The following is a 263563-nucleotide window of genomic DNA, read 5'->3' on the forward strand; positions in this document are numbered from 1 at the left end:
GATGGCCTCTCTGAGGGCCTCAGTTTCCATCCACGTGGGCAAGCTCCCCTTTGGGAATCTGGGTTATGGTTCCCGAGATGGGGACAAGAGACATCCGCTGACGGCTATATTTACAAAAATCCATCAAGTCGACACGCTTGTGAGAGTCAAAGCAGTACAGTAACTCACTGGAAAAGTGAAAATTTCTCATCTTCACACCCACAGAGATAATGGGGGCGGGGTGGGGGCAAGCCGAACGCATGCGTGTGCTCTGTGCACTCACCGCCGCCCGTCTCCGCGGCTGTCTGGCTCCTGATTTGCATAGTGAGAGGCAGACACCAGGCTTGAATCAGGAGGGGCAGCGCCTTGTCCCAGTGAGTTTGGGTCTTGAGACAGTGAGTAGCAAGGGTGTAGAGAGGAAGGGATTTATCGACAAAGTTGTCTGACTTTGATTCTTGAGCTCAATAGGGAGAGTTTGAATAAAAAGGAACACCGATACTAACACACATGTTAAATAGACGAACTGCTTCTAATATTTGATAGGCAATAAATGTCGCATTTGTTTATACTTCTAAGCAAAGTCAAGTCTCGTTCTCAGTTGCTCATTTTCAGAGAGTGAGAAAGTCCAAGATCTCGTGGGTCCCTCCCCTTCCTCGGGTTATGGACACCAGGGCCCTGGGGACTGCAAGCTGGGGAGGTCTCCCAGGAGTCAGAGGGGGACATGGAGGAGAGCGGAGGAGAGAATGCTGTTCTAGGGTGTGATTAGGTGGCTGTCAGATCCCTGCTCCTACATTCAGTAGGGAGTGACCTTCGGAAAATTATGTAGCCTCCCTAAGTCTCAGTTTTCTCACCTGAAAAATGGAGCTGATGGTAATACTCCTCATCCAGGAGAACAGTATGTGTTGACCATCCTTGTGGCATTCTTTTTAAGAGCTGCACAGCACTCCATTGTATGGGCATTAAATCATTTATTTATTGTGTGCAACCTCTGCCTCCCAGGTTCAAGCGATTCTCCAGCCTCAGCCCCCTGAGTAGCTGGGATTACAGGTGACCACCACCATGCCTGGCTAAATTTTGTATTTTTAGTAGAGATGGGGTTTCACCATGTTGGCCAGGCTGGTCTTGAACTCCTGACTTCTGGTGATCTGCCCACCTCAGTCTCCCAAAGTGCTTGGATTACAGGCCTGAGCCACCACTCCCGGCCCATAGACCTAAATATAAAACACATTTGTTGAACACCATGAAACCAGCAGCTTTGCTGTCACCACCAGAGGGACTCACATGATTTGGAGAATTTTCAAATAGGGATATTGATGCAAACAAACAGGAAGGACCAGTAGCTCTGCTCGTCTCCTCAGAGACCAGAACCTGCCCAAACCACCCAGCATCACTGACTGATGACGGTGCCTGAGCTCATGTGAAGGAAGACACAGCGAGGAGAGATGCCTGTGGAAAGCAGATGGCCTGAGCTCTGTGTGCACGCCCTAGTCCACGGGTAGATCCATCAGCAACAGTGGAAGCCTCACCGACTCAAGGTGTTAGCGTACAAATTCAGACAACTGTTGGCAGAATACCAAGCACGCAGATAAAGGAGTGGTTCCTGGAAAGCCATGCATAAGAAACAAACAAAAAATGAGCAGAGACGGCTCCGGCTACACGCTGCTCACAGAATTTACAAATTTAGTGCAGGCTGATTACAAACAAACGAACAAACAGTAACAACTCTCAGCAGAAAAGAATCAGAATCCAGAGTTGAAGAGTCTATAACCTAAAGTATCCAGTGTTCAATGATAAGTTACAAGACAAAAAGAAACAGGCAAGTGTGGGGGGAAACTGTCTTTGTGTCCCCAGATGTCAGACTTAGCAAACAAAGACTTCTAAGCAGTTACTTATGTTAAAAGAACTTAAAAAGGGCCAGGCACAGTGGCTCACGCCTGTAATCCCAGCACTTTGGGAGGCCGTGGAGGGCAAATCACCTGAGGTTACAGGTGCATGCCTGTAATCCCAGCTACTTAGGAGACTGAGGCAGGAGAATCGCTTGAACCTGGGAGGCAGAGGTTGCAGTGAGCCGAGATCACGCCATTGCACTCCATCCTGGGCAACAAGAGCGAAACTCTGTCTCAAACAAAAAAGAAAAAGAAAAATGACTTATGAAACGTCAAGCACAACATATGTAGAATGAGAGTCTCAGAAAGAAAGAAAAGGGGAAAGAAACAATTATTTATGGAAATAATGGCTGAAAACTTACCAAATTTGATATAAAACATTAATCTATAGAATCAATGTTTACTTTCAGTAAAATAAATACCAATATATCCACTCCTACACACCTTGTGTCAAGCTACCAAAACACAAAGAGCAAATATTGAAAACAGTAAGACAAAAACTTCTCCTCATGTACAAAAGCACCACGATAAAATTAGCCACTGATTTCTGATCAGAAACAATGGTGAGACCATGCACGGCAGCTCACGCCTGTAATCCCAGCACTTTGAGAGGCCAAGGCAGGTGGAATACCTGAGGTCAGGAGTTCGAGACCAGCTTGGCCAACATGGTGAAACCCCATCTCTACTAAAAATACAAAAATTAGACCAGGCGCGGTGGCTCCCGCCTGTAATCCCAGAGCTTTGGGAGGCCGAGGTGGGTAGATCACGAGGTCAGGAGATCAAGACCATCCTTGCTAACACAGTGAAACTCCATCTCTACTAAAAATAGAAAAGATTAGCCAGGCGTGGTGGCAGGCGCCTGTAGTCCCACCTACTTGGGAGGCTGAGGCAGGAGAATGGCATGAACCCGGGAGGTGGAGGTTGCAGTGAGCCAAGATCTTGCCACTGCACTCCAGCCTGGGTGACAGAGTGAGACTCCGTCTCAAAAAAAGAAAAAATTAGCTAGGCATGTTGGTGCACACCTGTAATCCCAGCTACTTGAAGGCTAAGGCCAGAGAATCGCTTGAACCTGGGAGGCAGAGTTTGCAGTGGGCTGAGATCACACCACTGCACTCCAGCCTGGGCAACAAACAGAGGGAGATTCTGTCTCAAAAAGAAAGAAAGAAAGAGAGAAAGAGAGAGAGAGAGAGAGAAAGAAAGAAAGAAAGAAAGAAAGAAAGAAAGAAAGAAAGAAAGAGAGAGAAAGAAAGAAAGAAAGAAACAATGATGGGAAGGCAATGGGATGGCATAGTCAAAGAATGAAAGAAAAAAATTGTCAACTAAAAATGCCATGTCCCGCAAATCTATCTTTTAAAAATAAAGATATTCCCCAATAAACAAAGACAGAAAATTTGCTGCCAGCACTCCTACCTTATAAGAAATACTAAAAGAAAGCTTCTGAACTGAAAGAAAGGCTTGATTCTTCTATTTGAAAATACTGAATTGATTTGTCACAGGGTATGTGTGTATATGTGTGTGTGTGTATGTGTGTGTGTGTATGCCAAATATTCCAAAATTTCTCATGCACTTTAACTTTTATTGATTTTAGAAGCAAAAATATTGCAAATATATAAAAATATTCTTTGAAGGTTTAATTAGTTCAATTTTTATACTTTTTTAGTCCTATGAATTTTAATAATAAATAATTGATTTAATTTTTGATTAAGTCTAGCTGAAGACAGTAAAGATTAATTGAAGCAAAAATTATAAAAATTTATTCAAAACTCACAATGATAAACAAGTATAAAAATGTAAGCTCTATGTCTGAGTTGATGCAAGGCAAGAACATATTGTGTGGGGAAGTTAGAATTGCAGGCAGAGGAGACCCTGGAGCAATAATCCCTGGAAATAACAGGAATTTCGGGGACAAATCCAGATCCTCAAAAACTGTGAAACTGAGAGAGTCTGAGCAGAGATCTCCAGTGAACCAGGTACCATCTGTGTGCCAGGGTGAGAGGACGGAAAACGGGCCAGGTCTGTCTCTGACAGGTTGAGCAGGTGGAGTGGGAAGGAGGGATCCGGAAGGCCAGGAGGGTGGAGGGAACTGCAGGGGTGGGTGGTGGTGGGCGGGGCTGGGCTTTAGCCTCCTCCTCCCACTGCCCACCCCACCCTTAGGAGCCCTTTGTGAGGGGAGGCCCCAGCTCTGTGATGTGGGCCTGGGCCCCAATAACTAGTCCCAGAGGGGATGCCCAGGGCTAAGTTGCCTGAGGACAGCAGTGCAGTTGACATGGATATTCTCTTTCCTCTGGACAGTGTTATTGAGACAGAGCTGTGCCCCAGCCCCATTCCCCAGATCATCCATTTCGTCCTCTTCGTTGTGTTCAGCCTGGTGATCCTGATCATCTTACGCCCCTACATTCCCAGGGAGCCGTCCTCAGTGCCTCCCAGAGAGGAGGACAGCGAGAATGTAAGGAGCCCTCAGCCCACACCCAGCAGAGAATGCTTCTATTTTTCCTGCTCTCTTTTCCACTTTTCCACATCAACCAGAGGCGCTCCTGTGATGGGAACTCTCATCATCCCTCTAGGGACAGCAGGGCAGGCAGGGGTTGGAGTGGGCATAGGATTTCCATCCCAAGCTCCCAGACCATCTGTGGGGGTGCACGGGAGGCATCAGAGCAAAAACAAACCCCAGGACTCAGCGGCGAGGACCCGGTCATGAGAGGGGTGAGGTCTCTGTGGAAGGACAGGCCCTGAGGCCGGGCTCATCAGCCACCTTCCTGGGCAGGTGCCTCGGGGCCCAGCCTCTGTGTGAGGTGCTCTGGGGGCTGTGCTGAGCCCCTGAGAGCCTCCCACCTGAGACTGGAGTCGCCTCTGGCCTCCTCGGAAGCAGAATCCTCCCTGCCAGCTCAGAGGCACCTGCAGACCCAAGAGTGTGTTTCCCAAGCAGCGGAACAGGGACTGAGGATGCCCAGGGCAGGCCTCACATAGAAAACCCCTCCGTGCTTTTCAAAGAAGGAAACCAGAAAAGGTTATTATGTACTTTAGAAACCAGTGAAAGAGAAGCACACAGGGCTCCATGAGCTGGGCGGAGAAAGTGTGTCATTCACGAGCACTGTGGGTCTGCACCTGTGGGGACAGGAGACTGAGACCCGGCCTGCACCCTCACTCTTTCTTGTCTCTCAGGATCAAGATGAAGTGGGGGAATGGCTCAGGATTGGAAATAAATATATCACTTTGAAAGGTAAGGCTCTGAGGGTCCCAGAAACCCCCAGAGATGACAGCTTCACCTGTCCCTAGGAACAAGCACCAAGTCTCCTAGGAAGTCATCTGCAGAGGCCTGATGGGGAAGCTCCTGGTAGGGCAGTTGGAACCCAGGATCCATCTCCAATTCCCTGCTGGGATGAAGCCATGGGGTCCAGGGAGCGGGTGTTGCCCAGGAGGGGACCAGTGACCACCTGGACGTGCAGGAGGGGATGCAGGTCTATGTGGGCAGCTGTTTAACATGGCTGAGTCCTCTTTGAGACTGCCCCTGTCATCTCTCCCCAGGAGGTGGTCGTGACCCCCATGATGGGGCGTGTCAGGAAGCACTTTGGAGATGACAAAGTGCCGCCCACCGGGCACCTGGCTATCACTCTTGGGGCCCTGTGGCCTTGGACAGGGATGCTGGGGCTCCAGGGTCTAATCCCCAATCCCAGGGTCTCCCCTAAGGGCACACGCACTCGGCCTCCTATAAGTCCCAGTTCCCTCCCTCGCCACCATAACCCATCTCCTGCTTTCCAGACTGCAGAATTCTCTTGAAAGAACTGGAGAACCTTGAGGTCTACACTTTCCTGCTGGAAAAGTGAGGCTCTTCCCCTTCTCTCCCGTGTCCTCCTTCCTACCAGGGCCTAGGATGCCACCCCAGGGCCTGGGGCTGATCTGGGAGGGGAGATCACAGCCGTGATGTCACTAAAGCCCTGGGCAGGGGTAGGCAGAGCTTTGTGAAGTCAGCAGGGGGGCCCTGGAGGTCCACAGGTGCCCAGTGCTCCCGGCTGCAGCCTGTGCCTCCTGTCTCCTGCAGGCACCTGAAGAAGCTCTCTAGGGAGGGCAGCTCCCATCACCTTCCACGCCAAGTCCGCCCAGGGCCAGTGTACAAACGAGCACCTGCTAGGAACAATCGGCCACGTGGGGCGCGTGGGAAACCTTCTCCCACCAGCTTCCATGTGTCCCCACGGGCTCCCCTGGCTCCTCTGGCCTCCATGCCGTCATCAGTCCCGAAGACCTCCGTAGAGTCCCTTGGGTCTCCATCATCCCTGAGCTCCTCCAAGCCACGAGAGCCTCTGTGTCCCCTGAAGCACCCTTCACACCGGCCACCTGCGAGCACCCTATCACACCCGACCACCTCCACAGAATCCTTGGGGTACCTGTCATCCCTCAGCTCCTCCCAGTCACCAGAGCCTTTGCATCCCCTGAAGCACCCTTCACACAAGCCACGTGGGCGTTCCCCTCCCCGACGACGGAATCCTGGCTGGGTGTCCTGGTCCGGCTCCACGCAGGCTGATTCCAAAACTGACGCCATAATATGCCCAATGTGCAAGGCCCCTGAGCGCTCCTGTCTACACACCTGGTGGGTGCCTTCTAGCCCTCGAGTGATCCGAGGCGTTGGTCACCACAGTGATCCCAATCTGGGCCTCTCCTGGAGGCAGGAGGCTGCTAGAGCCTGGTGCCACTGCACCTCCTCACAGTTCCCATTCGAGCACCCTAATCTTCCCACCCACCTACCAAAGGCTTCCTTCTAGGGAGACCCCACATGCAGGCACATGGAGGCAGGGCTCACACTGGCCTCCAGGGCTGTGCAACTGGCACATTATTTTGCACATAACTTGGCTCAGGTTTGTGAGGTCTGATTTTTAAAATGAAGCAACAATCACATAAAGATTTTCAAACAAATAAGTCAAATGTATGGCAGTATTTCTATTTTATCCTATGGCAAAATAATTCTTCCTAATTTTAATATTATTTTGTTCCTTAAAATTTAATACCTTCAAATGATATTACCTATGTTTCCAGGATTTGACAAAGTCTTAATGTTCAGCCAACATGGCTTAAGCTGATGAACTACTTAAAAGGATTCTTTTCTTTTTTTTTTTTTTTTTGAGACAGAGTCTCGCTCTGTCACCCAGGCCGGAGTGCAGTGGCACGATCTCGGCTCACTGCAACCTCCACCTCCTGGGTTCAAGCGATTCTCCTGCCTCAGCCTCCCGAGTAGCTGGGATTACAGACATGCACCACCACAGCTGGCTAATTTTTGTATTTTTAGTAGAGACGGGGTTTCACCATGTTGGCCAGGCTGGTCTCGAACTCCTGGCCGCAGGTGATCCACTCCCCTTGGTCTCCCAAAGTGCTGGGATTAGAGGCGTGAGCCACCAAGTCCAGCCGGAGGATTCATTGTTTAAATAATTCTAAGAAATGCACATTTTCCAAGACTCAGGAGGTCAGGCTTCATTTTATATTCAGTAAAGGGTTAAAAAAGGACGTGATGCTCCAAATAAACTGAAATCTTACACAGTTTCTCACGGAATGTATGCCTGAGACAGACACACAGCCATTCCAACTGCTGGGAAGAGGCGTCTTATCATCCGAATTGAAGAAAGTGTCCATTTAGTCAACATGTGTATTAGAATCATGAAAGGCCTCACTACTTATATGCCCAGCACTTTGTAAAGGGTGCACTTTGGTTAGACTGTGTATTTCTTACTGCTCATAAGTAACACATTGTCATTGGCTTGTTAAAGTCTGCTTTAATATCATCTGTCAAGCATGTGTCACTGGTGAAGTCTCTCAGATTATCCCTCAGGGTGAAAGCATCACACTCCTTTCTTCAAAAGGAGCAAAGTCAACACGAGGGCCCTTGCAGCCAATTTGTTCCAACAAGAACTTCCCTCCTATTCCTTATAATTACAAATTTATACCTATTATATTTTCTGTTTTACTCCCTTCAGTGTCATTGAATCTCAAAATGATGAAACACGGTCATGAGGATCCTCTAGTACACCACTGGCTTATATTCTTTTTATAGTGCACCAGATGTTTAACCATCAGAACAATGGACCAATTAGGAAAGATTTCCATATAGAAAATACATTGCAGGGTACTGTACCCTTTTTAAACTGACTTTTAATACAGGTTTAAACTAAATGATCATGTCTTTTGACTTAAAGTTGTTTGGGGTAGCCACAATGTCTGAAAACAGACTACTGTCCATAATAAATAGTTTATTGTTATGACATGTTTAATGTGCTGCCCCTCACTAGGAATTCTTAGTTCAATAGGTTGTGCAAAACTGCAATGCATGATGTGCCTTAAAGCAACGTTCCCATCATCTGCTGCACCTGCGTCCACCATACATTGCTGCACCTGCGTCCACCATACATTGCTGCAGATGATTTATGTGTCCAACGTCCAGGGTGTAAACTTATGCCTTTACCCCAGAAGAACTAACAAGTGGGTTCAATCTATTAGAAAAATACTGTCAATATTTCCAGACTTCTTTATTTTTGGAGACAGGGTCTCACACCCAGGCTGGAGTGCAGTGGCACGTCACGGCTCATCATAGCCTTGAACTCCTGGGCTCAAACGATCCTCCTGCGTCAGTCTCCCGAGTAGCTGGGACCAACAGGTATGTGCCACCATGCCTGGCTAATTGCTTTTTTTTTTTTTTTTTTTTTTGGTGGAGATTGTGTTGCCTAGGCTGGTCTTGAACTCCTGGCCTCAAGTGATCCTCCCACCTCAGCCTCCCAGAGTGTGGGATTACAGGCATAAGCCACCATGTCTGGCCTTGGTTTTGAAATTGATTTTTATTTAAAATAGGTTTCACACTGATTTCAATAAATCAGGCACTCCAGAACACAATGTATAGGGTGGCAATTATATGTTGACTTCTTAATACTCCAAGAGATAAAGATCTTTTCCAAATAAGCAAAAAAAGTAGTCATTGTGCAATATTAGCCTCTAAGAGCAATTTCCCTTTATAGACTACAATATTACTGACAGTTTCATGCACTTTTGCTTTATAAAGAACTCCACAGGAAGAAATTTCCCCAGTCTTTCCTGGTAGACACAGCTACATTTTCTGTCACACACAAACCATTGTCACAGTACAGCATGTCCAGATCCAAAGAATCAAGGGGTTTCACAATTGCTTTCCCAATGTATGCCATGAGGTTGGTCAGATTTGAAACCATTCCCGTGACAGGATCAATCTTTATAATTGTGTCCCTGCCATATGGATGGTTTGCATTTCTCAAACGGGAGTGTCCTGGGTTACTCAGAGGTGTGCCATGGAGCCCTCGCTTGGCCGTTTTATAATAACCAGAACAGCCCATTTCCCCATGGACACACATTCCAAGCTCTCCACAGCCCAGTACCACCGTTATGCAAAGGATATGGATGGAACTCACATTCAGAAAGCTAGAAAATAAGGCTGTGCCAGGCACAGTAGATGAGCAATGAGAAGATGCCAATGTCTTTTCTAGAAGCATGAGTGATCCAGCTCTTTGGTTCTGAGCATTTCTGTGCTTTAGCGTTTCTCTCCCTCATTCACAGTAAAGACATCTGCAGCTCTTCCCTCCTGAGATAAGAAACTGGAACAGCCACCACCTGCTCCCTGATGTTTTCACCACCTCTGCCACTTGTTAGAACGACCACTTAGCCAGACATCTCGGCGCAGGGATCCCCCTTAAACTGCAGAAGCTAGACCAGCCCACCACCCTTTCTTTTTATTCCTGCCATAATCTGATGCTAGTAACACTCTGCCTACCTACTTCCAATGGTAACAAATATTTTGTAGAATGTGCAAGTTTATTTTGTAGATTGTGGTCCCTGGAGTGAGAGAAACTCTCCACCTACCAGACCTGTGACTTAGGTAAGTCACTCTGTGTCTCCAAACTTAATTTCCTTGATGTGGAAAATGGGGATAGAAGTTAATAACATTGCAGGAAAGGGGACATGAGTTATAATATAAAACTCTTTGCATGGTTCCTATTGGATAATTTTGCTATTATTATTGCTTGTATTTTTGTCACATTATAACCAACTTAGTTTTACTTGTTAAAGTACACACAATTGGGTTTTTTTAAAAGAATTAATCAATTTAATTTACTAGCACAAAAGCTAGTGTTAAAAATAGGTGTTAAAAACTGAGTCCCGGCAGGGCACCATGGCTCACGCCTGTAATCCCAGCACTTCGGGAGGTCCAGGCTGGCAGATCACTTGAGGTCAGGAGTTTGAGACCAGCCTGGCCAACATGGTGAAACCCCATTTCTACTAAAAATACAAGAAATAGCCGGGCGTGGTGGCTCGTGCCTGTAGTCCCAGCTACTCAGGAGGCTGAGACAGGAAAACTGCTTGAACCGGGAGGCAGAGGGTGCAGTGAGCCGAGATGGTGCCACTGCACTCCAGCCTGGGCAACAGAGTGAGACTCTGTTTTAAAAAAAAAAAAGAAAAAAAAAAGTGAGTCCCATCTGATAAACCGAATATTTAAGTAAATTTCAAATATTTTTTTGCCCCATGATATTTAGGGGTTTCTACTAATTGACTTTGATGTTCAAGGGCTGTTTTGTGATCCCAAAGCCATTGCCACTTTTACTTTGAACAAGCTGGACTCATGGGGTACTCCAGAGCCAACTCTGTTTTCTCCACGCAGCCTGCTCCTTGCTGCTGGTTCTGAGTCCCTGAATGAAATCCGGGATCTTCATGACTTACCTACTTACATTCAGGAAAATAAAAAAATAAAAAAATCCTCCAGTCATCTCCAATAACAAGAAGAGGTCTGATTTCAGTCATTAAACTATGCAGTGTGATGTCATAGCCAAATGGCCACACCGCACTGGAGAGCCAAGTTTTCTCTCCTAGAACAGCCTGCCTGGGCACGGGCCATCATGCCCGGCTACTTTTTGTATTTTTAGTAGAGACAGGCTTTCACCATGCTGGCCAGGCTGGTCTCGAACTCCTGACCTCACGATCCGCCCGCCTCGGCCTCCCAAAGTGCTGGGATTACAGGCGTGAGCCATTGTGCCGGGCCACTTTTCTTTCTTTCTTTTTTTTTTTTTTTTTTTTTTTTTGAGACAGAGTCTCGCTCTGTCGCCCAGGCTGGAGTGCAGTGGCGCGATCTCGGCTCACTGCAAGCTCCGCCTCCCAGGTTCACACCATTCTCCTGCCTCAGCCTCCCGTGTAGCTGGGACTACAGGCGCCCGCCACCACGCCCGGCTCATTTTTTGTATTTTTACTAGAGACGGGGTTTCACCATGTTAGCCAGGATGGTCTCCAACTCCTTACCTCGTGATCCACCTGCCTGAGCCTCCCCAAAGTGCTGGGATTACAGGCGTGAGCCACCGCGCCCGGCCTCTTTTTTAAAGAAGGTTTTATTTTTGCAATAACATTACTAGCGCTATTGACAAGTATTAAATGCACACTGTATAACTACAGCAAACCCATCCACCTAACAACCCAATTCAACGTATTCGACTGTTCAGAGCCCTGAATGACATCTTGATAAAGAGCCAAAAGTTGTTTCCATAAAGATCTTCAAGGTGTTTGAGCACATCTTGTCAGACGCCCGTAAAGGAAGCTGACTCTCACTGGGTTCCAGGAATTACGCGGTTACGTCCATAACAGCCCATCTGACAAGTGGCAAATACCCGTGGAAAACCAATTAACTGTGCTCCTCGGTTTACCCTGGAGGATGGTGGGGGATGACGCAACTAAGTTTGCTTTGAGCCTGCTTCAAGTTCCAACTTCCTTGGAGTTAGTCGCATTTACAATTTAAAACATGCAAAAATCCACGCTTGTGTATGAAATTCGTGTTTCTTCAGAACATGAGGCTAAGACAACGTGGATATTATGGGATGATGGGCTGTTCACAGAGAAATCCCCGTCCCGGGCACACTCAGGCCTGGCGCCTGGCCTGCGGCTCACCTGGTGGGAGGAAAGGTTTCTCTGGGTGGTCCAAGGCGGCACAGGTGACCCACGGCGAGGAGCCTCTGGGGGGCTCAGCGAACCCAGCGTCCACTCAAGCTCGTCCTGCCCCTGGCAATCCACGCGGTGCCGGGTGGGTGCGTGGGAGCCACATCAAAGTCACCCCGCAAGTGCCTGGGGCTCCCCGCTGCTTTCGAGGTCTACAGAATGGGTTTCTTGCAACTCACATCCTTCAGCTGGAGGACCCCAGAAAGGCAGAGCTCCCGTCCAGAGTGTGCTGGTCCCGGACGCAGACCTGCTCCCAAATGCCCAGGGGTCGGGCGTAAGGCCTGGGGATCGCCGGAGCCTGGTTTCCTCACTGCGGTGCTCACTGCCGCCGCCTCTTCCCCGGACGCCCGGTCTGTCTGAGGTCGCCAGGTCCGTGGACGCGGATCCGAATCGGAGCTTCCGAGGGTGATCTGAGATCCAAAGTCAGGAGTCTTCTGCATCCTGCCCTTTGTCAGCGCTGGTCCTCATTTCACCTGCCCAGGGCCTTCAGGAGGGGCAACACTCTCCGGCTACGGGCAGCCCAGCGCTCGCCCCCCTCGGCCCCACGTACTCTTCCTGCCTCGCCCCCATCGCCCTCCTCGGCGCCCCTCGCCCTCCTCCGGCTTCCCGCGCCTCCCGGGGCTCTGCGCTTGCGTCCAAGGCGCCCTCTCCGGGGACAATGGGCGGGTGCTTCGCAGGCTGCAGTCAGGGCTGACTTCACCCGGCGAGGACAGGGCGAGGCGCTGGGCCCAGAGGTATGTTTGAAACGATTCGCGTATGTGAATCTACTTTTTGAATTGTAAATTTTATGAAACCTAAATACAAATCATGTATTTCTTATGAAAATTTCGTGTCTGAATTAAGAAGTGCTATCAATATAAAATAACAGATTTCAAAAAGTACAAAAATAGAAGGTGAAATATTTCATTCATGTTTATGTTGATAACATGTTCAAATGACACTACTTTGGACGTATTGAATTAAATATATTATTAAAACTCATTGCACATATTTTTACTTTTCTAAGTGGCTACTACAAACATTAAGTCACATGTGTTCTTGCATTATATTTCTACTGGACAGTGTGCTGTACAAGAAAATAGAAAAAGTATAAAAATTATCCAGTTCATTTTATGAAACTAGAATTTTTAATTCTCAAATCAGATAAGGTTAACATAAAAATAAAATTATAAAACCATTTTTTACTTATGATCACTGATATAAAACAAAATATAGCTAACAGAATCAAATAGTATATATATAAATTTATCATATTGTATTTAAGATCTTTATTTCTCTAACATTCTTGGTCCTATGAAAACATTTCAGTATACAACATCAGAGAAAAACCATCATAATCTATATGCCAGTCATCACAATCGACATGGTATAATTTTTAAAAATAAACTATCTTGCCCTGTAGATGTATATATACAGCAGTCCCTCCGTATCCACAGGGGATTCGTTCCAGGACCCTCCCCCCAAAATCCACAATGCTCAAGTCCCTTATATAAAATAGCATTGTACTGTCAGTCCCCAATTTATGATGGCTTCAATTGGGATTTGACTTGCCGATGGTGCGAAAGCAATGGGCGTTCAGAACGCTTCTCATCTTACAATAGGGTGACATCTGGATAAACCCGTTGTAAATTCAACTCGCCATATGGTCAATCTATACGATGGATGTATTTGGTTGTAACCCCATCATAAGTCAAGGAGCATCCGTATTTGCATATAACCTATAACCTATGCACATCCTCTGTCCCAGGTTAATTATTTAGAGGTATAATTTAAATCACCTCTAAATTTTATTTTTATTTTTATTTTTTTTGAGATGGAGTCTCGCTCTGTCACCCAGGCTGGAGTGCAGTGGTGTGATCTCGGCTCACTGCAACCTCTGCCTCCCGGCTTCACGCCATTCTCCTGCCTCAGCCTCCCGAGTAGCTGGGACTACAGGTGCCTGTCACCACACCCAGCTAATTTTTTGTATTTTTAGTGGAGACGGGGTTTCACTGTGTTAGCCAGGATGGTCTCGATCTCCTGACCTCGTGATCCACCCGTCTCGGCCTCCCAAAGTGCTGGGATTACAGGCGTGAACCACCATACCCGGCCCAATCACCTCTAAATTATTTACACTACTAGTTAATACAATGTAAATGCTATGTAAATAGTTGTTGGGGCCGAGCATGGTGGCTCACTCCTGTAATCCCAACACTTTGGGAGGCTGAGGCAGGAGGATTACTTGAGCCCAGGAGTTCGAGACCAGCCTGTGGTCCCAGCTACTCAGGAGGCTGAAGTGGGAGGCTCACTTGAGCTCAGGAGGTCGTGGCTGCAGTGAGCTGTGATGGTACCACTGCACTCAAGCCTAGGCAACAAAGTAAGGCTGTCTCAAAAAAAAAAGTTGTTGTATTGATTTTTTTATTTATATTATTTTTTCTTGTTTTTTTTTTATTGCTTTTGTTTTTCAAATACTTTTGATCCACGGTTGATTGAAACCACAGATGTAAAACCCCAGGATACGAGGGGCCAACTGTATATAAAATCAAGTAAAACCTAGCTTAGGAATATAAGAATTTTTCTTTTTTATATTATGTGTGTATATATGTATGTATATATGTGTGTCTATATAGGTATACATATGTGTGTGTATATGTATATATACACACACACACACATATATATATATATATATATATTTTTTTTTTTTTTTTTTAAATAGGGATGAGGTCTCACTATGTTGCCCAGGCTGGTCTCAAACTCCTGAGCTCAAGCGATCCTCCTGCTTCAGACTCCCAGAGCCCTGGGAAGAATTTTTCAACATCAAAAAATCTATTAACATGAGCTACCACAGTAAAAAGAAAAAAAACATATAATTATCTCAGTCTATTCAGAAAGAAATTTGATAAGATTTAAAGCCTACTTATGATTTTTCCCTCTTAACTAATTAAGACTGGAAGAAACTTTCTCAACTAGTAAATTTCATATACCAAAAGCTTACATCAAAATTTTACTTGAGGAAGAAAATTGCAAAGATCCTTAATTAATTAATCCTTTAAGTCAAGATTAATTAACACAAAAATACTCAGTAATCCCCTATGGTTTCACACAGAACTGCACTGTCCTGGTCAATGCCCTAAGGAAAGAAAAAGAAAGAAAAGATGTAAGGATTGGAAGATGAGAGAAAACTGTCATAATTCGAAGATGATATCACCGTCTACCTAGAAAGAAACCGCCGGCTGGGCGCGGTGGCTCAGGCCTCTAATCCCAGCACTTTGGGAGGCAGAGGCAGGTGGATCACTCAAGGTCAGAAGTTCGAGATCAGCCTGGCCAACATAGTGAAACCCAGTCTCTCGCTACGAAAAATACAAAAATTAGCTGGGCGTGGTGGTGCGTGCCTGTAGTCTCAGCTATTCAGGAGGCAAGGCAGGAGAATCACTTGAACCTGGGAGGCGGAGGTTGCAGTGAGCTGAGATCATTCCACTACACTCCAACCTGGGGGACAGAGTGAGACTCCCTCTCAAAAAAGAAAAAGAAAAAAGAAAAAAAGGAAACCAGCTGGGTGTGGTGGCTCATGCCTGTAATCCCATCACTTTGGGAGGCCGAGGTGGGCAGATTACTTGATGTCAGAAGTTCAAAACCAGCCTGGCCACATGGTGAAACCCCGTCTCTACTAAAAATATTGTAAAAATTAGCTGGGCATGGCGGCAGGCGCCTAGAATCCCAGCTACTCAGGAGGCTGAGGCAGGAGAATCACTTAAACCTGGGAGGTGGAGGTTGCAGTGAGCCGAGATCATGTCCAGCCTGGGTGACGAAACGAGACTCTGTCTAAAAAAAATAATGAATTAATTAAAATAAAATAGTCAAACTCACAGAAGCAGAGAGTACAATGGTAGTTTCCAGAGGCTGAGGGGAGGAGGAAGTGGGGAGTTGCTGTTCAATGGGTTGAAAGTTTCAGCCCATTGATGAACGTGTTATCTGCTGCACAACGTCGTGCCTGGAATTCATAATACTGCATTGTCCACTTAATTTGTGAAGAGGGTAGATCCCATGTTAAATGTTCTTACCACAAATTAAAAACAAAAAGAATCAGCCAATTAGAAATCCTTAATTTTAGTAATTTTTTATTTGAGGTAAGTTATCTTCTGAGGTTTTAAAGTAAAGAAATAGGCCAGGTCCAGTGGCTCACACCTGTAATCCCAGCACTGTGGGAGGCCTGGGTGGGCAGATAGCTTGAGCTCAGGAGTTCAAGACCAGCCTGGGCCACATGGCGAAACCCCATCTCTGCAAAAAATACAAAAATTAGCCGAGCAGGGTGGTGGGTGCCTGTGGTCCTAGCTACTTAGAAGGCTGAGGCGGGAGGATCGCTTGAGCCCAGGAGGCAGGAGTTGCAGTAAGCCAAGATCATGCATGCCACCGCACTCCAGCCTAGGAGACAGAGCAAGACCCTATCTCAAAAAACAACAACGAAAACAAAAAAACCCTTACACAATGTTGACTCTAGATTGGTGCAACTCACTGTATGCTAAAGTGAAAGTGTAAAAGGACGGATGGAGGAAAGGAAGCATGGGTAAATAAGGAGGCGTGTGATAACGCAGTACAGCAAAGTGTTTACTCTAAAACCTAGGTGATTGTAAGAGTGTTCATTCTGCAATTCTTTCAACTTTTCTATATGTTTTTCTGGACAAAATGTTAGAGGGAAACACTAAAAACAAAACTATTTGTCATATAAGTCTATGTCTGTAAGTAAATGTGAAGGAAACTGTCTATATGGATACCCAGAAAGGGAAGGGAAGGAATTGGGCAGGTGGGGGGCGGAGGGGGTAAGGAAGTTTGGAGAACAGAAACTTGCACTTTTGCTTTTCCATGTTTTGATTTTTTGCAATGAGAATACACTCATGTAGTCCTGTGCTATTTTTTTACGTAAAAAGCTCAGCATCTGAGAGTCCCCACAAGCTCATGAGGCAGCATCGCTCTTGTGCAGACGAGGAATCCTAGAGCCAGGCAGTTACAGGGGTCCACCAAGGTTACCTAGAGTCAGGAACGACAGGGAGGACAGGAACGAGAGTCTGGCCTGTGCTCCTCCGGGTAAATAGGCTTTGGTAGAAAGGTCTGGGGCCTCCTCTCCCGGCCTTGCCCAGCCCTTCCTCCTACCTTGGGCTGACATGTACACCAGCATCCCTTCATGGTTGTCTGTGGGGCAGGAGACACACATAGCTGCACTCCTGGGGTACTCCCAGGCCTGAGCGTCCACCTGGATGTCCACATTGGATGTGTCCTCTGCCCCTCAACTCACCCATGCCCAGCTCAGCAAGCCCAGTGGATACTTCATTCTCCTCCCCCAGCCCATGTCCAACCAACAACCATGGCCTCACCATCGCCCTTCTCCAGCATCTGTGGTCTTAGACTCCCTTGTGAAATCCCCGTTGCTTCTGCCTCAGTTCAGTCCTCATCTCCCACCCGGATGACTGTGGATAGCTTCCCAACCACCACCATGCCTGGCTAATTTTTGTATTTTTAGTAGAGACGGGGTTTCACCATGTTGTCTAGGCTGGTCTCGAACTCCTGACCTCAAATGGTCCGCCCACCTTGGCCTCAAAAAGTGCTGGGATTACAGGCATGAGCCACCTCACCTGGCCTATACCAGCATCAATTTTAAAGAACTCATGATGTTGTTCACTGAGAAGTAGAAGAACTTTCAACTCTGTGCAGAGCAGAGCTTCCGGACTAGTGCGGCCATTGGGCTATTAGCTGTGCAGAGATATTATGCCCTTGGCCCAGAGATGAGCAGGTAAAATTCGGGGGAACCAGACTTCCCGAGGGTTACCTCTGCAGCAAGCAGGCTCGTCCGTTTACAACGCTGTGTTATACAACAAATAGTATCATGTCCCAGGGGGACCATAATGTAAAAAAGATTAAGAGGCACAGCTTTAGAGAGTGAGAATTTCTGGTCCTAATAAAGGAGTGAAAAGACCATAAAGTTTGAGAATATTGGTTCAAGAAACGATTAGGAAGAACGACCTACCCTAGAAAAGTGAAGATTCATCCTGGTCTGTCCAGTGGAAGAACACTTTGCATATGGAATTAAATCATATCACTCATTCCTTCAAAACAGACTTAATGAGTGCTATGATTTCAATATGGTTTGAATATGGTTCCCTCCAAAGTTCATGTTGAAACTTAATCCCTAATGTGACAGTATTGAGAATAAAAACACACTGGACAATAAATGGAAGGAATAGGTTTGAAGAGGACACCGAGGGGCATTGTCCTGAAAGCCCTAGAACAGCAGGAAGAAGGCCTCAACAGACTCGCTGACTGTATCAGCAAAGTGAAGAAATAAACATAACTTAACGGAGATAGGGTTGCAGCAGAAATTGAGTTGCAGTTTGCCCTTGTCCAGACCTACTTCTGCTTGTGTTTTTCAAATAGGAGGTGCACGTACCACCCAATTATCTATGGCAGCATGCATGTATAGGCTGAACTATCATCAGCTCTGATGTTTCAGAGAAGGCCTCAGAAACTGAAAGAAAACCACCACCCTCCTATTATATCTGAAGTTTCACGTGTGTTTATGAAATCTAATGGGAAATGTATCACACTATTTCTTTAAGGAAATACAAAAAAGTAAAAGAATTATGGCTTTTACAGCAATAATACTGTTATAGGAATAAAAAATCATTGTAAAGCATCAAGACAATACGAGTAAATGAAAAGGCTGTTAAAGTAGATGACGTCATGTGTTAGCCTGTTCCTAATCCCCTAGAATTATAATGTGTGGGATATAAAGTAGGTTTTATTATTCTCCTTTAAAAATCAAAGATGATCTCTGGCCGGGCGCAGTGGCTCATGCCTGTAATCCCAGCACTTTGGGAGGCCGAGGTGGGCGGATCACAAGGTCAGGAGATCGAGACCACCCTGGCTAACACGGTGAAACCCCATCTCTACTAAAAATACAAAAAATTAGCCGGGCGTGGTGGTGGGTGCCTGTAGTCCCAGCTACTCGGGAGCCTGAGGCAGGAGAATGGTGTGAACCCGGGAGGCGGAGCTTGCAGGGAGCCGAGATTGCGCCACTGCACTCCAGCCTGGGCAACAGAGCAAGACTGTCTCAAAAAAAAAAAAAAAAAAAAAATCAAAGATGATCTCTATCACTTTGCCACCTGTTTGATGTGCAGTGGAAACTGGTTAAGCCAGTTGTTTATACTTCGTTTACAAATATAAAGATAGCTGTTTAGGATATTTTGTTAAATTTTTGAAATGCTAGTAATGTGTTTTCACCAGCAGGTATTTGTTGCAAACTTAATGTCATTTTCCTTAAGATGGTTACAGCTATGTAACCTGTAGTATTCTGGACAGACTTGTTAAAAAACAGACAAAAAGAAAAATAAAACAAAACTTGAGTTCTGTTTATCTTGCACATTTTTTATTGTTACAGTGAAAACAAAAATGGTCCAAGAAAATGTTTCCCATTTTTTTATTTTTTAGTTCTTAGCTGGAACATTTAGAAAGAAGGAAATTAATGTGCATTTTATTAATTCCTAGGGGCACAAGGAGGACAATAATAGCTGATCTTTTGAAATTTGAAAAACGTCTTTAGATGACCGAGCAAAAAGATTTTTTAAAATGGTAATGAAAATGGAATGCAGCTACTGCAGCTCATAAAAATTTTAGATAGCAATTCCTACAACCAAATGCTTTTATAGCTAGCCAGGAGAATTACGATAGCATGAGTTGATACATTTTATTACTTTTCCTCCCTTTCTCATATTTTTATAAATAGGTGATAAAAAATGTTTTGCCTGCCAATTGAATGATTTCATAGATGAAGTAGAAACATTTAGGTTTCCGTAGCATTAAATTGTGAAGACAACTGGAGTGGCACTTACTGAAGAAACTCTCTGTATGTCCTAGAATAAGAAGCAATGATGTGCTGCTTCTCATTTTTCTCGCATTTTAAATTATCAGCCAACCTACAGCCATTATCTTTTTCTTTTTTTTTGAGACGGAGTCTCGCTCTGTGGCCCAGGCTGGAGTGCAGTGGCGCGATCTCGGCTCCCTGCAACCTCCGCCTCCTGGGTTCACGCCATTCTCCTGCCTCAGCCTCCCGAGTAGCTGGGACAACAGGCGCCCGCCACCACGCCCGGCTAATTTTTTGTATTTTTAGTAGAGACGGGGTTTCACCATGTTAGCCAAGATGGTCTCGATCTCCTGACTTCGTGATCCACCCGCCTCGGCCTCCCAAAGTGCAGGGATTACAGGCGTGAGCCACTGCGCCCGGCCGGCCAAGCATCTTTAGCACGGTGATATCACCATGACTTCATAGACATGCTCTAGAATCTGTACCTTTACCCAAATATGAAGAATAAAATTGATTAAAGGTTTAAAAAAAAATAGGCTGGGGGTGATGGCTCACGCCTGTAATCCCAGCACTTTGGGAGGCCGAGGTGGGTGGATCGCTTGAGGTCAGGAGTTCAATACCAGCCTGGTCAACATGGTGAAACCCCGTCTCTACTAAAAATATGAAAAAATTAACCAGGCGTGGTGGCACATGCCTGTAATCCCAGCTACTCAGGAGACTGAGGTGGGAGGATTGCTTGAACCCAGGAGGTAAAGGTTGCAGTGAGCCGAGAACTGCACTCCAGCCTGGATGACAGAGTGAGGCTCCATCTCTAAATAAATATTTAAATTAAATAGCCACTCATGATGGTTCATGCCTGTAGCCCCAGCTACTCAGGTGGCTGAAGTGGGAGGATCACTTGAGCTCAGAAGTTTGAGGCTGCAAGGAACCATGACTGCACCACTGCACTCCAGCCTGGGTGACAGTGCAGTGACACGATCTCCATTCAGTAACCTCTGCCTCCCGGGTTCAAGCAATTCTCCTGCCTCAGCCTCCCAAGTAGCTGGGACTACAGGCACCCACCACCACGCCTGACTAATTTTGTTTTTATATTTTTAGTAGAAACGGCATTTCACCCTGTTAGCCAGGATGGTCTCGATCTCCTGACCTCGTGATCCACCCACCTCGGCCTCCCAAAGTGCTGGGATTACAGGTGTGAGCCACCGTGCCCAGCCAATATAATCCTTTTTTTTAAATTAAGAATTGAATAAAATGCAAGATTACATTAAAAGTATGTATCAATGTTTAATGTACTGAAGGTGAGACTTTATCACGGTTACATAAGAGAATATCCCAGTTCTCAAAAAATAGGTCCTGCTGTTGGTAGGAATGTAAATTAGTACAGCCATTATAGAAAACAGTATGGAAGTTTCTCAAGAAATTAAAAATAGAACTACCCACATGATCCAGCAATTCCACTTCTAGGTATATACCCGAAGGAAATGAAATCAGTATGTTGAAGATTTATCTGCACTCCCATGTTCATTGCAGCGTTATTCACAATAGCTAAGATATTGAAAAAACCTAAGTGGATTTATGGATAAAGAAAATGTGTTGTGTGTAAATGTGAAGGAAGGCAGGCGAGGTGGCTCGTGCCTGTAGTCCCAGCTACTTGGAAGGCAGAGTCAAAGGACTGCTTGAGGCCAAGAGTTCCAGCCTGGGTGACACAGTAAGATCCCATCTCTTTTTTAAAAAGGAATGCAAGTCAGCCTTTAAAAAGAAGGAAATCCAATGGGCACAGTGGCTGATGCTTGTAATTCCAGCACTATGGGAGGCTGAGGCAGGTGGATAGGAGTTTGAGACCAGCCTGGGCAACATGGAGAAACCCTGTCTCTACAAAAAATACAAAAATTACCTGGGTGTGGTAGCACACACCTGTAGTCCCAGCTACTTGGGAGGCTGGGATGGAAGAATCACTTGAGCCCAGGGAAGCTGAGGAAAGACAGCGCCACTGCACTCCAGTCTGGGTGAGGGAGTAAGACCCAGCCTCAAAAAAAAGAAAAAAAAAAAAAGGAAATTCTGTCACTGTGACAACTTGGATAAACCCGGAGGACATCATACTATGTAAAATAAACTAGGCACAGAGAAACAAATACTTAATGATCTCACATGTGGAATCTAAAACCTCAAACTTATAGAAAGACAGAGTAGAATGGTGGTTATCAGGGGAGGGCTGGGGAATGGGGGTAGGAAATGGGGAGATGATGATGAAAGGAACGGAGTTTCTGGAGAACTAATGTACATACAGCATGGTGACTGTATGTAATAGTGTATTGTACACTTGAAAAGCGCTAAGAGAGGCCAGGCATCATGGCTCACACCTGTAATCCCAGCACTTTGGGAGGCCAAGGTCGGCAGATCGCTTGAGGTCAGGAGTTTGAGGCCAGCCTGGGCAACACGGTGAAACCCCATCTCTACTAAAAATACAAAAATTAGCCGGGTGTGGTGGTGCACACCTGTAGTCCTAGCTACTCAGGAGGCTGAGGCAGGAGAATCACTTGAACCCAGGAGGTGAAGGTTGCAGTGAGTCAAGATCGCACCACTGCACTCCAGTGTATGCAATAGAGCGAGACTCCATCTCAAAAACAACAAAAAAAGAAAATTGCTGGCCGGGTGCAGTGGCTCACACCTATAATCCCAGCGCTTTGGGAGGCTGAGGCAGGCAGATCATGTGAGGTCAGGAGTTCAAGACCAGCCTGGCCAACATGGCGAAACCCCGTCTCTACTTATAATACAAAAATCAGCCAGGCGTGGTGGCGGGCGCCTGTAATCCCAGCTACTCAGGAGGCTGAGGCAGGAGAATCGCTGGAACCCGAGGGGCAGAGGCTGCAGTGAGCCAAGATTGTGCCACTGCACTCCAGCCTGGGTGACAGAGCAAGACTCTGTCTCAAAAAAAAAAAGAAAGAAAAAAAAGAAAAGAAATTGCTAAGAGAGTAGACTGCAAATGTTCTCACCACAAAACAAAAGTATGTGAGGTGATGAATATGCTAGTTAGCTTGATTTAATCATACATATACCAAAACATCACATCATATACCATAAATATATATAATCTTTATATGTCTGTTAAGCTTTAATAAAGCTGAAAAATAACAAAAAGAGATTTATCTCTATAAAACAGGGTTGTTTTTGTTTTTGTTTTTGTTTGAGACACAGTATCAGTCTGTCACCCAGGCTGGAGTGCAATGGCTCAGTCTCGGCTCACTGCAACCTCCGCCTCCCGGGTTCAAACAATTCTCCTACCTCACCCTCCCAAGTAGCTGGGACTACAGGCACGTGCCACCACACCCGGCTAGTTTTTGTATTTTTAGTAGAGACGGGGTTTCACTATGTTGGCCAATCTGGTCTTGAACTCCTGACCTCGTGATCTGCCCACCTTGGCCTCCCAAAGTGCTGGGATTACAAGCGTGAGCCACCACGCCTGGCCAAAACAAAGTTTTTCAAGTCCTAACCAATGCATCATCTTAATGCAACAAAATTTGAATATAATTTTTTAAAAAGAAATATATCCTGAAAAGTTTAAAAATAAAAGGTCATGATGTATGTAACTCACCCTCACAAAGTCCAAGGAAAAATGTGCTTATATCCATACAGATCCAGAGAGGGAGCACATGCAGATGATGACACGAATGAAGTAAACGTGAGCTCCAGGTGAATTGGGGTCAAGGGCATACAGTTGTACTTTGTGCCATCTTTATTCTCGTAACTCTTCTGTAGGATTGAAATAACAAAAAGCTTTTTAAACTATTAGGGTCTGGAATTTCCTTTGAAATACACCAAAGAGTAAGAGTAATAGATGAAATTAGGAATGATAAATGGATAGATATGGTAAAAGTGTTATAATCTCTGTTCAATTTTCTTTTTTTTTTTTTTGAGACAGAGTCTCGCTCTGTTGCCCAGGCTGGAGTGCAGTGGCACAATCTAGACTCACTGGAGCCTCCACCTCCCAGGTTCAAGCGATTTTTGTGCCTCAGCCCCCCTAGTAGCTGGGATTACAGGCATGCACCACCACGCCCAGCTAATTTTTGTATTTTTAGTAGAGATGGGGTTTCACCATGTTGGCCAGGCTGGTCTCAAACTCCTGACTTGAAGTGATTCACCCATCTTGGCCTCCCAAAGTGCTGAGATTGCAGGCATGAGCCACCGCACCCGGCTTATCTTCAATTTTTTTTTTTTTTTTTTTTTTTTTGAGATGGAGTCTCACTCTGTCGCCCAGGCTGGAGTGCAATGGTGCGATCTCAGCTCACTGCAACCTCCACCTCCCAGGTTCAAGCAATTCTCCTGCCTCAGCCTCCTGAGTAGCTGGGATTACAGGCACGTGCCACCACACCCAGCTAATTTTTGTGTTTTTAGTAGAGACGGGGTTTCACCATGTTGGTCAGGCTGGTCTTGAACTCCTGACCTCATAATCTGCCCGCCTCGGCTCCCAAAGTACTGGGATTACAGGCGTGAGCCACCTCGCCCAGCCTCAAATTTGTTTATAATAAAATGGTGTGGGGCAGAGAGGAGAACAAGACAAATCGATATGACGTGTCATGGAAAAATGTCACCAAATCAGGAAGTCTTTTGTTGTAGAAGCCACTGGAAGGGGCGTAAAGCCCACCTTCCTTTTCCTACTGTCTCCCGGTATTTCCTCCGAAAGCAGGAGTTCAGCTGCACTTGAGATTCTTACTACCCTGTGGCTGGTATGAGGTGCCAAACAGGGAAAGGACTGGTCACTTCACCAACGTAATGACAGCTCTCTCTTAGAGACACATTACACAAATCGTCAGGCTAACTTTTTTGCAAGTCCTTTAATAAATACAAGATTATTTTCATAAAATAACTGCCATATTCTGATTTATCCTAGCAATAGCACCTACACCCCATTTAGTTACAACCACCACAAAAAGCTCTGATGTTCCAAACTCAAGATAGACAGGGTCCTCTTTATCTGAAGATACTTTCCCCAAGTCCCTGCAGCTACAAGACCATTTGGAGAAGCAAAGGTATTCGTAATGATAACATATTCACTAATGAATTAACCACTTAAAAACTGATCCCTATTCAAAATTTACTCCCTGCTGAACCCCAAAGCATCGATCCCCATGTCCCATACCAATGGCCAGCCAGCCTCTCACTCGTTCTCAGATGTCTAGGATGCCAGTCATTTGGATGGTTAAATTGTGAATCTTACACACAATGCAAGATTTCACAGAATCAACAAGTGACATTAAAGCCCCACTCGAGTGGCACACAAAGCCACCGACAGGCGAGGTCAGCAGAGTTACGGACCAATCAACAACTGAACAGAAGGAAATTAACGCTGATGACTCACCAGGAGCTTCAAAATAGAATGGTTTGAAAAAAGCAATAAATTTAAAATGAATTAAAGTGAAGAGTGAGCTTAGGCTCAAAATACAAAGGGAGCAGCAATATCATAAAATGGCTTTTTCTATGAGATATCCCATAAAAATATCCAGAATGGGCCAGGTGCGGTGGCTCACGCCTGTAATCCCAGCACGTTGGGAGGCTGAGACAGGTGGATCTGAGGTCAGGAGATCAAGACCATCCTGGCTAACACAGTGAAACCCCGTCTCTACTAAAAACACAAAAAATAGCCGGGCGTGGTGGCGGGCACCTGTAGTCCCAACTACTCAGGAGGCTGAGGCAGGAGACTGGCGTGAACCCAGGAGGTGGAGCTTGCAGTGAGCCGAGATTGCGCCACTGCACCCCAGCCTGGGCGACAGAGCCAGACTCCATCTCGAAAAAAAAAAAAAAAAATCCAGAATGATTAATAACATGGTGAATGGGATAATTACTTTACCACTTTTGGTCAATTAGCTGAGGACTAGCTAAATCCAAAGAGATGTGAATAAAATGAAAATAGAGACACCAAAAAATTGACTACCAAAGAATTAAAGAGGACTTTGAGAGGAAAATGAAGTCTAAATATTTTTAGACTCTCTTTCTGACTCTACCGTGAGTCAGATGTAAAATGAATGATATCTTGAATCATGTAATTTTCCAGAAAAATTATGCACAAAAGTCAACACTTGTTCATTCTTGATTCGTTCTAAAAACTAGCACACAGTTGCAAACATATTCTAAATTTTGTTATGTATGATAAACTTATTTTCATAATTTTTGTTTTTATTATCCAAAATAAAATCTCAATCAAGGTTTTTGTAGGGGCTTTTCACCATTTATGAAACATTGATTCTTGTTTCATATGGACTCACTTTTTTATACATCTTTTTACTTTTTGTTTTTTTGAGATGGAGTCTCCCACTCTTGCCCGGGCTGGAGTGCAGTGATGCCATCTCGGCTCACTGCAAGCTCCGCCTCCAGGGTTCACACCATTCTCCTGCCTCAGCCTCTCCGGAGTAGCTGGGACTACAGGCGCCCGCCACCACGCCCAGCTAATTTTTTGTATTTTTAGTAGAGACGGGGTTTCACTATATTAGCCAGGATGGTCTCGATCTCCTGACCTCGTGATCCGCCGCCTCGGCCTCGCAAAGTGCTGGGATTACAGGCGTGAACCACCGCGCCTGGCCTTTTTTTTTTTTGAGATGAAAGTCTTGCTCTGTCGCCCAGGCTGGAGAGTGCAGTGGTGCGATCTTGGCTTACTGCAACCTCTGCCTCCTGGGCTCAAGCAATTCTCCTGCCTCAGCCTCCTGAGAAGCTGGGACTACAGGTGTGAGCCACCATGCCCAGCTAAGTTTCGTATTTTTAGTTGAGACAGGGTTTCACCATGTTGGCCAGGCTGGTCTCATACTCCTGACCTCGTGATCCACCTGCCTCGGCCTCCCAAAGTGCTGGGATTATAGGCGGAGGCCACTGTACCCAGCCCATCATTTTTACTTTTTTTTTTTTTTTTTGAGACGGAGTCTCGCTCTGTCGCCCAGGCTGGAGTGCAGTGGCATGATCTCGGCTCACTGCAAGCTCCGCCTCCCGGGTTCACACCATTCTCCTGCCTCAGCCTCCCGAGTAGCTGGGACTACAGTTACCCACCACCAAGTCCGGCTAATTTTTTTTGTATTTTTAGTAGAGACGGGGTTTCACCATGTTATCCAGGATGGTCTCGATCTCCTGACCTCATGATCCGCCCGCCTCGGCCTCCCAAAGTGCTGGGATTACAGGCGTGAGCCACCGCGCCCGGCCAAAATTTTCCTTTGTATTTAGTCAAATTCCTTTCTTCTCCGAGTGAAGAAACAGACTGAGTGTATAGTGACTTACCCAGGCCACACAGTTGGATACTAGAGATAGTAGTCACAATCGCTAACATCTGCCATGTGGTCCTTACTGCAAATCTTATTTAATAATGAGGTCGGCTTTTTGTTACCCACTTAACTAATCAATAGGAGAAGCCAGCTCTGATTTCCAGTCCACTATCGTGCACTCTTTCTTGCCAAGCCGTCATAGTCATTAGATTAAAAAAAAAAAAATTCCTGCTTTCCTGCCTCGCCTGTGCGTTTCCTTAGTCGCCCTTTCGGGGCTTGTTCTAATGAGTGCTACAGAAAAATGACGAAGTGGAAAATATAGAACATGAAATGAAAATTTAAAAGAGGAAATGGTGTCACAAAGCCAACGACGGCCAGGGAACCCCGTGAAGCGCCGGGCAGGGTGCACAACTGTCCTCGGAGAAAGTTCAAGAGGAACTTCCCCGCGAACAGGTCCTGCCGGCGGCCGGGAATACGCACACTTTTTATGTTATGACTTGGACTTTCCCGAACCTTTCGAAACAGAGGGAAGGCGAGGCGGTGAAGAGGGAGAAAAATCTCGCCCACCGAAGGGAAAGGCGGTGCCCGGCCGCACCCACCCCGCGCCCGCCCGCACCCACCCCGCGCCCGCCCGCCCGCTGGGTCACATGACACGGCCAAGATGGCCGACCGGGAAGGCGGCTGCGCTGCTGGGCGGGGGCGGGGGCGGGAGCTGGAGCCGGAGCCGGAGCTGGAGCCGGGGCCCGGGTCAGCGCTTGAGCCGGGAGAAGAGTTTGAGATCGTGGACCGAAGCCAGCTGCCCGGCCCAGGCGACCTGCGGAGCGCAACGAGGCCGCGGGCGGCCGAGGGCTGGTCGGCGCCCATCCTGACCCTGGCACGCAGGGCCACCGGGAACCTGTCGGCGAGCTGCGGGAGCGCGCTGCGCGCGGCCGCGGGGCTGGGCGGCGGGGACAGCGGGGACGGCACGGCGCGCGCAGGTAGGCTCGGGCCGGGTCTGTCCCGCGGCGGACTGGCGTGTCCCCGCTGGCCGCCGGTGCGGGCGCGGTGGGGGCCGGGCTGGGAGGGCACTGGCCGTTCCGGGAGGTTACGCGAGCTGTTGGCCGGCGGGCGGCGCCTGGCTGCGCCTGGGTCTTTACTCCGGCGGCCCAGCCGAGGCCGCCCCCCGCAGCCCCGCGTGCCTGAGCGCGCTCCCGCACCCGCGCCTCTATGCTCTCCCACTAACTAGGTGAAGGACGTGTGCGCGTCCGGGCTTCGGAACTCTGTGGTAACTCCACACACGAAACGGAGCCCGCACTGTTCTGCTTTTCAACCGTTCAGTGCGGGAGTGGAGCGCCGGCGGGTGTCGGGAGGGCGTGGGCCTTGCGCGCAGCGGACCAGCGGCGCCTCCGCTCACCTCTGCCTGTGAGATGGGGATTTTAAAGTCACCCGATGATCTCTTAAAGACCTTTTCAGCCCTTGTAATGAATACAGTGCCAGCATATCAGTAAGATTTAAGTAACTTAGCCCTCTAACGCCAGACATCCAGAGCTGTGCTATCCAATACAGCAGCACGCATACGTTTTTGTGTGTGTGTTTTTGTTTTTATTTATTTTTATTTTTTTGAGACTGAGTCTTGCTCTGTCGCCCAGGCTGGAGTGCAGTGGTGCGATCTCGGCTCACTGCACCCTCTGCCTCCCGGGTTCAAGCGATCCTCCCGCCTCAGCCTCCCGAGTAGCTGGGATTACAGGTGCCCACCACCACGCTCGGGTAAGTTCCCCCCCCCCATATTTTTGGTAGAAACGGGGTTTCACCATCTTGGCCAGGCTCGTCTTGAACTCCTGACCTCGTGATACACCTGCCTCGGCCTTGTAAAGTACTGGGACTACAGGCTTGAGCGACCGCGCCCGGCCGGATTCCTCAATTTCTAACTAAATCAAATTGAAATTCAGTACTTTTAAATTGAATTAAAAATTGAGTTCCTCGGCCGGGAGCGGTGGCTCACGCCTGTAATCCCAGCACTTTGGGAGGCCAAGGCGGGTGGATCACGAGGTCAAGAGATCGAGACCATCCTGGCCAACATGGTGAAACCCCGTCTCTACTAAAAATACAAAAAATTAGCTGGGTGTGGTGGCATGCACCTGTAGTCCCAGCTACTCAGGAGGCTGAGGCAGGAGAATCGCTTGAACCTGGGAGGCAGAGGTTGCAGTGAGCCGAGATCGCGCCACTGCACTCCAGCCTGGGTGACAGAGCGAGACTCTGTCTCAAAAAAAAAAAAAAAAAACTTGTTCCTCGATTACAGCGGCCACATTTTAAATGCTCAGTAGCCTGTGTGTGGCCAGTGGCTACTGTATGAGATAGCACATAATAGAACATTGCCAACTTCACAGAAAATGCTGGGACAGAGCTGAGGAAAGGTTGTGGTGGCTTCCAAAGAGCATCATAGCACACACTTGAGGATTTCTGATTCCTCCCCATCCACTGGTACCTTTGCTGTAGATGCACTGACCCCAGGTAGTGAATTGTGAGATTTTCAGTGGTCAAGAATAATTACTGAGTAAAGTTGAAAGGCTGACTCGTTTTGAGATCCTGGCAGTGGAAAATAGCATTAGGGGATGATGAGAGCCTGGGCAGGCCGGGAATCTACTGCCCTCTAGCTTGACACCTTTTCCTGAGACTTTTCCACACATCAGTGGATGCTGCCTTGCATACTCATTGACAGTACTGAAAGTCAAGGCATGGCGTCTCCTGGAGGCCTCTTAGATATTTCGTGGCAGGAGTGAGCAAATAATAAAAGTTCTTCCCTGATAGAATTTCTTTCCTTTAATGCAGAATCAAGGAAAAAATTAAAAAGATAAAATGAAATGTGTCAGTACCTGGCACAGAATAATAAGTGTTCGCTGAACAAATGCATATTTGAAAAATACCTGTGTTCCATCTATGGAAGTGATAGAAAACAATAGCCAACATTTATATTGTCCTTCAAAGGTGCCAGGCATTAGTCTTAAACCTGTACAAGTATTCATTCATTCCTCACAACAACCCTATGTGATAGCAGGACTAGCTTCATGGGTGGACGGTCAATGCAGGCTTTGATCACTCTGGTGGAAAGGGCCAGGCACTCAGAAGTATCCCATGCTTGAAATTCTTAATTTTATCTTTGAATTTGTGTTTTTTAAGTGAAGTCCAATGGGACAGGTTCTCAGCTGCCCTGGCCCACTCGAGCTGCCCTGGGGCTTCTCCCTACCCTCCCTGATCCCACTCTTGCCCAGGCAGCGTTGGGATTGCACCCTCTGAATCTCAGGGCAGGGTGGCTGGTACCACAGCACATTAGGCAGGCAAGTGGGCAGGGGCCTCTCACCCGTCCCATCCCTGCAGGGAAGTTGCAATCCATTAGAGCTGTAGTAAGGGGGAGTCTGACTTCTGTGCTCTGCTCCAGGCCGGGAATTTTGCACTGGGCCTTGTAAATTATGTAGATGGCACAGGGTGATGAGTACCATTATTATCCCTATTTTATAAAGAGAGTATTAAAGAGAAGTAACTTCACCAACTGCAAAATGTCAATATATATATCCCATATGGATTTAAAAAACTAGGCCGGGCATGGTGGCTCACACCTGTAATCCCAGCATTTTGGGAGGCCGAGGCAGGCAGATCACCTGAGGTCAGGAGTTCGAGACCAACCTGGCCAACATGGTGAAACCCCATGTCTACTAAAAAAAAAAAAATACAAAAATTAGCCGGGCTTGGTGGTATGCACCTGTAATCCCAGCTACTCAGGAGGCTGAGGCAGGAGAATTGCTTGAACCTAAGAGGCGGAGTTTGCAGTGAGCCGAGACCATTCCACTGCAGTCCAGCCTGGGCAACAGAACGAGACTATCTCAAAAAATAATAATAATTAACTCAATTTAAGGAAAGTATTAATAACTACCACTCAATCTAGCAAAATGGTGACCATGGCTTACAAAGAGATGAAATTTGGGGAACTGCTGGGTAGAGCCATGAGGCTGGTCCCGAAGGTCACCGGGATTTGAAGCCATCAGGTAGGACAGGAGCAGAGGTGGGGAAAGGAAATGGGCCAAGGGCGGCTCGCTCTGCAGTGACACAAGAAAAACAAGAAGGGAGAAAGACAGTGAAACCACTTCAGCCAGGGCCAGGCCCAAGGCTGACTCATGGTCTCTTTCCCCACTGATCTGCCTACACAAGCAATGAGGACAGGCAGGACTTTCAGAGGGAGCAGTTTAGGAGCAGAGATTGAATGTGAGCAGCACTCTTGCTGGATGATATTTTTTCAATGGTAGAAGCTAAAGAAAATGCTGCAGAATATTTTGAATACTTGTTTTAAAATGTTGTCCCGGTCGGGTGCAGTGGCTCACGCCTGTAATCCCAGCACTTTGGAAGGCCGAGGTGGGTGAATCACCTGAGGTCGGGAGTTTGAGACCAGCCTGACCAACATGGAGAAACCCCGTCTCTACTAAAAATACAAAATTAGCCAGGCATGGTGGCGTAGGCGTGTAATCCCAACTATTCGGGAGGCTGAGGCAGGAGAATCTCTTGAACCTGGGGGGTGGAGGTTGCAGTGAGCCAAGATCGCCGCATTGCACTTCAGCCAGGGCAACAAGAGCAAAACTTTGTCTCAAAAAAAAAAAAAAAAAAAGTTTTCCCATGTGGCGTCTGGTATGTGATTGCATTGTCCATAGGTGTCCTGTTTGGTTTTGGGGGATTTTTTTTTAAGGTAATAAGCGAACATGATTTTTAAAAATCAAACCATACAAAAGAACATTCGGACAGGCATGGTGGCTCATGCCTGTAATCCCAGCACTTTGGGAGGCCGAGGCGGGCGGATCATTTGAGGTCAGGAGTTTGGGACCAGCCTGGCCAACATGGTGAAACCCCGTCTCCACTAAAAATACAAAAATTAGATGGGCGTGGTGGCGCACGCCTGTAATCCCAGCTACTCTGGAGGCTGAGGCAGGAAAATTGCTTGAAACCAGGAGGCAGAAGTTGCAGTGAGCCAAGATCACGCCACTGCACTCCAGCCTGGGTGACGAGCAAAATTCTGTCTCAAAAAAAAAAAAAAGGACAAACACTAAATCCTCCTTCCCAGAAATTTTCCCCAGTACTATTGTATCTTTGAGCGTTTCCGCACATAGCACATGTGCTTTCCTCTCTCAACACTGGCTGTTTTCACGCAAGCAATAGGATGTACCCACAAGGAATGTATCTTGCTTTTTAGAGTAATGCTTCCTAAAGGATGAGTAACAAACATGCGTGTTTTAAGAATTAACATGCTGGCAGGGTGCAGGTGGCTCATGCCTGTAATCCCAGTACTTTGAAAGGCCAACGAGACAGGATTGCTTGAGCCCAGGAGTCTGATACTGGCCTGGCAATTTATTTGGCAATTCAGTAGATGTAGAACTTCACGATATTCTCTGTGTCATGTTGAATTATTATTAATGAAGCTTAGAGATGTGAGTAGTTTGGCCAAGGTCACAAAGCCAGTAAAATTGAGAGATGGAACCGCTAAAAGATCGTTCCAGGTTTAATTTTCCATGCCTCTAACTTGAGTGCTAATGGGTACAGGTAACCCCATAGTAGGGGATGCATGAGATGGCAAAACACTGCCAGCAGCACTTCCAGAGACAGCACCACCCAGCACTGATTGCCTGGAACACTGGTCTTAACATTTTTTGCTCATGTAACCCCCTAAGAAAACTCCCAACTTTTTTTTTTTTTTTTTTTTTTTTGAGCCGGCGTTTTGCTCGTCACCCAGGCTGGAGTGCAATGACGTGATCTTGGGTCACGGCAACCTCCGCCTCCCAGGTTCAAGCGATTCTCCTGCCTCAGCCTCCCAAGCAGCTGGGATTACAAGCATGCACCACCACGCCCAGGTAATTTTTTGGATTTTTAGTAGAGACAGGGTTTCACCATGTTGGCCAGGCTGGTCTCAAACTCCTGACCTCAAGTGACCTGCCCACCTCAAGTGATCTGCCCACCTCGGCCTCCCAAAGTGCTGGGATTACAGGCATGAGACACTGCTCCCAGCCGAAAACTTAACTTTTAAAGTGAACATATAAGATTATTCATCATATTTTAAAGTTGCTCAGAATTCATTTTCTGGCATAGTGTAAATATTGACTTTTTAAAATAAAACTGTTACATTGTTTTTTGAAATGTATCAAGTGGTATGTAAATACCTTAATGGATAATTACCACCATCCATCTTTAAAATAGCAAGTTATTTAATATTTGAAAATTTTACATTTTCCCTTTTATTCATTGAACTTGGATTTCCATTCCACTTCTGCCATAGAATTAATGTAATAGATTTGTATGTTTTTAAAAGTGTTATTGGTCATCTTATAAGTCTCAGCAAAAAGTATGTAAATAAGTTAAAGTTTAATAAATTTTTATTGTGACTAAAGCTCTAAGTGTATAAAAATTTTTCTTCTGGAGTGAATTATCATTAAGTTTATTAGTAATGTTACATTGGTAACAGGAACATAAATATAATTTTTATAAAGAATTATACATAAATTTTTCTTGAATTGCATTTTTTTTTTTTTTGAGAAGGGTCTCACTCTGTTGCCCAGCCTGGAATGCAGTGGCGCAATCTCCGCTCACTGCAACCTCCGCCTCCCGAGTTCAAGTGATCCTCCCACCTCAGCCTCCCCAGTAGCTGGGACTACAGGTGCACGCCAGCACGCCCAGCTAAGTTTTGTATTTTTGGTAGAGACGGGTTTTACCATTTTGGCCAGGCTGATCTCGAACTCCTGACCTCAGGTGATCTGCCTGCCTCAGCCTCCCAAAGTGCTGGGATTACAGGCGTGAGCCACCACGCCCAGCCAATGAATTGCATCTCTAAATGAGATGAATGGTGTTGGTTTTTGTCATTAGCGTATATCTGTAGATGAATATATATGATTTACTGCTAAAGCGTGATAGAATTCAGCATCAGTTTTAGTCCTGTTTTTTGTTTGTTTGTTTTAGTAATGTTGGTCATCTTTGAACTCTTTCCAAGTTATATGCCCCAAATCACACTGATCTAAAGCCAAAAATTATTTTTCGTTCCCTTATTTTCATTCAAAGCAAATAATTGAAAATTACCTGACCTGCAACCTATCATATTAAGAAAATTTCTCAACTTTTGGGAGTTACCGAAACAAAAGTTTTACCAAGACTTATGTAGTGTGAGCCAGGCACGGTGGCTCATGCCTGTAATCCCAGCACTTTGAGAGGCTGAGGCGGGTGGATGGCCTGAGGTCAGGAGTTCGAGACCAGCCTGGCCAACACAGTAAAACCCCGTCTCTACTAAAAATACAAAAAATTACCTGGGCATGGTGGCGGGCACCTGTAATCCCAGCTACTGGGGAGGCTGAGGCAGGAGAATCTCTTGAACCCAGGAGGTGGAGGTTGCAGTGAGCCAAGATCGTGCCATTGCACTCCAGCCTGGGCAACAAGAGCAAAACTCCATCTCAAAAGAAAAAAAGACTTATCAAGGGATAATTTCACTTCTTATTCTTTCACTTAGGCACTTTGGTTAACCCAGAATACTCAGAATGGTTGGAGACATCTGAGTGTTGCTTATTTCATTCACCTTTGCCAATACAGTACTTTTTGACAAAAATACTTTTAGTTTATCATGTATTTCAAATCCATTTTCATCAAATACTTAGCTGCAGTTTGGGCTCATTTAATTTACGGAAAATGGCCATCAAGCTAATGGCACATCTTAGGGTTGTGAATATTGACTGGTTGAACATAATTACATAGATTTGTAGGGAGAACAATTTAATTTTCTAAATTTAGGATACCCAAGCAGAGGGTTAGAGACCACCCCTCTGCCCCAAGACCAAGCTTAACTGAATACCATAAAGCAGTAAAAGACTGGTCTTCACGTTTTTGATTACTTAATCATCAAGGGCGACACCACCTCCATTTGGTGTATGGAACCTAGGGCACCCCAGGTCACCGTATCAAGAGGAAGACAGGTTATGGAGTGAGTTGCCATTCTTTAGAGGGAGGAGAAAGAGTGCCTGTGAAACTTGAAAATCTGGAAATTGAGTTCCTTAAAACATCTGGGCATACCTAGCTTTGGCAAGACTGCTGTATATGTATTCCAATTTCAAGACCACTAGATGATAGAACTGGGCTTGATGTCTTCTTTAAGGATAAATCTTTACAAATTGCTTTTATGGTCATTGCTGTCTTCAGAGTTTCTCCCTTCTCTTGATGAAGTTTTACAAGTTTTATTTCCTTTGCCAATCATCCATTAAAGTTTTAAAATTTATAAATATAATACATAGGCTTCTCTCGAAATATAAAAATAATTATACTGGCCAGACATGGTGGCTCACGCCTGTAATCCTAGCACTTTGGGACGCCAAGGCGGGCGGATCACCTGAGGTTGGAAGTTCGAGACCAGCCTGACCAACATGGAGAAACCCCGTCTCTACTAAAAATACAAAATTAGCCAGGCGTGGTGGCGCATGCCTGTAATCCCAGCTACTCGGGAGGCTGAAGCAAGAGAATCGCTTGAGCTCAGGAGGCGAAGTTTGCAGTGAGCCGAGATGGCGCCATTGCACTCCAGCTTGGGCAACAAGAGTGAAACAACATCTCAAAAAAAAAAAAAAAAAAAATTATACCACCCCCAACGAAATGCTTTACTTAAGCCACTTTTAACCCTCTCCACAACCAAGGTGAAATGCTTAGGCTGTTTCTTCTTGCCCAGCAGCTCTGCCCCTACCTTCTTGGGTTTTGCTGAGATAATTTTGAATTTTTAGTCCCAGGATGTCTCAGTATTTATTTAAGACCTTTACTACAAGTTCACGGCCATAATATTATCGTTCAGATTTAACTGTAATTAACTATATAAAAATATAGTACGTATAAATATGCTCTTTAATTGTCCATATTAATCAATGCTGGTGAAATAAAACAGGTAAAGGATTAGTATCCAAAATATACAGGTCAGTAAAGGATTAGTATCCAAAATATACAGGTCAGTAAGACAAAGGCAAGCAATTCAACACGAAAGTCAATTGAGCAAGCAATTCACAGAAGAAATACTAGGAGACAATAAACAGAAGTTATTTAACCTCAGTAGTAATTGGACAGCTGCAAACCAAAAACAATACGATCCCCCGCCCCCATTCCAATTGGCAAATATTTCCAAGACAATGTAAGCAAGCGCGCGCGCCCGCGTGAGGGCCGCGCTTCGCACCTGGGACTTTCCTGCCAGGACTCTTACTTTGGGATCTAAACTTTTAGTTTCTAGGATACCAGCTTACTGGGTTTGAGAGAACATTTGGCCAGCACGTATAGATATCTGATGATAATTGCAGACAGTCTTTATTACACCCTCAAAGCAATGCGACAAGATAATGGGAGTTGAAATGGAACTCTCTGAATTCATTTGACTCCAACGGTTTTCCTTACCAAAAAACAAAGTGTGCGTAAAACCTAAAATTGTCCACTAGTAGCGGACGAAAGATCGGCAACAAGAATTTGAGCCTGGAACTGAGGGGAAGATGCTTCCCTGCAGGCACCCGGCTGGCACTATCCGGCAAGAGAGAAGGCTGGAAAAGCCTTCCGGGCGGGGTGCGCATCCTCCTCCGTCCGGGACAGAGGCTGCAAAATGGCGCCCACTAGCTCCGTAGGCGAGGCCTTGAGCTGGACTCACCCAATAGGAATGTTTGGGGGCGGGACGCTTTTCCAGCACGCCCTCTAAGAGCTTGGGGCAGGGCTTCCTGTAGGTAGCGCCCTTCCATTGGTCAAAAATGGAACCGGGGTTGCGGGAGAAGCCAAACGCGGCGAGTCTTGCTAAAGCCGTCGCCGTAGCAACGCGCGGAGCCGTCTGGGAGAGGCCTCTGGAGCAGGAGGCCCAGTGGCTCTTCTGACCGAAGGCCCCGCCGTCCAGGTAGGGGGCTGTGGCCTCTAGGGATCAGGGACTACTTACCTGCGAATCCCGGTTGCCCGCCCGCCACCACGTCCGTTCCCTAAGCAGACCGCCTGGCCTCCTGCCTGACCCGTCTTCTCACCGTTGCCCGGAGTCTGACCTCCCCACACTCAGTCCACTAACGAAGCTATCCCTGCTCCTGCCCCACAGCTTCTAAGTGCCAGATGATGGAGGAGCGTGCCAACCTGATGCACATGATGAAACTCAGCATCAAGGTGTTGCTCCAGTCGGCTCTGAGCCTGGGCCGCAGCCTGGATGCGGACCATGCCCCCTTGCAGCAGTTCTTTGTAGTGATGGAGCACTGCCTCAAACATGGGCTGAAAGGTGAGCCTGAGGGGGCGTTTGGGAGCGTGGAAGTTCGGGCTGGGTGTTTGCTCAGCATTTTTTCATCAGTGCCAGACATCCTTCTAGATGCTGAAATGCCAGCAGTGTACAGAACAGGCCAGGTTCCTGTATTCAGAAGCGACGTCCTAGAGCAGCGCTGACCGATAGAAATAGCATGCAAGCTATATAGGCAGTTTTAAAGTTTCTGGTAGCCAGGTTACTTTAAAAGCGTTAGATGAGGCTGGGCGCGGTGGCTCACGCCTGTAATCCCAGCACTTTGGGAGGCCGAGGCGGGCGGATCACGAGGTCAGGAGATCGAGACCATCCTGGCTAACACGGTGAAACCCGGTCTCTACTAAAAAAAAGAAAAAAAAAAAAAATCTAGCTGGGCGTGGTAGCAGGCGCCTGTAGTCCCAGCTACTCGGGAGGTTGAGGCAGGAGAATGGCGTGATCCCGGGAGGCGGAGGTTGCAGTGAGCTGAGATCGCGCCACTGCACTCCAGCTTGGGCAACAGAGCAAGACTCCGTCTCAAAAAAAAAAAAAAAAAGAAAGAAAAAAAGTGTTAGATGAGATGCCTTTCTGTGGGGATAAAACTTTTAAAAATTAAGAAAAAAAAAAGGTTAACCTAATTTGCTAAAATGTTTTAAAATTAGTGTTAACAATATATTTTATGGAACCCGTATATCCAAAATATCATTCAACACATATTCAGTATTTAAAAACCTTATTAGGCCAGGCGCGGTGGCTCACGCCTTGTAATCCCAGCACTTTGGGAGGCCGAGACGGAAGGATCGCTTGAGCTCAGTAGCTGGAGACCACCCTGGCCAACATGGTGAAACCCTGCCTCTGCTAACAACACAAAAATTAGCCGGGCGTGGTGGTGCGTGCCTGTAATCCCAGTTACTCGAGTGGCTGAGGCAGGAGAATCTCTTGAACCCAGGAGGCGGAGGTTGCAGTGAGCTGAGATTGCACCATTGCACTCCAACCAAGGCTACACGGTGAGATTCCGTCTCAAAAATAATTAATTAATTAATTAAAACAGATGCAAAGGTCCTGAGTGGGACCAACCTTCCTCAGCTTGAGAAAGACTCCAGGTAACAGGTGTGCTAAGTGTGCTGAGGGAGAGGAGGGGAGGACATGAGGTCAGGGGAGCAGGGAGAGGCTGGACCATATATGTCCTTAAAGGTCAGATGAGGAGTTGCATTTTATTCTTAGTGTCTTTGGAAGATCCTAAAGGGAGAAATGTGTCCTAACTTCAGTTCTTAAAAGAACTTCTAGCTATGTAGAGAACAGATTGTAATGGTGGGGAGGTGACAGTATTAGGAGCAGGAAGACCAATTACAGCAGTACAGATGATGAGGATCTGAAAAAACAAAAAAAATCAATCCTTGATTTTGCCATCAAGGAAAAAAGGGGGAAGAATTTCATAGATGAGCGTATAAGGCAACCGGTTTTTTTCTTTTTCTTTTTTTTTTTGAAGAGTCTCGCTCTGTCCCCCAGGCTGGAGTGCAGTGGTGCAATCTCGGCTCACTGCAAGCTCCTCCTCCCAGGTTCACACCATTCTCCTGCCTCAGCCTCCCGAGTAGCTGGGACTACAGGCGCCTGTCACCACACCCGGCTAATTTTTTTTTATTTTTAGTAGAGACAGAGTTTCACCGTGTTAGCCAGGATGGTCTCGATCTCCTGACCTCGTGATCCACCCGTCTCGGCCTCCCAAAGTGCTGGGATTACAGGTGTGAGCCACTGTGCCCGGCCGAGGCGCCTGTTTTATTCCATGGGCAATACATACTTCCAGAAAGAGCACAGTAAGCATATCAGAGAAACTCTGTTGCCAGAGAAAGAGAGACTAATTTATTACATGGCCTCTCCCAGTCCCCAAGAGTAAATCAAGAAGGATTAAGCAGGCCGGGCGCTGTGGCTCACGCCTGTAATCCCAGCACTTTGGGAGGCCGAGGCGGGCAGATCACGAGGTCAGGAGTTCAAGACCAGCCTGGCCAACGTGGTGAAACCCCGTCTCTACTAAAAATACAAAATTAGCCCGGCGTTGTGGGCACCTGTAACCCCAGCTACTCAGGAGGCTGAGGCAGAGAATTGCTTGAACCCGGGAGGCAGAGGTTTTAGTGAGCTGAGATTGCACACTGCACTCTAGCCTGGGCGGTAGAGTGAGATTCCATCTCAAAAAAGATTTTTAAAAAAGGATTAAGCAGTGAAGTTTAGCAGCTTTCACTTCCACTTGGCTTTTGGGGGAGAGGCTGTGGGTCCCTGAAGAAATTTTGCAACCTGTTCTTATGAATAACACTTTTGTTTTTCCTTTTAGTTAAGAAGAGTTTTATTGGCCAAAATAAATCATTCTTTGGTCCTTTGGAGCTGGTGGAGAAACTTTGTCCAGAAGCATCAGATATAGCGACTAGTGTCAGAAATCTTCCAGAATTAAAGTGAGTGAGAAGTAGTTCTGCCAATTTGATGATTTTAAAAACTCCCTCATATTTACTCATTTCTCAATTCCTTGCTGATGAAGCCCTTTCTAATTGGAAAGAGCTCTGCTGCTCATTATCAACATGATCTGTAGCAAGATTTGACTCTTTCTGAGCCTCAGTTTCCTTTTCTTTAAAATGGGGACAGTGATTCCTGCTTGCCACACAGGCCAAATAGGTTGAAAAGGTGTTGTCAACCAAAGGGCACTCACAGGAGGAAAAGGAACTACTGGTACACTCCCGGAATCACTGCTTCAGACACAGGTGGGCAGTTTTCTGAATAATACATTTTGGGCCAGATTGTAGATTCCAGGCCCAAGGACATTTGTAATTTGTTAGGGTGGGACTAACGAATTATTTGCCATGTCTGGATTTGTCCTTGGGATCGCTATGCTTAGGCTCAAAATCAGAAACAGTCCAGAACACAAATAAGTCATCTTCATGGAATTTGGCATCTAGAAAGGGTCTTAGGGATCCTTGAGCCAATGCAAAAGAACCCTCTGCAGAGTTTCCCAGACAGGACTGGACTGTTCAGCGTTTATTTGACCCTTCTCCTAGGGAGCCTGCCTATTCCATTTTCAGATAATAATAATAGCCACTGCCCTCAGGGCCTGCTCAATGACAGGCATTGTGCTGAGAACATTCCTTCTCATTTATCTCATTTAATCCTCCACAACTATCCTCTAGGATAGCTGTTAGTGTCCTCATCTACAAGTGTGGGAACTGAGACAGAGTGGTTGAGTAACTTACCCGAGGTGCCTTGGCAGGTGAGTGATGGAGCAGGAAGAGGACACAGGTCTGTTATGCCCTGAAGCCCTCCAAATCCCATGAAACTCCATTTCTGCCAAGCCCTGTGCATTCTTCTCATGATTAGACTTAAGCCCTCTATGCAAATTCTGCCTGCCCGGCCTACATCGCATATATTTAAAGCCTTTTGCACCTGCCAAGCTTTCAAATGTTTATTTCATGACCTTTTTTTTTTTTGAGAAGGAGTCTCACTCTCGCCCAGGCTGGAGTGCAGTGGCACAATCTCAGCTCACTGCAACCTCCGCTTCCTAGGTTCAAGTGATTCTTATGCCTCAGCCTCCTGAGTAGCTGGGATTACAGGCACGTGCCACCACACCCAGCTAATTTTTGTATTTTTTGTAGAGACAGGGTTTCGCCATGTTGGCCAGGCTAGTCTCAAACTCCTGACCACAGGTAATCCACCTGCCTTGGTCTCCCAAAGTGCTGAGATTACAGGCGTGAGCCACCGCACCCGCCCTTAATGACCTTTTTCATGAGCCTCTCAAGTCTACTGCCCTGCGTCTTCAGTTGTTCTTTATATGGTACAATTTCTCTTACCCTTCCTGTCCAGCTCACTCACTCCCTCAAGAGTAAAGCACCTACACAGACAGTGTCCTGATGTTTTCTTTTTTTTTTTTCTTTGAGATAGAGTTTCGCTCTTGTTGCCCAGGCTGGAGTGCAGTGGCGCGATCTCTGCTCACTCCTACCTCCACCCCCTGGGTTCCAGCGATTCTCCTGCCTCTGCCTCCCAAGTAGCTGGGATTACAGGTGCCTGCCACCAGGCCCAGGTAATTTTTGTATCTTTAGTAGAGATGGGGTTTCACCACATTGGCCAGGCTGGTCTCCAACTCCTGACCTCAGGTGATCCATCTGCCTCAGCCTCCCAAAGTGCTGGGATTATAGGCGTGAACCACTGTGCCTGGCTGTTTTTTGTTTTTTTTTTTTAAGACAGTCTCTCTGTCGCCTAGGCTGGCGTGCAGTGGTGGTGCAGTCTCTCAGCTCACTGTGAGCTCCACCTCCCAGGCTCAAGTGATCTCTCCCACCTCAGCCTCCCAAATAGCTGGGACTATAGGCTGAGGCAGGAGAATTGCCTGAACCCAGGAGGTGGAGGTTGCAGTGAGCAGAGATCACACCACTGCACTCCTGCCTGGATGACAGAGTGAAGTGAGACTCCATCTCAAAAAAAAAAAAAAAATCATCTGCACTTTGACCCAGAAATTCCACTTACATGCATTTTATGCTACACATGTAACACATGAAAATGACACATGTACAGAATGATCTATTGCAGTCGTTATTGGTAACAGGAGATTAGAACCACCCTAGTTTTTTTTTAACCCAGCTAAATAAATTATGGTGCTGTCCAATAATGACACACTAAAGCTATAAAAAAAGTAAAGTCCTCTGTGTACTGATATGGAAAGATTTTCAAGATGACAGATACTCAGCGAAATAAGCAGGTTGAGAACTGCATGTAAAATATGTTAAATTTTTTGTAAAAAGAGAGAAAAATAATTTATATTTGGTACCTGTTTTCATGTGTAGAAACATGTTTCAGAAATGAACTTAAACAAAGGACACTGTATTAGTGTATAGGGGAGGGGGATGGGAAGGTGGAGGACAAGGAGACAAGTATATGCCTTTTAATACTTTCTAGGTTTTCTTTTTTTTTTCTTTTTTTTTTTTTTTTTTTGAGACAGAGTCTCACTCTATCGCCCAGGCTGGAGTGCAGTGACACAATCTCGACTCACTGCAGCCTCTGCCTCCCGGGTTCAAGCGATTCTCATGCCATCTCACTCTGTCGCCCAGGCTGGAGTGCAGTGGCACAATCTCGACTCACTGCAGCCTCTGCCTCCCGGGTTCAAGCCATTCTCATGCCTCAGCTTCCTGAGTAGCTGGGATTATAGGCATGAGCCACCACACCCAGCTATTTTTTGCATTTTTAGTTGAGATGGGAGTTTATCGTGTTGGCCAGGCTAGTCTCAAACTCTTGACCTCAGGTGATCCACCCCACTCGGCCTCCCAAAGTGCTGGGATTACAGGTGTGAGCCACCACGCCTGGCCTACTTTCTAGGTTTTAAACCAAGTGAAGATATTGCCCATTCAAAAAAAATTCAGCATTAAAGTGCATATACTGTTTTGTAGCCTTTTTTCCATTTATTCCACTTAATATTAGATTTTAAATCTCTTTGTGTATCGAATATTCATTTACAATATCATTTTTTAAATGGCCAAATAATATTCTGTTGTCTATCTAATTTTGTTTAACCCCCCTTGTGGCTGTCTTCAAATTCTTGTTACCACAAACCGTGATAATGATGAGGTGACCATCCCGAAACATACTTCTTTGTGTCCGTCTTCAGTAATTTCCTAGGATATATTACTAAATGTAGAATTTTGGTAACCTGTTGTCATCAAATTGCCACTAGAAAGTTGCACAGTTGGCCAGGCACAGCGGCTCACGCCTATAATCCCAACACTTTGAGAGGCTGAGGCGGGGAGAATGCTTGAGCCCAGGAGTTTGAAACCAGCCTGGACAATGTGGCAAAACCCCATCTCTACAAAAAAAAAAAATTAGTTGGGTGTGGTAGCGCATGCCTGCTGTCCCAGCTACTCCGGAGGCTTAACGCAGGGTTATCACTTGAGCCTGGGAGTTCCAGGCTGCAGGGAGCCATCATCATGCCATTCAACAGCATGGGCGACTGAGCAAGACCCTGTCTCCAAAAAAAAAAAAGAAAGTTGTGAAGTTTACAGTCTCACCAAGCAGCACTTGAGAGGCCTTTTTTCTTTTAATGTTTAATGCAGGCCTGTTCTTTCTTTCTTTCCTTTTCCTTTTTTCTTTTCTTTTCTCTTCTTTTCTGCTTCTCTGGAGATAATGCTAGAATACAGAAAAATTACACCTTCAAGATTGGGGCCAGGCCTGTAATCCCAGCACTTTAGGAGGCCAAGGTGGGTGGATTACTTGAGGTCAAGAGTTCGAGACTAGCCTGGCCAACATGGTGGAAACCCCATCTCTACTAAAAATACAAAAATTAGCTGGGCGTGGTGGCAGGTGCCTGTAATCCCAGCTACTTGGGAGGCTGAGGCAGGAGAATCACTTGAACCTGCGAGGTGGAGGATGCAGTGAGCCAGGATCACAACGGTGAGCCAAGATTGTGCCACTGCACTCTGACCTCGGTGACAGAGTGAGGCTCCATCTCGAAAAAAAAAAAAAAAAAAAAGATTGGTTCCACAACATTGTGAATGTACTTAACACTACTTAACTGTAAGGTTAAAAATGGTTAACATGGTAAATTTTATGTTCTGTGTATTTTACCACAATTAATAATAAAACATAAAATTGTACCTTTAAGGCCAGGTGCAGTGGCTCATGCCTGTAATCCCAGCACTTTGCGAGGCCAAGGCAGCCTGATCACTTGAGGCCAGGAATTTGAGACCAGCTTGGCTAACATGGCAAAACCCTGTCTCTACTAAAAACAAAAATTAGCCAGGTATGGTGATGCATGCCTGTAATCCCAGCTACTCAGGAGGCTGAGCCACGAGAATCGCTTGAACCCAGGAGGCGGAGGTTGCAATGAGCTGAGATTGCACCACTGCACTCCAGCCTGGGCAACAGGCAAGACTCTATCTCAAAAAAAAAAAAAAAGTACGTTTGAGCTAACCCTAACCCCTTAGAGATTTTGTAAGCTTCAGCACTTTAACAAGCACTAAGTTCTCTATTCTCTTTTGAAAGAATGTTTATCCATTACACAAATCTAACCTGATATTTTCCTGTGATATTTTATGACTATAAGCAAAGCATTATCTAATTGTATTTGTAATAGTACTCAAAGGTGTGTGGTGAGCCATTTTCACTGCCTGCCCAGGCCGTGTGCATCCCTCCCCAACCCCAAACAGCCATTCTTAGAGTATCGTCTGCATTTACAAGGGTGTGTTTCCTATGTGTCTCCCTGGCTAAATCAGGTGTCTTTTCTGTGTTTGTTGTTGTTATGCCACAATAGTTGATTCTCTGTTTGAATTCTAGGACAGCTGTGGGAAGAGGCCGAGCGTGGCTTTATCTTGCACTCATGCAAAAGAAACTGGCAGATTATCTGAAAGTGCTTATAGACAATAAACATCTCTTAAGGTATTTCATCAACCATGTTTGCTTATCTTTTGCTTGGTAAATAATTAGAACATAGGCTGGGTGCGGTGGCTCACACCTGTAATCCCAGCACTTTGGGAGGCCAAGATCAGGTGGATTGCTTGAGGTCCGGAGTTCAAGACCAGCCTGGCCAACATGGTGTCGTATTTTTAGTCTCTACTAAAAATACGAAAATTAGCCAGGTGTGGTGGCGGTTGCCTGTAATCCCAGCTACTCAGAAGGCTGAGGCAGGAGAATCGCTCGAACCCGGGAGGCGGAGGTTGCAGTGAGCCGAGATCACGCCACTGCACTCCAGCCTGGGCAACAGAGGGAGACTCCATCTAAAAATAAATAATAATAGTCTGAGAGCGGTGGATCACGCCTGTAAACCCAGCACTTTGGGAGGCCAAGGTGGGCAGATCACGAGGTCAGGAGTTCGAGACCAGCCTGGCCAATGTGGTGAAACCCCGTCTCTACTAAAAATACAAAAATTAGCTTGGCATCCCAGCTACTCAGGAGGCTGAGGCAGGAGAATCACGTGAACCTGGAAAGTGGAGGTTGCAATGAGCCGAGATCGTGCCATTGCACTCCAGCCTGGGCGACAGAGTGAGACTCCTTCTCAAAAAAATAATAATTAGAACATAGTTCTGTAGATCATTTTGAATTAAAATAAGTATATCAGCCAGGTGTGGTGGCTCATGCCTGTAATCCCAGCACTTTGGGAGGCCAAGGCAGGCTGATCACTTGAGGTCAGAAGTTCAAAAACAACCTGGACAACATGGTAAAACCCCATCTCTGCTAAAAATACCAAATTAGCTGGGCATGGTGGCTTATGCCTATAATCCCAGCTACTCAGGAGGCTGAGGCAGGAGGATTGGTTGAACCCAGGAAAGCAGAGGTTGCAGTGAGCCAAGATCACACCCCTGTACCTCCAGCCTGGGCAACAGAGCAAGACTCTGTCTCAAAATAAAAAATAAAAAAATAAAATAAGTATATAATATTTACAGAAATTTATGACTGGTTCATTTTTGATATTTATAAGTAAGCAATAATCATTATAAAAGGAATGTTCTCTAGACTGTGATGATTTGCGAGGAAGGACTCTTTCCAGAGTTAAAGCTCTCTTGTAATTGAGAAATAGATACATTTTACAGCGTAGCCTAAAACCCAAGCTTTTCAGTGTTTTCAAGTCATGGCTTATTATCGAACATATCTTTACATGACAAATACTGATTTACAATATTTCACATACTCTGAGTACAGTTACACTGAGTAACTTTGAGTTACAGATTTTCTTCTAATGAACAAATTATTTTTCAATTAATTTTTTATTTATAATCGATACAAAATTATACATATTTATGGGATACTGTGTGCATGTATACACTATGTAATGATGAAATCAGGGTAATTACCATATCCCTCACTTTACTAATGAACTAATTCTCAAGAGAAAAGTCTTATGCACACACACACAGTGGCCTGGATGCCACTGGATTTGGTACATTAGCAAGTCATTGCTGACCAGAGCAATATCAGGCAGGGGATGGACCACCCCCTGCAAATGGCCGCGATAACTGGGCAATAAGGAAGTAAAGCAACAGATGTTGCTCCGTGGGACGCAAGAAGGAGGAGTGTTATTCTTGGATGTGGGATCCCATTTCCTGTTTATATGAGCGTAAGTGGAGAAGTAGTTCATATCAACACAGAACAGGAGCCAGTGGAGACACAGGAGGGGAGAGTGACAGGAGTCAAGAGGAGATGAGGAGAACTGGGGTCCAGGGTCTGCATGGAGGAGTTAACTTTAGACAGGAGGAGAGGTGAGCCCATTCTAAGCCACAGGAAGAGAGGAGAGGACAGGGGAGAAAAAGCAGCCGTTGAAGCAGTGAAGAGAAACGAAAGGGAGGGAGGAAATCCACGGCAGTATCTTCTGGCTCCAGGGCACAGTTGAAAAGGCAGGTCAGGGTGGGGAAGGAGTGGGGATGGGGAAGCTGTTTCTGAGCATCGCCCTGTCCTGTCCATCTCTTTCAGCGAGTTCTATGAGCCTGAGGCTTTAATGATGGAGGAAGAAGGGACGGTGATTGTTGGTCTGCTGGTGGGACTCAATGTTCTCGATGCCAATCTCTGCTTGAAAGGAGAAGACTTGGATTCTCAGGTAAAATGGAATTTTGGCTCTAGATGAACACTTTCATTAGTCCAGGGACTTTACATAGGATCTGCAGACAGGTACTGAACCCAAAGAAGGGCAAATGGCAAAGAGCCCACTGGAAGAGGACCGGCCAGGGGCAGGTGGGGATGCAGCTGGGGAAGGTCTCGGAAGGGTGAAGAAGTTGCATAGCCAGAGGTACACACGGAAAGCTTGGCAGGTTTTAGGAACAGGCAGACAGCTCTCCATGGCTGGAGTAGAGGATGCTCTGTGGGTGAGGTGAAAGTGGAGGCTGGGCCTGATTGTTAGGCCATTGGTGCTATGCTGAAGGGTGTAGCTTTTTTTTTTTTTTTTTTTTTTTGAGACGGAGTCTCGTTGTGTCTCCCAGGCTGGAGTGCAGTGGCGCTATCTCGGCTCCCTGCAACCTCCACCTCCCACGTTCACGCCATTCTCCTGCCTCAGCCTCCCGAGTAGCTGGGACCACAGGTGCCCGCCACCACGCCCAGCTAATTTTTTGTATTTTTAATAGAGACGGGGTTTCACCGTGTTAGCCAGGATGGTTTCGATCTCCTGACCTCGTGATCTGCCCACCTCGGCCTCCCAAAGTGCTGGGATTACAGGCGTGAGCCACCGCGCCCGGCCTGTATTTTTTTTTTTTTTTAGTAGAGATGGTGTTTCACCATGTTAGCCAGGATGGTCTCAATCTCCTGACCTCGTGATCCACCCGCCTCGGCCTCCCAAAGTGCTGGGATTACAGGTGTGAGCCACTGTGCCTTGCCTGAAGGGTATAGCTTTTATCCCCTTTTATCCTGAGCTTTGGGGAGCTGTTAGAGGTTTTTAAAAAGTACACTGAAATGATCATGCCTGGGTTTGCGAAAGCTCAATCTAGCAGCCATTCAGGTTACGAGTTGCAAGTGGCCAAGAGTAGATGCAGCAAAAGCCTTGAGGAGACTAGTCTAGAAGTCCCGCAAGGCTGGATGGGGAGTAGGAAGATAGAGTCAGGAGAGATTTGGGAAGTCAGGTTGATAAAATGGCACAAAGGAGAGTAACCAGTAAGGTGTAGAGTGCTCTGTGGGAAGGACAGCCCTCTTGGGATGGGTTTTCTTCCTGCATAGGAACTGGTGACCAGAGCCAAGGCCTAAACTGGTGGCAGGGACTGTAAATGTGTGAGGGGAATAGGTACCCTAACCCATTCCTCACTTCCACCCCCTCTTCGGGGCATCCGCAGCTGTGGCTGGGCCACTGCCCAGAAAAAAGAGATTATTTTACACTACCTAGCAAAATTCCCAGCCTTTTTCCTGCATTGTGTTTGGTGAATCTAAAGATTCCCTGATCCCTCCATGTGCAGGTCAGTGTTTTTTTGTAACCTCTCCTCCCTTTAAAAAAAAAAAAAAGTTCGATTGTCTTTGCATGTTGAAAAATATCTTTTTTTGAATTCAGAGAAGTGTTTTTGAAAAGACACTAAACATCACACATATTCTCATTACTCTTAGACCGATAATTCAGTGTTACATTCTGGTATACACCCTTCCAGCAGATGAATAAAGGTGTGTGCATGCATGTGTGTGTGTGTATGTTTGTGTATTTTAGAGTGAGATGTTTGAAGGGTTTCTTTTTTTATGAAACCAAACTATGATTATTTTAAGCACACCATTTTGTAATTTTAAAAAATTTAACAATATGTTCCACACAGTTCTCAATAATGAGAGATATAAACCATTTAAAATGACTATGTAGTATTTCATTTTTTAACGTACCGTTATGTAACCAGTACCTTATTAATTTCGATTGTTTCCATATTGTGACAATACTGTTGCTGGGCACATGGCTCACGCCTGTAATTCCAACACTTTGGGAGGCCAAGGTAGGAGGATCACTGGAGCCCAGGAATTTGAGACCAGCCCGGGCAACATAGTGAGACCTTGTCTCTACCAAAAATTAAAAAAAATTAGCCGAGCATGGTGGCATGCTGTCTGTCATCCCAGCTACTCTGGAGGCTGAGGTGGGAGGATTGCTTGAGCCTGGGAGATCAAGGCTGCAGTGAGCTCTAACCATGCCACTGCATTGCTCTCCAGTCTGGGCAACAGAGCCAGACTCTGTCTGGAAAAAAAAAAAAAAAAAAAAAACACCAGTATTATAGACATCCTTGAAGTTCTCTGTACTCTTGTCCATGTATTTCCTTAGGATAAATTTGGGGTTGTTGTGTCAAAGTATACAGGCTACATTTTGCTAGATAATGTAAAACGGACCTCCAGAAAGGTCTTCATTATATACACCCACCAGCAGTGTGGGAGAGAACACATTTCCTCCTGACACTGGATGTGATGAGCATTCTCAGTCTTTTTCAGCCTCATGGACAAAACAACTCATTATCTCAAATTTACAAGTATTTTCCTGTTTTATTTGCCATTGGTGGTTCAGCATTTGTGATTATCTTTTCATATTCTTTGTCCATTTTTGAGTTTTCTTTCTCTACTTCTTTATTAAAGACTAAGCACATTGACCCTTTTTCAGAATTATTTGTTATAAATTTTTTTTCTGGTTTCTCAGTGGTGGTTTGCCCTGTAAGTTTTTTATTTTTAATTTTTGGCAACCAGATTTAGCAGATGTTTCCTTTATACCTTCTAAGGTATTGTGCTTTGAAGGTCCTTCCCTATCTAAAAATTACCCTAACTTTTAATATCAAATGTGGGGCGCTGGAACCTGGGTCCACGCGTCTGGTTGTCAGTCTGTCCAGCCTTTACCACCACAGCTTTCAGTCATGGCTTCCAGTCAGTCGCAGCTCGGAAAGCCAGCCCCTGACTTCAAGGCCATTGCCCTGGTGGATGGCGCCTTCCAGGAGGTGAAGCTGTGGGCTACAAAGGGAAGTACGTCGTCCTCTTTTTCTACCCTCTGGACTTCACTTTTCTGTGGCCCACGGAGAACGTCGCATTCAGCGACCATGCTGAGGATTTCCGCAAGCTGGGCTGCGAAGTGCTGGGTGTCTGGGTGGACTTAGTTCACCCACCTGGCTTGGATCAACAACCCCCAGAAGTAGGGAGGCTTAGGCCCCCGAGCATCCCCCACCCGCTGATGTGATGGGAAGCTTGTCTGAGGATTACCGTGTGCTGAAAACCAATGAGGGCATTGCCTACCCTGCCTCTTTATCATCGATGGCAAGGGTGACTTTTGCCAGATCACTGTTAATGATTTGCCTCTGGGGTGCTCCATGATGAGGCTCTGCAGCTGGTCCAGGCATTCCAGTATGCAGATGAGCACGGGGAAGTTTGTCCCACTGGCTGGAAGCCTGGTAGCGACAATGAAGCCCAATGTGGATGACAAGGAATACTTCTTCAAACACAACTAGGCTGGCCGATGGATAGTGAGCTTGTGCCCCTACCTGGGTACGCTGTGCTGACCCAGGAAAGGCCAGACCTGCCCCTCCAATCTCCACAGTCTGGGACCCTGGAGGGCCAGGCCAAGACCTTCTGCTTCTACCTGGGTAATTTTTTACACACTTTATGTGTAAAAAATGTGTAAATTTTACACATTTTTGTCATTTGTTTTGGCATAGTGTGAAGTAGGAATCTAAATTTCTTTTACAAATAGTTAACCAGTTTTTGCAATATCATCATGTAATATATTTTTTCTACTAATTTGAAATTCCACTTTTATCATATGTGAAATATCCATAATATGCATTGGTTTATTTCTGGACTCTTCTGTTGTAAATCTGAATCTGTGTTCCTGTGCCAGTGACACATTCTTTTAATGACTGGAGCCACATAGTATATTCTAGACTCTGGTAGTTAAGCGCCTGCCTACTCTGCTGTACTTCTGTTTCAAATATTTCTGGGCCATCCATTCTGCCAGATGAACTTGAACATCATTTTGTCAAATTCCAGAATAAAAACTCCATTGAGATTTTAATTAATTAATAGACATGAGTGAGCAATCTGGTCCAGTGCTATCTTGAATGGCAGTGCCTATAGTGTGTTGTCATAAAGTATACATGTTTGCTGCTGATGTCTGAGGGATGCTGTTTCTCATGTTTAGAGAGTGCTTTCCACTCCAGTTTACCTTGTGTTTTGTTGTTGTTGTTGTTGTTTTGTTTTTTCTTTTTTTTGAGATGGAGTCTTACTCTGTCACTCAGTTGAAGTGCAGTGGCATAATCTCCACTCACTGCAACCTCTGCTTCCTGGGTTCAAGTGATTCTCCTGCCTCAGCCTCCTGAGTAGTTGGGATTACAGGTGCCTGCCACCATGCCCGGCTAATTTTTTGTATTTTTAGTAGAGATGGGGTTTCACTATGTTGGCCAGGCTGGTCTTGAACTCCTGACATCGTGATCCGCCCAGTTTGGCCTCCCAAAGTGCTGGGATTACAGGCGTGAGCCACCGTGCCCGGCCTACTTTGTGATTTTTTAAGAGATGAACGTTGAATGTTGTCAGATGCTTTTTTTGGATCTATCAACATGTCAACCTGCTTTTAACCCATAAATATAATTGAACTAATTCATAGGTTTCTTATTGAATACTATCCCTGAATTTCTAAAATAATCCCTACCTGATCATTGTAAACCCTGGATTTCATATGTTTACTGTTTGGAATTTTTGTGTCTCTGCTTGTAAGTGAAACTATTCTGAATTTTCTATACTGCCTTTGCCACCTTTCGGTGTCAGAATTGTATTAGCCTCATAAACTGGAAGGCTGGGCATGGTGGCTCACACTCCCAGCACTTTGGGAGGCCATAGTGGGCAGATCATGAGGTCAGGAGGTCGAGACTGCCCTGACCAACATGGTGAAACCCCATCTCTACCAAAAATACAACAATTAGCTGGGCGTGGTGGTGTGTGCCTGTAATCCCGGTTACCCAGGAGGCTGAGGCAGGAGAATCGCTGGAACCTGGGAGGCGGAGGCTGCAGTGAGCTGAGACCATGCCACTGCACTCCACTCTGGGCAACAGAGCAAAACTCCATCTCAAAAAAAAAAACATAAAAATAAAATAAACTGGAAAATAGCCTTCCTTTTCTTGTTTTCTACCGCAGCTTATTAGATCAGTAATTACTTTTTCTGTGCAGGCTTGCTAGAACTTACTGGTATGACCACTTCACCCTTATGCCTTTTTTAGTCTTTGTTCTTTGACCACTTTAACTTTTAGCATAGTTTCGATCAATTTATTGGTTTCCTAAGTCTTAAGACAATTTTTAAAGTCATTTATAATTTTTTTAGAAACCATTTCATTCAGATCTACTAAGCTAGAGTTGTATGAAAGTATTCTCTTACAGCTTTTGAAAAATCTCACTGTTCTCATTTATAATGTGTATTTGCTAAATATTGATCACACTTAGTAGAAATTTGTCTACTTGGTTCAACTTTGACAAACCAGCTGTCTTATTTATCAATTCTACTTTGGGAGTAGGGCTTTATTTGCTTTCTAATCCATTGATTTTTGCTTTGGGTATTAATTCTTTCTCATCTTTCTGTTGGATTTTTCTGGCTGTATTTTTTTATGATTTGGTTTTTTATTATAAAAGAAATGCTTGCTTGTTGAAAAAAGTTAGGCAGTACCAAAGTATATAATGTGAAAAGAGAAGTTGAACCTCCTCTTCTCACCCCACCCCCCGCCCCAGCCACAGTCCTCCTCCCTTTCCCACGGGTGATGGTAAAGATTCTGGGGAAAATTTTTCTAGAAGCTTTTCTGCTTTTTCTATACATTTATGGTCACGTAGGTTTTGTTTTAAATTAAATATTTTCTGGTCTTCTATTACTGTGTAACAAGTCAGCAACAGCACTTAATAACAATCACTGTATCTTTCACAGCTGGGGGCTAACTGGGTTCAGCTAGTCGGTTCTTGTTCAAGAGCGCACGTGCTTACAGTCAGGTGATGGCTGGGGCTGAAATCACCTGAAGGCTTGCTCTCTCCCGCGTCTGTCTGCTGTGCCGAGAAGACCAAGGAGCTGGGGGTTGGAATGGCAGGGGTTTCTTGGACATCTCTATGTTTACATGGTCTCCAGCATTGTGGCTTCAGGGAAGTCAAGACTTTTTACATGAAAGCTCAGAACTTCAAACGCATATGCCTCAAGAGAAAGAGCTGGGTGGAAGCTGTATTGCCCTTTTTAACCTAGCTGCAGAAGTCACACGGCATCATTTCTACTGCATTTTACTCATCGAGACAGGCACTAAGACCCCCCAGAGTTGAAGGTTGGAAATATGGATTCCTTTTGGTAGGTGTGTCAGAGAGGTTGCAGACATGTGTTAGAACCGTTACACATAGCCTTGGTTGCAACATAAGTAGGATTACTATAATGAGATTGTACATATGATTCTTTGACTTGAAATTGCATCCTGGAGTTTTGTTGTTTTTTTTGTTTTGTTTTGTTTTGGCAGTGTCTCACTCTGTCACCCAGGCTGGAGTGCAGTGGCATGATTTCAGCTCACTGCAGCCTTAATCTCCTGGGCTCAAGCAGTCCTCTCACAGCCTCCCAAGTAGCTGGGACTACAGGCATGTACCACTGCACCCAGCTAATTTTTGTATTTTTGTGGACACAGGGTCTCACTGTGTTGCCCAGGCTGGTCTTGAACTCCTGAGCCCAAGCCATCCACCCTCCTGAGACTCCCAAAGTGCTGGGATTACAGGCATGAGCCACCGTGCCCGGCTTTTCTATATTTCTGCAAATGTATCTACTGCGTTCTTTGTTATAGTTGTATAGGTTCTGTGATATGGCTGTAACGTGATTGATTTCAACTTTTCTCTATTGATGAACATTTAGGGTACACCCAGTTTTCCTGTATTTCAGATAAGAATGACCTCACTTATTCATTCTCAAGTGCTTTATTTCTTGGCAAAGCCGTTGATGTTTAGATGTGTAAGGGGCCTTGGTTCTCTAAGGGATGGGGAATTTTCCTGAAATATTGATTAGACCATTTTACCAAGATTTGGGGGAAGAAGGACTCAGAAATGTCAGTTAAGGTCACCACTTTATTTTTATTTTGTTTTATTTTATTTTGAGATGAAGTCTCACTCTGTTGCCCAGGTTGGAGTGCAATGGCACGATCTCAGCTCACTGCAACTTCCGCCTCCCAGGTTCAAGCGATTCTCCTGCCTCAGCTTCCCGATTAGCTGGGATTACAGGCACCTGCCACCATGCCTGGCTAATTTTTGTATTTTTAGTAGAGACAGGGTTTCACCATGCTGGCCAGGCTGGTTTCGAACTCCTGACCTCAGGCAATCCACCAGCCTCGGCCTCCCAAAGTGCTGGGATTACAGGCGTGAGCCACCATGCCTGGCCAGGTCACCACTTTAGAGATCCAGAACTTTTTTTTTAATTATTATAATTACTTTGTACACAAATAATTTTGTTGATCTTTGTAAATAATGTGATTATTGAATAAACAGAAAACTAAACTAGGTCGTGAAATTTCAGAATAGTCTCTGAAATCTGATATCTAGTAAGTTTTTCTTCTAGAAGGTGGTAGGGTTAGGTTTTTTTGGTTTGTTCAGTTGATTTCCACTTCATAGAGCTGGTTGACCTAAATAAATGTTCATAGGAAAGAGATAAGAATGAAATACCTGAATTTCAAAGGTTGTAAGGTTTATGAAAAATAGGACATTTTATTTAAACTTGTGCATTTTATTTCATTTAGGTTGGAGTAATAGATTTTTCCCTCTACCTTAAGGATGTGCAGGATCTTGATGGTGGCAAGGAGTAAGTACTGCGTTGTACGTCACTTTTTTTTTTTTTTTTTTTTTTTGAGACAGAGTCTGGCTTTGTCGCCCAGGCTGGAGTCCAGTGGCACAGTCTTGGCTCACTGCAACCTCCGCTTCCCGGGTTCAAGCGATTGTTCTGCCTCAGCCTCCTGAGTAGCTGGGACTACAGGTGCGCCCCACCATGTCCAGCTAATTTTTGTGTTTTTAGAGACGGGGTTTCACCATATTGGCCAAGCTGGTCTCGAACTCCTGACCGTGATCCGCCCGTCTCGGCCTCCCAAAGTGCTGGGATTACAGGCGTGACCCACCGCGCCCAGCCACGTCACATTTTTAATAAAATTCTGGCAAAGGCGGGTCTTTGGGCCTAGCGGAGGGCCGGGTCTCCGGACGGAAATTGCCGAAGACTAGTGGAGGCTCCGAGGCCGGGCGTGGTGGGGCTGGAGGGGAGGGCGGGGGTGGGGAGTTTCGGCCGAAAGAGCAAATCCGGGTTGGACTGTGTGATTGGGCCCGGTGGGGGTGGGCAGGGCAGGTTAGGTGTGTCCGCTCCTTTCACACTCACCGGTGGTCGGGCCGGCAGAGGCGGTGGGAGCGCCGGAGTTGGATGTGCGCACATCGGGTGGTGTCCCCCGCCTGCGGAACGGGTAATGAGGCTCTTCTCTGCAGAAAAAAAAAAAAAAAAAATTCTGGCAAAGAACACTTTTCTTGTTTTTGCTTTGAGATTTTAGATTTTGTTTAGTTATTTTTAAATACAGAAGCAATGCATTATTCTCATTGTTTAAGGAATTTGGCTCTGCTGAAGAATAGAGTGTACAGGTGAAATTTCCCCATTCACACTGTCCCCTTGCCTCCATGTCAATCTCATTCCTCCCCTCAAAGGAAGACTGTTTAATGCCTTGCAGGTATTTGTTTGTTGATCGTCTATTTTGCTTTACCATTTGTTCAAATATAAATGGGATAGTATTATATAAGTTGCCCTTGGACTTGTTCTGTAATCATAGTGTTTTAGATTTGTTTGTCTGTTTTGTTTTGTTTTGTTTGAGATGGATTCTCGCACTGTCGCCCAGGCTGGAGTGCAGTGGTGCAATCTCGGCTCACTGCAACCTCCGCCTCCCCGGTTTAAGCGATTCTTCTGCCTCAGCCTCCCGAGTAGCAGGGATAACAGGCGTTCCCCATCATGCCTGGCTAATTTTTTTTTAATTTTTAGTAGAGGCGGGGTTTCACCATATTGGCCAGGCTGGTCTTGAACTCCTGGCCTCAGGTGATCCGCCTGCGTCGGCCTCCCAAAGTGCTGGGATTACAGTCATGAGCCACCGCGCCCAGTCTAGTATCTTTTTATGCCATTATGAAGCTCTCCCTCACCCTTGTTAACAAGGGTATTTTTTTTAAATAAGTTACCCAAGGGAAAAAAAAAAACAATGTATAACATACTACCATTTATGTTTTTTGTTTGTTTGTTTGTTTTTGGAGACCAAGTTTCGCTCTTGTTGACCAGGCTAGAGTGCAGTGGCGTGATCTTGGCTCACCGAAACCTCCACCTCCCAGGTTCAAGCGATTCTCCTGCCTCAACCTTCCTGAGTAGCTGGGATCACAGACATGCGCCACCATGCCTGGCTTATTTTGTATTTTTAGTGGAGATGGGGTTTCTCCATGTTGGTCAGGCTGGTCTCGAACTTCCAACCTCAGATGATCCGCCCGCCTCAGCCTCCCAAAGTGCTGGGATTACAGGCGTGAGCCACCGCTCCCGGCCCCATTTATGTTATAATAAAAAAGGATATGCATACATATGTTTTACTTTCGTATGTATGCATGGAACATTTCTAGAGTGGCGTATCAACCTTATAGTAGAGGTTGCCTGTGGATGCAGGCCTGGGAGGGGGTTTTCACTGTAAACCTTGGGATCGCGTTTGACTATTTCACTTTGCACGTATGTTACCTGCCCTTCCACGTCTTCCTGAGGACTCTCACGGTCTGAGTGCCTGGCAGTGCACCTTACCAAAGAATAGACCAGCAAGAACCACACTAAAGCTTCATGCATCCTAAGTACAAGGGCTCACCCACTTGAAATTTAAACAAAATATATTCTTTTATTTCATATCAGGCCAAATACTTCAGAGGAACAAAATATATTCTTTTTTCTTTTTTTTTTTTTTTTTTTTTTTTGAGACAGTTTTGTAGTTTCGCTCTTGTTGCCCAGGCTGGAGTGTAGTGGCACTATGGCACTATCTCAGCGCACTGCACCCTCTGCCTCCCAGGTTCAAGCAATTCTCCTGCCTCAGCCTCCCGAGTAGCTGGGATTACAGGCGCCCGCCACCTCACCTGGCTAATTTTTTGTGTTTTTAGTAGAGACGGGGTTTTGCCATGTTGGCCAGGCTGATCTCAAACGCCTGACCTCAACTGATCCATCTGCCTCAGCCTCCCAAAGTACTGGGATTACAGGCATGAGCCACTGTGCCTGGCCTAACAAAATATACCCTTTTCTTCTTCTTTTTTTTTTTTTTTTGGTGGGGGGGATGGAATCTCTCCCTCTGTCGCCCAGGCTGGAGTGCAGTGGCACAGTCTTGGCTCACTGCAACCTCTGCCTCCCGAGTTCAATCAGTTCTCCTCCTCAGCCTCCCTGAGTCGCTGGGACTGCAGGTGCATGCCACCACGCCCAGCTAATTTTTTGTGTGTATTTTTAGTAGAGACGAGGTTTCACCGTGTTGACCAGGCTGGTCTCAAACTCTTGGCCTCAGGTGATCTGCCCACCTCGGCCTCCCAAAGTGCTGGGATTACAGGTGTGTGCCACCACACCCAGCCTCAGAATATACTTTTAATGTCAAAAGCTGGAAATAAACTGAGTATCTTCCAGTCAGGAAATAATTGAATTAATTATGGAACATCTGTAATATTCCACACTGTGGTATATTTTGCAGACATAAGAAAGAATAAAGTGTATCTACTGGTATATTGAATGAGACTATACTATATTGAATGAGGAAAGTATGATGCTGAGGAGTACGTATATCCCGTTTTTGTAAACAAATCAAAAAATTCCTTTGTGTGTGTGTGTGTGTATATATATATATATATATATTTTTTTTTTTTTTTTTTTTTTTTGAGATGGAATCTCACTCTGTCACCCAGGCTGGAGTGCAGTGGCGCCATCTCGGCTCACTGCAAGCTCCGCCTCCCGGGTTCCTGCCGTTCTGCTGCCTCAGCCTCCCGAGGAGCTGGGACTACAGGTGCCCGCCACCACGCCCGGCTAATTTTTTGTATTTTTAGTAGAGATGGGGTTTCACCGTGTTAGCCAGGATGGTCTCAATCTCCTGCCCTCGTGATCTGCCCACCTTGGCCTTCCAAAGTGCTGGGATTACAGGCGTGAGCCACCGCGCCTGGCCAGTTTGTTTTTTTTTTGTTTTTTTTAATCCAAACTGGCCTAGACTTTAGACTGATGAGCTTTGTGTTCTGAAAAGTCCTGTGCGCTCCTTTCCTTCAGTAGTATAAGGGTTGTGTCGAGCCATTTGCATGTGGCAGGTTGGTGTTTTCACCTTGCTTGCTCATCCTGAAACCTTGGTCTGCAGGGAGCCCACTCTCCTGGCAGCCTGGCCCTGGAGACGCTGACTACTGTGCCCCAGGCTGGCTTTCTCTCTGTACTCTGGGATGTGGATGTTACTGAGCTCTGGCTGTCTCTTGGTTTCTTGAAGACATTGGTACTTCTACAAGGTGATTGGAATATTGGGGAACAGTTACAAAGTATTAACCATTAATAAAAAAAGTTCTTCCTTCTTATGCTCCTTTTAAAAGGCATGAAAGAATTACTGATGTCCTTGATCAAAAAAATTATGTGGAAGAACTTAACCGGCACTTGAGGTAAGACTCCTTTTTTTTTCAATGTGACAGTTACATACTTGGTATCCTGTCATTGCTTCATGGAACTTCTTTGAGTTGCCACGTATTTATAAATAACTTGTTTCCAAACCAAGACAAAAGGGTCATCATTCAGGCAACATTTGTTTGTACAAACTGAAGAAGTATGATTTCTTCTTGATAAACTCTTGGGAAATCTTTATTCTGTGCTTTTTGCAGTTACATAATACACAGAGGTAACTACATTAAACCTTGACTCTCCATTCCTCGCCCCACAGCCACGTGGCTGGAAATCCCTTCATGGCAAGCACTGTTGCTGCTGGGAATCACCACACAGCACCCAGTGCATTAGGCCAGGAAAAAAGAATTGAAAACCACTGGGCTAGACCCTCCAGAGCAATGTACTAGTAGTGATCACAGGCATCTTTATCTTGATTTTTTTTTTTATTTTTGCTGGAAATCTGTGGATGTGTTTCATGAAACACTAACCCTTGGAGGTATTTGTGGGGAATGTAGAGAGACATGTTATTCCCTTTCTGAGTCCCCTCTAGAGAGTACATTGCACATTACAGTTCTCCACAAGGGGCCACCTCTCTGGCCCTAAAAGCCAGGTGAAGAAGCTGGCATGTTCCTCCCAGTGCAGTTACGGACACATTGCTCTGGGGCTGTTTTTACTTTTCTTTTTTTTTTTTTTTTTTTTTTTTTGACAGGGTCTCACTCTGTTGCCCAGGCTGAAGTGTAGTGGCGTGATCTCGGCTCACTGTAGCCTCGAATTCCCAGGCTCAGGCAATTGATTCTCCCACCTCAGCCTCCTAAGTAGCTGGGACTACAAGCACACGTCACCCCTCCTGGCTAATTTTTGTATTTTTTGTAGAGACAGTGCTCCGCCATGTTGCCCAGACTGGTCTCAAACTCCTGGGCTCAAGCAATCCTCCCACCTTAGCCACCCAAAGTGCTAGAATTACAGGCATGAGCCACCACACCCAGCCTGAGGCTCTTCTTAACTGTGATGTTGGCTATTTTTTGAAAGAGTTTTTTGGTCGATTCCTAGTTTATTGAGAGTATTTATAAGAAATAGATATTAAATTTTATAAAATACCTTTTAGTGTCCATTAATGTAATCATGGTTTTCATCCCATAATCTACTGATGTGGTGTATTTTATTAATAGACTTCTTCATACTGGACCATTCCTGTATCACAGGAATAAACTCCACTTGATCATAATATTTTTTATTATGATTTTTTGAGACAAGGTCTTACTCTGTCACCCAGGCTGGAGTGCAGTGGTACAATCGTGGCTCACTGCAGCCTCCACCTCCCTGGGCTCAGGTGATTTGCCCACCTCAGCCTCCCAAGTAGCAGGAACTACAGGCATGCACCACTACACCTGGCTAATTTTTTGTATTTTTTGTAGAGACAGGGTCTCACTTTGTTGCCCAAGGTGGTCTCAAACTCTTGGCCTCAAGCAATCCTCCCTGGTTAGCCTCCCAACTGCTGGGTTATAGGCATGAGCCACCTCGCCCAGCCAGGATCATAGTTTTCATAATTCAATTATCCTTTTAACATGTAACCTGGTTGGGTGTGGTGGCTCACACTTGTAATCCCAACACTTTGGGAGGCCGACGTGGGTGGATTACCTGAGGTTGGGAGTTCGAGACCAACATGGAGAAACCCCATCTCTACTAAAAATACAAAATTAGGCAGGCGTGGTGGTGCATGCCTGTAATCCCAGTTACTCGAGAGGCTGAGGCAGAAGAATCGCTTGGACCCGGGAGACGGAGGTTGCAGTGAGCTGAGATTGCGCCATTGCACTCCAGCCTGGGCAACAAGAGCGAAACTCCATCTCAAAAAAAAAATAAAAATAGAAATAAACCTGACTTGCTGAAATTTTATAGTTTTCTTTCTCCACCATCATATCAGAGTTATGTAGCATTGCAAAATAAATTAGTAAGCTTTTCCTTATGCCTGGGAACAGCTAGCTTCTAGATCATGGGCATTATTTGCCCCTTGTGAATATGAAGCAGCCAGGTGTGGTGGCTCACGATTGTAATCCCAGCACTTTGGGAGGCCAAGGCAGATGGATTACCTGAGATCAGGAGTTCAAGATCAACGTGGCCAACATGGTGAAACCCCATCTCTACTAAAAATACAAAAATTAACCGGCATGGTGGCGGGCATCTGTAGTCCCAGCTGCTCGAGGCTGAGGCAAGAGAATCACTTGAACCTGGGAGGCAGAGGTTGTGGTGAGCTGAGATTGCGCCACTGCACTCCAGCCTGGGTGACAGAGTGAGACTCTGTCTCAAAAAAAAATTTATGAAGCTGAAAGCATTTATGAGGCAATACGTTGCGAGCTTTTCAGTTTTTACTTAGTTCATCTAGGTTTTCTTTTGAGGATATATCTTTCTTTTCTCATATATATATATATATATATATATATATATATATATATTTTTTTTTTTTTTTTTTTTTTTTTTTTTTAGACGGAGTTTTGCTCTGTCGCCCAGGCTGGAGTGCAGTAGCACGATCTCGGCTCACTGCAAGCTCCGCCTCCCAGGTTCACGCCGTTCTCCTGCCTCAGCCTCTCGAGTAGCTGGAACTACAGGCACCTGCCACCACACTTGGCTAATTTTTTGTATTTTTAGTAGAAACTGGGTTTCACTGTGTTAGCCAGGATGGTCTCAATCTCCTGACCTCGTGATCCGCCCGCCTCAGCCTCCCAAAGTGCTGGGATTGCAGGTGTTGAGCCACCGCGCCCAGCCAGTCGTTTATATTTTTATTTATTTTTATTTTTATTTTTTATTTTATTTATTTATTTTTTTTTGAGATGGAGTTCTGCTCTGTCGCCCAGGCTGGAGTGCAGTGGCGTGATCTCCGCTCACTGCAAGCTTCGCCTCCCAGGTTCACGCCATTCTCCTGCCTCAGCCTCCCAAGTAGCTGGGATTGCAGGTACCCACCACCATGCCCAGCTAATTTTTTGTATTTTAGTAGAGACAGGGTTTCACCGTGTTAGCCAGGATGGTCTCGATCTCCTGACGTTGTGATCCGCCCGCCTCGGCCTCCCAAAGTGCTGGGATTACAGGCGTGAGCCACCACGTCAGGCCTATATTTTTAAGAAAAATATAAAATTTGGGGGTATTTTCTAAATTATCAAGTTGGCACAGAATTGACAATTGTATACTCTTAAAACTTTCCATTCCCTCTGTATCTTTTGGTTTTTTTCCCTTTTTCATTTTGTGTCTTTGTATTTTTATATTTGTCCCCCGGTTCCTAAGCCTTGGTTCATTAGCCTTGCTAAGTTTATTTCTTTGTCCCCCACTCACTGGCAACAGGGACTGGTCTTTGGCAGCATGACCTGTTGCCCAGAAGTACAGGCTCTAGAGCCAGATTCCCTGGGTTCAGATGCCAGCACCCCTTTGTAGATATGTGAACTTGAGTGAATTCTTTTATATAAAATTATGGCTGCCTTGTCTGTAAAATGGGCTAACAGTAGGATCTACCTCATTGAATTGTGGGGAAGATTAAATGAGTTGATGCATTTAAAGTGCTTAGAGGCCAGGTGTGGGAGCTCATGCCTGTAATCTCAGCAGTTTGGGAGGCTGGGGCAGGAGGAGGATCACCTGAGCCCAGGAGTTCAAGATCAGCCTGGGCAACATAGTGAAACCCCACCTCTACAAAAAAATACAAAAATTAGCTGGGCCTGGTGGCAAGGTGGGAGGCCAAGGTGGGAGGATCATGAGCCTTGGAGGTTGAGGCTACAGTGAGCCATGATTACACCACTGCACTCCAGCCTGGGCGACAGAGCAAGACCCTGTTTCAAAAACAAAAAAAAACAAAAAAAAAGTAGTACATATTATTAAATAATATTTTTTAAATGGGGAAGGTGTAAAAGGGATTTAAAAACACCTTGGGGCCGGGCGCAGTGGCTCACACCTGTGATTCCAGCACTTTGGGAGGCCGAGGCAGGCAGATCACGAGGTCAGGAGATCGAGACCATCCTGGCTAACACAGTGAAACCCCGTCTCTATTAAAAATACAAAAAATTAGCCGGGCATGTTGACGGGCGCCTGTGGTCCCAGCTATTTGGGAGGCTGAGGCAGGAGAATCACCTGAACCCAGGAGGTGGAGGTTCCAGTGAGTTGAGCTCGCGCCACTGCACTCCAGACTAGGCGACAGAGTAAGACTCTGTCTCAAAACAAACAAACAAACAAACAAAAAACACCTTGGATCCTTCTACCCAAAAATACTAATACCTTGTTAATGAATTTTACTTTAGGTATATGACTGCCAACGCATTTTGGTTTCTATCACCATTTGTGTTGGGAGAAAAAAATTCTCTTTCCAGATGACTAAAAAAGAAATAGGCCGGGCACAGTGGTTCATGCCTGTAATCCCAGCACTTTGGAAGGCCAGGGCGGAAAGCCTCACCTGAGGTCAGGAGTTCGAGACCAGCCTGGCCAACACGGTGAAACCCTGTCTCTACTAAAAATACAAAAAAATTAGCCAGGTGCAGTGGCACGCACCTGTAGTCTAGGCTATTCGGGAGGCTGAGGCTGGAGAATCGCTTGAACCCGGGAGGCAGAGGTTGCAGTGAGCCAAGATCACTCCACTGCACTCTAGTCTGGGCAACAGAGCGAGACTTTGCCTCAAAATAAAAAAAGAAAGATTAAATTTTAGGGACAAAGCTTATTGAAAAGTATGTCGCAAATGTGTATTTAGAATTCTCATCTCCTCTGAGTTAATTGGAGACCCTCTGCCTTTCCACTTCATACAGGAAATCTAGGAATCTCTCTTACTGTTTACAGATTGAGAAAACAGTCAGCTTGTATAAGTTTATGTTTACTTAATATTCTTATTTTCTACAGCTGCACAGTTGGGGATCTTCAAACCAAGATAGATGGCTTGGAAAAGACTAACTCAAAGCTTCAAGAAGAGGTTTGTAAGTTTTATTGAAATTTTTAGACAAAACAGAATGACCCAAGGTTAAGAGAATCTGTGTAGTCGGTCTGCAATAGCAGAGCTTCCTGCTGGTAGGAAGGGGACTTGCTAGCCTCCAGCTATCCCACGTGGACAGGAGAATGTCTGTGTTCTGCCCTGTCCGAGGCTCCCAGTGAGACACCGCAGCGGATCACGAGCCAGTTCTAAGTGACTTAGATTTTATCACCTCAAAGTCATCCCATAGAAGGAAATTGTTCTTTGGAAGAGCCCAGCTTATGTTGTGGAAGTGCCATGTCTTCCTCTTTTTCTGCCCTTCCCATGATGCCGTGTGCCTCCCTGCTGCCCCAGAAAGCACAGACTCTGTCATAAGCCCACCCCTTCTGCTTTGGCCTCAGGAGCATGCAACCAGCCTCCCCACAGTGCGGTCTTTCTCTGCTTTCTCACTAGGAAGAGAGAATGAAAGGACAGGACAAAGGAGGGCTGAGCCGAGGAAGAGAGCTTGCTGCCAGCTGCCCGGCAGTCTCCTTGCTGGACACATCTTGTCTCCTGTTAGCAGGAGGGGGGTGCTCAGTCCTTCTGAGGCTTTCCACAGGTAGCAGTCCCCGGCTGCCCAGGCCTCCCACCTAGAAGGACAAGGGCTCTGAGAGGGGCTTGAGAAGGAACACCTCCACGGCATGGAGGTGGGTTACAGCAGAGAAGAGAGCCTCAGAGCCCATCTCTGTAATGAGGGACCCCGTGTAAGCCTCCCTTAAAGCTGACTGCTCCCTCCTGAGGCGCCAGCCCTGAAAGGCCTTCAGGAAAGGAGCTCAGGTTTGTGTGAGTAGAAGGAAATTCAAGACGGTGTCACAGATGGGGGTGTCATGGGAGAAGCTTCATGGAACTTAGGATTGGAGGCTTCACAGTCACCTTGGTAGGCAGGCCTTTGAGCCTCAGGTCAGGCAGGTCGGTGGTTGAGCCTTACTTTTGTCACCTCCAAATTAGGTAATAATACATACTTTACTGTTGCAAAGATTAAGACGAATATCTTGTAAATGTGCTTAGGACAACACTTGCCACGTGGGAGCACTCGAGTTGTTTGATTTTAGAACAAGCAGATTCCCTGCATCTCAGTCAAGATGGCGTGCTTTGATGAAGCTCCTATTTAGCTTTTGAAACTAAGCAGAGTTATGTGGGGTTTTTCTGCTTTTTGAGACAGGGTCTCACTCTGTCACCCAAGCTGGAGTGCAGTGGCACAGTCATAGCTTACTGTAACCTCAGACTTCTGGGCTCAAGAGACCCTCCTGCCTCAACCTCCCAGTAGCTGGGACTACAGGTACACACCACCAACACCTGGCTAATTTTTTAACTGTTTGTAGAGACGGGATCTCGCTTTGTTGTTCAGGCTGGTCTCAAACTCCTAGGCTAAAGTGACCCACCCACCTTGGCCTCCCAAAGTGCTAGGATTACAGACATGAGTCACTGAGCCCAGCTTCGGTTATGTTTTCTTTTTTCTTTCTGTTTTTTTTTTTTTTTTTTTGAGACAGAGTCTTGCTCTGTCTCCCAGGCTGGAGTGCAGTAGTGACGTGATCTCCACTCACTGCAAGCTCCCAAGCTCCGCCTCCCGGGTTCACGCCATTCTCCTGCCTCAGCCTCCCGAGTAGCTGGGACTACAGGCGCCCACCACCACGCCCGGCTAAATTTTTTTTTTTTTTTTTTTAGTAGAGATGGCATTTCGCCATGTTAGCCAGGATGGTCTCAATCTCCTGACCTCGTGATCTGCCCACCTCGGCCTCCCAAAGTGCTGGGATTACAGGCGTGAGCCACTGCACCCAGCTAGGTTATGTTTTCTTTAAAGGCAAATGATTGTAATAGAAAATGTGCTTCAGGCAGGTGTGGTGGCTCATGCCTGTAAATCCCAGCTCTTTGGGAGGCCAAGGTGGAAGACTTGCTTGAGCCCAGCAGTTTGAGACCAGCCTGGGCAACATGGCAACACCCTGTCTCTACAAAAAATTTAAAAGTTAGCTGTGGTGACACACACCTGTACTCCCAGCTACTCGGGAGGCTGAGGCGAGAGGATCACTTGAGCCTAGGAGTTGGAGGCTGCAGTGAGACAGAGTAACACCCTGTCTCAATTAAAAAAAACAAAGAAATGTGCTTAATGAAAAGCATAGCCCTCTTCAGGGTGTGCTCTCTGCATCTCCAGAGAGTGGAATGGGAATTAGCTTATGGTTTTTGCCTGCTTCTTCCCTTCGAGCAAGTAACACGCCCTTTCAAGCCTTGGTGTTTCTTTTTTTGGGCACAGCAGTTATGTGTAGAAACCCCAGGCCTGGGTTCTGAGTCTAAGTGGAGAGGAATTCTCAGGGGGTGTAGACACTGTTGACAGAGAAAGTGAGGAGTTCAGTGCTTCAAGGTCCCTCCACTAGTGAATGATGCCGAGAGCCAGCCAAGCACCAAGGACAGAGATCTTGCTTCTTTCCTCCCAGCTGCACCTTCCTCTCTGCAAGCTGTGTGATGAGGCTGGAATGAGGAGGGGTGGGTTGGTGTGTTTACTCATCTGCCTTGCCTCTTGCGACAGCCTCTCCTTAGGCAGGTCCCAGACAGCGTCCTGCTTCTCTATGCTTTTCCCTCAGCCATGAGAAGTCCTTCCAGGGGAATAAGAGGTCCTCTTGGGCATGTATCTTCAATGATTTGTTTTTTATTCCTCCCTGCAAATTCTTTAATTCTCCCTCTAGTGATTTAAATATACTTTTACCGATCATTAGCTAGAAAAACTGGAAAGAAAGAAGAGTCAGGAAAAAAGCCCATAACCCCTTTACTAAGTGACAACTTTCTTGTCATTTTATTATTTGGTTTGTATTGTTCCCAACTTTTCTTTTTTCTTTTTTGAGACAGGCTGTGGCTTTGTCACCCAGGCTGGAGTGCAGTGGCATGATCTCAGCTCACTGCAACCTCCGCCTCCGGGCTTAAGCCATCCTCCCACCTCAGCCTCCTAAGTAGCTGGGGTTACAGGCATGAGACATCACTCCTGGCTGATTTTTGTGTTTTTTGTAGAGATGGGGTTTCACCATGTTGCCCAGGCTGGTCTCGAACTCCTGGGCTCAAGCAGTCCACCCACCTCAGCCTCCCAAAGTGCTGGAATTACAGGTGTGAGCCACTGCACCCAGCCACTCCATCTTTTCTTAAGCATTTTTAACCTAGTTGATTTTTCTTAATACAGGTGAGAGCATACCATATAACCTTTTTTCCTTATTAGTATTATATCTTAAGTATGTTCTCAAGTGATTAAAAGCTTTTGTAAACATTTTATTGACTACATGTTTGTTTTGTGCTTCCACTATGATGTAACTATTTCCCTAATAGTGAACATTCAGGCTGTTTCTAATTTTTTGTGTCTATAAATCTTTGTCCACATTCAGCAGTATGCTATCGTTTTTGTAGAGGGAGAAAATCTGGAGAGGGCAGAGATGGCTAGGGGCAAGGGCGGAGAGAGATTTTACTACATACATTTTCATGTCTTTGGAATTTGGAACCATGTGTTATTACCTATTGAAAACAAGGAAATAAAATATCAAACCTGTGAACATACATTGTCAACTGTGAAGATGCTAAATTAATGTTTTTAATTTGAACAGTAAGATTAATTTTGATGTTAAGAACTGTAAAAATTTTCCTTAATCAGCTTTCAGCTGCAACAGACCGAATTTGCTCACTTCAAGAAGAACAGCAGCAGTTAAGAGAACACAATGAATTAATTCGAGAAAGAAGTGAAAAGAGTGTAGAGGTGAGAAATTGACCTACATTTGGGCAGCGTGTTCCTCACTCAGACACACCTATTGTCAATCTCTAGCTCATGGCTTAACAACAACCCAGTCTTCAGAATGCAAAGGTGCCTTGCTTATGTCAGAAAGGGCCTCTCACCGCCGTCCCTGCCCACATCACTCTCAGACCACCTGGATCCCTTGGACGGGGACTCCCTGCATGGCCTGTGGGCCTTTGCATGCCAAAGTTCCTACTCGTTCTTCAGCATCCACTCACCTGCCATGTCCTCCATGATGTCATCCCAGGAGCCGTGGGCGGGCCTGGGCCATCCTCCTGTATTCCCATTGCTCTTTGTGTCCTTCCATGATACAGTCCCTTTGCTGTTTTGTAGAATTGTTGGCTTGCAGCTCTATCACATGATGACTTGAGGATAGAAACCGTATCTGGGCCGGGCACGGTGGCTCACACCTGTAATCCCAGCACTTTGGGAGGCTGAGGCGGGCGGATCACGAGGCCAGGAGATCGAGACTGTCCTGGCTAACACAGTGAAACCCCGTCTCTACTAAAAATACAAAACAATTAGCTGGGCGTGGTGGCAGGCGCCTGTAGTCCCAGCTGCTCGGGAGGCTGAGGCAGGAGAATGGTGTGGACCCGGGAGATGGAGCTTGCAGTGAGCTGAGATTGTGCCACTGCACTCCAGCCTGGGCCATAGAGCGAGACTCCGTCTCAGAAAAAAAAGACCATATCTGATTCACTTCTAAATTCACTCAGTGCTAAAAACATGTTCATAAGTACTGGATGATGAGTTGAATGAGGGTTTTTCCCGCGAATGGAGTCTTGTTCTGTTTTTGTTGTTGTTGTTGTTGTTTGTTTGTTTCTAGACAGTCTCGCTCTGTTGCCCAGGCTGGAGTGCATTGGCATGATCTCGACTCACTGCAAGCTCCGCCTCCCGGGTTCACGCCATTCTCCTGCCTCAGCCTCCCAAGTAGCTGGGACTACAGGCGCCTGCCACTACGCCCAGCTAATTTTTTTCTATATTTTTAGTAGAGACGGGGTTTCACCATGTTGGCCAGATGGTCTGGATCTCCTGACCTCGTGATCCGCCTGCCTCGGCCTCCCAAAGTGCTGGGATTACAGTCATGAGCCACCGCACCCAGCCAAGTCTTGTTCTGTTTTAAAGAAAATTAAATTTAAATTGCTTTATGAATGTAACTTTTTCTTTTTTGGAAACAGAGTCTTGCTCTCTGTCACCCAGGCTGGAATGCAGTGGCGTGATCTTAGCTCACTGCAACCTCCACCTCCCGGATTCAAGCGATTTTCCTGCCTCAGCCTCCCAAGTAGCTGGAATTATAGGCACATGCCACCACACCCGACTAATTTTTGTATTTTTAGTAGAGACAGGGTTTCACCATGTTGGCCAGGCTGGTGTCAAACTCCTGACCTCAGGTGATCCTCCCGCCTTGGCCTTCCAAAGTGCTGGGATTACAGGCGTGAGCCACCACACCCAGCCTATGAACTTAACTTTTCAAATATCTATTGACTTATTCTCATTCTTCTTTTTTTTGTTTTTTTCTTTGGTGGGGGGATGGAGTCTTGCCCTGTCGCCCAGGCTGGAGTGCAGTGGCACGATCTTGGCTCACTGCAAGCTCTGCCTCCCGGGTTCATGCCATTCTCCTGCCTCAGCCTCCCAAGTAGCTGGGACTACAGGTGCCCACCACCACGCCCAGCTAATCGTTTGTATTTTTAGTAGAGACGGGGTTTCACCGTGTTAGCCAGGATGGTCTCGATCACCTGACCTCGTGATCCGCCCGCCTCGGCCTCCCAAAGTGCTGGGATTACAGGCGTGAGCCAACGCGCCCAGCCAAATTTTAACCTTTTTCTACCATGCTTAAAAAATAAAAATTACCTTACATTTTTTTAAATTGTGGTATATTTTGAAATACTTCATAATTAGCTTGCTTTCCATAAGCAAACAATTCCTCTTGGTGTCCTTGTTTGATACAGATAACAAAACAGGATACCAAAGTTGAGCTGGAGACTTACAAGCAAACTCGGCAAGGTCTGGATGAAATGTACAGTGATGTGTGGAAGCAGCTAAAAGAGGAGAAGAAAGTCCGGTTGGTGAGTGTGCAAGACCAAGTGTCTTTAGAAAGAGTTTCCCAGTAGTGTTAATTCTGTCAACACTTTTCATAGACATGCTTCACCGTCCTGATGGTCATGGAAAGTCAGAAGCTGTTCATTAAAAAAAATTTTTTTAAGTCTATGGTTACAACTCAGTTGTGCATTGTCACTCATATTTTTTCCCATTTTATAAATATTTTTTGTTTGTTTATTTGTTTGGGTTTTTTTTCAAGACGGAGTCTCACTCTGTTGTCCAGGCTGGAGTGTGGTGGTGCGATCTTGGCCCACTGCAACCTCTGCCTCCTGGGTTCAAGCAGTTCTCTGCCTCAGCATCCCGAGTAGCTGGGATTGCAGGCACCCACCACCACACCCGGCTAATTTTTTGGTTTTTGGTTTTTTTTTTGAGATGGAGTTTCACTCTTGTCGCCCAGGCTAGAGTGCAGTGGCGCGATCTCGGCTCACTGCAACCTCTGCCTCCCAGGTTCAAGCAATTCTCCTGCCTCAGCCTCCAGAGTAGCTGGGACTACAGGCATACGCCACCATGCCTGGCTAATATTTGTATTTTTAGTAGAGACGGGGTTTCACCATGTTGGCCAAAATGTTCTCCATCTCCTGACTTTGTGATCCGCCCGCCTGAGCCTCCCAAAGTGCTGGGATTACAGGCCTGAGCCACCGTACCCGGCCAGTTTTTTGTATTTTTAGTAGAAACGGAGTTTCACCATCTTGGGCAGGCTGGTCTTGAACTCCTGACCTCGTGATCCACCTGCCTCGGCGTCCCAAAGTGCTGGGATTACAGGCGTGAGCCACTGCGCCTGGCCATTTTATAAATCTTTTACAGGGATTGCTATGAGACCAGATTAATGGTTTCTTTGACAATACAATTCTCTCAGTCATAACCTCTGGCCTATTTATTTCCACTCAACCTGTGCATCAGTGACCAGAGTTACTTGTAAACACTGTTCTTGTACCTGCTTTATTTCTTTGCTTCTTTGCATGGATGCAGGGAAACATGTCCTGGGTCAGGACAGAACCATTTCGAAATGGTTGCACTTTTGTTGCTATAAACTAGCAAACCATTCCAGAAATTCTAACATTGCACTATCAGATCCTTTCCAGCACTCAGACGAGACAGATATTCTTTGAGAACGTGCATTCTGATCTGTGGGTATGGAAAACATGGTTGCTGGAACCTAGGCTCATCCTGCCACTGACCAGCTTTCTGTTGACTTGACGCGGAGCCAGTTTTAACCGTGCAGTGAGGGAAAGGGGAAACAACATCTACTCCTGCCCCAGACAGACTCTTTTCAATCTCCCTAAGCTATTCTCACCTTCAGTTTGTTTGTTTTGTTTTGGTTTGTTTTTTTCTTTAAGACAGTCTCACCCTGTCACCCAGGCTGGAGTGCAATGGTGGTGTGATTTCGGCTCACTGCAACCTCCGCCTCCCGGATTCAAGCAATCCTCCTGCCTCAGCCTCCTGAGTAGCTGGGATTACAGGCGCATGCCACCACACCCAGCTAATTTTTGTATTTTTAGTAGAGATGGGGTTTCGCCATCTTGGCTAGGCTGCTCTCGAACTCCTGGCCTCAAGTGATCCGCCCACCTCAGCCTCCCAAAGTGCTGAGGATTACAGGCATGAGTCACCACACCCAGCCTTCAGTTTGTATTTTAAGCGTTACCTGAGATTCAACCCCAGTTAAATACATTTCTGTGATCTATTTTAATAACATTTTCCTTGTAAATATCCTTTTAAGGAACTGGAAAAAGAACTGGAGTTACAAATTGGAATGAAAACCGAAATGGAAATTGCAATGAAGTTACTGGAAAAGGACACCCACGAGAAGCAGGACACACTCGTTGCCCTCCGCCAGCAGCTGGAAGAAGTCAAAGCGATTAATTTACAGATGTTTCACAAAGCTCAGGTGGGAGCTGGCGTTGTGTCCATAGCACAGCCTGGTCTCTGCTGCTCGCCAGTCTTGTGTCATTCTTCTTACAGAATGAGCGAGTAGACACATAGAGCCCCTTGTATGTGTCAGACCTGCTCCTAGGACCTATTATGATTTTGATCCTCATGGCAGTCCCTGAGAAATGGGGGGAAATGTAAGTGACAAGGCAGAGCCAAGTCACTAAGTCACATGCCCCTGGTGACATAGCTCCTAAGGGGAGACGTGGGTCTTTTTAACCCAAACCCAAACTTTGTCCATCCACCTTCACTGTCCCTCCACTGTCTGTTTTCTTCTATTTCAACGATTTATTGTTTATACCAAGCATGGAGGACAGAATTAAAGACGTCATTTAGAGCCAGGCACGGTGGCTCACGCTTGTAATCCCAGCACTTTGGGAGGCCGAGCAGGCAGACCACGAGGTCAGGAGTTTGAGACTAGCCTGGCCAGCATGGTGAAACACCGTCTCTGCTAAAAATACAAGAATTAGCCGGGCATGGAGGTGCACGCCTCTAATCCCAGATACTCAGAAGGCTGAGGCAGGAGAATTACTTGAACCCGGGAGACAGAGGTTGCAGTGAGCCGAAATCATGCCGTTGCACTCCAGCCTGGGCAACAGAGCGCAACTCCAACTCGGGGGGAAAAAAAAAAAAAAGTCATTTAGTATTGTCTTTTCAAACTTTGCCACTAAGTTAATCTTTCTGAGTCTTCCGGGCCACATAGGTAGCTGGTTGCCTCTCCTGTGTCATTTCAGGGTGGTCCAAGGGAACTGTCCCAGACAGAACCAATCATGCCAGATTTTGAAAAACAGCATCTAGTCCAGGCGTGGTGGCTCACACCTGTAATCCCAGCACTCTGGGAGGCCAAGGCAGGCAGATCACGACGTCAGGTGTTCGAGACCAGCCTGGTCAACATAGTGAAATCCCATCTCTACTAAAAATACAAAAAATTAGCTGGGGGGTGGTGGCGGGCGCCTGTAGTCCCAGCTGCTTGGGAGGCTGAGGCAGGAGAATCCCTTGAACCTGGGAGGCGGAGGTTGCAGTGAGCCAAGATCGCGCCACTGCACCCCAGCCTGGTGACAGAGCAAGACTCCATCTCAAAAGAAAAAAAAAAAAGGAAGAAAAAAATAGGAAGAAAATAGTTTCACCCTCCTGATAAATCATCTATTCTTTTTTTTTTTTTTGAGATGGAGTCTCGCTCTGTCACCCAGGCTGGAGTGCAGTGGTGCAATCTCCGGTTACTGCAACCTCCGCCTCCTGGGTTCAAGCGATTCTCCTGCCTCAGCCTCCTGAGTAGCTGGGACTACATGTGCCCACCACCATGCCCAGCTAATTTTTGTATTTTTAGTAGATACGGAGTTTCACCATGTTGGTCAGGATGGTCTCAAACTCCTGACCTCGTGATCCACCTGCCTCGGCCTCCCAAAGTGCTGGGATTACAGGCGTGAGCCACTGACCGGCCCATAATTTCCCTTTTTTTAGCTCAATCTTTTCTAGCAATATGCTATTTGGTTTCCAGATACGAGGTGTTTCTAGCTGTTCTTTTGTTATTAATGTCTGATTTTATTACATTAAGGTAAGAGAATACAGTCTGTATGTTATTTTTCAGGAATTTATTAGGACTTTTGTCGTCAGGCTTTTTTTTTTTTTTGAGATAGAGTCTCACGCTGTCGGCCAGGCTGGAGTGCGGTGGCACAATCTTGGCTCACTGCAACCTCTGTCTCCCAGGCTCAGGCAATTCTCCTGCCTCAGCCTCCCGAGTAGCTGGGATTACAGGCATCTGCCACCACGCCTGGCTAAGTTTTGTATTTTTAGTAGAGACGGGGTTTCAGCATGTTGGCCAGGCTGGTCTTGAACTCCTGACCTCAGGTAATCCGCCCGCCTTGGCCTCCCAAAGTGCTGGGATTATAGGCGTGAGCTACCACGTCCCGCCTGTCTTCAGGCTTTTTAAGGGTGTCTCTTGTACACACACAGGAACACACAGTGCCCCCTCCTGGCCACTCGGTGTCTGTCATGGCTAAAAGCTGTACTTAGAGAAAAGCACACAGATGGTGTGTGTGAACCCAGTTGCACCCCTCATTTGCTCTTCACCTTCATCCAGTCGCTTTCTTCTGAGTTTCTCAGTGGGAAAAGTGGGGTGAGAGCATCTTCCTTGAGAACCATTCAGGGCTCAGATGAACTAGTGGATGTGCCTGGCACATGGGGACAGCTGGCAAACACTGAGCCTGACCCGACTCTGGAACACGCTGTCAAAAAGGAGCAAAGACTCCCGGACCTCCCTCTCTACCTTTCCTTCTGTTGACAAAGCTGAGAGCCTTGAGTCAGTTTGTCTTCCAGGGCTCTGGGGAAGAGCAGCAATTGGTAGAATACTCTTGAAAGTGTCACAAAGGTACAAGGTTAACAAATATGGCCGGGCGCGGTGGCTCATGCCTGTAATCCTAGCACTTTGGGAGGCCGAGGCAGGTGGATCACGAGGTCAGGAGATTGAGACCATTCTGGCTAACATGGTGAAACCCCGTCTCTACTAAAAATACAAAAAATTAGCCAGACGTGGTGGCAGGCGCCTGTAGTCCCAGCTACTTGGGAGGCTGAGGCAGGAGAATGGCGTGAACCCGGGAGGCGGAGCTGGCAGTGAGCCAAGATCACGCCACTGCACTCTAGCCTGGGTGACAGAGCAAGGCTCTGTCTCAAAAAAAAAAAAAAAAAAAAAAAAAAAGCAAATAAGCCCTGTTTGTAATCCAGAGCAGGTGCAAGGATGTGGGACAGGCAGAGTATGAACCCTTCCTTTGCTTTTGTAGAATGCAGAGAGCAGTTTGCAGCAGAAGAATGAAGCCATCACATCCTTTGAAGGAAAAACCAACCAAGTTATGTCCAGCATGAAACAAATGGAAGAAAGGTAATCACTTCCCCCTGGCAGATATTCTCGGGAAGGCGCTGAGCATTCCCTGGGCCTGGAGACTTATTCAGAGTCCCTCTCCAAAGTGCAGGGGAGAGGCTGGGCGCGGTGGCTCACGCCTGTAATCCCAACACTTTGGGAGGCCGAGGCGGGAGGATCACTTAAGGTCAGAAGTTCAAGAACAGGCTGGCCAACATGGTGAAACCCTGTCTTTACTAAAAATACAAAAAATTAGCTGGGCATGGTGGCACACGCCTGTAATCCCAGCTACTTGGGAGGCTGAGGCAAGAGAATTGCTTGAACCCAGGAGGCAGAGGTTGCAATGAGCCAAGATCATGCCATTGCACTCCAGCCTGGCCAACAGGGAGAGACTCTGTCTCTAAAGAAAAAAAAAAAAAAAAAAAGCCAGGCACGGTGGCTCATGCCTGTAATCCTAGCACTTTGGGAGGCTGAGGCAGGTGGATCACAAGGTCAGGAGATCGAGACCATCCTGGCTAACACAGTTAAGGCCTGTCTCTCCTAAAAATACAAAAAATTAGCCGGGCGTGGTGGCACGCACCTGTAGTCCCAGCTACTCAGGAGGCTGAGGCAGGAGAATCACTTGAACCTGGGAGGTGGACGTTGCAATGAGCTGAGATCGAGCCACTGCACTCCAACGTGGGCAACAGAGCAAGACTCCATCTCAAAGGAAAAAAAAAAAAAAAACTCTCAAAGCTCAGCAGTAAACAAACAATCCAATAGAAAAATGGGCACAGGCTGGGCGTGGTGGCTCACGCCTATAATCCCAGCACTTTGGGAGGCCAAGGTGGGTGGATCGCTTGAGGCCAGGAGTTGGAAGACCAGCCTGGCCAACATGGTGAAACCCCATCTCCACTAAAAATACAAAAATTTGCCAGGTATAGTGGTGCACGCCTGTAATCCCAGCTGCTTGGAGGGAGGCTGTGGCAGAAGAATCGCTTGAACCCGGGAGGCGGAGGTTGCAGTGAGCCAAGATCATGCCATTGCACTCCAGCCTGGGCAACAAGAAAGAAACTTCATCTCAAAACAAAACAAAAAAAGGAGGGGGCAAAAGACTTGAAACAGATACTTCATCAAAGACAACATATGGACAGCAAAAAAGTACATGAGATGATATTCAGATCATGAGCCACTAGAGAAGTGAGTGGCACAATCCCACCACACATCTGTTAGGGCAGCTACGGTTTCTTTTTGGTTTTTTGTTTGTTTGTTCTTGTTTTTTTTTTTTTTTTTTTTGAGCCAGAGTTTCGCTCTTGTTGCCCAGGCTAGAGTGCAATGGTGCGATCTCAGCTCACTGCAATCTCTACCTCCCAGGTTCAAGCAATTCTCCTGCCTCAGCCTCCCAAGTAGCTGGGATTACAGGTGCCTGCCACCATACCCGGCTAATTTTGTATTTTTGTAGAGATGGGGTTTCTCCATATTGATCAGGCTGGTCTCGAACTCCCGACCTCAGGTGATCTGCCCACCTAGGCCTCCCAAAGTGCTGGGATTATAGGCATGAGCCACCACGCCTGGCCAGCTACTGTTTCTTTAATGACAATACCAAGTGCTGATGAGGACACGGAGCTAATGGATCTCTCATACTTTATTGGTAGGAATGCAAAATGGTGCAACCACTCAGGAAAACAGTTTCTCAAGAAGCTAAACGTCCTCTTACCATATGATCCAAATAGAAATGAAACTTATGTCCACACCAAAACCAGTACATATGTTTATAGCAGCTCTGTTCATAACTGCCAAAAGCTAGAAGCAATCCCAATTGTTCTGCATTGGGTGATGGATAAACAAAGTGGTACGTCTGTGCGGTGAAGTATGACTCAGCTGTAGAAAGGAATGAACCACTGCCCTTTCAGAACATTCAGAGAGGAAACAAAAGGCATGAACCATTGATATACATGGAAACTTGGATTGATCTCCAAGACATTATTCTGAGAAAAAGTCAGTCTCAAGGTTATATAATGTATAATTACATTGAGATTACATTCTCAAAAAGCCAAAGCCATATTGTTGCAGAACAGATGAGTGGTTGCCAGGGGCTGAGGTGGGGAGTTTTGGGAGTGGTGGAACTCTCCTGTATTCTGATTGTGGTGGAGCTGAATCTCCACGTGTTAAAACTGACAAGAGTTAATTTTGCTGTATGTTAATTTTAAAAATGAATTTCAGCCAGCAAAAGTCATCCTTTCCTTACAAAGATTTGCTTCATTTGCACTCTTGCTGGTGTCGCATCCAGGTTGCAGCACTCGGAGCGGGCGAGGCAGGGGGCTGAGGAGCGGAGCCACAAGCTGCAGCAGGAGCTGGGCGGGAGGATCGGTGCCCTGCAGCTGCAGCTCTCCCAGCTGCACGAGCAATGGTAGGGGCCCTGCAGGGAGCCTGGGCTGGGGTGTGGCTCAGGAGGGACTGGGAAGAACTGGGGGCAGGTGGTATCCTGCTTCAGCACGAACGGGGGGAGGGAGGGCGGGGGGGGGGGAGGTGGTATCCTGCTTCAGCACTCACCGCTGCAGGGTTCCTATGTTATCCCTAGGGAGCTCCCTCCCCACAGGGCTCCTCACGTGGTCCAGCTCGCCTCCAGAAGATCTGGCCACTCTCAAACCATGGTCCCAGGTCACAGCCTGTATCACCCTTAACCACCCTTTCTAAAAAGAAACAGCTTTGTCAGTGTTGAACAGAAAGTCACCTTTCACCTAGCCTTTTGCTGATGCAAGCTTCATATAATTTTGTGCACAGTTCATCTACAGATTTTTTATTTTTTAAAGTCTCACTCTGTCATCCAGGCTGGAGTGCAGTGGTGCGGTCTCAGCTCACTGCAACCCCCACCTCCTGGGCTCAAGCGATTCTTGTGCCTCAGCCTCCTGAGTAGCTGGGACTACAGGTGTACATCAACACACCCGGCTAATTTTTGTGTTTTGTTTTGTTTTTTTTGAGACAGAGTCTCACTCTCTTGCCCAGGCTGGAGTGCAGTGGCACGATCTCGGCTCACTGCAACCTCCACCTCCCAGGTTCGTGCCATTCTCCTGCCTTAGCCTCCCGAGTAGCTGGGACTACAGGCATCAGCCACCACACCTGGCTAATTTTTTGTATTTTTAGTAGAGATGGGGTTTCACTGTGTTAACCCAGGATGGTCTCGATCTCCTCACCTCGTGATCCTCCCGTCTCGGCCTCCCAAAGTGCTGGGATTACAGGCATGAGCCACTGCGCCCAGCCTAATTTTTGCATTTTTATTAGAGACAGGGTTTTGCCATGTTGGCCAGGCTGGTCTCAATCTTCTGGCCTCAAGTGATCCACCCGTCTCAGCCTCCCAGAATGCTGGGATTACAAGTGTGAACCACCGTGCCTGGCCTATAGATTTTTTGAGATAATATATATGCCAGGTTAAAAGCCTGATGTTGAGAGAAGAGAGAAGAGACATCTTTATTCCCACAAAGAGAGAGCAGACTCCAGACGGTCCAGCAGTGCCCCCAGGGCCACTCAGCTGGTAAAGGGCGGAGTCAGCTTCAGGCTGAGGCTCCCTCCTGGCCTTCTCCCTCCAGGATCCTTCATTGTCAGTCTGGCTGTAGGTTTTAGAAAGCAGAATGAGGCCGGGCGCGATGGCTCACGCCTGTAATCCCAACACTTTGGGAGGCCGAGGCAGGGAGATCACGAGGTCAGGAGTTCAAGACCAGCCTGGCCAACATGGTGAAACGTCATCTCTACTAAAAATACAAAAAATTAGCTGGGCGTGGTGGCGTGTGCCTGTAATCCCAGCTACTAGGGAGGCCGAGGCAGGAGACTCGCTTGAACCCAGGAGGCAGAGGTTGCAGTGAGCCAAGATGGCGCCATTGCACTCCAGCCTGGGCGACAGAGCAAGACTCCGTCTCAAAAAAAAACAAAAAGCAGAATGAATTGGCCAGTGAGGTGGCTCATGCCTGTAATCTCTGCACCTTGGGAAGCTGTGGCGGGAGGATCACTTGAGCCCAGGAGGTCAAGGCTGCAGTGAGCTGAGGTTGCGCCACTGCACTCCAGCTGGGGTGACAGAGCTAGACCCTGTCTCAAAAAAAGAAAAGAATGAATTTTGAGCTTCTTTCCTCAGGTCTCCATGTCAGGGGAGGGTTCTGCTTACATGGTCTAAGTGTTCTCGAGCTCTCTTCCTTCTCCCCTGTGCCTGCAGGCCGTTCTCTCCCTGGTTCCTGCTCTTTCTTGTGGAAGGGCAGGTGACCCTGGGGGAGAGGGAAGTGTTGCCGAAGGCTTTAGATGCTCAAGAGGCAATTCAGAGACTTCCCTGTTTCCTGGGCGGTGAATTGGGTTGTGGATCTTCCGTGAAAGTCTCCCACTGAGACTAACTCAAGTTCATTTTGGGAAAACAGCTCAAGCCTGGAGAAAGAATTGAAATCAGAAAAAGAGCAAAGACAGGCTCTTCAGCGCGAATTACAGCACGAGAAAGACACTTCCTCTCTACTCAGGACGGAGCTGCAACAAGTGGAAGGACTGAAAAAGGTGAGGTGGGCCATCCCGGGAGAGGAGAGCCTCTGGCAGCCTCCAGAAACCCCTAACATGCTCCGGGCAGGCTCCTCTCCCCGCACCCTTTGTGTGGGGGCCAGGCGGCTCCAGGGTGTGGGGAGGCTGTTAGGGAGCTCCTGTTTTAGGAGCATAAGACAAAGACAAATCATAAACCACTAAGCCTGCTGGCAGCTCAGATAGAGGCGAGTGCCATGAAGAGAATAAAGCAGAACAATGTCCTCACCCATGTGCAAGGGGCCTGGGGAGGGAGCGACCGGTGAGCAGAGGCTCCAGTGAGTTATGCCCTGCAAAGCACCTCTTGGGTGGAGACTGCAGGAGCAGACAGGAGTGTGAGGAGCAAAGAGGAGGCCTCAGGCGGCAGGCAGGAGGAAGCCCTTCATGGGCCCTGGGAGCCAGGGGAAGGAACGTGGGTTTATTTTAGCAGAGTGGGCAGCTGGTGGAGGGACAGGATCCGTTTCGTTTGCGGATGGTCATTGGCTCCTGTGTGGAGTGGGTGGTAGGCTCGCAGGAGAGGAGGCTGGGAGGAACCAGTAAACATCTCCTACCACATGCCAGCCTCACCTCAGCCACTGTGCCCAGGGTCGGGTCATCCCTGGGAAGCAGACCGACCCCAGCCCTCCACTTCCCCCACATCACCTCAGTTCCGTGGAGGACCCTGTCACTTGGAGGCATGGCCTGGATGCTGTGGGCTTCAGAGGGCGAGAGAAGTGGGGTCCAGCAGGCCTTCACTGTCTGGCTGTGGAACTGGAGCTCCCAGGAAACTCCGAGGCCGTGTGGAACATTTGCCCTAATGTAAAATCATCGGCTGTTTTCCCAGAGGGGAGGAGGCTCTGCGATCCTGGATGGAGCTGACTGCAGCCTGGGGCGCTTTGGGGGGCTCCTCCCACGTGGGAATGGCATGCCCTCTTCTCAGGCCCCTGCGCTGCCGAGCGCTGCAGGAAATCTGAGCCCAAAGCAGGCTTCCCCTCGGCACCTGCCCCGGAGGGGCCTTCAGGGCCAGGGTGGCTTCTGGACCTGGATTTTGTTGCGTTGAACGTGGTAATGGACACACTGCACGATTCGAGCGAGTCAGGAAAGGCCCTTTTGATTTCCATTGGAAATTGCCTGGAGTTGTTGGGGAAGGGAGAGCTTGCTCAAGAGCCAGCTCAGGCTTGGAGAGTGGAAGGGAGGAAGTGGAGGGCAGAAGAGGACTTTCAGAAAGTCCCGCCTCATCACGGGGCATACCTCCTTTATTCTGCTTCAGAATGCTTCCGTCAAAAGATTCGAATTACACAATTACAGCCCGCCCCAACAATAGGAACAAAACAATGTCTAATATCCCCAGTTAAGCCACAGCTTTGTGCTTTGCGCTTTGCGAGCCTGTGCACAGAAGCAGAAGCTACGGCACAGGGTGTGCAGAGAGCCACCCCGCCACTCGGGCCCGAGCTCCACCGCTGCTCCCAGTGGTCCTAGAAACCCCAGTTACTTTCTGGGTCTCCATCCTGGCCTTAACAGACTGCCTCAAGGTGCACTGGCCCCAGGTGTCAGTGCCGTTGCCCCCTGGGGAGCTCCCTCCGTGCAGGGCTCCTCACATGGTCTAGCCAGCCTCCAAGTGGTCTAGCCATGAAATGAGGTCCCAGGTCACCCCCTTCATCATCCTTGACCAGTGCTTTCCAAAAAAGCAGCTTTTTCAGAGTTTAACAGGAAACCACCTTTCAAACTAGTCTTTGCTGATGCAAGCTTCATGTGATTTTGTGTACAGTTCTTCTATAGATTTTTTGAGATAGCAGTCTGTTTTTTAAAATGTTTATCTTTTAAAAAGAAGCTCAAATAGGCAAAGCCTCATTTGTCCTATGATGGTAACTTTTTTTTTTTTTTTTTTTTTTGAGACGGAGTCTTGCTCTGTTGCCCAGGCTGGAGTGCAGTGGTGTGATCTCGGCTCACTGCAACCTCCGCCTCCCCAGTTCAAGCGATTCTCCTGCCTCAGCCTCCCGAGTAGTTGGGATTGCAGGCATGTGCCACCAATGCCCTGCTAATTTTTGTATTTTTAACTAAAGGAGGGGTTTCGCCATGTTGGCCAGGCTGGTCTTGAATGCCTGACCTCAGGTGATCCGCCCACCTCAGCCTCCCAGTGCTGGGATTACAGGTGTGAGCCACTGCGCCCAGCTGAGGGTAACTATTTTTAATGTGGCTGATGAATGTAACTATCCTGTCCCATGTCTCTGTCCCCAGCTGCAGAGCCCTCGTCGAGTGCTTGCCTTCTAGCTGCCCAGTGTCAAGAGTAAGCTAGCAAGAAATAATCTTGAATGACATTAATACAGGACTGCATTTTGCTCTTTTTTTGGTTTTGTTTTGTTTGAGATGGAGTCTCGCTCTGTCGCCCAGGCTGGAGTGCAGTAGCACGATCTCGGCTCACTGCAACCTCCGCCTCCCGGGTTCAAGCAATTCTCCTGCCTCAGCCTCCCAAGTAGCTGGGATTACAGGTGCCTGCCACCACACCCGGCTAATTTCTGTATTTTTAGTGGAGACAGGGTTGCACCATGTTGGCCGGGTTGGCCTCAAACTCCTGACCTCAGGTGATCCACCTGTCTTGGCCTCCCAAAGTGCTGGAAGTACAGGCATAAGCCACTGTGCCTGGCCACCTTTTGCTGTTGAAAAAACATTCTGATCTGCTTGTTGCTCTGGTTGCTAAATATTTTTTTTTTTTTTTTTTTTTTAAAAAAAGGCCAGTGCAGTGGCTCACGCCTGTAATCCCAGCACTTTGGGAGGCCGAGGCAGGCAGATCACGAGGTCAGGAGTTTGAGACCATCCTGGCCAACATGGTGAAACCCCGTCTCTACTGAAAATACAAAAATTAGCAGGGCATGGTGGCGGGCATCTGTAGTCCCAGCTACTTGGGAGGCTGAGGCAGGAGAATCGCTTGAACCCAGGAGGCGGAGGTTGCAGTGAGCCAAGATCGTGCCACTGCACTCCAGCCTGGCAACAGAGCAAGACTCTGTCTCAAAAAAAATAAAAAAACAAAGGACCGTGTAATCCTCTGTCCAGCATCTGGTTGGTTTGTTCATTTTAGGAGTTGCGGGAGCTTCAGGACGAGAAGGCAGAGCTGCAGAAGATCTGCGAGGAGCAGGAACAAGCCCTCCAGGAAATGGGCCTGCACCTCAGCCAGTAAGAACCCCACTCCCCTCGTCTGCCACTGCAGGCACACCAGGCTACCCACCACATCCCTCAGGCCCCAAACCTTCCTCCTTTTGGCGAACGGAGGGCGGGCCATTTCGGAGCTCGGTCCGCCGTTCACGGATGAGCTCTCAGGAAGCCCGGCCTCAGAGGGGCCCAGCACTGATCTCTGCTACCCACATGGGATGTCAGTGAGCTCTTAGTTAATTCAGGAAGCACGTTCATTCCTAGTGACCAGGACACTCCTGTTCCTTAGCTTCATATCCAGGGCCTGAGGGAACAGATGGGCAATGAGAGGATCGCTTGGTCAGCCTACAGTCAGGCCAGAGGGAGCAGGGCTGCTTTGGGAACGGAAGCCTGGCACAGTAGAGGTGCACTCACCCACCTTGCGCAGCACAGTCCCCTTCCTTTCGGGGAACTGGCCACTGCATCCGCCAGAGTCTGTCTGTCTCTGCTGCAGGTGCTGATGGGGTGCAGACCCTGGTAGTTCTGCTCCCCTCTGACTTGACAGCTCTCCTCCTTGGTGTCCCAGTCTAGATAGGTTGCTGTGGACGCCTGGGCCTTGGGGTGGATCACACTGCGGATTGTGGAACTTGTCCATTTGTGTGATGATTCTGCATTTTCAACGTAGTGGGTAGCTTTTCTCCTCGAGTCAGGGCTCATGGTTGCAAGTAACAGAAATCCAACTCAAAGTGGCTTAAGCAAAAGAAGCCATCAGGAATCGGTCTCTGTCTCCTACCTCTGCTATCCTGTCTGCCTCACAGGTGGGTCTGGACCCTGCAGGGGCAAAACAGCACTCAGCAAGGCCATCTATCAGAGGAACAAACTCCCTCTTCTTTGTGCATAGCTGCCAGGATCACCCGAGATTGACTCTGCTCCCGAGTACCCATGCCTGACATAAGCACCATGACCAAGGAGATGGGGCTCACGACCTCAGCACAGCCTGGTCCACACCAGAAATTTGTAGACTCTAGTACTATTAAGAAAATAGGCCGGGTGCGGTGGCTCACGCCTGTAATCTCAGCACTTTGGGAGACTGAGGTGGGCAGATCACCTGAGGTCAGGAGTTCGAGACCAGCCTGGCCAACATAGTGAAGCCCCGTCTCTACTAAAAATACAAAAATTAGCCAGGCATGGTGGGCACCTGTAATCCCAGCTACTTGGGAGGCTGAGACAGCAGCATCGCTTGAACCCGGGAGGCAGAGGTTGCAGTAAGCCGAGATTGCGCCACTGCACTCCAGCCTGGGCGACAAAAGTGAGAATCCATCTCAAAAAAAAACAATAGCTGGTCAAGGAATCTGATGTCTCTGGTGGGAATGCGGTCTGCCCACTCCCAGATGCAGGTGCTGGCCACTCGCCGTCTCTCCTGTGCCCCTTACCTTTCTAGACTATCCCATGGCCGCTGCTCCCTCCCCTCCCACCCTCCGCCCTGCCTGCCACCCACTCAGCTGAGTGCCCTGTGCTGCTCTCGTCTGGCCTGTCAACTTGCCATGCTCTGGCCCGTTCCTTCCCAACCCCCAGGGAGCTCCTTGAGGGATGCAAGGCCCAGTGTCTGTCCCCATGCTCAGAGCATAGGCCAGCTGTGAGGGCATCCCGAGAGCACTCACCAGAAGCAGACTTGGAACAGAGCTGGCGTGGAGCTGGCTTCTGGGGTTTGCAGCCAGTGTTTTCCTCTTTACATTGGATGGACAGCAAGGCAGTGTCACAGGTCCTCTCCTAGTGGACCATAGACCTCGAAACTGTGGTTGGTCTCTGATCTTTAAAATGTATCATTGTGGCCGGGTGTGGTGGCTCATCCCTGTAATCCCAGCCCTTTGGGAGGCTGAGGTGGGTGGATCACCTGAGGTCAGGAGTTTGAGACCAGCCTGACCAACGTGGAGAAACCCTATCTCTACCAAAAATATAAAATTAGCTGGGCATGGTGGAGCGCGCCTGTAATCCCAGCTACTCAGGAGGCTGAGGCAGGAGAATCGCTTGAACCTGGGAGGCGGAGGTTGCAGTGAGCCGAGATCACGCCATTGCACTCCAGCCTGGGCGATAAGAGTGAAACTCTTGTTGCACTTTGTGGCCCCCTGGCACTACCGGCTAACCTAGTTTCCAAATCCCAGTGTGAGCTGCCTGGCCACCATTCCCTCCCAGCGAGTGCTGTGGGTGTCACAGCATCAGGTGTATGCAAACCCAGACAGGACTAACCAAGGAGTTGCTTTTGTGCTCTCTCCCCTCTTCCCTTCTTCCTCTTGCAAGCCTGTACCGGATGACAGAGATGGCAAAGCCTCTTCGCAGACCCTACATTAGCTACAGGAACAGTTTCCAGTTTCATTGTCTTGGGAACATCTGGATTCTTCCTAAATTGTGTTTCCCAGAGTTCTTGTATGTTCAGTTTGCCATGTTGACCTGGCTTCCCAAGGTCTGTCCATCTGCGCAGCCTCTTCTCATCCTGTCAGTCTGCTGGCCTATTTCCTATTTCTGCAGCCGGACCAGGAAGGGAAGGAGCTGCTTCCCAATCCTTGGTAAAAGCCGCAGGGATTTTTCTAAATGCCCTGATGCTGTTTTCTAATCCCTCCCTTAGAAGTCTAGCCTGTGTTTCCTAGAGACCTGCCATTTTGTCACTTAGTCTAATCTGATGATAGTTCAGACTGATCTCAGTTTTTAAGGAAGACCCAGGCCAGGCTGGGCGTGGAGGCTCACGCCTGTAATCCCAGCACTTTGGGAGGCCGAAGCAGGTGGATCACTTGAGGTCAGGAGTTCAAGACCAGCCAGGCCAATATGGTGAAACCCCGTTTCTAGTAAAAGTACAAGAAAATAAGCTGGGCGTGGTGTCGGGCGCCTGTCATCCCAGCTACTTGGGAAGCTGAGGCAGGAGAATTGCTTGAGCCCAGGAAGCAGAGGTTGCAGTGAGCCGAGATCACACCACTGCACTCCAGCCTGGCCAATGCAGCGAGACTCCATCTCAAAAAAGAAAAAAAGAAAAAGGCTCAGGCCTATAATCCTAGCACTTTGGGAGGCTGAGGCAGGTGGGTCAGTTGAGGTCAGGAGTTCAAGACCAGCCTGGGCAACATGGCAAAACCCCACCTCTTGAAAAAATACAAAAATTAGCCAGGCGTGATGGCATGCACCTGTAGTCACAGCTACTTGGGAGACTAAAGTGGGAGGATCACTTGAGCCCAGGAGGTCAAGGTTGCAGTGAGCCATGATTGCACCACTGCATTCCAGCCTGGGCAATATAGCAAGATCCTGTCTCAAAAAAAAAAAAAAAGGATCAGACTGTTTCCCTCAGTTGCACAAACTGCTTCATTTTATTTGGTTTAGTTCTGCCAGTTTAGACCATGTTCAGTCCTGTCTCTTGCGTAAACAAAGGAATTGTTCTGACACTTAACAAGAATGGAGCAAGAACAAATGGCTGTGCCCTCTGAGCCTTCCCCTTCCAGACAGCAGGCAGCAGAATGGAGGCCGGGGAGAAGCCTGCAGACTCAGGTTCCTGCTGGGGAGAGCGGTAGACACTAGTGCAGAACAGGGCCAGGTCTTGGACTTCTGGCTTCAGGCCATCCTCTCGCCTCAGCCTCCCTCAAAGTCTTTTTGAGCCCCTGCAGGCTAAGCAGTGTGTTCTCGTGCCAGATGCAGTCCCAGGCTCAGCCTCAGCCCTCAGCAGACGGGAGCCGGTGTGATGAGGCAACTCTGGGATTGTACAGAGGCGGAAGGCATTTTAACAACTCATGTTCTGGGTCTCCTCACAAGTCCGGTATCCTCACAAAGCTAGTCATGAGAGCCAGCTGTGTTAGGGATTCAGAGCCTCACTCTCTCTCACTGCTATGAAATGGCCTTTTTTTTTTTTTCCTTAGGTCCAAGCTGAAGATGGAAGATATAAAAGAAGTGAACCAGGCACTGAAGGTACTGGCTTGCTTAGAACCACTTCTTCGCTGTCAGCTTGCGCTGACTGCCCGTGTGCTCGTACGTTTAAGTATCCCAACAGTCAGGTGAGAGCGTGTGGTTGAGGCAGTGGTGATGACGTATTGACAGAGAAGCCAAACGCTGCTCAGAAACGTGTCCCTCGGCTGAGGGCGATGCTGACAGGTGGCCAAAGCTGAACCTAGGTCTTCCGACTCCAGTTCCTCTGCCATCAGCTGTGCTTTCAAAATAGGCCTGATGGGCATTCCTTAAGGGGGAAGCAGGTGGCAGAGAGGAGAGACCCGCGGATATCTTTAAACAGTGAAAAACAGGCCCTTCTGTTGAAGTGAGGGGCCAGAGGCCAGCCAGCCCCACTGCAGTGCCCTGTGCCATTGCTAGGGACCACTCAAGCCAAGCCCTGAGTTGGGCCAGGTTTCCGCACCCTTGTGGGGAGGGCAGAATGACACATTCCACCGAAGAGCAGGAGCTTGCAGGTGGCCCGGTGTGGGTGCGGGTGCCAGGCTGAGCTGCAGGGCGGAGAGTGTGGGAGAGGAGGCAGACATTCGGGGGCACGGCAGCCTGGCCTTCAAGACAGCCTTGCCTGCGGGAGCACCCCGCTTCGGCCTCAGCTGTGCCGTGGCAGCAATGCAAAAGCAGTCCCTTTGCACACTGTTCCACGTGGTACAGAGCAGGGACCCTGATGTCTCTGGGCATCTAACTTCCAAGTGCCAGGTCAGGGGCAGCAACTAACAGCAGCCGGGACTTCTAGGTAATATCAGTTTCACAGCATCAGAGGGGGGATAGAAATCATAAAACAGGACTCTAGAGCCGCCAGAGCTCTTTGATGTCAGGCTGAACGTCCTGGGCACACATTGGCAGCCCCAAGGGTATATGACTCTAGCTCAGTCTGTGAGGATCTATTTGTCAGCAAGAAAATCATGTCCAGCAGATGTTAACAGGCCAGAAAAGTACCTCATGCCTTTGACTTCTCTGGAACACCCCAGTCCCTAAGCCCGAATAAATCACAGGTGCTGCTTCGCCCCGAGAAAGCCCTCTGAGGGGCCACCTTTCAAAGCCTCAGCCGCCTCCCCTGTGGAATGGCGTCCATGTGCTCCCCAGGGCTGGTCAAGAATCAGGGCTTTGGCCCGCATGGAGAAGGGCGTCCTCAAGCCTGTGGGACGCAGTGCCCGCTGTCCATCACCTTCTGTCTCTCCACAAGGATCAGCGTCAGCAAGTGTCTTAGTCTCACTCAGATTTGGCCCTTCTCCCGCGCCTGCCAGGTCAGCTAGTCACTTCGGCCAGTGTCTCAGGCAGGGTCTAGGGTTGCAGGCACCAGAAGCTCACTCTGCTTACTTCAGCCAAAGGGAACTGATTGAAAGTGGGAGTGTGCCTGAGTGAGCAGATGCTGGAGACCGCCTCGAGGCCCCAGGGCAGCCTGCAGAGGCCAAGAGGTGGAGCACGGAGCTAGGATGCAGAAATCCCGGCTGCGGCCAGACTGGGAAAGAGCACCTTGATGACAGTCCTGTGAGGCCACATCCGATGGAGAAACAGTGCCTCACTAGGAAACAGGTGCTATGAGGGACAATGGATGCGGCCAGAACGCAGCTACCCACTCATCAGGGGCTTAGACAGAAAGTGGATTCTAGAATGTCCTTTCCTCTTCAGGGCCACGCCTGGTTGAAAGATGACGAAGCGACACACTGTAGGCAGTGTGAGAAGGAGTTCTCCATTTCCCGGAGAAAGGTACGTGGGGGCTCCACCCACCCTCCCAGTGCCCTGAGTCGTTGCCCGCTGAGATTCCCCTTTCTCTGGTTCCAGAAGCCCATATCAGAGCAGGCTGACTGCCCTGTGACTGTGCTGACTGGTTGGCAGATGGGCAGCCCCGCCTCTCCTGTTTGCCTGTGCAGATGGCTTTCCATCCTGGCACCCTCTTTCTGGGAGGCCTTGGCCAGTCATAGGCCCCTGGTCTCCGGCACATCCTTTCAGTGATTGACAATGATTTTTGGGGAGATGGGGCTCCTTGTGTGCAGAGCTGCTCTAGGGGAGTGTCATTGAAAATTCTCTGTATGCGGCAGGAACAAAATCTGGCCCAACTTAGGCAAAAACAATCTATGGGGAACCTACAGGGCAGCAGGTCACCAAAAATCACTAGTGATCTAGGCAGCGTGCTTGCCCCTGCCCTTTAGGTTCTGGAAACAAGGTCCTAGGCTCACCCTTGGGTCTAGGGTTGACTGGGCCTTATTAACAGTCTCACCAAGACCAGCTGGGTAGGGGAAGAGTTGGGTATAAGCAAAACTGGGAGCTAAAGGAAACACTGCCAGCGCCACCCACCTTTCTGCCACAGCCATGTTCTGTCTGTTCCCATCAACAGCCTAGCTCTGTGGAAGAGAGGAAGCCACAGCTACCCCACCCCCTCCCCAACTCGAGTTTCAGGCAGTGCCTCGCAGTAAGCTCAGAGCTAGAAACCACGTCCTGAGGCTGCCTTTGAGATCACATGTCTACAAGGCCTGGCTGTCCCCATCTGTGGAGTCACAGAAGCAGAGGCTGCACAGGTGCTCATCTTGATGTCTTATCAGGCACCCAGGGAACCTGTTTAGAAAGGGAAAGATCTACTCCCACCCCCTTGGAATGCAGCAAAGAGAACGAACCACACTCTTCCTGTAACATGGACTAGCAGCTCACTGGCTTAGTGATGAAGTACAGCAAAAGTAAACTTTTTGTCTTAAAAACACCCTTAGGCCGGGCGCGGTGGCTCATGACTGTAATCCTAGCACTTTGGGAGGCTGAGGTGGGTGGATCACGAGGTCAGGAGTTCAAGACCAGTCTGGCCAAGACGGTGAAACCCCATCTCTACTAAAAAAAAATACAAAAACTAACCGGGCACGGTGGCAGGCACTTGTAATCCCAGCTACTTGGGAGGCTGAGGCAGGAGAATCGCTTGAACCCAGGTGGCAGAGGTTGCAGTGAGCCGAGATTGCGCCACTGCACCCCAGCCTGGGCGACAGAGACTCAAAAAAAAAAAAAAAAAGCCGGGCACGGTGGCTCACGCCTGTAATCCCAACACTTTGGGAGGCCAAGGCGGAGGCGGATCATGAGGTCAGGAGATCGAGACCATCCTGGCTAACACGGTGAAACCCCGTCTCTACTAAAAATACAAAAAATTAGCCAGGTATAGTGGCGGGCACCTGTAGACCCAGCTACTGCCAGAGAATGGCGTGAACCTGGGAGGCAGAGCTTGCAGTGAGCTGAGATCGCACCACTGCACTCCAGCCTGGGCGACTGAGCAAGACTCCATCTCCAAAAAAAAAAAAAAAAAGACCCTTGTTTGCACACAGCCCCTCACCACTCCACAGAAACATAAGAACCCATTCCCAACAAATGACGCGCTTCTGGGTTAGGAAGCAGGGAGGGTGTGCGGATGGCTTTTCCCTGGGTGTCCTGTGACTGCCTTCTTCCCATCCTGTAGCACCACTGCCGGAACTGTGGACACATCTTCTGCAACACCTGCTCCAGCAACGAGCTGGCCCTGCCCTCCTACCCCAAGCCGGTGCGAGTGTGCGACAGCTGCCACACCCTGCTCCTGCAGCGCTGCTCCTCCACGGCCTCCTGAACGCCCGTCCTCAGGAGCACAGCCTCACAGACAGTGCCAAACCCTGTGGGTCTCCAGGGGCCAACCAGGGGCTTGGGAAATGTGTTCTTTCCCAAGAGAATCAAAGAATCAAATTTCTTGCCCGGCCACTGGCACTCCAGAAGACAGCATGCCGGAACCGGCAGCTCTCACCTTTCTGTGACTCGTTCGGAATTAACTCCTCTGGATGGAAACTTCCATCTTACTTGGTTACATCACGGCTCTGGTTCAGATACAACTTCATGATTTTGCTACTATCATTTTTCACTTTTCAAAGAATTTAACCTATTTTACAGCAGTTCAGTTCTGCTAGTGAGTAGTTTTCCTCTCCTACCTTCCTTCTAAAAACCTGATTCATGCCCAGTGTTTGACACACATGGAGTCTGCCAGTGTGCCTTCTCTGCTTCAGTCAAGAGATCTGCCATCTCATGCCCTTGTGACTACCTATCATTGGCCCTGCAATAAAATCACTTATTTTTCACTCTGGCGCGTGCAGAAGCTTGTGTCAACTTCCAAAGAGCCCACCGCACCGGAGGAGGCCTCAGAGCGGCCCTCGTGCCCGAGCCCCGTGTGAGTGAGAGGCTGCTGGTGCTGCCCCAGAGCCTGCAGGGCTGTGCCTGGTGAGCCAAGGGCAGTTTGCAGGGTCAGCCTGCCATCAACAGGCAGAGGAGGTGACCCCAAGCCTGTCACCAAAGTGCAAGAGTAGTTCACGTACATAGTTGGGAGTTTGATAGGTTACAGATGGAGACACCTGTGAAAAGGCACTTGCCAGGCAGCCATTTTTCACATTTCAAATGCAGTGCTACGACTGGCTTCCAGTCCCTCCCTCGGAGGCCCCCACCCCCAAAGATCCAATGGCCCGGGGCTCTCTTCCAGCGGAGACAACAGCATTATCAAGTCCAGACAGCCAACAGTCAAGTCTTCCAGGCCTCATCCTTCTCCACCTTCTATACATACACCTTGTCCATGACCCAACCCTCCCTTCCCACGGGCTCCCTACCCTCGCCAAATCCAGGCCTCAGGATCCCAGTCCTCCTCTGGGCTCTTCCTCCGAAGCGGGCTCCCCCACGACCTGGTCAGCCCTGGTAGATGCCTGCATGGCACCCTCAACTGAGATTCCTCCTCTGCCACTCCCTCCCCTCAAACCACTCTGAAGATGGAAAAGGTGGGAGCTTGGGCAAGACTCAAGGATTCCCCCTCCATCCTATACAGCTTAGGACTGTGCGGCCAGACTTCAAGACAAGGTCCGCCCTGCTCCAAAGCCATGTCCTAGCAGGTTTCCAACCCTACTAGGCAAGCACATTGGCAGCCCTCCCCTTCCCTCACCCCCTCACCATAGCAGCTGCCGTCTCATACAGGGCCAAACTTTCAGAAAAAACTGCCTATCACTCACTACCCCTAACTTGCATATATGACATCTGTGCCTTTTCAATACACCCAGTTTGGACCCCTAACTTACCGGGCAGCCTTAGGCAAGTCAGTTCACTTGAGTCAGCTCTCATCTGCACACAAAAGCAGAATAATCTATCCCTCCCCCACTTCAAGTCTGTTCTGACAGCTCAGTATAAAAACATGCAGGAGGTTCCCACCTCTGTGCCTGAGACTTGGGTATAAATGTCACTTAAACACAAGAGTTTAAGTGAAATTTTCAAAGTTGGTAATATTTGGTCAAGATAACTTCCCTACTCAGAAACTGAAACATATTCCAAGCCCTAACTCTGGAATCTCCAGTCCCTGGTCTGATACCAAACCACCTTTACCCAGCCTGAGAAATGAAGGATAAATGTTTTAAGGCAGCACTTCCCAAGTCAACTGAGGTAAGGGTGAGTGGTCAAGATTTTGTTTAAAATGCAGATTCCAACTGACAAGGTCAGGAGGTTAAGTTACTGCAAACAAGCTATGGAGCATAAGATTCCAAAGAACCATAATGCTTCTAGACTTTTTTTTGAGACAGGAATTTCGCTCGTTACCCAGACTAGAGTGCAATGGCACGATCTTGACTCACTGCAACCTCTGCCTCCTGGGTTCAAGCAATTCTCCCCTGCCTCAGTAGCTGGTATTATAGGCGTGCACCACCACGCCCAGCTAATTTTTGTATTTTTTAGCAGAGACAGGGTTTCACCATGTTGGCCAGGCTGGTCTCGAACTCCTGACCTCAGGTGATCCACCCACCTCAGTCTCCCAAAGTGTTGAAATCACAGGCGTTAGCCACCGCCCCTGCCCTAGACTAGCCGTATGGCTCTGGATTTAGTTTAACCTTACTCCAAGTTTCTAGTTCTACTCCCTTCTCTAACAGGGCAAGCTTTATCCCTAAATGTACCACAGTTAACTAAAGAACCCAGAGAAGGGACCTTCAATCCTTCTTAATACTGGGCCTCAGTACCAAACTATTAACGCAAGATCTCAAGGGCAGTAACCAGACTTAGAACACAGCTCAACAACTCTCAACACTGCCTCCCCCGATAACTGCTGTTCTCTAGACCTGCCGAAGACAAAACCAACAATACACATTCCAGACCCTTCTCTCTGCTAGTGTCCAGTCCTGGTAGGGCAAGCAAGGTAGGATCTGCAAAGCCCTCCCCTCCATGTCTCCTGCATGCACTGCTCCTGTGGTCAGATGGTTAGAAATGATCAATACTAAGCCACTCTGTCCACCCTACCTAGCCCTACCCCAACAACAAACTCAAGAAAAGCTCGTGTAATCGCAGAAAGGAGAAAGCTTATCCACACTTCGCTTTAAAGGGCACACGCCTATGTGACAGCCTAGTTCAGACGCTACATTCTAATTTCATTATCAGGGACTTGAATCTAATGGGATGGAAGTAGTAGCAGCAGTTCTCACACCGCAGCACCCCTGAGCATCTGCTGAAGGAACCCCGGGAGCATGCTTTTCAGGACTGCTTTTGTGATACCCAACCTTGTATTAACACGAATAGACTCTCCCTTACATGCCTAACCTTGTTTTCAATATGAAGACTCTCCCTTCGCTGAGAAAACCAGGCCAACTCCATTTGGCTCCTTCATTTACAAGACATCAAGGGCTCCTTACCCACCCGCCTTTCCTCAAGGACTTTAACTTGTGCAAGCTCTCAACATATCAGAGTGCAGTTAACTGTTAAGGTGCTGAGGCAAGCGATGTCCAGTTCCCAGCAATTTACTCAGAGATGGTACCATCAAGCCCCCATGTTTGTCCGGTAGATAACACCCAGAGCCCCCTCACCTGTCACTTTGTGATGAATTTGAAGCTCCTGCACCTGGAACTGTTTTCCTGTAACCATTTGTCTTTAACTTTTTTGTGTTTTTCTTCCGTAAGATGGCTGCAGCTAGAATCCCCCTCCCCTCTCCAAACCAAAGTATAAAAGAAAATCTAGCTCCTTCTTCGAGGCCGAGATACTTTCATGCGGTAGCCGTCTGTCGCCGGCTAATAAAGGACTCCTGAACTCGTCTCCAAGTGTGGCGTTTCTAACTTGCCCAGGTACACCACTTTGAAGAAGCTTGGATACTTGCTAGCATCATGTTGGAGCTTCGAACTACCAAAACGGGATATATTTAAGAGTTCATTTAAACTTGTCATGTTAGCTCTCAATCACTACCTATCGTTCTACCTTAGATTTACATGGAATTTTGCTTCCAACTGGAATTGATTTTTAGGAATGAGCCAAAAATATAGAAGTTCAAAACTTCAATTGGAAAACCATCTGTGAAGGCTGGGCAGTGGCTCCAGCCTATAATCCCAGCACTTTCGGAGGCCGAGGTGGGCAGATCACATGAGGTCAGGAGTTGGAGACCAGCCTGGCCAACATCGTGAAACCCCATGTCTACTAAAAATACAAAAAAATTAGCCTAGAGTGGTGGTGGGCGCCTGTAACCCCAACTACTTGGGAGGCTGAGGCAGGAGAAGCCCGCGAGGTGGAGGTTGCAGGTGAGCTGAGATCACGCCACTGCAATCCAGCCTGAGACAACAGAATATAACTCTGCCTCAAAAAAAAAAACAACAAAGAAACCCTATGAGCTAGAAGAAACCCACATATTCATCACACCTCCCTTGCCTCCGGCACCTTCCCAGCCAAGCATGAAGGCCTCAAAGACATGCAGGCATGCAGTGAGGGCACTGGCGAGGCCTCCCCCGTTGTTTTGTGCAAGTACTTAATGAGTTACAGGCAGTTCAGATCAGGTCCTGTGCAGCCAAATGACATACAGCCCTTCCACCAGGGCCCCAAAGACGAGTTTACCTTCAGTTGCACTGGAGGGAAGACTGAAGACATCTACACAACAGCCTCAACTGCCAAGCCAGAGATGTGGCCCTAGGCCCCAGGTGGGCACAGAGCACCAAGACTCAGTCCACATGACACTGAAGCACAGACAAGACAGAGTGCAGTTTTTAAAAGGAGGATTTATTTGACAAGTTTCACTTAGCGCAATATACCTAAAAGGAAATCACAATACAATGAAAGATTTAAATCAAGGCCTCAGAATTTCATACAAACACCAAGACCAAAATCCTAAGTATTGGTATTGCATCTCAAATTTTTCCCATTAACTTAAAAAAAAAAAAAAAGCTTAAACTTACGTGCCTTACAGGTTATTAAATGAAACTAGAATTAACAAACATGCCAAAATGTTTCACTTTTAATAGCAGACACAGCTCCTATATTGTTTTACAAAAAAATAAAAGCATGTCTTTCAACATGCATCCAAAACAGTGTTCAATGTAACGTGGCAAAGGGCAACATTTAACATAATTCAACTGCTTTTACCTAAATACGCTTACTGCTTAAGTACATCCTATAACTAACTTGAGAAAAGCTGGAACTTAAGTTTAACAGTTATAGTTTACTCAGCTTCACTGTTACATCCTAGATGAGTATTGTATTCAAAAATACTGGGCCTTAAGTCTTCATAACAATCCTGATTTCCACTTAGAGTAAGCATAAATCACAAGCTTGTATTGCATAAACTGTTAAACTGAAGTTTTTTTCTTAAAAAAAAAAAAAAAAAAGTTGACCAAGAGTCAGTGATCAGGATCGATCAATTACATTCCCCATCCACCACTCATACTGGACATGCTAGACATCCCTCCCATTCCGTTCACGCCCATAGATGCACGGCTTCCACTACTGTAGTAGCTGCTGTTCACTGCTCCTTGGTTACCTGCAAAGAGATCAATTTGACAAGTTAGGAGTAATATCAGACTACCAGTCAAATAAAATATAGTATTCCAAGAAAAAGTTTAAAAAGTATACGAGTACAAATGGCTGCTGTCCAAGTGGCGAGACGCATGTTTGGGAAAGGGGAATCCCGACTCCAAACAAGCCTCAATTAACCCCTTTTCTCTGCAGTACCAACTTGCCAGACTCTTGTGCTACCATTTTAACGGATTCTTCAGGATCAACATGAAAAATTAAGTTTAAAGGAAAACTAGTGTTTTTCAAAAATTGCAAAATTACTTCGTATTTTTAAAGCTAAACAAGGCATTTTAAAAAAAAATTTAACATAAACATTCACAATGTGTCCCTCGAATGGCATTTGAGAAAAGGGAGCACAGGGGAAGTCTCTTGCTTTTCCTATTCATGGTGGGCAGGAAGTGAGACAACCAAGCTGGACTAAAGGCAACTCACTGTGCCCAAATGGCAGCCTCCATGGAGTTAAGTCAGAGCCATTGACTGCTATAGAAAGTATTATTACAACATATCAGTATTTGCTATTGGGAATTTATATTTTTTGAGAAAATATTTACCTATGCAATGTTTGATTGAAAATCACTGGAGTTTTCCTGTAAAACTTGGTCTGCAAAAGGATTTTGTAGGGTAAGACTATAATACCAAAATCACCATTCTTTAGACCAATTGAAAAAAAATAAATAAAACCAATCCTAGGTTAACTGACTAATAAATACGATCCTGAACCCAACCACCATTCTACTATTTCAAATTCTCCCTCTGTCTAAAATTGACTTAATGCTAACCAAAAGACAAAAAAGTGAACAACTTTATTTAATGTTTTAATACATGGAGGCAGATATTTTCTGGCTCGACAGTATTCCAAAGCTGCAATGACTAGTTCTTAATTCAAAGAACACTTCCCCCTCCCAATGATTGTTTCTGAAAATTAGCTAGTAAAAACAGTTACATTTGGATTGAAAGCATACATTTAATAACCCAATTTCACCGAAAAGGAGCCTGCATCTTCCCAACTAAAGGCACCTGCCTGCGACTTACTCTAAGTACAGTAACAAACAGGCTTTACCATAACTTACTCTAAGTACAGTAACGAACAGGCTTTACCGTAACTTACTCTAAGTACAGTAACAAACAGGCTTTACCGTAACTTACTCTAAGTACAGTAACAAACAGGCTTTACCGTATCCACTCATGCTGCTCTGGCCACCGTAGCCGCCTCCGTAACCCCCACTCAGCTGCTGGCTGGCTGGGCCCCCGTAGCTGGACTGGTTTGCTGTTAAGTTAAGAAAACATTAGAATCTTTTTTCTTATGTGATGTGGTACCTGGTGGTACCGGGCTTGTAATTCTATAGCTATCATTTTCCAGTCTTGATCTTACATTACTGTAACCCTCTGCCTCCTTCTGCCTACTGTCTATAACCAGGCTACCCTTCTATCCATCATTTGAGCCAGTCAAATATTGATAAACCAAAGTGGTAACGGTACACACATCAGCAGGACTAAAATCAACATGATTCCGTAAGTAGAGGCATTTTGTGAAGATATTATGAAACTGCTTGACTGGATTTAGTGGGTTCCCCCTCAGTTTGATACATCAAAGGCATGTCAATACACCTAATTATGCCCACATTTATCTTAATCCTGTTTTGCTATTTTAGATTTAAACTTTATACTTAGAAAATTTAAGTAGTTTCACTCCGTAGTCCCCTCCCCCAAGAGTACTTAAATCTAATTTGAATTATCTATCCTAAGGAACTTCATAACTCACAAGGATTTAAGTAAGCCAGATACAAAACTCAAATATCAAGAAACTGCTTTGCCTAAGTTTCTTATGCTAAACTTATTAAATAGATTAACAACTTATAATTGACTTATACAGATATAAACGTTTTGGTTTTTAAAAAAACTAACGATATTTACACAAGCCCATGCCTCCCATCATTTGGCTACCATAAGCACCACCGCTTGCTCCTGCTGTAGAATTCAAGAAGAGTTCTACATATCTGTGTTCTGAAATGAGAGAAAAGGCATACAAGGTTAGCTTAAAAAAAAAGACACTAAAGTGATATTTACACAAACCCATGCCTCCTAGCATTTGGCTACCGTAAGCACCACCGCTTGCTCCTGCTGTAGAATTCAAGAAGAGTTCTACATATCTGTGTTCTGAAATGAGAAAAAAAAAGTTTGAAAATGTTTGTTGGTGAAACAAAACAGGATAAGCACTTTTATAAAGTTTTTAAACAAGCAGATCTGTGAACTTCAAATACTTTGGCAAAGAAATTCTAGCTACTTCTCTTAGGTGATCTACTTTAACTCCAAAATCTAGCCTTTACATATTCATCTATATTGTCAATTAAGGATATACACTTCAAGATGTGCGTATCACAAATCCGTTATACTAATTTTTAAAACCCAAACCTTCAACACACTGCCCCCGCATCCCCCAAGAATTAATCTATTACTGGAGAGGAAACTTCTCATATATCCTTATTTTTCCATTTCTCTATTGTAAATGTTAGTCACACAATCACCTGTTAAGAGCCCACAAATGCTCAATCACACTTACGCATATTTGCTTTGTCTTTTGACATAGCTGCCACAGCATCTTCATGAGTTGCGAACTCGACATCTGCTTCACCAGTTACTCTGCCATCAGGACCAATTTCAATGTGTACTCTCACAGGATTGAGCGGTGAAAAAAACTACAACACAAGGCATTTCAAAGAATTAAATCAACTTTCTAATGTTACAAAAAAAAACTAAAGATTTCTAACATAGTGCTCACATTTATAGAATAAGGCTTTTACTGCCATACTGAAATATTGACTTGTGAGTTCATCTCACACTTACATTATAAATGTCATTCTCAGTAGCTCTGTAAGGTAATCCCCGCATGTGTACACAGTGTCCTGTTGTGCTCTGGAAAGTAGAGCCACCATCCCCGTATCTGTGATCAGACATTCCTGAAAAACAGTAATTGAGGTCTAGATGGACAAGAGTGTAAGCATCCTTCAACTGAGAAATTCAATTCTTACCTTACCTCTTCCAAATCTATCTGACCCAAATCCATAGCCATCATTATAGCCATTGTAATCATCATAGCCTCCATAGCCTGAAAGACAAAGTACAATCAATCAAATAAAACACCTAGACAAAGGAACAGACGACATGCCGAACCTTACGAATCCTCACGTACCTCCACCATAAGCACCACGCCTCATCCTCTCAAAGCCAGCTCCTCTGCCAATGCTGTTATACCCTCTACCAGCCCCAGGTCTGTCATAAGGACCTGGCCGCTGCATGGCCATAAGCTTTCGTGGTGGATCATAGTGAGTTCTAACTTCAGCTCTACTGCTCTTAAAGATTTCAATATACCTAAAGCATTGTTCATAAGGAAGGGGTAGGGAAGGGAGAGAAAACATTAGTTCATTTTATACAGGTATTTAGTTATACAAGAAAACAATCTAGTCATAGCCATGAAACTGACTATTATTTAAAGCCAGATTTCTTATATTTGCATAGGCAATGACCAGAAATTCACTCAATAAATAGTAAGACAATGTAAACTTTATAGAAAAAAAAAAAAAACTCACTCCTCTGAGGCAGAGCCCAACCTTAGGGGTAGAGAGGAGTACTGTAAATAAATGTTTTAGGAGGGAAATAATTCCACTCAACTTTCAACATTTCAAGTCTTAAATCCATTGGCAGCATGTATAGCAAGTGGGCTAAAAAGCCAGCCTCCACCAACAGTCCAGCCCACACTACACATTTCCTTTCGCCAATAAATACCCCAGCCTATGCTTTTAGTAAGAATCAGCATAGGTAAGCGCATGCTTCAATGAAAAATAGTCACAAGCAAAGAGAATAAAACCTTTTGTGACAATTTCTTGAAAGCTATGCTTATTAATACTATGCAGAATATTTATATACAGCAAGAAAAAGTTTGTTGCATTTCAACTTTAAAAACAAGATCAGAAAGTATCACATTTTCTTATGGTAATATTAATTTACTCTAGGTGGGTGTTATTACAGCTAAAGCCAGGTTTGCATTAATTTTTTAAAGCCATAGTCTCTCAACTCTATTGATTGGGGTTAATAAGACTCACAAAATTGTCAAGTAGACCAATTAACTAGGGACAAATTTTAAACCTAAAATTTAGTTTGCGTGTAACATGGGACACAAGAAAAGTCTGGAAATCATGGCAAAACATCAATTACCTAGGACTACAAAACATTAATTTCTTCTTTTAAGCAGAGAGAATATGGATTTAATTGTTTACCATAAGAAAAGTGACATATCCAACCAACCATCCATCCCCACCTGTGCCCTATTCTTTCCTTGTGTTTCTTTAGAGCCTTTTCAGCTATTTCCTGTGAAGCAAACTGCACGAAGGCCTCCCCCGTACTCCTCCCCTGGAAGTCCACCGGCAATGTTATCCCATTTGGCACGATTTCCAACCCTTCAACCCAAGGACAAATAACCCCAGTAGGGGGGCAATATTAACATCACAAGCCCAGAAATGATTCTTCTTATAGCTTTAAATAAACCAGAATTTTTAACTTTAGGTGAATGGTATGCTTTCAACAAGTACTCTTTAAATATGCATTGCAATAATATGAAGTTCCATTATTATAAAGTATAACTATTCTTAACACACCCATGGTGCAGTATATATTTAAAAAACCTTGCTGAACACAGGATGCATTAAGAATTCAACAACTTAAGAACACATATCTATGCAACTTAATGTTGAGAATTATACAATTCAATTAAGTTTTAAGCATTAAATAACAGTTTTACTAAATTCAAAACACCTTTTACCTCATTTTATATTTCAATGCTTTAAAGTTATTGGAACTTCAAGTTTTTAAAAAGGTATACATTTACAACATTTCATATAAAAACTGAAACATTAAATTATAATTGACAAACACAACAATCTAAACTTTCAACAAAACTGATCTACACAGCACAATCATGCATGCTTATGCTCTAACAGTAGTTATGATTCACTTCTGGAAATTCCGTCTATGAAAAATCCTTTCCGTGGATACATTCCCAAGCTTACAAAAAGGACTTAAAGCACTTTCCTAGAAGATATGAAATTATGTTCATATTTAACGTTGACAGATAGCATTCAATTCTCACCAATTTAGTGTCAAAACAAAACAGACTTGATTTTAAAAATTCTGACATTAGGACTCGATACATGTATCAATTTTTAACATACGACACTAAACCATGAAAGGATTTCTTGCTTCCAGTGTATCACATCATAAACATTAATACTTAAAATATACGATATCTTATCTAACATTGTTAAACATGCAATCTTATCAGCTCTTCAGCATAAAAACATTCAAATACTTTAGGCCCAGGAACAATTTCAAAACACTTATTTCAGATACTGAGACTACAAGCATTCAAACTACTCTCACTACATCTGATTTTCAGTAAGTTTATACCACACAGGTTAAACCAAGTCTTTCATAAACCGACTTTTGCATTAAAGAGAATTAGACCATTAGATGCTTCTGGTCACATGACCCAAATATGTGTCTCTTGCAACACAGACACTTGCCATAATTTACAACAACCTAATTCATCGCACTTATCTGCTGGTAAAGGGATCTTACCTTTAACTTGAGGTACTTAGCTGGACACCAATGTGAGGAAAGTAGTTAAGCTGTTGAGGGCAATCCTCAATGAAAGATCTACTCTGAACTATAATACTAAATATAGGCAAAGTTAACATTTTGGAAGTACTTCATTTCCACCTTTAAGATGGGCTTAAATTATTTGAAGGTCTCTAGGAAGAAAACATTAATTCATTGGCAATTTACAACCTATTGAAATACCTAAGCTACTCAACTTTAACGTCTATTAAATCACCTTGCCATAAGCTAGCCAAAACTCACTGCTCAGCAACAAACATGACTACATACCTGAGAAGAACTGAACAATTTCTTCCTTGCTACATCCAAAGGGAAGTCCTCTAAGCCGTACAAAGCCATCATTGGCCGTGTCAGGACTATTTGGACCAGTATGCTTCAACACCCAATCCATTTCAACGTTGTTTGACTTGAATACTGAAAGAGGTGCTTAGAATTAGTCACTTTTGGAAAATGAGATAACAAAGTTCAGACTTCCTGGGTCTTTAGATAAGCTAGGAAGAGCTGCCACAAACTCCCTTAGATGACCATTTCCATGCAGTCAAATACCTAAAATTCAGAAGGGGTAAGACCTCTATTGTTTAATGCTTTATTTACTGTAACTAGGGCAATGTAAATCAAACCTTCAACATATCTGTGTCCCATAGTTTCTCTGTCTTTTTTCAGGGCCAATTTGACTTCATCTTCTGATTCAAGTTCAACAAAAGCCTCGCCACTTGGTCTGCCTTCTCTGGTGTAGATGAAACGAATACCTTGAGCCCCATTTTGAATTTTGCAGTCTGGAAAGAAAACAACCGTTAATACAGAATTTAAAACCTAAAACCACCTCTGGGTGACGCAGATGAAATGTCTATTCCATGTTCCCACTACAAATTACGTAACTTGTGAAGCCTATATATACTGACCACGATATTACCAACTCCTAAAACTCCAATTAAAAAAAAAAAACCTCATTCCCAAGGTGATATATTTCCAACCCATCAACAACATACAATATTCAAAGCAGTTTCAGAATGAATTTATCTCTTTAGTCCTTGCTACTCATGTCTACATCACACATCTTTTATCAATTTCTCAGAAGATTATCAAGCCTGGACTTTGTGACTTTACGGCTAACATACTTCGTTGCGAGCTGTTTTGGTCTGGCGCATTTATCCGTTTTACCTTACCAGCAGCCACATTACGGTTTCTCATTCAAATACAAATTACAAGCCCAATACTCACCTGAAAGGGGATCAGTGTTACCAAGCTAAAATGCTCCAAGTTGCACAGCTGAAGCCAAACCCAGTGTTGCCCCCTGCAAGGCGGCTTCCAGCGTACTTGGTTCTTGTTTTACAGGTCGCTTTCCGTTACCAACGCTAAATTCAGATAGTAAGTCAATACTACAAACGTCTTGCCAAAAGCTGTTAATTTCATCCAAATAGAATTTTAATCAGTCTAATTTCTTTTTCCCAGTCTAATAATGGGAACAAGGACATTCTGATAGAAAATATTCAGGAAACCTATGTACTGCAAAAAAACTTCCCTGGGCTTCAGCGTCTTCAACTGTATAGTGAGCCAGATTAAGAACTAGATGAGTAAACACTCTTCAATTATCAAATCTTGATTAGGAAAACTGAAATTAAGACGTGACATTTTAACTTTCCGAAGAATGCTCCTTTTTAAGAAAACACCAAAACTGGAAACAACAGGTTACACTTCAAGATACTGCAAAACATTACTATTATTTGTCTAATCACTCGGGCATTTTCTCAAGATTGAGGAGAAAATCCCACCTATGCCAATTTATCCTTTCGAAAAAAAGACACCCGGGCCAGGCGCGGTGGCTCACGCCTGTAATCCCAGCATTTTGGGAAACCGAGGTGGGCGGATCACTTGAGGTCAGATGTTCGAGACCAACCTGGCCAACATAGTGAAACCCCGTCTCTACTAAAAATACAAAAATTAGCCGGGCGTGGCGGTGCGCGCCTCTAGTCCCAGACACTCGGAAGACTGAGGCAGGAGAATCGCTTGTACCCAGGAGGCGGAGGTTGCAGTGAGCCGAGAACGCGCCACTGCACTCCAGCTTGGGTGACAGAGACCCCAACTCAAAAGAAAAAGAAAAAAAAACACCCATAAAAGAAAAGCTGGTGTTCGAAGATAGGTAAAGAAAACAAAGTCTGCCAAATCTGCCGCACTCCCCCAAGGGCCAGGAGGACGGGCGGGGCTTTCGAAATTTCCATTGCGTAACAGCGGCCCGCCCGGCGCGAGCAGCACAGCGGTGAGTGTAGTCGCCCGCGCCTCGCCAGGGGGCGCCCCGGGTCCCACCCGGCCCGGCCCGCCCCGCCCCGCCCCGGCCCGGCCCGGGCGCCCGCCAGCCCGCCCGTCCCGGCCTCGAACTCGAACTCCCGCGTCCTAGTTCTAACTCACCAGAAAAAAACCTCTGCACTTCATCGGCCGAGCAAGACCAGGGCAAGCCCCGGACCTTCACCACGAATCCCTCTCCACCTTCGGTGCCCAACATCATCGTCTCTTACGCGGTCCGGCGTCGAAACAAACTGCAAAACGGGGACGACCAGACCTGAGAGCGCCAATTAAGCTGTCCTTCGCCTCCGAGGCGCCCCCGGGCCCGCACCGCCCCCCCACGGAGCAAAAACCGGGCGGATGCACCCACCCCGGCGACTCCAACACCTCCTCGTCCGGCGACCGGACCCCCAAAGCTGTCCTGAGCAACAGCTGTCGGCGCCCCGAACCGTAGGGGCCCGGGCCGAGAGCCAGCGTAGAGGAAAGGAAATGGCGGCGGCCGCTTCCGCTCCGCCTCCTCCGACTTCTCACACAATAGAGTCGGCGCGGCCTGCAGGCCTCAGCGGCGGTGCCGAGATTCAGCGAACCACTCGCGGCTCTCGACGGCAGCCCGCAGCTCGCCAAGGTCCCCGTGGCCCTCCCAGAGGTATGGGGACAAACAATCCTCGCAAAAACGGTACCCACCGTGGTCGCTGAACTGCAAGCGAGGAACCACCGCGACTCACCTAGACACGCGACTTCTGCGTGGCTAAGACGAAATGGCCAGCGGGCGCCTGCGCAGCCTAAATAAGGCCCTTTGTGCGAGTTCTGCGCACGCGCAGCCAGAGGCCCGCACCGCCCCGTTGCGTCACAAAGAGCTCTGGCGCATGCGTAATTTCAAGAGCCAGCCCGCCTCCCGCCGGCGGATTATTACACGCTTGGGTTTTGGGCTCAGCACCCCCACCCATAAACCCGCCGGGCTTTTTGTTGCGCCTGCGCCTTCCCGCGAATATTGAACTTGGGAGCCTTAGCGGTTTATAATTGTTTCATGCGCATGCGTCTTCCTTGAAACCGTTCTCTAGCCTTACCCGCCAGCGTGGGGGAGGGGAATGGCGGCCGCCTGTTCCCTACGGGACTGTATAGGAGTCCCGAGCTCTGGGTTGTGATGAGGTGGGCGTCTTTCTACCCCTTGCCCCCAGGCTCTTACCGGCGCGCTCCTGGCCGACCTGAAAGGAGGGGCGCGGCCTTCAGGCGTTCCCACTCCCCGCGCCGCCTGTCTTCCCTTTATCCCCAAACCGGCCGAAGCTGGTCAGCTGCAGATTGTCGAACGTCCTGGGAGCTGCGGGGCTGCGGACGTTCCGCGCCCGAAGCCACCCGGATGGTGCCTGGGCCACGTCCCAGCCATGTGTGCCTCCACTTCCCCTTACCTGCCGTCGTCGGGCCTAGGGCCCCGGTCGGCGCAAGGTTTCCGTGCCTGTGGCTCGCGCCTGTACCCAGCTTTTGCCTAACGAATTCGCACCCTGTGTACCCCTTGACCCGCCTAACGGTCGGCAGGCCTTGAATGCCCTGCGGCCCTGGCACGAGGAGGGATCGCGAGCGCGGGCTCCACGGGTGCGCGCCGGCCTCTGCGCTCGGTAGGTTACCGCTGCATCTCGCAGAGCAGAATTGGTAAGAGTGCGTCCATTCACCAGGCGTAGACGCTGCATTCGAGGAGGCCCCCGGGTCACCCTATGTGCACACATGCTGCGAGATGACTAATGTTCGTGGTTTCTAGCAGCACTGCCCAAAACCTAAGATGCCGTAGCCTCCCAGGCCTCCCCATGTCTGATTTGGCTGCCTTCCTCACCCCAGCTCTAGTGGACACAGACAATACACAAATTAACAATAAGGTAGTGCTGGACCCTGCCGCAGGGCCACCTTAGCTAGTGCAAGCCTGAGTGCCACCCTGGGAAGATGCGGACAAAGCATGTTTCCAACCCCTGTGCCACAGAGTCCCAATCCAGTTTTGACAGGTTTGAGAAAAAGTAGAGAGAACATCAAAAGAAAGACAGGAGCCCAGAGCTAAGCAGGGCCTGATCTTCAAAGGCCACTTAGGCCTTGGCAAGGGTGTTAACTCCGAGAGAAGGCTTTGGCAGGTGATCAGCAGGGGAGCCGTAAACCCTGTGTAAAGGAAAACTCTTGCTGGATGTGAGGGGGATGCAGATGGAGCAGGCAGGGTGAATGACGGTACATGCCAGGCCCTCTACTACAAACCGAACTAGAAGCACACACCTGTGGTACCATTTCAGAAGGCACTTTGGCTGAGGTAATCAAGAAGAGAGTCCGGCCAGGTGCGGTGGCTCACTCGTGTAATACCAGCACTTTGGGAGGCCGAGGCAGGCAGATCACTTGAGATCAGGAGTTTGAGACCAGCTTGGCCAACATGGTGAAACCCCATCTCTACTAAAGATACAAAAATTAGCTGGGCATGGTGGCACACGCCTGTAATCCCAGCTACTCTGGAGGCTGAGGCAGGAGAATCGCCTGAACCCAGGAGGCAGAGGAAGCAGTGAGCTGAGATCACACCACTGCCCTCCAGCCTGGGCTACAAAGACTCCCTCTCAAAAAAAAAAAAAAAATTAGCCAGGCATGGTGATGCATGCCTGTAATCCCAACCACTTGGCAAGACTTAGGCAGGAGAATCAAACCCAGGAGGCAGCAGTTGCAGTCAGCTGAGATCACGCCATTGCACTCCAGCCTGGGCAACAAGAGCAAAACTCAAAAAAAAAAAAAAGAATAGTAGTAAGGTAGAATACATTTCATACATTTATAGCCAATTCTCTTATATATAAATTGTGCAACTTATATTAAAACAAGGTTTTTAAATTTTTATTTTTTATTTATTTGTTTGAGGCACGGCCAGTCACCCAGGCTGGAGTGCAGTGGTGCAACCATGGCTCACCACAGCCTCTACCTCCTGGGCTCAAACAATCCTCCTGCCTCAGCCTCCTGAGTAGGTAGGACCACAGGCATGTGCCACCTTGCTCAGATTATTTATTTATTTATTTATTTATTTATTTATTTATTTATTTTGTAGCAATGGGGTCTCATTTTGTTGCCCAGGCTGGTCTTGAATTCTTGGGCTCAAGGAATCATTCCACCTCAGCCTCGCAGAGAAAGTGCTGGGATTACAGGTGTGAGCCACCATGGCTGGCAATGAAAGGTTTTTTTGTTTGGTTTTGTTTTTGAGACAGTCTCACTCTGTCACCCAGGCTGGAGTACAGTGGTGCAATCTTGGCTCACTGCAACCTCTGCCTCCCAGGTTCAAGCAATTCTCATGCCTTAGCCTCCCAAGTAGAGGGATTACAGGTGTGTGCCACCACACCTGGCTACTTTTTGTTAAGTTTTAGTTGAGATGGGGTTTTGCCATGTTGGCCAGGCTGGTCTGGAACTCCTGACCTCAAGTGACCTGCCTGCCTCGGCCTCCCAAAGTACTGAGATTACAAGCATGAGCCACCATGCTCAGCCAAAGGTTTTTTTAAACAAAAAGTTAATCATCAGCCCACGCGTGGGGCTCATGCCTGTAATCCCAGCACTTTGGGAGGCCAAGGCAGGTGGATCAAGAGGTCAGGAGTTAGAGACCAGCCTGACCAACATGGTGAAACCCCGTCTCTACTAAAAATACAAAAAATTAGCCAGGCGTGGTGGCGGATGCTTGTAGTCCCAGCTACATGGGAGGCTGAGGCAGGAGAATGGGGTGAACCCGGGAGGCGGAGCTTGCAGTGAGCCAAGATCGCGTCATTGCACTCCAGCCTGGGTGACAGAGCGAGACTCCGTCTCAAAAAAAAAAAGTAATAATAATAATGATATGTCGCCCAGGCTGGAGTGCAGTGGCATGATCTTGGCTCACTGCAACCTCCCCCACCCAGGCTCAGGTGATCCTCCTGCCTCAGCCTCCCAACAAGTAGCTGGGACTATAGGCACATGCCACCACGCCAGGCTAATTTTTGTATTTTTAGTAGAGATAGGTTGGCCAGGCCGGTCTGGAACTCCTGAACTCAGGTGATCTGACTGCCTCGGCCTCCCAAAGTGCTGGGATTACAGGCATGAGCCACCGTGCCAGGCCAGAATTTGTTCGTAGTAGTACAGAGAATAATGGTGGGACTTAAAATTGATGATATTTTAGATTTGATGGAAACTGTTATACTCCAATTAGTTTATGTGAAGACATGTTACAGCCATTACAATTATATTTTCATGGATTTCTTAATAATATGAAGTAGACTGGGCGCAGTGGCTTACACCTGTAATCCCAGCATTTTGGGAGGCCAAGGCAGGTGGATCACCTGACATCAAGAGTTGGAGACCAGCCTGGCCAACATGGTGAAACCCCGTCTCTACTAAAAAAATACAAAAATTAGCCAGGCACGGTGGCAGTTGCCTGTAATCTCAGCTACTTGGAGGCTGAGGCAGGAGAATCACTTGAACCTGGGAGGCGGAGATTGCACTGAGACTAGATCACGCCACTGCACTCGAGCCTCGGTGACAGAACGACTCTGTCTCAAAACAAAACAAAATAAAACAAAAAAACAGAACCCTGAGATTTGCAAAAGAAAATATGCAGATGACCGGGCTCACGCCTGTAATCCCAGCACTTTGGGAGGCCAAGGCGGATGGATTACCTGAGGTCGGGAGTTCAAGACCAGCCTGACCAACATAGAGAAACCCTGTCTCTACTAAAAATACAAAAATTAGCCAGGCGTGCTGGCAGATGCCTGTAATCCCAGCTACTTGGGAGGCTGAGGCAGGAGAATCGCTTGAACGTGGGAGGCGGCGGTCGTGGTGAGCTGAAATCTTGCTATTGCACTCCAGCCTGGGCAACAACAGCGAAATTCTGTCTCAAAAAAATAAAAGAGAAAAAGAAAAGAAAATATGCAGATGATCCATAGGCTTGAGAAGTATCCCTTTGAGTGGTAACCAAAGAAATGCAAATTAAATAAAATAATGCAAAGCCTTTGCAACTAATTTTCAAATTAATGATCATTTAAAAGAGTAATTAAGAGAGCTGGAAAGGATGTAGGGAGATGCCATCAAGGTACATTGTGCTTGGAGTGTAAATTGGTACACCCTCTCGCTCAGGGCTATTTGCAGTATAAATGCATACATTTCGGCCTGAGGCGGGGGCTCATGCCTGTAATCCCAGCACTTTGGAGGGCTGAGGTGGCTGGATCACGAGGTCAAGAGATTGAGATCATCCTGGTCAATATGGTGAAACCCCGTCTCTACTAAAAGTACAAAAAATTAGCTGGGTGTGGTGACGGGCGCCTGTAGTCCCAGCTACTCGGGAGGCTGAGGCAGGAGAATGGCGTGAACCCAGGAGGCAGAGCTTGCAGTGAGCCGAGATCGTGCCACTGCACTCCAGCCTGGGCGACATCTCAAAAAAAAAAAAAAAAACAAAAATCAAAAAACATACATTTCATTAAAGCATACATTCCATTCCTACTTTTGCACTGATTTAATTACAAGATTGTTCATGGCAGCATGAAATAGGGAAGCTTTAGAAAACAACTTAATGTCTAATGAGGTATGGAATAAATTCTGGTATGAATGCATGGGGGTAGTGAGATGGGGAGGCTGTGAGGGGGAAGGAAATAAATCTTAGGTAACATAATGGTTCGTTGCCTTCCAAAGGGCCACAGGACATGAAAAGATATACGTTACGGTATATCTATGTTATTAAAATATCATGTGGTGGGAAACTAGGAAAAAAGATCTAGAAAGGATCTTTAAGATGGCGATCATGAAAAAAAAAGTTGAGAAAAAATGATCTAGGTTCCGTGTGGTGGCTCACGCCTATAATCTCAGTACTTTGGGAGGCCAAGGCAGGCACATTACCTGAGGTCAGGAGTTCAAGACCAGCCTGGGCAACATATTGAGGCCCCATCTCTACAAAAAGTTAAAAACATGCTGGGCGCGGTGGCTCACACCTGTAATCCTAGCACTTTGGGAGGCCGAGGCAGGCAAATTACCTGAGGTCGGGAGTTCAAGACCAGCCTGGCCAACATGGTGAAACCCCGCCTCTATTAAAAATACAAAAAATTAGCCAGGTGCAGTGGCGTAGGCCTGTAATCCCAGCTACTCAGGAGGCTGAGGCAGGAGAATTGTTTGAACCCAAGAAGCGGACGTTGCGATGAGCCGAGATCGCGCCACTGTACTCCAGCCTGGGCAACAAGAGCAAGACCTCAAAAAAAAAATTTTTTTTTTTAATATTAGCCAGGCCTGGTGGCACATGCCTGTAGTTCCAGCTACTCAGGAGGCTGAGGTGGGAGGATCGCTTGAGCCCAGGAGGTGGAGGATGCAGTGAGCTGAGATCGCGCCCCTTAACTCCAACCTAGGCAAAGTGGGGAGACCCTCACTCAAAACAAACAAACTTTAAATTTCTGAGTGATAAACAGCATCGGCCGCCTCCGGGACCTGCTCGGGTGGTACACTGCAAGCTGCGGAGACTTAAGAAAAGGGCGTCTCGGTTAGAGCCCGGGTATGGGGTACCACCCCCTCCCCCGCCACGGCCAGGCAGCACGGTCCGCCCTTCCGGCTGGGATCCCCGCGTCTCTCGGCCTTCGCTGGAGCCCCACTGTTGTGCTGAAGGAGACCGTCCTTCCGACGCCGAGTCCCGCTCCACAACCACGTAAACGAATTGTGGATTCAGACACCATGAGCGGCGGAAACAAAGGCGTCCCCACAGTGTCCAGCCGTCGGCTGAGGAGAAGGGTCTGCCCGACGGCCACCTGAGGGAGGACCCGAGCACGCCCTCTCCGGTTCACGCTGCGCGCCTCCTTCAGGCGGACAACGCAGGCGGCCGGTTTTGAACTTTCCGGGTGCGAACCTCCCAAGGCTTCAGCCAGGTCACTCACTGTCTAAAGCCAAATCAAATATCTTTTTTTTTTTTTTCTTTTTGAGACGGAGTCTCGCTCTTGTTGCCCAGGCTCAGCTTCCCGAGTAGGTGGGATTACCGCCCCACCAAGCCCGGCGAATTTTTTTTTTTTTTTTTTTTTGAGACGGAGTCCTGCTCTGTCGCCAGGCTGGAGTGCAGTGGCGCGATCTCGGCTCACTACAACCTCCAGCTCCTGTATTCAAGCGATTCTCCAGCCTCAGCCTCCCCAGTAGCTGGGAATACAGGCGCCCACCACCACGCCCAGCTAATTTTTTGTATTTTTAGTAGAGACGGGGTTTCACCATGTTGATCAGGATGATCTCAATCTCTTGACCTCGTGATCCACCTGCCTCAGCCTCCCAAAGTGCTGGGATTACAGGCGTGAGCCACCATGCCCAGTTAATTTTTGTATTTTCAGTAGAGATGGGGTTTCACCATGTTGGTCATGCTGCTGTTGAACTCCAGACATCAGGTAATCCGCCGCCTCAGCCTCCCGAAGTGTTGGGATTACAGGTGTGAGCCACCACGCCCGGCCTTTTTGTTTGTTTGTTTGTTTGTTTGAGACAGTCTCACTTTATCGCCCAAGCTGGAGTGCAGTGGCGCGATCTCGGCTCACTGCAAGCTCCGCCTCCCGGGTTCACGCCATTCTCCTGCCTCAGCCTCCCGATTAGCTGGGACTACAGGCGCCCGCCACCATGCCCGGCTAATTTTTTTTTTTTTTTTTTTTTTTTTTTGTATTTTCAGTAAAGACTGGGTTTCACCGTGTCAGCCGGGATGGTATCCATCTCCTGACCTCGTGATCCACCTGCCTTGGCCTCCCAAAGTGCTGGGATTACAGGCGTGAGCCACCGTGCCCTGCCTGTCCAAAAAATAAAATAAAAAGCCAGGCGCAGTGGCTCATGCCTGCAATATTAGCACTTTGGGAGGCCGAGGTGGGCAGATTGCCTAAGCTCAGTAGTTTGACACCAGCCTGGGCAACACGGTGAAACCCTATCCCTACTAAAACACAAAATTTAGCCAGGCGTGGCAGAGTGCACCTGTATTCCCAGCTACTCGGGAGACTGAGGCAGAATTGTTTGAACCGGGGAGGCAGAGGTTGCAGTGAGCCGAGTTCGGGCCACTGCACTCCACACTCCAGCCTGGGTGATAGAGCGAGACTCCGTCTCTAAATAAAATAAAATAAAATAACAAAGTAAGCAGTAAAACCATCCAGGCTTGGTAGTCACTGTGGTGCTTTCCTCAGGGTCCCTTCCCACAGGCGGCTACTGAGGTCATTTTATCAGGCCCCCTGGGCTCACCTTTTGTTCCATCCCGCACAGGTGAGCAGTCTGAGCAGGCTTTGGCCAGCTTCGCGCAGGTGCCACTGCACAGACTCTCCCTTCAGAGCAGCGCTGGAGGACGGGGTCAGGAGTCAGTGCACAAATCCCTCCTGTCCTTGGGGCCGGGCAGCCACCGCGGCGGGGAGACCCCTCGCTAAGGAGGAGTGTTGGTGTTGCCTCTACTCGCCGGGTCGCCCAGGGCCCTTCACTTCCGAATCAACTCCCCACAGCCGCTGCTTTCAGGGGAAGCCAAGCCAAGTCACATACGGCACGTGCACTGGATCAAAATAATACACGTTTCCACATGCGCCAGACGGTATGTTTAGTACTTAAAGAGCAGGGCTGAAAATGAAAGGTCCTTACCCGGCTTCCTTGCGATTTTCCCACTGCTTCCCGGCGCCAGGGCCGCCTTCTCCGCGGTGCGCGGGAGTTCGGGGAGCGCGCGCCCCCTGCCGGCCGGCCGGAGCGCGGGGCGGGTTTCGCGCCCTCCGTGACCTGGTAGAGCTTGGAATTGCTTCGCTTGTTCCCGCCCGAGGCTACTTTGAGGTTCTAAGTGACTCCCCGTTCCCCGGGTGCCTCGCCGTCGAGAAGCCCAAAGCTTCTCCATCTCCAGCGCTGGATGAGGCTCCCCTAGTTTTCCTTCTGCCCAGATACCCTGTGCTCTCACACAGGTTGTGCTGATGGCGGGGAACCGGGACTGCAGTTGCACGTGGCCTGGAGCTCACTTCCGCTCTCCCCCTCGCTGGACCTCTGACCGCAGGTCTCTGAGCCTGTTTCTTGGAGATTTGGGATAGCTGGGAGGCCCCATGAGAGCGAGACGGTGAAGCTACCAGCAGTGGGGTCTGGTTCTGATGTAGCCATTGACCCCAACTTGCACAGCTGAGCTTGCACATTCCTCCTCTCCTTCCCAGCCCCTGGCCCCGCTCCCAGCTGTGGCTGCCCCATGTCCTCTCCAGACCACCCCGCACAGCTGTGGCTGCCCCATGTCCTCTCCAGACCACCCTGCACAGCTGTGGCTGCCCTCCCAGCCTCCCTCTCACACCGCTCTGTGTGACTTTGTCCTGTGCTTGCTCCTGACACATGGACTTCGCTTTATCTTTCATTTTTATTTTTTTAATTTTAATTAAAAAAAAAATTTTTTTTTTGAGACGGAGTTTCTCTTTTGTTGCCCAGGCTGGAGTGCAATGGCGCACTTTCGGCTCACAGCAACCTCTTCCTCCTGGGTTCAAGCGATTCTCCTGCCTCAGCCTCCCGAGTAGCTGGGATTACAGGCATGTACCACATGCCCGGCTAATTTTGTATTTTTAGTAGAGACAGGGGTTCTCCATGTTGATCAGGCTGGTCTCGAACTCCTGACCTCAGGCGAACCGCCCACCTCAGCCTCCCAAACTGCTGGGATTGCAGGCATGAGCCACCGCGCCCGGCCTCAATTTATCTTTTATACTTGCCCAGGGCCAAAGGGAAGTCTTACATTAGTCAAACTCACCAGATTCAGTAAAAACTCAACCCTAAAATAATTATTTGAGACCGTGCAGTGGCTCACGCCTATAATCCCAACAATTTGGAAGGCTCAGAGGTAGGCTTACTTGAGCCCAGGACCTCAAGACCAGCCCAGGGGGCCGGGCGCCGTGGCTCACGCCTGTAATCCCAGCACTTTGGGAGGCCCAGGTGGGTGGATCATGTGGTCAAGAGATCAAGACCATCCTGGCCGACATGGGGAAACCCCGTCTCTACTAAAAATACAAAAATTAGTGTGATGGCGCCCGCCTATAGTCCCAGCTACTCGGGAGGCTGAGGCAGGAGAATTGCCTGAACCCGGGAGGTGGAGGTTGCAGTGAGCCGAAATCGTGCCACGGACTCCAGCCTGGCGACAGAGTGAAACTCTTGTCAAAAAAAAAAAAAAAAAAGCCCAGAAAACAAAAAGAGTCTTCGTCTCTACAAAAAATTAAAAAATAATTACTTGGGTGTGGTGGCACCTGCCTGTGGTCCCAGCCAGCTGGGAAGTTGAGATGGGAGGATAGCTTGGGCCCAGGAGTTGGAGGCTCCAGTGAACTGTGATCGTGCCACTGGACTCCAGCCTGCATGACACAGCAAGATTCCACTTCTAAAAAATAATTATAATCTGTCAAATTTCGGGACAGATAATCTTGGCCTCCCAGCCTAAGATTTGATTTGATTTCATTTTATTTTAGAGACGGAGTCTCGCTTTGTCGCCCAGGCTGGAGTACAATGGCACAGTCTCAGCTTACTGTAAACTCCACCTCACGGGTTCAAGCTATTCTTCTGCCTCAGCCTCTTGAGTAGCTGGGATTACAGGCGTGTGCCACCATACTCAGCTAATTTTTGTATTTTTAATAGAGATGGGGTTTCACCATGTTGGTCAGGCTGGTCTCGAACTCTTGACCTCGTGATCCGCCCACCTAAGCCTCCCAAAGTGCTGGGATTACAGGCGTGAACCATCCTGCCTGGCCAAGTTTTTATTTTAACAACTACTGTGTGTGAGAGAAGGGGGTGGGCTAGAGTAGGGTAATATGTACATGCTATGGCTGAAACAGAAAAATGGTAACTTTATTTTCTACATCCCAGCATGCCCTGCTCTGAGCCCTCATTCCTAGTGAAGGTGGAAACAGAGCAAACTTGCTCTTTTATGGATTTAATTTAGTCTTTTTTTGTAATTACTCAGCCTTTCAGGTTGCTTTCTTCTCCCCTGCTCATTCTGTAGCAGACTCTGGGTTGCCTACATAATCCCTTTTCCCCATTCTTTGCCAAGACCTCTGACTTTCTTTGGGATCCACCCTTGGAGAAGGTGCCTCTTGTCCTGGTTCAGGGACATATCCTGACGTGTCTAAGCCAATCACTGTAATGCCATTTCTCTCACCTCGGTTGGCTGGGGTGTGCATGAGACCAATTTCTGACCATGAAAACTCATGGATGTCTGCCATGGGGTCCATTCTTGAAAAGAAGCACAAGTGGCCAGGTGCAGTGGCTCACGCCTGTAATCCCAGCACTTTGGGAGGCCGAGGCAGGCGCATCACGAGGTCAGGAGATCGAGACCATCCTGGCTAACACGGTGAAACCCCGTCTCTACTAAAAATACAAAAAATTAGCTGGGCGCGGCAGCGGCATGCGCCTGTAGTCCCAGCTACTCGGGAGGCTGAGGCAGGAGAATGGCATGAACCCGGGAGGCAGAGCTTGCAGTGAGCCAAGATCGGGCCACTGCACTCCAGCCTGGGCAACAGACAGAGCGAGACTCCGTCTCAAAAAAAAAAAAAAAAAACACAAGTAAGGAAACTGAATTTGTTATCCATACTTTCCGAAAAGAAAAACCCAGGCCTGGATGATTTAACTGCTTAGTATTTTGTTTTATTTTATTTTATTTATTTATTTTAGAGACGGAGTCTTGCTCTGTCACCCAGGCTGAAGCATGGAGTGCAGTGGCCCGATCTCGGCTCACTGCAACCTCCGCCTGCCGGGTTCAAGCAATTCTCCTGCGTCAGCCTCCTGAGTAGCTGGGAATACAGGTGCATGCTGCTGCCACGCCTGGCTAATTTTTGTGTTTTAGTAGGGACAGGGTTTCACCATGTTGCCCAGGCTTGTCTCAAACTCCTGAGCTTAGGCAATGCGCCTGCCTCGGCCTCCCCAACTGCTAATATTGCAGGCCTGAGCCACCGTGCCTGGCTTTTTATTTTATCTTTTGGAGAGGTAGGGTCTTGCTATGTTGCCAGGGCTTGGCTCAAACTCTTGGCCTCAAGCAATCCTCCTGCCTCGGCCTCCCACAGTGCTGGAATTACAGGCAAAAGCCATCACACTCAGCTGACTGGTCAATTTTTTTTATTATATTAATCATTTGTTTTGAATCAAATATTCAGTGAAGACATCAACACCAGTCTCATACAAACACTTTGAGAAAATAGAGGAAGTGTTCAGTTCCTTATGTGAGGCCAGCTTAACCTAAGACAAAAACCTGACAAAAGCATTACAAAAAGAAAATTCCAGGCTGGGCACGGTGGCTCACGCCTGTAATTCCAGCACTTTGGGAGGCCGAGGTGGGTGGATCACGAGGTCAGGAGTTCAAGATCAAGCTGGCCAAGACAGTGAAACACTGTCTCTACTAAAAATACCAAAAAAAAAAAATAGCCAGGCATGGTGGCGGGCACCTGTAATCTCAGCTACTCAGGAGGCTGAGGCAGAGATTTGCTTGAACCCACGAGGCAGAGTTTGCAGTGAGCCGAGATCTCGCCACTGCACTCCAGACTGGGCGACAGAGCAAAACTCCGTCTCAAAAACAAAAAACAAAAATTCTTTAAAGATAAAAATAATTAACCAGGTGTGGTGGTGCGTGTCTGTAGTCCCAGCTACAGTCTCCAGCTGAGCCAGGAGAATTGCTTGAGCCTAGGAGTTTGAATTGCAGTGAGCTATGATCGTGCTACTGCACTCAGCCTGGGCAACAGAATGAGACCCCATCCTTAAAATAAAATAAAAAAAAAAAGGATATGAATTGGATTGTGTCACTTGAGCCTTCAGTGTTTGCCCTCCAAGTAGAATCGGCTCCCTCCCTGTCCAGCTTGGAGGCTGCTGCTCCAGGCCCTTGGCCTCTTAGCCTCAAAGCCTGCTTCCCTCTGCCTGACCAGGCCACGCATCACTTTCTCAGCAACTCTCCCCAACTCCCAAATAGCTCCCAATTGGGGGCTCTCATTATAGTGCATAGCACTTGCTGAAACTTGTAGCTGTGGACTGGATTGTAAAATTACTCATTTTTCTTCATCTCCCTGCTAGATTCTAAGCTTCTCCAGGAAAGGGATCTTTTCTCCTCCGGTCATCCAGGGCAAGGCAAATGGAATGTACTTGAACATTCACTGACTGGATGGACAAATGTGAGAAATGAAGACACAAACGCGGAGCTAGTAAGCAGTGGGCCAAGCATCCTTCCAAATGGAGAATGAAATTATGAAGACTTGGGCCAGGCGTGGTGGCTCACACCTGTAATCCCAGCACTTTGGGAGGCCAAGGCGGGCAGATCACGAGGTCAGGAGTTCGAAACCAGCCTGGCCAACATGGTGGAACCCTGTCTCTACTAAAAATACAAAAATTAGCCGGGCGTGGTGGGGCAGTAATCCCAGTTACTTGGGAAGCTGAGGTGGGAGAATCACTTGAACCTGAGAGGCAGGGCTGCAGTGAGCCAAGATGGCACCACTGCACTCCAACCTGGGCGACAGAGCAAGACTCTGTCTCAAAAAAAAAAAAAAGGCCTGGTGCAGTGGCTCATGCCTGTAATCCCAGCACTTTGGGAGGCCGAGGCAGGGAGATCACCTGAGGTTGGGAGTTGGAGACCAGCCTGACCAACATGGAGAAACCTTGTCTCTACTGAAAAATACAAAATTAACAGGGCATGGTGGCAGCGCATGCTCATAATCCTTGGCATGCTGAGGCAGGAGAATCGCGTGAACCAAAGAGGTGGAGGTTCCGGTGAGCCAAGATCACGCCATTGCACTCCAGCCTGGGCAACAAGAGGAAAACTCCATCTCAAAAAAAAAAAAAAAAAAAAAAAGAAAGAAAGAAAGGAAGGAAGATTGATTATGAAGACTCAAAAATGTAAGGAGCGGCCGGGCATGGTGCCTCACGCCTGTGATCCCAGCACTCTGGGAGGCCGAGGTGGATGGATCATGAGGTCAGGAGATCGAGACCATCCTGGCTAACCCGGTGAAACCCCGTCTCTACTAAAAATTCAAAAAAAAATTTAGCCGGGCGTGGTGGCGGGCGCCTATAGTCCCAGCTACTCGAGAGGCTGAATTGGGAGAATGGCGTCAACCCGGGAGGCAGAGGTTGCAGTGAGCAGAGCTCCTGCCACTGTATTCCAGCCCGTGTGACAGAGTGAGACTCCGTCTCCAAAAAAAAAAGTAAGGAGCAACCCACAGCATGAGGGAAAGTATTTGCCAACAACAAATCAAACAACTCAATTCAAAAATGCATGAAGGGGGCCTGATGCAGTGACGCATGCCTGTAATCCCAGCACTTTGGGAGTCTGAGGTGGGTGGATCACGAGGTCAGGAGTTTGAGACCAGCCTGACCAACACTGTGAAACCCCGTCTCTACTAAAAATGCAAAAATTAGCCGGGCATGGTGGCGTGCACCTGTAATCCCAGCTACTCAGGAGGCTGAGGCAGGAGAATCGCTTGAACCCCGGAGGCAGAAGTTGCAGTGAGCCGAGATCGCGCCACTGCACTCCAGCCTGCATGACAGAGCGAGATTCCATCTAAAATAAATAAATAAATGAAAAAAATGCATGAAGGGGCCAGACCCGGTGGCTAAGGCAGGTGGATCACTTGAGGCCAAGAGTTCGAGACCAGCCTGGGCAACACAGCAAACCCCATCTCTACAGAAAATACAAAAATTCGTCAGGCATGGTGGTGTGTGTCTGTGGTCCCAGCTACTGGGGAGGTTGAGGCAGAAGGACTGCTTGAGCCTGAGAGGCCAAAAAAAAAAAAAAATAGCCAGTGTTTCATGCCTGTAATACCAGCACTTTGGGAGGCTGACGCCAGCAGATCACTTGAGGCCAGGAGTTCAAGACCAGCCTAGGCAGTGGTGGCCAGCACCTATAATCCCAGTTACCCGGGAACCTGAGGCAGGAGAATCGCTTGAACCTGGGAGGTGGAGGTTGCAGTGAGCCAACATCGCGCCACTGTACTCCAGCTTGGGCAATAAAGTGAGACTCTGTCTCAAACAAACAAACAAAAAGGCCGAGCGGGGTGGCTCACACCTGTAATCCCAGCACTTTGGGAGGCTGAGGCGGGCGGATCACGAGGTCAAGAGATGGAGACCATCCTGGTCAACATGGTGAAACCTTGTCTCTACTAAAAATACAAAAATTAGCCAGCCGTGGTGGCAGGCGCCTGTAGTCCCAGCCGCTCAGGAGGCTGGGGCAGGAGAATGGCTTGAGTCCGGGAGGTGGAGATTGCAGTGAGTCGCGATCTCGCCACTGCACTCCAGTTTGGGTAACAGAGCAAGACTCTGTCTCAAAAAAAAAACAAACAAAAAAAAAAAAACTGAGTAGTTCAACAGCTTAAGCCATATTGGCTGAACATTAAGAATTTGTCAAATCTTAAGGAACAAAATAATATTAAAATTAGGAAGAATTATTTTGCCATAGGATTAAATAGAAATACTGCCATACATTTGACTCATTTGTTTGAAAATCTTTATATGGTTGTTGCTTCATTTAAAAACCAAAAGTTATGTGCAAAATAATGTGCCAGTTGCACAGCCCCTGGAGGCCAGTGTGAGCCCACATGCCTCTGCTGGTTTATTTCTAGAGTCCACTCGCTGTGGGTCTTTATCGTGTTTCCAAAACAAGGAAGTCACCCATCTCTAGTTCAGGCCTTGTTGCCAATGAAATTTTAAAATACGACACTGATACCATTTGACTAGACAATAACTAAAATTGGACAAAGAAGATATTTTCCTCTCATTGGAGGTTGCAGCATTTTATTCAGGTTTACAATTTGTGATTCATCCGGGCATGGTGGCTCAAGCCTATAATCCCAGCACTTTGAGAGGCTGAGGTGGGCAGATATCTCAAGGTCAGGAGTTCAAGACAAGCCTGGCTAACATGGTGACACCTTCTCTCGACTAAAATTACAAAAATTAGCTGGGTGCGGTGGCACCAGCCTGTAATCCCAGCTACTCGGGAGGCTGAGGCAGGAGAATGGCTTGAATCTGGGAGGCGGAGTTTGTGGTGAGCCAAGATGGTGCCACTGCACTCCAGCCTGAGCAACAGAGTGAGACTACATCTAAAAAAAAAAAAAAAAAAATGTGATTATGTAAACTGTGACTCAGGGAACTGCAGAGAACAGAAGTTTGCAGGTCTACACGTGGAATCTGCAGTTCTGTTAGGAGAGACTGGCATTGCAAAAGAGCAGCAATTCCTGAGCATCTTCCCCAGCAGAGAGCCCATTCTGGGGGCAATGTTGACAATGACCCAGAGTCTCTGGGTTCTCCAGTGGGGTGCACAGCTGATGTTATCCCTCCTGTGCTGGCAGTTTTCTAAGTGAGTTCAGATCCTCTAGGAAGGAAGATCTGTGTGTGCAGCGCTGTGGAAGAGGTCTCTGTGGGCACCAAGCCTCCCAAGGAGATTTACGGGCTCCAGGGACTGGAGGTTTGGACCCCATCTCTGTCTCTCCCAATCCATTAGAACACGCATTTCCAGCATCTGTGGGGTGCCCAGATGAGGGGACGCGCCTCCAAGTTGTCCTCAGGAGATTCCCAATTGTTTGTGGATGTCGGATATTCGGTGTCCATGGGAGTGTCTGGGATTTTGGTGTCTTGTGCGTCCAGCAGCATTGGCACATCCAGGTTGAGGAAAGCGGGACCCCTGCCTCCACCTGCCTGCATGTGGGGTCTCCCTAGAAGGAAGCCTTTGGTAGGTGGGTGGGAAGATTAGGGTGCTCGAATGGGAACTGTGAGGAGGTGTAGTGGCACCAGGCTCTAGCAGCCTCCTGCCTCCAGGAGAGGCCCAGGTCGGGATCACTGCAGCGACCAACGCCTCGGATCACTCGAGGGCTAGAAGGCACCCACCAGGTGTGTGGACAGGAGCGCTCAGGGGCCTTGCACATTGGGCATATTATGGCGTCAGTTTCAGAATCAGCCTGCATGGAGTCGGACCAGGACACCCAGCCAGGATTCCGTCGTCGGGGAGGGGAACGCCCACGTGGCTTGTGTGAAAGGTGCTTCAGGGGACGTAAAGGCTCTGGTGACTGGGAGGAGCTGAGGGATGACAGATACCCCAAGGATTCTGTGGAGGTGGTCGGGTTTGGTGATAGGGTGCTCGCAGGTGGCCGGTGTGAAGGGTGCTTCAGGGGACACAGAGGCTCTCGTGGCTTGGAGGAGCTCAAGGATGACAGATACCCCAAGGACTCTACAGAGGTCTTTGGGACTGATGACGGCATGGAGGCCAGAGGAGCCGGGGGAGCCCGTGGGGACACATGGAAGCTGGTGGGAGAAGCTTTCCCACGCCCCCCACGTGGCCGGTGGTTCCTAGCAGGTGCTCGTTTGTACACTGGCCCTGGGCAGACTTGGCGTGGAAGGTGATGGGAGCTGCCCTCCCTAGAGAGCTTCTTCAGGCACCTGCAGAAGACAGGAGGCACAGGCTGCAGCCGGGAGCACTGGGCACCTGTGGACCTCCAGGGCCCCCCTGCTGACTTCACAAAGCTCTGCCTACCCCTGCCCAGGGCTTTAGTGACATCATGGCTGTGATCTCCCCTCCCAGATCAGCCCCAGGCCCTGGGGTGGCATCCTAGGCCCTGGTAGGAAGAAGGACATGGGAGGGAAGGGGAAGAGCCTCACTTTTTCGACAGGAAAGTGTAAATCTCGAGGTTCTCCAGTTCTTTCAATAGAATTCTATAATCTGGAAAGCAGGAGATGGGTTATGGTGGCGAGGGAGGGAACTGGGACTTACAGGAGGCTGAGTGCGCGTGCCCTTAGGGGAGACCCCGGGATCGGGGATTAGACCCTGGAGCCCCAGCATCCCTGTCCAAGGCCACAGGGCCCCAGGAGTGATAGCCAGGTGCCCGGTGGGCAGCACTTTGTCGTCTCCAAAGTGCTTCCCGACACGCCCCATCATGGGGGTCACGACAACCTCCTGGGGAGAGATGACAGGGGCAGTCTCAAAGAGGACTCAGCCATGTTAAACAGCTGCCCACATAGACCTGCATCCCCTCCTGCACGTCCAGGTGGTCACTGGTCCCCTCCTGGGCAACACCCGCTCCCTGGACCCCATGGCTTCATCCCAGCAGGGAATCGGAGATGGATCCTGGGTTCCAATTGCCCTACCAGGAGCTTCGCCATCAGGCCTCTGCAGATGACTTCCTAGGAGACTTGGTGCTTGTTCCTAGGGACAGGTGAAGCTGTCATCTCTGGGGCTTCTGGGACCCTCAGAGCCTTACCTTTCAAAGTGATAGATTTATTTCCGATCCTGAGCCATTCCCCCACTTCAGCTTGATCCTGAGAGACAAGAAAGAGTGAGGGTGCAGGCCGGGTCTCAGTCTCCTGTCCCCACAGCTGCAGACCCACAGTGCTCGTGAATGACACACTTTCTCTGCCCAGCTCATGGAGCCCTGTGTGCTTCTCTTTCACTGGTTTCTAAAGTGCATAATACCCTTTTCTGGTTTCCTTCTCTGGAAAGCATGGAGGGGTTTTCTATGTGAGGCCTGCCCTGGGCATCCTCAGTCCCTGTTCCGCTGCTTGGGAAACACACACTCTTGGGTCTGCAGGTGCCTCTGAGCTGGCAGGGAGGATTCTGCTTCTGAGGAGGCCGGGGCGACTCCAGTCTCAGGTGGGAGGCTCTCAGGGGCTCAGCACAGCCCCCAGAGCACCTCACACAGAGGCTGGGCCCCGAGGCACCTGCCCAGGAAGGTGGCTGATGAGCCCGGCCTCAGGGCCTGTCCTTCCACAGAGACCTCACCCCTCTCATGACCGTGTCCTCGCCGCTGAGTCCTGGGGTTTGTTTTTGCTCTGACGCCTCCCGTGCACCCCCACAGATGGTCTGGGAGCTTGGGATGGAAATCCTATGCCCACTCCAACCCCTGCCTGCCCTGCTGTCCCTAGAGGGATGATGAGAGTTCCCATCACAGGAGCGCCTCTGGTTGATGTGGAAAAGTGGAAAAGAGAGCAGGAAAAATAGAAGCATTCTCTGCTGGGTGTGGGCTGAGGGCTCCTTACATTCTCGCTGTCCTCCTCTCTGGGAGGCACTGAGGACGGCTCCCTGGGAATGTAGGGGCGTAAGATGATCAGGATCACCAGGCTGAACACAACGAAGAGGACGAAATGGATGATCTGGGGAATGGGGCTGGGGCACAGCTCTGTCTCAATAACACTGTCCAGAGGAAAGAGAATATCCATGTCAACTGCACTGCTGTCCTCAGGCAACTTAGCCCTGGGCATCCCCTCTGGGACTAGTTATTGGGGCCCAGGCCCACATCACAGAGCTGGGGCCTCCCCTCACAAAGGGCTCCTAAGGGTGGGGTGGGCAGTGGGAGGAGGAGGCTAAAGCCCAGCCCCGCCCACCACCACCCACCCCTGCAGTTCCCTCCACCCTCCTGGCCTTCCGGATCCCTCCTTCCCACTCCACCTGCTCAACCTGTCAGAGACAGACCTGGCCCGTTTTCCGTCCTCTCACCCTGGCACACAGATGGTACCTGGTTCATTGGAGATCTCTGCTCAGACTCCCTCAGTTTCACAGTTTTTGAGGATCTGGATTTGTCCCTGAAATTCCTGTTATTTCCAGGGATTATTGCTCCAGGGTCTCCTCTGCCTGCTCACTGCAACCTCCACCTCTCGGGTTAAAGCAATTCTTTGCCTCAGCCTCCCGAGTAGCTGGGATTACAGGTGCCTGCCACAACGCCTGGCTAACTCTTTTAATTTTTAGTAGAGACAGGGTTTCACTATCTTGGCCAGGCTGATCTCAAACTCCTGACCTAGTGATCAGCCTGTCTCGGCCTCCCAAAGTGCTGGGATTACAGGCGTGAACCACCGCACACAGCCTCAAAAAAGTTTTTCTAGGGCTTTGGCTAAGTACATGAAGATAAGTGATGCCCAATTCAGGTTTTGCCAAATAACACAACTCTTTTCAGAAACTACAAATTCCACTGGCTCTGGCAGAATGAATATCAACCTAGGTCAATTCTCCATAACAAGAACCCATAAATTTGCCGGCCGGGCGCGGTGGCTCAGGAGGTCAGGAGATCAAGACCATCCTGGCTAACACGGTGAAACCCCCTCTCTACTAAAAATACAAAAAATTAGCGTGGTGGCAGGTGCCTGAAGTCGGAGCTACTCAGGAGGCTGAGGCAGGAGAATGGCATGAACCCAGGAGGCAGAGGTTGCACTGAGCTGAGATCACGCCACTGCACTCCAGCCTGGGTGACAGAGTGAGACTCCATCTCGAAAAAAAAAACAGAACCCACAAATTTGCCAGCCCACTTCACGTCTCAACTATTAGATAATAGCAGGCAAGATGCATGTTCCTGATGGGCACCAGTTGTTTATATGGTGATTCTTCTTTGAGTTATTGGTGTTTTCTCCTTTCTTCCCTCCCTCCCTCCGTCCCTTTCCTTCTCTCCCCTCCACCTAATAGAGGGCCCACGTCTCCACAGGGTCACCTCTGTCTCCAGCATTAGAAAAGGAAGTCAGAGCTGGTCACAGTGACTCACACCTGTAATCCCAGCACTTCGGGAGGCTAAGGTGGGAGGATCACAAGGTCAGGAGATCGACACCATCCTGGCTAACACGGTGAAACCCGTCTCTACTAAAAATACAAAAAATTAGCCGGGTGTGGTGGCGGGCGCCTGTAGTCCCAGCTACTCAGGAGGCTGAGTCAGGAGAATGGGGTGAACCCGGGAGGCGGAGCTTGCAGTGAGCCGAGATCACACCACTGCACTCCAGCCTGGGTGACAGAGCGAGACTCTGTCTCAAAAAATAAGTAAATAAATAAAAAATAAAAGGAAGTCAGAAAGCTAAGCAAGGCCTGGATCAGGAGACCTATTTATTCTAATGATGAGAAAGCACCGCAGGGCTCTGGGAAGGGAAGTGGCATGGTCTGATTTACCTATTTTTAAAAATCCATGTAAAGATCATGTGGGGGAGTGGGGGCAAGAGTAGAAGCAGAGATGCCCTGTAGGAAGCAGGTACAAGAATCCAGACAGGAAGGCTGCGGGTTGCTTGGACTAGGGTGGAAATACTGCAGACAGCTTCGGGGTCTGTTTTGAAGATAAAGCCAGCTGGTCTTGCTCATGTGGGCACTGAGAGAACCTGGGGCCAGGGAACCAGGTAAATTGCGGGGTGGGTGGGGAAGGGAGGGAAGGATGCTATTTTGACTGAGATGGAAAACACTGGGGGAGGAGTTGGGTTTGAGTTGTGTGGGGGCTTCAGAAATCTTTTGACCTTAAACGTAAGATGGCGTCAGACATACCAGTGGCACTAGAAGCTGTGGAAGCACAGGAACAATCTAGAAATTGGCCGAGAGCTTTGGCTGGATATTTTAAATGTGGGAATCATCAGTTTATAGGTGTCACTGGTGTAAAACCATGGACCAAGGGCCGGGCGTGGTGGCTCAGGCCTGTAATCCCAGCACTTTGGGAGGCCAAGGCGGGCAGATCACTTGAAGTCAGGAGTTCGAGACCAGCCTGGCCAACGTGGTGAAACCCCATCTCTTCTAAAAATGCAAAAATTAGCTGAGTGTGGTGGCACGCATCTATAGTCCCAGCTACTCAGGAGGCTGAGGCAGGAGAATCACTTGAACCCGGGAGGCGGAGGTTGCAGGGCACCGAGATCATACCCTACATGATCCCAGCACTTTGGGAGGCTGAGGCAGCTGGATCACGAGGTCAGGAGATTGAGACCATCCTTGCTAACATGGTGAAACCCCATCTCTACTAAAAATACAAAAAATTAGCCGGGCATGGTGATGGGTGCCTGTAGTCCCAGCGCCTGGGCAACAGAGACTCCATCTCAAAAAAAAAAAAAAAAAAGTGACTAGAAACTCAAAAAGTGTGGAGAGCGGGAGCAGGGGAAGGGCTGAAAAACTACCTGTTGGGCAGTGTTCACTATCTGAGTGACAGGTTCACTAGAAGCCCAAACCTCAGCACCACACAGTTTATCCACGTAACAAACCTGCGCGTGCACCCACTGAATCTAAAATTGTTTAAAAAGCGATAAGCCATGTTAATGGCAGGTACCCTTGGTGTGATGTGATGTGATGAGAATGACATTTCCCCCACGAGCTTCCTCCCCATGACACAGGGGCCACCCCAGCCATGTTTACAGCCCTGGCCCCGGACAGTATTGAGCCCCTGAGCCCCCAGCACTTGTGTGTACAGCTCCGGTTCCCCTGCCCCACCTCATCCAGCCGGCTCTACCTTATTTTGACGTCATAGCTGAGCATGTGCTGGGAGGTGGCCGTGGTACAGCCTGTAAGTAGGGCTGTAAATAGTCACAATGGGCCTGTAAATAGTCCAGCCCCATTACCACGTGCTGGTCCAGACAGCGGGCTGCAGGTGAGTTGTTTCTAGAACCAGAGCTTACATGATGAGAAAAATAGAAGGGACAGAACAGTGTGTTCCCAGATCACACCTGCAGCTCCCACAGGCTGGGGTGGGGGTCTGGGGCCCGGCTCTGCTGGCTCAGTCACTTTGCTTCTCCTCAAGTTCCCTCTGTGGAACTGGGCGCTGTTTCCACCAAACCGTCTGCTCTCCAGTCCCACAGGGGTTGCTGTCAGTCACCCTATGGCCTCTCTGCCTAGGCTTTGAAACTGATTCATTGTTCTTTTGCTGTATTTTTCTTTGTAGGTTTCACAATTCTCTGTTTATTTATGATAATTTGGGAAGGATCCTGGGAGAGTGAAAATAAATGAAGTGCTCAATCGGCCAAGTTTCACTGGAGGCTCCACTGATCCTTCCACCAGCTCAAATGCCTGCAGGAAATCTGGGGAATCATCTTTCCTACCCTAAGATCCTGGGACTGAGCACTGGCCCTGAGGCCCCTGACAGGCATAAACTAATCAGCAAACGTGCCCAAAAAATGCGGAGCTGCAAGATCAAAGTCAGATTCCCACTCTCCCTAAAGGCCTGGATTCCCCTGGAAACCCACATCCTCACTGCCTGGAAGGAGCGATGAGGACCCAGGGGAGTGGCTCTGGGCATCAAGTGGTCCAGGCAGGAGGCGGTTCCCCATGTCCCATCTTTCCAGCGCCCAAGGGAGCCTCTCAGGGGAGTCTCATCACCCTCCCCACCCCCACCATCACAGAGCAGCCTGCTCCTGGCCTGTATCCAAACACCCCTGGGGGTGGCCGCCCTGGGCGTGCTCCCCTTTCCCTGATAGCCGCTAGAACTCCGTGAGGAGAGGCTCGCCAGGGTCACCCAGACAGTCCCTGATCCCACATTGTCCTGACACATGAGGCTTCACCCCGGAGGAAATAGGAAAAGGGAGTGAATCCCGTGGGCTCCCCTCACAAAAGGAAAGCTACACGCTGTCACTTGGGCGCAAGATGGGCTATGAGGCTGGAGAAAAGCTCCCAGGGACGACGCCTCCGGGAGCCTTTTTCTTTTTTTTTATTGATCATTCTTGGGTGTTTCTCGCAGAGGGGGATTTGGCAGGGTCACAGGACAATAGTGGAGGGAAGGTCAGCAGATAAACAAGTGAACAAAGGTCTCTGGTTTTCCTAGGCAGAGGACCCTGCGGCCTTCCGCAGTGTTTGTGTCCCTGGGTACTTGAGATTAGGGAGTGGTGATGACTCTTAAGGAGCATGCTGCCTTCAAGCATCTGTTTAACAAAGCACGTCTTGCACCGCCCTTAATCCATTTAACCCTGAGTGGACACCGCACGTTTCAGAGAGCACCGGGTTGGGAGTAAGGTCATAGATCAACAGCATCCCAAGGCAGGGGAATTTTTCTTAGTACAGAACAAAATGAAGTCTCCCATGTCTACTTCTTTCCACACAGACACAGCAACAATCCGTTCGCTCTATCTTTTCCCCACCTTTCCCCCTTTTCTATTCCACAAAACCGCCATCGTCATCATGGCCCGTTCTCAATGAGCTGTTGGGTACACCTCCCAGACGGGGTGGCGGCCGGGCAGAGGGGCTCCTCACCTCCCAGAAGGGGCGGCCAGGCAGAGGCGCCCCCCACCTCCCGGACGGGGCGGCTGGCCGGGCGGAGGGGCTCCTCACTTTTTCCAGACGGGGCGGCTGCCGGGCGGAGGGGCTTCTCACTTCTCAGACGGGGCGGCCAGGCAGAGACGCTCCTCACTTTCCAGACTGGGCGGCCGGGCAGAGGCTGCAATCTCGGCACTTTGGGAGGCCAAGGCAGGCGGCTGGGAGGTGGAGGTTGTAGCTAGCCGAGATCACGCCACTGCACTCCAGCCTGGGCAACATTGAGCACTGAGTGAACGAGACTCCGTCTTCAATCCCGGCACCTCGGGAGGCCCTCTTTTTTTTTTTTGAGATGGAGTTGCTCTGTTGCCCAGGCTGGAGTGCAGTGGCGCAATCTCAGCTCACTGCAACCTCCACCTCCCGGGTTCAAGCAATTCTCCTGCATCAGCCTCTGGAGTAGCTGGGAATATAAGCGCCTGCCACCACGCCGGGCTAATTTTTTGTATTTTTAGTAGAGATGGGGTTTCACAATGTTGGCCAGGCTGCCCTTAAATTCCTGACCTCAGATGATCCACCTGCCCTGGCCTCCCAAAGTGCTGGGATTACAGGCATAAGCCACCACATCTGGCCGCCTTCTGAAGTCTTTGCTGCACAGGGCTCCATCCTTTTGTGGGGCCAGGAGGGTGGGATTCTGCCCTCATCTGCTGGCCAGTGCTCCCACCTCATTTTACCAGGGGACAGCCCTGCCAGGAGAGGTTGGCATGGGATGCACCCACCACTCGGGGGCCTGTGGGAGGTAGTCACCCCCTCCTGGCCAGACTGAGCGCCTTTGCTTTGCAGTCCACTGATTCAAGTGTTAATCCCTCCCTCACCACCATAACCCATCTCCTGCTTTCCAGCTTGCAGAAGTCTCTTGAAAGAACTAGAGAACACTAAGGACCACACTCTCCTGCTGGAAAAGTGAGGCTCTTTCCCCTTCCCTCCCGTGTCCTCCTTCCTACCAGGACCTAGGATGCCACCCCAGGGCCTGGGGCTGATCTGGGAGGGGAGATCACAGCCATGATGTCACTAAAGCCCTGGGCAGGGGTAGGCAGAGCTTTGTGAAGTCAGCAGGGGGGACCCTGGAGGTCCACAGGTGCCCAGTGCTCCCGGCTGCAGCCTGTGCCTCCTGTCTCCTGCAGGCACCTGAAGAAGCTCTCTAGGGAGGGCAGCTCCCATCACCTTCCACGCCAAGTCTGCCCAGGGCCAGTGTACAAACGAGCACCTGCTAGGAACCACCGGCCACGTGGGGAGCATGGGAAAGCTTCTCCCACCAGCTTCCATGTGTCCCCACGGGCTCCCCCGGCTCCTCTGGCCTCCATGCCGTCATCAGTCCCGAAGACCTCCGTAGAGTCCCTTGGGTCTCCATCATCCCTGAGCTCCTCCCAGGCATCAGAGCCTCTGTGTCCCCTGAAGCACCCTTCACACCGGCCACCTGCGAGCACCCTATCACCAAACCCGACCACCTCCACAGAATCCTTGGGGTATCTGTCATCCCTCAGCTCCTCCAAGCCACCAGAGCCTTTGCATCCCCATCCCCTGGAATGTCCTTCACACAAGCCACGTGGGCGTTCCCCTCCCCGACGACGGAATCCTGGCTGGGTGTCCTGGTCCGGCTCCACGCAGGCTGATTCCAAAACTGACGCCATAATATGCCCAATGTGCAAGGCCCCTGAGCGCTCCTGTCCACACACCTGGTGGGTGCCTTCTAGCCCTCGAGTGATCCGAGGTGTTGGTCGCTGCAGTGATCCCGACCTGGGCCTCTCCTGGAGGCAGGAGGCTGCTAGAGCCTGGTGCCACTGCACCTCCTCACAGTTCCCATTCGAGCACCCTAATCTTCCCACCCACCTACCAAAGGCTTCCTTCTAGGGAGACCCCACATGCAGGCAGGTGGAGGCAGGGGTCCCGCTTTCCTCAACCTGGATGTGCCAATGCTGCTGGACGCACAAGACACCAAAATCCCAGACACTCCCATGGACACCGAATATCCGACATCCACGAACAATTGGGAATCTCCTGAGGACAACTTGGAGGCGCGTCCCCTCATCTGGGCACCCCACAGATGCTGGAAATGCGTGTTCTAATGGATTGGGAGAGACAGAGATGGGGTCCAAACCTCCAGTCCCTGGAGCCCGTAAATCTCCTTGGGAGGCTTGGTGCCCACAGAGACCTCTTCCACAGCGCTGCACACACAGATCTTCCTTCCTAGAGGATCTGAACTCACTTAGAAAACTGCCAGCACAGGAGGGATAACATCAGCTGTGCACCCCACTGGAGAACCCAGAGACTCTGGGTCATTGTCAACATTGCCCCCAGAATGGGCTCTCTGCTGGGGAAGATGCTCAGGAATTGCTGCTCTTTTGCAATGCCAGTCTCTCCTAACAGAACTGCAGATTCCACGTGTAGACCTGCAAACTTCTGTTCTCTGCAGTTCCCTGAGTCACAGTTTACATAATCACATTTTTTTTTTTTTTTTTTTAGATGTAGTCTCACTCTGTTGCTCAGGCTGGAGTGCAGTGGCACCATCTTGGCTCACCACAAACTCCGCCTCCCAGATTCAAGCCATTCTCCTGCCTCAGCCTCCCGAGTAGCTGGGATTACAGGCTGGTGCCACCGCACCCAGCTAATTTTTGTAATTTTAGTCGAGAGAAGGTGTCACCATGTTAGCCAGGCTTGTCTTGAACTCCTGACCTTGAGATATCTGCCCACCTCAGCCTCTCAAAGTGCTGGGATTATAGGCTTGAGCCACCATGCCCGGATGAATCACAAATTGTAAACCTGAATAAAATGCTGCAACCTCCAATGAGAGGAAAATATCTTCTTTGTCCAATTTTAGTTATTGTCTAGTCAAATGGTATCAATGTCGTATTTTAAAATTTCATTGGCAACAAGGCCTGAACTAGAGATGGGTGACTTCCTTGTTTTGGAAACACGATAAAGACCCACAGCGAGTGGACTCTAGAAATAAACCAGCAGAGGCATGTGGGCTCACACTGGCCTCCAGGGGCTGTGCAACTGGCACATTATTTTGCACATAACTTTTGGTTTTTAAATGAAGCAACAACCATATAAAGATTTTCAAACAAACGAGTCAAATGTATGGCAATATTTCTATTTTATCCTATGGCAAAATAATTCTTCCTAATTTTAATATTATTTTGTTCCTTAGGATTTGACAAAGTCTTAATGTTCAGCCAACATGGCTTAAGCTGATGAACTACTTAGAAGCATTCTTTTTTTTTGAGATGGATTCTCACTCTGTCACCTAAACTGGAGTGCAGTGGCGTGATCTCGACTCACTGCAACCTCCGCCTCCCGGGTTCAAGTGATTCTTCTGCCTCAGTCTCCCAAGTAACTTGGACTACAGGTGTGCACCACCACGCCCGACTAATTTTTGTATTTTTAGTAGAGACAAGGTTTCACCATGTTGACCAGGATAGTCTCAATCTCTTGACCTCGTGATCTGCCTGCATCAGCCTCCCAAAGTGCTGGGTTTACAGGTGTGAGCCACCACACCTGGTTTTTTGTTTTTTTTTTTTTGAGACGGCGGAGTCTCACTCTGTTGCCCAGGCTGGAGTGCAGTGGTGCGATCTCGGCTCACTGCAAGCTCCGCCTCCTGGGTTCACGCCATTCTCCTGCCTCAGCCTCCCGAGTAGCTGGGACTATAGGCGCCCGCCACCACGTCCTGCTAATTTTTTTTTTTTTTAGTAGTGATGGGGTTTCATCGTGTTAGCCAGGATGGTCTCGATCTCCTGACCTCGTGATCCGCCCACCTCGGCCTCTCAAAGTGTTGGGATAACAGGCGTTGAGCCACCCCGCCCAGCCTTTTCATTTGTTTGTTTGTTTGTCTGAGACAGAGTCTTACTTTATTGCCCAAGCTAGAGTGCAGTGGCGCGATCTTGGCTCACTGCAACCTCCACCTCCCGGGTTCAAGTGATTCTCCTGCCTCAGGTTCCCAGGTAACCACGATTACAGGTGCTTGCCACCACTGCCTAGGCTGGTCTCGAACTGCTGGCCTCAAGTGATCTGCTGGCTTCGGCCTCTCAAAGTGCTGGGATTACAGGCATGAAACACCAGCTAATTTTTTTTTTTTTTTTTGCCTCTCAGGCTCAAGCAGTCCTTCTGCCTCAACCTCCCCAGTAGCTGGGACCACAGACACACACCACCATGCCTGACGAATTTTTGTATTTTCTGTAGAGATGGGGTTTGCTGTGTTGCCCAGGCTGGTCTCGAACTCTTGGCCTCAAGTGATCCACCTGTCTCAGCCACAGGGTCCGGCCCCTTCATGCTTTTTTGTTCATTTATTTATTTATTCATTCTAGACGGAGTCTCGCTCTGTCATGCAGGCTGCAGTGCAGTGGTGCGATCTCGGCTCACTGCAACTTCTGCCTCCCGGGTTCAAGCGATTCTCCTGCCTCAGCCTCCTGAGTAGCTGGGATTACAGGCGCACTCCACCATGCCCAGCTAATTTCTGCATTTTTAGTAAAGATGGAGTTTCACAATGTTGGTCAGGCTGGTCTCAAACTCCTGACCTCGTGATCCACCCACCTCAGACTCCCAAAGTGCTGGGATTACAGGCATGCGTCACTGCACCAGGCCCCCTTCATGCATTTTTGAATTGAGTTGTTTGATTTGTTGTTGGTAAATATTTTCCCTCATTCTGCGGGTGGCTCCTTACTTTTTTTTTTTCTTTTTTCCTTTTTTTTTTTTTTTTTTTTTTGTCTTTTGAGATGGAGTCTCACTCCGTGTGTTGCCCAGGCTGGAGTGCAGTGGCAGGATCTGTGCTCACTGCAAGCTCCGCCTCCCGGGTTCACGCCATTCTCCTGCCTCAGCCTCCCGAGTAGCTGGGACTACAGGTGCCCATCACCACGCCCGGCTAATTTTTTGTATTTTTAGTAGATACCGGGTTTCACCGTGTTAGCCAGGATGGTCTCGATCTTCTGACCTCGTGATGCGCCTGCCTCGGCCTCCCAAAGTGCTGGGATTACAGGCGTGAGCCACTGCACCTGGCCACTTGTGTTTCTTTTCAAGAATGGACCCCATGGCAGACATCCATGAGTTTTCATGGTCAGAAATTGGTCTCATGCACACCCCAGCCAACCGAGGTGAGAGAAATGGCATTACAGTGATTGGCTTAGACACGTCAGGATATGTCCCTGAACCAGGACAAGAGGCACCTTCTCCAAGGGTGGATCCCAAAGAAAGTCAGAGGTCTTGGCAAAGAATGGGGAAAAGGGATTATGTAGGCAACCCAGAGTCTGCTACAGAATGAGCAGGGGAGAAGAAAGCAACCTGAAAGGCTGAGTAATTACAAAAAAAGACTAAATTAAATCCATAAAAGAGCAAGTTTGCTCTGTTTCCACCTTCACTAGGAATGAGGGCTCAGAGCAGGGCATGCTAGGAAGTAGAAAATAAAGTTACCATTTTTCTGTTTCAGCCATAGCATGTACATATTACCCTACTCTAGCCCACCCCCTTCTCTCACACACAGTAGTTGTTAAAATAAAAACTTGGCCAGGCAGGATGGTTCACGCCTGTAATCCCAGCACTTTGGGAGGCTTAGGTGGGCGGATCACGAGGTCAAGAGTTCGAGACCAGCCTGACCAACATGATGAAACCCTGTCTCTACTAAAAATACAAAAATTAGCTGAGTATGGTGGCACACGCCTGTAATCCCAGCTACTCAAGAGGCTGAGGCAGAAGAACAGCTTGAACCCGTGAGGCGGAGTTTACAGTGAGCTGAGATCGTGCCATTGTACTCCAGCTTGGGCGACAGAGCGAGACTCCGTCTCTAAAATAAAATAAAATAAAATATTGGGCCGGGTGCAGTGGCTCACACCTGCAATCCCAGCACTTTCGGAGGCCAAGGCAGGTGGATCATGAGGTCAGGAGTTTGAGACCAGCCTGACTGACATTGTGAAACCCCATCTCTACTAAAAACGCAAAAATTAGCCCGGGGTGGTGGCGTGTGCCTGTAATCCCAGCTACTCAGCAGGCTGAGGCAGGAGAATCGCTTGAACCAAGCGGGCAGAGGTTGCAGTGAGCCATGATCGTGCCACTGCATTCCAGTCTGGGCGACAGAATGAGACTCCGTGTCAAACAAACAAACAAACAAAAACAAATAAAATATTGGAGGACAAGTGCAGGGCTCATGCATGTAATCCTAGCACTTTGGGGGCTGAGACAGGAAGACTGCTTGAGGCCAGGAGTTTAAGACCAGTCCTAACTACCTAAGAGGCTGAGGTGGGAGGATCACTTTAGCCCAGGAGATTGAGGCTGCAGTGAGCTATGATTGTGCCACTGCACTCCTGCCTGGGCCATAGAGTGAGACCCTGTATTGAAAAGAAAATATTTAAAGTCAGCCGATTAGCAAATCAATTTAAAAAAAAAGAAAAAATCAAAGAAAAGAAAAAGAACACCTTTAGACCAGTTAGATTTTTCTTCTTTTTGAGACAGAGCCTTGCTCTGTTGCCCAGGCTGGAGTGTGGTGGCACCATCTCGACTTGCTGCAATCTCTGCCTCCCAGGTTGAAGCGATTCTCCTGCCTCAGCCTCCCTAGTAGCTGGGATGACAGGACTCTGCCACCTCACCTGGCTACCTCTTGTATTTTCAATAGAAATGGGGTTTCACCATGTTGGCCAGGCTGGTCTTGAATTCCTGACTTCAAGTGATCCACCCACCTCAGCCTCCCAAAGTGCTGGGATTACAAGCGTGAGCCACCATGCCCAGATGTCAAATTAGATTTAACAGAGTTGATTTGAGCAAAGAATATTTCACAAATTGGGCAGCACTCAGAACCAGAAAAGGTTCAGAGAGCTCCAGCCAGCAACGCGAGCAGCAAGCTTTTACCCACCGAACACAAAGTAGGGAAATCACCTGATTGGTTACAGCTAAGCATTTGCTTTATTTGGGTATGATCTCATCAGTTGGCTGCCTGCAATTGGCTGAAACTCAGCTGTTTGTTACCAATACACTCCCACATTCAGTTTCAGCGTTTAGGTTGCAGTTAGGTAGAAACTCAAAGTATGGAGACAGCCTTAGGCCAGTGGCCTCCTGCTTTTTAATTTAACATGGTGCAGATAACAATGTTCACTAAAAGCTGCGATCCATCATGACAGCTGACTCATGAATATATAACAACAACATAAAGAACCCAAACGAATAAGAAAGAGGCTTCACTTACAGGGCTAGAGCCAAGGAGCCCTGTAGGAGGGATGAGGAGGCTGTTATCAGAGCCCTGTGGAATGGCCCAAAGCCCCAGAGTCCACTCCGACCTACAGCCTCACAAGGCTATGATGTAGATGAGCACGATACACAGCAACAGGCTGGTCCTAACTGAGTAGCTATGACCATGGCCTCCAGCTCGGAGTGGGGGAGCTCCCACACTTCAGCTCAGTATGAACACGAGGTGTGCAAACCTTGATCTGAGCATACATTCACTTGCCACCTATCATCCAAGAAATGAACTCTGCATCCTCAGGGCTCAGAGTTTCAAGGGAAATCATCTGTCTGCCTGCCTGCTCATTTGCTAGTTTGCTTGTACTGTTTTGTCTCTGAAAGGATTTAGGATGTGTCAGTCAGGATGGGCCCGGTTTGCTGCAATAACAACCCCAGATCTCAGTGGCTTAACACGACAAGCTTTATTTCTCACAACTCATACTACAGGAGGTGAATGAAGCCTCCGCAGTCTGGAATCATCACTACGACTCTTAAAGGCTTTTGTCCAGAAGTGACACACATTCCTTCTGCCAACATTTCATTAGCCAAATAAGTCACATGGCCAAACCTTTCCTCAAGATGCCAGGAATGAAAAACCTTCCCATAGGCCTAGAAGGAAAAGAACCAGAAATATCAGTGAACTATGGGAATCACCACCCTTGGCAGTGTGTCTGTGTTAATATTATATTATATACACATTGATAAAAAATATATATATATACACACACATTGAAGAGGAAATGCCTCTTGCAGTAAAAATAGAGCACCTGCTTGGTAGCACAGCTAAATTTCATTTAGACTTTGAACCGTTTACCTTGGTCAATACTCACCTAATCAATCAGTCAGGAGGTGATGGCAGTGTACAAGAGAGCTGGGCCTCCTCAGTGACACCCAAACACACCAAAGCCCTTGCCCTTCTCCCCTTCCACACCTTTCCTCCAGGGATTCCCCCACTCACTGCTGTGTCTATTCACCGACAAGACCTAGACTTTTGGTCCCGAAATTTGACAGATAGTTATTTTATTTTAATTATTTTTTAGAAGTGGAATCTTGCTGTGTCACGCAGGCTGGAGTCCAGTGGCACAATCACAGTTCACTGGAGCCTCCAACTCCTGGGCCCAAGCTATCCTCCCATCTCAACTTCCCAGCTGGCTGGGACCACAGGCAGGTGCCACCACACCCAAGTAATTATTTTTTAATTTTTTGTAGAGACGAAGACTCGTTTTGTTTTCTGGGCTTTTTTTTTTTTTTTTTGACAAGAGTTTCACTCTGTCGCCAGGCTGGAGTCCGTGGCACGATTTCGGCTCACTGCAACCTCCACCTCCCGGGTTCAGGCAATTCTCCTGCCTCAGCCTCCCGAGTAGCTGGGACTATAGGCGGGCGCCATCACACTAATTTTTGTATTTTTAGTAGAGACGGAGTTTCCCCATGTCGGCCAGGATGGTCTTGATCTCTTGACCACATGATCCACCCACCTGGGCCTCCCAAAGTGCTGGGATTACAGGCGTGAGCCACGGCGCCCGGCCCCCTGGGCTGGTCTTGAGGTCCTGGGCTCAAGTAAGCCTACCTCTGAGCCTTCCAAATTGTTGGGATTATAGGCGTGAGCCACTGCACGGTCTCAAATAATTATTTTAGGGTTGAGTTTTTACTGAATCTGGTGAGTTTGACTAATGTAAGGCTTCCCTTTGGCCCTGGGCAAGTATAAAAGATAAATTGAGGCCGGGCGCGGTGGCTCATGCCTGCAATCCCAGCAGTTTGGGAGGCTGAGGTGGGCGGTTCGCCTGAGGTCAGGAGTTCGAGACCAGCCTGATCAACATGGAGAACCCCTGTCTCTACTAAAAATACAAAATTAGCCGGGCATGTGGTACATGCCTGTAATCCCAGCTACTCGGGAGGCTGAGGCAGGAGAATCGCTTGAACCCAGGAGGAAGAGGTTGCTGTGAGCCGAAAGTGCGCCATTGCACTCCAGCCTGGGCAACAAAAGAGAAACTCCGTCTCAAAAAAAAAATTTTTTTTTTAATTAAAATTAAAAAAATAAAAATGAAAGATAAAGCGAAGTCCATGTGTCAGGAGCAAGCACAGGACAAAGTCACACAGAGCGGTGTGAGAGGGAGGCTGGGAGGGCAGCCACAGCTGTGCAGGGTGGTCTGGAGAGGACATGGGGCAGCCACAGCTGTGCGGGGTGGTCTGGAGAGGACATGGGGCAGCCACAGCTGGGAGCGGGGCCAGGGGCTGGGAAGGAGAGGAGGAATGTGCAAGCTCAGCTGTGCAAGTTGGGGTCAATGGCTACATCAGAACCAGACCCCACTGCTGGTAGCTTCACCGTCTCGCTCTCATGGGGCCTCCCAGCTATCCCAAATCTCCAAGAAACAGGCTCAGAGACCTGCGGTCAGAGGTCCAGCGAGGGGGAGAGCGGAAGTGAGCTCCAGGCCACGTGCAACTGCAGTCCCGGTTCCCCGCCATCAGCACAACCTGTGTGAGAGCACAGGGTATCTGGGCAGAAGGAAAACTAGGGGAGCCTCATCCAGCGCTGGAGATGGAGAAGCTTTGGGCTTCTCGACGGCGAGGCACCCGGGGAACGGGGAGTCACTTAGAACCTCAAAGTAGCCTCGGGCGGGAACAAGCGAAGCAATTCCAAGCTCTACCAGGTCACGGAGGGCGCGAAACCCGCCCCGCGCTCCGGCCGGCCGGCAGGGGGCGCGCGCTCCCCGAACTCCCGCGCACCGCGGAGAAGGCGGCCCTGGCGCCGGGAAGCAGTGGGAAAATCGCAAGGAAGCCGGGTAAGGACCTTTCATTTTCAGCCCTGCTCTTTAAGTACTAAACATACCGTCTGGCGCATGTGGAAACGTGTATTATTTTGATCCAGTGCACGTGCCGTATGTGACTTGGCTTGGCTTCCCCTGAAAGCAGCGGCTGTGGGGAGTTGATTCGGAAGTGAAGGGCCCTGGGCGACCCGGCGAGTAGAGGCAACACCAACACTCCTCCTTAGCGAGGGGTCTCCCCGCCGCGGTGGCTGCCCGGCCCCAAGGACAGGAGGGATTTGTGCACTGACTCCTGACCCCGTCCTCCAGCGCTGCTCTGAAGGGAGAGTCTGTGCAGTGGCACCTGCGCGAAGCTGGCCAAAGCCTGCTCAGACTGCTCACCTGTGCGGGATGGAACAAAAGGTGAGCCCAGGGGGCCTGATAAAATGACCTCAGTAGCCGCCTGTGGGAAGGGACCCTGAGGAAAGCACCACAGTGACTACCAAGCGCCTTATCTCAGGGCTATTTGTGACAGAGGAAATCGGTGCGTGTTTGAGATACATTCCGTGAAGTGGAATTGCCTGGTCAGAGGGTGAAGGCACACGCAGTTTTGCTCCCCGTAGGAATTGCTCCATCGTGCATTTTCTTCAGCATTTATGTGAGTGCCCTCCCCCAGCCTTGCTGGCAGTGGATGTTGCAAACTCTTGGGTTTTTGCTAATCCGTCAGAAGAGCAGAGATCTCCTTTTTTTTTTTTTTTTTTTTTGAGGCGGATTCTCATCTCCCAGGCTGAAGTGCGGTGCTCACTGCAACTTCTGCCTCCTGGGTTCAAGCGATTCTCCTGTCTCAGCCTCCCAAGAAGCTGGGTATTACAGGCATGCGCCACCACAACTGGCCAATTTTTGTATTTTTAGTAGAGACGGGATTTCACCATGTTGGCCAGGCTGGTCTTGAACTCCTGACCTTGTGATCCACCCGCCTCGGCCTCCCAAAGTGCTGGGATTACAGACATGAGCCATCGCCCCCGGCCTTTTTGTTTGTTTTTGAGACAGGGTCTTGCTCTGTCGCCCAGGCAGGAGTGCAGTGGCACAATCTCGGCTCACTGCAACCTCTGCCTCCCGGGTTCAAGTGATTCTCCTGCCTCAGTCTCCTGAGTAGTTGGGACTACAGGTGCCTGCCACCACGCCCGGATAATTTTTTGTATTTTTAGTAGAGACAGGGTTTCACCATGTTGGCCAGGGTAGTCTCGATCTCTTGACCTCGTGATCCACCGGCCTCGGCCTCCCAAAGTGCTGGGATTACAGGCATGAGCCACCGTGCCTGACCTTAATTTTGGTATTTTTAGTAGAGATGGGGTTTCACCATGTTGGCCAGGATGGCTCTTAGTTTATTTTTAATTTTTATTTTACATTTCTGTGATTAGGAGGAAGATTGCGCACCCTACCTTATACTCAAGGCTTTTCATTGCAGTTTGTTTTTTTTTTTTTTTTTTTTTTTGGCCAGGGTTTCACTCTTGTTGCCCAGGCTGGAGTGCAATGGCACCATCTCGGCTCACCACAACCTCCGCCTCCCTGGTTCAAGCGATTCTCATGCCTCAGGCTCCCGTGTAGCTGGGATTACAGGCATGCGCCACCATGCCTGGCTAATGTATTTTTAGTAGAGATGGGGTTTCTTCATGTTGGTCAGGCTGGTCTCGAACTCCCGACCTCAGGTGATCTGACTTCAGGTGATCTGCCGGCCTCGGCCTCCCAAAGTGAGCCACCATGCGAGCCACCACACCCGGCCTCATTGCAGTATTAATTGTATTAACGAAAGACAGGAAACACAAAACCACAGTGGGGTACCACCTCACACCCATCAGGATGGCTAGTATTAAAGCAACAGAAAATAACAAGTGTTGGCTGGGCGCGGTGGTTCACGCCTGTAATCCCAGCACTTTGGGTGGCCAAGGCGGGCAGATCACCTGAGGTCAGGAATTCAAGACCAGCCTGGCTAACATGGTGAAACTCCCCACCGTCTCTACTAAAAAAAATACAAAAATTAGCTAGGTGTGGTGGCGGGCACCTGTAATCCCCACTACTCAGGAGGCTGAAGCAGGTGAATCACTTGAACCCGGGAGGAAGAGGTTGCAGTGAGCCAAGATCGTGCCATTCCACTCCAGCCTCGGTGACAGGAGCGAAACTCTGTCTCAAAAAAATAAAAAAAGAAAAAGAAAATAATTGTTGTAAGGATATGGAGAAACTGGAACCCTTGTGCACTGTTGGTGGGAATGGAAAAAGATACAGCTGCTGTGGAAAATGGTATGGAGGCTCCTCAAAATATTTAACACAGAACTATATGTAGTAATTCTGCTCCTGTGTATATACCCAAAAGAACTCAAAGCAGTTCTTCACTTATTTATGTATTTATTTATTTTTTTTGAGACAGGGTCTCACTCTGTCACCTAGACTGGAGTGCGGTAGTACGATCATGGCTCACTGCAGCCTCGAACTCCTGGACTCAAGCCATCCTCCTGCCTCAGCCTCCCCAGTAGCTAGGACTATAGGCATATACCACTGCGTCTGGCTAATTATTTTATTTATTTATTTATTTATTTATTTAGAGACAGAAGCTCGCTCTGTTGCCCAGGTTGGAGTGCAGTGATGCAATCTCGGCTCACTGCAAGCTCCGCTTCCCGGGTTCCAGGGATCCTCCTGCCTCAGCCTCCCTAGTAGCTGGAACTACAGGCACCCACCACCACTCCCACTTGGCTAAGTTTTTGTGTTTTTAGTAGAGACGGAGTTTTACCATGTTAGCCAGGATGGTCTCGGTCTCCTGACCTCGTGATCTGCCCGCCTTGGACTCCCAAAGTGCTGGGATTACAGGCGTGAACCACTGCGCCCAGCCATTTTTTTTTTTTTTTTTTTTTTTGAGAAGAAGTCTTGCTCTGTAGCCCAGGCTGGAGTGCAGTGGTGCGATCTCAGCTTACCGCAGCCTCCACTTTCTCGGGTTCAAGTGATTCTTCTGCCTCAGCCTCCTGAGTAGCTGGGACTACAGGTGCACGCCACTGCACGTGGCTAATTTTTTACATTTTTAGTGGAGGCAGGGTTTCACAATGTTGGCCAGACTGGTCTTGAACTCCCAACCTCAGTAATCTGCCGGCCTCAGCCTCCCAAAATGCTAGGATTACAGGTGTGAGCCACTGCGCCCATGCATCTGGCTAAATTTAATTTTTTTTTTTTTTAAATAGAGACAGAGTCTCAATTTGTTGCCCAGGCTAGTCTCAAACTCCTGGGTTCAAATGATTCTCCTGCCTCAGGCTCTCAAAGTGCTGCGATTACAGGCATGACGCAGCTTTATTTATAATAGCCAAACCTGGGAACAATATAAATAATTTCCATCAACGGGTGAATGAATAAACAAATTGTAGTATTTATTTATTTATTATTATCTGAGACGGAGTCTTCCTCTGTTGCTCAGGCTGGAGCGCAGTGGCACGATCTTGGCTCACTGCAACCTCCGCCTCCTGGGTTCAAGCAACTCGTGCCCCAGCCTCCAAAGTAGTGTGTGCCATCACACCTGTCTAATTTTTGTATTTTTACTAGAGATGGGTTTTCACCAAGTTGCCCAGGCTGGTCTCAAACTCCTGGCCTCACGTGATCCACTGGCCTTGGCCTCCCAAAGTGCTGGGATTACAGGCGTGAGCCACTGTGCCCAGCCTTTTGTTGTTGTTGTTTTTTGAGACAGGGTCTCACTCTGTCGCCCAGGTTGGAGCATACTGGCAGGATCACAGCTCATTGCAGCCTTGACCTTCTGGACTCAAGCGATCCTCCCACCTCAGCCTCCCGAGTAGCTGGGAGTACAGTCTTGTGCCATCATGCCTGGCTAGTTTTTGTGTTGTTAGTAGAGTCAGGGTCTCACCATGTTACCCAGGCTGGTCTCAAACTCCTGACCTCAAGTGATTCACCCACCTTGGCCTCCCACAGTGCTGGGATTACAGGCATGAGCCACCGCACCTGGCCTCAAATGATTTTTCTGTATCTATTGAGATCGTATGGCTTTTCTCGTTTTCCTTTTTTTTTTTTTTAAGAGAGGGTCTTGTTTTGTTGCCCAGGCTGAAGTGCAGTGGTTCAATCACAGCTCACTGCAGCCTCGACCTCCTGTGCTCAAGTGATTCTTTCACGTCAGCCTCCCAAGTAGATGGGAGGCACATGCCACCATGCCCAGCTAATTTTTTTGTAGAGATGGGGTTTCGCCATGTTGTCCAGGCTGGTCTCAAACTCCTGGACTCAAGTGATCTGCCCACCTCAGCCTCCCAAAATGCTGGGATTACAGGTGTGAGCCTCTGCACCCAGCCTGCTTTTTCTCTTTTAATCTGTTTATGTATATATTATATTTATAGATTTTTTCCTAACATTAGTCACCTTTGTAGTCCTAGGATAAACTCAGCTTGCTCATGACAAATTGCCACTTCAATACATTGTTGAATTTGGTTTGCTAATAATTTGTAGAGTTTTTTGCATTTGGCTTTCTTGTTGCTGACTTCAAATTAAATTGCTTCTATCTTTCTGAGGGAGATTTTCTTTCTTTTTTTTTTTTTTTTGAGACGGAGTCTCGCTCTGTTACGAAGGCTGGACTGCAATGGCGCGATCTCAGCTCACTGCAACCTCTGCCTCCTAGGTTCAAGTGATTCTCCTGCCTCAGCCTCCTGAGCAGCTGGGACTACAGGCACGCACCACCATGACCAGCTAAGTTTTGTATTTTTAGTAGAGACGGGGTTTCACCATGTTGGTCAGGCTAGTCTTGAACTCCTGACCTCAGGTGATCTGCCTGCCTCAGCCTCCCAACGTGCTTGGATTACAGAAGTGAGCCACCACGCCCAGCCAATGAAAACAAATTTTTTTTTTCTTTTTTTTTGAGACAGAATTTCGCTCTTGTTGCCCAGTGTTGCCCAGGCTGGAGTGCAATGGCACGAACTCAGCTCACCACAACCTCCGCCTCCTGGGTTCAAGTGATTCTCCTACCTCAGCCTCCTGAGTAGCTGGGATTACAGGTACGTGCCACCGTGCCTGGCTAATTTTGTATTTTTAGTAGAGACGGGGTTTCTCCATGCTGGTCAGGCTGGTCTCGAACTCCCGACCTCAGGTGATCTGCCTGCCTCGGCCTCCCAAGGTTTTGGGATTACAGGTGTGAGCCACTGCCCCCAGCCTGAAAAAAATTTTATCATAGAAAATATCCAACCATAAACAAAATTAGTGAGAACGGTATTATAAACCCTCATGTACTCATCACCCAGTTCCTTTTTGGTTTTTTTTGAGATGGAGTCTCGCTCTGTCGCCACAGGGCAGTGGTGCTATCTCGGCTCACTGCAAGCTCCACCTCCCGGATTCAAGTGATTCTCCTGCCTCAGCCTCCCGAGTAGCTGGGACTACAGGCACCTGCCACCACGTCCAGCTCATTTTTTTGTATTTTTAGTAGAGACAGGGCTTCACCATGTTGGCCAGGATGGTCTCAGTCTCCTGACCTCGTGATCCGCCTGCCTCAGCCTCCCGAAGTGCTGGGATTACAGGTGCTCATCATCCAGTTTCTATAATAATTGATGACCAAACTTTTTTCCTATATAGACCCACCCATTTTCTCTGCTGACTTCCCAGACTACTTGGAAACAAATAGCAGACATCATATCCCTTTATCTGTAAACACTCTAGTAATATCTCCAAAAGATAAGGATAAAAAAACCTATAATCCTAATCTATACATGTCATACATACATCTAACAATACCGCAGTAGAAATCTAAGAATACTGCAATAGAAAATACTTGATCCAGTTGGGCACAGTGGCTCATGTCTGTAATCCCAGCACTTTTGGAGGCCGAGGCAAGCTGATCATGAGGTCAGGAGTTTGAGACCAGCCTGGCCAATATAGTGAAACCCCATCTCTACTAAAAAATACAAAAATTAGCTGGGCGTGGTGGCGTGTGCCTGTACTCCTGGCTACTTGGGAGGCTGAGGCAGGAGAATAGCTTGAGCCCAGGAGGTGGAGGTTGCAGTGAACCGAGACTGCGCCACTGCACTCCAGCCTGGGTGACAGAATGAGACTCTGTCTCAAAAAAAAGAAAAAAAAATATTTGGTCCATTTTGACTCTTCTCCAGTTGTCTTATGTGTTGCCTTTGTTGGTGGTATATGTTGTTCTGTTTTGTTAGGTTTGTTTGAATCAAGAGGCAAATGAAGACCTCGCATTGTGACTGGTTGATCTCTGTCTCCCCACAGGTCGGCTTGAGGTTTGCAATTCCCAGCTCCCACTGCCCCTGCCACCTGCCTTTCCCTTCTCAGGACATACACAGGACTGGGAGAAAATAGACTAAGTATTTGATATTACAGTATTGTTAGGTTTTTATATGTGCGGTATCTTAGGAGGGAACAGAAAGCAGCAGACGCACCACTGACGATGGCTTCCAGTGTGGCAGGGGCCAAAGCCCTTGCTCTGTGGCTCCAGGGGCAGCCTGTGCAGGCCCAGCCTGGGGCCACTTACGCTCCCCGGCCCCATACGAGGCCCATCCCGTCTCAGCATAGGCTTCCTTCTTTCCACTGTTCCTGGAGACCCAGCAGGCTGTCATGGGCCTTTGGTCCCTACACAGTCCACTCCGGTGGCCACCAGGCTTCTGCAGCCATCATTTCCCATGTGCACATGGGAAAGAACTGGGCCAGGCTGCTAAGTTATCTAGACCTTCCTTTTTTTTTTTTTTTTTTGAGACACAGTCTCACTCTGTTGCCCAGGCTGGAGTGCAGGTGGTATGATCTCGGCTCACTGCAACCTCTGCCTCCTGGGTTCAAGTGATTCTCTGCCTCAGCCTTCCAAGTAGCTGGGATTACAGGTGCACACCAACACACCCAGCTAATTTTTGTATTTTTAATAGAGACGGGGTTTCACCATGTTGGCCAGGATGGTCTCGAACTCCTGATCTCAAGTGATCCGCCCACCTCAGCCTCCCAAAATGTTTGGATTACAGGCATGAGCCACCACACCTGGCCTGGACCCTCTTTTTGACATGTGTGAGCATAGGCAGCAAGCAAGGCCGTGCAGAGAAGGGGTGCTTCCAGACTGACCAGGCCAGGAGCATCATTAAGGGTGGGACTGTCTCGAGAGTGTCATAGGAGAGTTGAGACCAACACGCAAGTGTTGGAGATGACGGTTGAGGCAGGAGCAAGGTTTTTTGGGGTTTTTAAGATGGGGTCTTGCTTGTAGCTCATAGCAATCATAGCTTACCGCAGCCTCGAACTGCTGGGATCAAGTGGTCCTCCCAACTCAGCCTTCGGAGTGACTAGGACTACAGGTGGGCACCACTGTGCCGGGCTAGTGTTAATTATTACCATAGGTTTAAAAATATGGTTTGTACTGGGTTTGCATAGGCCATTTCCCCTCTGTCTGCAGGGTACTGATGTCCCCATCTCTCTGCATAGCTGCAAAGGGGACCAGGGAGGCATTGCTGTGGCAACCGCCATGGCAGGGTCAAGGAGCTCCTTGTGTGGCTTTCATGCTTCTGACGGGCTGAGATCCAGATCCAGGCCCCAGACCTGTGGTAATGCTGCTCATCGAGCCACCACCTGGGCTGAGGAGCAGAAATGAGGCCCCCAGGCCAGAGCAGAGACCTGCCGGGGCCACCTCCATCATCAGCCCTGATTTGGGGCCACCCTCTCATGTCCCTCATCCTCCTGCCCAGCGAAGCAGTGGCCGCTCCAGCTGGAGCTCCAGGAGAGAGGGCTAGGCTATGCCTTGAACCAGAGCCTGGGTGATGAAAGGGCCCCAAAGTGGGACCAGCCTGACTGTCCCCTTCCATCAGGCAGAGAGGAAAAGCATGGCACTCCCCCGCTGGGAAATACCCTGCAGTCACAGGATGAACCGGCTAGATGTGTGGACATTGCTAGGTCTTTTTTTTTTTTATTAGAGATGGGGTCTCGCTCGGTTGCCCAGGCTGGAGTACAGGGGCACAATCATGGCTCACTGCAGGCTTGAACTCCTGGGCTCGAGCCATCCTCCCATCTGAGGCTCCCAAGTAGCTGGGACCACAGCTATGTGCCACCATGTCTGGCAGGGGCAAGATTAAAGTGTATAGTGGGAAGCCATTCGGAGCTAAGCAAGATGCAGGCAGGAAAAGTAGAGAAGTGGGGACTGTGGTTGTGAACACTGTACTCCTGGCCAGACATGGGACAGGCAGGTAACTTTCTGGAGAACACCCTGCCAGCTGTAATTAGACACGCTGGGGCCCCTACAGAAAGGAGGGCACAGCTCCATCCTGGCCAACACAAGGCCAGTGCATGGGTCCTCCATGGGACCTGTGGCTGTGGCACAGTCGCATATATTTTTCATCCTTTTTACCCTGCACACGTTCTCTCAAGCACCTTTTATTTTTATTTTTTATTTTTTTGAGACAGAGTCCTGCTCTTTTGCCCAGGCTGGAGTGCAGTGGTGTGGTCATAGCTCACTGCAGCCTCAACCTCCCAGGTTCAAGCGATTTTCCTGCCTCAGCCTCCAGAGTAGCTGGGACCACAGGTGCATGCCACTACCTCTGGCTAATTAAAAAAATTTTTTTGTAAAGATGGAGTCTGGCCATGTTGCTCAGGCTGTTTTTTGTTGTTGTTGTTGTTTGTTTTTGTTTTTTTGAGATGGAGTCTCGCACTGTCGCCCAGGCTGGAGTGCAGTGACGCAATCTTGGCTCACTGCAACCTCCACCTCCCAGGTTCAAGTGATTCTCCTGCCTCAGCCACCCAAGTAGCTGGGACTACAGGTGGATGCCATAACACCCGGCTAACTTTTGTATTTTTAGTAGAGACGGAGTTTCATCATGTTGGCCAGGCTGGTCTTGAACTCCTGACCTCAGGCGATCTGCCCGCCTCAGCCTACCAAAGTGCTGGGATTACAGACATGAGCCACTGTGCCCGGCCTCAAGGACTTCTGGGCTTTGCAGGGTCAGTTTTTCCTCTAAAGAGGTGTGCTTCTTGTGCTTTTCTGGCTAATATTCCATTTTGGACAACCATCCCTGCACAATCGCCACTGACAATTTTGGTTTTTTTTGAGACCAAGTCTCATTCTGTTGCCCAGACTGGGGTGCAGTGGTGTAATCTCGTCTTACTGCAACCTCTGCCTCCCGGGTTCAAGCGATTCTCCTGCCTCAGCCTCCCGAGTTGCTGGGGCTACAGGTGTGCGCCACCTTGCCCAGCTAGTTTTTGTATTTTTAGTAGAGATGGGGCTTCACCAAGTTGCCCAGGCTAGTCTTGAACTCCTGACCTCAAGTGATCCACCCGTCTCCGTCTCCCAAAGTGCTGGGATTACAGGCATGAGCTGCCGCTCCTGGCCACCACTGACAATTTTTACTGGCACTTGTTACAGTCCCAGATGCCACCTGTCACCTGTGTTAGGGGCTTCAGAGTGCCTAGCTGCAGGTTGAGGTCCTGGTCTCATCACTGCTGCTTGCTGAGTCTGCTTCCGATGCATACGTCACATTTACTTCCCCACAGGCCATTCCTTAGCATCTCTTACTGCCTGGCCTCCTCCTTAGTCCATGTGGCTGGTACAGCTCTCACTCCACATTCTCAAACGGTTTTAAAATGTTTTTCTTTTGGCCGGGCGCAGTGGCTCACATCTGTAATCCCAGCACTTTGGGAGGCCGAGGCGGGTGGATCATGAGATCATGAGATCGAGACCATCCTGGCCAACACAGTGAAATGCCGTCTCTACTAAAAATACAAAAAATTAGCCAGGCGTGGTGGTGGGTGCCTGTAATCTCAGCTACTTGGGAGGCTGAGGCAGGAGAATCACTTGAATCTGGGAGGCGGAGGTTGCAGTGAGCTGAGATCATAGCACTGCACTTCAGCCTGGGTGACAGAGCGAGACTCTCTCAAAAACAAAACAAAATTTCTTTTTCTTTGATTTTCTTTTTGTAGAGATGGGAGTCTCATTATATTGCCCAGGCTGGTCTTGAACTTCTTGCTTCAAGCGATCTTCCTGCCTTAACCTCCCAAAGGGCTGGGATTACAGGCGTGAGCCACTGCGCCTGGCCTAAAATATCTTTCTATAATTCAATCTGTAGGTCAAACCTGCCACTCTACTGTAGTGGTGGAAACTGAATTTCAGTTAATTTGGAGGTTTTCCTGTCTTTCCCACAGGGGTATGGCACTGTCAGCGGAAGACTGTCAGATCTCTGCAGCATGACCCTCATCCTTGTTCCCAACCTTTTCTGTCAGTCACTGTCTGCCTCCCTTTCTTTGGTTGGCTGCCCATCAATGACCTATTATTATCATTGCCATAGATCCCTGAGCAGCACTCCCCCTCCCACAGTTGCCATTGCAATCTTGCTACACAGTATAAGAGCCCTCTTGGCTTCTGAGGGTTAAATGTTGCCATCCAGACTGGTTAAGTGCCATTCCAGAATCGTGTCATCCCCAAGACACTAAGGAGCCAAGTTGCATCGCAGCATCTCCTAGCCACAGAGCACAGCCACCACCAGCTTTCTATGACACCAGTGCCCCCTCACGTCCACATTCTGCATTGCCTTAGTGAAGGGCGCCTCCTCTGGGCAGCTCCATGAAACACCTTCTGGTCTCATGTAATAAATCCATTCTAACATTCCCACTTCCCTGAGCCTTCATCTCTACCTCATTAATGGTAGGCCACTATGGTGTCCAAGCTTCCGGGAGCCGTCCGGCATGAAGACAAGCTCCAGGTGTCCTTTGACAGGACTTTAAATCCTGAGTCTTGGGGCATGCACCCTTGTCAATCAATGCCCCACCGGTCTTCTATTGCCCCCTCCCCGCCTGGATCTGGTACCCCACCTGGATCTGGTACCCTCACGATCGCTCCCGCAAGTGTTCTCCCAGGTCCTGCAACTTTTTGGGTGACTGAGTGATTTCCTCCTAGGGTAGGAAATATTTCACTGCTTGGGCTATGCTGAGATGTGATCCTGCTTGTTGGTCTGCAGGCAATGAGAGGAGGTGGATCTTGAGGAGGATTAGTGTTATCTTACAGGGTACTCACCTGTAATGGGGAGATCTCTGCACTGTCTCCAGGCTAGATGAAGCTGTCCTCCTCTGTCAATGGGAAGAAGGCAGTTTCTGCTGGCCAGGATGCTTCAGGGGACTCTGGGGGCTCAAGGTTCTTTGGTGCATCCACCCAAACATCCCACGTCAGGCCTAGGGTCCCATTTATTCCCTTTAAAAGCACCCAATGGGCCGGTTACTGTGGCTCATGTCTGTAATCCCAGAAGTTTGTGAGGCCATGGCAGATGGATCAGTTGAGGCCAGGAGTTCAAAACCAGCCTGAGGAACATAGCAAGATCCCCGTCTCTACAAAAATAAAAATAATAGAAGCCCCCACTTTAGTACAGGAAAACTGCTGAGGATGCACAAGTGTCTTTTGCAGCTCTGCTGCCCTTGTGATGAAATATTGGTTCTCATTTTCAGCATGCTCTGCCTCCTGGCCACGGAAGCAAGGTTTTCTTTACATGTTGTCTTGGGAGAGTTCCTGCCTTTCACAGCATACTCTGAGTAGATAGCAGGCTGAACTGCATCTTTCATTCTCTTGCTTCAAAGCTGCTGAGGTGATTTAGAAAAGCTAGCCACCTCCATAATCCTTGCAACAGCAGCTGCTTCCACAACTTTCAAGTGACAAAGCTACTGCATAAGCCAAGCTTTCTCTTCAACTTCTATCTCCTTATCTACCACAGGTAAGGGTCTCATGCTTCAGGACACAAGGTTATCACCAACTGTGTGTGTATGTGTGTGTCTTTGTTGCCTTCCGAATGGTAAGTGATCTACTTTTAGATTCCTATCCCTAGGTCTGTCTTCTAGTGCTGCCTCTATTACTCATTGCCTTAGCTTGAATCCTCACAAAAACAGAGCTTGATCCTGGAACTCAGGCATAGTTAACTTGGGACATTCCAGGAAACTGTAATCCATGTAATTCCATGCCTATAATCCCAGCACTCTGGGGGCCAAGGTGGGCGAATCAGTTGAGGCCAGGAGTTTGAGACCAGCCTGGTCAACATGGTGAGAGAGATTGGGAAGAGTGACCCAGGGTACAGAACCATGAGCCACAGCTGCAGCTTCAGTCAGAGCAGGGCTGACCAGATATAACCAGAAGTCCCAACAGCATCCTGGACACCTCTCCTGCCTCCTAAGGGTGCAGACATCTGTGACAATGGCTAAGCAGTATCTGCTCCTCTGGATTCAGGTGCCTATCTCTTGTGGAGCTTTGTTCATTCTAGAAGTATTTGGAGAGGTCCAAGCATCGTGCCTCACGCCTGTAATCCCAGCACTTTGGTGGCCAAGGTGGGCGGATCAGTTGAGGTCAGGAGTTTGAGACCAGCCCGGTCAACATGGCAAAACCCCATCTCTGCTAAAAACACAAAAATTAGCCAGTCGTGGTCGTGCAGACCTGTAATCCTAGCTACTTGGGAGGCTGAGGTAGGAGAATCACTTGAACTCGGGAGGCAGAGGTTGCAGTAAGCCGAGATCACGCCACTGCACTCCAGCTTGGGCAACAGAGTGAGACTACGTCTCAAAGAAAAAATAGGCTGGGCGCAGTGGCTCACGCCTGTAATCCCAGCACTTTGGGAGGCTGAGATGGGTGGATTATGAGGTCAGGAGTTCGAGACCAGCCTGACCAATATGGTGAAACCCCGTCTCTACTAAAAATACAAAAATTAGTCCAGCATGGTAGTGTGTGCCTGCAGTCCCAGCTACTCGGGAGGCTGAGGCAGGAGAATAGCTTGAACCTGGGAGGCGAAGGTTGGAGTGAGCTGAAATTGTGCCACTGCACTCCAGCCTGGGCAACAAAGTGAGACTCCATCTCAAAATAAATAAAAAAATAAAAACAATACAACTATTTGGAGAGGGCCAAATAAGTAGGGAGCACTTCTCCACACTGAGATACAGGCGGGAACAGAACAACAAACCCCATAGAGCTTATGTTTTAGTTGGAGGAGACTAAGAATAAATAAAATATGTAGTAGGTCAAGTGTTAATGGGTGCTAGAAACAAGAAGTGGGGGCCAGGCACGGTGGCTCACGCCTGTAATCCCAACACTTTGGGAGGCTGAGGCGGGCGGATCACGAGATCAGGAGATGGAGACCATCCTGGCTAACACAGTGAAACCCGTCTCTACTAAAAATACAAAAAAAAAAAAAAAGAAATTAGCTGGACGTGGTGGCAGGCGCCTGTAGTCCCAGCTACTCGGGAGGCTGAAGCAGGAGAATGGCGTGAACCCGGAGGTGGAGCCTGCAGTGAGCCGAGATCACACCACTGCACTCCAGCCTGGGCGACAGGGTAAGACTCCGTCTCAAAAAAAAAAAAAAAAAACAAAAGAAAACATGAAGTGGGAAGGGAGGATACATTGTGCAGATACCTCAAAGAAATGAGAGTGAATGAAACTGGCAAGACACTGGGAGGGCACACCTGTGAGGCAAATCAGAGGGAAATGAGAAGAGCATGGTGCCCTAGAAACCAAGTGAAGCCAGGGTTTCAAGGAGGAGGGGTCAACTCACGAGACGCTGCTGATGCACTGCGATGAGGATAGAAAACTAGGCAGAAGCCTTAACCACAGGGAGGGCACAGCATCCTTGACAAGGGCAGGCGGGGGACAGTGGGACGTGAGAAATCTGAAGTTCAAGGTAGACCAGGTGCAGTGGCTCATGCCTGTAATCCCACTACTTTAGAAGGCCAAGGTGAGAGGATCACTTGAGCCCAGGAGTTCGAGACCAGCCTGGGCAACATAACGTAGTGAGACCCCTCATCTCTTCTTACTTTTTTTTTTTTTTTTTTTTTTAGAGGGAGTCTTGCTCTGTCACCTAGGCTGGAGTGCAGTGGCGCGATCTCGGCTCACTGCAACCTCCGCCTCCCAGGTTCAAGCGATTCTCCTGCCTTAAACTCCCAAGTAGCTTCTACAGGCGCGTGCTACCACACCCGGCAGATTTTTGTATTTTTAGTAGAGACGGGGTTTCACAATGTTAGCCATGATGGTCTCAATCTCCTGATCTCGTGATCTGCCCACCTCAGCCTCCCAAAGTGTTGGGATTACAGGTGTGAGCCACCATGCCTGGCCTTTTTTTTTTTTTTTGAGATGCAGTTTCACTCTGTCACCCAGGCTGGAATGCAGTGGCATGATCTCAGCTCACTGCAACCTCTGCCTCCCAGGTTCAAGTGATTCTCTCGCCTCAGCCTCCCGAGTAGCTAGGACTACAGGCACACGCCACCATGCCTGGCTAATTTTTTTTTTTTTTTTTTTTTTTTGAGACAGAGTCTGGCTCTGTCACCCAGACTGGAGTGCAGTGGTGCAATCTCGTGCAATCTCGGCTCACTGCAACCTCTGCCTCCCAGGTTCAAGCGATTCTCCTGCCTCAGCCTCCTGAGTAGCTGGGACTAGAGGCGGGTGCCACCACACCCAGCTAATTTTTGTATTTTTAGTAGAGATGGGGTTTCACCATATTGGTCAGGCTGGTCTTGAACTCCTGACCTCATGATCTGTCTGCCTCAGCCTCCCAAAGTGCTGGGATTACAGGTGTGAGCCACCATGCCCGGCGATGCCTGGCTAATTTTTGTATTTTCAGTAGAGACGGGGTTTTACCATATTGGCCAGGTGGCTCTGAAACTCCTGACCTCAAGTGATCTGCCCGCCTTGGCCTCCCAAAGTGTTGGGATTACAGGCATGATCCACCACGCCTGGCCTTTTTTTTCCTTTCTTCTTTTTTTTTTTTTTTTTTTGAGATGGAGTCTCACTGTCGCCCAGGCTGGAGCGCAGTAGTGCGATCTCGGCTCACTGCGACCTCTGCCTCCAGGGTTCAAGCAATTCTCCTGCCTCAGCCTCCTGGGTAGCTGGGATTACAAGCGTGTGCCACCACACCCAGCTAATTTTTGTATTTTTAGTGAAGACGGGGTTTCACCATGTTCAGGCTGGTCTTGAACTCCTGACCTCGTGATCCTCCCACCTCAGCCTCCCAAAATGCTGGGATTACAGGCGTGAACCACTGTGCCTGGCCTTTTTTTTTTTTTTGTAGAGACAAGAATTCACTTTGTTGCCCAGGCTGTTCTCAAATTCCTGGCATCAAGCAATCTTCCTGCCTTGGCCTCCCAAAGTGCCAGGATTATAGGCGTGAGCCACCACGCTCGGCCCAAGACCCCCAGGTCTACAAAAAACAAAAAACTAGGCTGGGCACGGCGATTCACACCTGTAATCCCGGCACTTTGGGAGGCCAAGGCAGGCAGATCACCCGAGGACAGGAGTTCAAGATCAGCCTGGCCAATATGGTGAAACCCCATCTCTACTAAAAATACAAAAAATTAGTCAGGCGTGGTGGTACATGCCTCTAGTCCCAGCTACTTGGGAGGCTGAGGTGGGAGAATCACTTGAGCCCAGGAGTTTGAGACTCAAGTGAGCCATGATCACACCACTGCACTCCAGCCTGCGTGACACAGCCAGACTCCATCTCTAAAAAAGAAAAAGAAGTTGAAGGGGGTTAAGAGCAAACAGGGAAGGGAGGAATTGGGGATGTGAATATAAGCAACTTTTTGGAATTTAGTTATAAAGGGAAGCAAAGAAATGACACAGTAGCTGGAAGGGGAATGTGGCACCAAGAAAAGACTATTTTGTCTCACTCTGTTGCCCAGGCTGGAGTACAATGGCACGATCATGGCTTATTGCAACCTCCACCTCCAGGGTTCAAGCAATTCTCCCGCCTCAGAGTCCTGAGTCGCTGGAACTACAGATGCACGCCACCATGCCTAATTTTTCTACTTCTAGTAGAGATGAGGTTTCACCATGTTGGTCAGACTGGTCTTGAACTCCTGAGCTCAGATGATCTGCCCACCTTGGCTTCCCAAAGTGCTGGGATTACAAGCATGAGCTACTGTGCCCGGCCTTTTTTATTTTTTATTTTTTTGAGATAGAGTTTTGCTGTTGTTGCCCAGGCTGGAGTGCAATGGCATGATCCTGGCTCACTGCAACCTCAGCCTCCCAGGTTCAAGTGATTCTTCTGCCTCAGCCTCCTGAGTAGCTGGGATTACAGGCACCTGCCACCATGCCCAGCTAACTTTTGTATTTTTAGTAGATATGGGGTTTCACCACGTTGGCCAGGCTGGTCTCAAACTCCTGACCTCAAGTGATCCACCTGCCTCAGCCTCCCAAAGTGTTGGGATTACAGGCGTGAGCCACCACGTGTGGCTTTTTTTTTTTTTTTTTTTTTGAGACAGGGTATTATTATGTCAGCAAGGCTGGAGTACAGTGGCACTATCACGGCTCACTGCAGTCTTGACCTCCCCAGGCTTGTGATCCTTCCACCTCAGCCTCCAGAGTAGCTGGAAATACAGGTGTGCACCACCACACCCAGCTAATTTTTTACTTTTTGGAAAGATGGGGTTTCACCGTGTTGCTCAGGCTGGTCTCATACTCCTGGGCTCAAGCGACCCTCCCACCTTAGCCTCCCAAAGTGCTGGGACTACAGGCATGACCCACCGTGCCCAGCAAGAAAAGATTTTTTTCCAAGATCGAAGACCAAGTGAGATCCTCACTTACGCTTCTCTTCATCTCTCCTCCTTTTTTTTTTTTTGAGACGGAGTCTCGCTCTGTTGCCCAATCTGCAATGCAGTGGCACAATCTCAGCTCACTGCAACCTCTGCTTCCCAGGTTCAAGAAATTCTCCCACCTCAGCCTCCCGAGTAACTGGGATTACAGGCTTGTGCCACAACGCCTGGCTAATTTTTGTATTTTTAGTAGAGACGGGGTTTCACCATGTTGGCCAGGCAGGTCTCGAACTCCTGACCTCAGATGATCCGCCTGCCTCGGCCTCCCAAAGTGCTGGGATTACAGGTGTGAGCCACCACACCTGGCCCTCATCTCTCCTCTTGCTTGACAAACCTACACAGCCTTTTTGACCTGCCTCCTCAAACCCAGAAATATTTTTGCAAAGCTCTATTCCCCAGAGGATTCTGAGCTGTAGGAGGTGAAAGCCAGAGTCCTTTGTTCCTACTTTCTTTGTTCCGACTTTCTGCTCTGTGGCTTTCATCTCCTGGGGCAATGAGTTGGGCTGCCCTTTGGCAGGGCTCAGGACCAGGGTGTGAAATTCTAGAGCAGAAAGAACAAAGTTAGATATTTCAAAATATCATCCTGCTCCTTTTATTTCAGGCCCTTGATCCACTTGGATGCCCCTTTCTTTTTTTATTTATTTTTTATTTTTGACAGAGTCTCGCTCTGTCACCCAGGCTGCAATGGTGCGATCTCAGCTCCCTGCAACCTCCACCTCCCAGGTTCAAGCAATTCTCCTGCCTCAGCCTCCCAAGTAGCTGGGATTACAGGTGCCTGCTACCACACCCAGCTAACTTTTTGTATTTTTTTTAGTAGAGACGGGGTTTCACCATGTTGGCCAGGCTGGTCTTGAACTCCTGACCTCAGGTGATCCACCCACCTCAGCCTCCCAAAGTGCTGGGATTACAGACGTGAGCCACCGCATCTGACCTGTAGATGAACCTTTCTAAACAGGGCCCGCACTGGGCTGTGGGACTCCCTGCCTTCTGCAGGTTTGGTGGGGCAGATACCTTTCTCCACCCCAGGACTGTATTTGTTTTCAAGTAGTCTGGCCAAAGCAATATTCCCTAAACTTTAGGCATTCTTGGATCCCTTTATGAGTTTTGCTATTTTGGCATGCTACATGTAAGTTTTGCTTAATGTTTTTATGTAAAGCATCTTCCTCCTTTTACTTCTTTTATTGTGATAAAATTCATATAAAATTGACCGTTTTGAAGTGTACCATTCAGTGACTGTTATTACAATGTTGCGAAACTATCACCACTATAGTGCCAATTTCTCAGCCCAAAAGCCCCCTTGTGTTTACACACACACACACACACACACACTTTGTCCTCCCATCCCTTGGTAACCTAATCTGTTTTTTGTTTTTGTTTTGAGACAGAGTCTCACTTTGTCATCCAGGCTGGAGTGCAGTGGCTCACTGCAACCTCCACCTCTCTGGTTCAAGTGATTTTCCTGCTTCAGCCTCCCAAGTAGCTGGGATTACAGGCGTCTGCCATCATGCTTGGCTAATTTTTGTATTTTTAGTAGAAATAGGGTTTCACCATGTTGGCGGCCAGGTTGGTGTCGAACTCCTGACCTCAGGTGACCCACCTGCCTTGGCCTCCCAAAGTGCTGGGATTACAGGTGTGAGCCACTGTGCCCGGCTGTATTTTAAAATTTTCTTTATTTTTTTTTTGAGACAGAGTCTGGCTGTGAAGTGCCGTGGTGTGATGCTGGCTCACTGCATCCTCTGCCTCCCAGGTTCATGCGATTCTCCTGTCCCAGTCTCAGGAGTAACTCGGACTGTAGGGTGCGTGCCACCAAGCCCAGCTAATTTTTTTTTTTCCTTTGAGACAGAGTCTCACTCTGTCGCTCAGATTGGAGTGCAGTGGTGTGATCTCGGCTCACTGTAACCTCCACCCAGGTTCAAGTGATTCTCCCACCTCAGCCTCCAGGAGTAGCTGAGACTACAGGCATGCGCCACCACAGCCGGCTAATTTTTTTGTATTTTGGTAGGGATGGGGTTTCACCATGTTGCCCAGGTTGGTCTCGAACTCCTGAGCTCAGGCAATCCGCCCACCTCAGCCTCCCAAAGTGCTAGGCTTACAGGCACCCAACACCGCGTCCGGCCAATTTTTGGTATTTTTAGTAGAGACATGGTTTCACCTTGTTGGTCAGGATGGCCTTTTAACTCCTGACCTCATGATAGGCCCGCCTTGACCTCTCAAAGTGCTGGGATTACAAGCGTGAGCCACCACGCCTGGCCCCAGGAAATCTGGATTTTTAATGTGGTATCTCCAAATTCTGAAACTTTGGCAACTAATGCAATTTTTAGAAGACTGTGGGCCAGGCAGACTGCATTCTATGGAGGTAGAAAAGGAGGCCTGAGGCCGGGCTCGGTGGCTCACGCCTGTAATCCCAGCACTTTGGGAGGCCGAGGCGGGTAGATCACGAGATTAGGAGTTTGAGACCAGCCTGGCCAACATGGTGAAACCCCATCTCTACTAAAAATATAAAAATTAGCCGGGCGCGGTGGCAGCGCCTGTAGTCCCAGCTACTCGGGAGGCTGAGGCAGAAGAATCGTTTAAACCCGCGAGGTGGAGCTTGCAGTGAGCCGAGATCGTGCCCCTGCACGCCAGCCTGGGCGGCAGAGCGCGACTGTCTCAAAAACAAACAAACAAACAAAAAATTAGCCGGGCGTGGTGGCGCATGCCTGTAATCCAGCTACTTGGGAGGCTGAGGCAGGAGAGTCGCTTGAACCCAGGAGGCGGAGGTTGAGGTGAGCCGAGATCGCGCCATTGCACTCCAGCCTGGGCAACAAGAGCGAAACTCCGTCTCAAAAAAAAAAAAAAAGAAAAAAGAAAGAAAAGAAAAGGAGGCCTGAGCCCGGCGCGGTGGCTCACGCCTGTAATCCCACGTTTGGGAGGCTGAAGTGGGAGGACTGCTTGAGCCCGGAAGCTCGAGGTTGCAGTGAGCCATCATCGCGCCACTGCACTCCAGCCTGGGTGACAAGAGCAAGACCCCGTGTTTAAAAATAAGTAAAAAAAAAAAAAAAAGGCCTGGAACAGAGACGCGACTCTCCAAAATGCCACACACGCAAGTGGGGGCCGCACAGCCCATGGTTTCCAGAAAGCTTCTCTTGGGAATGTAAAATAACACTTACCCTGGGACTTCTAGCTTCTAAACCTCCTGAGCCTAGAGGCCCTGAAGACGGACCAAGTGCAAAGTCCCCGACCCCATACACCGTCCTCCGCTCCCTCCGCACCACACCCTTCATTTCCTGAGCACCGCGGTTCCTCCGTCTCCGGGACTTCGCCCTCCGTTACCTGGATGGCCTGCAAGGCATTACCCGCCACTCCACCCTATCTGGGCCATGTCGGCTGCAAGCTTGGCTTCCACTCCGCACTCCCGGAGAGCCACGCGCAGACCCTCCTCCACGGCCCCATCACACCCTCCCGAGATAGGCAGCTTAGGCTTGCGTCCCCTGCCGACACCCAGCACCGAGGGGCAGTCCCCGAGGCCACGCAGACCTCCCCAACCCACACGCAGAGACCGACCCAGGGAACCGCGGGAGCCGGTCCCGCGCTGGGGCAGTGGCAGACCCGAGGCGCGAGGCGCGCATGCGTAGCGCGGCCTTTATTGCGTCACTGCGAGTCCAGAGCGCACGGCTGGATCATGAGCACGCCCCCGCTGGCGCCTGCGCGCTTGCGCATCTTCCTCTGCCCGGCGCGCGCCGCAGCCGTCGGGATCACCTCGGGGTTGAGCTTCTTCTCCAGCAAGTGCATGCGCGCCATGGTCTCAGTCAGCATGTCTATGAGCAGTTCCTGCTGCAGCTTCAGGTAGTTGTTCTCCTCCAGCAACACTTGGCTTTTGGTCCGCTGCACCTGCGCCTTCCAGCCCCAGGCGGTCCGCGAGAGCAGCGGCGACCGCGTCCTCGCCAGCTGGCTCTCAGTGGTCCACCGCCCGCCGCGGAACACGAAGGCCTGGTTGCTGAGGTGCATGCGCGGCGCGCCGTAGGCGAGGCCCAGCTCGGCCTGGCGCGTGTTGTGGTCCAGCAGGTAGAAGGTGGACAGGGAGGGCATGCGGCGCAGCGGCGGCCGCCGTGGCGAGAAGGGCCGCGAGATGTGATCGGCCCAAAACTGCTGCACCTGCTGCCACAGGCGGCTGGCATGGCTCGTAGCCGAGCACTCGAAGGTTGCCAGGGCGTGGACCTTGTAGGGCACGCAGGTGCTCGAAGTGGAGCCTCGGGAGCGCTGGCGACTCGTGCTGCGCTCTTGTCTCGGGAGCCCGGATGTCCGGAATGATGAAGGCGAGCCAGGGGGCGCTGCTGGGAGACAAGAGTCCGGGTGAGCAGCGTGCTTGGTACAGGCCGCCTCTCAAACCGCGAGGCCGGTGGACATGTCTTAGCCCTGCAGCTACGGCTGCGGCTGTGTCTCACCAGCTGCTGGCCACCGAGGAGCCCGTCCTTCCACGCTGCACAGGCAGCAGTCTCACCTAAACCATCTTTCCCAAAGACCACTGAGGATCAGGCCCTGGGATAGATATGCAGATGAAGGACGGGAGGAGGGCCTTGTTCTGAGTTGCAGCTGGAAGGGTGAGGGGTAGGGAATGGTAGCAAGACAAGTAAGTAGGTATTTAAAGGAGGAGTAGGACTTTGCCAGGTGGGTTGAGGATGGAAAATGGAGAACTTCTAGGCAGAGGGAAGAGCCGAGCAGGGCTTTCTTTTTCTTTTTTTTGAGACTGAGTCTCGCTGTTGTTGCCCGAGCTGGAGTGCAATCACTGCAACCTCCACCTCCCGGGTTCCAGCAATTCTCCTGCCTCAGCCTCTTGAGTAGCTGAGATTACAGGCGCCTGCCATCACCCCCACCTAATTTTTGTATTTTTAGTGAAGACGGGGCTTCACCATGTTGGCCAGGCTGGTCTCGAACTCCTGACCTCAGGTGATCCACCCAACTCGGCCTCCCAAAGTGCCGGGATTACAGGCATGAGTCACTGCGCCTGGCCTTTTTTTTTTTTTTTTTTTTGTATTTTTTAGTAGAAATGGGGTTTCACCTTGTTGGCCAGGCTGGTCTCGAACTCCTGACCTCAGGTGATCTGCCCGCCTCAGCCTCCCAAAGTGCTGGGATTACAGGTGTGAGCCACTGTACCCGGCAGGGCAGGACTTTCATATTTCAGATGTGAACACGAGCTTGGATAGGATTGGTGCTGGGAAGAGCAGAAGAGGAAGCTGGGAAGGTGGACCCGTGCACTATGTGAAGGTGCCCTACAGGCAGGCTCGGAAGCTTAGACTTCCTTTTGTGGGTAAGAGGGAACTGCTGAAGGATTAGAAAGCCGGGGTTAGATTTGGATTCTGAAAGCAATCTGGGAGGATATCTAGCATAGCCAACAGCATTATTGCCCTCATCATTCAGTCATTTGATAGACTTGAACTAGCGTCTGCTCTGTGCCAGACTCTGGTCTTGGGAAGGGGACCTGAAACAGCCTCTGCCTGCCCTCAAGATGCTCCTAATCCAGCTTGGAAGACAGATGCGTGTATAGACCACAGTCCAGTGTGTTCACTGACATCCTGGGGTGTGTGCCATGGGCTAGACCTATGCATAGGGCTCAAAGTATCAGGAATTGTGCACACTAAACATGACTTTTATTCCAAACAAACTGTGCCCTCAGGGAGTCCAAAGTCCAGATAACAGACAAGTCCCATTTTGCTCACTTCTCTCTGCACCCCCCTACCCCTGCCCAGTAAGTGCTGATTCTATTATGTGAAAAAGGGAGCTATGTGTTGTTTCTAATTCCTCTTCTGCCCATGGGCAGTGAGAAGAGAAAGAACTGGAGCAGGGTTCCCTCTGTTATGCCTTCGTTAATTCGTAATACACTTATCCCTCACATATAGGTGGACAGAGGCTGGATGGTACATACCATCCCCAAGATCTGGTTCAGGGAGATGGTCTCTGGAAGCCCACATCCAGGCCCACCCTTGAGATTGTATCTTCTCGGAGGATGTTTCCCCGTTAGTCCTCACTGTATGTTGTGCCTCACCTGGAAGATGTGGTGGAGTTGCCGAGCTGCTGTCCCAGGGTTAGTCCCATCTATGACCCACTCAGCTCTTGTCCACCTGCTATGACTCACAATGCCTCCAGGCCAGGCCACCCCAGGACAAGAAGGGGTGCTGACCGCTGAGCTGTCAGATAGACTCTGGGCTCTCCCCTGCATGCATTCAGTGCATCATTGAGCACCTACTGTGTTCTAGGAACAGTTCTAGGGAAGTGAAGAAGATATTCCCTCACTGAGCTGTCATTCTTGGCAGGGGAATGAAGGGAGTGATCATAAGCAGAGTCCAAGACAGGAATTTGTTCTAGGGGAGCTAACAAGATAGTCTCTCAGGAAGCTAACAGAGCATGTCGTGGGTCAGGTTCCCTAGAAGCAGAGCCTAAGCTGAGCATTCTTGTTCAAGTGAATTATTGGGGAAGTGCTCTCAGGAGAAGGGGGTGAGGGAAGCAAGACAGGGCGAGAAAAAGGCTAAGGCTGAGCCAGAGTGTGGTCTCACGTGGAGACTAGTTTCCGCTTGCTCTCATGGGGAACTCTGAGCACAAATGGCACCACAGTTAGGCCTCCTTATAGCAAGGAAGCCCATCTTTTGTACCCTCCTTCTACATGTCAGTTACTGGCCGGGGCAGCTGAGAGTGACCAACCAGCCCCTACAGCAGCTATGGGACGGGTGCACCACCAGTGAGTGATAGGGATCTCAGTGGGGCGCCAGCTGAGGAGGGAGGAAGGTAATAGGGTAGATGATGAAAATGAAAGGGCAGACTAGCCAACATGGCAAGACCCCATCTCTACAAAAACAAATTAGCTGGGCGTGGTGGCATGCGACTGTAGTCCCAGCTACTCAAGAGGCTGAGGTGGGAGGATCACCTGAGCCCAAGAGGTGAAAGCTGCAGTGAGCAGTGATTGTGCCAGCATGGGCGATAGAGACCCTGTGTTTAAAAAAAAAAAAAAAAGAGGGCCAGGCACGGTGTTTCATGCCTGTAAATCCCAGCACTTTGGGAGGGGAAGGTGGGTAGATCACCTGAAGTCAGAAGCTCGAGAACTGCCTGACCGACATGGTGAAACTCCGTGTCTACTAAAAATAGAAAAAATTAGCCGGGCGTGGTGGCGGGTGCCTGTAATCTCAACTACTCAGGAGTCTGAGGCAGGAGAATTGCTTGAACCTGGGAGGCAGAGGTTGCAATGAGCGAAGATTGTGCCACTGCACTCCAACCTGGGCAACAAGAGCGAAACTCCATCTCAAAAAAAAAAAAAAAGCAATGATGAAATGAATAAGAATATCCAGGCCGGGCGCGGTGGCTCACGCCTGTAATCCCAGCACTTTGGGAGGCTGAGGCAGGCGGATCATGAGGTCAGGAGATCGAGATCATCCTGGCTAACATGGTGAAACCCCGTCTCTAATAAAAATACAAAAAATTGGCCGGGTGCAGTGGCTCACGCCTGTAATCCCAGCACCTTGGGAGGCTGAGGCAGGCAAATCACCTGAGGTTGGGAGTTTGAGACCAGCGTGACCAACATGGAGAAACCCCATCTCTTCTCAAAATACAAAATTAGCCGGGCATGGTGGTGTATGCCTGTAATCCTAGCTACTTGGGAGGCTGAGGCAGGAGAATCGCTTGAACCCAGGAGGCAGAGGTTGCAGTTAGCCGAGATCACACCACTGTACTCCAGCCTGGGCGACAGAGCGAGACTCCGTCTCAAAAAAAAAAAAAAAAAAAAGTCTAATTCTGATACGTACAGTGAAGAAAACAAACCAGGGAAATACAGAAAGTGATTTTGGGACAGGGTGAGGAGTAGGAACTAATTTAGATGTGGTGCTCGGTGAAGGCCCTTGACATTCTTGCTAAAACCTGAACAATAAGGAGACCCCAATCCCTTGAAGACCTGGGGGTAGAGGAGGGAAGTGGCTGGGCATGTTTGAAGGACACGTGCCACGTGTGTGGACAGTGGAAGGAAATGACGTCAGTCCTACCTGCTAAGCCCACCCACCTGACTGCAAGGGACAGACCCAGATCCACAGGAGCTCACAAGCTGGGGCAGAGCCCGGTGGTGGTGCCACCTCCTAGGAAACTTCTGTAATAGTTTTATTGAGGTATAACTGACAAAATCAACTACACTTATTTATTTATTTATTTTTGAGACGGAGTCTCGCTCTGTCGCCCAGGCTGGAGTGCAGTGGCGCTACCTCAGCTCACTGCAACCTCCGCCTCCCAGGTTCACGCCATTCTCCTGCCTCAGCCTCTCAAGTAGCTGGGACTACAGGCGCCCGCCACCATGCCCGGCTAATTTTTTGTATTTTTTTTTTTAGTAGAGATGGGGTTTCACCGTGTTGGCCAGGATGGTCTCGATCTCCTGACCTCGTGATCCGCCCACCTCGGCCTCCCAAAGTGCTGGGATTACAGGTGTGAGCCACCGCGCCCGGCCAACTACATATATTTATAATGTATAATGTGAAGTATTTCGATAATTTGTTATGTGAAATCATTCCCAAAATCAAGATAATGTATCCATCTGGAGGTATCCATTACCTTTTTTTCTTTTTTTGAGAGGAGTCTCACTTTGTTGCCCAGACTGGAGTGCAGTGGTATGATCTTAGCTCACTGCAACCTCTGCCTCCTGGGTTCAAGTGATTCTCCTGTCTCAGCCTCCCAAGTAGCTGGGATTACAGGCGCCCGCCAGCACACCCAGCTAATTTTTGTATTTTTAGTAGAGATGGGGTTTCACCATGTTCACCAGGTGGGTTTCAAACTCCGGGCCTCAAGTGATCCATCTGCCTTGGCCTCCCAAACTGCTGGAATTACAGGTGTGAGCCACCGCGCCCAGCCTCAGTATAGATTTTTTTTGGCATTGGCTTCTCGCCGCTTAATTATTTTAAGATTTATCCATGTTGTTGCATTTATTAACAGTTCATTGCTTTTTATTGCTGAGTAGTATTTCATTGTATGGAAACACCACACAATTTGTTTTTCCATTCAGCTGTTGATGCACATTTGGGTTGTTTCCAGTTTAGGGGCTATTGCAAATAAAACTGCTCTGAACATTTTTGCTCATCTTTGTGTGGACATATGCTTTCATTTCTCTTAAGTAAACACCTAGGAATGGAATGACTGGGTCATATGGCAGGTGCATGTTTACCTTTTTATTAAGCCACTAACAGTGAGTGAAAGTTTCTGTTTCTCTGTATCCTGGCCAACACTTGGTTTGGTAAACCTTCATTTTTAAAAAATTTGCTTAATTAAAGGTGGTGGTGGCGTTTTTGAGACGGGGTCTTACCGTGGTGCCTAGGCTGGTCTCAGACTCCTGGGCTCAAGGGATCCTCCCACCTGAGCCTCCCAAAGTGCTAGGATTACAGGCAGGAGCCACGGGGCCCAGCTAGTAAGCCTTTTTTTTTTTTTTTTTTTTTTTCCCCAGCTCACTACAAGCTCCGCCTCCTGGGTTCACACCATTCTCCTTCCTTAGCCTCCCGAGTAGCTGGGACTACAGTTACCCGCCACCACACCCGGCTAATTTTTTTGTATTTTTAGTAGAGACGGGGTTTCACCGTGTTAGCCAGGATGGTCTCGATCTCCTGACCCCGTGATCCACCCACCTCGGCCTCCCAAAGTGCTGAGATTACAGGCTTGAGCCACCGTGCCTGGTCAAGCCTTTTTAATTTTAGCCATAGTGGTAGCGTGTCTAAATTGTGGGGTTTTTGCTGTTGTTTTGTTGTTGTTTTAAATTTTTAACAGCAAGCTCATCCTTAATAAATTTATTTTACTTATTTATTTATTTTTTGAGATGGAGTTTCACTTTTGTTGCCCAGGCTGGAGTGCAATAGCATGATCTCAGCTCACTGCAACCTTCACCTCCTAGGTTCAAGCAATTCTCCTGCCTCAGCCTCCTAAGTGGGATTACAGGCGTGTGCCACCACACCTGGCTAATTTTTTTTTTTTTTTTTTTTTTTTTTTTACTAGAGACAGGGTTTTCACCATGTTGGCCCGGCTGGTCTTGAACTCCTGACCTCAAGTGATCCATCTGCCTCTACGTCCCAAAGTGCTGGGATTACAGGCTTGAGCCACTGTGCTCGGCCTTAATAAATCTATCTATTTATTTACTTATTTAATTTTTGGAGGCAGAGTCTCGCCCTGTCACCCAGGCTGGAGTGCAGTGGTGCAACCTCAGGTCACTGCAACCTCCACCTCCTGGGTTCAAGCGATTCTTCTGCCCCAGCCTCCTGAGTACTTGGGATTACAGGCGCATGCCACCACGTCCGGCTAATTTTTTTGTTTGTGTTTTTTTTGAGATGGAGTTTCACTCTTGTTGCCCAGGCTGAAGTGCAGTGGCGCAATCTTGGCTCACTGCAACCTCCACCTCAGCCTCCCGTGTAGCTGGGATTACAAGCATGTGCCACCATGCCTGGCTAATTTTGTATTTTTAGTAGAGATGGTGCTTCTCTATGTTGGTCAGGCTGGTCTTGAACTCCTGACCTCAGGTGATCTGCCCACCTCGGCCTCCCAAAGTGCTGGGATTACAGGCGTGAGCCACTGCGCCCAGCTTTTTTTTTTCTTTTTTTTTGAGATGGAGTTTCGCTCTTGTTGCCCAGGCTGGAGTGCAGTGGCGTGATCTCGGCTCACTGAAACCTCTGCCTGCTGGGTTCAAGAGATTCTCTTGCCTCAGCCTCCCAAGTAGCTGGGATTACAGGCACCTGCCATCACGCCCGGCTAATTTTTGTACTTTTAGTAGAGAGGGGGTTTCAACATGTTGGCAAGGCTGGTCTCAAACTCCAGACCTCAGGTGATCCACCTGCCCTGGCCTCCCAAAGCGTTGGAATTATAGGCGTGAGCCACCACGCCCAGCCTAATGTTTGTATTTTTAGTAGAGACAGGGTTTCACCATGTTTGCCAGGCTGGTCTCAAACTCCTGACCTCAGGTGATCTGTCTGCCTCGACCTCCCAGAATGCTGGGATTACAGGCGTGAGTCATCGTGCCCAGCCTCATCCTTAATAAATTGAGGTTTTAATTTGCATTTCTCTAACAGCCAATGCTATTAAGCATCTTTCCATGTGGGTATTTGTTATCTATTTTGATGAAGTGGTTGTTTTTTGTTTTTTTTTTTTTTTTGAGACGGAGTCTCACTCTGTCACCAGGCTGGAGTGCAATGGCTCAATCTTGGCTCACTGCAACCTCCGCCTCCCCAGTTCAAGCGATTCTCCTGCCTCAGCCTCCCGAGTAGCTGGGATTACAGGCACGCGCCACCACACCCAGCTAATTTCTGTATTTTTAGTAGAGATGAGGTTTCACCATGTTGGCCAGGCTGGTCTTGAACTCCTGACTTCAAGTGATCTGCCTGCCTCGGCCTCCCAAAGTGCTGGGATTACAGGTGTGAGCCACCAAGCCCGGCCATCTTTTTTTTTTTTTTTAGTGGTTCAAGTCTTTTTGCCTATTTTAAAAATTGGACTGTTTGTCTTAATGATTGCAGTTTTTCTTGTTGTTGTTTTGAGACAGGGTCTCACTGTTGCCCAGGCTGGAGTCTACTGGTGGTGTGATCATGGCTCACCACAGCCTTGACCTCCCCAGGCTCTGGTGATCCTCCCATGTAGCTGGGACTGCAGGGAGGCACCACCACACCCTGCTAACTTTTGTATTTTTTAGTGGAGATGGGCTTTTGCCATGTTGCAAAACTCCTGGGCTTGAACTCCTGGGCTCAAGCGATGTGCCTGCCTCAGCCTCCCAAAGTACTGGGATTACAGGCGTGAGCTACCATGCCTGCTCAAATTGCAGTTTTTGTTTGTTTGTTTGTTTCTTTGAGACAGAGTTTTGCTCTTGTTGCCCAGGTTGGGGTGCAATGCGCAATCTCGGCTCACTGCGACTTCCAGCTCCAGGGTTCAAGCAATTCTCCTGCCTCAGCCTCCTGAGTAGCTGGGACAACAGGTGCCTGCCACCATGTCTGGCTAATTTTGTATTTTTAGTAGAGACAGGGTTTTGCCATATTGGTCAGGCTGGTCTTGAACTCCTGACCTCAGGTAATCTGTCTGCCTTGGCCTCCCAAAGGTCTGGGAATATAGGCATGAGCCACTGCACCTGGCCTGCAGTTTTTTTGTTTGTTTGTTTGTTTTTTGAGACATGCCACCATGCCCGGCTACCGCTCTGTCACCCAGGCTGGAGTGCAGTGGCATGATCTTGGCTCACTGCAACCTCCACCTCCCGGGTTCAGGCCATTCTTCTGCCTCAGCCTCCCAAATAGCTGGGACTGCAGGCACGTGCCAACACGCCCGGCTAATTTTTTTGTATTTGCAGTAGAGATGGGGTTTCACCGTGTTAGTCAGGATGGTCTCGATCTCCTGACCTCGTGATCCACCCGCCTCGGCCTCCCAAAGTGCTGGGATTACAGGCGTGAGCCACCGCACCCGGCCTGTGCTCTGTGTTCTTGTGCTTGGTCTGTTTATCGTTGCACCAATACTGTTGATACCTGGTAGTGTAAATCTTCCAATAATATTCTTTAAGATTGCTTCGGCTTTCTAGGTCCTTTGTATTTCCATATAAATTTTAGAATTTGATTGTCAGCGTTCACAAATAAACCCTCATGCTCACTGTTTAAAGCTTTCTCTTGTTGTCGTGAAGACACTCAAGAGCTTAAATCAACCCCAGAAGGTTGTCTGATGGACATGGAATCAGAGCCCAGGAATATTTTAACCAAGCCAGTGATTCATATTCATTCTTTCTCTCTCCCCAGTGTGTCTATGTTATTAAAGTCAATTTTCGGCCACGCACGGCGGCTCACGCCTGTAATCTCAGCAATTTGGGAGACTGAGGCAGGCAGATCACTTGAGGGCAGGAGTTCGAGATGAGCCTGGCCAACATGGTGAAACCCTGTCTCTACTAAAAATACAAAAAATTAGCTGGGTGTGGTGGCGCACACCTGTGGTCCCAGCTACTTGGGAGGCTGAGGCAGAATTGTCGCTTAAACCCAGGAGGTGGACGTTGCAGTGAGCCAAGATCGTGCCACTGCACTCTAGCTTGGGCAATGGTGCAAGACTCCCTCTCAAAAATAAATAAATAAAGTCAGTATTTTTTTTTTTTTTAAGATGGAGTGTCGCTCTGTTGCCAGGCTGGAGTGCAGTGGCACGATCTCAGCTCACTGCAACCTCCACCTCCTGGGTTCAAGCGATTCTCCTCCCTCAGCCTCCCAAGTAGCTGGGACTACAGGTTAGCACCACCACACCCAGCTAATTTTTGTATTTTTAGAGACAGGGTTTCACCATGTTAGCCAGGATGGTCTTGATCTCTTGACCTCAGGATCCACCTGGCTTAGCCTTCCAAAGTGCTGGGATTATGAGCGTGAGCCATGGTACCCGGCCTAAGGTCAATTTTTTTTTTTTTTTTTTTGAGGCAGAGTCTCACTCTGTCACCCAGGCTGGAGCTCAGTGGCACAATCTCGGTTCACTGCAAGCTCTGCCTCCCGGGTTCACACCACTCTTCTGCCTTAGCCTCCCAACTAGCTGGGAATATGGGCGCCCACCACCATGCCCAGCTAATTTTTTGTATTTTTAGTAGAGACGGGGTTTCACCGTGTTAGCCAGGATGGTCTCGATCTCCTGACCTCGTGATCCACCCGCCTCAGCCTCCCAAAGTGCTGGGATAACAGGCGTGAGCCACTGCGCCCGGCCGCCTAAGGTCAATTTTCATTAGCAATCATGATATTTGGCCAGACATGGTGGCTCATGCCTGTAATCCCAGCACTTTGGGAGGCTGAGGCAGGTGGATTTCTTGACCTCAGGAGATCGAAACTAGGCTGGCCAACATGGTGAAACCCCTACTAAAAATACGAAAATTAGCCAGAGTGCTCCAGGGGCTGAGGCAAAAGGATCACTTGAGGCCAGGAGTTTGATGGTGCAGTGAGCCATGATCGTACCACTGCACTCCAGCCTGGACAACAGAGTGAGACACTATCTCAAAAAAACAACAGAAAGAGGCCGGGTGTGGTGGCTCATGCCTGTAATCTCAGCACTTTGGGAGGCCAAGGCGGGTGGATCACTTGAGGTCAGGAGTTCAAGACCAGCCCAGCCAACATGGTGAAACCCCCTCCCTACTAAAAATAAAAATAAAAAATTAGCTGGGCATGGTGGTGTGCGCCTATAATCCCAGCTAATTGGGAAGCTGAGAACCGCTTAAACCCAGGAGGCAGAGGTTGCAGTGAGCAGAGATCGTGCCACAGCAGTCCAGTCTGGGTGACAGAGCTGTCTCAAAAACAACAGCAAGAACAACAACAACAAAAAACCAATGAAAACATACTTCAGACAGATCATAGATGACCACCAGGAATGGTACACAACTTCCCTTATTTCATGGCCTACCAAAAAGAGAAAGCTACAAAACCCAAGGAAGTTTTTTTTTTTTTTTTTTTTTGAGACAGAGTTTTGCTCTTGTTGCCCAGGTGGGAGTGTAATGGCGCAATCTTGGCTCACTGCAACTTCTGCCTCCTGGGTTCAAGCGATTCTCCTGCCTCAGCCTCCTGAGTAGCTGGGATTATAGGCGTCCGCCACAATGCTTGGCTAATCTTTTGGTATTTTTAATAGAGACAGGGTTTCACCGTGTTGGCCAGGCTGGTCTCAAACTCCTGACTTCAGCTGATCCGCCCGCCTCGGCCTCCCAAAGTGTTGGGATTGCAGGCGCGAGCCACCGCACCCGGCCTCTTTTTTTCTTCTTTTTTCTAAGTTCTTGCCTACTCCTGGAAGTCTGTATTTGATTATTCGAACAGGAAATGTTAGGAGAGATGATGGATAATTCCCACTTAAAATGGATGTTAACTCCTTTCACAAGAAGACCTTGATTTTGAGGACATTTAATGAAGACTTCAGAATTTAAAGATTCACAATCTAAAACATGGCTCCTGCTTCCTTTGAGGATCCCCATCTCAATGTCACTGAAAAGATGAGGTTTGGAGCCCGTGAGGAAGGGAAGGGTGTGCTACCGGGTCCCAGCAGGTCTGAATTGAAGGACATAAGGTTTATTCTGATGGCAGAAAGGAAAGGAGAAGAGCATCTGAAGATTTTTCAGAGTTTTCCACATCACCAGCATTTGTACCACACTGGCTGTGAATCACACTGGGTGTGAATGTCAGTGGGTCTCTTCTGGCAACCAAGAGGAATATTCCCCAAACCAAGGAAGCTAAATCTTGTTTTTCCCCATGGAAATTTCAGTCTGGCTTCTGAGATAGTCTGTTAGTGACATTTGCCCTTCCCTGAAACAACATGGTGTTCTCTGTGCTAATACAGTTTTTAAAAAGAAGTTGGCCAGGCGCAGTGGCCCACGCCTGTAATCCCAGCACTTTGGGAGGCCGAGGCGGGTGGATCACCTGAGGTCAGGAGTTCATGACCAGCCTGGCCAACATGGTGAAACCCCGTCTGTACTTAAAATACAAAAATTAGCCAGGCATGGTGGTACGCACCTGTAATCCCAGCTACTTGGGAGGCTGAGACAGGAGAATCACTTGAACCTGGGAGGCGGAGGTTGCAGTGAGCCAAGATCGCGCCACTGCACTCCAGCCTGGGGGACAAGAGTGAGACTTCATCTCAAAAAAAAAAAAAAGAAATCTGAAAAAAGGCTGGGCCCAGTGGCTCATGCCTGTAATCCCAGCACTTTGGGAGGCTCAGGCAGGTGGATCACGAGGTCAGGAGTTGGAGACCAGCCTGACTTACGTGGTGGAAGCCGTCTCTACTAAAAATACAAAAATTAGCCGGGCGTGGTGGCGTGCGCCTGTAATCCCAGCTACTTGGGAAGCTGAGACATGATGGTCGCTTGAATCCAGGAGGCAGAGCTTGCAGTGAGCCGTGATCATGCCACTGCATTCCAGCCTGGGCGACAGAATGAGACTCTCTCAAAAAAAAAAAAATAAGTAACATAAATGTTAATTTGACTTTTTGGTTTGTATTATAGGTAAAATTATAAACATGGTTTTATATTGATGTAAGAGCTGTAAATTTATAGTGGGTTTATGTTTATAGACATTGATTTATTATTTTTTTACTTTATTTTTTTGAGACTGTGCTCACTGTGTTGCCCAGGCTGGAGTGCAGCAGCATGATCTTGGCTCATGGCAACTTCTGCCTCCCAGGTTCAAGCGATTCTCCTGCCTCAGCCTCCCGAGTAGCTGGGATTACAGGGCCTACCACCTAATTTTTGTATTTTTAGTAGTGATGGGGTTTTGCCTCGTTGGCCAGGCTGGTCTCGAACTCCTGGCCTCGAGTGATCCACCCGCCTCAGCCTCCCAAAGTGCTGGGATTACAGGTGTGAGCCATCATGCCTGGCCTATATACATTTAAACAACACTGTGTGGCGGGTTAATATTTTGAAATGTTAGCCAGTGTATGGTTGTTTTTTCAGGCAGACCAAGCTGTGTAAAAAAGTGAGTGGGCCGGGCACAGTGGCTCATGCCTGTCATCCCAGCATTTTGTGAGGTCAGGGTGGGAGGATCCCTTTAAGCCCAGGAGTTTGAGACCAGCTTGGGCAACACAGGGAGATCCCATCTCTGCAAAGAAAAAAAAAGAAAAAAAAATGAGTGAAATTGCCTGATCATGAAAGGGAGAATGAAGCAGATGTCAGTTGGCTCTGGAAGACAGGAAGAGCCACTACACTGCAATCCCAGCTCGGGATAGCATGAGGCGAGGCAGTACTCTCTTCCTCTCCTTGGGCTCTTTGACATCCCTATATACTTTCCTTGAGGTAGTTTCACTATATCTCTCTTCTTTATTATTTATTTTATTTTATTTTATTTATTTATTTTTTGAGACGGAGTCTTGCTCTGTCGCCCAGGCTGGAGTGCAGTGGCACGAACTCGGCTCACTGCAAGCTCTGCCTCCCGGGTTCACGCCATTCTCCTGCCTCAGCCTCCTGAGTAGCTGGGACTACAGGCACCCGCCACCACGCCCGGCTAATTTTTTTTTGTATTTTTTAGTAGAGACGGGATTTCACCATGTTAGCCAGGACAGTCTCGATCTCCTGACCTCATGATCCACCCGCCTCAGCCTCCCAAAGTGCTGGGATAACAGGCGTGAGCCACCGTGCCCGGCCTATTTATTTTTTTGAGACAAAGTCTCGCTCTGTCACCCAGGCTGGAGTGCAGTGGTGCGATCTCGGCTCACTGCAACCTCCGCCTCCTGGGTTCAAGTGATTCTCCTGCCTCAGCCTCCCAAGTAGTTGGGACTACAGGTATGCACCACCATGCCCGGCTAATTTTTGTATTTTTAGTAGAGACAGGGTTTCACCATGTTGGCCAGGCTGGTCTTGAACTCCTGACCTCAAATGATCTGCCCATCTCAGTCTCCCAAAGTGCTGGGATTACAGGCATGAGCCACTATGCCTGGCCATCTCTGTTCCTTATAACCAAAAAGAGCCCCCGGTTTAAAAGCTCTTAAAGGTCTGGGAGCAGTGCTTCACATCTGTAATCCCAGCACTTTCAGAGGCCAATGGAGGAGGATCAGTTGGAGCAGCCCCTGAGCAACAAAGAGCCCCTGTCTAATTATTTTATTTTTTAGAGACAGGGTCTTGCTCTGTTGCCCAGGCTAGTGGAGTGCAGTGGCATGATCATGGCTCACTGCAGCCTCAACCTCCTGGGCTCAATCTATCCACCTACCTCAGCCTCCTGAGTAGCTGGCACTCAGGCACATGCCACTAATTTTTTATTTTCTGTACAGATAGGGTTTTGCCATGTTGCCCAGGCTGGTCTCAAACTCCTGGGCTCAAGTGATGTGCCTGCCTCGGCCTCCCAAATTGCTGGCATTACTGGCAAGAGCCACCGCATGAGCACATAGTACATAATGATTCCTTACAAACCAGTATGAAAAAGACAAACCCTAGGCTGGGTGTGGTGGCGCACGCCTGTAATCCCAGCACTTTGGGAGGCCGAGGCGGGTGGATCACGAGGTCAGGAGTTCAAGACCAGCCTGGCCAAGAAGGTGAAACCCCATCTCTACTAAAAATACAAAAAATTAGCCGGGCACGGTGGCAGGCGCCTGTAGTCCCTGCTACTCAGGAGGCTGAGGAAGGAGAATCATTTGAACTCGGAGGGTGGTGGTTGCAGTGAGCCGAGATCGTGCCACTGCACTCCAGCCTGGGCGACAAAGTGAAACTCCGTCTCAAAAAAAAAAAAAAAAAAAAAAAAAGACAAACCCTATAGTGGAAAAATGGACAAACAACATGAATAGAGAATTCACAAAGGAAAAAATATATATATGGTTAATGAACATGAAAAATGTTGGCCAGGTGCTGTGGTTCACACCTGTAATATCAGCACTTTGGAAGGCTGAGGCAGGGAGATCACTTGAGCCCAGGAGTTTGAGACCAGCCTGGGCAAGAAAGTGAGACTCTGTCTCTACAAAAAATAAAAATTAGGCTGGGCACGGTGGCTCAGGCCTGTAATCCCAGCACTTTGGGAGGCCAAGGCAAGTGGATCACCTGAGCTCAGAAGTTTGAGACCAGCCTGGCCAACATGGCGAAACCCCATCTCTACTAAAAATAGAGAAATTAGCCGGCTGAGGTGGCACATGCCTGTAGTCCCAGCTACTCTGGAGGCTGAGGCAGGAGAATCGCTTAAACTGGGAGATAGAGGTTGCAGTGAGCCGAGATTGTGCACTGCACTCCAGCCTGGGCAACAGAGTGAGAATCTGTCTCAAAAAAATAAAATAAAAATAAAAACTAGCCACGCATGGTGGTGCATGCCTATAGTCTTAGCCACTTGGGAGGCTGAGGCAAGAGGATCCCTTGAGCCCAGAAGTTTGAGGCTGCAGTGAGCCATGATTGTGCCACTGTACTCTAGCCTGGCCGGTAACTTGTCTTAAAAAAGAAAAAAAGTTTAATTTCACTGTAATAAAATAAACTTCAATTAACATAGTTACATATCTTTTTCTTTGTCCATCATTTTGACAATGCCAGATTAGCATGAGTATAGAGAAACTTTAGAGAAATGACCATTACCAGCCTAACTATTAAGAAAGTAATGGGCCGGGCGTGGTGGCTTATGCCTGTAATCCCAGCTACTCAGGAGGCTGAGGCAGGAGAAGCGCTTGAACCCGGGAGGCCGAGGTTGCTGTGAGCTGAGATCGTGCCATTGCACTCCAGCCTGGGCAACAAGAGAGAAACTCCGTCTCAAAAAAAAAAAAAAAAAAAAGTAATGAGAGCGAACAATACAGTCAGGATGGCTAAAGGTGACCCCAAGAAACCAAAGGGCAAGATGTCTGCTTATGTCTTCTTTGTGCAGAAGTGCAGAGAAGAATGTAAAAAGAAAAACCCTGTCAATTTTGCAGAATTTTCCAAGAAGTGCTCTGAAAGGTGGAAGACAATGTCCGGGAAAGAGAAGCCTAAATTTGATGAAATGGCAAAGACGGATAAAGTGCTCTGTGATCAGGAGATGAAGGGACCAGCTAAGGGAGGCAAGAAGAAGGATCCTAGTGCCCCCAAAAGGCCACCATCTGGATTCTTCCTGTTCTCTTCGGAAATCCGCCCCAAGATCAAATCCACAAACCCTGGCATCTCTATTGGAGATGTGGCAAAAAAGCTGGGTGAGATGTGGAATAACTTAAATGACAGTGACAAGCAGCCTTACATCACTAAGGCGGCAAAGCTGAAGGAGAAGTACGAGAAGGATGTTGCTGATTCTAAGTCGAAAGGGAAGTTTGATGGCTCAAAGCGTCCTGCTAAAGTTGCCTGGAAAAAGGTGGAAGAGGAAGATGAAGACGAGGAGGAGATGAGGAGGAAGATGAATAAACGAAGTGTTTATCTGTCAAAAAAAAAAAGTAAATGGATAAAAATGTGAGTGCTCCTCTCTGTGTGTGCCCACTTTCTCCTTCAAGCAAAAGGTAGGCATGAGCAAGGATGAGGGTGGCTTTGAGGGGAGGATGGAGAGACAAGCTATGAGAAGAAGCTGGATATGAAGGATAAATGGATCAACAATTTTGTTTACTCTTTTAAACATACTGCCTATTTTGAAAAAAGTACAAAAGCTAAAGCTAAAATTTATTCCTTTTTTAAATTTTTATTTCTTTCATTTATTTATTTATTTTTGAGACAGAATCTTGCTCTGTCTCCCAGGCTGGAGTGCAGTGCGTGATCTCAGCTCACTGCAAGCTCCGCCTCCCGGGTTCACGCCATTCTCCTGCCCCAGCCTCCCCAGCAGCTGGGACTACAGGCACCCGCCCCACACCCGGCTAATTTTTGTGTGTGTGTATTTTTTTTTAGTAGAGACGGGGTTTCACCGTGTTAGCCAGGATGGTCTCGATCTCTTGACCTCGTGATCCACCCGCCTCGGCTTCCCAAAGTGCTAGGATTACAGGTGTGAGTTTGAGACGGAGTTTCACTCTTGTTGCCCAGGCTGGAGTGCAATGGCGCAATCTCAGCTCACCGCAACCTCTGCTTCCTGGGTTCAAGCGATTCTCTTGCCTCAGCCTCCCGAGTAGCTGGGATTACAGGCATTAGCCACCATGCCCGGCTAATTTTGTATTTTTAGTAGAGACGGGGCTTCTCCATGTTGGTCAGGCTGGTCTCGAACTCCCGACCTCAGGTGATCCACCCGCCTTGGCCTCCCAAAGTGCTGGGATTACAGGCGTGAGCCACTGTGCCTGGCCTATTTTTATTTTTTTAGACAGGGTGTTACTCTGGTACAGTGGCCCAATCTTGGCTCACTGCAGCCTCGACCTCTTGGCTTTAGACAATCCTCCCACCTCGGCCTCCTGAGTAGCTGAGACTACAGGCTCAAGCCACTATGCCAAGCTAATTTTTGTATATTTTGTAGAGATGGGGTCTTGTCATGTTGCCCAGGCTGGTCTTGAATCCTGGGTTCAAGTGATCCATCCACCTTCACCTCCCAAAGTGCTGGATTACAGGCATGAGCTACCTCACCCGGCCTGATTCTTTGTTGAAAAAATCATATGCATGTTTAAAGAAGGTGTCATTTTTTTTTTTTTTGAGACAGAGTCTGGGTCTGTCACCCAAGCTGGAGTGCAGTGGCACAATCTTGGCTCACTGCAACCTCTGCCTCCCGGGTTCAAGCGATTGTCCTGCCTCAGCCACCCGAGTATCTGGGACTATAGGTGTGCACCAGTACGCCCGGCTAATTTTTGTATTTTTAGTAGAGATAGGGTTTCACCATGTTGGCCATACTGGTCTTGAACTCATGACCTCAGGTGATCCACCCGCCTCAGCCTCCCAAAGTGCTGGCATTACAGGCGTGAGCCACTGTGCCTGGCCAAGAAAGTATTTCTGCTTCTAGAGTTTCAGGCCCCATCTCCAGCATTAACCTTTCGTAGCAGTTTCTCATATTTCTTTCTAGTAAGCTTGTTTGGCCAAGCTTACATGTATGAGAATACATCTCCCTTTTCAGTATGAAAGGAAACACACCTTTCTCTGTGCTTTTTCACATGACACTAAATCTTGACTGTTGCTCCATGTCAGAATGTAAACAGGCTGTAAACCTCTTGTTACTGCACTTCCTTTTATTGCTTTTCACAGATACTGTGTTTTTACAAATTGAATGTGGCAACCCTGCATCAAGCAAGTCTATAAGCACCATTTTTCCAACAGCACGTACTCACTTCTGGTCTCTGTCACATTTTGGGAATTCGTATAATATGTTTTCATTATTATTATGTCTGTCATGGTGATCCAGGTTGATGTTACTATTGTAATTGCTTTGGACTGCACAAACGGTGCCCATGTAAAACATCTGTTTGTTTTTATTATTTATTTATTTAGAGACGGGTTCTCACTCTGTTGCCCAGACTGGATGAAATGCAGTGGCCCGATCTTGGCTCACTGCAGCCTCCTCAATCAGGAGTCAAGGATACTCCTGCCTCAGTCTTGCTAGTATCTGGGTCTACGGGTGTGCACCATGCCAGGCTAATTTTTCTATTTTTATGTTTGTAGAGACAGGGGTCTCACTATGTTGCCCAGGCTAGTCTTGAACTCCTGGCCTCAAATGATCCACCTGCATCAGCTTCCCAAAGTGCTCAGATCACAGGGAGAGCCACCTCGCCCAGCCAATTCTAACCTCTTTGCCAGTCCATTCTGGATGGAAGCAGTCCCTCCCCCTCAGAATCCCATTGAATTCTCCATAGTACCACAGTCTTTTGGCACTTACCTTTGCAGGAGTAGCTCTTTTGCTCACAAATGTACTTCCTGTAACTACATTTTAAGCTCATTATTTGGATCATGTAGCATCCAGAATTTTATTCTGCTTTGAATAGCTGCTTCCCCAGGTAGACAGGAAACCAAAATTCTCCTACATAAATTTTGGGGCTGAAGGTGGGGCGCCGTGGCTCACGCCTGTAATCCCAGCACTGTGGGAGGCCGAGGCAGGTCGATCACCTGAGGTCAGCCTGGCCAACATGGTGAAACCTGTCCCTACTAAAATACAAAAATTAGCCGGGCGTGGTGGCGGGCGCCTGTAATCCCAGCTACTCGGGAGGCTGAGGGAGAATCGCTTGAACCCGGGAGGCGGAGGTTGTAGTGAGCTAAGATCGCACCACTACACTCCAGCCTGAGCGACAGAGCAAGACTTCGTCTCAAAAAAATAAAAATAAAAAAATAAAAAAAATTTGGGGGTTGAGGGTTGGATGATACTAACTCATGCAAACACCAAACCCTGCCTTTCTTCCCCTTCCAGGTGGCAAGAGGGCTTTTCAGATCAGTGATACATTCGCTGATTCTAGTGTTTTCCACCCTAGTAGTCAAGCCTTTGGGTGTCCAAACAAATAGAGAACAAGAGATCAGGATCTCTAAAGGTCTAGAAAAACCCTGGGCCACTTCCATTTTGTGAGGTTCTCAGCACACCGAAAACTGAAGATGTACTAAGAGTGGGTTACTAAAATGGTGGCGTATCTTAAATCTTTCCATGGCACCATCCTTTCTCTCGTCCTGTCATCCCTGTATCTCTCTGCCCTGACACCTAATCTCACTTCAGGAAACATAAATTGAAAGTTCAAATAACCTCGGATTATATTATTCTGGACTGTGTGTTATGCTGGGCGACGAGGCTGCGCAGGCTCCTGGGCCGAGCCATGACTCTGCAGGAACTGCGGCGCCGGCTCACACAGCGCGGAGCAGTGCACGCCAATCCGGCCAGGCGATCGCGCTGGGTTCTGCTCACGCCCGCAGGGGCCCGCGTTCGCTGCAACGGGCCCTCCCTGATGGCCGATCGTCGGACTCCTACCCCTTCTGCCGGCTGCCGTTTGCCCCGTCAGCGAAGGGCGCGCGATGCGTCCCAAGCCTCGGCTCCAGGAACCAGACGGGTGAGGGCTACTGGGTGTTGGGTTGGAATGCCCCGAAGGCACCACAGCAACCGCTGCGGGAACGCCTGTTAAACCAGCCCCGCCCCGAGACGCGCGCGCCCGGCGGTCTCGATCCAGCGTGGCCCGCCCCTCACCTCCCGCCCAACCAACAGCCACTTCCTGCCTCACTCCCGGCCAATCTTCACACTCCACGAAGAATAGCCGTAGGGGGCGTATGGGACGGTGCATAGAGCGATGCCCACGCCGGCCAACCGGATGTCGGGGCTTGCGCGGGAGGGCGGGACTTGGCGCCGGCTGTGGCTACTCAGGGGCCAGGGGCGGGCACAGGGCCGGGCTTCGTGCGGTGGGGCTCGCTCGCGCGGCAGCGGTGGCTGAGGCCTCTTGGTTCTGCGGCACGTGACGGTCGGGCCGCCTCCGCCTCTCTCTTTACTGCGGCGCGGGGCAAGGTGTGCGGGCGGGAAGGGGCACGGGCACCCCCGCGGTCCCCGGGAGGCTAGAGGTGAGAGGGGAGACCTGAGCGCGTCCTCGGGCCTGTGAGGACCCCGGGGGGCTGGGAGCGCCTCTGCGGCTGAGGGGTCGGGCGTGGCCGGCGACTGAGGGGTCGGGCTGGCTCTTGAGGGCCCAGGCCCTGGCCGACGCGCCCGCCGTGAGCGAGGAGGCCCGAATCCGGGCCTCTCTCTTTGGTTGGGTTGCGGGCCCAGGCCGCGCCGCCGGGGTCGGGAGGCGTGGCAGGTGGCCCGACAGCCTTCTTTGACCTCTGGGAAAGCTGACTTATTCCTATGGCTTTGCTTCTAGGGCTTTCTTAGGCCTCTTTGCCGGCTGCCTGGGCAGCCGCGAGGTGGGCTGGAGTAACTGGGTAAAAGTATAGGGTGGAATCGGGCCTACTAGGTACCCCTAGTAGTAGGGAAGGGTGGTATTAGACCGAGAGGGAATGTTTACAACTAGCGTTACGGTTTAATATTTGAAAATCCAAAGCGGAGACTGGACCCTAGTTCCCTGAAGAGAAAGGGGAATATACCAGAAGGAGAACACGCAGTGGTTGAGAAACTTAGCAGTTACAGCACCTGTTCTGGAGGCGAGTAATCCAGTTGGAGAGGGACAGGGCGTTACAAGCAGGAAAGCACCCGAAAGCTCATCTAGTGCATCTCTTTTTACACTGGAGGCCTAGAGGTATGAAATGACTGGCCCAAGGTCATGCGATTAGTGTAATGATGGTGCTGGGATTATAGTTCAGGGATAGGCCGTGCAGTGGTTAACGCTAAGGCCCTGGCTCAAGTCTTTCATTGGTCATTGGTTGCTCTGTGAACTTCGGCAGTTTTCTTACCCTTTGTGCCCCCGTTCTTGTCAAGTAATGGATATAATAATACCCGATGGATTTGTGAGGATTAAATTAAGATACGTATACAATAAGACAGGGAAGTCCGACATTTAGTAACTGCTCGATAATCATTGCAGTACGTTATTATAATCTGAATGCCTTTGGACCAATACACTGCCATCCTAGTGAACTGGTTCAGTCCTGTTTCGCAGGACCTGAGGTCACAGTTACGGTGATGGAAGAAACCGGGCATTGTGTATTACCGCTGGGCATGACACAAGTGATTGCTGGTTGAGGGAAGTTAAACTGAGCTTAATATTAAAAGATTGAGAGGACAAGATTAACCATAGTTAAGTCTTTTTACCTCTGATTTAGGAAATGAAAGATTTTGCTTAATTTTTTAATAAGTAGATTTTTTTAAGGGGTAAGAATTTTATTGATCTTTAAAATCATTCTGTATCTCAGTCTTTTCCCAACATTGTTTGAGAGTCATGAATAGAAGCAACTGCCATATTGATCAACTGTTGTACATTTGGTATAATTATACTTAGAGCAGAGGTAAAGGACTATGCGGGAGTTCTCCTGTGCATCAACCAGGGTGCACAAACAAGCCAGGTAACTGGATCATGAGAATGCCCGAGTGAACTGTGTGTGGGGGTCAGTGTTGCACAACAGAAATTTTCTGACTTATCTGCAAATGGGAGTCAGCATTCCCCGACACCTTACTATCTTTACTCCCCAGTTCATTTCGCACATTATCTTCTCAGGGCCACAAGGGATAAGTGTTTTGACAGAAGTCGTTGCTGCCGTTTTGGCAATCACACCATTGCATCCTTTTAGTTAGAGTTCTCTCTGCCCTGGAAGACAGCTTAAGGGGATGAAGTGGCAGTTGGTGAGCATGAATTGCAGGCTCTTGAAACTTGAATTGTGTGCCCAGTGTGGTAGCTTTTTTTTTTTTTTTTTTAGACGGAGTCTCGCTCTGTCACTCAGGCCGGAGTGCAGTGGCGCCATCTCGGCTCACTGCAAGCTCCGCCTCCCGGGTTCACGCCATTCTCCTGCCTCAGCCTCCTGAGTAGCTGGGACTACAGGCGCCCGCCACCACGCCCGGCTAATTTTGTTTTTGTATTTTTAGTAGAGACGGGGTTTCACCATGTTAGCCGGGATGGTCTCAATCTCCTGACCTCGTGATCCGCCCACCTCGGCCTCCCAAAGTGCTGGGATTACAGGCGTGAGCCACTGCGCCCGGCCCAATGTGGTAGCTTTTGTCCCACTTTGGTTTCCGTAACTTCAAAATAGGAATGAGAAGTCTCCTGGGTGCCTCACCTTTAGGGGGCAATTGGGAGGGGCAGATAAAATGGGAACATGAAACTACTTTAAAAAGTGTAATGAATTGGCTGGGCACGGTGGCTCTCACGCCTGTAGTTCGAGCACTTTGGGAGGCTGAGGTGGGCGGATTACTTGAGGCCAGGAGTTGGTAACCAGCCTCGCCAACATGGTGAAACCCTGTCTCTACTAAAAATACAGAAAATTAACCTCCAGCTACTCGGGAGGCTGAGGCAGGAGAATCACTAAACCTGGAAGGCGGAGGTTGCAGTGAGCGGAGATGGTGCCATTGCACTCCAGCCTGGGTGACAGAGTGAGACTCCATCTCAGAAAAAAAAAAGTGTAATGAACTGTGCAAATAGAATACGCCGTTCATAATAACTCCTAGGAAATAATAAAAGTACCTAAACAGTTAAAACCTATACAGCTTTTGGTAAAACTTTTCAGGAAAGTCCTGGTTGAATTCTTTGTTACTCCAACAGATGTACTTTTTTTTTTTTTTTTTTTTTTTTTGAGACGGAGTCTCCCTCTCAGGCTGGAGTACAGTGGTGTGATCTTGGCTCACTGCAACCTCCGCCTCCTGGGTTCAAGCAATTCTCCTGCCTCAGCCTCCCAAGTAGCTGGGACTACAGGTGCCCACCACCACACCCGGCCCGGTTTTTTGTATTTTAGTAGAGACAGGGTTTCACCGGGTTGTCCAGGCTGGTTGTGAACTCCTGATCTCAGGCAGTCCGCCCACCTCGGCCTCCCAAAGTGCTGGGATTACAGGTGTGAGCCTCCGCGCTCAGCCTTACTTATTTTTTTAGAGACAGGGTCTTGCTCTTCATCAGGCTGGAGTGCAGTGGCGTGGTTATTGCTCACTGCAGTCTCAAACTCCTGCTGTTATTGATTCAAGTGATCTTCCTGCCTCAGTCTCCTGAGTAGCTGGATCCACAGGCGGATGACGCTATACTCAGCTAATTTTTTTTTTTCCTAATTTTTCATAGATACTTCGCTTTGTTGCCCAGGCTGGTCTCGAACTCCTGAGCTCAAGCGATCATCCTGCTTCCTCCAACTCCCAGAGTTCTGGGATTACACGCACGAGCCACGATGCCAACCAGGAGACCAGAAATTAAGCTCAGCTTTCTTTCTCTCCCTTCTTCCCTCCCTCCCTCCCTCCTTTCCTTCCTTCCTTCTTTTTTAAAACTTTGTGGTATCTGTTTGTGAATTGCTTATTTTACTTACCATATTGTCTTCAAGGTTCATCCATGTTATAGCCGGTGATGGGATTTCCTTCCTTATTGAGATTGAATAGTATTCCATTGTATGTCTATACCACATATGGTTTAATCGTTCATCCATTGATGGACATTTGGGTTGCTTCTGACTCTTGGCTGTTGTGAGTAGTACTGCTATGAACACGGGTCTGCAACTACCTCTGAAACTCTGCTTTCTTTTTCTGTTTGTTTGTTTGTTTGTTTAAGGCAGTCTTACTCTGTTGCCCAGGCTTGAATGCAGTGGTGCCATTACAGCTCACTTTATTTTTTATTTTTTTGAGACAGTCTCACTCTTGTCGGCCAGGCTGCAGTGCAGTGGCGTGATTTCAACTCACACTGCAAACTCCACTTCCCGGGTTCAAGCTATTCTCCTGCCTCAGCCTCCTGAGTAACTGGGATTACAGGCATCTGCCACCACACCCAGCTAATTTTGTGTTTTTAGTAGAGACAGGGTTTCTCCATGGTGGTCAGGCTGGTCTTGAACTCCCGAACTCAGGTGATCCACCTGCCTCGGCCTCCCAAAGTGCTGTGATTACAGGTGTGAGCCACCACGCCCAGCCTGCCCAGCTAATTTTTGTATTTTTAGTAGAGACAGGGTTTTGCCATGTTGGCCAGGCTGGTCTCGAATTCCTGACCTCAGATGATCTGCCTGCCTTGGACTCCCAATGTGCTGGGATTATTGGCGTGAGCCACCGCGCCTGGTGGAGTGGTGGAGTCTTTTTTTTTTTTTTTTGAGGTGGAGTCTCTGTGGCCCAGGCTGGAGTGCAGTGGCGCCATCTCAGGTCACTGCATCCTCCGCCTCCCAGGTTCAAGCGATTCTCCTCCCTCAGCCTCCTGAGTAGCTGCGGCTACAGATGTGCACCACCACACTCGGCTAATTTTTTGTATTTTAGTAGAAACGGAGTTTCATCATGTTTCTCTGGCTGGTCTCGAACTCCTGAGCTCAGGCAGTCTACCAGCCTCCCAAAGTGCTAGGATTACAGGCGTGAGCCACCCCACCCTGCCCAACGGCTCACTTAGCTTCAACCTGTCAGACTCAAGCTTCTCCTACCTTAGCCTTCTTAGTATCTGGGACAACAGGTGTGTGCTACCATACCTGGCTAAATTTTTCTTTTTTTGATTTTTTGTAGAGACAGGATCATGGTTTTTTTTTTTTTTTTTTTTTTTTTTTTTTTGGTATAGACAGGGTCAGGCTATGTTTATGTTGGCCAGGCTGGGAAATAAGGTCTTAATAGAGGGAGTTGAAGATTCCTGGGGGAATAGCATGTAGAGCAGCTATAGAGGGAGAGGGTGCTGATTACTAGCTAAAAGACTTAGAAATTTTTTGCAAACATGGACTCATGATAGTTTTTGGGTGATGAGTCTTCTTGTTGTAGGATAGCTTGAAAGAGGAGGAGGAAACTAGAGGCCCTGGTAGTATAAGGTAACATTAAGTATCCTGATGTCAGTAATGGAGAAGAGTGAAAGACTATGATTGATTGGGTGACTGTGTGGGCAGAGGATGTGAGGAAAAAAGGACATCTTGTGTGTGTGTGCACACACATTTTTAGTTGTGTATCTTCTACTTGTTTTCTCCCCTACCTTGTAGCTGTACTTTCTCAAGCCCAAAAATGAAAATTTACCTGCTACCAACCATATCATCTTGTGCATCTGTGTAGCTCAGTTTTTATTTCTTTAGATCTGTGGTCCTCTGTGGAAAGAGAGCCCACTACCCCAAGACACGTCTAATATAATACACAGGGCGCTTATGTGGTTAGAAAAGAAGAGATAAGCCGGGTGCGGTGGCTCACTCCTGTAATCCCAGCACTTTGGAAGGCCGAGGCGGGCAGATCACGAGGTCAAGAGATTGAGACCATCCTGGCCAACACGGTGAAACCCTGTCTCTATTAAAAATAACAAAAATTAGCTGGATGTGGTGGTGCACACCTGTCATCCCACCTACTTGGGAGGCTGAGGTAGGAGAATCACTTGAACCCAGGAGGCGGAGGTTGCAGTGAGCCAAGATAGTGCCAATGCACCCCAGCCTGGCGATAGAGCAAGACTCCATCTCAGAAAAAAAAAAAAAAAAGGAGCTTGTTTTGGCCAGGTGCAGTGGGTCATGCCTGTAATCCCAGCACTTTGGGAGGCTGAGGCAGGTGGGTCACCTGAGGTCAGGAGTTCGAGACCAGCCTGGCCAACATGGCGAAACCCTGTCTCTACTAAAAGTACAAAAATTAGCCGGGCATGGTGGTGGGTGCCTGTAATCACAGCTACTCAAGAGGCTGAGGTGGGAGAATTACTTGAACCTGGGAGGCGGCGGTTGCAGTGAGCTGAGATGGTGCCACTGCACTCCAGCCTGGGCGACAGAGGGAGAATCCATCACAAAATAAATAAATATATAAATTTTAAAAAGTAGCTTGTTCTTAGTTTAATATTCTTGTTGAGTTCTAAAACGCTAATTTGAAAACATGTCTATTGATATTTGAGCAACAGTATCCATATTAAGCCTTAATGTGAGAGGAATTATCTTCTGTGTTAATTATTTTTTTTTTTTGAGACGAACTCTTGCTCTGTCACACAGGCTAGAGTGTAGTGGCGTGCTCACTGCAACCTCCACCTCCTGGGTTCAAGCAATTCTCCTGACTCAGCCTCCCAAGTAGCTGAGACTACGGGCGCCCACTATCGCTCCCAGCTAATTTTTGTATTTTTAGTAGAGAAGAGTTTCGCCATGTTGGCCAGGCTGGTCGTGAACTCCTGACCTAGTGAGCCACCTGCCTCGGCCTTCCAAAGTGCTGGAATTACAGGCGTGAGCCACGGCACCTGGCCATCTCTGTTATTTCATTGTAATGTTTTAACGGGTACCCCCTGTAAATTAGTGTATGAAAGGGCTTTTGTCTGTTGTAAAGCACTTTACAAATGCAAAAGTTTGTTGGAAATTGTATTTGAATGCCCCACATCTGTGTAACCAATCCTCTCTATATGAGGATGTTGTGTATGTTTCAGTTTTATTTTGAAATTTTCTAGAAATGGAATCTTTTAACTGATTTTAGGGAAACCCTTTAATCTCTCTTGGCTGCCTTTGTTTATCTATGAAATGAAATAGTAAGTTCTTTTTAGCTCTGCGATTTAAAAGCTTTAATTTTAAATGAGAGAGAGGTTAGTGATCTTCATGAAGTTTGATAGGTGGCAATACATTTAACTGATTTTGCTCTTTATGTGTAGATCATGGAAGGGAAGTGGTTGCTGTGTATGTTACTGGTGCTTGGAACTGCTATTGTTGAGGCTCATGATGGACATGATGATGATGTGATTGATATTGAGGATGACCTTGACGATGTCATTGAAGAGGTAGAAGACTCAAAACCAGATACCACTGCTCCTCCTTCATCTCCCAAGGTTTGAAATGGTCTTTGAATCTATTCCTTTTACGTCTTGAGATGATAAAATTATGAAGATACCCAGGTGCAGGGAAATGTAGTCTCAACTACTCAGGAGGCCTAGGGCAGGAGTGTGAGTCCAGCCTTGGCAACACAGGGAGATATCATCTCTAATAAAATATAAAAGAAAAACATTGTGAAGATAAATTTGGAACGTTTTCAAAGGGAAAGCAAAATTCGCTAAAATACTTATTGATCTCTCTGGCAGCCTTTGTCTTGCTAGAGGCCAATTATATGGGTTGAATTTGAAGGCCAGCTATGAAATTTTTGTGACAGTTGAAAGCAAACCAGGAGAATAGATTCTAGATAAAAAGGCATGTTGCTGAAAATTTAAATTTTTAATTCATTTATGTATTTAACACAGGTTACTTACAAAGCTCCAGTTCCAACAGGGGAAGTATATTTTGCTGATTCTTTTGACAGAGGAACTCTGTCAGGGTAAGTGTTTTCCAGAGAAATATATCTTAGAGGCAGACATGTAAATAAGATGGGATAGTAGATTCCTTTTTGGATAGCATCTTATATAGTGAAATGTCTAAATTTATTTTATTTATTTATTTTTTGAGACAGAATTTCGCTCTTTTGCCTGGGCTGGAGTGCAGTGGCGTGATACCAGCTCATTGCCACCTCCATCTCCTGGGTTCAAGTGATTCTCCTGCCTCAGCTTCCCAAGTAGCTGGGATTATAGGCATGCGCCACCATGCTAGCTAATTTGTGTGTGTGTGTGTGTGTTTTTTTTTTTTTAGTAGAGATGGGGTTTTGACATGTTGGCCAGGCTGGTCTTGAACTCCTGACCTCAGGTGATCCACTTGCCTTAGCCTCCCAAATTGTTGGCATTACAGGCGTGAGCCACCGCACCTGGCCTGAAATTTCTAGCTTTAATATCTTCAGTGTTAACATCCATGTTGGAAAATAGTCTTTTGGAATTTGTGGTTTTTACTTCCACTTCTTTCCCTCCCCCACTCTACCGTATATTTTGTTCTTTGATTGAGGAAAAAAATTTTCTCTTGATGTTAAAACATCAGTGGAATTATCTCATAGGTTTGGTACTTTTTCATATAGGTTTGTGAGTTGAAGATAATGTATTATCATTAGTTGTGTGACAGATTTAAAGGTTGGAAGTAGAGTGGTTAAATAGGCTAAGAGCAGAATAGGTCCTACTTTAATGAGTATTTACATAATTTTCCCTCGCAAGTCAACTGTCATTTTAAGACTGATTTTGGGATTTGTTATTTACAGGTGGATTTTATCCAAAGCCAAGAAAGATGATACCGATGATGAAATTGCCAAATATGATGGTGAGAATTCCATTTGGTTTAGATATAATAGCAGATAGAGGTTTGACATGTTGTCTCCATGGCATTTCCTAAGACTAGTTTAAATAGTAAGCTTTAAGATTTTTCCAGCCAGGTGCGGTGGCTCACGCCTGTAATCCCAGCACTTTGGGAAGCCAAGGCGGGCGGATCACGAGGTCAGGAGATCGAGACCATCCTGGCTAACACAGTGAAACCCTGTCTCTACTGAAAATACCAAAAATTAGCTGGGCGTGGCAGCGTGCATCTGTAGTCCCAGCTGCTGGGGAGGCTGAGGCAGGAGAATGGTGTGAACCTGGGAGGCCGAGCTTGCAGTGAGCCGAGAACGCGCCACTGCACTCCAGCCTGGGTGACAGAGCGAGACTCCGTCTCAAAAAAAAAAAAAAAAAGGATTTTTCCATGGAAGTTTTGCCACCTTTGTGTGTTGCCTAATTTTTTTTTTGATTTTATTTTATTTAAGGTTCAGGGGTGCATGCGTAGCCTTATATTTAATAGGATTAGATCTGTTTAATCACCTGTGCTACTGAATGTTGGAAATTTCTAGACAGTAGTATAATACACTACAGTTTTAAAAAGCCATATCCGAATAATACTTGCCAAATAAAGTGTGTTTATTTATTATTTATTTACTTTTTTGAGACGGAGTCTCACTCTTGCCACCCAGGCTTCTGGAATAGAGTGGCGTGATCTTGGCTCACTGCAACCTCTGTTTCTTGGGTTCAAGCGATTCTCCTGCCTCAGCCTACCGAGTAGCTGGGATTACAGGTGCCCATCACCACGCCCGGCTAATTTTTGTGTTTTTATTAAAGATGGGGTTTCACCATGTTGGCCAGGCTGGTCTCGAACTCCTGACCTCGAGTGATCCGCCTGCCCTCAGCCTCCCTAAGTGCTGGGATTACAGGTGTGAGCGACCATGGCTGCCCCAGTATAATATATTTATGCAACTAGGAGGTGTTTTTTTTTTGGCATTTAAAGGACCTTCAGAGGTAGAGTTAAGCAGTGGAACTTTTTTGTGTTGTCTTGTAGGAAAGTGGGAGGTAGATGAAATGAAGGAATCAAAGCTTCCAGGTGATAAAGGACTTGTATTGATGTCTCGGGCCAAGCATCATGCCATCTCTGCTAAACTGAACAAGCCCTTCCTGTTTGACACCAAGCCTCTCATTGTTCAGTAAGTGAAATGCTTGTTGGATAAAAGCTTTCTGCAAAGGGTTATCTTAGAAGACATTATGTAACTTTTACTCTATGTTAAAAAATTATGAGATTATATAAGTGGTGGTAGGGATTTTTGGGTGAATTTAAACACCTTGTAATTAATAGTTTTTCCTGCCTAATGCATTATTTTGAAAGAAACTGGTTACTCATTTTCCTGACTCTAAATAACTTGTAGATTTTGCAGAACAAATTTACCGGAAATCTGCATTAATAGTTTTTGTAATTAATTAATTACAAAACTAGTAATTAATAGTTTTTCCTGCCTAATGCATTATTTTGAAAGAAACTGGTTACTCATTTTCCTGACTCTAAATAACTTGTAGATTTTGCAGAAGAAATTTACTGGAAATCTGCATTAATGTTCAATTTAATTTTATTTATTTTTGTGGCATTTGATAACTATTCAAAAACAATAGAAGATGGAATCCTTTTTAAGGGTAAACATTTGACCTATGATAAAACATGACCAAGATGAGGGAGAGAGGAAATACATTAAGAGAGTTTCGATCTTTCAAAATGCCATACAGTTTTCTGCTTTTCTCTCTGATATTAGGTATGAGGTTAATTTCCAAAATGGAATAGAATGTGGTGGTGCCTATGTGAAACTGCTTTCTAAAACACCAGAACTCAACCTGGTATGTAATTCCCATTTCTGGAATGTGGCTGGACACCCACTATTACCTTGTAAGAATTTTGTAATTGGGCCGGGTGCGGTGGCTCACGCCTGTAATCCTAGCTCCCAGCACTTTGGGAAGCCAAGGCAGGTGGTTCACGAGGTCAGGAGATCGAGACTTATCTGGCTAGCATGGTGAAACCCCATCTCTAGTAAAAATACAAAAAATTAGCCAGGCGTGGTGGCAGGCGCCTGTAGTCCCAGCCACTTGGGAGGCTGAGGCGGGAGAATGGCGTGAACCTGGGAGGCGGAACTTGCAGTGAGCCAAGATTGCGCCACTGCACTCCAGCCTGGGCGACAGAGCGAGACTCCATCTCAAAAAAAAAAAAAAAAAAGAATTTTGTAATAATTGTGAAAATAAAGGCTTCCTCCCCTGCTGTTTAACTCTTTTGATGAGTTGGGAAAATTGACTTTGACGCTAACATGCTTTTTATTTGAAGTGTAAATTACAAAGTTGTTACCAACTGTTTTTATCTGAATTTCTGGTTTTGCTTCTGTGTAAGTTTTAGTTTTAGCAAGCTTATTTCTTTGTTTTATGAGGAAGCAATAACTGTCTAGATGTGTGCATTACTTTTTTTTAGACACTTAAATGTTATTTTAAATTTAGTGATGATTGCTGGTTATTCCTTTTTACTAAACAAACTTGTAGTTAGCTTTTCCTTTAACTGTCACTAATATATTTGGAATTTTATAAGAGGAATTATCATACACTTTTGAAACGTTGCTTTTGAAAACTTTGAGTACAGTGACTTCAAATAATCCTTTTTTGTTTTTGAAGGATCAGTTCCACGACAAGACCCCTTATACGATTATGTTTGGTCCAGATAAATGTGGAGAGGACTATAAACTGCACTTCATCTTCCGACACAAAAACCCCAAAACGGGTATCTATGAAGAAAAACATGCTAAGAGGCCAGATGCAGATCTGAAGACCTATTTTACTGATAAGAAAACACATCTTTACACACTAAGTAAGAAAAAGCATTAGTTTGGGAGCTTATGGTATTACATATATATCATCCATTTAATTTAAAGATTGTATATCTGGCCGGGCACTGTGGCTCACGCCTGTAATCCCAGCACTTTGGGAGGCCGAGATGGGCAGATCACCTGAGATCAGGAATTCGAGAACAGTCTGGCCAAAATGTTGAAACTTCATCTCTACTAAAAATACAAATATTAGCTAGGCGTGGTGGTGCACGCCTGTAACCCCAGCTAGTTGGGAGGCTGAGGCAGGAGAATTGCTTGAACCTGGGAGGGAGCCAAGATCATTGTGCCACAGCATTCCAGCCTGGGCGAAAGTGAGACTCCATCTCAAAAAAAAAAAAAAAAAAAAGGCTGGGCGCGGTGGCTCACACCTGTAATCCCAGCACTTTGGGAGGCCGAGGCGGGTGGATCACAAGGTCAGGAGATCAAGACCATCCTGGCTAACATGGTGAAACCCCGTCTCTACTAAAAATACAAAAATATTAGCCGGGCGTGGTGGTGGGAACCTGTAGTCCCAGCTACTTGGGAGGCTGAGGCAGGAGAATGGCGCGAACCCGGGAGGCAGAGCTTGCAGTGAGCCGAGATCGCGCCACTGCACTCCAGCCTAGGAGACAGAGCAAGACTCCATCTCAAAAAAAAAAAAAAAGATTGTATATCTGGAGAGTACCCCAGCCTCCAAACAAGAAGAATCTCAGCCTGGTATGGTTGCTCATGCGTGTAATCCCAGCACTTTGGGAGGCCAAGGCGGGCGGATCACTTGAGGTCAGGCATTCGAGACTAGCATGGCCAACATGGTAAAACCCCGTCTCTACTGAAAATACAAAAATTAGCTGGGCGTGGTGTTGAGTAGCTGGTGTAATCCTAGCTACTCGGGAGGCTGAGGCAGCAGAATTACATTAACCCAGGAGGCAGAGGTTGCAGTGAGTCGAGATTGTATCACTGCACTCCAGCCTGGGCGGCAGAGGAAGATTCTGTACCCCCTCCACGAAAGAAAAGAATCTCTTCACTTTAGTATCTTAGTTGGGAAATGACCTTAATTTGTCAGCATTAAAAGAAGCTTCTTGGCCACGTATGGTGGCCCACACCTGTAATCCTAACACTTCGGGAGGCTGAATCGGATGGATTGCTTGAGTCCAGGAGTTCCAAACCAGCCTGACAACACAGTCAGACCCTGTCTCTACAAAATCTTAAGAAATTAACTGAGTATAGTGGCATGTGCCTGTAGTTTCAGCTACTCAGGAGGCTGAGGTAGGAGGATTGTTTGAGCCCAGGAAGTCGAGACTGTAGTGAGCCATGATCTTGCCACTGCACTGTAGCCTGGGTGACAAAGTGAGATGCTGTCTCAAAAAACCCAAAAAACTTCTTTTCCACAGGAACTGAGGTTCGAGATAATTTTAAGAATAGAATAGGTGTTTTTGGCCAGGCATGGTGGCTCGTGCCTATAATCCCAGCACTTTGGGTGGCCAAGGTGGGCAGATCACCTGAGGTCAGGAGTTTAAGACCAGCCTGGCCAACATGGTGAAGCCCCATCTCTACTAAAAATACAAAAATTAGCCAGGCATGGTGGAGGGTGCCTGTAATCCCAGCTACTCAGGAGGCTGAGGCAGGAGAATTGCTTGAACCCGGGAAGCGGAGGTTGCAGTGAGCCAGATTGTGACACTGCACTCCAGCCTGGGCGACAGGAAGACTGTCTCAAAAAAAAAAAAAAAAATTGGTATTTTTTGCTGGACATGGTGGCTCACGCCTGTAATCCCAGCACGATGGGAGGCTGAGGTGAGCAGATCAGTTAAGGTCAGGTGTTCAAGACCAGCCTGGCCAACATGGTGAAACCTCATGTCTACTGAAAATACAAAAATTAGCCAGGCGGGGTGGTGGGCGCCTGTAATCTCAGATACTCAGGAGGCTGAGGCAGGAGAATCACTTGAACCCGGGAGGCGGAGGTTGCGGTGAGCCAAGGTCATGCCATTGCACTCCAGCCTGGGCAACACAGTGAGACTCTGTCCCCCACTCCAAAAAAAAAAAAGGTATTTTTTTTTTTTTTTTTTTCCCTACAAAGGGCTTTGCTGATCTACCTAATTTCTTCCTTTTTTTTTTTTTTTGTTGTTGAGAAATGTTGAATAAGTTATATTTATAATTATACATAAATCCAATAAAAATAGTTTTTCAGAAGTATCTTGTAGTTGAACTTCTTTGGATGCTCCAATACCTGGACAATTGACAATTGAGTTGAATCATTTTGATACAAGGTTTTTTTTGGTTTGTTTGTTTATTGAAGCTTTTCCTGCTAGTGTGAGATCATAAATAGGCATGCCTCTTTCTGAAGAATATAATAACCTTTTTTTTTTTTTTTGAGATGGAGTTTCACTCTTGTTCCCCAGGCTGGAGTGCAATTGTGTGATCTTGGCTCACCACAACCTCTGCCTCTTGCATTCAAGCGATTCTCCTGCCTCGGCCTCCCAAGTAGCTGGGATTACAGGCATGTGCCACCACGCCTGGCTAATTTTTTTTTGTTTTTTTTTAGTAGAGATGGGTTTTCTCCATGTTGGTCAGGCTGGTCTCAAACTCCCGACCTCAGGTGATCTGCCCGCCTCAGCCTCCCAAACTGCTGGGTTGTAGGCGTGAGCCACCGCGCCTGGACTACCTTTTTAATTTTTTTGAAGCGGAGTGTTGCTCTGTCACCCAGGTGGGAGTGCAGTGGCGTGATCTTGGCCTACTGTGACGTCTGCCTCCCGGGTTCAAGCGATTCTCTTGCCACAGCCTCCTGAGTAGCTGGGATTACAGGCTTGTGCCACCATGCCCAGCTAATTTTTCTTTTATTATTATTATTATTTTTTTTTTCCAGCTAATTTTTCTGTTTTTAGTAGAGACTGGGTTTCACCATGTTGGCCAGGCTGGTCTCGAACTCCTGACCTCAAGTGATCTGCCTGCCTCAGCTCCTGAAAGTGCTGGGATTACAGGTGTGAGTCACTGTACCCAGCCTAGAATATAACAACTTTTTTTTCTTTTTTTTGTGACGGAGTCTTGCTTTGTCGTCCAGGCTGGAGTGCAGTGGTGCCATCTTGGCTCACTGCAGCCTCCGCTTCCCAGGTTCCAGTGATTCTCCCGTCTCAGCCTCCCCAGTAGCTGGGATTACAGTCACACACCACCATGTCCAACTAATTTTTGTATTTTTAGTAGAGCCTTGTTGGCCAGGCTGATCTCGAACTCTTGGCCATCTGTTGATCCGCCCACCTCGGCCTCCCAAAGTGCTAGGATTACAGGCGTGAGCCACTGAGCCCAGCTTAACCTTTTTTTGTTATTTCCAAAAGTAATACATATTTAAGGTACAGAAATTCAGAAGCCATAAGTAAGCAAAAAGAAAACACTTAAAGCGAGGGAGAGGGGTTGAAGACAAGTTGGTTAATTGGTACAGAAATAAGGTAGAAGGAATAAATTCGAATATTTGATAGTACAGTAGGGAAATTATAGTTAGAACAATTTATGGTGTATTTCAGAAGAGCTGGAAGAGAATTGTAATGTTCCCAATACAAAGAAAAAGTAAATGGAGCCAGGTGCAGTGGCTCAGGCCTATAATCCCTGCGCTTTTGGGAGGCTGAGGTGGGAGGATCACTTGAGGCCAGGAGTTCTAGACCAGCCCGGGCAGCATAGTGAGACCTTGTTCCTACAAAAAAATAATTATTCAGGCTTGGTAGCATGTACCTCTAGTCCCAGGTGCTCGGGAGGCTGTGGTATAAAAGGATCCCTTGAGTCCAGGATTCGAGATTGCAGTGAGCTATGATTGGGCCACTGCACTCCAGCGTGGGTCACAGAATGAGACTCTGTCTCTATAAAATAGAAAGAAAAGGTAAATGTTTAAGGTTATGGATATTTCAATTACTGTGATTTTTTTTTGTTGTTGTTGTTGTTCTTTTTGTTTTTTTTGTTTTTTTGAGATGGGAGTCTCGCTGTGTTGCCCAGGCTGGAGTGCAGTGGCCTGATCTCAGCTCACTGCAACTTCTGCCTCCCGGGTTCAAGCGATTCTCCTGCCTCAGCCTCCCGAGTAGTTGGGACTATAGGCATGCGCCACCATGCCCGGCCAATTTTTTTCTATGTTTAGTAGAGTCTGGGTTTCACCATGTTGGTCAGGCTGGTCTCGAACTCCCAACCTCAAATGATGGGCCTGCCTCAGCCTCCCAGAGTGCTGGGATTATAGGCATGAGCCACTGGGCCCGTCCAATGACTGTGATTTGGTCATTACACATTATATACATGTATCAAAATATCACACGTACCCTGAAAATATGTACAAGTACGATATGTCAATAAAAACATACACAAAGAAGTCACTTAAAATTATCTTAAACATCAGCATTGTGATATATATTTGTCAATATGTGTATATACACATATACAACTTTACGTGCTATATCTAACTTTTTTATTTATTTTTATTTATTTTTTTGAGACGGAGTCTCGCTGTGTCGCCCAGACTGGAGTGCAGTGGTGCGATCTCCGCTCAGTGCAAACTCCGCCTCCTGGGTTCACGCCATTCTCCTGCCTCAGCCTCCTGAGTAGCTGGTACTACAGGTGCCCGCCACCACGCTGGGCTAATTTTTTGTATTTTTGGTAGAGACGGGGTTTCACCGTGTTAGCCAGGATGGTCTCGATCTCCTGACCTCGTGATTCGCCCGTCTCGGCCTCCCAAAGTGCTGGGATTACAGGCGTGAGCCACTGCGCCCGGCCCTTTATTATTTGAGACAGAAACACTGCAATCTTCACCTACCAGGTTCAAGTGATTCTTGTGCCTTAGCCTCCCAAGTAGTTGGGTTTACAGGTGTGCACCAACATGCCCACTTAGTTTTTGTATTTTTAGTAGAGACAGGGTTTCACCATGTTGGCCAGGCTGGTCTCGAACTCCTGGCCTCAAGTGATCCACCTGCGTTAGTCTCCCAAAGTGCTGGGATTACAGGCATGAGCCACCACACCCGGCCCTAACTTTCTTAACAACAAAAGAGTGTGAAGTTCTTCCTCACAGAAATATTCATTTTCATTATCACTGACACAGCAGCATAGGATTCCTTGTTTGGATGTGCTGTAACTCAGTCTCCTGTGTATTAGATATCTAGGTGTGGAATCTGGGCTTTAATATACATCACACTTAAGATGCTTTTATGGGGCCCATGTGGCTGGGCACGGTGGCTCACACCTGTAGTCTTAACACCTTGGGAGGCTGAGGTTGGGCGGATTGCCTGAGTTCAGGAGTTTGAGACCAGCCTGGGCAACATTGCAAAACCCCGTCTCTACTTAAAATACAAAAAATTAGCTGGGCATGGTGGCGCGGGGCCGTCTGTAGTTCCAGCTACTGGGGAGGCTGAGGCAGGAGAATCGCTTGAACCTGGGAGGCGGGCGTTGCAGTTAGCTGAGATCACACCACTGCACTCCAGCCTGGGAGACGAAGCGAGACTGTGTCTCAAAAAAATAAAATAAAATTTTAAAAAATGCTTTTATGGATTTAAAATTGTTTTTTCATTCTCCATGGGAGTTAAAAAGTAGAAAGTAGAATCATGAGTGGACATGCGTTTTAATAAATTGGAGGTTTGTGTAATTTCAGTAACGTGGTAATAATACCAGCTCTATTAAAAATGAAGAAATGGACCTTTTGTACTGGGAAGTAGTTATAAGTCCACGTATTTGTCTTCTCACTGGTGTATATGTGTAAGACCAATAATTGTGTTAGTTTATGTAGTTTCTTGTTTTTTTGTTTTGTTTTTTTTAGTGTCTATAAGTCAAGTCTTTGGTGTTAAAGATTTTAACTATCATTTGCTGTAATTCTTAGAAAGCCGAGAACTAATCATTTATGTTTTGTGCATAAGGAAATGGGCGTTAGCTTGCCCAAGACCCCAGGAGCCAGGCATTGTTCTTACCCCAAAGCCTCAGGTCAGACTTCTGCTGCTTCACATTAGAAGTCATGATCTTTTGTATTATGGTAAAGGAAGCTTGGAAAATTAAGTACTTTTAATTCCATTTAATGTTTCTTTCAGTCTTGAATCCAGATAATAGTTTTGAAATACTGGTTGACCAATCTGTGGTGAATAGTGGAAATCTGCTCAATGACATGACTCCTCCTGTAAATCCTTCACGTGAAATTGAGGACCCAGAAGACCGGAAGCCCGAGGATTGGGATGAAAGACCAAAAATCCCAGATCCGGAAGCTGTCAAGCCAGATGACTGGTGAGTCTTGGGGAACTGTCTTCAAGTGTAAGGGAGCATTTCATATATTCCATGTGGCTTGAATAACCAAATGTTGGTTGAGTAAGCTCTGATAATTTCAGTAATCCATGATGCAGTCTAATCTGTAGGGAAAATATAGAGTACTATAGCTGGAAAGGGGCCATAGTGTCATCATCTGGATTGACTCACCATTTTAAAAGCCACAGAATGCCACACTTGATAGAGTTTGTCTGTGGTGACACTGTTGGTTTGTGGCAGAATCTCAGGTCCTTTAACCTGGCTACTCCAGGGCTTCTGTGAACTCACATTTAAAGCCAAAGTCCTGAAATGTTAAATTTTAATTTGAAAAATAACCTTTTTCCTATTTAAACAACAATCAATTACCTGCTCTGGGTTGGGCGGTAGAATACAAAGCCACAAGGACACCACCATCTGCCTACACAGAGCTTGAAGTCTAGTTGTGAGGCATGATGTTGGCATGTGGTATCGTAAGGGTTCATGAGAAGGTGCCACAGGAGACCAGAGCACCAGGTGTACCTAAACCAGGCATGGTTTCCTGGAGCAAGGCAAATCAGATTGAGACTTGGCAGTGAGGTGGGAATTAAGGAGTTGGTGAATATGGGAAGGGGTGTTTCTGATTGAAGAATGTCATATGCAGAAATAGAGGAGCAGCAATGAGCTTGACATGCGAGGGAGAAATTACATGGCCTTTTATGTAGGGTGCACATTGAAGAGTGAGGAGAAATGAAGATAGCTGGGGCTGTATTCTTGTATATGGCTGTCTTTGAACTTGCAACTTCACACAGTGACTCCAGAAATGTCAGAAAGTGAACAAAGAAATTCTTACCCTTTGTAAAATATCCTCCTATGCTTAGCAATTAAATTCTAGATGATCTTTTTCCTCCTTGAAAGGTAAGATACATATAACTGAACTTTTGTACAGCACTAGTATAAATGCCAAGTTTATTTGTATATTTGGTGTATATTAGATTTGGACTTAGCCTTGTTCAGTATTATATTCCTTAACTAGCTTTATCACCTAAGAAGGCCCCTGTACCCATTAAGCGGCCACTCCCTGTTTCCTCCCCCAACTCCCAGCAACCACTGACCTGCTTTCTGCCTCTCTACATTTGTCCACTTTGTATATTTCATATAAAATGGAACCATACAGTATGTGGCTTTCTCTGTCCAGTTTCTTTCGTTTAGCACAGTGTTTTCCAGGTTTATCTGTGTTGAAGCATGTATCAGTACTGCATTCCTTTTTATGATTGAATACATTCTACTGTTTTGATAATGCCGCATTTTATTTATCCATCCTTTGGTGGACATTTAGGTTGTTTGCTCCTTTTTGTCTGTGATTATGAATAATGCTGCTATGAATGTTCATGTACTGGTTTTTATATAAATATGTTTTTTCTTTTCTTGCTTTTTTTTTTTTTGAGATGGAGTGTAGCTCTGTCGCCCAGGCTGGAGTGCAGTGGCGCCATCACGGCTCACTGCAACCTTTGTCTCCCGAGTTCAAGTGATTCTCCCGCCCTAGCCTCCCAAGTAGCTGGGATCACAAGCGCATGCCACCACGCCCAGCTAATTTTTGTATTTTTAGTAGACACGGGGTTTTACCATGTTGGTCAGGCTGATCTCGAACTCCTGACCTCAGGTGATCTACCCGCCTCAGCCTCCCAAAGTGCTGGGATTACAGGCGTGAGCCACCACACCTGGCCTCTTTTCTTTAGACGTGGTCTCTGTGTTGCCCAGGTGGGAGTGCAGTGGTACAGTCACGGCTCACTGCAGCCTCCACTTTCTGGGGTCAAGCGATCTTCTCCCGCCTTAGCTTCCCAAGTAGCTGGGACTGCAGGTATGCACGCCTGGCTAATTTTTATGGGTTTTTTGTTTGTTTGTTGAGACAGAGTCTCGTTTTGTCACCCAGGCTGGAGTGCAGTGGCACGATCTCGGCTCACTGCAACCTCTGCCTCCCGGGTTCAAACGATTCTCGTGCTTCAGCGTCTCAAGTAGCTGGGACTACAAGCGTGCACCACTGCACTCGTGCCTCACCCTCCAAGTAGCTGGGACTACAAGCGCGCGCTACTACAAAAAATTCTTGTATTTTTAGTAGAGATGGGATTTCACCATGTTGGCCAGGATGGTCTCAAAATTCTGATGTCAAGTGATCTACCAGCCTCAGCCTCCCAAAGTGCTGGGATTACAGGCGTGTGCCACCGTGCCTGGCTGTGCATGTTTTTTCTTTTTTTTTTTTTGAGATGGAGCTTCGCTCTTGTTGCCCAGGCTGGAGTGCAGTGGCGTGATCTTGGCTCACCACAACCTCTGCCTCCCGGTTTCAAGTGATTCTCCTGCCTCAGCCTGCTGAGTAGCTGGGATTACAGGCATGTGCCACCACGCCCAGCTAATTTTGTATTTTTAGTAGAGATGGGGTTTCTCCATGTTGGTCAGGCTGGTCTCAAACTCCTGACCTCAGGTGATCTGCCCACCTTGGCCTCCCAAAGTGCTAGGATTACAGGCATGAGCCACTGCACCTGGCTTAATTTTCGTATTTTTTGGTAGAGACAGGGTGTCCTCATATTGGTCAGGCTGGTCTCGAACTCCTGTCCTCAGGTGATCCACCTGCCTTGGCCTCCCAAAGTGCTGGGATTACAGGTGTGAGCCACCGCACCTGGCCTTGTGTATTTTTTTTTTACTAGAGACTGGGTTTCACCTTGTTGCCCAGGCTGATGTGGCCTCAAGTGATCCTCCTGCCTCGGCCTCCCAAAGTGCTGAGATTACAGGCATGAGCCACTCTGTCTAGCTATAGATATATATTTTCATTTCTCTTGGGTATATATACCTAAAAGTGAAATTGCTGGGTCATGTGGTAACTAACTTTTTGAGAAACTGCCAAACTGTTTTCCAAATCAGCAGTACCATTTTACTTTCCCACCAGCAGTGTATGAGGGTTTCAGTTTCTCTGCGTTCTTTCCAGCATTTGTTTTTATGAGTCTTTTTTATTAGAGCCAACTTGGTACTAAGTGGTATCGTTTTGATTTGCCATTTCCCTGATGGCTAATGATGTTAAGCATCTTTTCATGTGCTTATTGTATGTTCATATTGTATATTTATACATTCGTATGTCTTCTTTGGAGAAATGTCTATTAAAATCATTTGCCCATTTTTAAATTGGGTTGTCTTTATATTATTGAGTTGTAAAGAGTTATTTTACTAGGCCCTTAGCAGATATATGATTTACAAGTATTTTCTAAGAGGAATTATTTTAAATTTTGAGATTAAAACCAAATTTTTTTAGAATACTCTGTTCTGATCCACAAAGTGGTACTATACTGTGACCAGTGTTGTCATAACTGGCTTTTTCTTTTGTGTTTAAGGGATGAAGATGCCCCTGCTAAGATTCCAGATGAAGAGGCCACAAAACCCGAAGGCTGGTTAGATGATGAGCCTGAGTATGTACCTGATCCAGACGCAGAGAAACCTGAGGATTGGTAAGAACTTCAGTTAACTTTTTTTAATTACCTGTTTTTTTTGTTTGTTTTTTTTGAGATGGAGTCTCACTCTGTCTCCCAGGCTGGAGTTCAGTGGCGCAGTTTCGGCTCACTGCAACCTTCACCTCCTGGGTTCAAGTGATTCTCCTCCATCAGCCTTGCGAGTAGCTGGGATTACAGGTGTGTGCCACCACACCTGGCAAATTTTTGTATTTTTTGTATTTTTAGTAGAAACGGACTTTCACCGTGTTGGCCAGGCTGGTCTCAAAGTCCTGACCTCAAGTGATCTGTCTGCCTTGGCCTCCCAAAGTGCTGGGATTATAGGCGTGAGCCACCACACCCAGCATAAGTTACCTGTTTTTATTGAAGTCAATCTTAATACTTAAATATAGCCAAGTTCCCTAATTTCAGGGTAGAATTTGACAATTTTAATTATATTTTCTTCTTTTTTAAAAAATTTTCCTGAAAAACTGTTACTACTGGAAATACAGGAGAAGCTGGTCTGATACTGTGAAAACATTTCAGCAGGATCTTGGCAGCCCTGGGCCAGCCAGCTGTTCATAGTCCTGCATCACAGAACCTGTTTATAATTTGTTGTTTGTACCTCCATAGGGATGAAGACATGGATGGAGAATGGGAGGCTCCTCAGATTGCCAACCCTAAATGTGAGTCAGCCCCTGGATGTGGTGTCTGGCAGCGACCTATGATTGACAACCCCAATTATAAAGGCAAATGGAAGCCTCCTATGATTGACAATCCCAGTTACCAGGTTTGTGCCTCTTGATGGTTGAGTTGCTTTCATTAATCTGTTTGTATTCAGATAGAAGTTTTATCTAGAGTAAGGCTGCCAGGTTGGTCATTATATTCAAGCTGTTGAATTAAAAGCAGAGAGTAGACTTCCTAAGTTGAAAGAGAGCTTAATGGGTTAGGTATTGCAAAGATAAACCTAGAACCTGGAGTGAATAACTTTCTTTAATTTTATTTATTTATTTATTTTTGAGATGGAGTTTTCGCTCTTCTACCCAGGCTGGAGGGCAGTGGTGTGATCTCGCCTCACTGCAACCTCTGCCTTCCGGTTTCAAGCGATTCTCTTGCCTCAGACTCCCGAGTAGCTGGGATTACAGGTGCCTACCACCACGCCTGGCTAATTTTTATATTTTTAGCAGAGATGGTGTTTCACCATGTTGGCCAGGCTAGTCTCGAACTCCTGACCTCGCGATCCGCCCACCTCAACCTCCTAAAGTGCTGGGATTACAGGCGTGAGCCACTGCATCTGGTCAACTTTCTTTTTTTGAGACTGAGTCTCACTCTAGTGGCCAGGCTGGAGTGCAATGGCACAATCTCGGCACACTGCCACCTCCACCTCCTGGGTTCAAGCAATTCTGCTGACTCAGCCTCCCGAGTAGCTGGGAGCACAGGTGTGCTCACCTCACCTGGCTGATTTTTTGTATTTTTAGTAGAGACGGGGTTTCGCCATGTTGGCCAGGCTGGTCTCAAACTCCTGACCTCAGGTGATCCACCTGCCTTCGCCTTTCGAAGTCCTGGGGTTTCAGGCGGGAGCCACTGTGCCCAGCCAAGAATAACTTTCATAGTTGCTTTGTAACTATACTTAAAAGAGAAATGGAAAACTGTTGATTTGGGTACCCTGGTCTTGGGTGCCAGGGTTACTTCAGCCATAGGATCCACAGCTGAGTCTGGACAATCTGTGATGTGGTGGGTAGAGGACTGTGGTTTGAGTCAGCATCTTGACTACATCAAGTCAGCTCACTGCTTGGCCTCAATGCTTGCAACTATAAAAAGACTGAGGCCCAAAGGAGATGGTAAGGATACAAGTAGTAAGGTTGTGAGGCTTTAGGCCTCATGCAAAAATGTACACCCTCAGACCTTTGTTCCTTTTATCTTTCTAGCCAAGTAAAATTATTTATAATCTCTACAAAGAGTGGCAATTAAAATTATTTATAATCATTAATTTCTACTTTATTTATATACAAATACTAATATATGTATATACATATACAGAAACAGGAGAAGCTGGTCTGATACTGTGAAAACATTTCAGCAGGATCTTGGCATAGTATATGTATATATACATATATATGTTTTTCTGTTTGTAAATTTTTTATTTTTTTCCTCATAGTCGTTAAAGATGTTATGTGACTGTATTTTTAATTGTGTAGTCAAACAATAAGATAAAAGTTTTACTTTAAAAAAGTTGCCCTTTAGGCTGGGCATAGTGGCTCACGCCTATAATCCCTCCACTTGAGAGGCTGAGGTGGGTGGATCACCTGAGATCAGCCATTCGAGACCAGCCTGGCCAACATAGTGAAACACCATCTCTACTAAAAGCACAAAAATTGGCCTGGTATGGTGGCACACGCCTGTAGTCCCAGCTGCTTAGGCACGAGGCTGAGGCACAAGGATCACTTGAACACAGGAGGCAGAGGTTACAGTGAAAAAGAAGTTGCCCTTTAGTTGTTCTCCTGTTGGTGGCCATTTAGGTGGATTGTCACTTTTGCTTTCAGAGTCACTGCTGCTGTAATAATCCTTGTACATGTCTGGGTGTATGTTGTGAGTATTTCTCTAGGTAGTTATCTAGAAGTGAATTGCTGGTTGATGATCATGTGCGTTTTATTTTAAATCACCACTGAAGAAGTATGTACTGACTTATGCTCCCACTCTCATTAGCAGTTGCTAAGGGTGGAGGCTGTTGAATGGGCCCGGAACTTGAGGGGTTGGTTTGGACCAAGGTCATGGGTGATAGTAGAAATTGGAAGTAGTTGGAATCCTGCAGTCTTAGAGGCAGAGTGCGTAAAATAATCTGTAGCATTTGTTATTTATTTTCCTGTTGCTTATTTCAAGTTTCATGAAGTTGGCATTTCTCTCCATTGTTCATGCAAAATTTCTCTTACAGTAGATTCACCATAAACTTTTGTTGATCATTATCTGAAATGATTTTCTGAAATATTTTTTTCTAGGGAATCTGGAAACCCAGGAAAATACCAAATCCAGATTTCTTTGAAGATCTGGAACCTTTCAGAATGACTCCTTTTAGTGCTATTGGTTTGGAGCTGTGGTCCATGACCTCTGACATTTTTTTTGACAACTTTATCATTTGTGCTGATCGAAGAATAGTCGATGATTGGGCCAGTGATGGATGGGGCCTGAAGAAAGCTGCTGATGGGGCTGCTGAGGTTCGTGTTTGCTGCTTGTGCATTTGTGTCTGTTATTGTAAGGAGCTGTTATTTTGTGAAAGTCTGTGTTAAGGTTTTTTTTCTTCATTTGGCAATATTGGCATAAAAAGTATAACCATATGCCTGCAAAAGACACAATATTGGGTTTTGGGGCATGATTTCATTAGTCTGATGTAGTGGCTTTAGAGTCTATTTGTGTTATGTTCAGGGTTTTTTTTTTATTATTTGTCTGGGTATATATTTCGAAATTTGTCATTTAGGCTATATTTTAATACACTCTTATATGTTGAATCTCAGTTTACACTACATGCAGAATTTTCAAACAACTGGTCATGTGGCCGATCTAAGAATTGGAGAGCCAGGGATACTGAGATAAGAAATTCACTGGATCCTGAGGTTAAGGGAGCCTTTTGCAGGTGATGTAGAAGCCAGCTTTTGCACCTATGAGAGTGAAATCATCTTGATTATAAGGAGAGCAAGAGGATGGAGGCTTTCTCTAATTTCTTTTTTACATTTTATGAGCATTTTCTCTGAAAAAGAAGGTCCTGCGTAGTGCCATGCCATAACTGAACTGCAGAAAAATAGCACGGCCTATGTTTGGTGTCAAAAGCCGGAACTTTCAATCAGTCCTGCCTTGTTTTTCAGCCAGGCGTTGTGGGGCAGATGATCGAGGCAGCTGAAGAGCGCCCGTGGCTGTGGGTAGTCTATATTCTAACTGTAGCCCTTCCTGTGTTCCTGGTTATCCTCTTCTGCTGTTCTGGAAAGGTAGGAAGTTTTTTTTTTTAGAATCAATTTTAGAGACATCACTCTAGTGATTATTAAAAATAACTAAGATATGTTGCCTGAGGTTTTCTTTGTAGTGGCTCAGTAATGACCGAGCCATGTTTGGTGTTGACTTCAGAAACCTTACTTACTGTTCCTCAGTGGCCATTTATTGTGCCCAGATGGGAGCAGGATTTATAGCCCCTTGGTTGCTATTATTATTTATCCTAATCTGTTACTCTCCATAGTGTTCGGCAGCAACTTTCTAAAAAAAACAATAAACTCAGATACAAAACTAGCCACTTGGGCAATAATCAGCTTTGCCTGCTGGCATAGCTATTTCTATTCTTTGTAATTCAGTCTTTGATTCCTCATTATCCATTCTGCCTTCACCTTCCCCAGTCTCAAAACAGTATGTTGGGGTACCACAGCCTTATTGTTAGTTTTTCTTGTTTAGCCTTTTTTGCATGCTATCATAAAAAAAGAAAGTCTTATTTTGGACTCTACTTCTACTAAATGAGGATTATGCTTCATCTGGCATTCATAGCACTTTGTAACTGGATCCCAAGTTCCTTTTCCAGCCTCAGCCTCTGCCACTATTCTGTGTATCGGTGCGTCAGTCACCTTGACTTTTTTGACCTGTATTTTCCTGCCTGGCCCTTTTGTTTTTATTGTTCTACCTTGAAACACACAAGCGCATGTGCATGCACACACGTACATACACGTTCTTCAGGGTAGGAATTACATCCTATTCGTTTCTGTATATCTATCCCTGTATACAGCCTGGAACAGAACTTTGCCTGTAGGCATTCAGGAATTATATAACATAATACATGAACATGTAAACAAAATTGTACTTTGGGGAACATTTCAGAAACAGACCAGTGCTATGGAGTATAAGAAAACTGATGCACCTCAACCGGATGTGAAGGAAGAGGAAGAAGAGAAGGAAGAGGAAAAGGACAAGGGAGATGAGGAGGAGGAAGGAGAAGAGAAACTTGGTAAGAAATAGAGTCCAGAAAATCTGCTTTAAGCCAAGACCCTACGATGTTGTTAAACCTTTACAGTCAAGTTAAGGATTGTTTTTAGCCAGGCGTGGTGGCTCAAGCCTGTAATCCTAGCACTTTGGGAGGTTGAAGCAGGAAAATCGCTTGAGCCCAGGAGTTTAAGGCTGTAGTCAGCCAGGATAGTGCCACTGCACTCCAGCTGAGCAACAGAGTGAGATCCTGTCTCTCTCTTTTTTATTTTTTAAGACAAGGTCCCACTCTGTCACTCAGGTTGGAGTGCAGTGGCACAATCACAGTTCACTGCAGCCTTGACCTTATAGGCTCAAGTGATCCTCCTACCTCAGCACCCCGCCAAGTAGCTGGGACCACAGGCATGCGCTACCATGCTCAGCTGTTTGTTTGTTTGTTTGTTTATTTATTTATTTGATATGGTCTGGCCCTGTTGCCCAGGCTGGAGTGCAGTGGTGTGATCTCGGTTCACTGCAGTCTTGCAGCCTTTGCCTCCCGGATTCGAGCGATTCTCCCACCTGGGCCTCCCAAAGTGTTGGGATTACAGGCGTGAGCCACCAGACCCAGCGAGATCCTGTCTCTTAAAAAAAAAAATTGTTGGCCAGGTGCGATGGCTCACGCCTGTAATTCCAGCACTTTAGGGGGCCGAAGCAGGCAGATCACGAGGTCAGGAGGTCGAGACCATCCTGGCTAACATGGTGAAACCCCATCTCTACTAAAAATACAAAAATTAGCCGGGCATGGTGGCAGGTGCCTGTACTCCCAGCTACTCAGGAGGCTGAGGCAGGAGAATGGCGTGAACCTGGGAAGGCAGAGCTTACAGTGAGCCGAGATTGAGCCACTGCACTCCAGCCTGGGTGACAGAGCAAGACTCTGTCTCAAAAAAAAAAAAAAAATTGTTGGCCAGGCATGGTGGCTCACGCCTGTAATCCCAGCACTTTGGGAGGCCAAGGTGGGTGGATCACGAGGTCAAGAGATCAAGACCATCCTGGCCAACACAGTGAAGCCCCGTCTCTACTTAAAATAAAAAAGCCAGGCATGGTGGCGGGCGCCTGTAGTCCCACCTATTCGGGAGGCTGAAGCAGGAGAATCACTTGAACCCGGAAGGCAGAGGTTGCAGTGAGCCGAGATTGCACCACTGCACTCCAGCCTGGCGACAGAGCGAGACTGTCTCAAAAAAAAAAAAAAAAAAATTGTTGGCCGAACAAGGTGGCTCACGCCATAATCCCAGCACTTTGGGAGGCCAAGGTGGGTGGATCACCTGAGGTCAGGAGTTCGAGATCAGCCTCGCCAACATGGTGAAACCCCGTTTCACTAAAAATACAAAAATTAGCCAGGCGTGGTGGTGGGCACCTGTAATCCCGGCTACTCCGGAGGCTGAGGTAGGAGAACCACGTGAACCTGGAGGCAGAGGTTGCAGTGAGCCGAGATCACGCCATTGCACTCCAACCTGGGTGACAAGCAAAGTCGATCTCAAAAAAAATAGTGGCCGGGCGCGGTGGCTCACGCCTGTAATCCCAGCACTTTGGGAGGCCAAGACGAGGAGATCATGAGGTCAGGAGATCGAGACCATCCTGGCTAACACGGTGAAACCCCGTCTCTACTAAAAATACAAAAAGTTAGCTGGGCGTGGTGGCGGGCGCCTGTAGTCCCAGCTTTTCGGAACACTGAGGCAGGAGAATGGCGTGAACCCGGGAGGCGGAGTTTGCAGTGAGCCGAGATCGCGCCACTGCACTCCAGCCTGGGTGACAGAGCAAGACTCTGTCTCCAAAAAAAAAAAAAAAAATTGTAGATCTAGAGATGTGTTCTAATGCTAATGTATAATCACCAAAAATAATAAGGTTTTGCTCAGTTGTTTAACTTCTGTCTTAGAAGAGAAACAGAAAAGTGATGCTGAAGAAGATGGTGGCACTGTCAGTCAAGAGGAGGAAGACAGAAAACCTAAAGCAGAGGTAAAGGAAAGGGGTCACACATTTTGTTTTTCCAAGTTGAAGCTACATTTATGTAAAGGGAATATTTTAATAGGGTAGTTTACAGTGGCTTATGGCAGTAAAAATTCTGTTAAAGCCAATTTTGTTGAAGTGGGATTCTTTGTGATACAGGTCAGTGTTTTGTTTGATAATTTTAAGCTACATATTAATCTCAGAAGTATCTTTTTAGCTGAAAATCATTTTCTGAAATAAGCAGAAGGTTATAGGGGGAAAATAAAATGCTTGCTAAGAAGGAAACTGCGGGTCATTAACAATCTATTTGTCTCTCTTCACTGTGCCCTGAAAAGTATTTCTTATACAAATCACTGTGTTCTAAACTTTTTGTCCCCATTGTCCATAGATGCGTTCATTCATTCATTTAACTGACATTTGTCGAGTGCCCATTTTGTGCCAGGCATTGTCAGTGAGTAAGACAGACAAAGATACTCTGCCTTTAGGGAGCTTAAATTCTACTTGGGGGAAACAGGCAATGAGCAGTAAACATTTTAAGGAAGTAAACAACACAGCATATTAGGAAGTGAGAAACGATTAATAATTAAAACAGGAAAAGATACTAAAAGTGCTAGAGGTAGGCGGGTCACCATGTTAAAACCTTACTCGAAAGATGACATTGAACCAAACACTTGAAAGAGGTAGAGAACTTTTCCATGGGGATGTAAGTGGGAAGAGCATTCCAGGCACAGAGAACAGCCAGTATTGAGGCCTAAAGTGGTTGTCTACAAGGCCAGTATGGTGAGTGGACAGAGAGAGTGGAGAAAAGAAGGATGGAGAAGGCTCCAGGTTAGACAGGCTGTTGTGTGGACTTGGCTTTCCCTCCTAGTGAAGCGGGCAGCCATCACAGGCTACTGGACACAGGTGTCACAGGATGATGACTGTGTCTGCCGTGTTTCCTATATACCAGGGAGAATCAGGGCGACCAGTTAGGAGGTCCCTGTAATCATCTAGGAAAGATACGGTGGCCCCACAAAGGGTGACAGGAGAGGAACAGAGGCTATGAGAACTAGTTGGGGATCTGGATCTTGGTTTTGTGGTAGATTGGATATATAGAGTATGAGAGAAAGGGAACAGTCATTGTCTGTACCATTGCTTACTAAAGTCCTTTACCCAGCACCTCTGTGTCTAAATCTGGTCTCTCCTGGAAAGCTCTACTCAGGTTTTACTTTCAGCTACAACTCTGCCTTCCTATTAATAAAGGTCATTGCTATCTGTATCTTTTGTATATTTTCCATGGATATGTTCTGTCTTAACTAGAATGCAATTCTTAACAGTAGGGACCATGTTTCCCCCAAACTCCCTCACACGTTAAAAAGTTGCTGGTGCATTTAAAAAAAGGGAATATTTTCATAGGGTAATTTACAATCTTAGCAACTTGTGATAGAGTACAGAGCAGCAGCCTTGGAGTCAGTCTACTTGGATAGCCTTCCATCTTCATGAATCCTTGGTTTCTTATCCTCAGAATGGGGCTAGTGTGCCATAGGCCAGTAGATTGTTTGGGATTAAGCAAGATTAAGAAATCACAGTGTCTGATCCTTTTTTAAGAAAATGTTTATGGGTTAGATTGAGAAAAGTGTATGTTTATAGAAAACAATAAAGACTAAACTGAATTAGAGTAGGCATAATTCCACCACCTCTGAGACAACCATTCTTCTTGGTGCATTTTCTTCTAATCATTTTCCTCATTTTTTTCCTCAAATAAGTTACCCTCAGCCTGGCTGATCTTGAAAATATGGTGAACTTTTATTATTTTTTAAATGTGCTAATTATAATGAATTTCTTTTCTTTTCCATCAATAGGAGGATGAAATTTTGAACAGATCACCAAGAAACAGAAAGCCACGAAGAGAGTGAAACAATCTTAAGAGCTTGATCTGTGATTTCTTCTCCCTCCTCCCCTGCAAGAGTGGTCCTAGGAGAGGACCTGGCACACCTTAGGTTGACATTCAGAAAACTTCAAGACATCACCATCAGCAGGCTCCAGTTGAACACTAGTCTGTGTAACTTTAAACATCTAGCAGTAAATACTTGCAGTTGTGATATAAAGGACCCTGTTTCTGTAGAAAAGAAAACATTTAACATAATGGTTGTGAAATGTAACATGAAGCAAACTAACTTTTTTTTTTTTAACATCTTTGTTTTTAAAATAGAATGATAGAACTTTGCCAGTCTTTAAGATCTTGGCTTAATTTAATGTATTAATCTGTTTGTGCAAACATAATACCACCATTTAAAAATGTTAGGGAGATGAGTTGCAGTTTTTATAATAGATTTTTTTTAAAGTTTGGTATTGTAAAACATTCACATCTCTGTCCCTCAAAATTGATAATCACGTTTAAAGTGCAGTCATTTGTGGTTATAATCTTGTTTTGTTTGCTTCCATTATTCAGTTCCTCCTAAGGAAATTGAGGAGAGGGACTGAATAGAAGCCCAAATTCATATAAAAGTTGCATTTAAGTTGCATTAAAAATAGATATATAAGAAAAAATTCTTTCACTTGATGTTTGTTAGACCAGAAAGTGCGTGTGTTCTGTAGCTCAGTTCCCAGACAGCTTTGCAGATAGTGGAGGAGGTGGCTTCATGTGGCACTTGGGCATTCATACTCCACTTGGGAGGGTCAGGCTGTGGCCTTCTGGAGCAGGTGGCTTGTTAAGGAACGCTAGCAGGGCATGGCACGTGAGCTCCGGAATAGATGTCTTCATCACTTCTTCCACTGTGTGTTGACACTGTTTTCCTTACCTATTTCCTCAAATCCCCAGCTTTCTCCTCTGCTATGCATTTTCTTCACAGTGCAGCTTGCAGTCCGTTGCTGAAAATGATTATAAGCCCTGCATAATGTTAAGCTTTATTGTGATTACGTGTATGTTTCTTCTTTCTTTTAAGCAGACCCATACCTTTCCAGGGTCAAAGTACAGAATAGAATACATTGATACAAAGTACAGAAAAATATTTTGATTTTTATCCATTTCTTTTACTCTGTGTAAAGACTTTAGAAGTCTAATTCACAGGCAAGCCAATACAGAATTGACTGCAGTTGAACAGACTAGAAGTATTTGTGGGAGGAGTGACATGAAGCATGAGTTATCTGATTTTTTTTGTAGTTGCTAAATATTTTAAGCCTTCATTTGCAATTCATGTAACAGTTGTGTCATAAATTACACAATAAAGCAGTCCTGTTCAAATTTTTTTTTTAACGTGGCTTGTAGAATTTTTAAAAAAGTGATCTTAGGTTTGTTTTTTCATGCGGAATGCAGATGGGTGCTATCAGAGCCTCTCCCACACCACTATAGTGTAATAATGTTGTTATTACTCTACACTGAAACGTATTCAGAGTTAGATGTTATTTTAGCTTCAGTTGTTCTTTAGAGGCTTTCACATGTACCGATGATACTGTTTCTTGCACTGAATATATAAACACTCCACAGTGTTTATATTGGGAAGATATTGGGAAGGAAATATATTTGTAAAAGATGAAGGCTGTATCTATTTTTTTTCTTTTTAAACTGGTTCACTTAAATTCTTTTGAGGATGGGATGTATTTTTCTTGCTGTTCAGTGCTTTTTCCTTTTCATCTGTTGTTCTGTGGTCACAGTGACCTTAGCTACATAGCAGACTTTCCCAAATGTATTGATTACAAATAAACAGTTGTTACTTAGCAAGACCTGAAAATATGTCTGCAGGTTTCTCCTTGAAGCAAATGTGTGGGATCATTGCATTTCCAGAAATCTGCCTCCTTCACCCTCCGTTGACAGTATATGTCATGCCTCACTTTCTTCTAGCTGAGCTTTAAATCATTAGAGCTTAAATTGTCAGATCGTTCATTGCCTTTCCAGGGTTATTTAGTAAAGTTTGTTGAAAACAAAAACGCCTTTTCTTGGTTCTTTTTTCAGTTATTTTGAAGGTCCAGCATCCTGATGAAATGTCTGACACATTAATGAATGACCAGCAGCAGCTTTCAGCTCTTAAAAAGACACTTATATTTTGATTTTACATGCTGGTTACCTGCTCCATTGTTGTCAAATGCCCACTCTCCATCAGATGTGTTCCTCCATTTTCTTATCCACAAAGTACTCCTCACTTTTCAATTTGTCATGTTACTAAATGGTGTTACATTAAAGCCCTGTGTTAAGTGTCTGCTTTTGACTGAATTTCTTCATAGTAACCTTCAGTGTGTGTGTGTGACTATGTTCAATTAGTGGGTTCATCTTCGTATAATTGGCCACTATGTGAGAGTTCACTACTAGGCAGAAACTATTATGGACAGTGAAATAATGACTTTTATCTCACCACGTGAGTTTGATGCAGTCTTTTCTGTCTAGCCCTTGCCTCTTCCTGCCCACGTGATTGCGGTGCAGTAGTTTCTGTTGTATAATAGTGTGGACAGCAGCTCAGAAAAGGAGGGAATGCTACTGATAATTTGTAGATAATATTCTTTAAGACTTAGGGGAACCACTGAAATTTTTATTAGAAAATTATTTGTTCAGAATCAGACTCCATTATTTTACATATACTTAAATACTTCAGGGGTATTTTTGAAAGTTAGCCCAGTTTTCTATGTGCTATTAAATTTTTAGATTACATACTAAAGAAAAGTATGTATATAGAATGTAGTGCTCCTAGTTACTATTTTTTCTATTAAGAAATAGTTTAGTTCTGGTGTAAAATTTCTGTTTGAATGCTAAAAAAAAAAAAAGCAGGACTGCATTAATGGCACTTTTGCCTTGGTGGCCCACTTTCTCCATTTAAAACATTAGGATTTGTATTTTTCTGCTGCGTTTGTATGAAGACATATTTGATTGTTGTTTTCTCTTGATTTTAAAATAAAACCTCATGAGCCCTAGTAAAAAGCTAGAGTAACAAATGTTTGAACTACTGATGGTGTATCTCAATGTGCAGCCTCCTGCCACCTCCTGCTTAACCTTTTAGCAATTAGGGTGCCCATATCTAGAGTTCCTGATATCCTTTGGCATCACACTATCTAGTTTTAGTACTAACACTGTTTCATTGCTCCAGTCCCTCTACTCCCCTTTGCCTATTAGTTTTAATAATGGGGCATAATTTGTCTTGGTTTGGTTTTGTTGAGTAACTCAGTTTTACCTAAAGGACTGTTTTTGGCCCGGCGCGGCGGCTCACGCCTGTAATCGCAGTACTTTGGAAGGCCGAGGTGGGCGGATCACCTGAGGTCGGAAGTGGGAGACCAGCCTGACCGACATGGAGAAACCCCGTCTCTACTAAAAATACAAAATTAGCCGCGCGTGGTGGCGCATGCCTGTAATCCCAGCTACTCGAGAGGCTGAGGCAGGAGAATCGCTTGAACCTGGAAGGCGGTGGTTGTGGTGAAACGTCGTCCTTTGCATTTCCAGTTCCCTCTAATGGAGCTGCACTCTTGCATGCTTTTGCTCACATCTTCTGGACTTTTTTTTTAAGTAGTTAGTAATACTGCACTTTTGAAACTTGCTCGGGCTTTTACAAATAGGTGGAAACTACCAGTGATTCGGGATGTTGCAAGAGGAAACTACCAGCTCAGTAGACGATTCTGACCAATTATGGGGCCGGATACAAGGAATAAGGTCAAAGTAAAACGGCTGACATTAAAATAGCGTGGCTACTTAGAGTTTATCAAAGTCGAAATTTAAAAAATAATTTTAAAAAAAGGTCTCTGTACTGCCAGGCGGGCGACAGGGACTGGCCAGCTGCGCCGCACTTGCGTGCCAGATTCCCCTTTTCTCGGGGTAGCCGGAAGGGCCTGCCTTCAGCGGGTGCTGTGCAGGAAACCAATAGCCGCCTCTTGGACGGGCTCCTGTCAGTCACGCCTAGCTCCGCCCCCGGGACTAAGGCCCGCCCAGGGGCTTCCCTCCGCCCTTCGCTTGAGAATTCCTTTTAAATACCGCTCTGGCGCCCGAGCGCGCCTCTTGCGTGCTCGTCCCCACGCCCTCGGGCGGCCGGTTCTTCCTTCTCTGATTGGCCAGGGCCCCTGCTCATCAGTCGTGACGCACAAGGTCTCTTACCGAGGCCCCGCCTTCTTCCGAGAGGCCTGAAAACAATTTTAAGATGGCGGCTGCGGCGGTATCGCGGAAAACAATGGGGCCGGGGCGGTGGGGACAGGCCGAGGCTTGAGGTAGGCAGCAAGCGCCGGCTGGGGGTCGGGCCGAGCGGGGCAGGAGGAAAACCCGCCGCCGCGCGCGAGGCCGCTCCGCTGCCCTCGGGGGCATGGCGCGGCCGTGAGGCGGACAGGGGTAGCCGCAGGGAGCGAAGCCCGCAGTGCCAGCCGGCCCCGAGAGGCCCGGCCCCGGGCCCGGCCCGTGCAGCCCGCGGCCCATGGTGCTGCCCACCTGCCCCATGGCGGAGTTCGCGCTGCCGCGGCACAGCGCGGTCATGGAGCGCCTTCGCCGGCGCATCGAGCTGTGCCGGCGCCACCACAGCACCTGCGAGGCCCGCTACGAGGCCGTGTCGCCCGAGCGCCTGGAGCTGGAGCGCCAACACACCTTCGCCCTGCACCAGCGCTGCATCCAGGCCAAGGCCAAGCGCGCCGGCAAGCACAGGCAGCCGCCCGCCGCCACGGCCCCGGCGCCCGCCGCCCCGGCCCCGGCGCCCGCCACCGCGGCCCCGCGCCTGGACGCCGCTGACGGCCCCGAGCACGGCCGCCCGGCCACGGTGAGTAGGGCGCGGGAAGGCGCTTGTCGTGGCGGCAGCCCCCTCTCCCGAAAACGCTTCCTCTGACGCGGATCGGGCCGCTGGGAGACTTCCCCAGGCGTCCGCGACTCCTGGATCTGGCTGGAGAGAGGGTAACATGGCAGGGAGCTGAGAGGTTGTCATCTTCGGGAAGTGGCACGGTGGCGTTACTTTGGGAAAACAGCGCCTTGAGGGCCTTGCAGGAGGCCCGACCTGGGAAGGCTGGCGAACGCTAACCGGAGGGTTTTTCTTCCAGACTTGATTCCGGGATGTTGAGATCTTTATTCGAAATAGACTAGCATTCGAGTCGCCTGTGATGGAGGGAGTTCCTGCACCGTAGGCCTGGCCTCATTTATTCTGCAAATGTTTATTGGGTCCTTGCCCTTTACAAGATCCTGTGCTGTAAGCAGGATCAGGGCTTTCATGTGGAAATAAGTCGGCCTTTGGTTGACCAACTGAAACTCCTCTGAATGGAAAATCAAGAAATCTTTGGAAAACTTAGTAAAATGTTCAATGAGTTGCATATAAGTATTCCTTGTTTAGGTAGCCTGAACTTTGTGAACTTGAGATTCCTGCAATATTGTTGACAATTTTAGTTTTAATTTATCAGGCCTGTTTAAAATCTCTGGTGATGTTAGATTGTTGGTCAATTATTACTCCCTTTGGGCTCTCAGTAAATGTTCCTGAAATTTGTTGGTTAGAGGTTTTTCTTCCTGAAACAGATTTACAAAAGAGACAAGGTTTTTCAGTGGTTTTCTTGGGGATTTTAGTTTAAAACCAATGTTAAAATCTAATTTGTTATGTGTATTTTTAAATTCATACCTTTATTATCTCTCACCTGGGCTATTGCAGTGCCTGTTCCTAGCTAACTAACCAGTCTGTAGGCATTTAGTTTCTATCTCCCTTATTCTCGAAATGCTAGAAATCCTTCTCTTGCTTGAAAGGATGAAGTTCAAAGTCTTTAGTTTGGCGTTTGGGACCAGTCTGAACTAACCTATCTTTTAATGTCCCTCACAGGTCCTCTGCTCTGGTTGAATTATTTTTCTCATTCTCTTCCACACTAGCCTCGATTGCTGGGTTAGAAGGAAAAAAACCACTCAGATTTCATTGCTTATTGTATCAACTGGTCAAGCCTTCTCATCTTCACTTTTCTCATCTGTAAACTAGGGGCATGTTGGGCTTATTATCTCCCCGTGTTTTTTTCCCCGCCCTCCCCTCACTCTGTCGCCCAGGCTGGAGTGCAGAGGCACAGTCATATCTCACTGCAGCCTCAACCTTCCTGGCTCAAGACTCCTCAATCCTCCCACCTCAGCCTCCTGAGTAACTGGGATCAACCACAGCTGCACACCACCATGCCTGGCTAAATAAAAAAAGTTTTTTTTCTGTTAGAGATGGGGTCTCACTATATTGCCTAGGCTGGTCTTGAACTCCTGGGCTCAAGTGATCCCTTCTTCCAACTTGGCCTCTGAAAGTGCTGAGATTATAGGCATGAGCCACCGCACCATGCCACCCCAGGGTTCTTTTAAGAATAAAAAGAAATGAGTGTGGACATGAAAATACAGTATTTCGGGGGAAGGGATAGCATTGGGAGATATACCTAATGCTAGATGACAAGTTAGTGGGTGCAGCGCACCAGCATGGCATATGTATACATATGTAACTAACCTGCACATTGTACACATGTACCCTAAAACTTAAAGTATAATGATAATAAATAAATAAATAAATAAATAAAAGAAAATACAGTATTTCATAAATTTAAAGGCAGCCTGTGGGACCCTCCTCCATCCCTTTCAGAAGCCTGCCACCCTGCCAGTCCCAGCTTATCTCTTTCTTCTGCCTTAAAGCTAGTTCCTGACCACCCTAACCCACAGCAGTAAGAATCTCCTTTGTCAAAACATTTAGGAAACATATTATCTATGCTATTTATTTTATTTATTTATTTATTTTGAGACGGAGTCTTGCCCTGTTGCCCAGGCTGGAGTGCAATGGCGCGATCTTGGGTCACAGCAATCTCCGCCTCCCGGGTTCAAGTGATTCTCCTGCCTCAGCCTCCCTACTAGCTGGGATTACAGGTGCTGACCACCATACCCAGCTAATAATTTTTGTATTTTTAGTAGAGATGGGGTTTCACCATGTTGGCCAGGCTGGTCTCGAACTCGTGACCTCAGATAATCCACCCACCTCGGCCTCCCACAGTGCTGGGATTACAGGTGTGAGCCACTGCACCTGGCCTATTTTTTTTTTTTTTTTGAGACAGAGTCTCACCCTGTCACCCAGGCTGGAGTGTAGTGGCATGATCTCTGCTCACTGCAACCTCTGCCTCCCCGGTTCAAGCGATTCTCCTGCCTCAGCTTCCTGAGTAGCTGGGATTACAGGCGCACACCACCACGCTTGGCTTATTTTTGTATTTTTAGTAGAGGCAGGGTTTCTCCTTGTTGGGCAGGCTGGTCTCGAACCCCTGACCTCGTGATCCACCCACCTTGGCCTCCCAAAGTGCTGGGATTACAGGCGTGAGCCACCGCGCCCGGCCTATGCTATTTATTTTTAGCACATGGTCACTTGTTACTTTAGGTCGCATCTTTTCAACTAGACTGTCAGCTCTTGGAGGCAGGGAGGGCTCACACTTGGGTAGTACACATCTGAGGTGCATCTTAAGTGCCTGTTTGTTGAGTTATTGATAGAAACTTGGTAGTGCTTTACTCAGTAATCTCTCCTCCTATACACTAACTTCAAAAAGCAAGTCGATGTAACTTCATGAGCCACCTTTCATGGCTCATAGTAACAACTCTTGTAAGGAGGGACTTTTGTTATTTTTTTTTAGGGAGTTTTGCTTTGTCGCCAGGCTGGAGTGCAATGGTGCCATCTTGGCTCACTGCAACCTCCACCTGCCAGGTTCAAGCAATTCCCCTGCCTCAGCCCCCCAAGTAGCTGGGACTACAGGCTTGTGCCACCACGCTCCCCTAATTTTTTGTATTTTAGTAGAGACGGGGTTTCACCGTGTTGGCCAGGATGGTCTCGATCTCCTGACCTCGTGATCCTCCCGCACTGGCCTCCCAAAGTGCTGGGATTACAGGCATGAGCCACCACGCTTGGCCTGTGTAAGGAAGGACTTTTAAGAGTAGTTCGTGGTCATTGCAATTGAAGTAAATAATGAAAGCTCATAAAAATCATAGTTTAATACACAAATAGTTGCCTTGAATCCTCCCTAGAAAGTATATTGGGGGGCCGGGCGCAGTGGTTCACTCCTGTAATCCCAGCACTTTGGGAGGCAGAGGTGGGTGGATCGCCTGAGGTCAGGAGTTCGAGACCAGCCTGGCTAACGTGGTGAAACCCCGTCTCTACTAAAAATACAAAAATTAGCTGGGCATGTGGCTTGCGCCTGTGGTCCCAGCTACACGGGAGGCTGAGGGAGGAGAATCGCTGGAACCTGGGAGACGGAGGTTACAGTGAGCTGAGATCGTACCACTGCACTCCAGCCTGGGCAACAGAGGGAGACTCCGTCTCAAATAAAAAAAAAAAAAGGTATATTAGTAATGATTCAATTTTTGTTTAAAGTTGTTCTAAGAATTTAGACCCTGTATGATTTTTTTTTAGTCCTGAGTCAGTGGGGGAAACTGGGCATGCTGTTTGAAGAGAAATTAATTCTGAGTGTGTTAGAATTTGAATCTAATTTGTCAGTCATTCCTTTTGATCAGAGCTTAATCAGATGTGCCATGTTAAGGTGATGTCTTTTTATCACATTAAACCTTGACCTATGGATTTCTTGAGTTTAAACTCTACGGTGGATGTGCTTTTCTGTGTCTCTGCTAGGAAGAGGGACGCTTTGCATTTGGACTCCAAGTTAGTCTAGCTGAGCTCTTTGGCCTTGGAATGGGGTCATCGGAACAGAAGATAAGTATCATTAAGAAAACAGTGGCTCCTTCAATTCAGGGGGGAAGAGAGTCCTTGAGTATGTACGATTTTGGCTTGGAGAAAACAGCTTTGCACAAAGAGATGGAAAGAAGGTACCTCTTAGTCATTGTTATTTTTGACAACTCCATGTATTTGATCTCATTAATATTTCTTACTTAAGGAATATTATAAGTTCTTAAGTTTTTCCCAAGTGAACTATATACTGTTTGGCAGTCATTTCATAGTCACTTCACCAGCAACCCATTTGTATGACTGAGAAGGGATCAGATTAACTGCTAGAGTTTACTTCACTTCAGATTATTGTTTTCTTAGGATATCCCACCACAGCGAAGTCTTAGCCACTATCTGCTTAGTCTGTTAGAGATGAATCAGAAACACTGTTTCAGGCTTTTTCTCTATTCTAATTTTCAAGGAATGAGTCTATTAGGTTTTCATTTCTTTTCCTTTTTTCTTGAAACAGGGTCTGGCTCTATCACCCAGTGGCGCAATCGTGGGGCACTGCAGCCTTGAACTCCTGGGCTCCAGGGGTCCTCCCACCTCAGCCTCCTGAGTAACTGGGACTACAGGTGTGCACCACCGCGCCCGTCTAGGTTTTAAAGTTTTTTGTAGAGATGGGTGTGAGCCACCTTGCCTGGCCGGAAGTTGCTTTTCTTACTTAGTTTTAGGTGTGTGAAGTTTCTTTCTCTCTTTTTTAACCTTTTATTTGTAAATAATGTCAAACTTAGAGAAAAGCTCTAAGTTTGGTACAAAGAACATCTGGTTACCTAGATTTACCTGTTGTCACTGTTGTGCCCCATTTGTTATCATTTGCACATTCTCTCTCTCCCACTCTCTGCCTCTTTCTCTCTCTCTCAGACTTTTATTCTCTGAACCACCTGAGAGTATGCTGCACACCTCATAGCTCTCTGCTGCCAAACCACCCCATGTGTACCTTTTAAGAGTTAAGAAAGCTGTTAATTTTGTAGACCAAACTCTTGTAAGAATTATGAAATAACAAATTATTTCCAGGAAGTAGATATTTCTGAATATAAAACAGATACTGTACTGTAATCATGTGGGACATTAGTTTTTTTAAAAAGATGATCAGTGTGGCTTTAGGATCTCATTTCTTCCTGTAATGCCTGAGACCTTGTCTAGAACCCTCTTTCCTTTTTTGTCTTCAGTATCTCCCTTCCCAACTGAGTCTTTCCCTTCAGCTTGAAATTATGAACAAATATTCTCCACACTGACGAGTCCTGTGTTTTCTCACTGTCAAGATAGTATTCCATATTCTTCCTTCCCTTTGCCCTTCCCACCTGAACTTCTCATTTACTCATTAGCCTATGGTAATATGCCTTCTACCTCTTGTATTACTCTGAAGTTGCCTCCATAAAGGACACCAAGGATGGACTTGCCAAATTCATTGGCATCTTTTTTTTTTTTTTTTTTTTTTTGGAGACAGGGTCTCACTGTGTTGCCTAGGCTGGAGTGCAGTGGCACCATTATGGCTCACTACAGCCTCAACCTCCCAGGCTCAAGTGATCCTCCCACCACAGCCTCCTCAGTAGCTGGGACTACAGGCGTGAGCCACCACACCCAGCCTCATTGGCATCTTAGTCATCATTCTTTGTGACTTCTTCCTTTTCTTAGCTTCTCCTCTCTTCTGATTTCCTTTTCAGCTTTCTGACTTTTTTTCTCAGTCTCCTTACTATTTTCCCTTATTAATTCATGCAGCAAATATTTGAGCACCTGCTGTAGGCCAGAGTACAATCAGCCCTCCGTATCTGCGCATTCTGCATCTGCGGATTCAACCAACTGTAGATAGAAAATATTTTTTGGAAAAAAAAGTAAAAAAATAACAGTACAACAATTAACACAAATTATAAAATGCAGCTCAGCATGGTGGCTCATGCCTGTAATCTCAGAACTTTTGGGAGGCTGCGGTGGGAGGATAGCTTGAGCTCAGGAGTTTTAGACCAGGCTTAGCAATATAACAAGACTCCATCTCTCAAATAGAATAGAATAGAATAGAACAGAATGGAACGGAATAGAATAGAATAGAAAAATAAAAATAGCTGGGTATAGTGGCTCACACCTGTAATTCCAGCACTTCAGGAGGCCAAAGCTGGTGGATTTCTTGAGCCCAGGAGTTCAAGACCAGCCTGAGCAGCATAGTGAGATGTCATCTCTATAAAGGCATGGTGGCATGCACCTGTGTTCTCAGCTCCTCGGGCGACCGAGGTAGGAGGATTGTGTGGGACTGGGAGGTAAAGGCTGCAGCGAGCTATGATTGCGCCACTGCACCTTAGCCCCTGGGTGACATCCAAACCCTGCCTCAAAAATAAATAAACTAAAAAATAAAAATATGACAACATTTACATAGCATTTCTATCATACGAAGTATTGTAAGTAATCTAGAGGTGATTTAAAGTATACTGGAAGATGTGTATATATTACTGCAAATACTAGGCCATTTTATATAAGGGACTTGAGCATCCTTGGATTTTGGTATCCTGGCGGGGCTGGGCAGGGGTCTTAGAACCAATTCCCCATGGATACCAAGGGAACTACTGTATATAGTAGCGAATAGGACAAATTAAAATTCTGCTGTCATGGAGAAAGAGGACATCAATATTTTTGTTAATTTTGTTATAATAAGTGCTAAGCAAAAATTAAAAGCAGAGTAATGTGATACTAAATGATAGTAGTAGCTTAAGATGCCTTGATTTGAGCTTGATGATTGAGAGGCTGTCAGTCAGCTGAAAGTCTTAGAACATTCCAGTTAGAGAGAACCACCAGTACCAAGTGTCTGAGTTAGGACCCTTCTGAGCTGGCATGAAGAACAGAAAGCAGGCCAGTGTGTCTGGAGCAGCGTGGCACCTAGGACCAGATCAAGTGCAGTAGGAAGCAGTAGCAGGATAGGGAGCAGAAACATGATATGATCCAACTTAGGTTTTTTTACTCTGCTGACCAGTCTGGAGTGCAGTGGCGCAATCTCAGCTCACTACAAGCTCCGCCTCCCAGGTTCACGCCATTCTCCTGCCTCAGCCTCCCAAGTAGCTGGGACTACAGGCACCCGCCACCACGCCCGGCTAATTTTTTTGTATTTTTTTTTTTAGTAGAGATGGGTTTCACCGTGTTAGCCAGGATGGTCTCTATCTCCTGACCTCGTGATCCGCCCATCTCGGCCTCCTAAAGTGCTGGGATTACAGGTGTGAGCCACTGTGCGCGGCCGATCTTTAAGTTTTTGAAGATGGTTCTGGTGCTAGGTGGAGGATGCCTGGGGTTGGTGTGGATAGGAGTGGATGCATATAAAGCTTCTGTAGCTCTCTAGATGCCAGGGCTGGGGCTGGTGGTAGCAGTGGAGATGGAGAAGAGGAGATGGGTTTTGGACAGTTCCTGAGGGCAGAGGTGACAGGACTGGGTTGCTGGACTAGATGGCTTTGTTTTGGGGGCAAGAGAGGGGAGTATTCAAGGGAAATTCCTAGTTTTATGGCTTGAGAAACTTTCTTTGCACTTTAAAAATATTAGTGTTCTCTAGGCAACTATATCCCTGACCATTTTCACTCTTTTTTCCCCCCTGGGTAATGTTATTGATTCTTTCATAGCTTCATTTGTCACCTGTAATAATACTCTCCAAATCCCCAGTCCAGATCTGTCTTCCAGATTTCAAATCCACATTTCCAGCTGTCTGCTGGACATTTTCATCTTTCCAGGATATATTTCCCACATATCCAAAATGGACTTTCCCTTTTTCCTACCAAATCATATGTTCCTTCTAAGTATTTTCCCTAACCCAGTCATCCAGAGTAAAAACCTGGGAATTTTCCACTCCTTTTCCACAATTCCCAGCGTTCAGTTGGTGGTTCTTTCAACCAACATTGAAGTCCTGCTGGAGCCAGGAATCGTGGTAGATGGTGAACCTGTATCGCGGAGCCTAAGTGGGAGCAGATGATACACAGGTCATTGCAAAGCCGAGTTCAGGGCTAAAGCCTGTGAGAATATTGAGGAAGGGGGATGCCTTTTTGGTGAAGTTTGGAAGGCTTTAAAGAATTGACTCTTGGCCAGGCGTGGTGGCTCACGCCTGTAATCCCAGCACTTTGAGAGGCTGAGGTGGGTGGATCACTTGAGGTCAGGAGTTCAAGAGCAGCCTGGCCAAAATGGTGAAACCCCGTCTCTAGTAAAAAATACAAAAATTAGCCGGGCGCGGTAGCGTACACCTGTAATCCCAGTTACTCAGGAGGCTGAGGCAGGATAATCACTTGAACCCAGGAGGTCAAGGTTGTCGTGAGCTGAGATTGTGACATTGTACTACAGCCTGGGTGGCAGAGCGAGACTGTCTCAAAAAAAAAAAAGAATTTACTTTTAAGGTGGATCTTAAGCTTTAGCCAGATGCTTTCCCCAGAGGTGTTCCATGGAACACTAATTTCATGGGCTGTTGAAAGTTACAGTGGAACACATTTGAGGAACACTGGGCTAAACAATTCTTTTTTCCCTCTAAGCATCTGCACATATTGGCTAAACAAATTTATTTTATTTTTTAAATTTATTTTATTGATTTATTTTTTGAGACAGAGTTTCCGTCTGTCACCAGGCTGGAGTGCAGTGGGTGATCTCGGCTCACTGCAACCTCCACCTCCTGGGTTCAAGCAATTTTCCCACCTCAGCCTCCCAAGTAGCTGAGGCTAATTTTTTGTATTTTTAGTAGAGACGGGGTTTCACCATGTTTGCCAGATTGGTCTCGAACTCCTGACCTCAGGTGATCCACCCGCCTCAGTCTCCCAAAGTGCCGGGATTACAGGCATGAGCCACCGCACCTGGCCAACAAATTTAATTTGCTTTATTAAGAACATTTTTGGCCAGGCACGGTGGCTCATGCCTGTAATCCCAGCACTTTGGGAGGCCAAGGCGGGCGGATCATCTGAGGTCAGGAGTTTGAGACCAGTCTGGCCAATATGGTGAAACCTCGTCTCTACTAAAAATACAAAAATTAGCCGGACGTGGTGGTACGTGCCTGTAATCCCAGCTACTCAGGAGGCTGAGGCAGGGGAATCCCTAGAACCTGGGCACCGGAGGTTGCAGTGAGCCGAGATCGTGACACTGCACTCCAGCCCAGGCAACAGAGTGAGATTCCATCTCAAAATAAAAAAAAAAAAAAAACAAAAACAACATTTTTGCCACATTCAGTGTCTCACACCGGTAATCCCAGCATTTTGGGAGGCTGAGGTGGGTGGATCATTTGAAATCAGGAGTTCGAGACCAGCCTGGCCAACATGGTGAAACCCTGTCCCTACTAAAAAAATAAAAATAAATTAGCTGGGCTTGACGGCACACACCTCTAATCCCGGGTACTTGGGAGGCTGAGGCAGGAGGCAGGAGAATCACTTGAATCCAGAAGGCGGAGGTTGCAGTGAGCTGAAATTGTGCCACTGCACTCCAGCCCAGGTGACAGAGCAAGATTCCGTCTAAAAAGAAAGAACATTTCAAATCTTTAATATGCGGCTATGCATGAAGATATGAGTTCTTATCAAGTGGCATTTAATAGGACTTTGATTTCCTTTAGGGCACTAAGCAAAAGCACTAGTAGTTCTTTGAATTTGGGACTTAAAGGCAAGAAGGTGAGTTAGGTCATGAAAAGCCTTATATTTGAGACTGGGTGTTTGGACAAAATAATGTTGAAATACTGTGAACCCCTTCACACTTTTTTTTTTTTTTTTTTTTTTGAGACAGAGTTTCACTCCTGTTGCCCAGGCTGGAGTGCAATGGCACCATCTTGGCTCACTGCAACCTCCACCTCCCGGGTTCAAGTGATTCCCCTGCCTCAGCCTCCCGGGTAGCTGGGATTACAGGCAGGCACCACCATGCCAGGCTAATTTTGTATTTTTAGTAGAGATGGGGTTTCTCCATGTTGGTCAGGCTGGTCTCCAACTCCCGGCCTCAGGTGATCCGCTTGCCTCGGCCTCCCAAAGTGCTGGGATTACAGGCGTGAGCCACCATGCCCGACCCCCCACCCCATGCTTTTTTTTTTTTTTTTTTTTTTAAGAGAGTCTCGCTCTGTCTCCCAGGCTGGAGGGCAGTGGTGTGATCTCAGCTCACTGCAAGCTCCACCTCCCAGGTTCACGCCATTCTTCTGCCTCAGCCTCCCAAGTAGCTGGGACTACAGGCGCCCACCACCACGCCTGGCTAATTTTTTTTTTGTATTTTTAGTAGAGACGGAGTTTCACCTTGTTAGCCAGGATGGCCTCGATCTCCTAACCTTGCGATCCACCCGCCTCAGCCTCTCAAAGTGGTGGGATTACAGACGTGAGCCACTATGCCTGGCCCCCGCTCACACATTTTTAAGTTGACACCTAGCACTTTTCATCTTAAGTTTTTAAGCTTACGAAAACTTATAATGCATTTTTTTGTTTATCAATTGTAAACTAAGTTACCATAATCCAGTTTTATTAAATTAAATATATGAAATAATACATTTAGGTAACAGTCTTATAAATGCTACATATATTTAATTTGAATCAACTCTTAAAAGAAGGGGCAAAAAAGTGCTATTTATAGTTGCAGGGGATATAACTTCCAGAGAATTATAAATATTAACATTTAAAAATAAAATGGTTACATCAGTTTTTAAAATGTAGCCAGTGGAATCCGAATATCTTAGCGATATGCTCTCTTTCATCAACTGTTGAAAGAATGCTTTAACAGAAATTTTAAATTCCTTTTTCTCCTGGAACTTGCATTCTTTTTACACTTAGCCCACATAATATGTTTTATTTTAACGTAATATATGTTTGGAAGCCTTTTATTTATCATTCTAGCACATTTCTTTGCAACAAAAAGAGGTATAAAAAATTAATTTTTTTTTTTCTTCAAGACGGAGTCTTGCTCTGTTGCCCAGGCTGGAGTGCAGTGGCATGGTCTTGGCTCACCGCAACCTCCACTCCCCCGGGTTTAAGCAGTTCTCCTGCCTCAGCTTCCGGAGTAGCTGGGATTACAGGCACCTGCCACCATGCCTGTCTTAATTTTTGTATTTTTAGTAGAGATGGGGTTTCACAATGTTGGCCAGGTTGGTCTTGAACCTCCTGACCTCATGATCCACCTGCCTCGGCCTCCTAAAGTGCTGGGATTACAGGCGTGAGCCACCACACCCGGCCAAAATAAAAATTTTAAATTTACTTTCACCATTAAGCTGGATCCTTTTGGCAGGATTTTTTTTTTTTTTTAGACGGAGTCTCACTCTGTCTCCCAGACTGGAATGTGGTGGCACGATCTCGGCTCACTGCAACCTCTGCCTCCCAGGTTCAAGCAGTTCTGCCTCAGCCTCCCGAGTAGCTACCATGCCTGGCTAATTTTTTTATTTTTAGTAGAGACGAGGTTTCACCATATTGGCTAAGCTGGTCTTGAACTCCTGACCTCAGGTAATCCACCGCGCCCAGCTGCTTTTGCTCTCTTTCAAGTTGATTCATGCAAAATAATAGATGTAGCATTTATAAGATTCTGTTACATCTATTTCTTATTTCAACAAGTTGAGTTATAGTAATTTAGTACAAAACAACGCATGCATTATAAATTTTTTTTTTTTTTTTCTTGAGACTGAGTCTCGCTCTGTTGCCCAGGCTGGAGTGCAGTGGCACAGTCTCGGCTCACTGCAAGCTTCGCCTCCCATGTTCACGCCATTCTCCTGCCTCAGCCTCCCTTGTAGCTGGGACTACAGGCTCCCGCCACCATGCCCAGCTAATTTTGTTTTTGTATTTTTAGTAGAGATGGGGTTTCACCGTGTTAGCCAGGATGGTCTCGATCTCCTGACCTCGTGATCCGCCTGCCTTGGCGTCCCAAAGTGCTGGGATTACAGGCGTGAGCCACCGCGCCCGGCCGCATTATAAATTTTTATAAGTAATTATTATGTAAAAATGTACAAGTTTATTAGAAATGCCCTCCCTAATGAGATAGGGCTCCCTTACCTGCCTTGATTTATTCATGTCATTATGGAGTTACTTGTAGCCAAAGTAAGAGTTCTCAGTTCAGTTCTTGTTTTCGTTTTTGTAAATTTAAGTCCCAGAAATTCTTGCTCACATAAATAAACTATAAAGGAAAGTAATAATGGCTGGGCGCGGTGGCTCACGCCTGTAATCCCAGCACTTTGGGAGGCAGAGGCGGGCGGATCACCTGAGGTCAGCAGTTCAAGACCAGCCTGGCCAACATGGAGAAACCCCGTCTCTACTAAAAATATAAAAATTAGCCGGGCGTGGTCAGGCGCAGTGGCTCACACCCGTAATCCCAGCACTTTGGGAGGCCGAGGCGGGCAGATCACGAGGTCAGGAGATCGAGACCATCCTGGCTAACACGGTGAAACCCCGTCTCTACTAAAAATACAAAAAATTAGCCAGGCGTGGTGGCGGGTGTCTGTAGTCCCAGGTACTCGGGAGGCTGAGGCAGGAGAATGGCATGAACCCGGGAGGCGGAGCTTGGAGTGAGCCGAGATCATGCCACTGCACTCCAGCCTGAGCGACAGAGCGCGACTCCGTCTCAAAAAAATAAAAAATAAAAATTAGCTGGGCGTGGTGGCATGTGCCTGTAATCCCAGCTACTCGGGAGGCTGAGGCAGGAGAATCACTTGAACCGGGGAGGTGGAAGTTTCGATGAGCTGAGATAGCACCATTCCATTCCAGCCTGGGTGACAGAGCAAAACTCTGCCTCAAAAAAAAAAAAAACAAAACGGCTGGGCATGGTGGCTCACACCTGTAATCCCAGCACTCTGGGAGGCCGAGGCAGGTGCGGATCACCTGAGGTCAGGAGTTCGAGACTAACCTGGCCCACATGGCGAAACCCCGTCTCTACTAAAAATGCAAAAATTAGCCGGGAGTGGTGGCTGTCGCCTGTAATCCCAGCAACTTGGGAGGCTGAGGCAGGAGAATCGCTTGAACCTGGGAGGCAGAGATTGCAGTGAGCGGAGATTGTGCCACTGCACTGCAGCCTGGCAACAGAGCGAGACTCCGTCTCAAAAAAAAAGGGAATAAGTTTAGTTATAGCAATGTTTTGTTTTTTTGAGACAGTTTCGCTCTTGTTGCCCAGGCTGGAGTGCAGTGGCGCGATCTTGGCTCACCGCAACCTCTGCCTCCCAGGGTTCAAGCGATTCTCCCACCTCAGCCTCCCGAGTAGCTGGGATTACAGGCATACGCCACCACACCCGGCTAATTTTGTATTTTTAGTAGAGACAGGGTTTCTCCATGTTGGTCAGGCTGGTCTTGAACTCCTGACCTCAGGTAATTGGTCCACCTCGGCCTCCCAAAGTGCTGGGATTACAGGCGTGAGCCACCACACCTAGCCAGCAATGTTACTCAATATTTTGAAACCTGAATTGTGTGCCAAAAAATCACAGTTACATATAATCAAAAATTAACTTATCAGTTGACAACTTGGTTAGTCTTTTAATTTCATTGAAAACTAAGAATTAGAAACCATGCGACTTGCAAAAGGATTTATCTAGTCATTAGTCTTCACTGTCAGTGAGAAGTATAACAAAAAGGCTTTAGCAAGTCTTATAAATTGGTTATTGATTATGCCTGCTATTCTTTCAGTTAAGAGGTACCTTGTTTCTTTCTTTCTTTGTCATTTCCCAGCTGCCTACCCCTGAAACAGAGTCTCAGGCTGGGTTTATTTTTATTTTTGGTAGAGACGAAGTCTTGCTCTGTCTCCCAACCTGGAGTGCAGTGTCTATTCATAGATGCTATCATGGTGCACTACAGCCTTCAACTCCTGGGCTTAGCTCCCTAGTAGCTGGGATTACAGATGTGTGCCAACGCACCTGGCTTTCACATTTTTAATTAGTGTGTTTTTGCTGTTCTGTATTAGACTATGAGCAACTTAAGAGCAAGACCAAGAGTATGGCATTGTACCTGCTGTATTTGGCAGTCATCAAGCATCTGTTGAATGTGTGTTAATGGTATTATAGAAGGTGCTCTGAAGTGAGAGTCAGAAGCTGTATGGCTTTGGGCTAGGACCAGTTTGGAAGTGGAGTTGGTAGAGGTAAGGCAGTAGGTCCTGATTTGCACACCCATGTTTAGGGCTTCATTGATCACACTAGGAGGGAGCAACCTAAATGTCCATCACAGATGAATGGATAAAGAAAATGTGGCATATCCATACAACAGAATATTATTCAGCCTTAAAAAGGAAGGAAATAGGCCGGGCACGGTGGCTCATGCCTGTAATCCCGGCACTTCAGGAGGCCGAGGCGGGCGGATCACGAGGTCAGGAGATCGAGACCATCTTGGCTAACACGGTGAAACCCCGTCTCTACTAAAAATACAAAAAATTAGCCAGGTGAGGTGGTGCGCACCTGTAGTCCCAGCTACTTGGGAGGCTGAGGCAGGAGAATGGCGTGAACCCCGGGAGGCGGAGCCTGCAGTGAGCCGAGATTGTGCCACTGCACTCCAGCCTGGGCGACAGCGAGACTCCGTCTCAAAAAAAAAAAAAAAAAAAAAAAAGGAAGGAAATACTGTTATATGCTGCAACATGATCTTTGAGGACATTATGCTAAGTGAAATAAGACAGTCACAAAAAATAAATATTGCATGATTCTACTTATTTGAGATGTCTAAAATAAACTCATAGAAACAAAGTAGAATGGTAGTTGTCATGGGCTCGGGGAAGAGATAGGGGAGTTGTTCATGGATATAACTAGATGAGTAAGTTCTAGTTACACAACAATGTGCATTTGGTTAACACTATTGCATACTTTATTTACTTATTTTTTTGACATGGAGCCTCACTCTGCCGCCCAGGCTGGAGTGCAGTGGTGATATCTTGGCTCACTGCAGCCTCTACCTCCTGGATTCAAGTGATCCTTGTGTCTCAGCCTCCTGAGTAGCTGGGACTACAGGTGCCTGCCACCACGCCTGGCTAATTTTGTATTTTTAGTAGAGATGGGATTTTGCCATGTTGGCCAGGCTGGACTCGAACTCCTGACCTCAAGTGATCCACCCACCTTGGCCTCTCAAAGTGCTGGGATTACAGCCATAAGCCACTGCACCCAGCCGACTACTGTATACTTTAAAAAGTTAAGATGGTAAATTTTATGTTCTGTGCCTTTGACCACAGTTTTTGAAAAGTGAGACAGAAACTGTGATTTTATAAACCACATGCCCTAAAAATGTTCTAACAATATTATAAGAGTTGTTTAATAAAGGCATATCAATAAAATTTAAGGACCAGTCTAAGTGGTCCAACATCCGAATAATAGGAATTACAGGAAGAGAGAAAACAAGGTGGGAAGTGACCTGTAAAATAGTTGATAACAGAAGCACATGAGCCAACAGATTAAAACTGTGTACTTGTGCCTAGCACTAGGGAAGAAAATAGACCTGCACCAGGCATGGAATTTCTGAACACTGAGTTGATAGAAAAGATTTACAAGCTTCTGGATGGGAGGGTACCAGGTCACATATCAAGAATCAGAATGTCTTTGGACTTCATGGCAGCAGCATAGGAAGCAAAAAGAGAATTGGAACAATGTCTTCAAAATTCTGAAGGAAAGTGATTACTAACCTGGACTCTTGTACTTAGCCTAACTATACAACAAGAATAAGTGAGAAAAAGGTGTTTTTGGTTTTTTTTGTTTTTTGTTTTTTGTTTGTTTGTTTGAGATGGAGTCTCACTCTGTCGCCCGGGCTGGAATTCAGTGGCATGATCTTGGCTCACTGCAACCTCCACCTCCTGGGTTTGAGCAATTCCCCTGTCTAGGCCTCCTGAGTAGCTGGGATTACAGGCGCCTGCCACCACGCCTGGCTAGTTGTTGTTGTTTGAGATGGAGTTTTGCTCTTGTTGCCCAGGCTGGGGTGCAATGGCGCGATCTCTGCTCACTGCAACCTCCGCCTCTGGGTTCAAGCGATTCTCCTGCTTCAGCCTCCCGAGTAGCTGAGATTACAGGCATGCGCCACCACGCCTGGATAATTTTGTGTTTTTAGTAGAGACAGGATTTCTCCATGTTGGTCAGGCTGGTCTTGAACTCCCAACCTCAAGTGATCCGCTTGCCTTGGCCTCCCAAAGTACTGGGATCACAGACGTGAGCCACTGCACCCAGCAAATTTTTGTATTTTTAGTACAGAAGGGGTTTCACCATGTTGGCCAGGCTGGTCTTGAACTCCTGACCTCAAGTGATCTGCCTGCCTCGGCTTCCCAAAGTGCTGGGATTACAGGCCTGAGCCACTGTGCCTGGCCGAAAAAGGTTTAAAAAATTTAAATGTCACATACTCCTTCTCAAGAAGCTACTGGAAGATGTGTTCCACCAAATTGAAAGACTAAATCAAGAAAGAGTAAGACACGGATACAGCAAACAGGAGCCCAGTGCAGAAGACATGGCCTGGGAGGCCCACAGAGGATGGCGAGAAGTGATCCTAGGGTGGCGGCTCTGCACCAGACGTGGAGGGCAACTGAGCCGTACTGCAGCAGTGCAACCCACCGAGAGCTGAAGGCAGGCCATGGTGAGCTTAGAAACAGGAAGTACAGGGCAGCCCCCTTGCTCTGACTGTATTTCCACTGCAGGTCCAGCGCCTGGTCCCCACCTTGGCCCTGCCAGGTGCCTGACTGTGCTGAGCCCTGTGTTTCCCAAAACTCCAAGATCTTGCTCACGACTTCCTCAGGAGGGGCTTTGTCAGCTCCCGGAGAAGCAGAAGTCAGATCACAACCTGGACATTGATGCGCTCACCTCCTGGAGCCTCCATCCAGCAGGGGCAGTGCTGCCCTCTCCTTGCACTGCCAGTGTGCACCTGCTCTCTGCTTTAATATTAATCATCTTTGATATTCATTTACATGTAGTTATAATAGCTGCCCAAATAGTGAAATAGTAAATAAAATTACCAAATGATCTTCTGTGGATGTGGCCATGTGCTCTTATCTCCTGTGGATTCTTGCTTAGACTTCACATGCTTACTCTGTGAGCCCTTTCCTGAGCACCTTATTTGGAATCATAAGTCCCACCAACTCTCTCTTTCAGTGATTTGTTTTCTCGGGAGTACGTCTCAGCTAGAATATAGGCTCTAGGAGAGCCTGTGGTTTTGTTCGTTTGTTTTCTCTGCTGTATCCCTAGGGCCCAGAGAGTGGCTGGCTCAGTCAGCTCTCAATAGATTTTTTTTGTTTTTGTTTTTGTTTTAAGACAGGGTCTCTGACTCCCAGGCAGGAGTACAGTGGCCCGATCTAGGCTCACTGCAACCTCTGCTTCCCGGGCTCAAGCTATTCTCCTGCTTCAGTGTCCTGAGTAGCTGGGATTACAGGCATGAGCCACCATGTCCGGCTAATTGTTGTATTTTTTGTAGAGGTGGGGGTCTTACCGTGTTCCCCAGGCTGGTCTCGAACTCCTGAGTGCAAAGCAATCCGCTTGCCTGGGCCTCCCAAAGTGCTGTGATTACAGGCCTGACGGCTCTTAGTAGATTCTTATTGGATAAATTGAATGAGATGATGAGGAAGAGTTTGCTAGAAAGAGAAAGGTGGGCAAGGATGACGATTCCCAGCAAGGAGGCAGCTGGCACAGAGCCACAGTGCCTGCTGTATGGAGCCCTTTGTGCAGTAAGGAGCTGCTGCTGGGCCCAGGCGGCAGGTCCCGGGGGCTTCCCTTATCTTCACTGCTGTCCTGAAAACTTAGTTGTTCAAGGCTACTTTTTTTTTAATCAGAATCTCGCTCTGTCACCAGGCTGGAGTGCAGTGGCACGATCTTGGCTCACTGCAACCTCTGCCTCCTGGGTTCAAGCAATTCTCCTGTCTCAGCCTCCCGAGTAGCTGGGACTACAGGCGCACACCACGATGCATAGCTAATTTTTTATTTTTAGTAGAGACGGGATTTCACCATATTGGTCAGGCTGGTCTCAAACCCCTGACCTCAGGTGATCCACCCGCCTCGGCCTCCTAAAGTGCTGGGATTACAGGCGTGAGCCACCGTGCCCAGCTGGCTACTTTCTATAGTTATACTGTCCATGAGGGTAGCCATCAGCCAGGTCAGGTTCTTAAGCACGTGGAATGCACCTTGTTAAACTTGACTTGGGCTAAAAGTGTAAAATGCACACTGGATTTTGAAAATTTAGTACCACAGATTTTTTTGGTGCACTCACTTCAGTGGCTGTCACCTGTAATCCCAACACTTTGGGAGGCCAAGACGGGCGGATCATGAGGTCAAGTTCGAGACCACCCTGGCCAGCATGGCGAAAGCCCTCCTCTACTAAAAATACAAAAATTAGCTGGGCATGGTGGCGCACACCTGTAATCCCAGCTACTCGGGAGGCTGAGGCAGGAGAATCACTTGAACCCGGGAGGCAGAGGGTGCAGTGAGCCAAGATCATGTCACTGCACTCCAGCCTGGGTGACAGAGCGAGACTCCATCTCAAAAAAAGAAAAAATACCGATTATGGCCAGGCACAGTAGCTCATGCCTGTAATCCCAGCACTTGGGGAGGCTGAACTGGGCAGATCACTTGAGCCCATGAGTTCAAGACCAGCCTGGGCAGCATGGCAAAACCCCATCTTTATAAAAAATTAGCCAGGCTTGGTGGTGTACACTTGTAGTTCCAGCTACTAGGGAGGCTGAGGTGAGAGGATCATCTGAGCCTGGGAGGTCAGGGCTGCAGTGAGCTGTGATTGCACCACTGCACTCCATCCTGGGCAATAGAGTGAGACCTTGTCTCAAAGAAAAAAAAAAAAAACACTGATTACATGTTAAAAAGATAATATATTAGGTTAAATAACATTATTAAATATATTATTAAAATTTTTTTATTTACACCACTGCACTCCATCCTGGGCAATAGAGTGAGACCTTGTCTCAAAGAAAAAAAAAAACACTGATTACATGTTAAAAAGATAATATGTTAGGTTAAATAACATTATTAAAATTTTTTTATTTACACCACTGCACTCCATCCTGGGCGATAGAGTGAGACCTTGTCTCAAAGAAAAAAAAAATACTGATTACATGTTAAAAAGATAATATATGCCTGGCGTGGTGGCTCACACCTGTAATCCCAGCACTTTGGGAGGCCGAGGTGGGTGGATCACGAGGTGAAGAGATCAAGACCATCCTGGCCAACATAGTGAAACCCCCTCTCTACTAAAAATACAGAAATTAGCTGGGTGTGGTGGCGCACGCCTGTAGTCCCAGCTACTCAGGAGGCTGAGGCAGGAGAATCGCTTGAACGCGGGAGGCAGAGGTTGCAGTGAGCCGAGATCGCACCACTGCACTCCAGCCTGGCAACAGAGCTAGACTCTGTCTCCAAAAAAAAAAATATATATATATATATATGTGTGTGTGTGTGTGTGTGTATATATATATGTATGTATATATATATATATGGTTAAATAGCATTATTAAAGATATTAAGATTTTTTTCTCAAAAAATACTGATTCTGTGTTAAAAAGGTCATATATATTGGGTTAAATAGCACCATCTGTTTCTTTTTATGTGCTACTAGCAAATTTAAAGTTGCATATTTTGCCCACACTTGTGGCTGGCATATTTCTATTAGTGCTGTTGAGTAATGAGTACGTTTTGTACTGTGTTGAGTTTAACACTTTATTAGATACTCTTTTTTTTTTTTTTTTTTTTGAGATGGAATCTCGCTCTGTCGCCCAGGCTGGAGTGCAGTGGCGTGATCTCAGCTCACTACAAGCTCCGCCTCCCGGGTTCACGCCATTCTCCTGCCTCAGCCTCCGGATATTAGATACTCTTTATGTCCTCTTTCATCTGTGGAACTCATTTATTTTATTTTATTTTTTTGAGAAGGAGTCTCACTCAGCTGCCCAGGCTGGAGTGCAGTGGTGCAATCTCGGCTCACCGCAACCACCATCTCCCGGATTCAAGTGATTCTCCAGTCTCAGCCTCCTGAGTAGCTGGGATTACAGGCACCCGCCATCATGCCCAGCTAATTTTTGTATTTTAGTAGAGACAGGGTTTCACCATGTTGGCCAGGCTGGTCTTGAACTCCTGACCTCAGGTGATCCGCCCGTCTTGGCCTCCCAAAGTGTTGGGATTGCAGGCGTGAACCACAGCACCTGGCCCATCTGTGGAACTCTTATCTCACTGTCACTTCACAATCATTGGAACAGGAAAGACTGTATTTATAATTACTGATTTCAGTTTGCTCACCTAAATCCTAGATGCTATTTGTGTGTGTGTGTGTGTGTGTGTGTGCGCGTGCGCGCGTGCGTGCGGGGTGAAGGAGTCCTGAATTCACATTGTCTGTCTTTGGCCTCTGGCAATCTGCCTTCTGATTTCACTACTCAATTAAACCAGTCTATCTTGACATCTTTAATGCGTTTTTACTTTTATTACCCTCCGTGCTACGTTTGATAATATTTCAAATTTTTCTCCTTAAGATAGAATTGCTGCACTTAACTCCCAGATCCATTTGGACAAGTAGTTTCAATTGTTTTATTTGTAAAGGGAATAAGGGTGTCCAGGTTGGTCAGAGTTTGAGGAGTACCTGCATGTTCTGGACTTACACACCGAGTGATTGATGCCTCGAAGAAAGCGAATGGCAGAGGATTAAGACAGTAGTGGATGAGATGAATCGGGGGGGAGAAGTGTTTCTGTTTGGGTTGTTTTATTATTATTATTATTATTATTATTTTTATTTTTATTTTTTTGAGACAGGGTTTCGCCCTTGTTGCCCAGGCTGCAGTGCAATGGTGCGCGATACTGGCTCACTGCAACCTCCGCCTCCCGGGCCCGGGTTCAAGTGATTCTCCTGCTTCAGTCTCCCAAGTAGCTAGCTGGGACTACAGGTGTACACCACGGTGCCTGGCGAATTTTTTATTTTTAGTAGAGATGGCGTTTCACCATGTTGGTCAAGCTGGTCTCGAACTCCCGACCTCAAGTGATCCACCCACCTCGGCCTCCCAAAGTGCTGGGATTACAGGCGTGGACCACCTTGCCTGGCCTTGTTTGGATTGTTTTAGAATGTAAAATTGGGCTGGGCACAATGGCTCACGCCTGTAATCTCAACACTTTGGGAGGTCAAGGTGGGTGGATCCCTTGAGCCCAGGGGTTTGAGAGCAGTCTGGGTAATATGGCGAAACCCCATCTCTAAAAAAATGCAAAAATTAGCTGGATGTGGTGGCTGCATCTGTAGTCTCAGATACTCAAGAGGCTATGATGGGAGGATCACTTGAGCCTGGGAGGTGGAGACTGCACTTAGCTGAGATTGCTCCACTGCACTCCAACCTGGGTAACAGAGCAAGACGCTGTCTCAAGAAGAAGAAATAAATGAATATGAAATTGAAGGCAGGCATGGTGGTTCACGCCTGCAGTCCTAGCCTTTTGGTAGGCCAAGTCAGGAGGACTGCTTGAGGCCAGGAGTTCCAGATCAGCTTGGGAAACATAATGAGACCCCATCTATTTGAAAAGTAAAAAATTAGCTGAGTATGGTGGCGCATGCCTGTAGTCCTAGCTACTGGGGAGACTGAAGTGGGAAGATAGAGCTCGGGAGGTGGAGGCTGCAGTAAGCTAGGATCACCCCACTGCACTCCAGCCTGAGTGACAGAGCAAGACCCTGTCTCAAAAAGAAAAAAATATGTGAAATTGAGCATATATTTGAAAGAAGCCACTACCACAGTGGTTCTCAAACTTGGCCTTTGTCAAAATCACCTGAAGGGCTGACTAAAACCACTTTCTGTGCCCCACGCTTAGAGTTTCTGACTCAGTGAGTATGGGGTAGTGCCTGGGAATTTGCATTTCCAATAGATTCCCAGGTGATGCTGATGCTACTGGCCTGGGATCACACTTAGAGAACCACTGCTCTAGAACAAAACAAATTCAAGTTATTTTTGAGATGAAGAGGGGACGAATTTGAAGGACAGAAAGTCTCAGATGAGGCAGGTCCAGAGGGAATAAGAAGGTGCAGCTGAAGGGAGTTAATCTTTGCAAGGAGAAGTGCTTCCCTCTTATAGAAGAGAGAAAGAAAAGAGTTGATAAGACGCTAAAATGTTTTGAGGTGAAAGAGAGGCATATTTAAGGGAGTCACCTAAGTTGGACTTTGAGACACAGCTTTGAATCAAATAGATCTGTGTCCAAATCCTGGTTCAGCAGTCACACTCACATTCCAAGTTGTATAACTTGTTTAAGCCTTAGTGCCTTTATCTTGAAATTCAGGATAACCGAACAGCACTTACCCTGTAGGTTGTTGTGAAGATTGAGTGATGAGCTAGTACTGCTTCCTGTTAGTGAGCAGAGAGAGCGAGCCTGTGAAACAAAAAGACAAAGAACAGAGTGACCTTGACTGTAGCAGTGGGGGAGGTGGGAAAGTTATTAACTCTGTGAACTTTCACTGGATACCTGTAATTTGCTGAGCATTAGACTTGGCCCTGGGGATGAAAAGGGCAAGGCTTTGGTCTTCAGGGATGGAAGGAGATGCAGAGAAAGTGAACATGTACAGTACGACACAAATGCTTTACCACAAACATGAAACGTAGTATTGTATACAAAGTACTGTTAGAGCGTTAGGGATAGAATAAGGAATTTGACCAGCAGTAGGGTAAGTGGTTGGAGAGAAAACACTGCAGAGTTGATGTTTGAGCTAAATCAAGCTTGTCCAGCCTGCGGCCGAGATGGCTTTGAATGCAGCCCAACACAAATTCATAAACTTTCTTAAAACACTATGAGATTTATGCATGGACCTTTTTTTTTTTTTTTAAGCTCATCAGCTACTATTATTGTTAGCTTATTTTATTTGTGGCCCAAGACAGTTTTTTTTTTTTTTTTTTTTTTTTTTTAAGACAGAGTCTCATTCTGTCACCCAGGCTTGAATGCAATGGCGTGATCTCAGCTCACTGCAACCTCCACCTCCCAGGTTGAAGCAGTTCTCCTGCTTCAGCCTCCCGAGTAGCTGAGATTACAGGCGCCCACCACCACGCCCAGCTAATTTTTTATATTTTTAGTAGAGAGAGGGTTTCACCATGTTGGCCAGGCTGGTCTCGAACTCCTGACCTCGTGATCCACCTGCCTAGCTTCCCAAAGTGCTGGGATTACAGGTGTGAGCCACCATGCCTGGCAGTTTTTCTTCTTTCAGTGTGGCCCAGGGAAGCCAAAAGATTGGACACCCTGAGCTAAATCTTAAAACATTAGTAGGAGGTGGCTGGTCGCGGTGGCTCATGCCTGTAATCCCAGCACTTTTGGAGGCGGAGGCAGGTGGATCACGAGGTCAGGAGATGGAGACCATCCTGGCTAACACGGTGAAACCCCGTCTCTAATAAAAATACAAAAAATTGGCCGGGTGTAGTGGCGGGCGCCTGTGGTCCCAGCTGCTCAGGAGGCTGAGGCGGGGGAGTGGCGTCAACCTGGGAGGCCGAGCTTGCAGTTAGCCGAGATCATGCCACTGCACTCTGGCCTGGGCCTGGGCGACAGACAGAGCGGGACTCTGTCTCAAAAAAAAAAAAAAAAAAAAATAGTAGGCGGTCACCAGCCTGGAAGTATATTCTCAGTCCTGAAAGACATTCAGTTTAAGTTGGGGCCCCAAGGGAATGGCAGGGAATTCAACAGAGAAGTTAATTGGGATCAGATCAAACAGGCCTTTATGTGCCAGGTTAAGGAGTTTGAACTTTATCTGTAAGTAATGGGGAAATAAGACACTTAAAATGGTGCAGATATGTGTTTTATAGCGGTCACACTGATAACATCATAAAGGGTGTGTTAGATCCGAGAGAGAATAGAAACAGAAGTCAGCATGAAGTTATTTCTGTCACCTAGGATAAAAAATGAGGACTTGAACTAACATGGGGGTGGTATGGAGGTATCTCACTGGAGAGAGATTTAGAAGGGCGAATCACAACTCAATGCCTGGTCATCGGAGAGAACAAGGATTGACCCATGCACTGACAGGGTGCATGAGAGCAAGGTGTGGATTTGGGGAGGAAGGCAAAGAACCCAGCTCGGACTGGGTTTACAGTAAACCCAGCTGGGATTACAGGCGTGCGCCACCACGCCCGGCTAATTTTTGTGTTTTTAGTAGAGACAGGGTTTTTACCATATTGGTCTTGAACTCCTGAGCTCAAGGAACCACCCACCCGCAGCCTCCCAAAGTGCTGGGATTACAGGCTGAGCCACTGTGCCCGGCTGTGAGTTTGGAATAATGACTTGCACTCTATTTACTGTTAATTTATATACAGCCTGTACAGAGCAGTGTCTGCTGTATAGGAGGACTTTGGTGAATGAGTACTCTATGAGCCCCTGAGAGCATCTCCTTGTTCAGAGTAAAAATTGGTATTAGAAGTATAGCAATGTGGGTCAAGTGAGGTTGCTCACACCTGTAATCCCAGCACTTTGGGAGGCCAAGGCGGGCAGACTGCTTGAGGTCAGGAGTTCAAGACCAGCCTGACCAACATGGTGAAACCCCGTCTCTACTAAAAATACAAAAATTAGCCAGGCGTGGTGGCGCATGCCTGTAATCCCAGCTGCTCTGGGGGCTGAGGCAGGAGAATCACTCGAACCTGGGAGGCGGAGGTTGCAGTGAGCCGGCATGGTGCCACTGGACTCCAGCCTGGGCGACAGAGTGAGACTCCTCTCAAAAAAAAAAGAAGTATAGCAATGTGGAGTTTTAAAGCCAATGGAACTCTAGATCATCTAACCCAGCCATCTTCAGATTCTAAATGGATTATGTCTTAACATCACACATCCAGTTAGCAATCGCCTGCATTGTTTTCATGTCTACCAAGCAACCTTCTGAGCCTCATTGGTTTCCCAAATTGGTTTTTCTCTAGTGAAGAGAATATACTGACTGCCTGCCAAGCACAAGAATCAATCTATTTAACAATTTTGTTTCTCAGTGAATTCTAACTTTGCTTATCCTGCAGGAAGAGATTGTATTGTTAAATACTTACATAGCTTTGCTTTAAAAAAAGCTCTTTAAAAACTTTCCATAGAAAAAGGTGATGGTTATATGCACATAGAACTATACACATGCATTATACTGATATCAGATTCCTGGGTTTGATATTGTGCTGTAATTATGTAAAATACAGTCATTGGGGGAAACTGGGTGAAGGGTGCACAGGACCTCTCTGTACTATCTTTGCAATTTCCTGTGAATGTATAATTATTTCAAAAACGTTTAAATTTAAAAAGATGATGTGAAAATGTTTAGGCACCAAACTACAAAGTTTTCTGGAAAATACCGGAACTGGAACTTACCTTTTCTATGTCCTCGACAAGTGGATTCAGTGACAGGAATGGAGCTTATAGGGATCTTTAGTTCTTATCATGCTGACTGGTTTGTATTCTAAATCAGTGACTATTCCAAACTAGTAAGACAAATAATGTATTTAAAAGTGGGAATTTTACTAGCAGGAATTTTAGAACGTTTAGACAGTTCTCTGATTTTTTTTCTTTTTCTTTTCTTTTTTTTTTTTTCAATTAACAGTGTCTTTCTCTGTCCCCTAGGCTGGAGTGCAGTGGCACGATCATGGCTCACCGCAATCTCCCTCCTGGGCTCAAGTGTTCCTCTCACCTTAACCTCCCAAATAGCTGGGACTACAGATATGCCCCACTGTGCCTGGCTAATTATTTATTTTTTTTAGAAATGGCGTCTCACTGTGTTGCCCAGGCTGGTCTTGAACTCCTGGGTTCAAGTGATCCTCGTGTCTTATCCTCCCAAAGTGCTGGGATTACAGGCGTGAGCCACCACACCCGACCATTTTTTTTTTCTTTTTCAAAAATATTTTACTGGCCCAGCGCGGTGGCTCACACCTATAATCCCAGCACTTTGGGAGACCAAGGTGGGCAGATCACTTGAGGTCAGGAGTTCAAGACCAGCCTGGCCAACATGGTGAAACCCCGTCTGTACTCAAAATACAAAAATTAGCCAGGCATGGTGGTGCACGCCTGTCATCCCAGCTACCCGGGAGGCTGAGGCAGGAGAATAGCTTGAACCTGCAGAGGTTGCAGTGAGCCGAGATCGTGCCACTGCACTCCAACCGGGGCAACAGAGCAAGACTCTGACTCAAAAAAAAAAAAATTACAAAGATTGTTTGTGGTGCTGGTATGTGGGATTTCCTCACAGCACAGTTCATTTTTCTGGTAATGACACCTGCTGGGTATCTGCGCTTCACCTAGGGGAAGGTGCTCCTATTTGTACGGTTTGAAACTGACTCACTCTGTCCTGCTGCTGGTGTTTGACATGCAGGCTTCTCTTTCGGCATCACTCTCGGAAGTGGGATCAATTCACCAAGTCTGTTCTGACAAAGGGGGTCTGTCGGCAGCAGACCCCAGCATTCAGAAGGGATCCTTCTTGAGACATCAAACCTCAGGAAACCTTGTGTAATTTTCTCAGTTTCAGTGGCAATAAAACAGGAACAATGATGCTCATCCTCTAGGGTTGTTTTGAAGGTTGAGTGAGATCCTGAATTAACTGGGAATAATAGGTTAAGAATGATTAACTGGGAATACATCATAAGTAACTGGAAATGAGGGATCAGCAAGCACATGACTTAAGTCAGGACTTCTTCCTACAGCACTTGGTTCAGATTTGTGCTTTATCAAAGTAACAAGTTGCTACTTGACATGGATTTCCCTTCCTCAAGTCACTGAAAACTTGAGTGTTTCATGAAATGGACCTACTTTACCTGAAGAGAGGGTCAGGGCTCCCGAGTGTCCTGTGGACATACAGGGGCTGGGAGAGAAATGTTGACCATGGGATTGGGTTGGAATTGCCAATAGTTAACAATTATTGCCTTAAAAACTTCTGATGTTGTAAGTCCTACCCTCACGTGGAGTCCCTCTGACTCTGATGAGGAACACAGGTTGGGAGGGCAGGATCTCAACACATGGTTAAAATAATTCAAGTGAGAGAAATGTGTGTTAATGAATGGAGAGAAGTGGGTGGGTTCAAGAAATATTAAGGAGGTAGACTCCACAGGACTTGGGTACCAGTTGTATGCAGGGACTAAGGAGGAGCAGGAGGGAGGCTGGTTTCTGGTTTATGTGACAGGGCGGCTGGTAGTGACAGTCTTATGTGGGAACAGAGGAAACAGGACTGGGGAGAGGCTGGCCTCAGCTTTGGACAGATGTCATCTGAGTCATCACTCAAGTGGACAGGGGCTCAGTAGGTCTTCGGATAGACCAGAAGTAAGAGCTCTGCAGAGGTGGGGCATCAGATGGCACATTTATTCACAGACACTTATCAAGTGCTGGGCACTGTCAAAGGCACTGGGGTCTCTGCTTGGCATTCTAGTGTCGGGTTAGGCCCTGACACTAGATGAGTGCCTCTGGTGAGGGGATCAGCAAGAAAGTACTATGGTGTGGGTGGTAGGTGATGTGGATGATGGAGGAGATAAGCCACCTGAATTAGAAGCTGAGTCATCCCCAGAAAAGTTAGAGGGAAGAGGTGCTCTGGGCAAAGAGAAGAGCAGGTGCAGAGGCCCCAGGCAGCACTGAGCAGGCACATTTGAGAAGCTATAAGCTGTAAGCCAGCCGCATGACCCCAGCATGCTGCACAGCAGGGAGGGCTATGAGGGAAGTTGGAAGGGACAAGGGCTGAGTGGATCAGCGTTTGGTTCCCAGACAGTTGGGTTTATTTGAGTGTGATGTTCAGTCATGGCAATTTGAAGGCATGGGAATGTGTGAAATCTCTCAGGGGGTATGTAGAGTAAAAGGGGGAGAGGACTGTACTATTTGATAGAAGGGCAGGAGAAGGGGAGACTTCTCAAAGGATACTAGAAACAACCAACCATAAAAGCAGAAGAGAATGCAAGAAAAGTGGTAAAGAAAAAGGGAACTTTAAAGATGGAAGCAGGCCGGGCGCAGTGGCTCACACCTGTAATCCCAGCACTTTGGGAGGCCGAGGTGGGCAGATCACAAGGTCAGGAGATCGAGACCATCCTGGCTAACACGGTGAAACCCCGTCTCTACTAAAAATACAAAAACAAAGTTAGCCGGGCGTGGTGGCGGGCGCCTGTTGTCCAGCTACTCGGGAGGCTGAGGCAGGAGAATGGCGTGAACCCGGGAGGTGGAGCTTGCAGTGAGCCGAGATCGCACCACTGCACTCCAGCCTGGGTGACAGAGCTAGTCTCCGTCTCAAAAAAAAAGAAAAGATGGAAGGAGGCCAGGTGCAGTGGCTCACACCTGTAATCCCAGCACTTTAGGAGGCTGAGGCAGGAGGGTCACTTCAGCCCAGGAGTTTGAGACTAGCCTGGACAACATAGTGAGACTCCTGTCTCCACAAAAGCAAAAAAATTAGCCAGTTATGGTGGTTCATGCCTGTGGTCCCAGCTACTCAGGAGGCTGAAGCGGGAGGAACACTTGAGCCCAGGAGTTTGAGGCTGCCATGAGCCTTGATCACCCATTGTACTCCAGCATGGGCGACAGAGTGAGACCCTGTCTCTTAAAAAAAATTAATAAAGGGCTGGGTGAGGTGCCTCACACCTGTAATCCCAGCACTTTGGGAGGCTGAGGTGAGCGGATCACCTGAGGTCAGGAGTTTGAGACCAGCTGGCCAACATGGCGAAACCCCATCTCTACTAAAAATACAAAATTAGCTGGACATGGTGGTGCACGCCTGTAATCCCCGCTGCTCGAGAGACTGAGGCAGGAGAGTCACTTGAACCTGGGAGGCAGAGGTTGCAGTGAGCCGAGATTGCACCATTGCACTCCAGCCTGGGTGACAAGAGTGAAACTCCGTCTCAATAATAATAATAAAGATGAATTATTAAGTGGCAGATGATAAGAGGGAGAGGAAGGGAGTGCAGGGAGAGGGAAAGGAAGGACTGAAAATATGGCCTATGTGTAACAGTGGAAGATCATTGCTGGCCTTGGAGAAAGCAGTTCTCAACTCCTCCCTTCCTTTTCCCCACATCCCATCGATTTCCAGATTGGCCAGGAATGTAATCCATATTGCCATAGATCAAGGTGCTGGCTCTAAGGGGTGGGAACTGGTGGAGTTTGGCTGACAGGAAGATGATAGAAGAGGTAAAAAAGAGGAGGCAGGAGGAAAAGCAAATTTCCTGATGAGTAGGGCTAGAAAGGGGCATTGGCTGCCAGTGCGTAAGGAGCACTGATGAGAGAACCACGCGTGTCTTCAGCAGCTGTGTGTGTCAGCTCAGAGTGGAAGCATGTAGGTGTTGTCATTTTTTGGTGAGTTTGGCCACAAAGCATTCTGGGATTGCAGCGGTGGGTGGTTGAAGCAGGAGGAAGTGGAGATAGGCGAAGGATTATCCTTCCTATAAGGCTAGTGCATGGTGGGTGAGAGACAGGATGCTGCTTAGGAGTCCAAAAGGTGTGGCCAGCTCCAGCTTGATTCAGAGCAGTGGTGGTATCCTGGAGCTCCTCTCCCAGAGCAGAGGATGGCAGGTGGCACCTGGAGAGTGTGGCCTCCCAGCGAGGGAGCTGGCACAGGCTAGGATGGGACTTAGGTCAGCAGGGTGTCTTGGTAGAAGCCTGAGCACACGTGGTTCTCCAGCCGACCACGAGCATCTGATCATATTATCTCCCAGGACTGGGTCCTCCTGGAACCCTGTACACTGCAGAAACTCTTCAGTAGTTACAACAGGAACCTTTGAGCTGAGCACCCAGAAGTACCAGATGTGCTGGAGCAGGCTCCTGTATTTATACGTGGCAGCCAGTCTAGTATTGCTTTATAGCACCTTCTGTGTCTGTTCTTACATAACTTTTAATCTGTTCAGGCTGTTTGCCCATCTCTGTTGTGATTCTTGGAGTTCAGGCTCCAAGGCTCACTCATCCTTGCCCTGCATATCAGACACTCCTGCAAATGCTCAGGGCTTAAAAATCTGCCGGGGCCACCACATTACACACTCCTATCCCCGCCTACATTATTCCAGTTAAATTTTGTGAGTAGTTGACAAAATGCCCTACTGTTTCCTTTGGTTAAAAGCAATAGGTATTACAAAATTCAGTTGTTACATTGGAACTTGTCTGCAGCTGTTTGCATGTGAATATTGAATGAGGGAGTGGTAGCTTTTGTAATTGTTAGGGCAAAGAAAGATTCTGTTTCTAATCTGAGACAACCAGCTGACTCATCAAGTGCCTTGACCCTTTAGATTTCCATCTTTTTGCCCTAGGAAGATGGAAAACTGAGCTCCCAGGTTTACAGATAGCCCAGACCTGGCACTGTGGAACAAAAGAAAATGGTAGAAAAGATGAAAATCAAGGAAATGTTAGCAACTAATTTTTATTTCCTCTGACCATTTAAATGGGTATGAATTTACCTTCCACAAGGAAAAACTTTTCAAATAATGGCTTTTTATAAAGGGTCTATTTTATGTGCGTGGTTCCCTTCCACCCCTAGGTGGCAGGAGAAAGCAGAAGAACCTGCATGAAAGTAAAGCAAATGTCCTGCAGCCGTGGGGCGGTGTTCTGAATCCTAGGATTGTTGCTTACCTCTGCCCTGCAGTTCCATTTGTCAGGCATTCCTGCGATTTTTTTTTTTTTCAGACCGACTTAGTTACCCATATACGGATTTTTAAAAATACTGACTTGGCTAGAATTTATAGAGCACTGTGTAGTCAGCTTTAACAGTTAAGAAATAAGCAAATCTTGATGTGGGGAAAAGAAGAACAGGAACATTAGAATTGGGGATGAGAGGTTGAGAAAATGGTCCTCCCTGGTGTCCAGTGGGTAATCTGCTGTTGAGAACTGATGCCCGTGGAGTTGCCCCAGGCAGGACACCCAGGCCAGGGCACTTCACCTGGGCTCCTGGGGTTGGTGTGGAGAGTCAGGAGGCCTTTCTCTGCAGCCGCAGAAGCTAGCACAGGGGGCTCCCTGTCTCCTCTGAATCCTGTCTAAAGATAATAATGAGGGCTGTTACTTGGAACATTTTCTAATAACATGCTATAGATGCTTAGGGTTTATGGGAAGGGGGGATGGTACTGGGGGTGGGGGATAGAGGACAAAAACGTAATAAAGTAAACACAGGAAAGGAGCAGCAAGTGTTCGGAAGCTGAGCATAGGCACCTCCTCTGGGCAGTGGAGTTGAGTCCTGACTGCAGCACATGCACGTGAGGAAGTAGTAGAAAGAGTCCATCTTCTGTCCCCTTCCCATCCCTTCTGACATGTTCTTATCTTGAAATCGCTGCCCCTGAACTCCCAGGGTACTTACTGTGTGCTGCTCTCAGTCTGTAGCCATGTCTGTGTATGTCCCATGTCCTGAAAGCCCACGAGAGGAGGAGCTGTCTTGTTTGTCTTTATGTTCCCCACAGCACTTGTCTCTGGCACAAGGCAGAATCTTAATAACTTTAGTGGCATGAATCCATCGAGGAGCAAATGGGAAGCAGAGTCACAGTGTCACACCAGACATGATTATGTTCAAGCAAATAGTCCCAATAAGAAGTAGTGAGGGGCCAGCCGGGCGCAGTGGCTCACACCTGTAATCCCAGCACTTTGGGAGACTGAGGTGGGCAAATCACCTGAGGTCTGGAGTTCAAGACCAGTCTGACCAACATGGAGAAACCCCGTCTCTACTTAAAATACAAAATTAGCTGGGCATGGTGGCACATGCCTGTAATCCCAGCTACTCCGGAGGCTGAGGCAGGAGAATGGCTTGAACCCTGGAGGCGGAGGTTGCTGTGAGCCAAGATCACGCCATTGCACTCCAGCCTGGGCAACAAGAGTGAAACTCTGTCTCAAAAAAAAAAAAAAAAGTGAGGGGCCGGGCACAGTGGCTCATGCCTGTAATCCCAGCACTTTGGGAGGCTGAGGCGGGTGAATCACTTGAGGCCAGGAGTTTGTGACCAGCCTGGCCAACATGGTGAAACCCCATCCCTACCAAAAAATACCGGAAGTTAGCCAGGCACAGTGGTGCACATCTGTAATCCCAGCTACTTGGGAGGTTGAGGCATGAGAATGGATTGAACCCAGGAGACGGAGGTTGCAGTGAGCTGAGATTGTGCCACCGCACTCCACCCAGCCTGGCGGCAGAGCAAGGCTCCATCTCAAAACATATATGTGTGTGTGTGTGTACTCTCTGGCCTTTTTTTGTTGGCTCCATTCTTGGGCATACCGCCAGACGAGATGGCTGTGGGCAGCCTCATGCCTGTCTCCTGCAGAAAGAGGACTGCAGAAGCACTTTAGCTAGACATCAGTTCTGACTGGCCAGGTACAGGACCTTCAGGGAAAATGGAGGTGTGTCCCCAGAAATGGGAGTGTACACTACGCAAGCAGAACCCACTGGCGAGCATTGCAGGGACATCAGCCCTTAGCTTGTTACTGTCATAGCAGAGCAAATTCATATGTATCTTAAGTCATTCTTTTCAATGTTTTTCAGCATCTTCATGATACAGTTAAGAGGAATCTTGACAGCGCCACTTCCCCTCAGAATGGCGATCAACAGAATGGCTACGGGGACCTCTTTCCTGGGCATAAGAAGACTCGCCGGGAGGCCCCTCTGGGAGTTGCCATCTCTTCCAATGGACTGCCTCCAGCCTCCCCCCTCGGTCAGTCTGACAAGCCTTCTGGAGCCGACGCCCTGCAGTCCAGTGGGAAGCACTCTCTGGGGCTAGACTCTCTCAACAAAAAGCGTCTGGCTGACTCCAGCCTTCACTTGAATGGAGGCAGTAACCCCAGTGAGTCATTTCCTCTGAGCCTGAATAAAGAACTGAAGCAGGAGCCTGTCGAAGACCTGCCTTGCATGATCACTGGGACTGTCGGCTCCATATCGCAAAGCAACCTCATGCCAGACCTCAACCTTAACGAGCAGGAGTGGAAGGAGCTCATCGAGGAGCTGAACAGGTCGGTGCCCGATGAAGACATGAAGGACCTGTTTAATGAGGACTTTGAGGAGAAGAAGGACCCAGAGTCTTCTGGCTCTGCCACACAAACCCCCTTGGCACAGGACATTAATATTAAGACGGAATTCTCTCCAGCAGCCTTTGAGCAAGAACAGTTAGGCTCTCCACAAGTGAGGGCCGGGTCTGCAGGGCAGACCTTTCTGGGGCCTTCCTCTGCCCCTGTGAGTACAGATTCCCCCAGCCTAGGGGGCTCCCAAACCTTATTCCACACCTCTGGTCAGCCCAGGGTGGACAATCCCAGTCCAAACCTGATGCCGGCATCAGCCCAGGCCCAGAACGCACAAAGAGCCCTTGCAAGTGTGGTATTGCCCAGTCAGGGCCCAGGAGGGGCCTCAGAGCTGTCCTCTGCCCACCAGCTCCAGCAGATCGCTGCCAAGCAGAAGCGCGAGCAAATGCTCCAGAACCCACAGCAGGCCACCCCGGCACCAGCCCCGGGCCAGATGTCCACATGGCAGCAGACGGGGCCCTCCCACAGTTCCTTAGATGTCCCTTACCCCATGGAGAAGCCTGCCAGCCCTTCCAGCTACAAGCAAGACTTCACTAACTCCAAACTGCTCATGATGCCTAGTGTGAATAAGAGTTCCCCTCGGCCCGGAGGCCCCTACCTCCAGCCCAGCCATGTGAACCTGCTGAGTCACCAGCCACCGAGTAACTTGAATCAGAACTCCGTGAATAACCAGGGGTCTGTGCTGGACTACGGCAATACAAAACCCCTTTCTCATTACAAAGCAGACTGTGGGCAAGGCAGCCCGGGGTCTGGCCAGAGCAAGCCAGCCCTGATGGCTTATCTTCCCCAGCAGCTGTCCCATATAAGTCACGAGCAGAACTCCTTGTTTCTGATGAAGCCAAAGCCAGGAAATATGCCTTTCCGATCACTGGTTCCACCTGGCCAGGTAAGTATGAGCCTTTGCTTTCTGTTCCTCTGCTGCAGACACTTCAGTGAGGTTACTCACTACTTTGGATGTTAATTGGATCCGAGGTAGTTGTGGGAAGAGGGAGGAGGGAATAGCTGCTGTCATCCTTTGCTCCTCTTGGGAGTGGAAATTTATAAAATAAACCAGGGTTGATTGTTAATAAAAAAATAGGGTAAAGTTCCCTAGCATAGCTTGATTTTTAACTGCACAAAGGTTTGGGGAATCACCTGCATTTAGTCCAGTGTCTCTTTCATGCCGTAGGATTTAAATTAAGTAATTTGCGACTGTGTTTTGCAGATAAACATTACATTTAACGTGCTTCTTAGAGGCTTGGCTTTTTTTTTTTTTTTAACTACCTTTCAGATCTCCATGTACAAAATTCCCTAATTTTTGGTAAGCTTATAACATTGGAGGCACGTGCTGCTTCCCAGCACAGCTCAGCTCTGTGCTTACTTCATCATGGTTCTAAAGCCTGGTAGCATCAAATGGAAAATGGCCCTTCGGGTTGTTTCCTGTTTTCCGCTAGTGCAGATAAGCCTGCAGTGAACGTGAATTTGTAATACATGCTAAAATTTTGCAAATTAAAAAGCCCAGTGCCGGTGATATCATGAGGAAATAGACACACTCCTGTATTGATGAGAGTGTGTAAATGAGCTCACTGCTTTTGGGAAGTCGTTTGACATTATGTATTTTTCGCATGCTGTAAAATGTTCATATGCATTGACACACTATATACCCGACAAGTTGATCTAAAGAAATAATCCAAAATAAAAGAAAAAGTTATATCCAAGATATTCATTGTGTGGTTATTTCTAATAGCCAAAAACTGTAAGCTGTTTAAGCATCTCCCAGTGCTGATAATTCCACTTACTTCAGCCAGTAAGATGTCTCACGCCGTTCAGCACCCCCTGAAGAGAGGCTCAGCTGCACACAGTGAGGGTGCTTGCCATCTGGGTAGCACTTTGCACCTTACGAAGCACTCTCGGTAGTTCTTAAGCTTCTGGTGATTAGAGTGAAGAAATTATACTAGAATCTTAGAATGAATAACTAGAAAGGAGCTCAACAATTTGAACTGGTTTAAATAATGATTGCTTTTTGCCTGTCTTATGCTAAGTTCCCCTTTTCTTCTAAGTGTCAGTAATGACGGGATAATATTGTGGTGGCCTTTGACATGACTCTCACTTGTGGTCTATATATTGACAGAGAATATCTGTTAAAGTTCTCATTGATTCTCAGTATTTTTTGAGGATGGGTATTTGACAAAAGCTAAGCAGTCTCTTCCAGTAAAATGCTTGCGCAGATGTACAGTTTCGGGTCGTTCAGGGATAGCCCGAAATCCAAGGTTTATGCACATGGGACAGAGTGGTCTCCATTGACCAAAGCCCCCTTCAAAGTGTTCTTCCCCTAGGCCGGGCACGGTGGCTCACGCCTGTAATCCCAGCACTTTGAGAGGCCGAGGTGGGTGGAGCACCTGAGGTCAGGAGTTCGAGACCAGCCTGACCAACATGGAGAAACCCCATCTCTACTAAAAATACAAAATTAGCCAGGTGTTGGTGGCACATGCCTCTAATCCCAGCTACTCAGGAGGCTGAGGCAGGGGAATCGCTTGAACTCGGGAGGCAGAGGTTGCGGTGAGCCGAGATTGTGCCATTGCACTCCAGCCTGGGCAACAAGAGTGAAACTCCGTCTGAAAAAAACCAAAAAGTATTCTTTCCCTATTGGCCCCCTCTGCACTCAGATGTCCTGATAAGTGAGCATTTCTAAGCCACGATTGCTTACTGGAACTATCGTGTGCAAATATGAAGGCTTACATACGCTTAATGTAAAACCATACCTTTGTCACTGGTGAATCACTGGAAGTAAAACTAACACCTGTGGAGTAATTGTTTGTTGCTAGGCGCCTGTATGCTCAGATGTCATCACTTTTGGTCTGTGCTCCAGCCCTGTGGGATGGTTGTTATTCGAGGTCAGAAGGGAAGCAGAGACTTGGCTTCAAGAGAGTGAACCTTCAATTCACTGGATGGAGCTTATTTGGTCTGATCAGAGCTTAGAGACTTCACAGTCCCCTATCTGTGTTGACAGGAGCAGAACCCTTCCAGTGTCCCTGTGCAAGCCCAGGCTACCAGTGTTGGGACCCAGCTGCCTGCCGTGTCCGTGGCCAGCTCCCACAACAGCTCCCCCTATCTCAGCAGCCAGCAACAGGCCGCTGTAATGAAGCAGCATCAGTTGCTTTTGGACCAACAGAAACAAAGGGAGCAGCAGCAAAAGCATTTACAGCAACAGCAGTTCCTTCAGAGGCAACAGCACCTTCTCGCAGAACAGGTAAAAAGAAAAGTGGAAGGAAACCACCGCTTCCCACCTTTGCCTGCACCCTGAGTCACTGCTGCAGTCACACCTTCTGCTTGTGCGTGTGGATTTGCGCAGACTTGCGTGCCTGTTGTTAGAGTGCTTTGCCTTTTAAAAACATCTTTCCAGGAATGTGGCATTTCTCAGACAGGGGTAGTCTTGTCAGAAGCTGCTTCGTGTCACTTAGTGGAGAGTACTCAAGGCAGACTCGGGGGCTAAAACTGTTTGTGGAAGGGACATTTTCCTATGTTTCAGGTCAGCAGCTTCCAAGCCACTGAGCTCACGTGTCTGTCAGTCCACTATGGAGTCAGCTTTGCTGCCACTACAGAGCCTGTTATAAGCCAGAACGTGAAGAGGGAAGTGAAGTCATCCCTGAGGGAAACACAGTTCACTCGCTTGGTTACCAAGTGTAGTGTGCAGGCACTAAGGGTTACAAGTGAGAGTTCTTTTTTTTTTTTTTGGAGACAGAGTCTTGCTGTCACCCAGGCTGGACTGCAGTGGTGTGATCTTGGCTCACTGCAGCCTCCACCTCATGGGTTCATGCAATTCTCCTGCCTCAGCCTCCCGAGTAGCTGGGACTACAGGCAAGAACCACCATGCCTGGCTAATTTTTGTGTTTTTAGTGGAGATGGGGTTTCACCACGTTGGCCAGGCTGGTCTTGAGCTCCTGACCTCAAGTGATCCACTCATCTCGGCCTCCCAAAGTGCTGAGATTACAGGCGTGAGCCACCACGCCTGGCCTTAAATTACATCTTTAAGACATAAGAACTGGCTCCAGACAGTGAGGTTCATTGAGGACAATCCCTGCCTCAGTTCTGCCTTTAAGAAAAGCAGCTTTATTGTGATGTAACTCACACAGCATACACTTCACCCACGTAAGTGAACAATTTAGTCATTTTTCGTATATCACAGAGTTGTGCAACCATTACCACAATCCATTTTAGAACATTTTCATTACCCTAAAACAAATCCCATACCCATGAGCAGCCATTCTCCCATCCACCCAGCCTCTCCAGCTCCTGATCTACTTTCTGTCTCTATAATTGTCTGCTCTGGGCTGGGCGCGGTGGCTCACTCCTATAATCCCAGCACTTTGGGAGGCCAAGGCAGGCGGATCACGAGGTCAGGAAATCAAGACCATCCTGGCTAACACGGTGAAACCCCGTCTCTACTAAAAATACAAAAAATTAGCCAAGTGTGGTGACGGGCGCCTGTAGTCCCAGCTACTCGGGAGGCTGAGGCAGGAGAATGGCGTGAACCCGGGAGGGGAGCTTGCAGTGAGCAGAGATTGCGCCACTGCACTCCAGCCTGGGTGACAGAGAGAGACTCCATCTCAAAAAAAAAAAAAAAAATTTGTCTGTTCTGGACATTTTATATTTATGTTATGTCATTTTCAATCATGTGTTAGGTAACAGCAATTGATTCCTCTTGATAATAATATTCCATTGTATGGACATGTTACATTTTATTCATTCATCTGTTCATGAACATTTGGGTTTCTTGTTTGGGCTGTTAATGAGTATTGCTGCTATGAACATTCATGTACAAGTTTTCATATAGACATCTGTTTTCATTTTTCTTGGGTAGATAACTGGGAGTGGAATTGCTGGATCACATGGTAATTTTTATGTTTAACCTTTGGAGGAACTGTCAGACTGTTTCCCACAGGCTGTCTCATTTTACATTCCCACCAGCGGTGTATGAGGGTGCTGATTTCTCTACATCCTCACCAACCACTTGTTATCACCTGACTTTGATTCTGGCCATCCTAGTGGGATCTCATTGTAGCTGTGATTTGCATTTTCCTAACCAGCTCTCCATTTTTTAAAAACAGGTATACCTACCTTTTAAAAAAGTCATTGCTCCCTAGATCTGTTTCATACTATTTAAAAACCCCAAAATGAAATCAGCACTATTTCCACAGGAGCCCATTTGTGAGTAACAAACTTGGATAAGTTACTTTTCTCTGACCTCCCTCACTCCATTTGTTTTGGATTTTGTTATATGTTAGTTTTGTTTTGTTGTTCTTGGCATTTTCTAGGAGAAGCAACAGTTTCAGCGCCATCTGACCCGCCCACCACCCCAGTACCAAGACCCGACACAAGGCAGCTTCCCACAGCAGGTTGGACAGTTCACAGGTAGGGGGTGTCTGTGTGAGGAGCAGGGACAGGGGAGGCCGCTACCTGGTGCTGGTTGAATCCCTGCTGTCTGCCCAGCTCTATGCCTTGACTTCATCAAGCTGCATGCTTTGTCATCATATACACCTCAGTTTGCCTAAGGGGCCTGGTTTTCTAGTTACTCCACGGCATCAGGAGAAGAGGGCACAGAGGCAAACCACTAGAACTACCTTTGCTGGGTCCCTGGCTGTACAGTTTTCTGAAGCAAAATCATTTCTAGTTGGAGGACATCTTATCAGCAGGAAATAGCTTCTGTAATTCTCAAGAAAGTTCTTTGCTTCTGCTTTTATGTGTCTTCAAAAAATGACTCCTATCTTCCAGATAAGGACTTAATGCACTTGCGTGGCCTTTGGCTTCTTTCTCTCTTCCTGTCTGCTCACTTGAATATCACAGATGGCAGCATCACTAGTGGACAGTTGGCCAGAAAAGGGCAGGAAGCACACTTGAGTCTAGCTGTCGCCTCTGAGATGTGCCAGGGAACTTCATAGGCCATCCCTCCAGAAATGCACAAAGATTTCAGGGAATGGATACAGGAAGCTCTGGTCTGCCCGCCTTCCTAGCTCCTCTCAGAATGTCTTAGAAACCTCTGTTTTTCCTTATTTGGGACCTTGCTATAAAGGGTCCCAGAGAGACTGACCACAGCTGTGTGTCCTGGAGGAGACAGGTACGGTTTTATGTATGTGCTACCTGGGGTCAACGTGGGGTTGAAATCTGCAGGCATTTCAGAAGCATGGGTCTGACCCATGTTTTCTGCCTTCAGACCCATCTGACATTTTGTGGATTATTGATGGGAATGAAATAGCCGGTTTCAGCTCTCCTCTTTTCCTCAACCCAATTCCATTGTTGTTGTTTTGAGACAGAGTCTTGGTCTGTCGCCCAGGCTGCAGTGCAGTGGCACGATCTTGGCTCACTACAACCTCCACCTCCTAGGTTCAAGCGATTCTCCTGCCTCAGCCTCCCAAGCAGCTGGGATTACAGGCACCTGCCCACCACGCCCGGCTCATTTTTGTATTTTTAGTAGAGATGGGGTTTCACCATGTTAGCCAGGCTGATCTCACATACCTGACCTCGTGATCTGCCCGCCTTGGCCTCCCAAAGTGCTAGGATTACAGGTGTGAGCTACTGTGCCCGGCCCCAATTTTTGTTATATAGTTGCTAGTAGAGAGGAAGAAGAACAAAGCACTGAGTTACGGCCAGTCCCTGAACAATGACTCTCCTACCCACAAAACCTAATTCAGTTAATGGTGTTGCCATATGTCCATTGCTTAAGCCAGGAGGCCTAGACAGCAGTTCCCTGAGCATAGGGGTGCTTTCTCTTCCATCCTCTGCTGTCTCTCCAGCACAGCACCTGCCACAGAGTGGGTACTCAGTGAAGATCTGGTAATTTCCTGTGACTCCTCCCTCTTTTGGCCATCTTGTCATTTCATAGTATAAATGGTGTGCCATAAGATGGTATATTGTCTGGTGAGATGTTGTCACACAGTCCTGCGCCTCCACCCCCCATTCCCACATGGTCTGCCCTCCCTCATCTCCGTGACTGAACAGCCTCTCCCCAGCATGGTCTCAGCCACACTCTCAGTCCAGCCACTCTTGGGCTTTACAACCCTGTTCTTTGTTTGTTTGTTTGAGACAGAGTCTTGCTCTTTCGCCCAGGCTGGAGTGCAGTGGCATGATCTCGGCTCACCGCAGCCTCCGCCTCCCGGATTCAAGCAATTCTGCCTCAGCCTCCCGAGTAGCTGGGGGCGCGCGCCGCCATGCCTGGCTAATTTTTGTATTTTTAGTAGAGACAGGGTTTCACTATGTTGGCCAGGATGGTCTTGATCTCCTGACCTCGTGATTCGCCCGCCTCGGTCTCCCAAAGTGCTGGGATTACAGGCGTGAACCACCGCGCCTGGCCACAACCCCGTTCTTCACACGCCATCCACAGCTCTTCCCTATCTGGCCAGAACTAGCTCTTCCATTTTATCTCTAACCAGCTGGCCACTGTCTCCATATCCTGGCCACGGCCAGCCTCTGAAAGTTCCCCACACAGATGCCTTTTTCTGACTCTGCCTTTGCACACACTTGCCTGGAATGCTCTTTTTCCCCAAACTGTTAAATTGCTAAACTTCTGTGCTTTTAAACCTAGTGGATTCATCACCGTCTCTCTCAAGCCTTGCCCAAGGCTTCCCAGATGCCAGGGCTTCCGGCCTGCACCCAGCAGCCTGCTGGCCAGGTGCGCCCCATCGCACCCTATCGTGCCATGTGCTAACTTTGCCTCCCAGAGGCGGGTCTTGTGTTGGGTCCACCTCAGAGTCCCCGGTGCCCACCACAGGGTCCCCACAGAGCAGAAATTTGTTGGGTGCTTGAAAGTTAGATGAAGCAGGTCACTGGTTTTCTCTCTCCTGGGGCTTTGCCCTTCCTCTGTGCCTTTCTGAACTCCATCATTGTTTCAGAGACCAGGCCTCCATTCCACCTGTGGGAGGCTTTCTGCCCCATGGCCCCCGGGGCCCTCTTCCCAGTGTGCCGTGAACATGAGACTTCTGGTGCTGCGGCTTGGGTCTCAGAGGGACCCAGTGGTGGTCGACTCCTGACTGCCAGACTCTTCTCTGTCTTGTAGGGTCCTCTGCTGCCGTGCCCGGCATGAACACCTTGGGTCCATCCAACTCCAGCTGTCCTCGAGTGTTCCCTCAGGCTGGGAATCTGATGCCAATGGGCCCTGGACATGCTTCAGTTTCCTCTCTCCCCACAAACTCAGGCCAACAGGACCGGGGTGTGGCTCAGTTTCCTGGCTCCCAAAACATGCCTCAGAGCAGCCTCTATGGCATGGCTTCTGGCATAACCCAGATAGTTGCCCAGCCCCCGCCACAGGCCACCAATGGACATGCCCACATTCCACGGCAGACCAACGTGGGCCAGAACACCTCCGTCTCAGCTGCCTATGGGCAGAACTCTCTGGGAAGCTCTGGCCTCTCCCAGCAGCACAATAAGGGGACCCTGAACCCTGGTTTAACAAAGCCACCGGTCCCAAGGGTGTCACCAGCCATGGGAGGCCAGAATTCCTCCTGGCAGCATCAGGGAATGCCGAACCTCAGTGGCCAGACCCCAGGGAACAGCAACGTGAGTCCCTTCACTGCAGCCTCCAGTTTCCACATGCAGCAGCAGGCCCACCTGAAAATGTCTAGCCCGCAATTCTCCCAGGCAATGCCCAACAGGCCCATGGCTCCCATGAGCTCAGCAGCTGCCGTGGGGTCCTTGCTACCCCCAGTGAGTGCACAGCAGAGGACCAGCGCCCCTGCCCCAGCACCACCCCCAACAGCCCCTCAGCAGGGCTTGCCTGGCCTGAGCCCAGCAGGGCCTGAGCTGGGGGCCTTCAGCCAGAGCCCTGCCTCACAGATGGGCGGTCGGGCGGGGCTGCACTGCACCCAGGCCTACCCTGTGCGGACCGCGGGCCAGGAGCTGCCTTTTGCCTACAGCGGGCAGCCAGGTGGCAGTGGGCTCTCTAGTGTGGCTGGACACACCGATCTGATCGACTCCCTGCTGAAGAACAGGACTTCAGAGGAGTGGATGAATGATTTGGACGACCTGTTAGGGTCTCAGTAATGGAAGGATTTGTAGTGTTTTTAATGTTCATTCATCCTATATTTTTATTCTCAGATTCAAAGAAAGAGCAACTACTTTGGACCAAAAGCCCATGGCCTGGGAAGCTGGGCAGGTAGAGCCCAAGCTCCAGGTGAGGCCTGGCCCTGGGCAGGGTCGGTGGCTGCGCCCCTCAGGCCAGCAGTTGAGGTCCATCGGGCTGGCCCCAGCCCATCTGCTGGCATCAGTACCTGGTGTTGGGACAGCAGGATAGGGTTCTAAAGGTGGTTTTCTATCCAAATGACCAAAAAACCAACAGTAACAACAGTGAAACCCCACAATATCAGGCTTATAAAAATCTGTGCCATCATGGTGATTTTATCCAAGATTTCTCCACTTACCCCAGGGTTGGGGACAAGTTTTTGTTGAAACTTTATATAGCAGAATTATTTGCAATTTGTAGCATAGAAAAGATTTTTAAATTTTTTTACAAAAGGTTTTTAAACAGATTAGGATAGGTGATGGTTTAAATCAATTAAGTGGAAACCTGGGGTTTCCTTTTGATTAAGAGCCTTTTTTGTTTCTGCTCTTTGTCAGCTTTCAGGGGAGAAGGAGGCCACTGGAAAATTATTTCCCTAAGTGCAGGCTGTTGACTGCGTATGCCAAAAAGGGACAGGAGGCATGGGATAGCAGGTCTGGTGACACAGCTAGGGTCTTCCTAGCAGCTCCTCCTCCTCCCTCCCAGGGCCCCCAGGAATCCCTTCCTCCCATGTCCTGGCAGCAGGACCCCAGGCTACATATGGAAGATAGAGATGTGGGGGTCCTGTGTCCTGGAGTATTATGTCTCCCTACCTTCTGCAGTTTTCTCTGAACGTGTATGTTGCCCATGGTGGGAGCGTGGTCACTGTGCAGTTGTGCACAGATGTCTTTCCTTTACCGTTGGCCTTTCTGTCTGCCTCTCCTTCCTTTCTGCAGCCCAAATGGAAAACAATTATTTACTCCATTGGAGGGAAAGCAAGATTCTTAGAATTCCTAAGGGAACTTTAGCATAAAGGTTTTGGGGAAGGAGGCCGCAGGCCGGCCCGGAGGAAGCAGTTCCACTTGGTTTGTCAACTTCTGCCACTCCCATGTCAGATGACTTGCACTTTTTAAAGAGATTGCTTTATAACACTAAGACATCCTTTCTAAAGATTCAAGTGGACTTGACTAAGCTGAGGGTCCACAAAAGAGAATATGACGTGTGAGCTGTTTTTAGAAAACGAAGATGGAGAGAGCACTTCCCCGTAACAAAAGCAAAGTGGTAAGCACAGGGTGAGACCCTTTTACACAGAATGGTGGAGAGAAAAGAGAATGCTGAAAAGTGGCTCAGATGCAGAGTGTTCTATGGAGAAACTGCAGCCCCATTTCTGTTTCCCTGGAGTCTCCCAATGGATCATTCAGGAGTGTCCTATGTGAGAATTGAGCCAAGGAAAATACTCATGCAACCAGCCTGAGTCGCGGTGAGGGGACGAGAGGTTGTACACACATTGGTCGTTATTTTGCACCAGCAGTGCCTTTCTCACTGGGGGTACTTGGACCCTCAGATCTTCTTTTCTAATAGCCATTTGCCACCCCAGGTGGTATGTCGGCCATTTCTCCTTAAAACACCTTCCCTACCTTTCCCATGTACTCAGTTTAGCTCTCAAAGAAGGGGTGAATCATAAAGCCAGTGAAAATTCCACCCTCTGAGGGAGTTCCCCAGTCTGAAGGGGAAGAGGGTGACCTCAGCGGCTTTTCTCCCAAAAATCGGCTGAAGGCTGGTTGTGGATCCTTGTTCCTCTCCTGACCCCATCTGGCTGCTGCCCCGTCTCCCACCCCTGTCCCCGGGGCTCGCTGGCCCTGCACTCTGCCTTAGTCCTGGGGCCGGCGACACAGTGGGCTCCTCACTTGCTGCAGTGTCATAGCAATAAAATGTGATTCTTGGGGTCCCCCCAGGGAGCTGCCCATGGCTTTATTTATGAACCTGGTTTTCGGGAGTCAGGGGAGGAGATGACTTTGCTTCTGTGCACAGCCCCGTCTTCCAGGAGCCACGACTCAGAAGAAAAGGGTGCTCAGACTTTTGTTATACACATTTGCTTTGTGTAAATAAATGTTTACAATTTTATATGAAAGATGGAATAAGCGCTAGAGCTTCCAACTGTATATTTTTTACTTTTATAGATTTTAAAACTATGATCCTTTATATGTGTGTTTTGGGGGAGCTATGATAAGTTCTATGGCAAACGGTTGGTATTGTTAACTTTTTATTGTCATCAAAAGTGCATAAAAGTCCTATTAATCCCCATATTCTTCTACTGCCCTTAACTCTGGTATACACCAAAAAGAAATCTTTACTTTCCTTGTTTTATCATTATAAAAATAAAGTATTTTGCTAGTATGGAAACAACCTTTGTATTTGACGTCACCTGGGGTCTGCTGGCAGAAGTTTGGGAATTGGTTTTGTTGTGTAATTTAGCTGCTTGCTTTTCTTGGTTTTTAAATTTTTTCTTTTTAAAGAAATGCTTGTCGAGTCGTAGATTTAGCTGCTTTCTTATTGCACATTGTTGAGTGGGAGCTGGTTTGGTTGAAGCCTCAGAGGAGCTTCTGTTATCTGCTGATAGATACTAAATTAGAGCTAGCATCACCCTGAGAAAGCAGACTGGCCCCAGGACTCATGGGCGTCCATGCAGCTGATGGAGGGGAGCTGGACCGGACGACTGTGCTGTCTTAGCTCTAGCATCACCCTGAGAAAGCAGCCTGTCTCCGGGACTCACGGGCATCCATGCGGCTGATGGAGGGAGCTGGGCCGGACGAGTGTGCTGTCGTAGCTGCTGCGTGCTTCTCGTGCTTCATGTAGAACCCTTAGGTTTGCCCCCGAAGTCTGTCTGCTCCATGTACTATTTAGTTTCTTTTCAGCATAGAGCTTGGTTTTCCCTTTTTTTAATTGTAAGAATGATGTGCTCTGGCATGTCACACTGTGAAAGGGGACCAGATGATGGAGCCTGGACTGAAAGGGTGAATGGGGCCCCTCACCTCAGAACTCTCCCTGCTTTGCTTTGCTGGGAGCAGGGAGCAGGGCAGCCTGGGAGAGGCTGGAGTTCCTCAAAGGGCAGAGAAGAATGGCCTTCAGGGGACCACAGCGAGGAAGCATGCCATGATAGACTCAAAAAGCTAGATTATGCTAATAAAAAGGGGAAGACATCTGTGACACACAGGAAACTGTTTGTGGCCTTGCCATAGAAGGCGCAGTAAAGGAGGAAAACTCCGGAGACTCCCTGTGAATTCCTGGCTAAGAATGCACGTCATGTGCAGTGATCTAAAAACACAAACGAGAACAGAAGTGAGTGGCTCTGCCTGTGAGATGGACGGTGCTGAGCGGCGCCCAGCGCTGGCTGCAGGATGGGAGGCCGGCTGCTGTGTGATTGCTTGTGGGAAGAAATTTTGTAGAAGTTATCAAGCTCCTTAAAATGTTCGTGCTGTGTCTGCCTGGACTGTTGCAATTCTGAGAAGCGATCCTCGAAAATGATTCTGGGTATAGAAAAAGGTACAGCACAGTGGTGTTCTTAGTATGGCTGTTTACAGTCGCAGAAAATGAGATGCTAAACTGCTGCCCTAGGGGATTGGTTAAGCAAACTGGTGCTTCCACTCCATGAGATAGGATGCAGCCATTTGAAATATTTATGAAGGTTTTGGACAGTCATTTGGAATAATGGTTTTGTTGGGGCTCTTAACTTGCAAGCCAATAGAAAAGAAATCTGGCTAATATAATCCTATAAATTATTTCCCTACAGCCCATTTTTAAGGTTCCCAGTAACTTTCAGAATCAAAGGAGACGTCGGACGGCCAGGCCTCAGTAGTGGCAAGGCCCAGGCAGTTCCAGATCCCTGCAGCCTGCCACTACCCCGAGTCTCTCCAGGTCACCAGCCAGGCTTGGGGGTGATGGAGGAGGACTCGCTAAGGGACAGTTCACTTGGCAAATGTTTAGGGAGCACCTGCTGTGGCCAGGCATTGCCCTAGAGGCAGGGAATATGGCAGAAATTGCGGCAGTACAGGAAGGTAAGGTCCCTGCACTGCAGAGCTCACAGTCTCATGGGAAGGAGTTCTTACACAGGTGAGGTAAGTGTTAGGGAGAAACTAAAGCCAGGTAATGAGAGAGGGCAGTGGGGCTGCAGAGGCTGGGGTGAGCCACCGACTACTGTAGACACGGTAGCGACGTAGGTCTCTTAAGCAAGTGACACACAACATAGGCCTAATCACAGCACTTTGGGAGGCCAAGGTGGGAGGATCGCTGAGACCAGCCTGGGCAACATAGAGAGACCCTGTCTCTGTAAAAAAAAAAAAAAAAAAAAAAATTAGGCATGGTAGCACACACCTGTGGTCCCAGCTACTCAGGAGAATGAGGTGGGAGGATCACTTCAACCCAGGAGGTTGAGGCTGCAGTGAGGCAAGTTCATGCCACTGCACTGCAGCCTGGGCAGCAGAAACCCTGTCTCAAAAAAAAGTGCTGTTAACAGGAAGAGGGAGGAATGCTGAGGAGCAAGTTAACAGATGCCTGCACATGTTAAATTTAAAAGCAGGCCGGGCACAGTGGCTCATGCTTGTAATCCCAGCACTTTGGGAAGGATCTGTCTGCCTGGGCAGACAGATCACCTGAGGTCAAGAGTTCGAGACCAGCCTGGCCAACATGGCAAAACCCTGTCTCTACTAAAAATACAAAAATTAGCTGGGCCTGGTGGCACGTGCCGGTAGTCCCAGCTACTTGGGGGACTGAGGCAGGAGAATGGCTTGAACCTAAGAGGCAGAGATTGCAGTGCCAGGATCGTGCCACTGCATTCCAGCCTGGGCGACAAAGCTAAACTCTGTCTCAAAACAACAACAACAACAAAAAAAACCCCACAAATTTAAAAGCAAGCAATATGCCACTGCATTTAGTAGGATGGTGGCTCTTGCCATCCTCCAGGTGCCTGTGAGCTGCAGCGAGCCTGCAGTGCAGGCCTGTGCTGTTCTGAAACCTCTGCCAGCCTGGACAAGACTTGCCCGCCTCCCCAGTCCAGCCCCAGAAGATGCCCAAGGTAAGTCAAGGACAAGCTCCAGGGTCTCTTGCTTGCCCCTGGAGTTGGATGGCACACCATGGTTGGTGGCATCAGTAATGCTCCCTGCAGGCCAGCCAGCTGATGCCTGGAGCTGGCAATGTGGCTCTAAAGCTGTTGAAAGATGCAAGATGTTAGCTACCTGCGAACTTGGTCCAAAGCTAGTGGCTGAACTTCAGTGTTCCAGGCACTGCCCTGGCCAGCACAGGAAATGGTGAGTGGTGACAAATGTCTTGACTGGACTTTTCTTCCCCTTTTGCGTTCAAGCAGTTAATGTCCTGGCCACTCTTCAGATTGGCTTTACTTATGCTTCATGGATAATTTGCTCTTCGCACGCTTACAGTAAGCTGAGCTGCAGAGTTTAGCTAGTGCATGAAAACCATTTCATGGACGTTGGGAAAGATAACTTCAGACTCCCACCCAAAGCAGAAACCAGCGCCACAAGGGGAGAATTCAGGGATCCACCACCCTGTCAGTCTTCTGGGAAGGGTAACGTACATTAGGAAGAACTGGATGCCATCTGGTGCAAAAACAAACAAATGCAGCCAGCTGTCTGCTGGAGGCAGGGCTGCAGAACGGACTTACTCTGAGGATTTCCACACTGCAGGCGACCTTAAGCAAGCCCTGACCGCATGGGCTGTGGTGAGAAGCAGCAGGCCGTGTTAGATTGCTATGTGGGATCAATGTGGAGGCCTCCACTTTTCTTTGTGCCTGGAAAGCAGAACTTTTCAAGACTGAGGACGAAAAACTGGAATTTTGCATCCTTATTAAGATCTAACTACATTTTATGTAGCAGAGACAACTGCTTGCTCACTACTTCTGGATTTATTACTACTGATAACATTTCTCATGAATTTTAAAGTTTTAGGCTGGTTCTATACTTGTAATAACAGATTATTTTATGTAACGCAAGACAGAGTCCAACCACATGCAGAATCTTCAGGAGCTATAGATACTGCCATCCGACCTATCCAGAGCTAGAGGCCTAAGGAGGTCCTAGTCCCCAAGTAATAAAAAATTTAAATCTTGGCAGGGTGCGGTGGCTCACGCCTATAATCCCAGCACTTTGGAAGGCCAAGGCGGGAGTATCGCTTGAGTCCAGTAGTTTGAGACCAGCCTGGGCAACATGGTGAGACCCCATCTCTACAAAAAATTAGCCGAGCGTGGTGACACACTGCTGTAGTCCAGCTACTAGGGAGGCTGAGGTGGGAGGCTCGCTTGAGACTGGGAGGGCGAGGCGGCAGTAAGCTATGATGGTACCACTGTGTTCCAGCCTGGGTGACAGAGTGAGACACTGCCTGAAAAATGAGAAAAATTAAATCTTGCTGGGCATGGTGGCATTTGCTTGTAGTCTCAGCTACACAGGAGACTGAAGAGAGATGATCACTTGAGGCCAGGAGTTTGGGGCTGCAGTGAGCTATGATTTTTACCTGTGAGTAGCCACTGCACTCCAGCCTAGGCAACATAGCAAGACTGTCTTATTTCTTTGAGATGGTCTCACTATGAATTGCTCAGGCTGGAATGCCGTAGCATGATCATAGTTCACTGGAGCCTGCACCTCCTGGGCTCAAGCACTCCTCCCACATCAGCCTCCCAAGTAGCTGGGGCTACAGCACCATGCCAAGCTAATTTTTTAAAAAAAATTTTGTAGAGACAGGGTCTTAGTGTGTTGCCCAGGCTGGTCTCAAACTCCTGGGCTCACACGAGCCTCCTGCCTCAGCCTCCCAAAGTGTTAGGATTACAGGCATGAGCCACCACACCCAGCCAACCCTGTCCCTTAAAACATAAAAAGATAAATCTGTGGCTTCTTTTTGATTCTTGCTTGTGCAGTAACAGGCATGTTCCTTAAACTTTGCAGCTGTCTGTCATTCCTTGCATTTAACCTACTCTATCCAATTGATCCTGGATTCCCCTCCCCTGGGTCCACTTCTTAGTAAACCTATGGCATTATAGGAACACTAGAGCAGGAGAACAGGGCGAGTCTAAGCCTGAGTGTGCCACTGCTAACCATGTATGGGACCTCTCTGTGGCTGTCCCAAAGCGGGGAGATTGGACCAGACTGAGCGGACAGTTACAGAGGCTGTGATACACTCCAGATACCTGTCAGGACTGAGACCCATTTCCAGGAGTGTTGGACACTCATTGTTCAGAGCTGCTGCCAGCTCATAGCTGACTCTTCCTGGGAATTTGTGTTCAGTGGAGGGGAGCTGCCCAAGGTTATGCCCTCTTCCAGGGGCAGCCCATGTCTGGAGACTTGTCGATATGGGAGTATGGAGACCCCAACACCCTTGCCTCAATTTGGGACATCTCCAAAGAGCCATCCTGGCTCCACTGCACCAGTGCTGTCAGCTGAGGCCTCTGCTGCGTCTGCATCTCAGTTCCACCTCTCGCCTGCCCAATCCAGTAGCCCTTGCTCCCTTATGAGTGGTGCTGATGCCCTTTGAAATCTGCCTTTGGGGCACCTGGCTCGAGAGAGTTGGTGTGGGGAGTGGTCCCAGGAAGCCGACTGTAAGCTGGCTCGCTGCTGACTGCTGGCCATGATGACCCCATCACCTGTGGCAAGTGGGACAGCTGTAAAGAGCAACTGTTAAACGTTTGCTGTGGTGACACCAGGGCAGGACACTGGGGAAGCGAATAGAGTACCCTAGGCCTTTGGGAAGTGTAAGTGGAGGAGTGACTGTGACCTTGAGAGAGATGTTGCTGGGGTTATAGGTGATACCTCAGAGAAAGGTAATGAAAAGCTGATCATGATTAATCACTAGAAAAGGCACAACGTGAGATCCATTAGAGGCCTCCTTGGCAGCCAGGCAAGAGGGTGGACACAGCTGAAGGGATCAGGCACGGGGTTGTTACTAAGGCATCAGAGCTCCAAGAAGGTAGAACTTTCAACCTAGCCAAGTCTGCCATACCAAGGTCATTGTCCTAGTTAGGAATGTGGGACCCTTACACTGGGATGGGGACATCTGGATCGATACTCTGGAACTCTAGAAAACCTGGACACCCCAGCCCCGCCGCCCTCCCCCACACCCTGAAACCTCTAAGCCCACTCCTCCCTGTTAAGGGCCGGTGCTTTGCTCTTGTTTGAAGGTCATGCCCAGGCCTCTGCCACCTCCCCTTAGGATCTGTGCTCACCACCCCTCCTGGCCCCTGGACCAAGAAGGTCAGCAGGAGGGTGCTGGGCCTGCCAGAGAAGAAGATGAGCTGCCTGGGGGGAGCAGGGGTGTGCCTGAGACAGGGGCATGGCCATATGGGGCTCTGCTATGACCTAGGACTCAGCACCCTTGCAGAGCCCCCAGGAAGCAGTGCCCTTAGGCTGCCAGCTTGGCTCTCTGAAACTTCCCAGGAAGCCATGGCCCACAAGGAAGAGAATAGCAACTCAGGGGCAACCGTGGCAGCTCTGCAAGAAGGGACCGAACGCCCAGAGAAGCGGGTGTGGGAGAGTGGAAATGCAGCTGACCCCTGAACAACGCAGGTCTCAACTGCCTGGGGCCACTTACATGTGGGTTTTTTCAATAAATATATTGGAAATTTTTTTTGAAATTAGTGACAATTTGAAAAAACTCACAACTGAACCGTGTTGCCTTAGAGATATTGAACAAATTAAGAAAAAGCTAGGTATGTCATGGACGCATAAAATATTTGTAGGTACTAGTCTATTTTATCATTTACTACCATAAAGTATACACAAATCTATTACAGAAAGAAGTTAGTCTAGGTGCAGTGGCTCACACGTGTAATCTTAACACTTTGGGAGGCTGAGGTGGGAGAATCACTTGAAGCCAGGAGTTTCAGACCAGCCTGGGAAACAGTGAGACCTTCGTCTCTACAATTAGCTGGATATGGTGGCACATGCCTGTAGTCCTAGCTACTTGGGAGGCTGAGATAGGAGAATTGCTTGAGCCCAGGAGTTTGAGGCTGCAGTGAACCAAGGTCACACCACTGTACTCCTGCCTGGGCAACATAGCAAGACCCTGTCTCCAAAAAAAAGGTTTTTTACTGGGCGCAGTGGCTTACGCCTGTAATCCCAGCACTTTGGGAGGCCGAGGCGGGTGGATCACCTGAGGCCAGGAGTTTGAGACCAGCCTGGCCAACCTAGTGAAACCCCGTCTCTACTAAAAATTTGAAAACTAGCTGGGTGTGGTGGTGGGCACCTGTAATCCCAGCTATTGGGGTGGCTGAGGCAGGAGAATCACTTGAACCTGGGAGGCAGAGGTTGCAGTGAGCCGAGATCGCGCCATTGCACTCCAATGTGGGGGACAGAGCAAGACTCCATCTCAAAAAAGAAAATAAAAAAAAGTTTTTTTGGTCAAAACTTACACATGCAAACACTACATGGCACATTTGTAGTTAAGAGAAATGTAAAGGTGCAGTATAAATATAGCCGCAGCCTGAAGGACAAGGCCGAATGACTGCAGGTCCTGAAGCCCAGCTTGCAGCAGGTCAGCAGCTACAGCTGCCTCCATGGCTAGTTACGAATTTTTTTCAGGGCAAATGATGGGAGGGTTGGCACATGAGTGAGGGAGGAAAAATATGGAAACAAATACTATGAAGACAACAAGCAATTTTTGGCTACCGCTGATGGGTCACATATACTGAAATGAATGACAAAAACATTCTGGGATGTGGCTGGAAGCATGGTGCCTCCCAAATGGCATCCTCTGCTTCACTCAGACTCATGATCCTCCAACAACAAAACCACCTCCTGCTCGCACATTCTTTGGACAAACCATAAATTCAGCGTGAGTGGCACCCCAGAACAATATGTGCCATTTTCTACCACTAGAAAGAAGACAGGAGCGGGTCCCATCTTCAAAACCTGACAAGCAAAGACAATGAAAAACAGTTTAAACATGCAAAATACGGGGCTTTTCATGGCATTGCACTTTGCTTACCATTAACTAGATTAAAATTGTTTGACAAAAAACTTATAACTGCATACAATTAACTATAGCACATACTGTACTGCTCTGCTGATCTCACAGCCATCTCCTGTAGTTACTGCAGTGGCCTTGAGAGTGGCGATGATCTGCTTAAAGCGCCATGCGTCTCATCAGCTCCAAGGGAGCAGTTTGTCCCTCCAGTAAATTGTAGATCACAGTAAAAAGGGATCTCTTGGCTGGGCGCAGTAGCTCATGCTTGTAATCCCAGCACTTGGGGTGGCCGAGGTCAGGAGATCAAGACCAGCCTAGCCAATATGGTGAAACGTTTTCCTGCTGACCTTTTAATTGTCTCTATTAAAAATATACAAATTAGCCAGGCGTGGTGGCGCACACCTGTAATCCCAGCTACTCGGGAGGCTGAGGCAAGAGAATCACTTGAACCTGGCAGGCAGAGGTTGCAGCGAGTCGAGATCGTGCCACTGCACTCCCGCCTGGGCAACAGAGCAAGACTTCATTTAAAAAAAAAAAAAAAAGGAATCTCTGTCAGTTCTTGTGTTTTTTCATCATGTTTGGTGCAGTACTGTAAATCTTCAGTAACACCATGGGACCCATACAAAGTGCCATTAGTGATGCTGCAAGTGCCCCCAAGAAGCAGAGAAAAGTCAGGACAATAAGAACAGTTTAAGTTGCTTGATAGGTATTATAGATTGAGGTCTGCAGCCATGGGTGCCACCCTCCCAGCTGATTCATCTTGTAAATGGATGACATAAACGCACGGCATTGATATAGTACAGTACTATAAATGTATTTTATGATATTCTGAACATTTTCTTTTCTCTAGCTTACTTTATTGTAAGAACACAATGTATAACAACACACTTGCCATACAAAACAGGTGTTCGTGGACTCTTTATGTTCTCTCTAAGGCTTTCCGTCAACAGTAGGCTATTGGTAGTTAAGTTTTGGAGGGGCCAAAAGATGTAGTGGATTTTCAGCTGTGCAGGGGTCAGCGCCTCTAACCTCCACAGTGTTTAAGGGTCGGCTGTACTCTGTTTGTGATGGCCCTGACACCTACCAGCCAAATATGTTCTGCAGGAAGGCTGCGCTCAGTGGCTCACACCTGTAATCCCAGCACTTTGGGAGGCCGAGGTGGGTGGATCACCTGAGGTCAGGAGATCAAGACCAGCCTGGACAACATGGTGAAACCCTGTCTCTAGTAAAAATACAA

At 47.6% G+C, this 263563-nt stretch overlaps 8 protein-coding genes, 2 long non-coding RNA genes and 1 pseudogene across 32 annotated transcripts; 6 read left to right on the forward strand and 5 right to left on the reverse strand.

Annotated features, from left to right (window-relative positions):
• Positions 1–4074: 4074 nt before the first annotated feature.
• On the forward strand, positions 4075–6776 carry LOC101143959 (uncharacterized protein C5orf60). The gene is made up of 4 exons (XM_031006816.3): positions 4075–4311; positions 5028–5085; positions 5625–5685; positions 5905–6776. Exons 1-4 carry the CDS (start codon positions 4090–4092, stop codon positions 6620–6622), a joined length of 1059 nt encoding a protein of 352 aa, XP_030862676.3. The 5' UTR covers positions 4075–4089; the 3' UTR covers positions 6623–6776.
• Positions 6777–14568: 7792 nt separating this feature from the next.
• On the reverse strand, positions 14569–27591 carry LOC129533427 (uncharacterized). The gene is made up of 3 exons (XR_008679659.2): positions 26938–27591; positions 23273–23430; positions 14569–16853 (listed from the first exon to the last, which is right to left on the reverse strand). It is a non-coding gene; the product is annotated as an uncharacterized lncRNA (long non-coding RNA).
• Positions 27565–89532, forward strand: RUFY1 (RUN and FYVE domain containing 1). Of its 3 annotated transcripts, none has more exons than XM_055386484.2 (18): positions 27565–27898; positions 37006–37179; positions 39497–39614; positions 44464–44565; positions 46594–46717; positions 54333–54394; positions 58180–58245; positions 63107–63176; positions 66838–66939; positions 68922–69038; positions 70790–70957; positions 73776–73873; positions 76122–76241; positions 78232–78361; positions 81435–81529; positions 85378–85426; positions 87089–87166; positions 88890–89532. In XM_055386484.2, exons 1-18 carry the CDS (start codon positions 27583–27585, stop codon positions 89031–89033), a joined length of 2133 nt encoding a protein of 710 aa, XP_055242459.2. In that variant the 5' UTR covers positions 27565–27582; the 3' UTR covers positions 89034–89532. The 3 variants fall into 3 exon arrangements, with proteins under 3 accessions (XP_055242459.2, XP_055242460.2, XP_055242461.2); XM_055386485.2 differs by lacking the exon at positions 88890–89532 and adding an exon at positions 87795–88876 and having other exon boundaries at positions 27583–27898; XM_055386486.2 differs by lacking the exon at positions 27565–27898 and adding an exon at positions 36699–36816.
• LOC129533428 (peroxiredoxin-2-like) lies at positions 47059–54323 on the forward strand (annotated as a pseudogene).
• Positions 89533–93424: 3892 nt separating the features above from the next.
• On the reverse strand, positions 93425–103897 carry HNRNPH1 (heterogeneous nuclear ribonucleoprotein H1). 13 transcript variants are annotated; one of them, XM_063705932.1, is made up of 14 exons: positions 103594–103872; positions 103255–103392; positions 102314–102441; positions 100528–100683; positions 100178–100321; positions 98553–98691; positions 97428–97606; positions 97272–97343; positions 97082–97215; positions 96798–96933; positions 96335–96394; positions 96152–96241; positions 95412–95504; positions 93425–94202 (listed from the first exon to the last, which is right to left on the reverse strand). In XM_063705932.1, the coding sequence occupies exons 3-14, from the start codon at positions 102408–102410 to the stop codon at positions 94084–94086; spliced, it is 1419 nt and encodes a 472-aa protein (XP_063562002.1). In that variant the 5' UTR covers positions 102411–102441; positions 103255–103392; positions 103594–103872; the 3' UTR covers positions 93425–94083. The 13 variants fall into 13 exon arrangements, with proteins under 13 accessions (XP_063562002.1, XP_030867197.1, XP_030867198.1 ...); XM_019027210.4 differs by lacking the exons at positions 103255–103392; positions 103594–103872 and adding exons at positions 94789–94838; positions 102913–103030 and having other exon boundaries at positions 94097–94202; XM_031011337.3 differs by lacking the exon at positions 103255–103392 and having other exon boundaries at positions 103594–103897.
• Positions 103898–106081: 2184 nt separating this feature from the next.
• LOC129533429 (uncharacterized) lies at positions 106082–110865 on the reverse strand. The gene is made up of 3 exons (XR_008679660.2): positions 110762–110865; positions 110378–110675; positions 106082–107039 (listed from the first exon to the last, which is right to left on the reverse strand). It is a non-coding gene; the product is annotated as an uncharacterized lncRNA (long non-coding RNA).
• Positions 110866–117850: 6985 nt separating this feature from the next.
• LOC115930108 (uncharacterized protein C5orf60) lies at positions 117851–121360 on the reverse strand. 3 transcript variants are annotated; one of them, XM_055386495.2, is made up of 5 exons: positions 121112–121358; positions 120337–120394; positions 119738–119798; positions 119177–119518; positions 117851–118185 (listed from the first exon to the last, which is right to left on the reverse strand). In XM_055386495.2, the coding sequence occupies exons 1-5, from the start codon at positions 121331–121333 to the stop codon at positions 117891–117893; spliced, it is 978 nt and encodes a 325-aa protein (XP_055242470.2). In that variant the 5' UTR covers positions 121334–121358; the 3' UTR covers positions 117851–117890. The 3 variants fall into 3 exon arrangements, with proteins under 3 accessions (XP_055242470.2, XP_018882743.3, XP_063563143.1); XM_063707073.1 differs by having other exon boundaries at positions 118123–118185; positions 118970–119518; positions 121112–121353; XM_019027198.4 differs by having other exon boundaries at positions 117851–119518; positions 121112–121360.
• A 5818-nt stretch (positions 121361–127178) lies between these two features.
• On the forward strand, positions 127179–128890 carry LOC101128230 (putative uncharacterized protein FLJ35723). The gene has a single exon (XM_019027213.4). It carries the CDS (start codon positions 127395–127397, stop codon positions 127941–127943), a length of 549 nt encoding a protein of 182 aa, XP_018882758.4. The 5' UTR covers positions 127179–127394; the 3' UTR covers positions 127944–128890.
• Positions 128891–156188: 27298 nt separating this feature from the next.
• On the reverse strand, positions 156189–158793 carry CBY3 (chibby family member 3). Of its 2 annotated transcripts, none has more exons than XM_019026573.4 (2): positions 158484–158793; positions 156189–156891 (listed from the first exon to the last, which is right to left on the reverse strand). In XM_019026573.4, the coding sequence occupies exons 1-2, from the start codon at positions 158527–158529 to the stop codon at positions 156212–156214; spliced, it is 726 nt and encodes a 241-aa protein (XP_018882118.2). In that variant the 5' UTR covers positions 158530–158793; the 3' UTR covers positions 156189–156211. The 2 variants fall into 2 exon arrangements, with proteins under 2 accessions (XP_018882118.2, XP_004043184.2); XM_004043136.5 differs by having other exon boundaries at positions 156189–156894.
• CANX (calnexin) lies at positions 156259–208153 on the forward strand. 6 transcript variants are annotated; one of them, XM_063707074.1, is made up of 17 exons: positions 156781–156913; positions 171893–172397; positions 175543–175870; positions 182969–183142; positions 183548–183621; positions 184423–184481; positions 185523–185664; positions 186262–186343; positions 187160–187352; positions 193389–193578; positions 196953–197066; positions 197679–197835; positions 200042–200257; positions 200903–201022; positions 201894–202020; positions 203908–203987; positions 205820–208153. In XM_063707074.1, the coding sequence occupies exons 1-17, from the start codon at positions 156859–156861 to the stop codon at positions 205871–205873; spliced, it is 2670 nt and encodes an 889-aa protein (XP_063563144.1). In that variant the 5' UTR covers positions 156781–156858; the 3' UTR covers positions 205874–208153. The 6 variants fall into 6 exon arrangements, with proteins under 6 accessions (XP_018882117.1, XP_063563144.1, XP_055242472.1 ...); XM_055386497.2 differs by lacking the exon at positions 156781–156913 and having other exon boundaries at positions 171769–172397; XM_019026572.4 differs by lacking the exons at positions 156781–156913; positions 171893–172397; positions 175543–175870 and adding an exon at positions 156259–156406.
• Positions 208154–210046: 1893 nt separating this feature from the next.
• On the forward strand, positions 210047–254772 carry MAML1 (mastermind like transcriptional coactivator 1). The gene is made up of 5 exons (XM_004043165.5): positions 210047–210673; positions 242830–244245; positions 246349–246588; positions 248654–248750; positions 251389–254772. The coding sequence occupies exons 1-5, from the start codon at positions 210338–210340 to the stop codon at positions 252369–252371; spliced, it is 3072 nt and encodes a 1023-aa protein (XP_004043213.3). The 5' UTR covers positions 210047–210337; the 3' UTR covers positions 252372–254772.
• The last annotated feature ends 8791 nt before the right edge of the window (positions 254773–263563 follow it).

The sequence above is a fragment of the Gorilla gorilla genome, chromosome 4, assembly GCF_029281585.2.
Source record: "Gorilla gorilla gorilla isolate KB3781 chromosome 4, NHGRI_mGorGor1-v2.1_pri, whole genome shotgun sequence".
In the NCBI taxonomy this organism is placed as follows: domain Eukaryota; kingdom Metazoa; phylum Chordata; class Mammalia; order Primates; family Hominidae; genus Gorilla; species Gorilla gorilla.

Excerpts from the sequence above, each read along its gene's own strand:
- LOC101143959 (XM_031006816.3), top strand. The coding sequence starts at position 4,090 with ATGCCCAGGGCTAAGTTGCCTGAGGACAGCAGTGCAGTTGACATGGAT. Across the intron at positions 4,312-5,027 it reads GAGAGGAGGACAGCGAGAAT|GATCAAGATGAAGTGGGGGA; the intron begins GTAAGGAGCCCT and ends CTTGTCTCTCAG. Across the intron at positions 5,686-5,904 it reads TACACTTTCCTGCTGGAAAA|GCACCTGAAGAAGCTCTCTA; the intron begins GTGAGGCTCTTC and ends TGTCTCCTGCAG.
- RUFY1 (XM_055386484.2), top strand. The coding sequence starts at position 27,583 with ATGGCCGACCGGGAAGGCGGCTGCGCTGCTGGGCGGGGGCGGGGGCGG. Across the intron at positions 37,180-39,496 it reads CCTCAAACATGGGCTGAAAG|TTAAGAAGAGTTTTATTGGC; the intron begins GTGAGCCTGAGG and ends TTTTCCTTTTAG. Across the intron at positions 76,242-78,231 it reads TCCCAGCTGCACGAGCAATG|CTCAAGCCTGGAGAAAGAAT; the intron begins GTAGGGGCCCTG and ends TTGGGAAAACAG.
- HNRNPH1 (XM_031011337.3), bottom strand. The coding sequence starts at position 102,410 with ATGATGTTGGGCACCGAAGGTGGAGAGGGATTCGTGGTGAAGGTCCGG. Across the intron at positions 100,684-102,313 it reads AGTGCAGAGGTTTTTTTCTG|ACTGCAAAATTCAAAATGGG; the intron begins GTGAGTTAGAAC and ends TTTTCTTTCCAG. Across the intron at positions 100,322-100,527 it reads GGGACACAGATATGTTGAAG|TATTCAAGTCAAACAACGTT; the intron begins GTTTGATTTACA and ends CACCTCTTTCAG.
- LOC115930108 (XM_019027198.4), bottom strand. The coding sequence starts at position 121,333 with ATGCCCAGGGCTAAGTTGCCTGAGGACAGCAGTGCAGTTGACATGGAT. Across the intron at positions 120,395-121,111 it reads GAGAGGAGGACAGCGAGAAT|GATCAAGCTGAAGTGGGGGA; the intron begins GTAAGGAGCCCT and ends CTTGTCTCTCAG. Across the intron at positions 119,519-119,737 it reads TACACTTTCCTGTCGAAAAA|GTGCCTGAAGAAGCTCTCTA; the intron begins GTGAGGCTCTTC and ends TGTCTTCTGCAG.
- LOC101128230 (XM_019027213.4), top strand. The coding sequence starts at position 127,395 with ATGCCGTCATCAGTCCCGAAGACCTCCGTAGAGTCCCTTGGGTCTCCA.
- CBY3 (XM_004043136.5), bottom strand. The coding sequence starts at position 158,529 with ATGTGGGCTTCCAGAGACCATCTCCCTGAACCAGATCTTGGGGATG. Across the intron at positions 156,895-158,483 it reads TGAACCAGATCTTGGGGATG|CAGCGCCCCCTGGCTCGCCT; the intron begins GTATGTACCATC and ends CTTGTCTCCCAG.
- CANX (XM_055386497.2), top strand. The coding sequence starts at position 171,784 with ATGGCTAAAGGTGACCCCAAGAAACCAAAGGGCAAGATGTCTGCTTAT. Across the intron at positions 172,398-175,542 it reads AAAAGTAAATGGATAAAAAT|GAAACATAAATTGAAAGTTC; the intron begins GTGAGTGCTCCT and ends ATCTCACTTCAG. Across the intron at positions 185,665-186,261 it reads ACCAAGCCTCTCATTGTTCA|GTATGAGGTTAATTTCCAAA; the intron begins GTAAGTGAAATG and ends CTCTGATATTAG.
- MAML1 (XM_004043165.5), top strand. The coding sequence starts at position 210,338 with ATGGTGCTGCCCACCTGCCCCATGGCGGAGTTCGCGCTGCCGCGGCAC. Across the intron at positions 210,674-242,829 it reads AGCACGGCCGCCCGGCCACG|CATCTTCATGATACAGTTAA; the intron begins GTGAGTAGGGCG and ends AATGTTTTTCAG. Across the intron at positions 248,751-251,388 it reads GCAGGTTGGACAGTTCACAG|GGTCCTCTGCTGCCGTGCCC; the intron begins GTAGGGGGTGTC and ends TCTGTCTTGTAG.